A 273,624-nucleotide genomic window follows, 5' to 3' on the forward strand; every position below is an offset into this window, starting at 1 on the left:
CCTACGAGACTGAGACAGAATGTGTGCATCCCTTCAGTGGAGCTTCATTAAAGTAGTGCCTTAAATACACCTTCAGTGTAGTTGCTGGCCTTCTAAATAGATGAATGCAGGGATGGGTCAAAATGCAATGTGTCTAGACCCTGTCGCTATTTATATATCACAGAAATAATAACATGGAGTCCTAGTCTATAATCACTTTTTCAAATTGATGTTCTCCAAGGGGTGGCCAGAGACGACCATGCTTCATGAGAGGGTGGCACCCCAGTTAAACAATGTGCAACAGTCAGCCATCATCATTGAAGCAGTCACCACAGAGAAGTTCTGCTACACTGCGTGAAAGTTTTTACCGTGGAAATCTGCCATCAGCGTGGTTACTAGTCAGTTATAACCTGAAGCTGCACTCAATAATCAGCACATTTCAGACGAGAGTGAATGCTGCTAAAACTTTTCTTAGTCTTGTTCATTTTGCTTAAGGAAGCAGCTAACATTGACTTTCTACATTAAGAAAATGTTTAAAACCACCTAAATAAATCTATACATCAGTGTATAACTATATCATTTGTTACACATTGTGGTCTATGTGAATTACTGTAACATTACTGTAACAGGATTTTAAGTGTTCAGCGGAGACTTGAAAAAAAGCATACAGTATTATTCCGAACAAAACTGTAATGAATAATAATTTGGCCTGCACCCTTTAGTAGTGCTACTTTGCAGCTACAGTATGAAACAGGCTACATGTACATTGTATGGTAAGATAACCCAAACGTTTATGATCATTTATCACATTAGCTCAATATATCAGTCCGCTGGCTTGATCAGGTCGGCACCCTGCTGACTGCCACTGCTGGCCCACCCTCGGGCCACCCAGATTATTGTCCTACATACAAGCTCTAACCAGTTTTTAATCTCCTCAAACAGATTTTTAATGCACCTAGACTTTTACTTTAGAAATTGAACTGAGACGAATATTACAAACGACTGAGTGAAAAAAATAATGACTAGGCCTGATATAAAATTATTTTTTAGAAAATGTTGTTGCCAATACTGTGCTAGATTAAAATTATTTATTAAACTAATTTACAAACTATAACTAAGGAAAGGAAGGAAGGAAAAAGAAGTAAATTAGACTGTGAGTAGAAAGTGAGCGATGATAAGTGGAATTTTATCTAATATTCTGCTTAACTACTGGTGGGCTGCTTGTAACACGCTGAGCAAAACACCACTGGTCCACCAGCATTGCCTTCAGTGGGCCAAAAGTGGCCCACTATCCTCTTGCTATCAGGGTAAATACTCTTTTACAGCCGAGTACATGCATGTGTTTGATGATGCAGGCCAGATTTCATCAGAGGTGAAACCAGTGCTGAGTTCCTGCTAATGCTACAGTAGGTTAGCATGTTGCTCATTCAAATATTATTCTCTTATGATGTTACCTCACACCTTTTTTTATTCCTAGGAGTTTGCCACCCCAATGAAATCGCTGAAACTAATCTGGTCATGCCACTGAAAACCTTCTGGCTACGTACATGTATTCTCCTGCTAGCGCTCTTTGCAGCCTTGAAACGTGTCTAATGTGTGTCTGAAAAAGAAAGAATGATTCAATGTGAGGTTGTGATGATGAACTGAAACTGAAAAACACTGGCTAACAATTAACTTTAGGTAGTTAGAAGAAAGTAATAAAGAAAACCCGTATCTTTGGGTTTTTCCTATAAAACAAGCCTTATGTTAGCTAATTTTAAACCTAACCAAATGAAAACAATTGCCTGCCTATAGTGCTACTAGCTGTTCAACAAGCTAGCAAGGATTAGTCCATTTATTCTTATGGTGTGTGATTATATGACTGCATCCATTTTGTTTTAGCATATTAGTTCTTTCAAAATATAATAGAAGTGAACCGTATATATTCTATAACCTCAGAAAAAAAGGCTATGGAAAAAAAGAAAAAAAAACAGTTCGGGTCCAATATCCCTGCCGATAGCTGATGGCAATGCTGGCGGACCAGTGGGGTTTTGCTCAGCATTTTACAGGCAGCCCCCCGGTAGTTAAGCAGAATATTAGACAAAATTCCACTTATCATCGCTCATTTTCCCCTCACAGTCCAATTTTTTCCTTCCTTCCTTTCTTTAGTTATACTTTTAAATTAGTTATCTAAATTCTTATCTAGCACAGTGTCTGTAACAACATTTCCTATAAAATATGTTCATATTTGGTCTAGTCATTTTATTTTTTCTCTCAGTTGTTTGTAATATTTGCAATATATCGCTGCTGTCGTAAGAAAACCTTGTATCTCCATTTTTGTCGTTTTGGAGTTTTTGACATAATTTGACAATGCCTGCTATTCTTTACATTGTGTGAAAATTTCATGAAGAATGGACCAAGAAAAATGGCCCAAAATTACTTGGAAAAAATTCTGGTTCCATTGACTTACATTACAAGATTTTGTTCTGACAGCAACAATATAATATCTTAGTTTATTTTCTAAAATAAAAGTCTGTGTGCATTTAAAATCTGTTTGAGGAGATTTTCTAAAACATTTTCTAAAAAATAGTTTTATATCAGGCCTGGTCATTATTTTTTTCTCTCAGTTGTTTATAATATTTGTCTCAGTTCAATTTCTAAAATAAAAGTCTAGGTGCATTTAAAATCAGTTTGAGGAGATTAAATACTGGTTAGAGCTTGTATGCAGGACAATAATCTGGGTGGGCCGAGGGTGGATCAGCAGTGGCAAACAGATATATGCTCACTATCTGGGACAGCTCAACAGCCCAGACCTTGTAACAACATGAGTCCCAGTCTGCGAGACGATTCCTAGAGGATGTCTTCTTGGCTGCATCATGCTACTCATGTGACATCTGTGTCCACTGTACCACTTTAGGCCATTGGTGACCAACCATCCTCCCAGAGATGTACCATCTTGCAGGTTTAATCAGGTTTCAGCTAAGCAGGGTGTTGACCAAGTGTAGTTTATTACAGCTAAGACTGAAGAAAGAGGGGTTAGTGACCAGCTGCCTTTACACGTTCTTTAGAGGCCGTCCATCAGTGTAAGCAACTTTTGCATCACTAGGTGGCACCAAAATACCTTGTACCCCACGGTTCTGGGTGATGTCACAGTGTTTTAATCTGCTTGCATGCCAAAATCAGGATGAATAACTGTGGGTCCCTCACGGTATCCAGAAAATGTTGAGGCAGGCTGATATTGTAGTCAGTCATTTTACATATTTTTATTAAGTGGACTGTCCCGGACACCTCATTTTATTGTAATGGTGCCAGGCTAATTTACATATAAATAAGAGGGAGAACCAAGTCTAGCACTTATATCTAATTATTTTACAGCCTATGTAATATATTAACCTTAAGTATGTGAAATATTACTCTACAGATAACATGGCATAATATCTGAAACACTGAGTAATATTTCAAAGTAGTTCAAAAATTTCTAATAATATATGTAGATTGTTTTTACAGAGCTTTTAAATATATAACATAGCAAAGAAAGTGGCAAAATACTGTTTTAGTGTATGTGACTTTTCATGGCTTTGAGAAAAGGTAGGTAAATAAATAAATAAATAAATAAGTAAATAAGTTCACTATCTCAGTACTTATGAAAACTCTGCTGTTATTTTGGGGATGCATTTAAAGAATTGGTTATTTGGCATAAAAAATAATCCTTTCACTTATTTGAACATATCCAGCCTATTCAGATGTAAATCGTTCCAGTTCCAGTTCATGTTTTGTTAACCCAATTCAGCACCACCTCGGAGTTGCCCTTTTCAGACGGACATTTCAACAGGACACTTTGCCTCGTCTTTGGGAGAGAAACTCCTCACAATACAATATGGTTTCCATGGACCAAATGAGTAACATGCGGACAGAAACAGAGAAGAAAAGGAACCAGAGCCTCTTCTCAGCCACTTCAGCTTCTGCTTCACCCAGCTCTGAAAAACTACTCAGTCACATTGTTTTGAGATCACTGAGCACAACATTTTATGCATCTGGTATTACTTTGGGTTTGTTAATTTAGTCAAGTAAGACTAAGAACAAATCTCAAATAGCTCCTGAATCAAATTTTGTGCACTATATCATATAGATGATAAAATAATGACTCCTATATCCAAATAGTGTAACTACATCCAACAGGGAGCAATTTAGGAGTAGGCCTTAGGATTATAAGCCAAACTAAACATTGGCAGCTGTCTGTTATAACAAGCTCAGATTCAGAATACAGTACTGTGAAAAAGTCTTACAGAAAATGAACACAATTATCTCATCAGTTAGTGAGTTTTGCCAGTATAAACAATACATAGTATTGCCTGTCAAAAGCATTTGGAAGGAACTGGAAACCTAATCCACTTTGGGCTGTGTTGGGAACAACTAAGGACTCAGTAACTGTGGACAAACATGAACGACAGGCCATTCTTTTTAGTATGGCTATTACAAAAAAATATATACTACAGATGTGGAAACAAGAGGCAGTACCAACATATGAAATGTGGACAAAGGAACTAATCAATGTATTGCATTTGGAGAAGCTGTGATTTTTAAACAATGAACAGTTAGAGCAGTTTGATATATAGGGTCCTTGTTCGCCTATTTCGAAAAGAAAAAAACAAGACTAACCTGAAAAAAACCTGAAAAAACCAAGACTAACCTGGTTCAACTTGTGACATACCTGTTGTTGTATGTAAGTGTATGTTTAAAAGCTAAAACCCTGCATTGTAAGTACATTATATATATATATATATATATATATATATATATATATATATAATATATATATATATATATAATGTACTTACAATGCAGGGTTTTAGCTTTTAAACATACACTTACATATATATATATATATATATTTTATTTTATTTTATTTTCCTCTGTAAGATCTAACCCACTAGATCTAGCACTTTTGATGTTATTTGTTACTAATTTGAAAATGAAAATAAACATTAAAAAAACATACATAGTATTAGAACACATGAATTCAACATAAATAAAGTCAAAAGTAACAATAATCGTTTGTTTTTAAAATGTTATTAATGTCTTGGTTAGTAGACGTCTCACTGCTCCAGCCGATGAGTACAACTTGTTTAAAAGTTAAGCTAAAAGATTTGTATTTATTCTAACATTATTTTTATTGTTTTACATATGAAATAAATGCTTAATGCCCAGCTTTACGTCAGACTTTTGCACAGTACTGTGTTTTATTGATGAGCACAATTATTTTTATTGATGACACAATAAAAAAAAACAAAAAAACAAAGTAGCTGTTCTGAAAATACCACGACATGCCACACATGTGGCACAATGCTACCATTTTGATCCCATGCATGCACCTGTTTTGTTGGGGTATGCAGCAAGCTGTGTGGCCACACCTCCTCCCTTCTGCCCATTCATTCTGATTGGTCGAATGGGATGTTTATGCTAATTTTCCTCCACCCCCCTGCACCTGACTCCCTCTCCAGCAGCTTTCAAGCATCTGCTATTTATTACACCGGCCAGATCTGCACATGAGCGCGCTCGGTCTGGAAGTCGCAGAGCCGGGCAGAGAGACTGACAGAAACTCCGTTCACACTTTAAAAAGTCCACTTTTTAAGATGCCACGATCTTTCTTGGTGAAAAAACACCTCAGTCACAAGAAACCGAACTACAGCATGCTGGACTCAAAGAAACAAGGTGAGTTATTTCGAGACTCCTGTCACAACTTCAAAGAGGACCATGACCCAAACATCCGTGAACTGTTTAAGCTGTAACTGCAGCCTTTAAAGTCATCATGGACAAATATGTCAACCTGAGGTCCAGAAAAGTTTATGCTTAAACATTGTAGTATTGGTCGGATGTAGCATATCACCTCTTCAGACTGCATTTTGAAGGATGACACTTACTGAAATTTCAGCATTCGTTCAGCTGCCTGTTTCTTTAAACCACTCTGTTCATGTATGCGCCAAGCAGCGCCTGGGGTTAGCACTGCTTATGGCTTGCTGATGCTCCACGCTGGAGATATGGAGACAGCTCAGTAATGAGAGAAGCAGAGTAAACTGTGAAGGCTGCTGGAGCTAAGCAGGTGCGCAAACTCTCCCAAAGCACAAGCTTATTGTGAAAGCTCGCTCTGGCCCTCTCAAGGGTCCTATTAAGCGCGTGAAGGGGGCAGTAGTGCCCCTCCGAGGCTCCTTTCACCCCACAATCCTCCTGAAATCTGTCGTTTTGTTCACATACTTTCTCTTAAGCAAACGAGCCCCTTAACCTCCTCCGAGAAAAGGACATGCCTACTATTCAGACAGAAGAAACTGAATGAATTGATCTGGAATTAAGAGGAAAATGTGTGTGTGTGTGTGTGTGTGTGTGTGTTGGGGTGTTCTCTCAGTTTTGTCTACATCTCTCCATCACTAACAATGGAAATGCTACTACAGGTTTAAATATTACTTTAAAATGCATCCCATGTCACATGTTTCATTGACCAACAGCAAACATTCACGTAGAATTGAAGTCAGTTAAGTTTGTAAATACTTTATGGTTGGAATTGCTAAGTTTGTTAATAATGTACTGATGTAATGTGACAAATGTACAGGGTGATTTAAAAAGATTCATCCAGTTTCAAAATGATTTATTTCACTTGTAAATCATTACAGAACAGTGCAGTGAACTGTAAATGGTTTAAATGAGCATAAAGTTTATGTAATTTTACAAGGTCTCAGTATGAACCTCCTCCAGCTGTACAGACAACATCAACGCCATAGTCAAATTCATCCTGTACTGGATTGAGCATGTCGGGTGCCGCTGCACTCACGGCTCTTTCAGTGCGATTTCGGAGATCATCCAGTGTTGTGGAACGAACAACGAACGCTCTGAGCTGTTGGAGGTTCACTGCCCACGAAAATCACACTGCACAGTTATGACGGATTCACTCTTATTGAAGCGGAGAACACAGAACGCTTTCTATCCTCTACTAGGATCTCACAGCCCCCCCCCCTCTTCAATTGGTATGTGATTGGTTCCTAGGTGCCTCACGGTTGTAAAAATATAGTGCTTTGAAATCAGATGAATCTTTTTGAATCACCCTGTACAGTTGACCTACACTTCATCTTCCTAAATGTGTTTGGTTCTAATACACTCTTCTGACATATGTCTTAAAAACAAAACATTCTGTGTCTAACTAGATACATCAGTGTGTTTAGTCGGAGAAATATTTTGATACACAGTTATGGATAATGCATTTTGGGTTACTTTAAGCATAAAATATATGACACAAAACAGTGTTAAAATGGATAACACAAGTTAGTGTGTTGTTTTTTAACACATCACTTTTTGAGTGTACTATAAAACAGTCCTACTAGGATCTCACAGCCTTTTTTGTGACCTTTGCAGGCCAAAAAGCTTGTTTTGCAGCGTTTTCTCAATATTTACAGCAATATTTGCGTTTTTATTGTTGGGGGAGGGGGTGGTTGCAGTAAAACTGTGGAACTTCTGATGATTGGAAGGTTTCAAGTGCTTTTGAATGTAGCCTGATTAGTTTCTGATAAAAACAAGAGAGAAACTGACTGAAATTTAAGAGTACCTCTCAGAAACGTGAACACAATAACTCCAAGCAAAATGAGTATCCAATATTTTAGATTGAAATTATGTGCTGAAACTACTAGTATACAAAACAAGTAGCATATTTCTGCAGTCAAATATTATAGAAAGATGAGGAAAAGAAGTCAAATAAAGAGCTCTCAAACTTTTGTTTGCACTGAGTAGGCCTGTGTGAAATTACAATAATTAGCACAGTATTTTCTTATCAAGATTATCTGAAAAAAAGCTCTGAAATATTGAAATTTCAGGAAATGTAAATCATGCACTGCAAAAAATGGCATCTTGTCAAGTAAAATGATCTTAAATCTAGTCAGTATGTATAATATTTCCCATTTTGAGATGGTTGTGCACTTATTATAAGATTATCTAGCTTATTTCTGGACATTTTTCACTTGTTTTGAGTAATTTTATTAAGTAAAATTTTCCTAACTATACTGGCAGATAGTTATGCTGGTTTCTTGAAACAAGCACAATTATTTGCCATTATAGTGAAATAAATTTACTTAATAAAATCACATAAAACAAGTACAAAATGCCTAGAAATTAATTAAATAATCTTAAATTAAGCTTCCAACAATCTCAACAGGAGAAATGTTAAATTTATTGACTAAATTTAAGATATTTTTACTTGACAAGACACCATTTTTTGCAGTGTGTTGGTTGCTTCACAGAAACCCAGAGTACTCAAGTAGAGCACATGTAACAGAGTAAAATGAACTAAGCGTCACCTGAGTACTTGCAACAGAATAAATGGTCATGTACTTCACCATGTACTTTACAGATGCCCAAACACAGCTGATCCACATGCAGACATCATGCTCCAAATCCAACTTTCCGCATCCAAATAACACCCTGCTGCCTGGACCGTGCCTCATGAACTCAACTGTAATCACCACACTGCAGATGAACTCAGCTAATCCAGTGATTCACCCACAGCCTTCACAGGACCCCAGTCTTCCAGGGGACGGCCCAGCTCTGGGCCACACTTACCCCCTTCCAGTGAATCATAACCCTTTCAGAAACTCACAGCCCACCCTTACCCTGCCGGAGGCCGCAGGACCGCAGCCGCTGGAACACAGTCACAGCATGAAACATGTGGAGGACAGCGGGGCACCCAGTGTCACCATGTCCTTGTTAGGACTCGCCTCCACAGGCAGCAGCCAGGAGCGCTTTGAGTGTTTTGACTGCCACAAAGCCTACTTCACCTTCTCAGGCCTGGCCAAGCACAGACAGCTTCAGTGCGAGTGGCAGTGTCAAAAATACTTCAGCTGCAAGTACTGCGACAAGGAGTACGTGAGCCTGGGAGCCCTGAAGATGCACATCCGCACACACACGCTGCCCTGTGTGTGCAAGCTGTGCGGGAAGGCCTTCTCCAGGCCCTGGCTTTTGCAGGGACACATTCGCACACACACAGGTACGTAAAAAGAGGATGGAGGTTTATGCAGCTATTATCTTGCTATTATAACATCTTCATAAGTGTTTTCTTAAATGTTTTCTTGAGAACGGTCCTAAGAAAAAGTCTTAACCTCTTTAACTCCTTGGGACCACCGGTGGTTCCAAAACACACTTCATCATATTCTTAACTTCATAACTTTCATATCTCATAAGCTACATTCAAAAGGTGGGGGTCATATGAGAGCTGTAACTGTCTTCTTTCCAGTCAAATAGATGGGTGAAGTAATTTTAAACCCTTATAATAAAAGAAGCTGAACTCACAATTTTTTTTTCTACTGGAATTCAACCCATTTTTCCACAAATCTGGGCTATAAACTATAAACAGATGGCGTCTCTTCAGTGATCTGCTCTGTAAAAATTATTTTTATAAAATAATACAAAGAGTGTCTAAGATTTTTGGCTTTCATCGGTAAATTGTAAGCATATAGCAATATGTGTATGATCATAAAACACACGTTCTGTTAATTTGAGGGGAGCTTTTACAATTACAGTTATTTCAGTTACTGAATAATTTGCCTCACGATTTGGGCATGTAAATTCAGATGGACAAAGCGAAATATACCTACAAGCTTAACCCCTTAAAATCCCAGGCTTATTACATACTAAGGCTTATTATTCACTAACTACAGAGATTTCAATGCAAACTGGTGGAGCTATTCTTAGGTTATAGAAGTGTGTAATAAAATTTTGGGCCCATGGCTTTTAAGAGGTTAAACCGCAGAATTGTTCACACCTTTGTGCTCTTGAGTGAGTCTAGATTCTGTTCTTACCTAAGAACAAATCCAAAATAAGAAAACATTACTGAATGTCAGAATCTTCACAAAACCTGCGTAAGTACAGAGCCCTGCTGGTGACATCCTATGTAAATTAAAGTAATGCGTGGCCACAACCTACTAAGGCAGGGGAATGAGGTAATTAAGTCGAGGCCATGACTTAGTAAAGCGTGAGAACTAGATCATGCCTTACTAAGTCGTGGCCACTCATTAGGATCTCATTCCCACGCCTTATTCAGTTGTGGCCATTCATACAGGATGTCACCAGCAGGGCTCCATATCATAAGTGGGTTTTAAGAAGGAGTTTCCTCTTAAACATGGTTGGTGAATGAGGCCCATTGATCTTGACTTTTAAAAAACTCCAAAATGTCCAAACGTTTCTTCTGAAATAAACAGTATTACGGGAGTTTGTCCCCCTTTGCACAGCCTCTACTTATATGGGAAGGCTTTACTATCGATGTTGGAACATTGCTGTGAGGATCTGATTGCAGCAACAAGAGCATTAGTGGTCAGCTGCTGCTGGAAAATTAGTTCTGGACCACACATGTATTAGATGGAGCTACATCACTCCAGAAAAGTGATGTAGCTCCACTGGTTCTCAGCGCAAAGCCCCCTCTAGCCAACACTTGACATTGGGCGTGATAATCTCAAAAATGAGCGACTGACAACACCTGTGTCAGCAACGGATAGTTTGGATGGATAGTTTTGGGCATATAGTGTATGGTGGACACTGATGTAGCTAATGCTAGATGCCCAGTCCCATATAAGGGACAACACTCAAATTCCTCAGGCTCATCTGTAGCGTAATATATTTTATATTAGTACCATATGTGTCCAATTTTGTGGGGAAGTTGGGAAACAATGTAGGAGGGGGGCCAAGTCAATGCTTCATGGGTTGAGTTTTGCTAGACTTCTAGTTTTACAAGTTGTTTTGATTTTCCTCTGGTAATCATTCTTATTATTACAGAATCAGAACATTTATTTTTACTTGAAAGTTAAACAACTAAATAGTTTCTCATACAGTTGAATACGCATGTAAATGATGACAAAAGGCAGTCAGGGAGAGTTTCTGAGTGTGAGAGAGAGAGAGAGAGAGAGAGAGGGAGAGAGAATTTTTGATCTTCATGCCACGAGAGACTCAACTAAACTTTACCACAAAGTTATTTTGACAGGGCAGCACTTTTCAAATTCTGGCGAGTGATGCTCTGATGTCTTGGCTCGTTTCTCACTCTCAGAATTTTTATTAGTTTTCCAAAGCGCATAGCCGAAAACTGTATCGTTAATATACTAGGACAGTTAGTGTAGAGACCCCACATATCACCCACCTCAAAATGAAAAATTGGTAATCTAAGCTTACTGTAAATCAATAAACACATCCACCTCTAAAATCTCCCTGACAGAAAGTTTTTACATGAAGTGGTTAGATATACGCTGCCAGATGTCTGACACATTGTTTCAGGATAGTTTTGGACAAAGTTTTGGAATAAAATTTACTTGAATCCATTCATGGTTAAGAGGTACATGCAGGGTGTTGTGAGGCAAATAGTCCCAAAGAAAACTTGTTTTTTTAGATTTATCACTATTTTATCATCATAAACATTACATATAAAAACTTTATCCCTTGGCTGATTTTGTTACTGTGCCTTTATGACATATATGTAAATGACCTCTGTTCTGATTGGCTGTGTGTATTGCGTCTGATTCCCAAACTAGTCCCGGCTGAAACACTCCTTATAACTTCAATGTGAATGGCCGGAGCAAACCCACTGTAGGGTGGATAGACGGATCCATGTCAAAATAATTTACAAAAACAATGAATTTATAATGTTTTAGTTCTCATATATTTCATGTATGGACTGTATGGAACAGGGAATGAAAGAGTTATTTTGAATCTTAAACAATGCTTACGTACTTTCTTATTTGAAAAAAGTGAGTAAAAATTTTCTATGACATGGGACTTTTATCTTTTCTGAAGGAATAATATTGTAACCCAATCTGTGCAATAAATAATCACAGCAACAAACCCGTTAATCTTTTAGTACATTTAGTACATATTAACTTAAAAACACAAAAAACACATTATTACATTAATGTAAGAAATATAAACACTGTTCCCCATTTCTATAAACCTTGTTGTGCTCAAGGTGTTCAGATGAATAACTGAAAGCAAGCCTGCAGTTTAAGGTTCAACTAATACTGAATATTTCTTGCAATTTTGTAGGACTGAGATACACACTATGTTTCTGAGAGATACGTTTGAACGTTACCGCACACCTGACATACCTCTTGTTGATCTTGTCAGGTGAGAAGCCATTCTCCTGTCCTCACTGCAGCCGAGCGTTCGCCGACCGCTCCAACCTGCGAGCTCACCTGCAGACACATTCGGACATTAAAAAGTACCAGTGCAGGAGCTGCTCCAAAACGTTCTCCAGGATCTCCCTCCTGTCCAAGCACGAGGAGGCCGGCTGCTGCCCGATGTCCTGATGCTCTCTCTGGTTCTGCCCTTACTCAAGGTCATGGCTTCTCTCAGGGACTCCTCAAGAGCAGGAGCATATTTACTCACAAGGAAAGACTGGGAAAGAGCACTGCTGCCAACACAAAGTGTCCACACATCATGTAGTTGCACTGTAATAATCTGTTTTGGGGCACTGTTGCATTTTGAACCCTGTAGGCTTATTATGCACTGAATAGCAGATGAAAATGTTTGTGCTGAGTGACTGAGAGTGTTGCATGCTGCAGAAAACATACTTGAAGATCTATGACATTTCTGGTGACTGTATATGTTAAATTAATAGCACTTGTACAGGATCTCCAGCTTAAGATTTTGTATGAGCGACTGTTTTTTTTAAGGGAACAATAAAATATTAGTTTTGTACATTTGTCTGGTGCCAGATTTGGTACAGTACTGTGCAAAAGTCAGAGACCATCCTTCATTTAATTACCACTCAAAATGGCCATTGTTTCAGGAGATACATCCGAGGAGATTAGATATAGGATAATCTACTTGACTAACAACCACCTGGGAGACCTGGTAGACACCAAAACTGTCCCCATCAGATAAACAGCACTTAAAGCTTTCATCTTTGAGAGAGAAGAGAAAATCAAGCTGCTTCAGATCTGAAAACATCCACAGGTGTTTCTGTCCATCCTTCCACTGTGAGAAGACGACTCAGCGCTGTGGGTCTGAAAGGATGTGTAGCTGTCAAGAAGAACCTCACTGAGAAAAGGAGACGGACACATCAAACAAAGAAGCTGAACAACGGACTGACCACCCCAGAGTCCAGACCTCAACACCACTGAATGTGTTTGAGATGACTTGCTATTAGAAGCAGAAAATACAAGCAACTTCTAAGACTGAACTGGAAAAATATTCCTGCAGATTTCTTTTCAAAAAGTGACAGGTGTTTCTGATAAAATGGCCAAATATGTGTAGGTACAAGATAATCCATTGGCGACTCACTGTGAAATGTCCCTGTATATACAGAGTGGCTGTCAATCCCTTTGGTGATTTTTCAAGCCTATAGATGTTCAACTGTGTTGAGCCCTGGTAACTGCAAAGGCCTTAATATATGATTTACATCATATTCATACTCATAAAACCATCCAGTGCCCTGCAGATGAAAGCAATCATTTGGCAAAAAAAAGAAATTATCCACTTCTAGTTAACTCTCTTACAGTTATGAAGCCTTAGCTATGCTAACAAACCAGTGTGATACCTGCATAATGATGTTTTGACATACAACACGTCCCATGCAGTCCAGTTCGAAAGCAGAGTAGCACTACAGAGCAGGAGGTTATACGGATGATAATGTAGTTCTCTTTAGCTTAAATGTTTGAATAAGGTCTGTCTATGTTTTTTAACTTGTTTATATGGCCTTTTGATCAACTTTTGGAACAAATAAATTACGACTTTTGCATGTATTTAGAGAAAAAAGATTGCTGACAGTCTATGTCCAGTGTTTGTTAGCCAGCATCTCCTGCTGTAAACTAAAGAAGTGCATGTAGGTAGATATGTATATCATTCTGGAAAAGGCTGCTCCCATCAGAATAGAAATGATTTGTCAAGTGTATAAACCATATAAGCAAAATGCCTCCCACAGCATAACTCTGCCTCAACTGGCCCACTTACTATGGGGTCAAGCTCAGGCCTGTACCCTCGATGTACGGCACACATGCTCTCACTCACTCGAGGAGAGCATGGTGAAGGATGACTCATCTTGCTGTATCACTGCATTGAAAACGACAAGGTTTGCTGTCTGTCTACCACCAACATGTAAACACAGAATTCTCCTCTGGTCATCTTGATCCAATGTCATGGTCAGCTGATGGCTGGGGTTGAGTTGGGCTGATAAATTGTGTGGCAAGACGTGCTACAGTCTCTAATAGTAAACCTACAAGGTGAACCTATATGGTAAATGTTTCTGATAAAATGGCCAATGATTGTAGGTAATAAATTGGCAGCTCCTTGTTCTCCAACATGGTACGAAACACCATTTTTTTCCAATCCGAGCTCTAAGGAAGCCACGCTAACCACACGTTTATGGTATTCCCTGATCTAAGTCACATGACCCATGCCAGGCTGGTCTTTATAATGAGCTCATTCGTTGAATCAGGTGCATTAGATTCGGGAAAATGCAACAAGTCCAGGTTAACTGGAACAAAGATACCCACATGCTCATGGAGTGGTGTGTTGAGAGACTTTCCACTGCTGTTTTAGAGACCCTTGATCCATTTCTTTTTATCACAGAGCCCCACTGGGGATTCACACCAGTAGATGTGGAACCCCACCCATACCAAAGCTCCACCAGCATGCTATATTTGATTGTGCTGTACATACGTAAGATTCCTTAATTTAGGCAGTGAGCGTATAAGTTCTCAGTATGGAAAGGACGGCACAATAGACGGAGGACCACGCGGCCATGTGACCCCACTTGTCATTAACGAGGATCCTGCCTCCACAGCTCCCCTTTTTCTTTAGCTAATTAATATGTCTATTTGGAGAGCAGCTGAGTGGTGGGAGAATTTTACGAGTCTAAATAAAACCCACAATGTTTCCCATTTGAAATGGTGCATGGAAAATTCCTCGTATATATATCTGTTTATTGGCAGGTGGACACCGGCCAGCTGCACGCCGAGGTGGCGCCGTGCCAGCATAGGGCTCAGTCTGGGGAGGGGGTGGGGGGGTATGAGGGTCACCTGTTTCCAGTTGCTCAGCATGCTCAGCACAAGGAGGAGAGAGAGAGGGACAGACAGACAGATAGAGAGCAGTGGGGGTTGTTCCCCTGTGGCTTGGGCCACTCACCACTGAACGAAATGCCACTTTTCTCCTAAAGAATCCGAGCCATGGCTGGCATGCCGCTGCTCCTGGAAACACAGGCAGGTTGGAGCCACTGAGCCGCCTGATTTAGTGGTCACAGACAGAGGAGCGGAGCCAGAGTGGACAGCGCGGACACTCTCTCTGGGACGCCTGTCAAACGGACACAGAGCTCAGAGTCGCTTAGACCAAGCTGGCCACCTGTCTGGGGACAGATACTTGCCTTGGTTACAAGGTAACACACACTTTTATCAGGGGTGCAAAGGTGAACGAGTGGCAAAAAGAATAAAGAACTTGTCTTGGGTTTCGTTCCTGTCACTTCTACATGGTTGGAACTGCTATGAAAGTATAATTACGTATCATATGCAGTAGTGAGGTTCCCTCAGGGAGTTCTAGGTCATCGGAGAAGGCCTAATGATGTCTGTGAAGCAAAACATATGTCTGTAATTTAAGTTACAAACTTTTATTTAATTACATCAATCAATCAATCAATCAATCAACCTTTATTTAAACTCAGAGTACACTGAGGGAGACCCTCATTCACAATGTAGCTGAACAAATACAGAGATCAAGGATTGAGAGGTTGAATAGTAAAATAGTAAAGTAGTAATAGTAAAATAGTAATTTTGTCATTTTTCAGTTTTTGACATAATTCGGACGTGCCTGTTGTCCTGTAAATTTCATGATGAATGGACCAAAAGAAACGACCCAAAATGACATGGAAAGATGTCTGGTTCCATTGACTTACATTAAAAGTAAGGTATGCTTTTTTCCTTCTCCTGTAAATTTACTATTTCAGAGATATGAGGTTTTGATCCAACAGCAGCGATATAAGACATGAGGACTACTGCCACCTGTTGAGTTTAGCTTATTAGATCCTCATTCACAATGTAGCCGAGCCAATACAGAGATCAGGGATTGAGAAGTTGAATAGTAGAATAGTAAAGTAGTAATAGTAATAGTACATTTAAAAAAAAAAAAAATCAATAAACCGTTAAAATAACAATATAGTGACTTCATAAATGAGCTAAAATAAGGATAAATAAAAAATATAATTATTGAAATAAATAAAGAAATAAAAGATGTAAAACAATAGCATATGGCAATATTAAAATAAATAAGATCAATAAATAAGATAAGATTGGCGATCAGCTAATTCTGTTTTATTTACAATGTGTAGGACCAATGTAAAGAGAAAAAGGTCACTCTGGGCCTTTTGACAGTCCTTGATACATCAGTGACCGTGAATAATAGTGGTAGTCTAACCTTAGTCAGTTGTTAGAAATGGACCACAGCAGCTCTGTGTCAGATTTTTACTGTAAGAGGCACTGAAACTGCTACATACAAGGTAAACTATAAGTTAATATGTCTCTCAGAAGCTCCATATAAAATAATGGAATGATTTTTAAAGATTCAAATGTCCGAGTTTATCTAAGGCAGCAAAAAAATGATCATGGAAATCGCTGTTAGCTTAGCATTAGACTGCTAGAGGCCTTCTACCGCTCCTGGATAGAGAGTGTACTGGTGCACTGCATTACAGTGTGGTATGCTGGCTGCTCAGTAGCCGATAGGAGAACTCTACAGAAGGTCATCAATACTGCTCAAAAAAAAAAATCATCAGCTGCCCTCTGCCCTCTCTGAAAGACATCTCCAGCTCACGGCGCCTCAGCAGAGCCAGGAAAATAACCAAGGAGCTTTACCATCCTGGTAACCAACTGTTCAATCTCCTGCCATCTGGCCAACGGTGCAGGCACATTAAAAGCCAGACAAACAGATTTAAGTTTAGTTTCTTTCCCTGAGCCATCAGGACTCTAAATACCACAAATACTAAGTTCTAAGAGAAGCAAACACTGGAATAAGCATATCGCTGCTGTCGGAACAAAACCTCATTTTTCAGTTTCTGACATAATTTGGAAGTGCCTGTTGTCCTGTAAATGTCATGATGAATGGACGAAAATAAATGGGCCAAAATGACATGGAAAGATGTCTGGCACCTGTTGAGTTTAGCTTATTAGTAAAAGCACTTTTTATTCTTTTAATAATTTTATATTATTATTACATTTTAGTGCAATATTTTAGTCCCTTATTTCTTTTTTACACTTACAAATTATTATTTTTGTACATTTCTTAACTTGTTTGTCTGTCTTGGAGTGTTTTCTGTGTTTGTTTACACTGATTAAAAGTAGTACTCTTCATTTCGTTGTATATTTTATACAATGACAATAAAGGCATTCTATTCTATTCTATTCTATTCAAATTATATGAGGGGTGCTATTAGAAATTAGCATTATTGTAAATATGACTTTTGTTTCTTGTTTTTGGCAGAGTTTTTACATTTATGGCCTGAACTAAAGGCCTAGCTCTGTTAGTCATGGTTCACCACTGATATGCAGTGTACCTCAGAGGCTTTAACGTGGAGGTTGCTTGTAATTCATTGTTGCCTGTACACAACATTTCTACTATTTTTATAAAAGAACTAGACTTTTTCCATTTTTCCATCCTCTTCTTACTGTATGTGAATGATTCGTCAAGGAGCACATTTAACTGTATGAAAATGGAGACGTGGCTTTGATCCCCCCCTAAAAATGTTTAACAAATACAGTACTGTGCGACAGTTTTAAGCGCCTGAATCTGAGAAAAATTTATCTGAGAAAATTATATTTAAAAGGCTTTTTTTATCTCAGTCTCAGAGAGTCCGTTCTACTATCTAGCTCACATCAACTCCGCTTTTGAAAAGACTAAATTTTTCTTTTTACTGTAATCATGTTTATTTATGTTTATTCTAATGCTTTACAGTGTTTTTACTACCAAAAACTAGTTTTAAACAATTTTCTTAGGACTTTAGCACAGTATTGTATGTACTTTTATCACAACTGTGATGATAGACAGTGACAGTAATGACAATTACCTAATCACTCAATCATTCCTTTGAATCATAACTAGACAGCCAGACAGACAAACTGACTGGTAGATGTAGAATCACCAACTACTGTACTGTACATAATGCTAGAGCTTTAATAGGCTTGTTTTAACCACTCATCTGCTGTCATAGGGATGCGTTCTGCTTAGGAGGGCAGCCTCGGGGTCAGGGGTCAGGCTCCGTCTGCAGGGCTCCACTGGATTTACTAGAGCTGTAACTCTGCAGGCACCAGCCAGACAGATTCCTGAGCGGATCCTGACTGGAGCCGCTCTGCCCATCCTTCCCCTTCCTGACGCTGAATTTAAACCTACTGCATTCCTCTAAATCCCAGTCAGTACACAGCGAGAGCTCCTGCTGCCTTCCCTCAGCGGACTAACCTCTCCCACCTGCCTGCAGGTGCTGTGCTGGGACTGAGTAGTTAAGTTAGATCTGATTGGTCTATTTTGTCACAGAACTTATTTATTTTTGCTGATGAACCGTCTGGGAGCAGCACAAAGTCGGGGTCGCAGAGGCTGGAAAAACTCCCTAAGAGCATGAGGGAGCACCGCTGAGAGGAACCAAGACTCAAAAAGAGAAACTTTCTAAGAATGTATATAAGAATCACTGAGAGGAACCAAGGCGCAAAACCAGTGAGTGGAACCAAGACCCAAAAGAAGAAACTCCCTAAAAGCATAAGAAAGAATCACTGAGAGGAACCAAGATTCAAAAGGAGAACGTCCCTAAGAGCATGAGGAAGAACAAGTGAGAGGAACCAAGACCCAAAAGGAGAACCTCCCTAAAAGCATGAGGAAGAACCACTGAGAAGAACCAAGATTCAAAAGGAGAACGTCCCTAAGAGCATGAGGAAGAACAAGTGAGAGGAACTAAGACCCAAAAGGAGAATCTCCCTAAAAGCAAGAGGAAGAACCACTGAGAAGAACCAAGATTCAAAAGGAGAACGTCCCTAAGAGCATGAGGAAGAACAAGTGAGAGGAACCAAGACCCAAAAGGAGAACCTCCCTACGCATGAGGAGAACCATGAGAGAACCAGACCCAAAAGGAGACTCCCTAGAGCATGAGGAAGAACCACTGAAAGGAACCAAAACCCAAAAGGAAAACCGCCCTAAGAGCATGAGGAAGAACCGTTGAAAGGAACCAAAACCCAAAAGGAGAACCTCCCTAAGAGCATGAGGAAGAACCGCTGAAAGGAACCAAAACCCAAAAGGAGAACCTCCCTAAGAGCATGAGGAAGAACCACTGAGAAGAACCAAAACCCAAAAGGAGAACCTCCCTAAGAGCATGAGGAAGAACCACTGAGAAGAACCAAAACCCTAAAGGAGAAGCTCCCTAAGAGCATGAGGAAGAACCTCTGAGAAGAACCAAAACCCTAAAGGAGAAGCTCCCTAAGAGCATGAGGAAGAACCTCTGAGAGGAACGAAGTGGCCGTTTACAATAGCGATTTCACCCCTGTAGTTTATTTCCCATCTGTGAAAATGGTTTGAGGTACCGTACCATGTGTTCCAACTCCCCCTAGTCTCCTCTACTGTAAAAATGATATTTTATCAAAACAAAAATCTCAAATCTAGTCAATATATCTAATATTTCTCATTATACGATTACTTGAAATATTCAACTGTAAACAATGTTATCTGGTGAAATTATCTCACTGCACTGGCAGATAAATTTGTCTACTTCAAGCTTTTTTTTCACAAGATTAAATTATTTAAAACAAGTAAAAACCTCAAGAAATAGGTTTAATATATTACATATATTGGCCAGACATTTGCCAAGACATCATTTTCTGCAGAGTAAACACAAGGCCTGCCTGCAGACGTGATCTTGACGGCCCCGCCGTTGTGTTCGGAGAGGTTTGCGTCAGACGATACTCCAGGATCCTATCTATAGCCACGGTGACTCCACAAAAAGAGCCCAGTGGGCCTAAAAATACCCTGTAGCCAGGCTGAGGGAGGCACAGGCCCACTCCCCAAAATGTTGGATCAAAAATAGGGCCATTGGGGCTATTTCTGGCCAAGTTCAGAGGAGGAGCAGCAGAGGGGCTTAATATCTCCCACTTGCCGCTGGCACGGAGCAGTGGAGTTTCCAGCGCAGTGAGTAAGTGAGTGAGCTATCTCTGTCCGATTCCACAGAGAACACCTGCGCCTCCTCTTCTACAGGAAACAATCCCAGAGCTTGGATCTCCTGCCTGCCAGCGTCTCCACCCCTGCAGCCCACTGCCTCTCAGCTGCTGACCATTTCTTCCATGCTCTCCAGCCACGTAGCCAGTAGTCATTCAGAGTAACTGCTCATCACTCTCACTATGATGTCCTTTGGGATGAGTTTGTTGCCCTGGAACTCTTGGAGGATTCTTCAGGATTACATACTGACAGGAACCAGTGCAGGACAGTTTAATGAGAGAACAATATGTGTTGTGACTTGATTTGAGGCGGGATACAAGGGGATGCCATCCCCCTGGTAACAAATAAATGAAATAAATCTTTCCTCTTGCAAAACTGCCAACCCCCATTATTAATATATTAACTATATTGTTATATATTATATGTACAATATATATAATATATAACTCATATTATATATAACATATACATATGTATTATATACAATGTATATTATATATATTAACTATATTGTTATCCGCCATACTGACCCGCGCTCCTCTATATGTCGTTTTTTCATCCCTCGTTCTTCTCATAGTGTCCTATTTATTTTCGCCACCAACAAAGCTCTAATCTTTCTTTTTCCTGACAGCTACCAAAGTACATGTACTCACTCAGGGCAGATCCCCAAACTCTAATCCACAGCCATACTGACCTGCACTCCTTCATTTCACACGTAGCTAACACTTAGTAACTCCCTACGAACAACGAAATACACACCCGACACACCATGGCAACTGCCTAGCAGTAATTTTGCAATGGCATGGGATACCATAGCAACTGCCTAGCAACAATTTAGCAACTACATGGGATATCATAGTAGCCGCTGCGCAACCATTCCACGTTTAAATTTAGGAAATGCATGTTTCTAGTTTAAATTAAGACTCTATAGAACTAAAAAGAGCAGATACAAATCGGTATTCCAATAAAACAGGATATATCTGATTGTTTTCTGTACTAAAACGGTAAAAAGTAAGTAAAGCAACTTCACCCCCCCCCCGTCCCCGTCCCCAAATTGGTTTGACCCCATCAACTAAATATTTTTTACAGCACTGAAGCATCATCATTCTGTAGTTGCTGTCATGCCCATATGAGTCTAAGATGGTTTTCTCTATGGGAAAAATTAATGGCATCCTTGAAAATCGGTGCTATTCCAGCATTTGGCAAACACAAATGCTCTGAAACTGAGAAGTTTTGTTGTACAGATGATTTTTCTTCGAATGTCACTGGATCTTCTGAATGTTGAGGTTTTTAAGAAGCCAAAATATGAATATAGCTACAAGCAAGCTAACACTGCTGCACACTCTATTGGCAACCTCACTAAAAAAAAACACCAACCAACAAACTTCTTTCAGTTGCTTTGGCAGTAATAGCCTACAGTTTAGATAGCTGGTGTTGGTACAAAACAGTGTTTAAGTTTAGACTTAGGCCCAATCCCATTTCACCCCTTGCCCCTACCACTTAGCCCAAGGATGTCAAAGGGCTGCAGAGATTAGCTTTTTCCTTCATATAACACTCTGAATTCAGTTGATGAAGGTCTTGATAATTAGCTGATTCACTGAATCAGGTGCGTTTAATGAGACAGTGTGCCGAAGCCTGCATTGTTTTGACCCACGAGGACTGGAGCCTGACACATGTGACTTAGCCCTTACCCCTCTGATCTGTGTGTTCAGGGGTAGGGTCTCCCCATTTTTGTTGGGATAGAGGGGTAGGGCAAAGTGTTAGAGCTGCACAGACCTGGAATCAGAGGTTTTTCATAAGCACACTCTAAACTTATTATTATGAGAAAAAAAGCAAAAACTAGCAAGGCGGCTGCGTAAGTGACCAAAGAGACCCACAAAAGTATTTTCTCTGTTGAAAAATGTCCGATAATCATTGTATTATCTTAGTTTAATGTTGTTTCAATGTATTATGGTTCTTTTCTTCAAAACAAACATTAAAAAATTGCTAGTAGTTTGCTGATGTCTCGGTAGCTAGCTAGCGAAACTCTCCGTTCCACCTTAAATAGTGCAGCAGTTGCATTCTGGCACCTCAGGAGTACAAGAAGCTGGCAAATAGCTGACTTCAGCTTCATATCACTGAAGAATTTGGTGTGGGCAATAATAAATACTTGTATCCTCCAAGGGGCAAGGTGACACTCAAAAACAAGGGGTAGAGCTAAAAATAAGAAATGGGACTGGGCCTTACTTTCATGCAATGTCATTTCAGTTGGTCAGCTTGCTTGTAGCATATATATAGCAATAATCAAATTTCATAAAACTTCAAAAACTGCCATCATTTTTCACATAAAGAAAACCTGCTTGGACCTGGAATTCCTAATATGGACATGACGCCGACTACAGAATGACACACAACTTCAGAGGACTGTTTGAGCAGTTATACTATAGTGACTGGTTATACTCAGTATTAGCTTCCATTGAATACTAAAAAAAAAGATGGACATAAAAGAGAATCTGAGAATTTAACTTAAAGCTACCATACGCACTGAATGAACAGAGTCCATTTTCAAGTGGAAGTGCGTTTTCTTTCTTCAAACAGGGACTGTTCTGGTTTTGACATTCACGTGGACCCTCAGTGACACTCCACAGGAGAATAGAGGAAGCACTGATTCGTACAGACCCTGGGCTCACACAGTGAGCGGAGATGTAATGTGTGGACCATCATTTGTTTCCTTTAAGCGTTTTGGAAAAAACAAAACAGATACAGAGTTATCTGATCCAGTCTCGACAGCCCGTCACACAAAGCAAAGATAGTATGAACAAACAGCTTCTAGAGACGTGCTGAGCATATTATAACTGTCAGACCAAACCCTTATATTTCATATATAACTTTTTTTTTACATCAGTTAAAAATGTCAGCTTTAATAGAGAACCATTTTTGCTAAGAGTACACAAAATATTGAAATGTCCATCTATTAAAATATATTTTAGGTTTATGACTGGTTTGGCCACCCTGTCACACACTGTAGTTATTAAAGTCAACCTGAAATAAAAGTGTGCCTTTTTGAATATCATGTTTCACCTCCAACCTCCCACCACCCCCAGTTATCATCAAGAGCTCAGAGACCCTCCCTGATACTGTGTTTCACTCGGAAAATACGCTACAGCATGGAAAGTAAACGCGTTATGATTACATTGACTTTGAATAATCAAATATAACAAAAAAAATTATAAATAAACAAAAATAGGCTTTTTGGGGGGCCCAAGTCCAATGATGGATTGAGTGATCTGAATGATTTGAATTATGATTCGAATAATGACTTCAATTATGTCTGTATAGTCTAAATATTCTTATCCTTAAGTGATATTCAACAGACCTTCATTACTCCCAGACCAGCATTAGAAGCAAAGCTTGACATTTTTCAAGTGGTTTCATTTCATGGCAGTATATTACACTCTTAGCAAAAAGGGCTCTATTTAGTACCAAAAAAGGGTTCTTTGGCTTGTAACAATAGTGGAACCCTTTTTGGTGCTATATAGAACCCTTTTAAAAAAAGGGGTTCTGTATGGAACCATCTACAGCACATTCTCCATCAATCCGAAGAACCATTTCACAATGCAAAGAACCCTTTAGTCAAGCAAAGGGTTCTTTGGGTGTTCATGATTCTATATAGAGCCACTTTCTTTACCAAAGAACCCTTGAAGAACCTTTTTTTGTGTAGTGTAGTTTTTTCCAGAGGAGCAGACAGTATCAGTTGGCAATGCAGATACAATCTAATGCCAAATCCTTGGAAAATGGATGGAAAAGTCTGGGAAATCAGGACGGATTGTGCAACAGCTGATATATTCCATGGAAATGTTCAGAAAGTCAGGGCTGGAGTGAGTGACAGCTGATGGTGAACAGTGGCTGCATCTTTTCTTGGCAGCAGGTTTAAGATTTTGTGATTAGCTTGTAGGTCAAAGTTGAATTTTTTTCCAGCGCATCGGGCCAGTGACTGAATCATAATCAGTGTCCAGCACCAACCGCTGCTCATGACGACGCTACCAAAGCATGTGAATTGGAGTAAAAATAATCGATAGCTTTGCATAGGCTTCAGAGGATAAGTAGCCAGACCATTTCTGGGATATTAATACAAACTTTTAGGTCTATAAATACAGGGCAACCTGTTTATAATAAGCACACACCTTCTCCATTGCGTTGCGGCACACTATTCCAATCCTAGTTGCCACTTTTAGCCCCGTGAAGGCAAAGTTGGCCTATATTTAGCCCACCCGGCGGATGCTATCTGACCTGAGGGAGATATTTTGGTGGACGACCTCCGGGCAGCCTTGCGGCCTCCGGAGCTGGTGGAATATTTTCCACAGTGAGTGTTGGCTGTGTATAAATATCGAGCTCCTACGGCTCGCTGACACACATCGAATGAGTGCAATGTGTTGCACTTGTTACCCAAACCCCGCCACCATGCGCCCCTCCTCTGCCCGGGCTGGCGGGGCGGCCAGCACCGCTTATATCTGTCCACTTGTTGTGGAAAAAAGCCTCCGAACAGGTGCAGCGCGCTAACATTTCGAAGCCTGTTCCAGTCAGCCAGCGCCACCCCACCCTATTTTCCACCCACCGCTGAAGTCAGGTCTTCCTCAGCTGGCCACAGCCATGGCTGCTCCCTCCACTTCACTGCGTTTGCTTTCCATGTCGAGGCCTTTAACCCTGGAGGTCAAGTAGCGGCACCGCTCCAGGGCAGGGGGCTATAGTGTTGCCCCAACTCGTCAAACACCCAGCTCACTTTCCCTCAAAGCCTCGATGAGGCCGTAAATCTCTCGTGCTAACTCTCAGCAGCAAGCTGGGTGCCATCAGCGTGGAAAAGAAGCAACTCAAATTAATCTGCTACTCATTCAGCATGTCTAACGTTACTCGAGAGCTCGATTTTCATCACCAACCTTATCTGTCTGACAGTAACAACACAGGTGTTTACAAAGTGGCTCCAGTACAGTACGCTGGTAATATCTTTGATCAGTGGTGAACCGTTACTGTTAGAGCTAGGCCTTTAGTCTGGGCTGTGAATGTGGGTCAAAAAAATCAAGAAAAAGTGATGACAATTATATTAGCATTGCATACTAGCATTAAGTCAATGCTGGAGCATGTGCACATTTTTGGCCATTCTAGATTAAAACCAGACACTTGAAGCTTGAAAAAGACATTCCACGTTTTCACTGAACCTTATTAATATATACACCGATCAGGCATAACATTATGACCACCTCCTTGTTTCTACGCTCATTGTCCATTTTATCAGCTCCACTTACTATATAGGTGCACTTTGTAGTTCTACAGTTACAGACTGTAGTCCATCTGTTTCTCTGCATACTTTGTTAGCCCCCTTTTACCCTGTTCTTCAGTGGTCAGGACCCCCATGGACCCTCACAGAGCAGGTACTATTTGGATGGTGGATCATTCTCAGCACTGCAGTAACACTGACGTGGGAGTGGTGTGTTAGTGTGTGTTGTGCTGGTATGAGTAGATCAGACAAGGGGGCTAACAAAGTATGCAGAAAAACAGATGGACTACAGTCTGTAACTGTAGAACTACAAAATGCACCTATATAGTAAGTGGAGCTGATAAAATGGACAATGAGCGCAGAAACAAGGAGGTGGTCATAATGTTATGTGTGACCAGTGTGTTAACATAACATTAACATATTTAACCTTGTTTGTAGCAGTTTCACAGTGATTCTCTTAGTAAAGAGGCCCGACATAAAGCTGCCGCTGTTTTCCATTCCTAACAACTAACTCAAACCTGGTTAGACCCGTATTCACCATCACAACCATAGTCACAGTCAGTGATGCATCTAGAACATCCAGAAGGGCAGTGAATTTTTTTTCCCTAATAAAATTGGTCCCACTCATTGGTCCCAATCAAACTGTGATTGGCTGATCCCACTGTCACTTCGTAACTGTTGGTGGTTAATCTAACTTAAGGCCTTCTGTGCAGCTGCTAAAGGCCTAACCCAGGGATATGGCTGAGCATGTGAACATCCATGGTTCAGCCCGGTTCATTGTAGGATTGTCCCCCAACTTTTTTTGTTTAATTAACCTATAAAATGTTGCAGTTGCTTTATTTAATATAAGGATTTACACATGAACAAAATGTGCAGCGATTCAGTAATGTTTGTTGTGTCTTATAAACAAAATAAGGAACCACTGTAACAGAAAGTGAACAAAACGGAGATGTTGTTTCCTCAGTAATGCCATTATCAGAGTCCTCTGGACATTTCCTCATTCTCTCCACTTCTACACTCAGTCTCTTCTACACTTGTCCGCTCTATTGTCCTGCTAACAGAGAGACATTTTATCTACAGTTTTATACATTTTAGAAGCTGTACAGTCAACACTTCTTGCCAAAACTAAACAAGAAACCAAGAAAGTATATTTTAAATATAAAAGTTCATACTGAAACAAAGCTAAAACAAAGCCTGGGTAATCATGTATCCTGATAAATGTTAGAGGTCTGCAGCCCAACAAAATACCAGGCAATTTTTTCACATACAGCATCAGGCTCAGGTCGGGCTGGGTTTCAGATGAGTGATTTTTTACGTACACTTTAAAAATAAAAAAAAGTTTTAACTTATAAAATTAAGTAACTTGACTGACTTAATGAAGTATTAAAAGTATTAAGTTAATGAAGTAATGTTCTTTTTTATTTGAGGGTCCCATCATGTGTGAGAAGATATCAACCACTAGATGACACTCGAAAACAAGGGGTAGGGGTAAAAATATGAAATGGGATTGGGCCTTACTGACCTAGATTTCTTTGCAGTGGTGGTGATTAGAACCAGGGATCATGATATCTGTACTGCAAATATATCCATTTTATTTACTATCCCAAACTACTAGTGAAAAAAATGTCTTCAGAGTTTTAATATGTAATTTTGATAATGGTGAAATAGTGATTAATCTGAAAAGCAAAAAAAAATTTTTTTTTTGGGGGGGGTGCTATTTTACCTCAAAAAGCTCTGAATAGACCCCGCTGCCATGAACAAATTGTAAAAAAAAAAATGTTTAAGGCCAAAACCTGATTTTAAAACTATAACTTTGCCATGTTGATTTGATCCACACTTTAAGATTGTTCTGTGCAAAGGGGAATTCCACCAATTTTTCAAAATTTCTTAATTTTTCAGAGTAGTTTGATGTGAAACGTACCGTTTTAGCGAAACTGACCAAGTCAGAAAAGTGAAGCAGATTTCTCAAAGCATTTAATGCTTCTGAAAGCTACCTCATATTAAGTTATGACATGAAATGATCATGAATATGCTGCCTGATGCCTGAGAGTTTGTTGCACAAGAGTTTTGAGGCCAGAGATAAAGTAGCCCTACTTTTTTTTTCCATTATCAACATCACCTATAAAAACTCAGAAGACACGTGCAGGTTCTCTAACAGCACCTTCAACATCCCACTCACTAAGTTCCTTAACCACGTAGACCAAGAAAGAGTCGGTCAGGATAAACTCAACTATTCCACTTTGTTAGTTAATGAGCAGAGAATTCAGGCCTGTTTTTATGGAGGGGGGGGTGCCTCTGCGTTTGAATAGATGAAGCTCCTCCACCTGCTCCTCTCAGTTCTATGCCCTCTTCTTTGCTCATGTTTGTGTCCTGGTGAGACACTTCACCCTTACAAACCCTCTGTGGAAGTGCCTATAGTGCGTCTATGAATACCCATCCCTCTAACCACGCATCCTCTGTTCCAGGCCAAAGGCTCAGAGCGGAGGTCAGAGGCCGCCTGTGAGGAGTTATCGGAGATGAAGGCCGAGATCTGACCTTCCTGTGAAGGTCACCGGACAAGGAGGAGTGATGGCACTCGTTATGCTAATCAAGCCAGGCCTTATTTAAGCTGTTGATTAGCGATGAACAATCAGTCAGGTGCTTTGCGCTGATGAGCTGGAGATTCCAAAAATGAACCCAGGACTAGAAAACATTAAGAGAAGGCGGCAAAATTAGGACGATTATTCACAATGACATGGAAAAAAAATCATCTTTTAATCACTGATTACAAGATGTATATGGAAGTTTTACCTTGGTTCAGGTATTACAAGAAAATTTCAAGTCAGCAATTAAAAGGTTATGATAATATATAATAATATATAATAAAAAAATCATTTTTTTTAAATAATCACAGTAACAAGAGCTCTTGCATATCAAAATATTGTTCTTATGTACAAATACAATGGTGTGAAAAAGTATTTGCCCCCACCCTACTTCATATTTGTCACAGTGAACACTTTTATATCTTAAAACAAAATGTAATATGAGGCATAGAGAGATTTTTGAAATTAATATTTTTATTCATTTAAAGATGAAGGATTTACATTTCATGTTAAAACTTTGTCCTTAATGGATTTCTGTGAAGCTGCTTTGTGACAACATCAGTTGTAAAAAGCGCTATACAAATAAATTTGACTTGACTTGACTAAAGAGCAAAGCCATCCAACAAGTCACTCACTCGTATGAAGAAGTAAACGCAGCTGTAATTTAAAATATCAGCCTTTCACGCTGTCGTGGAGAAATTGGAGCCCAGTCCTCTTTGCAGAACTGCACTACAGACCTGGAGCAGGTCACTAACATGTAATGCTAAAGGAAATCGGGAAAGGGGCAAACACTTTTTCACAGCACATACCTGTTTCTTGAGGGCTCTGTATGGAGCTTCCGTGGAGCTCATGGAACGAAGGACCTTCAAAGGAGAAACATAACAGTGTGGCACAATTTAAAACATCCTACATGTAGAGTGAAGAGAGACTCTTACATCTTTCTGAATGGCCCAGAGATGCCGTGCATCCTTAAAGGGCCCGTTTCCTACATTTGTCTTGTATTCTATACTTTTTTCAGGTCCACTGATGATGTTGGTGTTGGTTTGTGTACTGAAAACATTAATGATTCACTTTTACATGACTACTTTCCAACCTTTCTTTACCCTGAAAATTAAACATGCTGCTTTCGTTACCATGCCTTTAAGATTGAAATATGCAAATTGAGCTCTGTTCTGGTTGGCTGCCCTGTATCGTGCCTTACTCTTAAAGCAGCCTGGGCTGAAACTCTCATTATAACTGTAGCGTGAATGAGCGGGGCCAAACTGCTGTACGCTGAATAGGCGCATATATGTAAATGCTTTGGTTTTTATGACATCAAAAATAATGATTAATTCAAAATGAGCTGTTTTTGGCGAATGTTACATTTTGAAACTTACATCAAACTTTTCAGCTTTTGAGGAAAATTTGGCTTTCCTTTATATAGGCCCTGTAAAACATCTCACATGTACTATAAGCAAAGACTAACCTTTCTGAACTGGGATGCTTAAAGAGTCCATATGCTATGTCCTTTTGCTGTATTCATTATTTTTTCCCTGAGGTTTCTGAACCAAAAACAGTTGTAATTCATTTTTACACTTTTTTACAATTTCCAAACTCTTGCTTTACAGACATACGTGAATGATTTCTATTGTGATTGGCTGTCTGTACTGTGCTTCATTAAAGCAATTCGAGGTGAAACAATCCTTATAACTTCAGCATGAATGGGCGGGGTTGGATAGGTGGATGTAAAACCAAATCCCTTGGTTTTTATGACATCACAAAAATGATGAATTCAAAACGAGCACCTTAGTTTCCATATATGGACTGGAGCACGAACGGGATGTTTTGAAACTTTTACAACTTTACACACTGTATCAAACCCGCATTTATAAAAAAGCAAGTATAGCTTGTTTTTTCATGATATGGGCCCTTTAAGTGTTGCTCTGACCCCTTGGTCACCCCACAGTGCTAAGCCTACTCACGCACATATATAAAGTTTATACTCAACACAAAAGGCCTCGGCTGACATTGAGTAGCCTGCATCGCCCCTGCCATTCTCATTTGCAAACTAATGTGCGCTTCATGCCTATCACTTACCCCGTTTGTTAGCGGAACAGCGGCCTGTGACACGGCACAGTAACTCAGTGGGCCCCACCTGCGGCTGCTGGAGTGCGTGCCGAGGCTTGCCGTGCTGCGGGCAGGTGCTGGTGCAGGTTTGGAGCGTCTGCGTGTTTCTCCGCAGGCTGCCATCTCCCAGGAGCCGCTGTGTTGTCCCAGACGGCCACACCGGCTTCCAGCTCCAGCACCTCTAAAGCCAGCCATCGCCCAGGCAACCAGCAATTGTGTCCAGGCTACTTTGGCCCACTGCGGGCCTGGGGTGCCCCCATTCTCTGCAGAAAAGAATCTCCCCACTAGAGGAGATTGTCAGGAGTCTATTCAGTGCTGGTAATTAAGCCGCACTCCAGCAAGTGCACCCCAAACCATGCGTTTCTCATTATCCCCCCCTGTTCCCCCCATAGACAACAGGAGCAGAGACACTCCCCCCTCATTACCAGCAGCCTGAGCATCACAGGAGAGAATTAATGTGATAGTTTGGTCACAAGTGGACAGGAGTACGTGAGCATACCTAAAACAACAGTAGAAACCCCTTTCTATCTGTACTTTACTGTTTTTATAGATAACAGTATGTCATACAGTGTATTTGTGATTACTTTACAGCTACAATTGGTAATTTGTGGGCTATTCGCTTCCACTGGTAGCTACATTAACCCCATCGCTCCAGTACAGAGGTGAAGAAGCAAAATGCACCCATGGAAGTCCAGAGAGGCCATGAGGCAGAGGCATTCTCTGGATTGTTATCTTGAGATCACAACTTAATTATCTTGTGATCTTGAGATAACAAAAGTTATCTTGAGATCACAAAATAAGTCATGACCTCAAGATAACAACTTAACTGCTTTGTGATCTCAAGATAACAGTTCTTAACTAGAACATGACTTAATTATTCACTGATCTCTAGATAACAAAAATTATCTTGAGATCACAACTTATTTATCAAGTGATCTCGAGATAAGTTATCTCAAGATCACAACTTATCTAGTGATCCCAAGATAATAACTTTTCTCTCAAGTTTACTAGACAAGCAAGTCGTGATCTTGAGATAACAACTGTGATGACTATATTTTCTGGATTGTTATTTTGAGATCACAAGGTAATTAAGTCATGATAGAGATAAAAATTATCTTGATATCACAACTTAGTGATTGTGAGATAACTTAAGATCATGGCTTATCTAGTGATCTTGAGATAACAAACGTTATCTTGAGATTACGACTTAATTATCTTGTGATCTCGAGATAACAATCCAGAAAATAATAGCTATATCATGGCCTCTCTGGACTTCCATAGACACCAAACATCCTGGCTGATCAACTACTGTATATTTCAATGGTTGAGATGTAAACAAAGCCACTCCGAGTGGTTTGATGTGAAATGCTTCATTCTAGAGAAACTTACCAACTCAATTTTCTTTACAATGGTGATGATGGGAACCAGGGGTCACAACACAAAATGACCAGTGAGGTTCTTCTGACTCTTTATATATAATGTTGATAAATGTGGTGATCTGAAAAAATACATTCAGCCTTACAATGCCCTGCATGTACCTCTCCACATGAATGTGTTTTTAATAATACATTTTAGGCCTCAAACTTGTCATAAAACAATGTATCAGGCATCAGGATGCGTATTAGAAACTACTTAATGTAATAACTTTGTGTGAGGGAGATTTAAGAGGCATTAAACTCTTTGGACGTCTGGTTCTCATCACCATCCTCATCATAAGTATGACAAGAAACTACTCTGGAATGAACAATAAGCAAAACATCCGCAAAACATCTTAAAGGATTCATTTAAAATGATGAAAGCAATCAAAGCAAATGAATCAAGCTGTCCGATGCCTAATGGCTTTTATGCACGCTTAGCATTTTTGAGAAAAGTTTTACTTCAAAGTTTAATGGACAGAGCACCCATTAAGACATCCGGCCTGTGTCGGGTTCTGCCTCAGGGAGAGGCTACACTGCAGTTTGTTTCAGTCCTTAAAGCCTTAATCAAAAGCTTAATCGAAGCACTAAAGTAACAGAGCTTGGCTGAAGTGGGATGGGTCAGTGGTTTTATTGAGGGGAAAACTGCTACAAATACATTGTATAAGTATCTTATTAAACCTTAAACAGCATTACAGCTTCAAAACTCCATGTCATTGTTAGCATCTCATCAGTCATCACTGTTATTACTGTTATATTGTCATCATCATCATCACCATCCTTATTAATCATAAATGCATAATCCATTGGGAGTGCCCACAAACACACACACACACACACACACACGCACACACACACACACACACACACACACACACACACACACACACACACACACACACACACACATATACAGGCCCTGCAGCCATTAGATCAGTGATGGAGCCAGTGTGGTTTTGGGGCTCCATGCTGGGACGAGGAACCAAAGCTCCTTCTTTTTTCTCCCGTCCCGCATCAATGCTCTCACTGACCACACAAGGAGGCTGGTCCTCTAATTAAAATTAGAAGGGAAAACCACGGTGCTGGGCCAGGCCTGCTCCAAAAACCACTGCTAGCAGCTACAGTGCCCTCAGCTGGCCACAGTGGAGTACAATACCCAGCTCCACCTGCTTCAGGCCCATAGAAGAGGAAGGAGAAAGGTTCCTGGTGAGCAAGCAGTGGCTCCAAGTCCAAAAGCACATCTCCTCACGCATTCCAGCATTATTCCCGAGCCACTGACGCCCAGCAAGTCCTTGTTCATTCATGAGTCCCAGGGGATACGGTATGTGATCTTGATTCCTCTAGCATTGTGGTCAATTTATAGTCCACTGTTTACGGTCAGCTCTGGCCAACCCAGTTCGATTCCAGTCCCACAATTGCAAGAGACACAGAAGCTTGTATATGATGTACAGTGACAATGTTAGAATTACAAAAAACATGAAAATTGTACATTTGCAGGATCATTCTCAAAGGGGGGGACGAGAACAGAAGAAAAGGGAGTACAATATCAAAAAGTTTAAGTTTAAAAACCTACATGTTATGCTACAGCTGTGAACATGGATATTATCTGCACGTGGTATTTTACAAACACATAGAAAATAGCATCAATAATAAATGAGTAAAAAAAGTTTGGGGGGATGGGTCGATCAGTCGCAGGACGTTACCTAGTTACACAGCGAGAGAAGCTTTCAAAGCTTTCAGAAGCATTTTCAGTCCAAATTCACTCAAGGCTTAAACATCATGAGTACATGAGGTTATAAAACCCACATCATGCGCTTCTATAAAATCCTTATTGGCATTTTCATAATGCCAGCTGAACATTAACCCACAAACACATCAAACGCATTTTTCCAGAGGCCGTTCCTGTGTGAACAATAAGATGTTTTATTTATTATTATTATATATATATATATTTTTTTTTTACAAACTTCAATTCCAAAATGGTTGAGACAGTTTGTGAAATGGTAATTATTACAGACAGCAGTGAAAATTCTGTTTTACACATTTTCAATGGGAGAATGTCTGAACTGCAGGCAGGTCAGTCTAGCACCTGCACTCTGATTACACTGCCATGCTGTTTTAACTTGTTTCTTGGCGCAGTCATGTTGAAATAAGCATGGATGTCCCTGAAAAAGATGGCGTCAAAAATGTGTACATTTATCTTTCAGTTTTAATGGTGCTTTCACAGATGAGAAAGTCATCCGCTAAAACCCCTCATTCCATGGCAGACTTTATGCTGGTAACAATCTGGATCCTTTTTGTTTTTGGCCGAACTCAACATCCATTATTTCCTTATATAATTTGAAAGGTTGACTCTTCAGACCACAAAGCACAATTATACTTTATGCTAGTCTATTTCAGATAAGCTTGAGCCCAGAGAAGTCGGCGGCGTTTCTGGATGCTTTTGACATACGACTTCCTCTGACCGTCTTAACTTGGATTTGTGGATGGTGTTTATTTACAACTTTCCTAGTAATAACTTGCTCCTGTCCCTAACCACTGTGGATCGTGTCAGCATTGATTTCAGAGAGTCAAAAATAAAAAATAAAAAATTAATTGGATGTTAAATATCTTGTCTTTGTACTGCTGTCATTTGAAAACAAGTCAGAGTGCATTTGCAAATCACTGCTTTCTGTTTTTAATTTGCATTTCACACACTGTCCCAACTATTCTTGGGAACTGAGTGATGTTTGCCACAACACCGTTGGCTGTAAATGTCAAACGTAACTCATCACCACAGAAAAACGACAGCTACTTGTGCAGCAGCATTCTCACCAAAAACCAACCTTCCGTTTTATCCTCCCTTTTTCCATAGAACAACAATGTAACACACTTTTGTGACTGCTGTAAAACACAATTGGCAGTACTTAGCCAAAGTAAAACACTGGAACAAAATTCCTACTCATTCTTCAAGACATTTGAGTCAAGGTGCAATGTTTTTTAACATGCTGCTTCATAAAAACGAAGGTGATCCCACCTTCATTAGGATTTAAGCCTACGCCACAATAATGAGGCAAAAACTCTTAAGCCTGCTATTTATATGTACAACAATTTTTTTCAGATTTTTCCCCCTAACACCCTCTTAAAAAGCAGAGCATCAGCTAACAAACTCCACCAAACAAAGCCAGTAAATCCTATGGGCTTCACACATGGCAGTTCCAGCAGAGCTCACAGTGAAGCTCCTACCTCCTTATCAGCACATGTACACGTCAAATTACAAACACTGTATTCTTTAAGCGAGATAAAACACCACAGACCAACACGAACCAAGTGCTCTTTAAAGAATAAGCCACTTACAGGCTTTTCTTAAAGGAAATCAAGTGTGATCACTCTAAATGATTAAAAAGCACTCCGAATGATTACAAAGAGCAAGAAGTAAATATCTTGTATATCTCACAGCAATGAATTCTTTTTTTTTTTTTCTCTCATTTTTCCAAATACATTGCATTCACGTTGAGTCACTTCTCTGCAGGCGGCCAGGCTGCAAATCTTTGCTGGGAACAAATTGATTTCAGAACTGTGCCATCAATTTAAACAGACATAATACGATACGATTGTGACACGCTTGGGAAGTTTGATTAACTAAAGCTAAATTAAATATGCTGGAGAGATGAGCAGAAAAGGGTCCGCCAGTAACAAACATTTTCCCAGTCATTACCTTTCCAAGCTCCTCTTAAAGGGACACTCCAGCCAAAATGAAAAATATAACTATCGCTACGTGTTGTAAATATGCCTACACCCCTATTACAGCAGGGCCATAGTAGCCTCTAAAGGAAGATTTGCAGCTTGAAAGGCTAAAAATGCTCCTTAACAATGATGTATCTTGAAGGTGGAAGTGCATTTTAAAAGACAACAAGTGCTTTGGGGTGAGCCAGGCTGAGTTATTCCTTTTGTAGCCTTTGAATAACAATGAAAACAAGGTTGGTGCAAGATCACGAATACATTTAATAGTCTCTAGATCAGCAGCTGATGGTCAGTATTTGTAGAGATTTTTACTGATTGTAGAGTAGTATGGAGAAATGTAATTTAACCTCAGGACGGATAAGACACACCAGTATAAATTACGGAGATGAGAGCGGCTTCTCAATTTACGCACTGACGTCACACCAAAAAGGCTCCATACGCAAAAATTCAAGTGGAAAACATGTTCAAACATTTTAATAATCATAACTCCGTTTAACCTAACCATTTACCAAGCTATTTAAGCGAATGCATTATGTCATTCGTATTGCCATTACCAATATTCAACATAATTCAGCACAGAAAACCACTGTTGTCAGTGTAATACAATATGTATTTGATTGATCCAGGCCAGAGATATTACAAGAAAATGCTATTATTTCTATGGTTCATTTTATAACAGGTGAAAGCCACTGGAATCTTTACTCACACGGGAGCATCAAATCTGTACAAATGCCTGATATACCTGATTAAGAGGGGAACACAATTACTGAGATTGACCAGTAATAATTACATCACCTCACCTCCTCATGCTAAAACTAATCTCATCCATCTGCAAAATTTCCATATAATTCAAGGTCAACAGTCATTCAGAGAGTACCCACTTTTAAATGCTTCATTCTAGAGAAACTTGACAACTCAAACTGGCTTTAAACTCTTCAGACGTCTGGTTCCTATCGCCACCACTGTGAACAATTCTGACTCAGCAAGTTTCTCTAGAACGGAGCATTTTACACCAAACCACTCTGAACGGCTTTGTTTACATCTTACCCACTTAACTATGCAGAAATTTTGAAAATCAATGGAAATCTCATTTAAGATCAGGGGGATGAAGGACATTGTGAGACAACAGTGAAGGAGGAAGAAAAGGAATGATATAAAAGTGGGAATTCTGTTAAACCAATGAGGCCAAGAGGTGCTGCACTACACAACACTACATAATCAGACAGATAACATAAGCTAGTTGTAGACTGGAATGTCCCTTTAATATGAATACCATATACAGGCTAGTTTGAAATGCCTCAATATTCATCAGAACACAATAAATCAAGGCCTTGTGAGTTCTAATCAGACTCAGGCTTTTGCCTGATCCTGGGTTGAGCCCAACCCTAAAGGCCTTGCCTTCTGTTGCCAAGAGAGCTAATCAAGTCTCCAGCACCACCAAGCAGAATACAGCAGCACTGGCTAACACCTGACCACACCTAATCCTTTCATTTTTGTGACAAATCCACAAGTATGAAAGCAAAACAGTCAATGTTCATATACAACAACGTCCATAACCCGCATCAGAGATCTGTCAACACTATACAAGGTTAGGAACGATCATGCAAGCTTTATAGACACACGAATCTGGGCTCTGAATGACTGTGGTTCATGCTTGCCCTCCCATGAAGCTAACGCTTATAGCCAAGTGCCACCTAGTGGTCGAGCTTCGCGACTACATGCCCTCCGCAGTCTTTCCTTGACCTCCAATATAAAAAGAAGGTAAAACAAATGAACACATCCCCAGGAGTTCAACGAGTGTACTTCCTCAGTATTAGTGCACCATTTGAAACTGAAACGTTTTTCCAAAAATATATATTTTCTTCTAATCTGATGCTTCATAAAAAATATTATTGTAGCAAGGTAACCAGTTAAGAGCAGAGAGAAAAGTAAATGCAGTACTAGTATCCTGTCAGAGAACTATAAAACAACATCAGTACTAGAATTCAGTCATGTAGAAAAACCATGAGAAGTGCAAGTATCCACGACGATTTAAAAAAAGTGGGGGAGAGAGATTGTTTTGTGACGGCCTAAAACAGAACATGTCGGTGTCGGGACAGGGTGAACACTGAATCAGCTCCTTCTCTCTGTGCTGTACCGGTATTGCCTAAAGCTGAATAATCATCCCCACAAGGTAAAACCTCCCAGTGTATATTATAAACATTTAACTCGGTTTCTTCCTGCTCACAGTAAAATAATGTACAGTCTGGAGAGCTGCTCTGTCTCTCTCTCTCTCTCTCTCTCTCTCTCTCTCTTTCTCTCAGTGCTGAATATGAGTCTTAGGCATTCATCATGAAATCAGTCACCATGGTAATAACGGGGTGGCTGGCACAAGGCCATCAGTGCCAGCTTAGTGACCGCAGCCAACACAAACACATCATCCAAGCCCGTAATAACGCTCTCATCCAGCAGAACGTGCAAGAAATGTGACGGCTTTTCCTGCTCGAGCCGCCATCTGTCCATGTTTGAGAGAGAAAGAGAGGGAAAATACACAGAAAGAAAGGGGGAAAATGTGGAAGTGAAACGGAATTGATGATGATGTCCATCCTTTTTTCCTTCATAAACGTGAATCCACGCTTTTTGTGTTATATTCCAAAGATAAGAAAGTCGTGAAGTCATGCTATTGTTATTGACTACAGCAGTTACTGCCCAGATAATGTGAGATCATGTGACCAGCATCATGTGACTGGCACGCCAGGTACAGAGCAGTGGAGCAGCTACCTGGTGCACAGATTGCTGAAACAGAGAGAAAGAGAGAGGTAGGACGAGAGACAGAGGGAACGGACTATAAGAAAGGAAGAAAAGAAAGAAAGAAAGAAAGAAAGAAAGAGCGAGAGAAGTGAATGAAAGGGGGTGTTGGGGTTAAAAGAGGATCTAAAAGATCATCCTTCATATGGCCACAGTGTGGAGGAGATGGATGAGTAGGCGGGTGATTGGCGGAGAAGCTGAGGAAAATGGTGCTGACTGGGGAAGGACTAGGGGGAGGTGATGCTGATTAGAGGAGGAGTTAGGGTAGATAGTGCTGATTGGTGGAGAAGTTGGGGAGGTGGTGCTCACTGGAAAAGGACTTAGGGTAGATGGTGCTGACTGGTGGAGAAGTTGGGGAGGTGGTGCTGACTGGTGGAGAAGTTGGGGAAGGGCATGCTGATGGAAGAGGAGTTAGGGTAAATGGTCCTGATTGGTGGAGAAGTTGGGGGGATGGTACTGATTGGTGCAGAAGCTGGGGAGGTGATGCTCATTGGAAAAGGAGTTAGGGTAGATGGTGCTGATTGGCGGAAAAGATGGGGAAGGTGGTGCTGATTGGTGGAGAACTTGGGAGAAGTGGTGCTGATTGGCAGAGAAGTCGGGGGAGGTAATGCTGATTGGAAGTGGAGGTCGGGTGGATGGTGCTGATTGGCAGAGAAGTTGGGGGAGGCGTTTGCTGATTGGTGGAGGCTGCTGGGTCTCAGTTCTCAGACAGAGAGAGGGCCAGTGCTGCCTGCAGTGCTGCCTCTTCATCAATACTGTAGTCCTGCATGAACAAACACAGTTAAAAAAGGAAACATTTCAGACTCTACAAATTAATTATTTATTACACACTTAACTGCTTAAGTGTGCTGTGTGTGCTATTTAAGTATAAAGATTAACTCTTAATAAATTAGTTGACTATTCATTGTAATAGAGCAAGAACGTATGTAATATTAACACTGTTCGAGTTTTATACTCATTAATAGAGGTCATATCTTTTTCTGATACCAATATGGAAACCTTGCAGATTGGAAGTAAGGAGTAATCAAAATGGACAGTGGTGAAAAATACAACTAAAACACTGCGGTCATGCTAGTCCATACAGCCTTAACTGATTACTAAAGTGTCCCATTTCAGCTAACTAGCTTTCTCCTTTAGCCCTGTGCGTTTGTGTGTTGCTTCTCACCACAAATGTGTCATAGGAGAACTTGTGCCGGTGCAGGAGATGCTGCAGGAAGTTGGAGCTCTTGTAGCTGGGGTCACCCCAGGGCATGGCAGAACACACCGGACACACCTGACCACAGAAGTCACACTTACTTACAGCTCAAATGTGACTCTAAAGCTAGCAGTATACATCATACATAAAAACAATACTTTGAAGCACAACAATGTCTGTGCGGTAACCTAACCCTGACTGCAATTGGTCTTAATCACTGTGTTGTTGATTCTGAGACCTCCTCCCTGACAGTGACCGGTCCTAATCCCATCATCCTTCATTCTGAGACCTCTAAAGCCAGCAATATACACTGATCAGGCATAACATTGTGACCACCTCCTTGTTTCTACACTCATTGTCCATTTTATCAGCTCCACTTACTATATAGGTACACTTTGTAGTTCTACAGTTACAGACTGTAGTCCATCTGTTTCTCTGCATACTTTGTTAGCCCCCTTTTACCCTGTTCTTCAGTGGTCAGGACCCCCATGGACCAGCAGGTACTATTTGGGTGGTGGATCATTCTCAGCACTGCAGTAACACTGACGTGGTGTGTTAGTGTGTGTTGTGCTGGTACGAGTGGATCAGACACAGCAGTGCTGCTGGAGTTTCTAAACACCTCAGTGTCACTGCTGGACTGAGAATAGTCCACCAACCAAAAATGTCCAGCCAACAGCGTCCTGTGGGCAGGGTCCTGTGACCACCGATGAAGGACTAGAGGATGACCAACACAAACTGTGCAGCAGCAGATGAGCTATCGTCTCTGACTTTACATCTACAAGGTGGACTGACAAGGTAGGAGTGTCTAATAGACTGGACAGTGAGTGGACACAGTGTTTAAAAACTCCAGCAGCACTGCTGTGTCTGATCCACTCACACACTACTAACACACCACCACCACGTCGGTGTTACTGCAGTGCTCCACTCAATTAGACACTCCTACCCTGTCAGTCCAACTTGTAGATGACCACTGAAGAACAGGGTAAAAGGGGGCTAACAAAGTATGCAGAGAAACAGATGGACTACAGTCTGTAACTGTAGAACTACAAAGTGCTCCTATATAGTAAGTGGAGCTGATAAAACGGACAATGAGCATAGAAACAAGGAGGTGGTCAGAATGTTATGCCTGATCGGTGTAAGTCAAAAAAAAAAATGACCTTTCGAAGCAAAATGATGTATTCTTGGCCAAAACAACTCAGTTATTTTAGTTTGTGCGGCAACCTAACCCTGACTGTGATTGGTCCTAACCACTACAATGTTTATTCTGAGTCTTACGCCTGACTGTGATTGGTCATGTAGTGGTAGTGTGGTTCCAATAGTGTGGTCAGCAATAGTTTGGTCACATTATGCTCTTTCTTTATTGATGTATCCTTAACTGAACACAGAAAGTAACAAACATTACAGTGTATGACTGGACTGGCTGAACACTGTGGCCATAAATGAGACCATGGAACATTTATCAGCTCCCACACTGTAGGAATGTTGATGCAAGAACAGTTTTGCATCCATCCATCTGATGGACATTTACATCAGCCTTCTCACTGTGAGCTCTGGAGCAGAATCACTTAGTCCTCGTCACAGAATTAAGATAAATGTGGAGATTTTGTTATCCATCTCTCTCAATCACTTTAGAATCATCTACAGCTCTGTTTATCATTCTAACATTTAATTTTTTTACAGCTAGGTTTGGTTCATGACCTCTCTGAACTCAGGGCTTTGTTAAATTCCATTAGCGGCACACCTGATAAAATTTAGCCAAGGATACATTAGATAAGTCTTGGATGGTAACTGTAAATACTGGGCTTCATCAAGGAGAGCTTTGGAAGTGGTTAAGCCAACACACTCAGACATCAACCCACAAAGTTTCTTTCTTTGGCCTTTTTTTGTACAAAACAGCTCTACATGTAATTTTGAGTGAGTGAAAGGAGATCTTCTAACCAGCTTCAGGCTAAGTGGTCATCTCTGCACTCACCACTTTGTTGGGGTCGTTGCGGTGGTTTTCCATGCAGTGCTTCACCAGCTCTTGTTGGTCCAGGTTTCGAGCTCCGCAGTAGGGGCACACAAATGTCGATCTGTTCGGAATATTGCTGCGAGCAAGGAAAAGAGTGTCAGCTTTTCATCCACTAGGACCCAGCCTACAGCCCTCAGCTCCAGAAAAGCCTCCATTTATACAGAGAAATGTTCCATTACACTACTCGGAGTTAACTTTGGACACTATACAAATAAATCAGAGTTTCTAAGTGAACTGAATAATTTAAGCCTAAAGTGGGGACCGTCCAGCGGGAACGTTCATTAATCCGTCTCTTACTGGACAGATTTGACTTTTGGCCTAAGTTATCTGGCTAACTAAAAAACTCTGCTTTATAAAATACCCAAAGGTTTTCTTAGTTAGCCAGATAACTTTAACCAAATGTCAAATATTTGAGATAGAGGGGTAGGGCGAAGTGTTAGGGCTACATGGCCCTCCAAATTGAGGTTTTTCAGAGGCAAATTCCAAACAGAGTGATATGAAGGAAAAAAGAAAAAACATCAAGATCCACCAGTTCCACCTTAAATGGTGCAGATGTTACATTTGGGCACCTCAGGCATCAGAACTGCTGCACCATTTAAGATGGAATGGAAAAATTAAAACAAGAAGCTGGTGAATATCTGACTTCAGCTTCTTATCACTGAACAATTAGTGGTGGGTGATAATAAATAATTGCCCCCCTCTTTGAAGATCATATGATGCCCTAAATGTAACTAAAGCCCAGCAATGAGGAGCTGAACTTTACCCTCCTCTGCTGTCACTGCAGACTGGCAGGGTCGCCTACAGAGCAGCGCTGGTAGCTGTTAATGAAGTAATGCTCTTTTTATTTGAGGGTCCCATTTCATAGGGGAAGATTTCAACCACTACCCCTTGTAACTCAGTTCCAAGGGGCAAAGTGACACTCGAAAACAAGGGGTAGGGGTAAAAATAAGAAATGGGATTGGGCCTATATTTTCATTTGTGTAGAGATGTGCAGGTTTCTTGTGTATAAAAATAAACAATTTTGATCAAACACTTTTAAAATTATCCAGAAAATAATAAATCTCATTACCTCTCTCCCCTACAACAGCCGTGTATACAACAATACAATGGCCATAATATTGCACATTTCAGCAGTTCACTCTACAGCTCTTACATTTTCAGCTGCGTTCCTCCAGCTTGACAACTGTGATGGATCAGCTGGGGAACAAATCACTAATTCTGCACGCACATATAACAACATCCACACAGCATCTGAACCAGGCTGTGATGTGGGGCTTAGGCCGACTTTGCACTTTCAAATCTGAACAAACTGATCCAAAAGGCCTGGGCTGTAATGAGCTCTTAATCGCATGGAAAGGAAGCACACATCATTTCACCTGAATATGGCAGTGGATTAGCAACCCCTAAAACATGGGAACATGATAAATCTCATTCTGATTCGATGCCATGGTGGTAAACAAAAGCTGTAAGTTTTATGTTCTTTTTAATTACCCTGTTAATGCTGGTGGGCTGGCTATTAGTATATTGTGAATCCACTGAGAATGTCTGAAAAAACTTTTGGATGGGAACAATTTCTTCTCCAGAGCCAAACATCTGACTGCCAGGAAAGCAGGGATCTTTAACTTGTCAGTTTCACTGTGTTTGATACAAGATCTGTCCAGCTACCAGTACCAGCCTGAAAGAGGCCCAGAGCGTTCTGCCTCTGGAAACTAACACGGATAGACTATATTGTGTCCATTAGCCTGACCATGGGAAAAAACTAAAGAAGGACAAGGGTTTACGGAGCTGTACACTCTCAGAAATAAAGGTACTAAACTGTCTCTGGGGCAGTACCCCTCTTGTCACTGGGGTAGGACCCTCAAGGGTACATCTCAGTACCTTTAGTCAAGGAACATAACTGAACCATAATCCACTGAAATGATATTTTCTAAGCTGTACTGACTCCACACACCCCGTCTCGTCTCCAGGCTTTTATTTTACTGTTCTGTTTTAAAACATTCGGTTATGAAAAGGTACAAATATGAACTTTTCACCTGGAAAAACTTATTTAAGCTTCACAATTAGACCTTAAAACCACTGTTGTACCTTTGAGGGAACATTTACATTGTATGTATCTTGATGAAGAGATATGTACCTGCACAGAACCTTTATTTCTAACAGTGTAGGTAAAGAGGTTTCTGGAATTTCTGGCACCTTTTGATCCCCATTGTTCCCCATTTCAAGGAATTATAAATACAGAAAACTGTTTAAAAACGTACAAACCTCAAAATCCCATCAGACGTCTAAGAAAAAAATGCTATACTCTTGTTTTAGATGAAGCCTTAAAGAACTAAAAAATGTGCTTTGTTGTTTGAGTTTCTGTTTCCTTGAGGTATAAATATGACAAAACATGTATAGAAAACCCTTTTGTCATCCATCAGTATGGGAAAGGTGAAAGAACTGTGAACAAACACAAACTAACTGCACAGACAGCTTGTATCTCCATAGAAAAGCACTGACCAATAGAATTAGATGCTCTGGAGCAACCACTATAAGTCTAAGGTCACCACGCCCAATGCCAAGCATCAGCTGCACGGGTGTAAAGCCCCCCATTAGGGGAGCGAGGCACAGTGGAACTGTGTTCTCAGGAGTGATGGAGCTCCATCCAATACCTTTGGGATGAGTTGGAATGAAATTTTTGATCAACTAATCATCCCACAAGCTAACCTCAATCAAAAGCACTTTACAGTTATTACTGTCAGACTTCAGATTCATACTGGATTAAAATCACTCCACAATTATTACTGTCAGACTTCAGATTCATACTGGATTAAAATCACTCCACAATTATTACTGTCAGACTGTAAAACTACACACACTGCAGATTCACACTGGATTAAAATCGCTCCACAATTATTACTGTCAGACCGTAAAAACTACACACACTGCAGATTCATACTGGATTAAAATCGCTCCACAATTATTACTGTCAGACTTCAGATTCATACTGGATTAAAATCACTCCACAATTGTTACCGTCAGACTGTAAAAACTACACACACTGCAGATTCACACTGGATTAAAATCGCTCCACAATTATTACTGTCATACTGTAAAACTACACACACTGCAGATTCATACTGGATCAAAATCACTCCAAACTGACCATTACAGACTAATCCTGCTCAAACAGGGCTTTTATCCAGGATGGCCCATGGAGTCTAGAGTTTTCCCTACTGTAACACACTGTTTAGCTCGTGTGTCCAAGCAGAGAAAATGTGAAGTAGTGCAGGGTGGGGTTGGGGGTCCCCAGGCATGGAGTGGGAATGTGCTGGTTTCTCCTGTGTCAGCGGAACAGAGCTGATGTGGAGTGTGTGTGTGTGTGAGTGTGTTTTGAGAATGTAGAGCCTGCAGAGTTTGTGTTGTTGTTCTCCTTTGTGCTGATACATTAAAGAGAACGCGGGCCTGTGGGGAAATGCTAGTTATGACTCGCATTTCTCTGCAGCGTTCAGCGCTCTCCGGGACTACACGCTCCCGGAGTAACAAACGGCTTTGAAATTCAGATTCGAGAAGTTTTTCATTTTTCAGACACGCTGTCGGACACACACACACACACACACACACACACACACACACACACACATACACACACACACACACACACAAATATACACAAACACACACATATACTAATGACAAAAAACACAAAAAATATTAAAAAGTGTAGCAAATAGGCAGCAATTAAAACCCTAAAACACTCACTAAATGTCTGTCCATTAGTGGAAACTTTAATTAATGTATAAATGTTCAAAGCTGTTATTACAGCAATGGCTGACTATTTTGGAAATTGCAGTTGACGGTAATAATTGTGGAGGGATTTTAATCCAGTATGAATCTGCAGTGTGTGTAGTTTTACAGTCTGACAGTAATAATTGTGGAGGGATTTTAATCCAGTATGAATCTGCAGTGTGTGTAGTTTTACAGTCTGACAGTAATAATTGTGGAGGGATTTTAATCCAGTATGAATCTGCAGTGTGTGTAGTTTTACAGTCTGACAGTAATAATTGTGGAGTGATTTTAATCCAGTATGAATCTGCAGTGTGTAGTTTTACAGTCTGACAGTAATAATTGTGGAGTGATTTTAATCCAGTATGAATCTGCAGTGTGTGTAGTTTTACAGTCTGACAGTAATAATTATGGCGTGAATGGTATTCTGTATTTGGCTGAACACAGAGCTCCCTCAGTAATAGCAGTCCGGTTCCAATCCACTTAAGAGAAATCACATTAAAATAACAACAAAACTTGCTAACAGACACGGCCATGCTGTGTGTTGTTATTGTTATTGAATGTCTGTGGCTTAATGCAGATGTGAAAATCTGGGCTATGACCTCTTAGTCTGGGCTATTTGTGGGAGTTTGTGGGAAATTTGTGGGACTTACACATATACTTTACACTGTGCCAACTGACCAAAGTGATACCAATGTAACGTTAAAAAAATAAGCCCCAAAAACTGCCACCTCTATAACAGAGGTTCCCAACCTTTTGCAGCTTGCAGCTCACATGACTGACTTTGAAAGTTTCTGTGGCCCAAAAAAAGATTTATCCAGACTGATCATTTCAAATGCAAGCAATTATAACAATAATCAGTGTTTCAGTCTATTGAATTTTACCTGACAGTGTAATCATGCAACATAGTACACACAAATATTTTAAAAATCCACAATTTTTTCTGTTTGTAGACATTTATCCATAATGAATGAATTGCATACAGTCAGAAAGAGAGCGTTTTCCACTGACTGGCACTGAAAATATATCTAACTAGCTATGCCAGTTACAGCAGTCATGCATTTTGTCAGACCAATCACTGAGCTTGTCTTAAATATTTAAGTCATTTTGATGCTTTATTTTAGCAAATAATTATCACAACAACAACATTTGTCACACTTAAAATGATTATTATCTTTATAGTGTAATGAAGTTAAACGAGGTTTAAAAAAGGCTGTTAACGCCACCCTAGCAGTACCACCACAGCCCACAGGTTGAAAACAAAATCCCAGCCTTTGGAGTGTGGGAGTGTGCATAAGCCGCGCCCATTTTATTCTGCCTAGTATTGAGAATTGACAGCAGTTGGCACAAAAGAAAGCAAACGGTAGAAGACTCTGAAAGGAGACTGACGGGCGAGATTGGAGATCGGGGTTGTAAATTTCAGGACCCTGTTTTCAACAGACATTTTCAAATTGTTAACAATTCTATTGAAATCATTACACCTTTAAAAATAACAGTAAAAGATTCCCTCATTTACTTCTAAAGCAGTTCTGATGCTCACCTGGGAATAGGCTGTGAAGTGGGGACCACGGGCATGAACTTTGGGCAGTTGGCCATCTGTTCCTGAACCTTTGTGCAAGATGAAATGTGTGACCTCATTTTGACCAGTGTGACCTGGAATATGACGAAGAAGGTTAGACAGAGTGCAATTTGCTTTCCATCTTCAATGTGAGAATGCAATATTCACCAGTTTTATTGGCACAGGTTCCCAATCATGCCTGTCTTGGAGCAACCCCCCCCTGCCCCGCACATTTACCCTGCCCCCAACTCTCCTGATCCAAGTAATCAGCTGATTAACAAGCCCTTCCTGAGCTGAACTGAGTGTGTTAGAGAAGGAAAATACTACACTGTGCAGAACAGGTGTGCTCCAAGACCATGGCTGGGAACCTGTGGTACATGGTATGACTGTTTTTAGAGTGTTTTGATAGTTATTTCCATGTTTTATGGTGAACTCACACTTTTGCTTGACCTTATATGTGTACAGTATTGTGCAGAATTCTCAGGCATCAAGGCACGTTGTTTAAAACCAGTTATCTTGGCAATAAATGTGCTTTAGCTTGCAAAAAACTCCATATATTTTAGAACAGAAGCAAATAAACACAAATACAGTAAAAAAGTAACAAGAATTTCTTATTTTCAGAAAAGTCATTGCTGTGTTGTGAGCTAGTTTGAAGTGTGGCTCCAGATGCCTCCTGAAAGCCCCTAGCCTCTAAATCTCAGATTTGTTCAATTCCATCACCATCACACTTAAAGCTTTGCTTTGTATGATTTTTCATCAAAATTTAAAGCAGCAGCATTACCAAGTCAGGAGAAGAAATATGGTGCGTGCGCTGCTGCGAGTCGCCCTGTAAAGCCTGAAACAATAATTCATAAGTCAGAGGCGTCGGTTCGGATTTTGACGGAGTTTTTTGGACCACACTTCTTTACGTATTAACATCACACACACAACACGGACTCAAAAAGAAAGGCCGACTCATTGTTTAGGTCTCAAATGGAAAAAAATCTAAATAGGATGACAATAGCAGGTAATTCACTCACATCCTCAGAAGACACGTTCTTCACCAAGTTCTGACTGAGTTCTCTCCGCATGCAATTGCATGTAATTACACATTTTACCAGAGAGTTCTCCAAATCCCCAAATCTTACATAGTGCAGATTTAATTTATTACACTGAAGTATTCATTAGCCAAACTAGGTGTTGGAACTACAGTTAATACTGGGTTACCATAAGAAAAGGTTTGGCTAAACGAACACACTGACTGTATTAATTTAATGTATTCATTTATGTATTAATTTAATTAATTTAATTTAATACACTGCATTAATGATATCTGTATTCGTTTAAATATTTGTGCAAATGTTTACTGTCCAGAAAAATAGCATTTTAATTCTAATTTTCTCAGATGTGTAAAACTTTTGCACAGTACTATATATATATGTGTGTAATAACTATGCATGTAACCCAAACGGGAAGCATGAAAATGATATCAAAGGCAAATTTATTTAAGTGGCTTTTGGTTTCTGAGGTAAAGGCTTTGAACACAGCAGCATTCAAATACAATAACACAGAACTCAACAGAAATACTCCTCAAAGACAGGAGGACAAATTTTAGCGGACTCTCTTCGGTACGTGTGCACACGTTAGCGCAGACTCACTTTTTTGCTGCACCCTCGGCAGGGGGCTTTGTAAGAGGAGAGCTGCTTCTCCACACTGGAGGACTTGTCCACTTTCTTTGGGTCAAAAGGCATGCGGCACAGGGGACAGAGAGGGGACGTCACCTGCAGACAAGGCTGAAGACAGTCCCCGCAGAACCTACACACACACACACACACACACACACACACACACAAACGAACATCAGTGCCACTGGGAGCTGAACAGGAATTCACATTCCTTCTGAATCATTTATATCGATCTATTTCAAAGACTTTCATTTTTAAAATATGAAGAAAGACAAGTTTAGCCAAAAATAACAGCCCACCAATCCCCTTTGAGTCTTTTATATAATCCTAGTTCAAGGACATTTAAAAAAAAAAACAAAACAAAAAATGAAGAAAACAAATTGAGGTACACTGCATAAAAAAATGAGTCCTAAAACATTTCAGTTCATAACAAAACCACTATTTTCAATGAAGCGGTGGCTCATACTTCACACTTATGTTGCTCTTTGCACTTCATCTACAGCAGCCTGAACTGTGACACATAGGAAGCACCGAGTTGCGAAGGCCTCATTTCACAAGAAAGAGCCAGTGTGGTGCAAGTGTGACCACAAACTCACAACATCAGTATTTAAACGTTATTTCTGTGACCGATCATGCAGGGGAAAATCCACCATTTCTCAGAATGTCTGTATAATTAAATAGCTAAACAAAGACATTGAGTGGTTGAATGCTCCGTTCTAAAGAATTGTTCACAAAGGTGGTGACAGAAACCAGACATCTGGCTTCAAAAAGCTCCATCAAAGAAAGTTCTTACACAAAATGGTTACGAATATGCTGCTTGATGACTAAGACACTGTTTTTTGTGAAGTTTTTTGGCCTAAAATGTATTTTTTAAACCCATGCAGGACACAGACAGGCAAAACAGTCATAGTCTCCAAAGAAAACAGTTTCGGATTTACAGTTTCAGATGATTCTGATTCATCCCAAAGGATGAATGGAGTTAAATGGAGCTCCATCACTCCAGAGAACACAGTTCCACTGCTCCACAGCCCAATGATGGGGGGCTTTATACCCCTCTAGCCCATGCTTGGCATTGGACATGCTTGGCATTGTGACTTTAGAGTCCTAAAACATGTCCGGCTGCTACAGAGCATCTCATTCTATTGGTCAGCGCTTTTCTATGGAGATTATAAAAGCTTCATTTTTTTCCTTTATATTACTTCCAGTCAAAACAGCCTTCAAGCGCATGTTTTCATTTTTTGGCATCAGGAAAAATAGAGAAAACATACTTCAGAGAAAATTACACACATGCCTCAACACCTCAATATAATATTAATTTTTAAATATTATGCATTTATAAATTAGGTATTTGGTGTGTCCACTATTTGCCTTTATTATAGGTTCCTTTCATTTCAAGAGACTTTAAGTTGTTTAAAGAAATCTGCAGGGATTTTTTTTTCACACCTCCAAAATTCAGTCTTAGAAGTTGGTTGCATTTCCTGCTTCTCACCATCCAAATAATCCCAATTACAAATCCATCAGTCCATAAAATCTGATTCAACAGATCTCAGATGTCCTGTTTGGTGTTCTAGAGCAAATATTCTTCTTTACACATCCTTTCAGACCCACAGCGCTGAGTCGTCTTCTCACAGTGGAAGGATGGACAGAAACACCTGTGGATGTTTTCAGATCTGAAGCAGCTTGATTTTCTCCTCTCTCTCAAAGATGAAAGCTTTAAGTGCTGTTTATCTGATGGGGGCAGTTTTGGCATCTACCAGGTCTTCCAGGTAGTTGCTAGGAGTTTATTTCTCTCTGCAGCTTTTAATCATTTTGTGAACTCCAATTTTGGAAACTCACATTTTTTCCACTTATTTTCCTTTGACTTTCTCCTTCCTTATGCAAGTGGATTGAAATCTCTTCTGAAAACTTCTACTTATTGACCTTTTAACACGATATATATGTACATTAAGGACGGTCTCTGACTTTTGCACAGCACTGCTGCACAAAAAAATCGTATTTTTTTGAGTTGGTCATGAAAAGTGACTTCATCAAACAAAGTAAGTACTTTATGTAGCATTTGCACTCCAGGGACATCTCTGAGGACTTCAGTGTCCTTCAAAGTTTTCACAGATGCACGTCGCACTTTGCAGATTTTTGCAGACACAGAGGAGCGACGCTCTTTGCTGCTTTGACTGACAAGTCTGTGCGGCTGAGCCACAAAACAACTTCACGAGAGCACGGAGCACTTGGCCAAGGCCCTCCATGTCGGCATGACTCAGCGCGAGGGCAGCGGGATAGAGAGCGCGGGCCGGCCGCCCTGTCCCTCTCTGACGGATGAGCCTGGGGTTTATGGGACTGCTAAAGCCGTGAATCATTCTGGGGTTTTCCGCCAGCCCAGCGCTGCGTTTTATAGGCTTGTCGACTCCAGGGCTGGCACAAGACGCAGGCTCCTCTATCACTGTCTATGGAAAATATATATATGCAGCAGCCAGTGAAAGAGAGGATGATAGGAGAGCGAAGAAGGGAGAGAAAGAACGGGGCACGGCAAAGAGAATATGAGAGAGACAGAATGTGTGAAACAGAGAGAGAGCACGTAAAAGTAGCTACGGGGTTCTTGCTCGGCAAGAGAAAAAGAATGTATATGTTGCAGGCTCTACCACAGCTCAAGGGGACACAGAGAATACAGTATGCAGACTGCTCTTTGTCGCAGCCTGCAAGGTTAAATGTAGTCATGCAAAAAAACAAAGCTGAAGAAAAACCATGGCTACTTGCCACTTCTGTTATCGGTACGTTTTCACACTGTGCCTTTGCACTGTGCATTGTCTGTTAAGTATTAGGGTGCCTAAACACTAGTGATGTGCACGGGCACTCATGTACTTGGTGGCAGTATTCAAATACTGAGATCACTATTCACTACGTTTCATCATGGTAAGACTGAGAAAATATCCAGGCCAACAATTCAGTGAAAAGTCAGGGTTTTGCTCATATTTGTGAGAAAGTACGGTGCCTGAATGTGAGCATGTCGCACAGCTGTATCGCTAACTAGGCTAGCTACTCCGGCTGATGTTAGCTAGGTCCAGAAACACACACATGCACACATTATCTAAGTCAGGGCGTAAACGGTTGCTCTTAGAAGTCACTGGGCAGAGGGCAGGAAACACCCTGGACAGGCTGTCAGTCCATTGCAGGGCAGAGACACAGACATATACATTCACACATTCACACATTCACACACACAGACCGAGGGGCAATTTAGTGTGTCCAACTGGCCTGACTGCATGTCTTTGAACTGTGGGAGGAACCCACACAGACACGGGGAGAACATGCAGACTCCACACTGAAAGGACCCTGGTCGCCCGGCCGGGGAATCGAACCCAGGCCCTTCCTTCATGTTGGCACATCATCCACTGAGGAGAAAATACCCTGCGCAGTCCTCATCAGCATTCAACGCTACGTGACATTTGTCAGCTCTATTAGTTGGTTCATCAGCTCATCAGCTCATCTGAAGAGTCGGCCTCAATTACTTATCCACCACGAAAAATAAATGTGCTGATGTCATGAACTCTTGCAGATACTCGAACATCAAAATGAGTCAGAATGCACATCCCCATTAACACTATAGGCTGATGCTCTATCACAACTTCCGGGCTTCCAAAGTGGTGCAACCGTTTAAGCCCTGATGTTGGGAAATTGCATGTTCAATCCCCAGTGATGCCACAGCCATCCGTGGAGTCCAAGAGAGAAACTGTCCTCGCTCTCTGTCACCTCCATCACGCAGTGAGATGCTGTTAGTTCAATGCAGTAGTCTTCCTTTGTGTTTGTCTGTGGCCATTTGTTTGCTTTCCCTCTTGTATGTTCCTTTATGTGCAGGTACGTGATTGGCCACTTGGGGCGCCCTCCTTAAAAGAGGTCACTGAGCCATTCCCTGGAGAGACGTTCAGGTCTCTCTCCCCTCTAACTTGACCTGGAATAACACCTGTCCAGACCAGTCCGGAACCTTTCCAAAAGACTTCAGCTGCAGCTCCGCTCCACCGAGGAGCCAATCAAATTGCAGAACTCTAGTTCCGCTCAGGAGCCAGTGACGTCACACGTGGCAACTAGCCGTCAAAATAAAAGGTCTGTAACACCATGACGATTACCTTGTTTACCTTTACCTTCAACTGTTCTTTCTGTCCATCAAATATTATTATTTTACTAAAACCAACTTATTTTGCAAAGACAGACAACAAAATTACTCTGTATCAGTATTGATATCCGATGTCAGAATAGATTTATTTGTGCACATCGATTTTGTGCTGATTCAACATTTGTTCAATATCTAAATATGTGACATATCTAAATGCAAAATCAATATAAAATACCGTCACCTTGAACACATTCCACCATATGCGCTTCACTGGCTTCCATAGAAAATACAGGATTTTATCTTTAGTTGTATTTATCTCTTGTTTTAATCCTGTATTAAATTAAGTATCTCTTGTTTTTATTCTATTCTTATATGGTGTTTTTGCAGTGCTCATTTACATGACTAGCTGTTTTGAGAAGCTTTTCATTTCCGAGCAGAAATAGCTGAGTTCTGCAATTTGATTGGCTCCTCAGCAGAGCGGAGCTCTTGAGGTCTGCAGCTGGACCCTTCTCACTTCTTCACTACACTCTACCTTGTTTTGTTGAATTTGTGACCACTTTATTAGACTTTGTGAACTTCGGGAAAGTAGAGGATGAGTGTCATTGTAATGTAAGGAGTTAGAGAAGTCATCTATACATTTGTTTTATTTTTAGTTTTGCGTTGTGATCATTAGTCGTTGTTTATTATTTTGGCGTACGCTCGTCCCTGAACCCAACGTCCCAACTTGTGATTGAGCCTTTGAAGAAAATAAACCTGCACTTTTCTGGTTTCAGTGGTGTCCGGAGTTTGGCGAGGCAGCAGGTTTGGGGAGAGAGCCCACTCTCGTAACAGACACGTTCTCCTCCAAGCACGTTAAACTGCCAAAGGATGCTGTGCTAATGTTTTTCTGCCCAATGCTTTGTGTGTATTGGAGAATGCATGTGCTAGTTCCCATCATCCTACCAGCTTGATAGCATTGTGTGATTGGACGGAATTAACTAGCAGGTGGAAATTGGCAATGAATAAGTCCCAAAATGCATTTTAGTTATGCTACAAGCTGATATTGCGCACTGATCTGACATGAAAGCAGGTCTACAGCTACACTAACACTACTATTTAACCACACCAGCTACTCAAACGTAAGGCTACTCATCCAGCTTTGGACAAAGCTTGCTGGTTTGCATAAAGTATGCTGGTGAGGGTGCCAGTGTTATGGTGTCAATTAAATGGGCAGCAGTCTTAGTTTGCACATAGCAATATTTTGGGGAGGGGGAGCTGATAGTGGAAATGCACATAGGACACCACTGATCAGCTTTAGAAGATGCCTGTTTAGCACAGGGTCTGCTGGCAGTTTTCAAAAATGTAAGTGTAAATGATGTACATGTTAAAGCTTGTGAATACATGTTCAAACTCACTCTAGAGAGCTGAGGAAGTCCACAGATGCCAAGTCAAAAAATGCCAGTCAGGCCATTTTGTATTGAACATAATGATTCAAACAGCAAGCCCATTACTCGCCTCCGGCATGCTAATGACCCAAGACCAAGAGTTAAGTTAAAACCTACAATCAATTTCACACCAACACGGCCTGCAAGGCCACAGAGAGGCAATGATTACAGAGCGCTCAGGATCTGTCCCCAAGTGATCATGAAAGTGAATCGTAATCGTAACGGGAATTTATAGGCTGGTCAGAAAGACGTCTTGAAGGTTATTTCTGTCTTCTGTCTCTCTCTTCCCCCCCCTCTCTCTCTCTCTGTCTGTCTCTCTCATTGCTTTGAACAGCCTCTGTTCAAATACTTCAATCAGAGTCATCTTCACTCTTCAGACGGCTCCCTGAGTCAAACGCAAATCTATAAAGAAGAGGAGATGAGGAGAGAGATAAGCAACGCAATACAATTTCCTACAGCGGACAGAGATGCTACACAAGGGAGGAACACACTTGAATGTGCTCAACACAACAAACTTAGGAGTAATAACTCGTTAATTACACGGTTGTTTCACATCGGACCTGGGGTCGGATTCACGAAAGCTTTAGGAAAAACTTGCCAAGGTTGTTAAGACTTTATGAAGTTCATAGAAATGTTCTTAAATGCAGTTCTTAAAAAGTTCTCGAACACTCTCTTAAGATAATCTTAATTTTTTTCTTAAGAAAATGTTTTCTTATGCATTTTTACCGTGTACCATAAACAACACGAGATACAGTTTGAATTTGTATAACTCAAATGAATGTGAATAACTGTTATTTACGTTATTTCGTTTAATCCGCTCAGAGGAGCAAAATGGAGGAAAAACATCAAACAAAATTAGGAAACAAGAACTGGAGGTGATGGTGGAAGAAGCTGTCGTAAGGTTAAGACAACATTTAAGAACATTATTTTCAGGAAAACCACTTGTTCTTAAAAATATTCCTAAGAAAATAGTTAAGGGCTCCCGAGTGGCGCAGATCGTGAGTTCGATCCCTGGTGATGCTACAGCCGTCCGTGGCCGGGAGTCCAAGAGAGCACAATTGTCTTCGCTCTCTCTGGGTGGGTAGGATGGCCCCTCCTTCACCCCCCATCACTCAACACGATGCTAGTCAGTGCAGGCGTCTGTTAGCTGATGTAACAGGTCTGGCGGTTGGCGCTTTCCTCCGAGTGCGTTCAGCTGTCCAGTCACAGGTCTCAGAGGAAGCCTGTGTTAGCCTTCACCCTCCTAGCGCTGGTAGTATGTGATTGGGGGAGTCCTGACTAGTGGGTAGAATTGGAGATGACTAAATTGGGAAGAAAATTGGCTTAAAAAAAAAAAGTTAAGAAAAGAAAACAATTCTTAAGAAGTTATTTGAAAAATAACAATTTCTCGCAACTTTTTTCTTTAGAATGAAGTTAAGAAAAAACACACATTTAAGAAGATTTTCTTTCTTAAGACACTTTTGTGAATCCAAGCCCCAGGATTTTATGTATATCCTTGCATTTTCCTACACATGCGTGTCTGAAAAAACAAAATCAGATACAGCAGAGCTGCTCGAGAAACAGCGACCACTAAACAGGCTACAACTGCACTGTATTTGGAGCCACATAAACTGCCAAAGAAATGTTTACCAGCAAAGAGACTCCATGTTAAAAAAATTAAAACTTCTTGCTGCAATTTTTTATGCCACATGCTGCGCCTCCTCGGCGAGTTTACTGACGAGCTGCTAAGCTCTGGTATGTCATGTATTTAGAAAGAAATCCAATTGTTGAGAGATTCATGCAGATCCGGAATTTTCTCACGATCAGATTACCGAAGCGCTTGTAAACATAATAAACAAATTATTGCAATAATCTGATTTGCAGTTATTGGATTATTATATGCATATAAACATACTCAATGATAGACTTATATTCTTGCTTCTCTTTTTGTCCTCAGGGTTGATTAAAATAAAATGTACTGCAGAGCCCACTAACTTCCAGCAAGGCTGACCGCTTGTCCCACATCTCACAGGAAACTGAAGGTTTGTCCCATGTCCTGCACAAAAATGTCTTGCACTTCTATGATCATGTAGAAACTTAGCTTATTAACTTCAGTTTAAACCATAATTTTACATAAAATATGCAAATTAAATATGCAAGACCAATAGCGCCACTTCACTTTTCACCATCCTACCCACCCAGAGAGAGAGAGAGAGAGAGAGAGAGAGAGAGAGAGAGACCAATTATGCTCTTTTGGATCATCATCATCATCATCATCATCATGCCTTTCCCTTGGTCAAGAACGTTTTACAAACAGTACATAATCAACAATACATAACACAGAACACACACACACACACACGCACACGCACACACGCACACGCACACACGCACACGCACACACGCACACACGCACTCCACGGTTCCCACAGCTAGCGGAGGGAATTTCACTGACCACAGTGTAGAGTCACTTAACTAGCCCAGAAAGAATCCTACGGTGCATCACACATGAGGCCGGCCCGGGGAACCTCGAAGGCCGAAGATGTCCTTTGCCACAAAGGGGTAGCATTTTGCTGCAGCCGAACACCACCAGTCCAGTCCAGGCAGCCTCATAGCCGCAGTGCAACGTTACCCAAGCGGCCGGCCCGAGAGTCCTTGTAGCTGCGGTGTACCGCTGCTCATGCAGCCGAACACTACCGGTCCAGGCAGCCCCACAGCTGCAGTGCATCGTCAACCAAGCAGCCAGCCCAGGCTGCGATGTCATGCCGATCAGGTCCCCAGTCCAGAGAGCCCCGTAGTCAGGATGCAGCATCACTCAAGCGGCTGGTCCAGGCTGCATAATAGCTGAGATGTAGTGTCACCCAAACAGCCAGTCCAATAAGCCTCTGAGCCACAGCTGGAAAGTCCCTCTCAGGTGTCTCGGTGGATATGATGGCAAACTTCTCAGGCAAACATCAAAACAAACACACAAAGAATACAAGGAAAACTAATTTTGCACCAGTGTACTTACAGCAGAATGCGCAACGGTGGGGCTCACAAAGATTTCGAGCCTAAAAAGTTAAGAATGTAGGAAAACAGTCCTACAGTCGGTGTCTTTGTGGTCGCTTTTCAATATGAAGCTGCTTGTTTACATCGCATCCCATCTTTCTATACTGCATCACTCGCGCCGCCGTTCATGTAAACTTATATTGAGTGCTGACGAATGATGCTCAATCTGAATCATTCAGAGCGTTCGCACAAAATGAATCAATTACTCAGATCTGATTTTCCCATGAAACCTGACCACCACGCCACCTTCCCGCACTGTCCAACAAAGACCTTATGCTGTCCTGCCACTGATCCGGTCAACCCACTGATGGTAGAGAATAAGTTCACATGCACACTCCTCAACAGCACCATCCTGTCACAGAGCTGGTCCAAAAAACAAAACAAAAACAAACAAGCCATCACTTCCTGAGGCCTTGAGAGGAAAAACTGACAGGCAAAAACATCACTCATCTAAATTTCACAAGAGCCTTCTGAAGGGAGGATTTCTCAGCACAGCTCATGTCACAGAGAGACGTGGCGGGACAGAAATAGACTGTCTACAGTGCAGTGTCACTCAAACGCACTCAAAAAATGACTTTAATAAAGTCAACACAGTATAATCAAGTGCGACTTGCACTACCTGGCCAAAAGTTTGTGGACGCCCGACTATCACACCTATATGAGTTTGTTGGATATAACATTCCAAAAGCAAGGACATTCATATGGAGTTGCCCCCTCTTTACAGTTAAAACAGACTCTGAGAAGGCTTGACCTGCAATCGACATCCTAATTCATCCCAAAGGGGGTTGAGGTCAGGGCTCTGTGCAGGCCACTGGAGTTCCTCCACACCAAACCATGTCTTTATGGAGCTCACTTTGAGCACAGAGGCTCAGTCATGCTGGAACAGGAAAGGGTCTTTCTCAAACAGCTGCCACAACGATGGAAGCAAATAATTCTCTAAAATATCTTTATATGCTGTAGCATTAATATTAGCCCTCACTGGTTCGATCCCTGGTGATGCTACTGCCAAAAGATGCGGTGGTGCCGCACAGATCTCGGAGGAAGCCAGTGCTAATCTTCGCTCTCTTAGCGCTGGTGGTATCATGTGACTGCGGGGGTCCTAACTAGTGGGTGGAATTGGATACGAATAAATTGAGGAGAAAGGAAATGCCCTTCACTGGAACTAAGGGGCCCAAACTCTGAAAAACCACCCCAGATCATTATCCCTCCTCCACCAAATGTTACCACTGGCACTATGCATTCCAGTAGATATGATTCTCCTGGCATCCGGTAAACCCACAATCGTCCATCAAACCAGATTTTGAAGCATGATTCATCCAGAGAACACACGTCCACTGCTCCAGAGCCCAGTGGTGGCGTGCTTTACACCACTCCAGCCGACGTTTGGCATTGCGCATAGTGATCTTAGGCTTGTGTGTAGCTGCTCGGCCATAGAAACTCATGTCATGAAGCTCCCGACACTCAACTCGTGCTGATGTTGCTTCAAGAGGCAGTTTGGAACTGTGACGCAACAGAGCCTCCTCTGCGAGTTTCCTCTGCGACCACACAAGCTCTGTGAGTTTGTGTGGTCTGCCTCTTCACTGTTGCTCCTAGACGCTTATATTTCACAATAATAGCACTTACAGTTGTCCGGGACAGATCAAGCAGGGCAGAAACTTCACAAACTGGCTAGGCAAAGGTGGCATCCCACAACTGTACCATTTTAAAGTCACCAAACTCTCGACCCGTTCCGCTGCCAATGGCTACATGCTTGATTTTACACCTGTTAGCAATGAGTGTGGCTAAAAACACGAACTAAATAATTAGTAGGGGTGTCTTTTGTACTTTTGGCCATATAGTTCATTTATTATCTGAATGAGCTCTGCTGTGTATGTTGTTCACATAATCGACTATATACAGCTAAACAATATAATCAATTCTATAGTTATGTAATCAGTGTTGGGGGTAATGTGGTACAGTAATGTCGTTACATTTTCCCCATAATGAAGTAATGTAAAGCATTACAGTTACTGACTTCATAAGATATCTGCGCTACACTTGACTTGACCTGCTACATAACACTGACATAACCAAACTACAGACATGGCATAGCAGATGTCGTGCTGTCATGGCAGATTTTGTTCAGTAATATAACAGCATCATGTTACCGTTACCAGTAACTGTTATAGTGTTCGACCCGACGTTTAATATCATAACAGCTTAAGTCACATGCTAAGATAAGATTCAACAACATTTGAATGTTCAATGATGAAAATACTCAACAGTAGCTGATAATATTATTTAGAAAGCTGTTTAAAATCAGGGTAGCCCCCTAGTTCTCTCAGTTCACTTTCCCAACATGGCGATTATCACCTTTGAAGCACTGTTTGCATTATTACGTTAACTTAAACACCTCAGTGTCACTGCTGGACTGAGAATAGTCCACCAACCAAAAATATCCAGCCAACAGCGTCCAGTGGGCAGCTTCCTGTGACCACTCAGACCAGCACAACACACACTAACACACCACCACCACGTCAGTGTTACTGCAGTGCTGAGAATGATCCACCATCCAAATAGTACCTGCTCTGTGAGGGTCCATGGGGGTGCTGACCACTGAAGAACAGGGTAAAAGGGGGCTAACAAAGTATGCAGAGAAACAGATGGACTACAGTCTGTAACTGTAGAACTACAAATGGACAATGAGCGTAGAAACAAGCAAGCGGGCTTAATGTTATGCCTGATCGGTGTATTATCCACAGGCGGAGACGTGCACAGACAAAATCACCTCCTCAGCGAGACGGAGGGGTGAGATGATGATGTAACAGTGTGATGAGGTTGGGTGAGGATGACACGCGTGTCCCTGCGCTACCTTCGTCTCCTTGGATTTCCCAGCCACTCTGGCCTGCAGTGGTCACTTCCAGCGTGCAGAAAGCTTCAGATCAATTCTAAACATCAGCATCTGGCCTTTTCCCTGCAGCATCAGATAAACAAGTGTTCGTTTATGTTCGGTGATGATTCTAAATGAGGCTCAATTGATGTGCTGATGATTAATTTTGCGCCCACCGCGCTTTCATCTTAGGCATACGCGCAGATGGAGAGCGGTTTTTAAAACCGTGCCAAAACAAAATCCGGGGAAAAGCGCCTCGTCGTCCTTTCTCTATGAGTGAAGCATAATCGCTTTCACTTTAACCAAATTAAACAGGCCGTGATTAGCCGAGTGGAAGTGAGTGGCGTTTTGTTCAACAGGACAAAGGCAATGATAAATGGGTTTCCTCCAAAAACAGCCTTGTTTGGGTCTGTCTGTCTGTCTGAACATCATTTTAAATGCTTGCTTAGCCAATTTCTGCCATGCCTGTAGCCTCTCCTCCATCAGCGGCTCCCTTCCTCTCTCGCCCCATCCCTTCTCCCTCTCTCCCTCTGTCTCTCCCTCTCTCTACATAACAGGATTCATGCTTTGCCATCTCATTTTGCTGCGGTGAATAATTCAGTAGGCTGCTGCGGAGTTGCCTACTGTACGTGATACTGAAACAGGAACACTCAAGAGACATATTCTACCCCTCACCAAAGAACGTAGGACCCGGTTCCTGGCCGAAAATGGCTCTTCTACTCTTCTAATGACATAAAATGAGCAAACATGCTGTGGGAAAAAAAAGGGCCCAGGAAGGAGTGGGAGGGCTCAACGGAGGCTGAAAATAGCTTAGTGCTGCTTTCAAATGGACGAAATTAGAACAAAAGAGGGACAAGAAGAATCATCTCCCGGCACGATTTCACACCATAAAAGCAAACTCAAATAAATCCCTCAGTTCAAACACACGACGTAACTCGCGCTCTGTCTAATTGTTAAAGTATTAAGGTATTAAGCTCAGTGTCTTGGAAACAAAATGTCAAACCAAGTGGGATTTACTTTAAAAAGGTCTGATACACTGTTTTGTATTTTACTTATTCCCCAAGCTCTATTTATGATGTTTGTGCACGTTCTTTTCAGAGGAGATTTGATTTAAGATGATCTACATACATAAGGAAGGAGGAAAACAAGAGAAGTTTCCAAAAGTGGAGTTCAAAAAAATGATTAAAAGCTACAGAGAAAATGGGGCTCCTAACAACCACCTGGAAGACCTGGTCGACACCAAAACTGCCCCCATCAGATAAACAGCACTTAAAGCTTTCATCTTTGAGAGAGAGGAGAAAATCAAACTGCTTCAGATCTGAAAACATCCACAGGTGTTTCTGTCCATCCTTCCACTGTGAGAAGACGACTCAGCGCTGTGGGTCTGAAAGGATGTGTAGCTGATCGAGAAGAACCTCACTGAGAAAAGGAGACGGACACATCAAACAAAGAAGCTGAACGATGGACTGACCACCCCAGAGTCCAGACCTCAACATCACTGAATGTGTTTGATGACTTCAGAAAATGATCAACCAGCTTCTAAGACTGAACTTTGGAGGTGTGTCTGCAGGTTCTTTGAGGAACTGAAAGTGAGGCTCCTGAAAAGAATGAAAGGTGTAAAAAAAACAACTAAAAGGTGGACACACTGTTTTCTGCATCTTTCCTGATGCTGAAAAATGAATAACTTCTACTTAATGGACGTCTGTCAGTAAATCACAGCTAACACGATTCATCAATGATCATATGGCTTGTAATAAAGCTTCAAACGGAGGAGGAGCCCAATCACTCAACACCCGTCTAATCAGGAGACTCAACTGAAACACTGTCATTCAGAGATGTGAGAGAGTGGGCACTGAGCCAAATGTCTCCAGAGCTCAACAGGTGTGTGAGTGTGAGTGTGAGTGTGAGTGTGTGTGTGTGTGTGAGTGAGTGAGTGAGTGAGTGATAGAGAGAGTGAGAGAAACAGAAAGAAAGAAAGCAACAGACAGAGAGAGAGAAGGAAGGATAAGAGAAAGAAAACGAGAGAGAGAGAGAGAAAGAGAGCGAGGAGAAGAAGAGAAAGAGTGAGAGAGAAAGAAAAGAGAAAGAATGAGACAAATGAGGAGAGAAAGAAGAAAAAATAGAAGAGAAGAGAAACAGAAGACAAGAAAAGAATAGAAAAGATAAGAAAAAAGAGAAACGAGATGAGAATAGAAACAGAAGAGATGAATAAAGAAGACAGCAGAGAACAGCACAGAACAGTAGAGAAGATAAGAGAAGAACAGAACAGTAGAGAAGAGAAGAACAGCAGAGAACAGAGAACAGTAGAGAAGATTAGAGAAGAACAGAAGAGAAGAGAACAGCAGAGAAGAGTAGAGAAGAGAAACAGAAGAGAAGAATAGAAAAGATAAGAAAAAAGAGAAACAAGAGATGAGAATAGAAACAGAAGAGACGAGAAAAGAAGACAGCAAAGAACAGTAGAGAAGATAAGAGAAGAACAGCAGAGAACAGAGAACAGTAGAGAAGAGAACAGTAGAGAACAGAGAACAGCAGAGAAGAGAACAGAGAACAGTAGAGAAGATAAAAGAGAAGAACAGAAGAGAAGAGAAGAGAAGAGAAGATGCTCTTCTTCAGGAACTGTAGAGACAGTGATCTCCAGAGCAGAAACAGAGATGAGGAGAGATGAGGAGAGATGAGGAGAGACGAGGGCTGCAGTAAAGCTGCTCCCCTGTGCCGACGGGTGTCTGAGAGAGGAGTTAGTGCAGGAGATGATAAGGACATCTCTGAGCTCCACTCTCCTCTTAAATCTTCTGGAGAACAGTCGGCCGTTTTCAGACGTAATTGGATCCTTTATCTGGGTCAGGGCTTTAAAGCAGTATCAGCACTGAGGCTGAGGTTCCTCACTGATTCACTCCACTCTCCTCTACTGGAGCTACAGAGCATCTGTTATTCCACAGGATAAAACTGTTTATACTCCTACACTAGGAGAAACGACTAAAGAGGAAACAAAGAGGCAGAGGGAGAGAAAGGAGGGGGGATAGAGAGTGAGAGAGAAGGAAGGGGGAGAAAGAGTGCATAAAGAGAGAAAATGAAAGAAATACAGAGGATACAGAACACAGAGAGAAAGAAAAGAAGAAGACAAGAAAGGGACTAGAAAGGAAAGCGAGAGGGGGAGAAGAGAAAAAAGGTAAAGAAAATAATAGGTAGAAAAAGAGAATGGTAGATAGTAAGAGACAGAGCGATAATATAAAAAGAAAAAGAAAGAAAGAAAGAAACTGAGGAGGAGAGAGAAAGAGAGGAGGAACGCTTCAGGCTAGGCCTCCTACTCCAGCGATTAGCTGTGATAAAGCTACTTCCACACAGTTCATATGAATGCGGTTAGCTTTAAAGCTCAGGACGCCCACGAAACTATTCCACACTGACCTGTTACAGCAGGAGCAGATTTATTTGGGTGGCACAAAACAGAGCAGGTGAGTGATTTAGGCTGCGTGCTCCCTCTCCATCCCTCTCCGTCCCTCTACACCTTACACAGACGGAGCAGATGGAGGCTCTGGTGCAGCGGGATTAGGATTAGCGCAGGTCGTTACAACAGATTTCACAATGCCGTCTCATCTGTGGTCCCACAGCAGGTAGTGCATTAGAACAGTGGTTTTCAAACTGCGGACTGCAGCGAGGGGCTCAGCGAGGGGCTCAGCGAGCTGCAAGGAAGCAGCATCAATGCTCATTTTTCCCCTCAAGAAGATCAGAGCTGGATGAAGGGCTGCTTGGATCTGAGGCTGGTAACCAGCCCGTTTCTGCACCGCTGCCATTTCGAAAGCCTTCACTAATTTACTATTAGCGTGCAGCATGCAAGGTCACACACGAGCAACGTCCAGTTATTGAATATCATACAAACAACAATGGCACGGTCATCACGCTCAAGGCTATGAGCCACCTGCCACTACACCTATACACTTAAAAAAGATGGTTCCTCAAGGGTCCTTTGGTAAAGAGAATGGTTTGATTTAGAACCATGGGTTCGATTTAGAACCATATTATGCCCATTTGGTTCTCTGCATGGCGAAATGATTCTTCAGATTGAAGAGGAATGTGTTATATATGGTTCTATAGAGCCCAAGTGTCAAACACAAGGCCCGCGGGCCGAGTCAGACCCGTGGCACAATCCCACTCGGTCTGCAAACTTATTTAAATTGTCTATTAATATTACTATTTACTAATACTATTATAATATTGCACTACAGTTTGCAGCATGTACTGCAGCGTAATGTGCTCCCACCCCCTCCACAACAACGATCTAGGGGACAGCACCACAAAAAAAAAATAAATAAATAAATAAATAAAAAAAGATGCCAGGTTTGCAGTTCGACCGAATAAGCAGGTTTGAAAACCTGCTGTACGTTGGGGGCATTTAAAGAGGTTTAACAGTGATCTGCAGCTAACGTAGCCTATTGCTTTATATAAAACAAAGTATTATTATTGTTAAAATCAATGATTTTTGAATCGTTCAAGTATTCAGTGCCTATTGTTGCTGTTGTAGTTTTGGAATATTGTGAACAAACAATGGACAGTTGGGGTCGTGGCAAAATATTAAATAAAAATAAAATAAAAACACAGCTGGGCCACAGATTTGTTGAGATTTTTTAATATGATCCTTTTAGTGGTACAGTTTCACACCCCTGCTATGTGTTTCTGGTACCTAATAAACTGGCACTCTCATATTATTCACATGTACTGTTTTGTTTTTTAGTTATTTTTATTATTATCAGTGTTGTTATACTGTTTATATGTATGATAATATTATTACTGAATAATGGGCCTCATTTACCAATATCTTCCAAAGTTTTTCTTAAATATGTTCTAGTCAACGTCAGATTCATGTCGTGTTCTTAAAGCACAGAACTGTTCACACCTTTGTGCTCTTGAGGGTGTGGAGATTCTGTTCTCACCTAAGAACAAAGCCCAAGTAAGAAAACACTGGTGAATGACAGAATCAAGTTCCTTCTTAAGGACGGTTGGTGAATGAGGCCCAAAGTTTTTTGAGAACATAAAGTAGTAAAGGGAACAAAATCACAGTGACTTCGGGGTGTTTCTGGCCCAGTTATAGTAGATCTGACATCCGGATTTGAGCCAGTATATCGGGCCCAATTCTGGGCAGTCACTCAAAGGCAGTCAGAGCCGACACAGGCTGTCAACATTGGACCAACTGTGGCACGCTTGGCTGACAGTAACTGGGCCAGAGGTGGGCCAGCATTTCACGGCTAGCTGGGTTTTGAAAAATCAGCGGAATTCCCTTTTAAAATTTCTGCATAATTCAGTGGTTGAAATGTAAACAAAGTAATGCAGAGTGGAGTGATGTCAAATGGTTCACTGTAGAGAAACACTGATTTAGATTTCTTTACAGTGGTGGTGATAGGAACCAGGGGTCACCATGACCACAACACAAATATAGCCATTTTATTTACTATACAAAACCACCAGTGAACCGACACGAGTGTTCTGAGTTTTATATGTAATGTGATGATAAAATAGTGAAAAAAAAATCTGAAAAAAAAACTTTTTCTTTGGGGGCCTTACATGTACCTCCGCCATGAATATGTTTTAAAAAATAGATTTCATGCCAAAATCTTGTCTCAGGTGTCTAAACATTACATGTTTTTGTGTTTCTTAATGGCCTAAGAGTCTCTGCCGTCCCTTGTGAGATGGGATAACAGCCTAAAAAGCACATATCACACACTCACACACCACTGACCCACTGAGTGCGAGAAATTCCTGGAAGGTCTTCATTTATGCTTCAGACGCTCCAGCCTACAGATCACAACTTCTCCATCTTTACTTAACAGGTTCTAGCTCCTCAGCACCAGCTCCAGCTGAAAGAGCCTTGGTTAAAGCTCTAAAGCACAGCCTCCCTCCCTGAGGCACATTCTATATATAGACCATCCTGTACACAGTTGTCCCTGAGTGACACCGGCAAGAGAGCCCTGTGTTCTGTTTACTGAATGTGCGCGACTGTGTGCTTTTATATGAGAATAATAGAAAGAGGCTCCCACTGAAGACTGACCGCGTGCATGTCTTATTAAAAATGGAGCCGTAACGAGCTGTGATGATGCAGCTCTGTCCCTGATGAAGTTTCCAGTAATGAGTCTATCGCTGCGCGAGTCTCCCGTGCTGTCGCTGCTGGGACGTCATGCATTTTTTAACCTTGGCAATCGTGAAAAGACGGCGTTTGATGTGCAGGTCTACCAGCCACGGGCCTGATCTCCTCCCGCAGGCTGAGTGTAGAGCGGGTCTGGCTGCCAGGGATGAGGGGAAGCCTCAGAGTGGAGAGATCAAAGACACGGTCGTCTCTCAGAGCCAGCCCAGGAAGCACGCCACTAGGGCTGCGGCTGGGCGATAAAACGATAACGATAATAATCGAAATAAAGCACTTTTTCAATATCGTCGATATTGTCGGTATTTTCTCTCACTTTTTCTTGGATTTGGCCAGGATGGACAAAATCTGGGCTGGTTTGGCGAGTTTTAAAAAAACATTATGAATTTTTTTACATGAAAAAATTATCGAAAATTTGTAAACTGCATCACTGAAATCTGACATAGCCACAACTTTACCCCACACCCAGTCGGTCAGCAAAACTCATTCACAGACATACATTTTAGCCACTCCTGTTGTTGCACCACCATCTGTATCATTCGCAGTCATCATCAGAGTTTACTGTAGCCAGTTTATTACCGATATAATGGACCTCATGGCATTACTGGCTGTACGTACTGACTGTACAGAGTCCTGCAATAGTATGAAACTGGAATGGCCCATGATCTCTTTAGCAGAACTACAAAGGTAAGCATGTCTTAAAATGTGTATAAGGAGTAGTTATTTATGCAGTATTATTGCTATTTATTTGCCTTTGTGATTGCATAGGATTACGGGTCCCGTCATAAACATATCCACATTAAAAAATGTTAATACGGATACAAATCAAACTACGGTAATTCCTTAACTGAAATTATGTATAGTTTCTTTGTCCAAAGGTGTTTGAAAACCTTTTACATCTTTGTAACAGTGATAAACCCATTTGTTTCAAACACTGACAGCACCATCTAGCGACAGCTTAGACACGTATTAAGGCAAGACAGCAGAAAACGGATCCAGAAATGCTGCATTATTTCATATTATGGTCAAATAACCTTTGAGCTCTGAACTTTTTGGGTGGTTTTGCAGGGATTTTGACAGGTTTAGAACATTTACTGGCTACGAACTGTAGACGCAACCGGGCAACCTTGAACCACACTCTGAAAAACAGACATGGTTCTAGGAAAGAAGCTAAATTGATATAGAACTTTATGTGGAAGCTCTCTAAAAAGGTTCTTCATAGCATCTGAGTGTATCCTCCATCACAGTCAGGCTGCAAGTTTGGTCCCCAGCAATGCCACAGCCATCTGTGGACAAGAGAGCTCTCTCTGAGAAGGTGGGCTGGTCCTCCCTCTCCACCAATCACTCAGAACAGCTCTAGCCAACATGGAGGTCTGTTATCTGATGTAGCAGAATTAGCAGGTAGTGCTCTCCTCGAAATATGTTGAGATATGTTAAGCAATAAACTGCACCAGATGCTCTGGCAACAGGCTACATGTCTTAGCTCCAACTTAACTTACGATTATTACTATAACTAATTAAACAATCAACTATTACTCGATTTTAACTGTTGTGCCTTCTTTGGATTCTCTGCCTTTGCTGACACAGTCATTCAAACCGCCTGCAGAGCTGGTTTATAAGGAGCCTGGCCACTTCCTATTTCCCCTGTTATATCAAACTCAGCACTGCGAAAACAGCAGAGGGTGCCCATGAGCGAGTCCACAATGAACGGGGGTGAATGAAGCTAAACTGTTAAAATGAAAAGTTAAAATAGTTTCTAGTCACTTTACTAGACCTTTTCTTTAATTTTAGAAAGCAGAAGGATGCATTTCACTAAAAAAGCAATGAAAACTCACCTGTATGTTTCCTTTTTTCTACAGCAAACAGGTTTTGGGCAGTACAATGCTAGCATTTCTGCTACTGAGTGCTGATTGGTTGGCGAGCGGAGCAGCTCATTGGCTGTTTGCGCTCACTGACGTTATGGACGTACATGAGGCGCCGTTTTAAACTCCTATAACTCGAGTTCAAAAGCTCTTAAAATATAAAAGCAGTGTTCAAATGTTTTATGCTGTTCTGTGTTCAGGAAATGATTGTATTCTTTTACATTAAAAAACGTTTAAGCATTTCTAAACTATGATTTTGTCCAAATGCTCCATATTAGCTTGTTCGTTTCGGACTCACTCGGGGGCGCCCTCTAGCGTTTAAGAAACCCAGAGCGGTAATTCTCCTCTCTACAAGTTCTCTGCTGCCTGCGAGAGTTTCCTCTTTTATAGTATACACCGCCCCTAGACTTCCTGTATCGTACTGCAATCTATCAGAACGACTGCATATATCATATCGCTGCTGTCAGAAGAAAACCTCTTATCTCCAAAATGGTAACTTTACAGGAAAAGGAAAAAACCTACTTTACTTTTAATGTAAGTCAATGGAACCAGACGTTTTTCCAGTTCACTTTGGGCCGTTTCTTTTAGTGCATTCATCATGAAATTTACACACAATGTAAAGGACAACAGGCATTTTCAAATTATGTCAAAAACTGAAAAAATCAAAAATTGAGATACGAGGTTTTCTTCTGACAGCAGCGATACGAATGTTAGAGAATGCTTTATTAAGTACTACGTTGACTATAGAAGCCCCCCACCCGGCACCAGTGCTCCGTCTCAAATTGCTCCTGGGACAGGCAGTCGGGCATTTCCTTCGACTGGATGGAAGACCGCGGCCCGTTTTATGGTGAAGGAGTGAGCAATTTGAGATTCTGGCACACAACGATCTTTCAGCCTCTGTAAACATGCGCTCTCTCGGGGAAACGATGAAGGCTGCTGCTCACACTGACCCTCAGCCCACACGAGTGACATCACATCTGAAGTGTATAAAGACAAAATGAAACGCTGCAGCCGTGTAGAAAATGAAGTCATTCACAACACCCCAGCGTGGCCAATCGTCTATATTAAACACTAAAAAGATTTACTCTCCTAAAGGGAAGTCGTGGGTGATAGTGACAACACAACACTGTCTCATCGGTGAGACACTAGTGCCGTATTTCAGGAGGTCTAACACTTTCCACGACACCGTTGTGAGTGACACTTCACCTCCTCAAACGGAGAATGTAAGGCCTTAAGAAGAGGAAGTCAAAGCAGAAGCAAGATACTTAACAAAAGCAGCATGACAGGAACTCAAATGTCAAAAACACGTAGCAACAAAGCCAAAACGCACAACATTACACAATTCACCACTTCATTTAGAACTTCTGAAACTTCAATTTACCGTCAGTTTTGCAGCAACATCATTTTTGACTGTGGATCTTTAATTCAGATTAGACAACATAAAGGCTGAAGAAAGACCTGGTTCAAAGCTGAGCTCAAAAAAAGCAGCTTTGCAATATTTTTTAATACACTTTCTTATAAATAATGCACCAACAAATGGATTATTCCATGTCTCACTTCTACAGCCATAGCGATTTATTACCAGCGTTACATTGGAAGACATTATTGTTTGAGCAAATTTATTTGTGAAAGTGAAAACTAGATTGAACTGGATGCAAAAAAACAGCCAACAGCTTTTTGCATTCACATGATTCACAACCAGACCGGACAAAACTCATTTCTGACACTGTTATCTAAAATTATTATCCTTATTAAGTTCATTTTACAAGCCTAAAATAAATATGCACAGCCGCAACAGATGATTATTTGTGCCCATCATAACAGATTCTTCTAAATATCTGAATAATCAGATGTTAAGATGTAAACAAAGCTGTTCAGAGTGGTTTGAAGTGAAATGTTCCAACTTGTTCATTGGGGCATTTCACAAAGCAGGATGTCTTAGTCTACACAGACAACTTAAGACTAAAGCCAAGCCTGTCCAATGGGAAAAGAGCTGAGGGACATTCCTATTGGACAATCCTCGATTTTGGGCTTAGGTTATCTGTTCACAGTGGTGGTGATAGGAACCAGACGTCTGACAAGTGTCAAAGCTCCCTCACACTAGTGACTAGGCCTCATTCACCAACCGTTCTTAGGAAGAACTTTCTTCTTACAACCCACTTAAGCAGTTTTCACGAAGATTCTGATGCTCACCAGTGTTTCCTTATTTGGGATTTGTTCTTGGGTAAGAACAGTTATGCACTTTGAGAGCACGTCATGAATCTGACGTAGACTTTTTCTTAGGATCTTTCTCAAGAAAAAGCTTTATATTGGAAAATGAGGCTCAATGTTTTATGGTAGTTTTGAAAACCCAAAAAGGGAAATGAAATGAATTCATGGAGAGGTACTTGCAGGGTAATATGAGGCAAAATAGACAAAAAAAAAAACTTGCTTTAACATCATCAACATTACAAGCAAAAGCTCAGACGTGTGTCGGGTCACTGACGGTTTTGGATAGTAAATAAAATGGATATATTTCTGTTGTAGACATTGTGGTTTGTATCACCAACACTGTAAAGATATCCAAGTTGGTTCCACACTGAATGACTTTGTTTATGTCTCACCGACTGAATTATGAGCAAAAATTCTGAAAAGATTAAGTGGAAGTCACCTTTAACATTTTACATCATAAATTCATACATTTTGTTGGTTAAGTACGTCCAGCTCCCTCATCTGGCCGGCCATGGGATCACAATTCAGGTTCATTACATACTGACCATGAAACATAAACAAGGTCTTTTGAACGTGAACAATGAACCACCGCAGATCAAAAACAGCCCATTTTAAACTGATTATTTTTGTGATGTCAGAAATAAACAACAACAAAGCATTTGGACAGATATCTGCTTATTCAGCCGGCAGCAGCTGAGCCGAGTCAGTTCATGCTGAAGTTATGAGGGTTTTAGCCTGGACTGTTTTTTGAATAAGACACAATACAGAGCAGCCAATCAGAACAGAGCTCATTTACATTAGTCAATCTTAAAGGCACAGTAACAAAAACAGTTTAATTCCAGTGAATAAAGAGGCAGGAAAGCAGTCATGTAGAGTCAGTTAAGACTGTTTTTATGTACATAAAACCATACAAAGGTCATCAGTGGACCACCAGTGGACCTGTAGGACATAAGCCATGAACAAGTTGATCAGAAATGACACATGCACTAACCCAAATTTGACCACTGCGATTTGACAGCAGCTGTGTAAACAGACTGTCCCAGCATTGTAGAGCTCGACTGCAGGAAATCCACTTCCTCTTTTTACTTCATCCTGCGCAACAGTCACCTCACTTTCACTTTGTGTGCTGTCGCCGTTTGTCTAGATGCAGACACAGGACAGCAGGGCATCTCGCGTCCCACACATACTTCGCTTGCTTTGTTCTTTTTTCCTCCCCCTGATTTACACAATGTAATCCCACTACGCATCTCTGAAGCCTGGAGTGCACGTATCTGACACACTTGGGCAGAAATTACATCACTAATAAACCTTCATGTGTCCAAAAAAAAACATCTGAAAAGGTCAGTGGACATCCTGCTGAAGACCGTTTCACTTCCTAAGCCCCTGAAACCGGCCTGCTGACAGGCAGACAGATAGACTACAGTAACAAAGGAGCAGCAGTGCTGTGTTAGTATGAGCCTGTAGGCAAGAAGAACAGAGGCACAAAGGAAAAGCAGCAGCAGCTCTACTTACGGCTTCACACAGCCATGAAGTTCAGCTCACTTTTGACAGATTAAAGAACAAGTTAAGAGTAGCTAGGCTGTTTCTTCATATCCAGTGTGACCAAAAGGCATGTCGAGGTCCAGTGTGCGAAAGGAAAACCTGAATTTCCATTAAATTAGCCAAACATCTCCTTTTCGTGTAGTGATGAAGATATAAAAATGTCCATTAGGCTGAATTTGGGGTCTAATTTTCCGTTCCACCTTAAATGGTGCAGCAGATTCTGCTGCCTGTACATGAGCCAGCATGTAAGTGCTGCACCATTTAAGGTGGAACGGAAAATTCGAATAATTCGAAGCCAACTTCAGCTTCGTCAGATGTCCAGCACTGGACCCAACAAAGCAGGGCCGACATAAAAAACAGACACGACACGTTTTTATTGCATTTTATAAGACGCACACAGTTTTATGTGATCAGATATCCTGCATTGAAATAAACAAAGCAAGCTGTCAAGAGGCTACACTCATAAAAAAGATGGTTCTTCAAGGGTTCTTTACTAAAGACAATGGTTCTGTGGAACCACGAACACTCAAATAACCATTTCATGCTGAGAATGTTCTCTGGACGGTGAAATGGCTCTTCAGACTGGTGGTGAATGTGTTATACATGGTGGTTCTACATGGAAACATCTTAAAAATGGTTTTGTATGGCACCAAAAAGGGCTCTGCTATTGTTATAATGTCAAAGCTAGAACCCTTTCAGGTGCTACACTGACCCATTTTCAAAAAGGTTCTTTATGGAACCATAAGCAACACATTCTCCATCATTCTGAAGAACCATTTCACCATGCAAAGAACCAGTCAGTCATGAAAATGGTTCTTTGAGTGCTCATGGTTCTACAGAACCATTGTCTCTACTAAAGAACCATCTGTTTTTAAGAGTGAATAACACACAGAACAGTGTATATGTATTACTCACGTATGGGCGCAGCTGGCGATGCTGACGGGTTTGTGGTAGACCTCCAGGCAGATGGGGCAGGAGAACTGGCTCTCCAGGCTGTCCCCCCCAACTGCCCCGCTCTGTTGCCCCTGCTGCTGCTGCTGCTGCCTCAGCTGGGCGGCCGAGACGAAACTGCGGAACATCGCCATCATGAACGCGGCCCCGTTTCTCCCTCAGCCCGAAGTGTGAAGCGTTTAAAACCAAGCGTTGTGGCAAATAAAGGGCTCGAGGGGCATTAAAAATCGCATCTGCCCCCCATCAGCGCCATCAGCAGCACACGCCGTTATATCCGAGAAGTAAACATTACAACGGAGCTTTAACCAAACGCCTCGGAGCTCCTTCGCACGAGGTGCATGCTGGGCAATGTAGTTTTCCCGACCGTTGCTTTGAACGGCGCACGAACGCGAAAGAACTACACTCCCAGGATCCTCCGCGACGATTTCACAGACAATAGACGCACAGCCGACTTGACAAAATTAATCTTGTGTTGTTAATTTTTGTTACGCATTTGCGTAAGTCTGAGACACTTTCTTGCGCTAATAGCGTTTATTTCGCGTCTATTCTGATCAGATTCGACCCGAAAATCGTACAAACAGTGGACACGGTACGGCTACGCTGTGCACGTCATCAAAAAGGGCCAGCAGCATGGATGGAAGGCGTGGAAGCAGGCTGGGCTGTTTATGTTGGCTGTTTTAGCTCTGTTTTTTAATTTTTCACCTCAGGTTTCTCTCACTGAGCCGTATAATTAAGAGTAGACACTCAGTCCAGCCATGTGTCAGGTTGATGAAGAGTACAGTGGACATCTAGAGAGGAGATCTGTGCCAGGGTGAGTTCATTACTCGAGCCAGTACAGTCCTGCTTTGAATCTAGGATTATAGTTAAGGTTTCATATAATCTAGAGCAGTGTTTCTCAACCCTGGGCCTGGAAGAAGCCCATTACCTTGCATAATTTGGTGCTTTATCTGCCTCAACACAGCATCTTTAACTCAATTCTGGGCTGTTGGTGAGCTGATTAGTTGGATCAGGTGTGTTGAGAGCAGGGAAAGCAGTAAAAAGGGGCAGGGCAGTGGGCCTCCAGGACCAGGGCTGAGACACACTGATCTACAGCTACCTGTCTACCTGAGTGTCATGTTTCCTCATCTTTCATGTTCACGTTTATAGGGTCTCTAAGACTTGTGTGAAGTGTAAAGAGAGCACTGCGGTGCTCATCATCCGGGTTGGAGATGCCTTTTGCAGGTGAGTACAGACAAAGCAACCTATAAATCTGTCATCCAAAGCGCTGGGTGATATTGATTACATTTAATATTACAAGTATTTCCCAAATCTATCATGGTATCACATAATATTTGAGGTTAGCTTTAATAAGTGGGGACGTCCACTAATCTTTCAAAATGTCTATATAGTTTGATTGTTGAGATGTAAACAAAGTCATTCAGAGTGGTTTGATATAAAATAGTTCATTGTAGAGAAACTTATTGACTCGGATTTCTTTATGATGATGGTAACAAGGACCAGGGCGTTTGAATATGGCATAATTCAAATATAGTCATTTTATTTCCTGTGTAAAATAACCTGTGTTGAACTGTGGTGTTTTCTTTGGGCACTGTTTTGCCTTACAACAGCCTCTGTTTACCTCTCTAATAATAATGGGTTAAAAAAAATAATGTTAGAGATTTTAAGCCATAATCTCAAAACTATTTTTAAACAATTCATCAGGCGTCAGGCAGTCTATTCATAACCAATTCATGTAATAACTTTCTGTGAGGGAGCTTTTAAAGGCATTAAGCTTTTCAGACGTCTGAACAATTCTGACTCGGTAAGTTTCAGAGTATTTTATGTCAGACCACTTCGAATGACTTTGTTTATGTCCTAACCATTTAATTATAAAGGAAAAAAGTGGAATTCCTCTTTAATGAAACCATGCTTCCTACTGCTAGTCTCAGTTAAAACAAGGTCTTACAGATCTGCTTGTTTTGACTGGACTGTTTTGTTCTTTTTTTTCTTTTCTTAAAATTTAATGTAAAGTTATTATGAAATTTGAAAGTTATTTAATTGTATGGATTATAAACTGTCCTTTTAAAACATTCAGAAGCATCCATTGTAGATAACTGTCAGATGCTGGATACCATGATGTTGATTATTGACATCCATTTATGTCCGCCGGAGAGTCATGTTTTCACTAATAATGTCTACTTTACATCTTACTTTATATCTGCCACGTCAGATTAAATCAGGTAAACAGTGACAAACAGTGGACACCATAAGGATTTGCTCACTTTAAACATTAACCAGACAGAAAATTGATTTCCAGAAAGAAAACTTCTTTAATTTTATGAATTTTAGCTGTCAGGTCCTGGATATAATGAATGAAGTTCTCAGAACAACAACAAACTGCATGGCAGTGGTGACATTGCTATTGTATGGTCATTACATCATGGATATAATGGTCATTATCTATCAAATATATTGCTAAATCTAAAAAGCATTATCATGGTATGTATATCAGAGTATACAGGTATAGATGATACTTCCTGCCATAATCTGCCAAACTTTTCTTATCATCTCTGATTTAGGGGCTGCTTCAAGGAGTACTTTATACACAAATTTCGAGCCATGTTGGGGAAGAATCGTGTCATCTTTCCTGGAGAGAAGGCAGGCATAAACATAACTGAGACACTCAATTTAGACACTATTTTACACAAAATTCTCACTGAAGCATTTCACGTCTTTTCTTTCAGGTACTGCTGGCTGTTTCTGGTGGGCCAGCGTCCAGCTCCATGCTAGCACAAGTTCAAGAGGTATTGGTTCACTTACTCCAGATGACGACCATCCTCAGTCATTTAAATCATGAATAATGTCAGGTGATACATTTTCAATGTTGTTTGGCTGAGTTTTATATAATTATTTGCTTTATGCAGGGTTTGAGTCGGGACGCGCCCAAGAAGTTGCGATTTGTGCCTGGCATCATCTACATTGATGGTAACTGCAGACTCGGTCATTTTAAGGATTGACAGATTCATAGCACATAGTCTTCTCTTTACATAATGGCAACATTGTGGCTGAATGGCTGATTGATATGATTTCATAATACAGAGGGTGGTGCCTGTGGTCAGAGTGCTGAAGAGAGGGAGAATGCTGTCGCCCTGTTGGAGAACATCTTCAGAAAGACAGGATTCCCTTACCACGTAGTCCCCTTGGAGCAGGTAACCAGGCGATAGAGGAGTGAGCAAGCCACTGTTACTGTGAACCAGGGGCCGTATTACAGAAACTTCCTCTCTTTTTGTCTCAACTTAAGTTCTCACAGGTCAAGATAAGGTTTTTCACAAATTAATATTACAGAAGCAAATCTGATCTTGATTTAGGAATCTTATATTATCTCACAGCATCTTATCTCGAGTTAAGAAATCCTAACCTACTTGATCGATTTCTCAATTTTTTTTGTTGAGATAGAGGGGCAGGGTGAAGTGTTAGGGCTGCATGGCCCTCCAAACGGAGGTTTTTCAGAGACTCCAAACAGAGTGATATGAGGAAAAAAGAAAAACCAGCATGACGGCTGAACAAGAGACCAAAGAAACCCACAAATGTGAGAATTTTCTCCGTTAAAAAATTACGATAGCCACTGTTTTACCTTAGTTTAATGTCATTTCAATGTATTATGGTCCTTTTCTTCATAACAAGCATAAAAATCGCTAATAGCATGCTAATGTTTTGGTAGCTAGCTAGCTAACTTTCCCGTTCCACCTTAAATAGTCCAGCAGTTCTGACTCCTGAAGCGCCAGAATGTAACTGCTGCACCGTTTAAGGTGGAACGGGAAAATTTAAACAAGAAGCTGGTGAATATCTGACTTCAGCTTTGTATCACCAAAGAATTAGTGGTGGGTGATAATAAATTATTGCCCCTCTTTGAAATCATATGATGTCCTAAATGTAACTAAAGCCCAGCAGTGAGGAGCTGAACTTTACCCTCCTCTGCTGTCACTGCAGACTGGCAGGGTCGCCTACAGAGCAGCGCTTGTAGCTGTTAATGAAGGAATGCTCTTTTTATTTGAGGGTCCCATTTCATAGGGGAAGATTTCAACCACTACCCCTTGTAACTCAGTTCCAAGGGGTTAGGGTGACACTCGAAAACAAGGGGTAGGGGTAAAAAGAAGAAATGGGATTGGGCCAAAGTCTGGTTAGGATGTTTCTGTAATACTGTTTTTCTCATCTGGAGTTTCTGCTCTTTGCACTGTAGTTCGTCTGAAGTATCTCAGACTTCACGAAACATAAGCGATCCCTCCCTCAAACTTGTGCAGGGGAGATGACAGTCTGCTCTGTCAGACGTCTTTTTATAGAGTCACGCCGCTGAAACTACCCAGATCTAATTACAGTATAATCAGACGTTACTCGTCTCCATGTTTGTTATTGCTTTGATCTTTGTAACTTATCTGCTGTGCCTCATTATTTCATCTTATCTGTTTTTGGGGGGGTTTTTTTGAAGCCAAATGCTCTTTTTTTCTGACTCATTTCAGGGAATTGCATCACCTTGTCCATTATCTCCTGCGGTCCCAAATAGCCTCCTTTGATGGTAGCGTGGAATTGTTGCTATTATCAATGAAAAACATATTTTTACCTTCATCCTCGGCAACTAAGCTACACTGTATGTCCAAAAGACACCTGCTCTTCTGAAATGAAGGGTGTTTGTCCCTCTTTGCTGTAGAAACAGCCTGTGCTCATCTGAGAAATCTTTATACTAGGTGTCAGAACATTGCTGTGAGGATTTGATTGCTGCTACAAGAACATTAATGAGGTCAGGTACTGATGTTGGATCATAGTTCCACTGCTCCACAACCCAGCCCAGCTTTATAGCCCTGTAGCCCCTTGCTTGGTTTTGGGCCTGGTGCCCTTAGGTTCATATGCAGCTGCTCCAGAGTTGAATTCACTAATTAGAAGAGATGTCTGGATACTGTTGGACGTATAGTGTGTGTTTTGGCACCAGCTAATCTTAAAAAGAAAGAATTTCATATTTTTCCCCAAAATGTCTGCATGATTTAATCATTATGATGTGAACAAAGTTATTCAGAGTGGTTTGATATAAAATGCTATGTTGGAGAGAAACTTACTGAGTCAGTGGTGGTGATGGGAACCCGACGTCTGAAGAGTTCAATGCCTCTAAAAGCTCCGTCACAGACAGTTATTACTTGAAATGATTATGAATACACTGCCTGATGTCGGAGGTACACGCAAGACGTTGTAGTTTATTATACCATCATCAACACTGCATATAAAAACTCAGAAGACCCGTGTAGGTCCACTGGTAGTTTGGAATAGTAAATCAAATATATTTGTGTTGCAGTCATGGTGACCCCTGGTTCCCTTCACCACCACTGTAAAGAAATTGGAGTCGGAAATGTTCTCTACATTCACAGCAAACCACTCTGAATGACTCTCTTTACATCTCACCGTCACAATTTTTCAGGTCCAATTTCGAAAATTTTGTGTAATTTCCCTTTAACTGGTATGGTGTTGTGTTTGTGGCTGTGTTTTAGGTCTTCAGTCTGCCTGACTCTGTGCTGCAGCCTGTGTCCTGTGGCCCAGAGAGGTCAGGTCTCAGCTATAAAGCAGCAGTGGATCAGTATATTCAGCAGAGTGAAGTAAAGCAGAGACACAGTGAGTCTGCAGGAGAGGAAGCCCAAGACGCGATGGCCCGTCTCAGTGTCCACTCCCAGTACGGTCCTGAGCACAGACAGGCACTGGAGAGGCTTTTCTCCTCCTTAAAGACTCTGACAGCCAAAGAGGACATGCTGCAGACCCTGAGGTGAGATTCAGTGACGTAAAAGCTTCAGGATGCCGTTCAGCATCATTTCGCATGTACATTACTACTGAATCACCTACCATGTTAACCATTTTTTCAGTTACTAGTTTTATTCAGTAATAACAAATAAAATATGAATAAATAAAAACATGGGTTTTTTTGCAAACGGGGTTATATATGTTTCAAGAATCATGTAAATAAAAGTGAATAAAATGGTAAATAATATACTGTAATGATCTATTTAAGTTATCTGCCTTAAGATTTGATCTCCACTTTTTGGATATGATGAATTCTGCATATTATTTTGCCAATGCTATACAGCTTTCTCATTTTAGAATCCTCTACAGCTCTGTTCATAATCTTGGACACATCTAATATTTCATAAAGGAAAATTCCTCAGATTTCTGCATAATTAAATCTTTGAGATGTAAGCAAAGTCATTCAGAGTGGTTTGATGTAAAATGCTTCATTGTAGAGAAACTTACCAACTCTTTACAGCGGTGTTGGTCCACCAGTGAACCTACACATGTCTTCTGGGTTTTTATATGTGATGCTGATGATGATAAAATCATGGAAAATCTATACTGGAAAATCTGGACTATATTGTATGTGCATGTGCTGCTGTCATGAATGGATGTTTGAGTCTTATCTCAAAACTGTAGTAAAACAGGGTCTCAGACATCAGGCAGCATATTCATAACTATATCATGTACTAAGTTTCTGTGAGGGAGGTTTTAGAGGCATTAAACTCTTCAGATGTCTGGTTCCCATCACCACCACTGTGAACAATTCTTCTAAGTTTCTCTAGAATGGAGTATTTCACACTGAGCTTTTCTGAATGACTGTTTATGTCTTAACTATTTAATTATGCAGAGTCTTTTATGCAGTGGAATTCTGTGGGACCAGCATATTAGAATCATTTCATACATCTGTCTGCAGCCAAAATGGCATGTGTATTATTCAAAATGGCGATTCCAAACATTTAAATGGTTCTGTGCATACTGGCCAGTATCGAATAGGGGTGACCTCACAGCGATTCTTCAGGAAATTAAACAGCACATTATGAAATATCAAGTTTCCCTAAGTTTGTCCCCACGGTAAACAGTCCGTGCTCACTGAGTCACTTCAAAGATTTCAATGTCTCTTACTTTCGTCTTCTTTTCCATTTTTATTCATTTTCATAATGCCGGCTCCACTCAGTATCTCTCCATATTTCGTTCTCTCACTCTGATCACAACTCTTTGTCAGTGCTGTGTGAGTCATCAGAGAAAGCGCTGGGCCTTCAAGTGCACTGAGTTCTCGGTTTCAGTCGATAACTCAGAGAGCTGCACAGTTTAATCAGCAAGAACAGAGAGAGAGAGAGAACAGAGAGAGAGAGAGCGGGGAGAGAGAAAAAAGAGAGAACAGGCAGAGAGAGATGGAAAGAGGGAAAGATAGAGAGAGAGCAGGGAGAGAGAAAAAAGAAAGAAAGAAAAAAGAACAGGCAGAGAGAGATGGAAAGAGGAGGAGAGAGAGGGAGAGAGAAAAAGAAAGAGAGAAAGAGCAGGGACAGAGAAAAAAGAAAAGGGAAAAAAGAACAGGCAGAGAGATGGAAAGAGAGCAGGGAGAGAGAAAAAAGAGAACAGGCAGAGAGAGATGGAAAGGGTGAGAGAGAGAGAGAGAGAGAGAGAGAGAGAAAGAAAAAAAGTGGGGGGGTAGAAAGAAATGGGGAGACAGAGAAAGAAACAAGAGAAGTGGAGAGGGAGTGAAAGAGGGAGAGAAGAGAGGGGAAAAGGGGAAAAGGGCAGAGAGAGATGGAAAGAGTGATAAAAAGAGAAGGAGAGAGAAAAAGAAAGACAGAAAAGTGTGGGGAGGGAGAGAGAGAGGCAGAAAAGAAATGGAAATGGAGAGAGAGAGAACGGGAGAGAAAAAAGAAAAGTGAGACATGGAAAAAGAGAGGAAGAAAAGGAAGGAAAAATAGAGAAGAGAGAGAGAAACGGAGTGAAGAGATTAGACAGACAGACAGACAGACAGACAGACAGACAGACAGTGATAAAGCTGCTGTGGGATGTTTCAGTGGGTGCCTCTATTTTGGCCACCTGCTCACTCGTCCCACCCGAGTTTGATCGGGTTTATCTGTGTGTGTTTTGGTTTGTAGGCAGCACCTGATCCTGCACACTGCCCGCATCAACGGCTACTCCAAGGTGATGATGGGGGACAGCTGTACGCGTCTGGCCATCAAGCTGCTCAGTAACATCTCTCTGGGACGAGGAGCGGCTCTGGCCGCCGATACGGTGAGAGTTATTCTACTCTCACATTGCTGAGTTTTTGCCTTAATCTGAGTCGTGTGAACAGAAGAATCTGATCTTTTCAAACCAGATCTACTGATGAAAGTTCCTACATTGGCTACATAACCGTTTTGTGGCCATGTGACCTCAGACTACTGATATAAAGTGTAGTCAATCAGCCAAGTTTGTCAATCAGTTTGGTGTCTGAAAGTCACTTCTTAAGTTTTGCACTGGAGCTGCAAGGCTAATAGAGCTAAAGCCTAATGGAAGCTTATGTACACCAATGAGCTCTGAGTCATAATTGTTCACAGTGGTGGTGATAGGAACCAGACGTCTGTCTCTACAAGCTCCCTCACAGAAAGTTATCTCACAAAATGGTTCTAGATATGTTGCTGAATGTGTGATTGCTTTCCGAGCTATCATATATACTTTTGAAATGATTATGGTAGAGAGGTAAATACAGGTGTTGCAAGACAAAATAATTCCTAAAGAAATGTATTTTTTTAAGATTTCACCCTGTTTTACCATCATCTGGCTTTATTTGTATTGTAGACACCCTGGTTCCTATCACCACCACTATAATGACATCTGAGTCACTGAGTTTCTCTGCAAGGCACAGTTTCACATCAGACCACTCTGAATTTTTACTTTGTTTACATCTTAATGATGGAATAATACAGAAACTCTAATTTCTTGCTTACATTGTTTCTGACTCTGTATGACATACTGCAATCTAAAAATGGACAAAACTGCAATGCATGGTTAAAAACAGTAGCAGCAGCCATTCTGAAGTGGGGCTGAAAGAAATCGCAATTTAAGAGAACAGTTTTTAAATCACAGAGCAGCAATTTTAAAAATTATACAGTACATTATCAAAAACATTTCCCCTCTTAAAACTTGTATCCAGTGTATCCTATTAACACAGAGTTGTGTGGTGCCTGTAGAGTTAAGACCACTCAGACGCAACCAAACCTCCGTGTGTTGTGACATCACAACCACAACTTACTGGCTTTCTGGAACACTGCATTAAGGGGTCAGGCCTCAAGCCAGAAAAGGTGGATGTTCTGGTCTTTTTGGTAAAAAGTACAGGTCTGAACTTTAATTTATAGAAAAGTAATCGAAATTTAGATCGCAGTCGCAATATTAGTCAGAAAAATCGCGTTTGATTTTTTTTTCCCCAAATAGTTCGGCCCTATCCTGAAGCCTGAATTTTTTGTCTGTACTTTTCTGTTTTCTTTTGTGTTCGGTTGCTTTTTCACTGAAAGTATCGCTTTATATCTTCCTGTGCAATTGGCCTCCACTGTTTTCAGGGTTTCTCTGACCCTCGCTATGGTGATGTGGTGATTGTGCGGCCTATGAGGGACTATTCCTCCAAAGAGATTGCCTTCTACAACAGGCTGTTTGGCGTGCAATCTGTTTTCATCCCAGGATTGGACACCAAGGTGAGTCTGTCTCAGTCAAGGGTAAGACTCTCAACACTGGCTACCTTAGCAACCGAAAACTCCTTCAGTGATAGGACTTACTACCCCTTCAGTCCCGAGCTCTGTTATTACTGCGAGGCTGTAATTATAGAATTTATCAAGGCTTTGTGAGTGTGTGGAGGTCACAAAGGCAAAAGAGCTGCCCTCCTCATACATCAGACCCAGGGCCATGGGTCCACTATAACTCCGTTCTCTGCATTCAGGAACCTTGTCGAAGTTATTACAGTTATTAAAGTCATTATTACAATCATTTTGCTCTATTTTTAAAGGGTCCATATAATGGAAAAAACTCTTCCTTCATTTTTAAAATAAAGGAGTTTGAAAAAATATGTAAACATTGATAAAGTTTAAAAAGGCATTCTCTACCCTGTCCGTTCAGGTTGCTGCAGAATTCATTGTGTGATGTCACAACACCCCACTCATTTACATAAATCCACCTATTCCGCTTTCAGCAGTTTAGTTCCACCCACTTACACTTGTTTCAGCTCTGAGTGCTTTTTGATCTGGCACAACACAGGACAGCCAATCAGAACAGAGGTCAGAAGTCTTAAAGGTGCAGTAACAGAAACAGCCTGTTTAATAAAGGGATAATGAGAGGTTGGGAATTGGTCATATAATAATGGATTATGTTTTTGGTACAAAACGCACAAATGTTATAAGTGGAAAAATAAATTGCAAGAAAAACGTAGGATATGGGCCCTTTGAGTGCACTTATGTAGTTACCTAGTATATTTCATTTACTTTCCATTTGTGCTGATATCAGGAAAAGACGAAAACATGGTACAAATGTAAGAGATGGTTTTACTTTCAAGACTGGAGGACAAAAAACTCCTACTTATAATCACAAATGTGATACTGATTGAAAGTTTAGAGTCCCATTGTTTTCCACACATTGGCTATACTTGGATGCTCCCATCAAGAACACTGACAGCCACCCGAGTATATTTCGTCTCATTTGTTATGAATAAGCAAGGTCTCACTTCACACAACATAAAATTCAATAGCAGCTCTATCAGTTCTGCACATTAGGCTTATTTTTGTTTATTCTAAGCCATGCTTTATTTGAGTAACCAATTAAAGGGGAGTTCCACCAATTTTTCAAATTTCTGCTTAATTAAATCTTTAAGATGTGAACAAAATTACAGAGCCCTGATGATGACATCCCGCATAAATAAAAATAATGCATGGCCTAATGCGTGGCCACGACTTAGTTAGGCATGGGAATGAGATGATTAAGTCGTGGCCATGACTTAGTAAGGTGTGGGAACGAGATCATCGCTTACTAAGTCGTGGCTACGCATGAGGATCTCGTTCCCACGCTTTACTAAGTCGTGGCTATGCACTATTCTTATTTATACAGGATCTCACCAGCGGAGCTCTGTACAAAATCATTCAGAGCGGTTTGATGTGAACTGCACAATTCTAGAGAAACTTACCCAGTCAGTTGTTCGCAGTGGTGGTGATGGGAACCAGACGTCTGAAGGTACTTGCAGGGTGTCGTACGGCAAAAATAGCCCGCAAAGAAAATGTATTTTTTCAGATTCATCACTGTTTTACCATCATCAACATTACATACACAGTGGTGATAAGAACCAGAAGGGTTTACTGTCTCTAAAAGCTCCCTCACCTTAAAGTTATCACACTTAATGGTTACAAATAAGTTGCCTGATGCCCAAAGTGTTGTTTACGAAAGTTTTGGCCTGTTTTTAAAATTTGATGTAGAGGAAAATGTAACGTGTTGCAAGGCAAAATAATCCCTAAAGAAATGCTTTTTTTTAAGATTCCACATTATTTCGCCGTTTTCAACACTATATTTAAGACCTCAGGAGACGGTGAGCACACTTGCCCGGAGCGGTGGGAAGACCTATCCACGGTGCCCGGGGAGTAGTTGGGGGTTAGGTGCCTTGCTCAAGGCCACTTCAGTCATGTCCTGTCAGCTCAGGGGATTGACCCGGTGACCTTCTGATCACAAGGCTGGTTCCCTAACCTCCAGTCCACAACTGCAGCTGTATATTTGGGTTGCAGTCATGGTGACCCCTGGTTCCTATCACCAGCACTGTAAAGAGTCAATACATTTCTCTACAATTAATCATTTCACACCAAACCACTCTGAATGACTGTTTTACCTCTCAAGATTGAATTATGCAGAATTTTTGAAAAATTGGTGGAATTCTCCTTTAAGTGGAAAGAATATTGAGACGAGTTCGGATATCTGTATATATTTAAACCCACCCGCCTCTCCTCAGTGCTTCTCCCAGGTTTATTTCAGACCTGTTGGAAAACTCTGAATCTGAAATCTTTATTTAAATGACAATTTTAATATAATTAATGTCGAATTGACATGCTTTTGTTATCACATGATAACTGTGACTGGTAAAAGTTAACATGGAAGTTTTTGGGGTGAGGGTGAGGGTGAGGGTGAGGGGTCATCCAGCAGAGGGAGAGAGAGAGAGTCATTGGGCCGACAGCTCTCATTACTGCCTCACTCTGTCTTTCTTACCACCCCAAACGCCTGGAGGCCGATTCCTCTTTACATTAGTGGAAGTGTTGGGACTTCCTCCACTCCACTGCGCCTCTGTGGTTTTGCTCCAGTGAACTACAGAAGGACAGTGGGGTCTGCCTCGTTTATCAGAGAAACACACAGGCACATCTTGGCACAGATATTGCATGAATGTATCACCCAACATTGCCAATAAGAAGAGACCGCTGACAGGGAGCCTGTTAGCATTACGCAAATGAGGTCATGCTATCTAGTCTCTGCTAGATTTCTCTTTTTGGTGAAATGTCACATAAATGCTTTGTGTTTTTGTCCCCAGGTTCCTGATAAGGCGAGTATCCAGCGACTGACTGAGAGTTTCATCATCAAACTGCAAGCCGACTTCCCCTCCACTGTCAGCACCATCTACAGGTACAGCACAGAACATGGACGTCTCTTAAAACAAAATTCATTTTTATAAATATATAAGTGACACTGATGTGGTGGTGTGTTAGTGTGTGTTGTGTTGGTACGAGTGGATCAGACACAGCAGTGCTGCTGGAGTTTTTAAACACTGTGTCCACTCACTGTCCACTCTATTAGACACTCCTACCTTGTCAGTGTACCTTGTAGATGTAAAGTCAGAGACGATAGCTCATCTGCTGCTGCACAGTTTGTGTTGGTCATCCTCTAGTCCTTCATCAGTGGTCACAGGACGCTGCTGGCTGGATATTTTTGGTTGGTGGACTATTCTCAGTCCAGCAGCGACACTGAGGCGTTTAAAAACTCCAGCAGCACTGCTGTGTCTGATCCACTCAGACCAGCGCAACACACATCAGTGTTACTGCAGTGTTGAGATTGACCCACTCCCCAAAGAATACATGTACTGTGGGGGTCCTGACCATTGTAGAACAGGGTAAAATGTTCTTAACTAGAACTAGGCTGGTCAGCTGGCTAACAGGCTAAGAAAGGGGTGCACAACTCCGGTCCTGGAGGGTTGGTGATCAACCTGCTCAACCACACCTGATTACACTTTTCTGTTAATTGGCAGGTTTAATGGGTGTGTGTGAGTAGGGAAACCTCAAAACTGTGCTGGACACCGGCCCCCCAGGACTGGAGTTGTGCACCCCTGGGCTAAAAGATAGCCAACAGCCTAAACTCCATCATTAATATCACAGGCTTGAATTAAAGCACTTATGGTGTGATTAACTGTAAAGCGGCAGTAGAAAAGTCTAAAACATGCCACTTGAATGGATGACACCCTTTAAATGTTCATGTTTCAGTCAAACCCAGGCTGAGTCCCAAACGGCTCCATACTCCCTAAACAGTGTGCTATGAAAGTTTAGTGCTGTGTTATCTTATCGCTGCTGTTGGAAGAAAACCTCATATCTCCATAGTGGTGACTTTACAAGAGAAGGAAGAAACCTACTTTACTTTTAATGTAAGTCAATGGAACCAGAATTTTTACCAAGTCTTTTTTTCTTTTGGTCCATTCAGCATGAAATTTACACACAATATAAAGGACAACAGGCTTTTTCCAATTATGCCAAAAAATGAAAAACAACAAAAACGGAGATACAAGGTTTTCTTCTGACAACAGCGATGTATTCATTGTTAGATGACCAAAAAGGCATTATATATAATATAAGAAGCCATGAGAGACCATGGGTTACTGCAATTTTATCACGGGAAGGGCGTTTTTACACCGTGGAGAGTCTAAAACTCCCTTCCTTGTGAAAGATTAACAGTAACGCACAGCCTCAAGTGGCTTATTGCTTTTATAAAATGGCGGCCAACATAAAATGATAAAATTCACAATTTTTCATATATATATATATATATATATATATATATATATATATATATATATCCTCAGCAGTCCATGGTTGCTTGGTAACGATACCATACTCTAAAGGAACTACATTTCTTGGCGGTATACTTATGTTGATTATTATTAATAATAACTTTTATAATTTTCTGAAAAATTGTGGATTTTATCATATTTTATGTTGGCCGCCGTTTTATAAAAGCAATAAGCCACTTGAGGCTGTGCGTTACTGTTGATCTTTCACAAGGAAGGGAGTTTTAGACTTTAGTTTTAGTGTAAAAACACCCTTCCCATGATAAAATCGCTGTAACCCACGGTCTCTCATGGCTTATTGCTTTAATAGACCACTTACTTAGACGATCCTCCAAACTTGTTACAAATATACAGAGTTCTGGAATTAATCTCTTCATATTTTGTGGTCCCCTGAGTAGCTTTGTATTGTATTTATTTGCATGTGTTTATTGCGTGTACACTGTATTTGCTATTTATATAGAACAATTTCCTCTTTCCTCACACATGCAAGTCATTGTACTTGTTTGTTCCTCATCGGTTCCTCTCTAGAACAAGCGAGAAGCTCCACACGGCCTGTCCTCCTCAGAACTCCAGCGCTGAGCCTGCTGTCAAGTGCCTTCTCTGTCTCTGTGCTCTCGACACCAAAGCAGGCACGTAGTGACGCTAACAGGCGCTAAAAATACTCATACTGTCTGTCATCAGTTGTGTCCTGAAAGGATGTTCTTGGAAATATAAATGAAGCATTATTATCGTTTTATTCCGAATGCTAACGCTGTATTTTTGTAGATGAAGCCTCTGCCTTCCAAGCCACTCTGCTGTCTGAGCGGCTGTCTGTGAGAAAGGCCCAAAGTGACCCACCCTCCTCGAACACCGCAGAGCCCCCAGGCCTGTCCTGCTGTCAGGAGAGCGGCTGTGGGGCTGGAGGTTGCTGCTCTACATCCAGGTGAGGGGGGAACACCAGCGTTCCTTCGTTAATAGGGATGACTCAGTCTTAGTTGAAAGTATCAGAGCCAGTCATGCCTTACTTTAACTGATTGGTTTAGAAGTTTGAACCCATTTGTGATTTTATACACTACCAGTGATCAGTTTAACAAGATGCAGCATTTATTTTCTCTAAATCTGTACATTGAACTGTGGTGTTCGGTCTTCAGAAAGCTCTGAATCACTTTACTAGATAAGAAAAAAGAGTGGTAGAAATTGTAACTTAAGCTGCAGTAGGTTTAAAGGGGAATTCCACCCATTTTTCAAAATTTCTCCATAGTTCAATCATTGATTGAGGGTGGTTTGATGTGAAATGGCTCAAAACCTAACAAAAGGAACAGTGGTTAACTCGTTTTATGAAGACGGTTAATAACCATGTTTATATATTTAAGCTATGATAATTAATCCTTGTGCATGTGCATAACATTTATGATGAACAGCCAATCGGGTGAAACGTGAGGAGTCTAGAGGTTTTTTTTTTTTTTCCGAAGAAGCTTTTTTCCGTAGAAACTACAACATTTATAACAGTAAAAAGCAGCACTTATTGGACTAATAATCACTTTAAATTAATATCTATCTAGTATGATTTGCCTCCTCTGTAAAAAAGCGATATTCTTCATGTAACTGGCAGCACAAAAGTCATAAAGAAAACAAAATCCCGACCTTGACCGACTCTGTTTGTAGTATAAGTTGCCATGGCAGGTAGAAAATGATCCACCATTGCGAGACAGAAAATCCAGGATTAGATCAAAGCTTAAAGTTAGCTGGCTAAGCCATAAATCCTGCCTTGGGAGACAGACCCCTGAGGACACACCGTCTACAACACGAACATAACCATTTATTTACTCTCCAAAATGAACAGTGACCTTACATATGTTTGAGTTTTTGTTCAGGATGCTTTCAATAGTAAAAGAGTGGTACATCTTAACCTCTGAATAAATGCCATGATGGATTTTAAAAAACAGCAAAACCTTTTCAAAACAATGTCTAAAGCATCAGGCAGTGTATTCATAACCACTTCATACGATAACTTTCTGTGAGGAGCTTTTAGAGGCTTTAAACTCTTCATCCATCTGGTTCTTATCACCACCACTGTGAGCAAGTCTGACTCAGTTTCTCTGAAACGGAAAGTTTCACGTCAAGCAACTCAGAATCGCTGTTTCACATCTTAATGACTGAATAATGCAGAAATTTTGAAAACTGTGGAATTCTCCTTTGAGCGTCTGCTGTGTTTTTAATTATTTTAAAGTGGAAAATAAAAAAGCACTCGGCTGAAAACTTCATCGGGACATTCCTGGTCATTACTATGCTGATTTTGTTTTTCAGGGCACCTGCATCTGCAGACCTGAAAAGCCTCTTGTGTTACAGTTGTAGGCTGACTATTAAAGACATGGTGAGTGAAATACGGCATGTTTCCAACATAAAAGCCTCCTGTAGTACCGGTGGCCTGTTTCTCTGGCTAAACAGTCAGTTATACACTGAGAGCTCTTGTATTTTTTATGATGTAGGCCAGTGTTCCCCCACTGCTGGTCCTCGAGTACCCTGCACTGCACATTTCAGAGTTTCTGCTGCTCCAACACACCTACTTCAAATTCATGAAGCTGATGCTCTAAGGCAGGTGTGTTGGAGCAGGGAGGATGCAAAAAAGTGCAGTGCAGAGGTGCTGAAGGAGCAGGATTGGGGAAATACTGATGCAGTCAGCTAATTTGAGTTTGTCTTGTAGACAGCAGTGAACTCCCTACCACAGTACATTATGTCGGAGGCTGAAAAGCGGCAGAGGAGGTGAGTCATACATTTCCAAAATGATTATTTCTGTATATGATTGAGTTTGTTTAATAGATTAAATCCACAAATGTAAATAGAAACGTGCATTTCCTGAAGGAAACGCAGAATGGTTGCGCAGTGTACTGCTACGTGTTGCTAGGCAGTTATTATGGTATCCAGGTGGTTGCTAAGGTGTTGCTGTGGTATCCCATGCGGATGCTTAATTGCTGCTATGACATGGTGTATGGGGTGTTTAGTTGTTCGTAGGGAGCTGCCAAGTGTTAGCTACGTGTTGTTGAAAATGAACAGGAGTCTATGAGAGAAACGAGGGATGGATAAATGACATATAGAGGAGTGCGGGATCAGTATGGCTGTGGATTAGAGCTTAGGGACCTGCCCTGAGTGAGTACATGCATTTTGCTGGCTGTCAGACAAATCAAAAGAATATGTCTTGTTTATGGGTGAAAATGAGTGGAAGTCTATGAGAGGAACGAGGGATGGACAAATGACATATAGAGGAGTGCAGGTCAGTATGGCTGTGGATTAGAGTTTGAGTTCCTACACTTAGTGAGTACATGTAGTTTGGTGGCTGTAGGGCAATGAAGTAATAGAGTTTGTGTGGTGGCAAAATGAATGGGAGTCTATGGGAGAAACGAGGGATGGGGGTGGGGGGAGACAAGCAGATGAGTGTGGGTCAGCAGAACATTGAATTTGTGCTTGGGGACCTGCCCTGAGACAGTATACGCGAAACAGTGTTTTCGGTCAAGCAGAAATACAGTAGGTGGTCGTACAGTTTTTCATCCCATTCATTCCTATGGGGAAAAAATTAGGAATTTGCAATGCGCAACCATAACTAGAGTTACTACATAGGAATAGAATATAGACCATTAAAAACGAGGTTATTTTAGGATTTTTATGTTTGAAGATGAGTCTGGAATTCTGTCAAATTCCGTTTTGGCCAAAAAAATGTGATTTTTCTGGTTGCTCTGCTGAAAAAGGATCTCCTTGTTGCCTCGCAGGGCCCAGATGAAGCAGGAGATCAGTGAGTTCCTTCTGGAGGATGAGGATGATGACCAAGAATAGCTGGCCTGTTCAGATGTCCAGCCAAACGTGGGTCACGTTTCAGTGGCACACCATGAATTGTTTGGACCTTTCATTGCACAGCTGGGACCCACTTTGTTCCTCCACTAGAAGCTGCTTAAACAAACCATTAACAGCTTAATTTTATCCTTTTTAAAATAATTTTAAAGTGAATAAATTGTAAATTCCTTTCCGCTACTACACAGCTCAATGTTTTATTGCACAGTCTCAATAAAGGCCGGCTGTTTTACAGAGAAGGCCGCCTTTGCGTGTTTTACGAAACATAACAGAAATCAAGGAATCATACGCAGATGTGCAACATTGATTTTAATATGTACTGTAAATTTGCAAAATGTCAATTGTCACCAAGATTTGTCACATCACATTTGATTTCTGAAAATAGACTCATGAAAATATGAATAAATAGAAAGTTACAGGTCTTTTGAAAGGTATGAAAGTTAGAAAAGGATGTTTTTGCTCTTGAGTGTCCATACAGTAACAATTCCAGCCATCACTGATTTAATTATTTGAATTTGAGGTCACGCTATATTTTGGGAGCCCCCTATAGATACCGTACAAGTTCTCAAACTGTTAAACCATCTGGAGAAACTTGGTTATCAAAGGCATCAGGGTTAGGGTCAGGTTTATGATCTAGGCTGAAGTAAAGGTTAGGATTAGGTTTAGCTTTGCCATTAGGCTTAACAGACTCTATTACGTTTACCTTATGTGGCATTTCGCTAAGACAGCATGATCATCTACAGTGGACTCGCAAAATAATGCGCTACCGAAATTGGCAGGTAAGAAAAATCAAACAAGAATGTGTAAAAGTATTCTAGACAGATGTTACATGATAATGTTGTTTTATATGGTAAACATGTCAATCTAGTAGACAGCAATTTTAAGTGTCATTTTCCATTATTTCTTATGAACGTAGCTCTACAGGAAAAGGGCAATAGTCTTTCAGCCTCTGGCAATTAGAGCTGGGTATCAAAACTCAATACTTCTGTGGCAGCAGCTGCCTCAATACTATCTAACTGCCTCAATACTATCTAACTGCCTCAATACCATCTAACTGCCTCAATACTACAGAGAATCAAAACATTCCATGCGAGTCAATACCAAAACTCAATAACCAAAGTAGTCAGTCTTACATTACATTCTACATTCACGTTATTAACACAGTGCGTTTACATGCACTCAATAATCCGATCATAATCGGATGTCTGCAGTTATCCGATCGTTCAAATGGACATGTTAACACCATACTCCGATCTAGAAATCTGATCAAGAAATCCGATAAAGAGAGCTGGATTTTAGCTCAGTAATCAGATTTCTCAGTGCATGTGAACTCTTACTCTGATTTCTTTCGCATTTCTCAGTCTGCACGTGTGCGGAAACGACTACATTCTTAACGAACTGAAGGATTTATATATTTCTGATCTTCTAGATGATGTAAGTTCATATGTTCAGGTAAAGAGGCGCAGTGTTTTTTTAAAAAGCCGCAGTATAAAGTTTGAGTTTACGTTACGTTTACGTCACGTCGTCTTCTGTGAGTTTACTGGCTGGTTCTAAAGCAGAAATCTGATCACTGCCTGACTTATGTAGACCCGGAGTTTCCCCATTATCTGATTACTCAAGTGCATGTAAACACGATCAGATCACTGATAAAAATCGGATTTTCTGCAGTTATCGGATTATTAAGTGCATATAAACGCACTCATTGATTAGTCTGCGATCCATATATACCCACTTCCAACACCTCTTACTAATTTCTTGTTTAAGCCACACCCACTTTCCGTTTAAAATAAGGTACTGAAAAAAGATCAGGCTACCTTTATTGAAAAGTTCTGAATGATACCCAGCCCTAGCTGCAACTAAACACAACTTCAAGTCTTTTGACTTACTAGAATTTTATAATAACCATTTTTAATTACGCTCAATAATAATAAATAAAGGTGCCTTAATGAGTGATGCCATAGAAGAACCGCTTCTGGTTCAGTAAAGAACCATGTCTGGAAAGGAGATCTGTGAAATGTTAATGATCTTTTAAAGCCGGGGTGTTCTTTTTTGTCTTGGGGGTTGGGTGAGGGGGGGCGGGGGGCGGGGTGCAATGTTTGTGTTGGGCCAAAGGCCAAAAAGACAGAACAGTATACACATGAAGAAGGTTAGAAGGTTTCAAATTTTGAAACCTAAAAATGTATATCATAAAATTACACCACGAAGCTAAAATACTTCAAAAATACATTTTCAGATGGAAAATAAGAATTAAATAGTGTCAAAATAGGTCTGTTCTCTCAGTCAGTGAGGGGACGGCATTAGGTAACTTTCTGGCGGGCCACTTTGGGCAGCCATGTTTAAAAGTCTTAATGAACCTTCACATAATATAAAGGTTCGGTACCAGTTTAAGGGTTAGAACCTTGTATATTACGTGGAGGTTCTTTAACCTATAAATATGCTTCTCACTCAAACATCTCATTTCTGAAAATGGTTCTGTAAAGGATCATCCACGGAAAGGTTTTTTGGGAAAGTGGTTCTCCTATGGCATCGTGCGAGGAACCCTTTCCGTTTGTCGGGTGTTTTTGTTTGTAAACAGTTTTTTGGTGTGTTTATCATCTACATGATCAAATAACATTACAATAGTGTTTGTTTTGGAGCGTAAAAGGTCCTATCAGGAAATCTCCGCCTGACCTCTTGTCCATTTTCAGAGTGTATTGAAAGGAAAATCCCAGACAGTAACGTATTCAAGGTCAGAATTGGGATAAGGTCACATTCACTCAATAAGGCTGTTTGAGCCTGGGGCTCTGCTGGAAACTGGATTATGTAAGCATGGCTCAGCCTTAATGAACAGAAACCTAGTAAACCCCTGCATACCCAAGCCTTTAGGTTCAGAGAGCCCATCTAACACTCTCTCTTACTCTCTCTCTTTCACTTTCACTCTCTCTCTCTCTCTCTCAAACATGCACTGTGTCAGCATAGCTCAGCAGCATTGAGAAGAAATCGCTATGTGCTCATTTCTGTGCTCATAAAACATCGTTACAGCCTCAGCAAGTGCCACGTCACGGATGAGCGTTAACACTGAAGCTCCACTCGTTCCAGCTGGGCCCACAGAAAGGCCACGTCTAAACGAAGGCACTTTGAATAAGAGCGCCTCACCTGCACCAGGTGACGCTACGAAAAGGACAGGTAGTTCAGGTGGACGAATACGAGTCTAGTCTTTGTTCTTCTCCCTGGTCCATTTGATCATGGTCTCTGGGGAGCGGTACAGGAAGATGAGTTTCGAGTAGAGCTCCTCCTCCAGCTCCAGCTCGCCCGTCTCTCGGACGAGGAAGATGTCCGTGCACAGTTTGAGGATGCGGTCCACGCACGGAAGCTCCTCGAACATGATGGAGTGCGAAATCTCGCTGAAGAAGCCTCGCACAAACTTACCGATCACCAGAACCACTGACACGTACAGCCCCATGATCCTACAGTGGGAGAAGAAGAAGAATTAACACTCATCATCAATTGTAACGGAACAGTCTGGCCAAAATGCGGTAACGTGGCTAACATGAATGGATTATGCACTGTTAGCCACATTAAGATTTTGGTCAAACTGTTCTTTTATTACATATAAAATTCATTTTATTTTCCTTCTGAGGTCCACTTATGATGTTTGTATGGGTTTATGTACCAAAAGCACTTATTACTGGGTGTTTAAGACTGATGTATTTAAAGTGCCTCTGTTTTGATTGGCTGCTCTGTATTGTGCCTCATTCAAAAAACAGGCTGAAACGTTTCTTTTAACCTCACCACAAATGGGCAGAGCTAAGCTGATGTAGGCAGATATACACCAATCAGGCATAACATTATGACCACCTCCTTGTTTCTACACTCATTGTCCATTTTATCAGCTCCACTTACTATATAGGTGCACTTTGTAGTTCTACAGTTACAGACTGTAGTCCATCTGTTTCTCTGGATACTTTTTACCTTGTTCTTCAGTGGTCAGGACCCCCACGGACCCTCACAGAGCAGGTACTATTTGAGTGGTGGATCATTCTCAGCACTGCAGTAACACTGACGTGGTGGTGGTGTGTTAGTGTGTGTTGCGCTGGTCTGAGTGTATTAGACACTTCTACCTTGTCAGTCCACCTTGTAGATGTAAAGTCAGAGATGATAGCTCATCTGCTGCTGCACAGTTTGTGTTGGTCATCCTCTAGTCCTTCATCAGTGGTCACAGGACGCTGCCCACAGGACGCTGTTGGCTGGATATTTTTGGACTATTCTCAGTCCAGCTGTGACGCTGAGGTGTTTAAAAACTCCAGCTGCACTGCTGTGTCTGATCCACTCAGACCAGCGCAACACACACTAACACACCACCACCACGTCAGTGTTACTGCAGTGCTGAGAATGATCCACCACCCAAATAGTACCTGCTCTGTGAGGGTCCATGGGGGTCCTGACCACTGAAGAACAGGGTAAAAGGGGGCTAACAAAGTATGCAGAGAAACAGATGGACTATAGTCTGTAACTGTAGAACTACAAAGTGCTCCTATATAGTAAGTGGAGCTGATAAAATGGACAGTGAGCGTAGAAACAAGGAGGTGGTCATAATGTTATGCCTGATCAGTGTATGTAAATGATTTGGTTTTTCATGACATCATAAAAACAGTAAAGCATGTCAGTGCAAAGAAAATGAACTCTGCAGTGTTCTTAACAGGGAATTCCACTGATTAAAAATCATTTCTGCTTATTAAATTGTTAAGATGTAAGATTTGGTATCCAAAGAAAAATTGTCTTTATTTTTTAGATTCAACACTGTTTTACCATCATCAACACTGCATAACGAACTCAGAAGACTTGTGTAGATTCACTGGTGCTTTTGGATAGTAAATAAAGCTTCTATATTTGATTGTACACATTGCGACCTCTGGTTCCTATCGCCATTATTGTGAAGTAATCTGAGCTACTAAGTTTTTCTACAATGCACCACTTTATACCAAGCCACTCAATAGCCATGTTTACTTGCAGCCTAATCATCTGTTAATAATCCGACTAATAGCTCAATCGGAATAGAATGCGTCCATGTAAACACCTCAGTTGGAATAGACTAGTCCAATTGAGGCCATTTGGAATACAATTTGTATCCAATTCAGTGAGGTGGGTAATCCTGTAAATAATCCATTAAATAGAAGAATAATAACCATGCAAACGCCCGTTTCTGATAACATTCCCGATCGGAAAGTTTAAGTACGTTCTGTTCGTCGCGTCATAGTGAAAGTTTATACCGTTCAACATGGCGGAGCAGAAACTGGTCTGCAGAGGAGACAAAGTTTATGCTCTGATCTTTAACAGACAGCGGTGAGACGGACGTCCAGCTTATGTGTCTCAGAACACGACGTCTTCCTCTCGGCCTTCTTTAATAAGGACATGTGAAGGACGTTTTCCTGAGCCTGACATCATTTTAAAGTAATTAAAAACAAAAGCACTGCTCACTGCTGCTCATCTCACTCCGACTGGACTCACGTGATCCTGGTTGTCATGGTAACATCTACACTAAGTGGTGCTTTATGCATGCATGTAATTCTGGCTCGGATTACTTGTAGCGAGCATGTAAACAGATATTTTTCATCAGATTGTTGAGTAGAGTGAGAATAAACACCTCAGTCTTTATCTGTAATCGGAATGAATTCAATTAAATTTGCAAAAATCTCTGCATGTAAACACAGCCAATGACTTTGATTTGAATTATGCACAAATTCTAAAAAAGGGGTTGGAATTCCCCTTTAAGGCAAGCTTCTGTGTTCATTTCACTACACAAGTGGAATTCCGTACCCATATCCAGCCAGGAAGCCCAGACTGGGTGGGCTAACTTTGTCGTTGAAGATGTCCATGCGTAAGACCCTGCAGCCTACTGAAGACTTGTTACAGCCCGCAATGCTGATGTCCCACCACTCCAGAGAGCCGTCCCTCATCAAAGACAGCGTCACGTTCTGGTAGCCCTCCTCATCTCCTACCACAAAACACCAGCAGCATCAGCATCTAGATGAAGCAGCTAAAGAGGAGCCTGGCCAACAATGCTAACATGGCTAACAGCTAAAGACAAACAGTGGTGACCAGTTAACTTGATTCATCTGCAGAAACCAAACTGGTCCCTGTTTACTTTCGTTCATGATCAGCGTCAGCATTTTAGCCTAAAGTATTATTGTAAACTTTGCTCTTAATTAAATTATTAAACTATTAAACTGCAAAAATGTCAATTTGTAAATTAACAACAGACCCTGCTTTTTTATTTAAAGATTAACAGACTAGACCAGCTTTGTGAGATTAATCATGTAGAATAAATTCAGTCTACAATTATCCAAAACTGTATTACCCAATTTAGATACACTGTTAAAAAAGTGGTTCCTCAAGGGTTCCATAGTAAAGACAATGGTTCTATATAGAACCATGAACACTCAAAGAACCTGGACAGAGCTTTACAAACTTCAAAACATTCCAAATCACTGCATTTTAAAATAAGTTAAAAGATTTCATCTTCAAAACTTTTCAAGCTGATTAATCTTCTACATATAAATCTAGTCTGGTGTTTTAATCTTTAAAAAAATGAAGATGTTTTGTTCGTTTTCTACAGAGCCCCTAAGGGGCCGTGGTAAAAAAAGAAAAAAAAGTTAATGACATTGTGTCTCTTGCAAAAAAAATGCGTTCCCTTGCAAATGTTTTGCGTTCCCTCGCAAAATATATGCTTGTCAGACAGCAAGCGAACATAGGACCAGAGGTTCCCGACGACACTGCCTACATTAGAGCTTTGTTTTTAGCATAGCTTACATTAAAAGCTGTTTTCTCAGTTTCGCCAGTCTGTGCTGAGTTTATTCAGCTGTTGTTCTCTGCAGGCTCTGTAAATGTAGCTTTTACTGTACGAGGACCCTCGACCTCAGGTTCAGTTTGCGTCACTAACAGCAGAATCATGTTTGATTTTGAGAAGCGTCACTATGTCTTTATATTTCAATCCAAGATCAACGTAAAAATTTAATGAGCTGCTTCATGTCTGAGCTAAAGCAAAGCACAGCTTTTGCAAGTGAATGCAAGTTGTTGCATCGTAATGCAAAACATTTGCGAGGGAACGCAATGTCATTCACTTTTAACCACGGCCCCTCAGGGGTTCTGTAATTTTTAAGATTTACTGGCTTGTTAAGATTAGATTTTTTTGCAGGGATCAGAACATGAGCAGTTTTATTTTGTTTCTGCCCTTTATAAGCAACTATCGAGTTAATAAAGCAGATTATCATCATATGCATTTTTTTTTTTTTACATTTCATGCCTCATTTTGAGAAGTATTTTCAGGAGTCTTACTATAAGCCTACAGTACAGTATTCAGACTGTTTTAAAGACATTTTGGCTTATTTAAAAGCAAGATTTCTCTAGTATTGAGCTCAAATTTCTCAGTTCAAGACATTTTGTACCAAACGAGATTTCAGGACAAGGTCAAAACAAGATTCATATGCTAGGTTTTTTTTCTAATTTTAAATGATGATTATGATGGCATCAGATCAAATTAGTCTTATTTAAATCTACCCACAATGCCTTAAATCGATAAAATATTAACTGATTGTAAGTTATTATACTTACATTTACATCATTATAGATTTTTTTTCACAGCAAGAGCTTTCCTTATTTTAAAAAATCGTAACATTTTCTCATCATATTGGCAGATAATTTTACTTTTTTATTTGTTTTTATTTGTCTTTTTTTTGACACTGATTGTTTTGCAGTGAATTATTGTTAATTTAAAATAAACCTCACCCTCGTACAGCTGGCTGACCGGCTTGGCCTCGGCTCCGTTTGGTGCTCTGATGAAGTTGGGGAACATGTGCGGCACTAGACTGAGGGAGAGAGGAGCACAGGCTGGATCATCACACTGTACGCAGTGGCAAACAGGGTTTAAATGGTAGGACACGCTTTGGAACTTACACTGGCTCTGTGCGATTCCCCACCAGCAATGAGGCCAAATCTGCCCTCACTGGGTTTCCACGCTCCAGATTGATGGAGTGTTTATCAAAAGTGTTCTCCACTGTCCCACCTTTACTCAGGTCCCTGTGAAACAAAGAAATTTAAATAACTGGGACGGGCTGGTTATTCGAATATATGGATTTGTGTATGATAGACAAGGAACCTGTAGTTTGGAATTCTTCAAAAAATGACATGAACTTTGTGTTGTCTTCATTCATCCACAGAGAACATGAGGACACAAGCAGTTAATGCTGCATCTCATGCAGTATGAAATGGACACTGATATATGGAATTATTTAAAAAAAAAAAAAAGTATGCACAAAATGTCTAAAACACAAAACTATGCATTAAACAAATATTATACCTTCTACATTTTCGTCGGATTATTCAATAACTATATAAAAATCCCTTGTGATATTTGATTACTTTGTTTAAACATTGTAAAAATAAATGCATAAATTGTGAAATGTAAACATCCTGAATGAGCAAGAAAGTTCTGACTCTCAGACTGACCTCTGAAAGTTCCAGGCCAGTCGCAGGGTCATGTCTGCGCTGCCCAGCAGCTCCTTAATGAGTTCCCCTCTGCTTGGTGGGCTGATCCTCCAGACTGACCCTGAGCTGCCCTCGATGTTGGCTGTAACGATGTCCTCATAACTGTACAGTGTAATGAACTGCATTGCCACCTGTGAAAACCACAAACACATTAAAATAAACATTAGTTACTTTTTAAATGGACTAAAAATCGTTCAGTTTTAATGTAAGGCTATTTTACATCATGCAGCCCCAAACCTTCACAGATCGTTTTTCACTGCATGTCTATTTTCTGCATGTCTATTTTCTATATATTTGATTTCATCTTTTAACTGTCTCCAAAAAAAGAGAACAGAAACAAACTACTGGTTAATCAGTGATCGGATTTCCTGTTTGCTACACAGTCTCAACACGTCATCAGTGGTATACATGTATAGAGGATAAAGAGGAAGTGTAGCACTCACTGCGTTATCTCCAAACCACTTCGTGAGGCCGACGTATTGCTCTTGCGTATACGGCTGTATAGACTGCTGCTGGACGCTCATCGTAAACAGGGGCTGGAGAGAGAGAGAGGCAGACACATTTTCAGTTTTCCTTATCCTCTCCTTTCTACCCAGAACACACCACCGCTCTCCAACAAACACCAACTCGCCCAAACATCAGTGTGCCATATTTGTCTGTGGCTCTGCTGAGAATTCCTAGAACGTTCTCTCCCATTTATGCTGGTCCATTTGGCTTGTCGGTTTTTCCCACAACTTTCCAAAGACATTTTCCAACATTGGAACGATGGTGTTGACCAGAGAACGCTGGGCGGTTTTTGTAAATGAGTTTTTGAATTCCATGCATTTAAATACTAACAAGTATGTTCTCTGATCATGGTGCTTCAGAGTTACCTCATAACCTCCCAGCTTGACTGTGACCGTTACATCCACAGGATGGTTGACCACACCCACAACTGATCTGACCAGTGAGATGAAGAGCAGTGGGAACCAGATGATGCAGATAAGGAAGAAGACGATGAGTCCGCCCATCCCGTACTTCACGATCTTCTTCTTTTTCTGGCCTTTCGGTTGAGGATATTTCTGGATACAGAGTTTAAAACAGCAGAAAAATGAGAAAGTTAGAATTATCCAAAATTGTTTCCTGGAGGTCTTTGTACAATTGCTTGGCAAATTTGAGAGTTTTCACTGCTCCATAACTCCTATTTTAGACTCATAAACTGCTGGTTAATTGGCCAGTTGAGTCAGGTGTGTTACAGTAGGGAAAGCATTCAAATGAGCAGTGCAGCAGTAGCGACAGAAGAAAAGGAATAAACAGTTGGATTTGGAGAACAGCCCCATTTCTCTCAGCTCGTTAATTTTCTCCTATAACTCTGAAATAAGCACGGCTTGACTGACTCACAAGAGCGTGAAGCTAAAAATAATGAGAAGCTGTGAGGACAAACATGGCTGATGAACTGAATTCTGTAAGAAACAATGCTTAACAGAGTTCGGCGGTGAATTCAGTTCACTAGCTGTGAGCTGTAATAAACAACTGACAAATGCTTTGTGTGTCCACTTACACTCTCAAAAAAGAGGTATGAGACTGTGACTGGGGCAGTTCCCCTCTTTTCACTGGGGTGGTACCCTCAAGTACCATCTCAGTACCTTTAGTCAGGGAATATAACTGAACCATAATCCACTGAAATTATATCTTCTAAGCTGTGCTGACTCCACACACCCCGTCTCGTCTCCAGGCTTTTATTTTATTGATCTGTTTTAAAACATTCGGTTATGAAAAGGAACAAATCTGTACTTTTCACCTGGAAAAACTTATTTAAGGTGCACAGTTGGACCTTAAAACCACTGTAGTACCTTTGAGGGAACACTTACATTGTTTGTACCTTGATGAATGAAAAATGAACCTGAACAGAACCTTTATTTCGAACAGTACCTTTTCTGTCTCTCGGCTGCACTTTATTATAAATATGTTGGCATAAATGTCCTCCACACACATCCAGTTGGAAAGAGACAGCGTGGTGTCAGTCCAGACCCAGTCCATCACAGCCCGAAGCTCCACCAAAAACGGTACCAAGCGGAACCTGAGAGCAAACACAGAGTCAGCGGAATTATGATTTCACGTTTTTTACTGTATCGGTTTACCTCCAGGGTGACATCTGGGCAAAGCTGTTTGACAGATGACGAAATATGGCAAAAGCTCCCTCATGATCATATTAAGGCTTCAATATGGATCCATTAGTATGAATCAGAGATGGAGACTTCAGTCCATGACTCTGTAAAATAAACCTTTTGTTTTTGAACCAATGACTGCATAAGACTTGTCAAATTTGCAAGTCATATGCAGTCTTTTCAGTTTGGCCAGAGAATGTACAGTGAGGAGAACTGCTAATGTCTTCAGGGTTCGTCAAACACTAGAGAGCGCTGCTGAGAGAGTCCATAATAAATAGTTTCCTATGGAGCTTTTGTGCAAAATCGAAGTTTACAAATTTTCTGCACACAGAACAGCAAAAAATATTTCAACACTGCTGTTATGTTTTTGAGGACTTTTGAACTCGCTTTCTAACAGTGTCTTGTACATTCATGACTTCAGTGAGCGCAAAAATTATTACTCAATGAGCGAATGAGCTGATCTGCTCACCAACCAATCAGCAGTCAGTAGGTGCAATGCTAGCGTCCTACTGCCCAAAATCTTTTTTTGCTGTAGGAAAATGGAAAAACACTCGTAAGTCGTCTTAGATTTTTCTCGTTTGCTTTCAAAGACTGAAGTAAATTCCCACATAAATAGTTAGAAACATTTCATTATTTCGCTCACAAAGCCTTATACTGTCCTGCAGTCATGTTTATGGTATAACTGGAGAAACAGGAAGTGGCCAGGCTCTCTCCTTAAACTGGTTCTGTTATGGCTTCAAGTTTGATAAGAAAAACGTTCAGTCTGATGGACAGAAACGCAGTGTGATAAGCAACAAACGTGGCATTAACTAGAACTGGCAAAATATGAATTTTATAAGAGAGGAAAAAAACCCCAAAAGGCTGGTTAGACTGTACTTTGGATGGTGTGCGGACTCGCCCCAAGGCTAAAAGGTTACAGCTTTTAAATAATAATGAGCTGATATAATTTATTTCTTAGTTTTTCAGATTGAGGTTCACTGAGTAAATTAAAGAGAGCAAGACTGACTTTTTATTAGTGATTGTACTTGTGACTCAATACTATTGTTATTCAATTCATATTGTTCTTCATTTTCTGCTGGATTTTTGTCTTTCTTCTGAGACATCGACACCGTTACAACTCTGGAATGTTTGGTCTGATCGGGAATGGTGCGCTTGTATACAACTTTTTGATCCGAGGGACGGTTTTCATACAATCTTCATTAAATTATGAATTTTTTTCCCCCATAGGAATGAATGAGGTGCAAAAGTGGCATGCCTATCTACTGTACTTCTGCTTGACCAAAAGACACCATTTTGCATATACTACCTGAGGACAGGCTCCTGAGCATGAATTCAATGTTTTTCAGACCTGCACTCATCTGTTGGTGTTTTTTTTTCCATCCCTTGTTTGTCCCATAGACCCCCATTCATTTTCGCCCCCACAAAAGCTCTATTATTTCTTTGCCTGACAGCCACTAAACTGCATGTACTCACTCAGGGCTGATCCCCAAGCTTCACTCCGACTTGCACATCAGAGACTCCAGACTGAACTCAAACTTGCATAAAGTGATTTGTGAACAGCATCTCTAATTTGTCAAGATTCAGTACTACCTACATATTCCGTTTCAATGCTTTTATCTGTTGCATTGAGGGAAAAGGTAATTGTTCAAAGCTGGAAATATACTGACATTAAGCAGCTGGATCATCACTGTTAATGACTTGATACATAGAAAACTAATGGCCAGTCAGTCCATTTCAATTATATGAGGACATGCACCGATCAGGCATAACATTATGACCACCTCCTTGTTTCTACGCTCATTGTCCATTTTATCAGCTCCACTTACTATATAGGAGCACTTTGTAGTTCTACAGTTACAGACTGTAGTCCATCTGTTTCTCTGCATACTTTGTGGACCCTCACAGAGCAGGTACTATTTGGGTGGTGGATCATTCTCAGCACTGCAGTAACCCTGACGACGTGGTGGTGTGTTGGTGTGTGTTGTGCTGGTCTGAGTGGATCAGACACAGCAGTGCTGCTGGAGTTTTCAAACAGTGTCCACTCGCTGTCCACTCTATTAGACACTCCTAACTTGTAGATGTAAAGTCAGAGACGATAGCTCATCTGCTGCTGCACAGTTTGTGTTGGTCATCGTCTAGTCCTTCATCAGTGGTCACAGGACGCTGCCCACAGGACGCTGTTGGCTGGATATTTTTGGTTGGTGGACTATTCTCAGTCCAGCAGCGACACTGAGGTGTTTAAAAACTCCAGCAGCACTGCTGTGTCTGATCCACTCAGACCAGCGCAACACACACTAACACACCACTCCCACGTCAGTGTTACTGCAGTGCTGAGAATGATCCACCACCCAAATGGTACCTGCTCTGTGAGGGTCCATGGGGGTCCTGACCACTGAAGAACAGGGTAAAAGGGGGCTAACAAAGTATGCAGAGAAACAGATGGACTACAGTCTGTAACTGCAGAACTACAAAGTGCACCTATATAGTAAGTGGAGCTGATACAATGGACAATGAGCGTAGAAACAAGGAGGTCATAATGTTATGCCTGATCGGTGTATAAGGTTCATACAAAGTAACTGTGCCACTAATTAGTAATGGTTGATGTTGAATATGGATAAAAAAATGTTTTTGTTAAATAAAAAAGAAGGAAAAAAGTCTCACCCTTGGAAGAGGAAGAGGTTGAGATGGTTGTACTTCTTAGTAAGGAAGTTTCCGAGGATGCGAGTGGGGTAGCCACAGCGGATCTGATAGGCCGACAGAGTGAAGTAGATGCATTTGACGAAGTACCAGAGCTGAGCCACAAAGTTCTGATTGAACATCCTGGAAGGATAAAGGGGGGAAAACTGTTAGCTTTCAAACTAAAGTGGCTTTGGCTCAAAGAGTAAATTAGCCTTTTTTCCAGCTCTGTTGCAGAGAGTTTCCTCTGAAGCTTCATCTACAGACATTAAAATTAAATAAGTGCTGAAGAAACACTGGAGAGAATGATGAGCATATTCAGTCTGGTCTAATTACACAAATTAATCACGAACTAAAAGCTCTCTGATCGTAGACAGCACGGTGTCCGGCAAAGCAAGGCAACAGTAGTCGACTTGATGCTATTCTAATCCTTAGAAATAATATAGTAACCCTGCTCTTCCAGACTGTTATTCCAACCAACAGAACTAATGTAGTTACTATAGCACACAAGAATGCATATTAAATGATTCATAGCACAATAAGAGTAAACTTCTCACCTCTCTGTGACTCCAGGCAGGATGAAGAACATCCACAGGTGGATGCCGAATACCAGAATGACCTGAAAGATGAGTTTTCCGAGCATGGCTTTGCGCAGGTAGAGGGCTCGGTCGATGACCATGGTGCTGAACTGGATGAGGAGCATGACCAGGAAAGCCTCGGGCACCTGATCCTCCGACAGAGTGGAGGCGATGTCGGTCGCCGCTGAGTGTTTCTGGAGCAGAGAGGTTTCATTCACTTTAGAGTGCATCTGTTTATCTCACTAAAGACGCACCAAAATACCAGATACTAAAAATCTTCAGCCGAAAAATGGTCAAAAATGACTCGTTTTTCTGCCGAAAGAGAACTTTGGCCGAACAAAACCAAAGATTAAATAGTGTCGCAGTGTCGAAACCTAACACTTCATAAATGATTGTCACTGAAATGAAAATGAGAAACAACGTTTACAACGCTGTCTGTTCCCTTTGATAGCACAGGTGTGTCTGAGCAGCAGATCAACAGTAAAAAGCTGACCATGTGGAACTATTTCCCCGTTAGTTCGAGGGACTTTTTACACAGATTTCTAATCACAAATCATGCCCAGAATCAAAGGTCAAAGACTTTTGCAGTACAGATTTAACACCACCACAGTACAACATCCTGCTTGATATGCAGAATATAGCAAAACAGAAGCAGAAAGGAAGTTCTTTTTCGAGCACACAAAAAAAAAAACAACACACAAACGACATGTTTGTGGTATAACTGGAGAAAGAGGAAGTGGCCAGGCTCACTCCTTAAATTGGCTCTGGTATGGCTTCAAGTAACACCAGTTTTAGACTGAAAATAAGTAAGAAAAGTAAGAAAAATGCTCAATCTGGACACAAACGCAGTGCAATAAGCAATAAATGTGGCACTTGCTAGAACTGACAAAATATTAATTTGGTAAGGGGGAAAAAAAAAACCTAAAAGGCCGGTTTAAACAATAAAGAGCTGATATAATTTCTGCTTGATACACAGAATATAGCAAAACAGAAGCAGATAGGAAATACCCTGTGAGCACACTGATGCTGTCCATAGCCTCAGTTTTTGAAAAGAACACGAACGACAGCCACTAAAAAATAACGGAATTCATTGTCTTGAATGGACAGACGTTCTCCGTTGTCGAGGCACATTCCGCGGCACATACTGTAGCCTACATACTATAATCAGCTTAGTAAGCTTATTTTATGTAAACTGTTTTAATTTATTGTCAGCTTTGTCCTTTTTTGGTACCTGTTTTCGACCCAGTGTGTCCAAAATTTTGGTTTTGACCAAGGATTCTTAAATCGGTGCATCTCTGCTCTGAACATTTAGACGTTATGCAATATATGGGTGAAGCCTCACATATCTTTCAGAAAAGTTGTTGCGAACGTAAAAGTTTCTTTCTCAAAATGTTGATACCACAAAGTTTTTGTTTAATCCCCTAAACTGCAGAGTTATTCGTCAGTTATTAATCTTAAAGGGCTCTTATAATAAAAACTACATTTTTTTTTTAATAAAAGTATTTGATGCAGAATGTAAACAACGTTAAAGTCTCAAAACATACTGTTTTTGGTTGTCACAAAACCCACATACATATATTCACCTACTCAGCCTACAGCAGTTTAGCTCTGCCTATTTACACCAAAGTTATAAGGGGTTTCAGCCTGGAATGCTTTTTCAATGAGGCACATTACGGGACAGCAGAGCTGATTTATATATATCAATCTTGAACACACAGTAACAAAAACAGCCTGTTTATTTCTAAGGGATAAAGAGAGGTTGGAAAGTGGTCTTGTGAAAATGAATTACGACCATTTCTGGTATGTAAAACAAGACAAATGTTATAAACAGGCCTCCTAGAAATAAATAAAAACCAAGAGGAAAATAAGACATGGGCACTTTAAGGCTTATTATCCAGTAACTGCTACGTATCATCAGGAAGGAACTGAACTCTGGACCGGCCGATGGAGGTTTAAGGGGTTAATTCAATCCTCACACCTTCTGCAGCAGACCATCACAGTCTGACTGCTGCTGCTGTAGTCAGTGGATAAACACTGCAAATCTATTTAAAAAAAAAAAGGAGGCTGATGGTGCTCACCCCAAAAGCCCAGAAGCCAAACACGATGATGATGAAATCCACCACATCAGTGAGGAACATCAGAGCGTACACGTCAGTGGCAGCGCGATACTCTGCATGCAGGATATTCTGGAAGAATCTGTAGGGCGGCCTATAGACGTTCCTCACTCTGAGACAAAGGAAGAGAGTTACAGTTAGAGAGAGAGACATAGAGAGAGAGACAGACAGAGAGAGAGAGAGAGAGAGAGAGAGAGAGCATACTGTATTCAAGAATGTATCACATACCATCATTTCACATCATGTATCAGAGCTGTGCTGTAGCAGCAGCATTCTAACTGGGTCAAGTGATGCAGACACTGAGCAAACCCAGGAGATGTTTCACTTACACAGAGATGAAAAAGCCCTTGAGTTTTTCTCCAAAGGCCTTCAGCTTTTTACTGGCTTCCTCGCCACGCTTCGCTTTGGCCTTCTTCTTCTTCTTAGTCTCTTTCGCTGTGGTATCTAGAATAGATGAAAGACGTGCAAACTGTGTGTTATCAGAGGGTCACGGCCAGATCTACCATCAGGGCGACTTGCATGAGCACTGTGGGCCAAAGGGCTTTTAGTTTAAATGAGAAAAATCCTACTGAATCAGGAAAAATCATGTGTTTATACTCGCAGTAACACTAAATAGCATACTTGCTTACCAGGCACGCAGCTATAAATGTGCCTAGACTGATCACAGGCCTATCCAATCAAACGGACAGCAGCATTTTTTCCATGCTGCATTTTTAAAGAGAATGAAATTTGATTTGTTTTCTGATTTGTTTCCTAGAGAAACTGTTTTCTGGGTCTTTTTTTCTGGTTAACACTTTTTGGATGGTCCCCTGTAGATGCTTTGTAAATACTGAGTAAATCTTACACACAACATAATATAAGTAACATTTCACTAATTATCCATTAAATGCAGATGAACTTCAAGTTCAGTGTGAAAGATTTTATTAAATGTATCCCTACTCCTAACCCTAACCCTAACGTTGTTGATAATCAACTGAATATCATCAGAAAGTTTGTGAATGACTTGAGGAACCGGAGACCATCTATAGGGGGCCATCCAAATAATATGTCACCATTAAATGTACTGTTGATGATGATAAAATAGTGATAAATCAACCAAAAAATAGCATTTTAATGGTAATGGCTTTTTGTAACAGTTTTTTTAAAGGTGTTAAACCTTTTAGATGTCTGGTTATCATAACCACTGTGAACAGTTCTAACTCAGTGAGTGAGTATTTCACATCAAACCACTCTCAATAACTTTGTTTACATCTTAATGAGTGAATTATTCTTAAATTCTGAAAAACTGGTCGAAGTCCCCTTTAATATCCATTGCTATTTGGCATCGCCTTCATCAAGCTTTAGCTGACCCTCACAGAGTAGAGGGTGTTTATTCTACCCATTTCAAAGCCAAGAATAAAGAGAACAATGTCAGCTTATGTTAAAAGGTTGCTGCATCACTGTCGTCAGTATTTCGCGAACTGGTACTTAATGATGCTCTTTCACTAAAATAACTAAGTAGGCTCCTTAAAATGACAATGCAAATGTTTCATCCCACACAAAAAGTCATCAAAGGTAAGATAAAGGTCTACAAACATTCTTCACGCTCGCCGTCTGTTTAGTTTCGGATTATTGACAGTTTAGACTTTTATTTTTCTGGTCTTGTTGTGTAAATGTCCTCTTCAATGGGGTAAAAGCTATGCCGGTCGTAAGTGGACACATGCTTTACTGTGATGGGTGTTACTGGTTCTCATTGAGGTGTATGTAGTCTTGCTGTTGCTTTGTCTGGAGTGACAATGCTTTATTCCTTTGCTTTCTCCTCATGGACTCCCCTCTGGTTTCTAATAGGTTAAATATACGAAACAAGAAATCTTGGTCACTATTTTCTGGCCTATTGAACACTTAATACACATAAAAGCCCCGTCTGTTGCAATATTAGCTGTGCAATCAGAAGAAAATTGATCACTTAGATTAAATTCACTGTAATACACTGATAAAAGGGTCATGGGAAGACAATCTCAACTTGACCTGATGTTTTGTGACTCGAGCTGGATTAGGAGGTTAGAGGGGTCTTAGAGCATCAACACTACGGGATGGTAACTTAGTCTTGCAGAGGGTCCACACCAGGGTTAGTACACTAACCTTTGTTTGATGGTTTCTTCTTGCGGAACCGCAGCAGGCCCTTCCTCTTGCCCTGTTTCCTTGTGTGGACTGGGCGGTTCGGGGGTTATCTCTGCACTCTGGTTCTGCTCAGGGTCAGTCTGTGTTTCTGTCTGCGTATCTGTGTGTGTCTGAGCCTCCTGGTCAGGCCCTGGAGTCTCGTCATCCAGCTCAAAGACACTAGCGTCCATCTCCTCTCCCTCCTTCTTCGCCTTCTCCTGCTCTGAGGATGGACTGGCCTTCTCCTCCAGAGGGCCCTCCTGATCCCACAGCCCATAGCGCTGAGGGGAACAGAAGCAAACTATTAAAACCACATCCAGAACCAAGCTTAGCCATATCTCCAATATGATGAATTTATAGAAGAAGGTATATAAACATTTTAAATGTAACAATATTTTACTCCAAGTAATTTAAAAACATTTATAGTGGTTGATTTATCACGACATGTTCACACAACGTAAAGGCGGCTGATATTTGGTTTAAAGCTGATTCTAACCGTGCTGTTTCACCATAACAGCATGTTTTTTTCACAAACACTGCATCACTCTGCTGAGACGCCGTTGCTAAGCAACGACTTTGACAGCTACAGGAGACGCTCAGCCATTTGAACGTTTTTACTTCTTACTTTGCCACAAACAGAAAATGGATACTTTTAAGATCACATTGGACCGACAGCCGATTTGGTCAGACTCTGAAGATGAGACGACACTAAATTCCCAAACTGTCATCACCACTGAGCAGCTTTTCAGTCGGCAGCTGAGACAGAAGAACAGCTAAACAACCTGGAATCAGCCAGAAATGAACCCAACACCATTCGCCAAACTAAATGGGCTGTAAGATGCTTTACAGACTGGCTGGAACAAAACAACATTAATACTGATCTGGCAAAAAATGACAAAACTGAGCTGAACTTGATATTGTGGCAGTTTTATGGCTCAGTCTGATTTGATCAGACTCTGAAGATCAGACTACACGTTTGGTGAATGTCGGCTGTGCAGCGACTGAGCGAAGTTCGTTACTCTGACGTAGCAACAAGCTGCTTGTTAAGGAACTATAATTTGGTGAAGGAACTGCGAACATTAAAACATATTAATCGCCGCGTTCACAGCCCAGTTTATTAATTTATTACTTTATTTATTTAACTGTTGTATAAAAGCAATAGAACACTCGAGGAGTGTGTTATTGTGAATAACATCACGGCTGTGATTTGGTCTCAGGCACGAGCCGAAGGCTAACAATAACACACTCCCTCTTGTGTTCTATTGCTTAAATAACAACTCACTCAGCAACATGTATGTAAATAAAAATGATGGATTTGTACTTACAAACAGTATTTCTGAGGAAAAACTTACTTTTACCTCTGCTTCATTTTAGTCATTAACACAGAGCTTCCAAACCTATTTTAAGGTTTAATTTCATTCTGTTGTGTTGGTTGAGTCCTGGAATGCTTTACAGTTGCTCTTACATGTCATTTTTGAGCTTTAGCATTTAATTTTAGGCAAAAAGTTCTATAAGGAACTCAGCAAATCCAGTTTTGAGTTGATCTAACACATTTTCAGATTATTTTTAGGTTACTTTTACTTCTACTTGAGTTATTACCTAAACCTGTGTGAGTTTAGGCCACGTGACTTGAAAGACTCTCAAAAATCCATAACTTGTAATTCCTAAGATCAGATAAAAACTTCATTTCCCATGCTTGGCAGCGGCCAGGCCTCATGACTGGCACGTGCTATACCTGGAGCAGTGAGCGGTGGAAGAACAGAGCCAGCAGCTGCAGCAGGTCGTAGCGAATGTAGTTATCAGTTTTCTCCAGGCCGAGGATCCGTGGAATGAAAAAGGGATCGTTCTTGTTCATATTGGTCACGCGTACACTGTTCCAAGGGTAGAAGCCAAACTGGAACAAGTACTTCACCACAACCATGACCTTAAAAGAGAGGAGAAGTCCAGACTCACATTAGGTCTTTGCAAAATAATCGCTTTTGAGAAAAAGTCATTTTCAGCCCCATAGATTCACATGTTGAGCTGGACAGTGTGCTATGCAAATAGCCAATCTAAAGCAAAGGCCAAAAGCTGCAGTGGCTCTGCTACAGGTCTCAGCTGTGCATGTGAAAGAAGTGATGTGGGAAGTAAGTGTGGGATGGTATGAAGATAGTGAACAAAATGAATCGTGGTATTGTTGAAACATGCTAAAAAATATTTAAAAAGCATCGAATAAACATTGTTGACTGAACCAAAGCTGAAGCTCAAGATACACCCAGCCGGAAACCAAAACAGTACGAAAGGGTTCTTCTACATATAATTTGGTGTTTTATTTATGGTTTTGATTTAACGTAATAATGCTGATGCCACTTTGAAGGCAATAAATGCAAGAATTCCAGAATCAGAGAACTAATTTAACTTAAAAAAGCTTGTTAAATAATATTAAAAGTTGTATAAATATAGAAATACAGATCCTCATGATTTCCCAAAGGCATCTTAAGCTGAATTCCACTATAACAATGGAAAACAGCTTGTTTTTAACATGTAAAACCTCTGCACAGGGCTTTGGAACCCCCGTTTAGCAGGCTGAGGTTTCTCCAGCTGGGGGTGTGATGAGCACGCAAGTCACATTAGTGTTTGTTGTTTAGAGAAGAAACAGCCATAGACCTCAGCAGGAACACACATGTTCATATTACCAGCTTTAAAAATGAGCACTAATAAAAATCGCAAATTTAAAATTACTAAAACATTGTTCTCTTCCCGAAAGTGCCGCTTCTGACCATCTTCATCCCAATTTTTTCTGAACCTCTATCTGAACAACTATGTGAACATGTTGTCTTGGTGTGTGATTTGCAGAGAGATTATGAAACTTTATCATTATTATCGGTAGTATCTTGTTAAAAAGACCTGAAAACATTCAAATGGTCATTTTTTTTACTTTATCCGTTCATGTCCTTGGTCATATTAGGCATGATTTATCATCAGTCACGTAAGATCATGTAAAAAAGACAAAATTGTTATTTTCCTGTAATGTTCCATCAAAATGTAAGGACTTTTGCCCTGCCTGTAAAACATATTCTGTTTTTTGATTATGTCACTGTGGACCAGCAGTCCAATGTTTTGATATGATACATGTTGACTTTAAAACTGGTGACAGTGTCATCTTTATTGGGAAGTTCTGATTACAGGAAAATAAGCATCAATTATGGTTTTATGAGTATCCCAGTGCTAGTATGGATCTATTCTGCCCAGAGAACACCACTCTTGAGCTCATCATTTACTATATACAGAATGAATGGATGATTTGACACATAGCCATGCTTACAAATGAAGCACAGACCTCAGACTGGCTAAAAGGCAGCAGCCGCCAGATCGCCAAAAGTGATAAAGCAATATAATCCTTTACAACGAAGACAAAAAGCCAAGTTGGACTCCAGATCTTGTTAAAACACAGATGTCTATTAAAACAAAATCATAAATGTTGCTTGTTTTAAACCTAAATATACATACAAGCTACGCATCAACAACGTCCCAGAGCCAAATGTGTGGGTTGACTTTGCAGAAATTGCTGATAAACAGTTCCCATATCTACACATCTGTTTACAGCACAGCACAATAGAGCTCAATCCTGCCTCCATCTGCTCCCACCTCTGTGTAAACGATGGCGGTCATCCAGAAGCTCTTCGAGGGCCGAGGCACAGCCAGCATGGCCCAGAGGAAGGTCAGGATGGGTAGGACCAGAGAGATGACCGAGGCGGTCACCACGTTATTCAGCACAATGATGAAATAACACACCAGCTCCGAGTGGGCGGCCAGGACGTTGTAGAGAGCGAAGAGGAGCTTAAGCAGCCGATTCTGAGTGCTGTAGAACTCTCGACTCTGTACCAGCTCCTGTATGCAGTAAGGCCTGGAACAGAACACAGGAGAACGTTAAGGTGATAGCTCTGAAGTTAAATAAATAAATAAATAAATAAATAAATGCTAATGCTGCTCACAAGCAATGGAAGAAGTGTTGTGGTACTCAAGACTGGTCTTGTACCATAAAATAACTAGTGGTTCTAAAAGAACTGTGTCAGTCTCAAGATCATTTGGACTTGGTCTTGTCTCGATTTCGGAAACTCGGATTCTCGAGACCAGCTGAGAAATCAATAACGATCATTACTGAATTTGATCAAAACCTTCAAACATAATAAAACAGTCCTTTCTCTATATGTTTAAATACAACCTGCTTGTTGAGGACCTTTTGGTTTTTTCCTGGTGGCTTAATTAGATTTTGTTTGTTGACGTTCACTGAATCCAAAATTCAAACGTCCCCTGAGAGCAGACAGGAATGTTTTTATTACTATGGTTTTTTTTTATTTTGTTATTTTTTTTAATAAGAAATGTGGAATATGTTGTTTGGTTTATGTTCAGTTCACTTGAAGAGACAGAGAAGAACCTCACAGTCATCTGCTTCCAAAAGGTACAAAGCAAAGTCAGACTAACAGTACAACACAATAATAATAATTAATAATATTTTTAAGGTATGTATTATTGAGTGTTATATTTTTTATATAATATTACTTATTAATATATGTCATGTATACTGAAAGAACAATGAACTACGAACAAATTTCATTTTTTTCCCTTTCTTCTTTTTTTTTAAAATTCTGTAAAAATCTTAACCTTTTCAACTCCTTGAGACCACCGGTGGTTCCAAAACACACTTCGTCATATTCTTCATAACTTTCATATTTCATAAGCTACATTCAAAAGGTGGGGGTCGTATGAGAGTAACTGTCTTCTTTCCAGTCAAATAGATGGGTGATGTAATTTTAAACCCTTATAATAAAAGAAGCTGAACTCATTGTTTTTTTTCTACCGAAATTCGACCCATTTTTCCACAAATCTGGGCTATAAACTATAAACAGATGGCGTCTCTTCAGTGATCTGCTCTGTAAAAATTATTTTTATAAAATAATACAAAGAGCGTCTAAGATTTTTGGCTTTCAGCAGTGAATTGTAAGCATATAGGAATATGTGTGATCATAAAACACATGTTCTGTTAATTTGAGAGTAACCTTAACAAAAACAAAAATAAACAAATCAAATAAAAATTTACATTCATTTCATGCAGTTACTGAATAATTTGCCTTACAATTTGGTCATGTAAATTCAGATGGACAAACCAAAATATACCCTGGTCAATAAGAGGTCTCAGTCTTGATTTGTTCTCACCTTTAGTGGTCTTCACTATAACACTAAATGGAAGCTTATATCCCACCAATAAATCATTGCACATTTGCTCCAAGCTGTGTCCAGTTGTTCAGTAATCTTTAGTAGACTTGCTTATGTGCTTTCTGACAATGTATGACACACCGATGTCTGTAAATATGGAATAAAGTATGTGATACAGTACTGTGTAAAAGTCTTAGGCACCTAAGCACTTGTTAAAAACCATTTATCTGGGTAATAACTGTGTTTTTGCTTGTGTTCAAAAAGCAGTTGATCTTTTGACCTAAACAGAAGAACACAGGCTTGGTTCCAGATTTCTCCTCAACGTCCCCAGCCATCCTTTTCGCATCACATGGATTTATTCAAATCCATCAGCAGCTGACCTGATTTAGCTTAATAAAGTGATCAGCAAAAGTGTTGGACGATAACTAAAAACAATACTGAGCTCACTTGAGGAGAGGTTTGGAAATGGTTCTAATAAAGAGCACATCCTACATTTTTCTTGCATTTCACTGTCCCCCCTGAGGTCCCCTTAATATGTTTGTATTGATTTATAAACTAAAACCAGTAATAATTCATTTTTACATGACCGTTTTCCAACCTCTCTTTATCCCTTAGAATTAAACAGGCTGTTTTCGTTTCTGCGTCTAAGACAGATATATGTAAATGAGCTCCGTTCTGATTGGCTGTCCTGTATTGCACCTTATTCAAGAAGCACTCAGAGTTTAAACCCTCCTTATAACTTCAGCGTGAATGGGCGGGGCTAAACTGCTGTAGGCTAAAGAGGAGGATATACATGAATTATTTAGTTTTTCATGACATTGCAGAACAAATATTAAACAGGCTGTTTTTGGAGTGTAGTTTTCTGTAGGTTTGTTGAAATCTAAACAGCTTTTACATACTACATTAAACTCTAACTACAAAAAAGTGAGAAAAATCTGGTGTGGCATGACATTGACCTTTTATTATAATTTGCATTTGTTCTAAACATGCTAACTGGCCCAATAAATAGCTTTTTAAATTGTTAACTTTCTCAGGTTTTTAAAACTTTTTGTCCAGCACTGTAGGTAGAAACTCCAGTAGCAGCCATACTGAAGCCTGCGTTTTGATACTAAACACGTCTTGGCCGATCCACTACCTTTGTGGAAATGGGAAAACTGCAAATCTGATTTTTGGCTGAACTTTCGCTTTAAGACATTCATGATGTCATGCAAATGTCCTTTTTCTTTCATTAACAGATTTGAGTTTGTTAATCTTTCCTTCTTTTTTCTAAAACATGTATTGCCAAGTGTCTGCTCCTTCAATTCTATAACCATGACACTGAAAAACATCTTGAAATTTACTGATAATTGGGCCAAAAAAGTGGAAAGCTCAGACATTTTTCTTCTTTCCCCTCTTGTGAGTGCTGGTGTTTTATTTACTGCCGATGAAAAATCACTCAAAACAAAATGTAGAACCAAATGTTCTTGAGTGAGATCCATTTCTGAATGGAATACATGCGTCATAAAAGCAGAGAATTACTGTTTTATTCCTAAATCATGTCCCTGTAGTCTTTAAACAGTTGAGAGGACAGTAAAATCCTTCAAATCAATCTTTGTGCAGAGGTTCAGGTCAGACTTCAGACTGTCTGCCTGCAGAATACCAGTATGCAGGTGTGTGCAGGCTGCAGGTCGTACCCGTCTGAGAGCAGCTCGCTGGCTGTCCTGGAGCGGCGCTGGCGTCGGTAGGCACGTGAGTCCGCCTCCAGCTGCAGAGTCGGCTGGGAGCTTAGACTGGTGCTGCTGCAGCCCTGCGCACCATCCAACTCGCTGATTTCCTCCAGCCCAGCAGAACTACAGCCAGAAATGTACAAAACACGAGCCGATCCAGCTTCATTACCAACACAAAGACAGTTCACAACAAAGTGTAGAAGTGTTTTTAAATGATGACCATTTCTAAATGGAAACCATTACGTGGACACTTGAAATATTCAAAATTTAAATGTCCCCAGGTGCTCAGTCTTTTAAACCTACCTATCTGCTTGAACTGGACACCTGACATCCTTTCTTTGCTGCAAGTTCATTAACGCTTGTGCTCAATTTCTGAGCTGCTGAGCTCAAGTTAAGTGTTTATATTGGTTAAACTGCATAAACTGCAGCTGAAACACATTTTGGTGATATGACTGGTGTGAAATTGTGTAGAATTGTGTAGAATTGAGGTGTAACCACTGTCATAGATTGTTGTTGAGACAGGAGAGTCGGAGCACATTATGTTGCAGTGCATGCTGGGGACTGTAGTGCAGCACAATGTGAAATAATATTAATATTAACAGAAAATTAAAACACTTTTGTGGGCCGGACAGGATTGTGTGCCGGGCCTTGTGTTTGAGACATGGGCTCTAATCATTTACTACATTATTCAATAATGTGTGCAGAATTTTTTGGGCCTTAAAAAAAATCTCTGGCTATTGGTGCCACGTATTATGATGGAAAATCTGTTGTTTTTATTGCCTTTATTCCTCTACTACATACATAATTCTTCAAGTCACATTTACATAAAAAGCATGTTCAATTCTGAATCATACCATAATAAATGAACTGAATCAAACTAAAATTAAATTTGATATTTTATTATTCACTGAACCCTTTGCTAAGGAATCAAACTGAATCATCGTGAAGTCAGAAATTTTGTCAGAAAGGTTTTGTCTTTTATTACTGGAATGAATAAAGAATAACCTGAACTCTATCTGGCACATAACCATGAAATACTGGACCCACCTCACAGCTCCACTGACATTAATGTCTGTATCGGTCTCATCTAGACACGTCTCCAGAGTGGGGCTCTCACTGCCCTGGGACAGCTGGTCATCCATGGGCTCCCTGGAGGGCATCTACAGAACAAACAGACACAGCTTCATGCTGTAACAGCATAACTCAGACGGACTATTTAGTTCAATTTAATGGATATTATTTGATTTATGTAGCACTTTTAACAACAGATGTTGTCTCAGAGCAAACCCCTAATGAGAAGAGCCTGAAAAACCCCTCCATTTGTCAGGGTTTAGACGTCACTTCTCAAATATGTGTCTGGATCGGGTCGGGTTCAAATTTCACGTTCATGTTCTCTCAGCCTGCCTCCTGCTTTTAACAGTATTACTCTTCATTTCCACCTGCTTTAGTTTTACTCTTTGCTTTATTCATTTTTCACACTTTCATCACCTTAAAATAGTTATAAATGTGTAATGCTGGTGTCGCCCACTCGTGTTTTTGACAGAATTCAGCACTGACGAGTTTCAGCACTGACGAGTTTTCTCACGAGTGTGAAGGTCCACACAAAAACAGATCTGCATGAAATTCAACAGCAAACTGATTCAGGAAATTACAGCTTGGTGAAGACAAAAAAACCTGTTGCTAAAGTATTTTATATATGTTAAATATGTTTTATTTGACATGTTCTATGTAAAGAAACAAAGTTTCAGGATTAAACAGGTGAAGGCCAACATCTGTTATATCAGCACATTATGGAGTAGTCAAAAATGTTGGGGATGTTGTTTGACAGCACACAGTATTTTTATCCATCTAGGAACAAGAGCATGAGGAAGAACTGCAGACAGAAAGCAGAAGTCATCCTCCTTTGGGCCGTACCGGATAGTTTAGTTACAATACAGCACAAGTGATTAAAATAAAAGGTGCATATGTTTAGAGCAGAAAATTAAGACCCAATCCTATTTCACCCCTCACCCCTACCACTTAGCCCTTACCCCTCTGTTTTTGTGTTCAGGCCGATGGGTAGGGTGTCCCGATAATTTGTTGAGATAGAGGGGTGGGGCGAAGTGTTAGAGCTACATGGCCCTCCAAACGGAGGATTTTCAGAGACTCCAAACAGAGTGACATGAGATAAAAAGAAAAACCGGCACAAACGTGAGAATTTTTATCTGTTAAAAAGTTAATTAATCACTGTTTTATCTTAGTTTAATGTAATTTCAATGTATTATGGTCCTTTTCTTCATAACAAGCATAAAAATCGCTAATAGCATGCTAATGTCTGGGTTGCTAATAGCTAAATTTCCTGTTCCACCTTAAATAATCTAGCAGTTCTGATGCCTGCAGCGCAAGACTGTAACTGCTGCTCCATTTAAGATAGAACAGGAAAATTCAAACAAGAATCTGGTGAATATCTGACTTCAGCTTCATATCACTGAAGAATTAGGGGTGGGTGATAATAAATAATTGCCCCCTCTTTGAAGGCATATGATGACCTAAATGTAACTAAAGCCCAGCAATGAGAAGCTGAACTTTACCCTCCTCTGCTGTCACTGCAGACTGGCAGGGTCGCCTACAGAGCAGTGCTGGTAGCTGTGAATGAAGTAATGCTCTTTTTATTTGAGGGTCCCATTTTATAGCGGAAGATTTCAACCACTACCCCTTGTAACTTGGTTCCAATAGGTAAGGTGAATCTCAAAAACAGGGGGGTAAAAATAAGGAATGGGACTGGGCCTTCAAGTGAGATTAAGCGAGATTAACAGAGAAGCTCAGCTAAGTTGGTTTTGAGCGTATTTGTGTAGCTTTGTGCTGTCTTACCTGGCTGATGTTGTGAGTGAGCATGTAGCGCTCATCACACAGAACAGTGGACGTGTCTACATATTGTTTGGTGAACATGTTGAGCCAGAGGGTGAAACCGTCCACCATGGCCAGACACAGAACCCAGAGGAACTTCAGGATGTCCAGAATCCGCTGCACTGTATCACTGCCAGTCCCTGGAAAAACAACAGAGTCTCAAATAACAGCATTTAATCTATTTATGCATAACCTGTTCCAAGGTTGGACAAGCTTTATGGAATGTTGGCAAAAATTCCACAGAGCTCTGAGGATGTGTGGCCATTTAGTAGTGTGGACGAGTCCCACACCTAAGATCGCTTTTCCGAGCAAGCTTCCCTCGCAATACCAGTAAGAGTCCTTGGGCAAGACTCCTAATGCTGCATGCGCCTACCTCTGTAATATAACTCAATTCTACATCGATATGGATAAAAGCATCTGCCAAATGCTATGAATGTATGTTGTGATGGTGGACGCAAGGTCCACTGGAAGAGACTGACAGTTGAGCCACAACGCTGCTCCAAAGCGCTTGCCAAGGTGCTGAAAAAACAGACCAAAACAAACATCAGCACCTTTGTTGTGGACCACAGCACATGCAGAGGAAGGGTGGGGCTAACTGATCATACACGGCTGTCGGCCAATGAGGAGAGAAGCTGCAACGCCAAGGGAGAGAGACCAAAAGGGCCATGTGGGCAGCAGTCGTGGAGAGGCTCTCCCAGAGAAAAGATGCCGACTAACCACTCTTTTTCTCTCTCTCTAACCAGGTTCAACGACAGACTCGGACCCATAAGCAGATCCCAGCCGGCTCTACTCATCCCCCACGCTCTGAGCTCTTTCCCTCTTGCAAAACTGTCTATTTTTGAGTTTGTAATAACGTCTCAGAGCTCTACTGACCTGTCTCTGGTGTGGTGTATGTGTGTCCAGCCCAGATGTCGGTCCCATTTACTATATGTTATCATAAACATTTCGTCGCTGTCCAATGAAAAACATGTATCTCCATTTTTTGCGATTTTTATTTTTCTGCATCATTTGAGCTCAGCAGATGTGCCTTACATTATGTGAAAATTTCATGATTATTGGACCAATAGAAATGCTCCAAAATTGATTAGAATAAATTCTCTTTCCATTAACTTACATTGAAAGTAAAGAATGTTTTTGTGTTCTCCTGTAAAGTTACTATTTTGGAGACACTTGTTTTTCTTTGAACACTGACGATTTGCATCATGTGATTAAAAGAAATATTCTAAAGTCAGTATGTTTCGTTTTGTCCTATGCATGCATTTCTCTCCAAATGTCGTTGGGTCATCTGAAGTACTAAGTTATTGAAGAGTAGAGATAAAAATACAATGGGACAATATTTTTGCAAACGCTATGAGAAATGAATCCTGTACAAATATATAGAAGGTCACAGTTAAACTTGTGTGATGAACCATCTTCATTCAAATATTCTGCCAGGTCTAAGAGCTCACTGAGGTTGTGGTCAGTTATTTATATTCAGTTATTTGTGAGCTATAACAACTTGGTGGGTATGATTTTAAACGTTTCCCCACAGCAGAGTCATCAGCGCAGGTTAAGTTCCTGGGCTTATGGTAGGTGTAGTGAACCGCGGGCCTCGTTCCGCTTCCACATGAACCCTGCTTCAGTTCAGGGAACACGTTCTATGATCAAACAAGGGAATTCATCAATAGAACTTTCTTTCCTTTCCTTCTAGCAGCACATCAGTGCTGTCCTGTCAGCATAATCTGCCTGTTTTAGTGTTTGACTCTTTACAGACCCTCATTTGCTCTCATATTGTTCCTGCAGCTCGAGCTGCAGCTGTTAAAAATGACAGACGAGCCATAAAACAATAGAAGAGATGTGTTTGATTTGAGCTCATGAGTGTCATTTTGGCTGAGCATCAGCAACCAGAGTGGTTAAACTCAAATGGATAAACCAGAAACAGAGAGGCAGACAGAAAGTAAGCTTTATTATTATTGTTAATTATGATGACGCTAATCCAAAAGCCCAGTGAGTGGAGTGAGGTTTAACCACAAAAAACCCTCAAAACTAAAAAGACATCAAGACCAAACAATTTTCTTGTGGGAAAGCCAGTGGAGTATTTTCAGTGAGAATACGATGGACTGCGCCTCAAAGCACAGTCCACATCTACCTCTTACATTTCTTTTTTGTTTTTTTTTAAACATCACTGCAAACATCAATCATTTTTAACGTTAGGTTTTGTTTTTTTAACATAACTGCAAATTTTGGTTTTTATGTCTGATCTTTTTCAGGCTCTGATTCTCAGGTTTCCAGTATCAGCACTCAGGAAAAGGAAGTGCTCTGATTTGCATATATGAACAGGTGGTCCTTGGGGTGGAAAAGGTTGAGAAACCCTGTTTTAGGTATTGATTATTTTGCTTCACATTTTAAAATGTATGACTTCAACTACACATGCATAACTGCTGTTGGGGGCTTTTCTTGCACTAAAAGATACAGAAAAAACACTACTTGAGTGCTAATAGCAACCCTCTCATAGGAGAAAAGGAATTATCTGCAAAGTTTACATTAAATCACAAACCTTTCACATGCTTCTGTTTTTCAACAGTTAAATAATAACTTGTTTCACTTGTTAAGATTTATACTTTTTAGAAACATTTTATGTAGTTTTTATCTTGGTGCTAAAAAAGTTGTACTAAGTGCTTAAAAATTTTACTAACAGGCCTGAAATTACATACATGCTAACCCCCCTGTTAGAAATAAAGGTTCTGTGCAGGTACCTTTTTCATTCATCAAGGTACAAACAATGACAAATATACCTTTAAAGGCACAACAGTGGTTTTAAAGTCCAGTTGTGAACCTTAAATAAGGTTTTTCCATATTTGTACCTTTTCATAACCAAATGTTTTAAAACAGAGCAATAAAATAAAAGCCTGGAGACGAGACGGGGTGTGTGGAGTCAGTACAACTCAGAAAATATAATTTCAATGGATTATGGTTCAGTTATGTTCCCTGACTAAAGGTACTGAGATGTACCCTTTAGGGTCCCACCCCAGTGACAAGAGGGGCACTGCCCCAGTGACAGTTTGGTACCTTTATATATAGGTGTTAAGTGACTTTGCCAGTAGCAGCCTACATTTTGAGTAGCCAGTGAAGTATAATATTATTGAATTTTATTAGTAGACTTCAGTCCGGTGTTCACATATGCAGCAATATTAATATTTCGACTAATTAATGACCTCATAATTCAGAGGACGCACATTTTTGTTTACCACATGGTTTAATAGTTTGTAGTATTACAACTGCAGAAGCTAGTGAACTTAAGCCTATCAAGACTGTCAAAAGTTCATCCCTAAAAACCTTACACAAAATTACACAGAAGACCCACATTCAATCCCCCCCCCCAGTGTGACCTTTCACACACAAACAAAATAAATATCATTTGAATTTAATAACACACTCTAAACGTGGGTAATTTGACAGGAACTGAGTTGTGTGCTCACTGTAAATCCAGTCTGTAAAGCTTGTCCAACCTCGCAACAGCAGCTCATAGACATAGGAGGGGCATAGACAGATGAATGATGCAGCACTGAAGAAGCTTGGGTTTTAGGGTTTTTACAGGTGAGTAATTTACCTGACTCCTCCGCTTCCTCTCCCAGCTCCTGCTCCTCCACCTGTGACGTCCCAGCACCAGCCTCCTCACCATCACCTGATTAAATGAAATATTACATACAGTTATTATTATTGATAGAATTACTTACATATATGTAATACATATGGAACATATTATTACATAAGGGTACATATATGTGTGTGTGAATGTGTGTGTGTGTATACATATACATACATATATATATATATATATATATATATATACATACATATATATATATATATATATATATATATATATATATATGTATATATATATATATATATGCACAATTTCATGCATAATTACTGTTTATTTGATGAATTATTTAACCTATTGAAAAAATTATAACCTAAAATGTGGCCTGCGCAAAAAAGTTATGGCACATGTTTAATTGTAAGTTTTATTTTTTTCCCCCAATATTTTAAATTCAGCAAATAAACAGAAATTGTGGACTACAATTTTCAGAAAATGCCATATTTTTGCCAAGTGCCAAGTGTGTCCTCTGTAGAGAATGTGTTTATTTTCACTTAGAAAATCAAAAAACATATCATTTGACTGGGGGCGTTCAAACTTCTGTATATGGCTGTATAATATATACAATACGTCAGTATTACACGTACATACTTATATATACACATATGGGATACCTATATGACTGTATATACCACAAGGTACAAAAACCCTATACCTCATGTGTGTATATAAATGTATATATGTGTGTGACTAGTCTGACCTGAGGCTCGTGAGCTGGCCTGTTGTCTTTCTCTCTCCAGTCTTTGCTCTCTCTGTCTCTGCTGCCGCTCTCTCAGTGCCTGTTTAGCACTGCGCACCCACGCCTGGTACGCCAGCTGTGGAGTCACACACACACACACACACACACACACACACACACACACACACACACACAAATACTGCCTCACTAACAGCACCACAGGGGCTTTCATCGTCTGGCCTGAACCTTTAACCTCTAAACACACTGTTTCTCCAACAAATTCAACATATATTCTAGCATTCAAAAGTTTGAATCATCATATTAATAACTGATGTTATTTTCTTAAATGTTAACTTATACAGAGTGGAAAAACTTAAACAGTGTGAAATCCTATAAACTTGAAGGTATATCAATACTCCTGACTTTCATCTGCTGCACTTTACCTTCTGCATCCATTCACTTTAATGTGAAAAATTAATCTCACTCACTTGAAATGCAGTCACTTTAATCTGTACACTGTCTGCAGTTTTATTAATCTTTGTGGATGGGCAACTAAAGACTTTTATTAATTATCAGTGCACTAATAATAATACATACACGACAATTATTGCTGCTGTGAACCAACAGCTGGTCTAGTTTCTCTTTGTTCAATGGTTAGTCTCTACGTCCTGTGCTTAGTGCTTGTATAGCTGTAGTTATGGTGCAGTGCTTGTATGTTTGTATCGTTTGTATTTATTGTACTTTTTGTCTCTCTGCTCTTTATCTGCTGCTGTTCTGTGTTAAATGTAGCACTGTGAGCTGGAGAAACTACATTACATTCCTCTCCCAAAACAACAATCTGTCATGCAAATAAATGACAATACAGCTGACTTTGACACTGTTTATTTACTTTGATGCCTTATTTAATATTTTAACTTCTTTAAAACTTTTTGACGTTTCTCAGCAATTTTACAACAACCTGTGCCTCTGTTAATGATGCTGAAATCAGTTGTACAGTTGTAGTATAATTATATAAATAATTTCATATATTTATCTGCAACATTTTACTGACAATAATGAAAAAAAAAATAAAACACATTTTGAAAGCAAAGTCATGGAAGAGCCATATTTGTTTCTCTGAAGAACCTTTCAAATGATTGTTCTTCAAAGAGGTTGTGGTTGGTATGGTGTAGTGGGTAAGGCCTTCTGTGCTGTAGACTGGGGTTCAATTCCCTGCTTAGGCAGGCACCCTATACTATACCTATAAGAGTCCTTGGGCAAGACTCCTAACACTACCTTTGCCTACCTGTGTAAAACTGATCAAATTGTAAGTTGTTCTGGATTTCTCTCTTGTTTTAAATTATTTGTTTTAAATTATTAGAGTGTTTATTCTTTTACATTAATGGTTGCAACTGTAACAACTGCAATTTCCCTCTGGGATCAATAAAGTATTCCGATTCTGATTCTGATGTACAGAACTATTTCTGTAAATGTGTGAAGAATCATTTCAACATGTAAAGAACCTCCACTTGATGTAAAGGTTATATATTAATTAAACTGTAAATCCAAGCCAAGAACCATTCAGTAACATTTTTAATTCTAAGAGTGTATCTGGAAAAACTGGATGAGGCAGAGGAGGAAAAATGAGGTACCGAGTCACTAGCTATCCAAGATGATTGTTTAATGGTTAGTACTAGTTAACTGGGGCTGGTGCGCATGTGTCACCTGAAATGCAGTCTGTTTACGTTGTTTCTGCTCTTCAACTGAGACGTCCTCCTCCTCTTCACTGTCAGACTCAAACAGGTAATAATCTCCAGAATGCAACACTACAAGAGATCCACATACACAAAAAGAACGACACATCAGGCGGCAGCAGGTATAATTAAAATCAGAGGTATGGATGAATTAAAAACTAATGCAGACCCAGTTAGCACGACTGCACTAACAAGAGTGGAGCTTGATTTTCTCCTCTCTCTCATAGATGAAAGCTTTAGGTGCTGTTTATCTGATGGGGACAGTTTTGGTGTCTACCAGGTTTTCCAGGTGGTTGTTAGGAGTCCCATTTTTCTCTGTAGCTTTCAATCATTTTTTTAAACTCCAGTTTTCAAAACTCTTGTTTTCACTTGCACCGATCAGGCGTTACTTTATGACCACCTCCTTGTTTCTACACTCATTGTCCATTTTAGCTCCACTTATTATATAGGTGCACTTTGTAGTTCTACAGTTACAGTCCATCCGTTTCTCTGCATACTTTGTTAGCCCCCTTTTACCCTGTTCTTCAGTGGTCAGGACCCTCATGGACCGTCACAGAGCAGGTACTATTTGGGTGGTGGATCATTCTCAGCACTGAAGTAACACTGACGTGGTGGTGTTGTGTTAGTGTGTGTTGCGCCGGTCTGAGTGGATCAGACTTTCTCTTTCCTTGTGCAAGTGGATTATCTTATGTCTGATCTCCTCAGAAACATCATCTGAGAAATAAATACTTAATGGTTGTTTTGTTCTGGAAACTAAATAAATGAAAGGTGGTCTCTGACTTTTGCACATTCAGCCTGTGGGTGTGGAATATACTGGAGACAGTGTGTTGTTGGTGTACCCGTTGCGTGGTCTATCCAGGGCCGGTACCACTCTTTCTGACTAGAGGACCCTTCCTTCTTTTCCTTCCTCTCTGTCCTCTCCTCCTGCAACTCTGTGGAACAGCAGAGCAGGATTGAGGGTTCACACAAAGCAAGTAGCATCTTTTTATTCTGCTTTCTGTATGTGTGTTGGACTGCACTGATAATCTGATAGTCAATTAGCTGTCAATGATGTTGATTATGGAAAAAAGCTGACTCACACACTCATCGTGACCGAGTGTAATTCACTTTAGGACGCATCGAGGGCTTTCGTTGTTTTACTGCATTTATAAGGACAAATTTGCTCATAAAGTTTGCCAAACACTTTTATTTTACTTTTTTTGTACTGATCTCTTCTCATTTTATTCATGTGATGTGTGTGTTTGCTATAAATTTGAAGGATTTCCACAAACTAAGTGTGCTGAAGCCCAGGATTCTAGACAAAAGGCACAATCACACAGCTCTACAGCCCCAAACATTTTCTTAGTAATGTGCAATGTGTGTGCCAGTTTGGCAAAGACGAGAGATTAGATTGGGTAGACTGGGCATGTGGAATGTAAAATATTGGTGACAACAGAATTCAAAGCATAACAGTTCCATTAGCCAATTACTCAAATAATAGGTGGTGGATTAATCAACTATAGAAACAATAGTTAATGTATGTTAAGTTATTGCCATTTTCACCAGCTCACTAGGTTTCCCCCGTCACACACTGCTATCAAGCTAGGAGGGGCTGGGACAGGGGTCGGCAACATGCAGCACTTTTACTGTCCTGTTGTGGCTCCACAGCAGAATTAGGTTTGTAGGTAAAAATAAAATAATCCTCCTTTACAGTAAAATAAAGCTCTGCTGATCGTTCAACACAGTTTAACAATAAATGGTCTTAAATCTGGAGTTAATGTAGAACTGCTAATTCACCCTTTAACCCTGAAGATCGGCACCCAGACTGCTGGTCACCATAGCAACGCAGACAATGTCACCTAGCTAGTAGCTAATAAAACGGCAAGAGAGATTTAAGATGAATATCGATAATTTAGAGACGAATGGATTTATTTGCATTAATAAAATCACTCCAGCTGGTTGTTTAATCTGCAATACGAAACTGTCAAACACTAAAAAGTCACAAAGTCAGTTTCTTATTCGCCAGCTTCTCACTCGAATTCTTCTTAAATGGTGCAGCAGTTACAATCTGGCGGCATTTAAGGTCGAAATGGGAAACTTTGAATATGAATCTTGCAAATGAGAAGCGACTTCAGACTAGTAAAAAGATGAATGTTGAGAGACATTTTACAAGAAACTATTCTATTTTTGCAAAAATGTTTCCTGCTGGAGATGTGAGAAAAGCAGCTGTAGCTGAGCAAAAGCTTAAAGCAGAGCAAAGTAAGTGCGCTTTCATTTATATTATATTTTAGGCTAGACTAGTGCATCAGCACATACCGAGACATATTTACAGCCAAGATGGTAAAATGGACATAAAATGTTGAGAATTTTTGTTGAAAGGACAAACTGGCTCTTCTTAACATTTGCGTTGCCGACCCCTGGGCTAGGAGGACTAAGGCCAATTTCAAACTGCTGCTAACCCAATGTCATTTGGCAGCTTAATATGCTTGGAGAGTCAATTGTGTTACTTCTTCTGCTACTAATCCTGATTTCTTGGTGGGAGTCACAGTGACGTTGTACCTGATGGGTGCTCCTCTGTCTCGGACGCCTTCCGACCTTCTTTATATTTCTGCTGCTTATCACGGATTCGCTGCATGCTGCGGAGACAGACAAACATTCAGACTGACGCACTTTACTGTCCTGCACCAGAGGAGTTAGACAAATCATCTCAAAGGTTTCTTTTTGTGTTGCAAATATATCGAGGCAGGACTAGAATGTGAGGGACATCTCTGTTTCTGGAAAGGAACAGTAACTCACGAGCTTTTCAGTTGCTGGATGGATTTCTTCTCTGCTTGTTGATGGAAACGCATGTTCTTTATGATGCTGGCTCTGAACAGCTCAAAACCCCTGTCCACACATAAACAGAAATTCAGTATGGAAATGCAATCAGTCAACCGAATATAAGTTTAGGTGCTTAAATGAACACATGTGTCAATATCTCTAGCTTGTTTTTAAGATCAGAGGTTCCCAAACACTGGGATGCGCACTGGATTGTTTGACAATGGGCTGCAACAATGCAGCAGTGAGGTAACATAACTGCTGAAATCCACTAGCTTATAATTAAATAAAATATATGTATATAAATATATATACATACATACACACATCATCTAAACCACTTATCCTTCTGGGTCGCAGTGGTAAATATATATATGTTGGCATCAAATTCAAAATGGGTATTTTTTTAAAAAAAAACCAAATTTCTATATTTCTCTCTCTCTCTCTCTCTCTCTCTCTCTATATATATATATATATATATATATATATCTATATCTATTTTGGCAGTGTATTTAAAGCTTATAGTCAAAAACCAAGAAACTCCCAATACTGATTTTTATTTTAAAAAAAAATTGAAGACAAGAACGATTAAAAACAAGCATCTAAAACATAACTACACAAAGCACAGATTTCCCGCCCCTAGATATGCTAATGTGGCGAAACGTTGTACACGGTGAGAAATGAGACTACTCATACAAACTCGTTCCCATTAAAAGCTAAAACATGCCTCAACAACAACAACACACCCCCCCGCCAAATTAAAGCCACTATGGGCTTTAGCTCAGTCCACGTTTTGGAAGGTTGGACGGTTGGGAACCCTGTCTTACACTAGACCCCATGTGTCAAACGCAAGGCCCGCGGGTCAGATCAGGCCCGTGGAACAATCCAATTCAGCACTCGAAAATATTTTCACCCCCTTCCCCCAACAGCAGTCTATAGGAGAGTAGTTTTACACCCTATTGCCAATGTCATACCACCAAACACACCAGCTGCGTTTTAGCTGCAGCACAACCAACATAAACACTATTAACACTGTAAACACTCAGCAGCTCAGAAACTGATTAAGAATCAATGAACTTGTAGCAGAAAAGATGTCAGGCGTTGAGACCAAGCACAGACCTACATCCTGGGCACATTTAAAGAGATTTAAAATTCATCTGTAGCTAATGTAGCCTACATATATCAATCATTTAAACTAATCAAATTAATCAATCACCCATTACAGAACTGACTCTGTGTGTTTTTCCTTTCTTTCTTTCCTTTGCCGAGTTGAACAACTGCCCATCCTGTGCGTCTGATGCTGCTGCCTCTTCTGCCTTGATCGGGTGCCACTGCTCGCCAGCCCTCTGGAGCGGCTTGACCACCATCAAGGTCCATGCTGTACTACGCCGTGCAAACCTCACCCTCACAACCTGACCCCACTGACGCTGCTGCATGAACTAAACTAATTAAATTAATCATTTGCTCCACCTGTTTTCCCTGTTTTTGTACTAACAATGTTTATTATCCGGTGTCAACCAGAGGAGGATGGGTTCCCCTTCTGAGTCTTGGTTCCTCTCAAGGTTTCTTCCTGTTTCTTAGGGAGTTTTTCCTTGCCACTGTCGCCACTGGCGACGCTCATGGGGGCTTGGACCCGGATTTCTTTCTGTAATGCTGATTTCCTTGTAAAGCTGCTTTGTGACAACACCTGCTGTAAAAAGCGCTATATAAATAAACTTTACTTACTTACTTATTTACTATTCACATGGAATATTTGAAGGTGTACCTGGCTACATTTTGCTGTTGACTCTCTCTGGCCTTCGGATGTGTTGAGATTTTTTAGTATGGCCCTTTTAGTGGCTGAGTTTGACACCCCTGCACTAGACTGAAATCATTAGTACCAGCAGCTTACTGACTGCACAACCAGACCCCTCTCGTTTTGCCCCACTGGTAAGCTCCAGCAGGGGGTGCTCTCACCTGGAGGCCTGTCGCGCTGAAGCCTGCAGGTCCGCTGTGACGTGCAGGAAGTAAAAGCTGAGGAAGACTCTCCTCTGCAGCAGGAGGAAGAAGAAGCAGATGCTGTCCCAGATAATGCCGGCCTCCTCTACGGGCAAACTGCAGTCCTTATCGCTCAGAGACTCAGCTGTAGAGTCACAAACACACATACAAATGGACACAGGTATGTACGTACGCATACAGATGTGCACAGGCAGAATTAGCTCAGGTTTAGCCCAGTCACAGCTGTAGAAGACCTCTTCAAGCAGACAGTTCTACAAAACACTGAATATTATTTTTTAAAGGGGAAACAACTCTGACTTCACAAAGTCCTAATCCGATTACGATACTTTGATGTATTACATTATTTTGAATAATTCAAAAAAAATACACTCAAGAGGTCTATTAACACTGAACTGTATATATAATACAGATACAAATACAGATAATAACCATACAACTTTTTGGGGGGATTTTATTTACGCCTAAAATATATATGTTTGGCCAAAAACAGGACCTTAGCATAGTGTTTTATTTATTGTGGCAGTTTGTGCCAGTAAAAACACTGTTTAACATCAGAATATATACAAATAAACATAAATACAGTAAAAACCTTCCTGTTTTCAAAAAAAGTGGAGCTGGTAACAAAAACATAGTCTCAGGCTTCTCTTCAACACCCTCAATCATTGTATACATGTTAAATTCCACCAGCAGTACATCTGATTTACCATAATGAAATACTGTCCATCCAAACCAGGTATCTGATGATACCTACACTTAATACCAGGTAACAAGGACAGATTTGGAAAATGTTATGCTAACAGATCACGACTCATTGCATTAGTGTTGTTTGTATTGATGCCTAAGAGGTTCACACACAATACTGTACTTTATGGGATATTACTGTAAGGGGTTTAACACCACATTTTTAAAAATTAGTAGACTTACGGTCATAATAGCCTTTGACTGTGCAGACCAGACTGAAGAGCTGGATCACCCAGCAGAAGCGAGACTGCATCTCAGCTACAAACACACAGGCCAGGATCTGATAGAGACACATAAATACATAAACACCAGCAGACAAGCACATCAGAACTGAGGACATAAGTCAGTGACTCACAACAAGACTTACAACTCATGAAAATTCAGCCTGAGAAAAAAACACAAATGAACCGATCAAATTAGGAGCGCCAACTTTCATGTGTTGAATAAATAAAACCTTTTGTTTCTGCCAAATGTGCCAAACATAAACTGTGCCATAACCTTCGCAAAGGCCACATTTTATATTGTATTTTTAACAACATAAAATGTGGCCTGTGCAAAAGTTACATTCTGTAAAACAAACAAACAACAAAATGTTATTTGATCAGGGCAACCAAACTTTTACATATGACTGTACTACACCAGCTACCTACCTTATGTGCTGCACAAATTACAGACTAACCAACCGTTTCACATCAAACTGAAGTGAGATTCCTGCTCAGCCTTTTCAAATTTTAAGTTCCACTTTAAATGGTGCAACAATGAGTGTGTTTACATGTACTTAATAATCCGATAACTGCAGAAAATCAGATTTTGTCAGTAATCTGATCAATGCGTTTGCATGCACTTGAGTAATCAGATAATGGGGAAATTCTGGGTCTACATGAGTCAGGTAGTAATCAGATTTCTGTTTTACAACCAGCCAATAAACATCACAGAAGACGACGTAACATAAAAGTAATGTAACAGATTTTTTTTTTTAACATCGACCCCCTTTACCTGAAAATATGAACATACATCATCCAGAAGATGAAGAATATTTAAATCCTTTATTTCGTTTTTGGTTTCAGCGCCGCTCCAACAGTGTTTTGCTGCGTCTCGAGACATCCACCGTCTGATCTCAGCGCATGCGCAGACTGAGAAATCCGACAGAAATCGAAGCAAGAGTTGAGAAATCTAATTACTGAGCTAGAATCCAGCCTCTTTATCGGATTTCTTAATCGGATTTCTAGATTGGAGTATGGTGTTTACATGACTATTTGAATAATCGGATAACTGCAGAAATCCGATTATGATCAGATTACTGAGTGCATGCATACGCACTCATTGATATTCTGGCACCTGTAACCAACCTGTGACCTGTTGAACCTGACAGGTTTAGTAGAGGCTTCATTCTTCTACTAAAGACTTGAGACTTAACTCTGAAACCCCACCCACTCAAGACTCAACTGGTACTCTTTTATTAACTACTAATTGACATGTAGATATCGCTGATGTTCATGTCCATTAAAACCAGTCCAGGTGAGGGTGTACATAGACACAGAGACACACACACACACACACACACACACACACACAGTGTTCACTCACAGACAGGATGTTTTTGGAGATGATGACGGTGACGTTGTAGATGATGAGGCAGTCCCACATCAGCAGCCTGGTGCGGGACCGTTTGATCAGCAGCTGAGTGCCGAACAGCAGGAAGAAGAAGCAGGCCAGCAGATAACCCAGACCAAAAACACTGATCCGGGTAGAACCCGTCACAAACACCACAGCCAACACGAACCAGAACATATACCGGAACACCAGGACCTTCGCCATGTCCAGATATGACCTGAGACAGAGAGGGGTGCGGTTAGGGGTGGGGTAGGGTGAAGAGTGTTGTGGGGTAAGGGGTGGGGTAAGGGGTGGGGTGGGGTAAGGGGTGGGGTGGGGTAGGGTGAGGGGTGGGGTGAGGGGTGGGGTAGGGGAGAGACAGAGAGATGGAGTTCATTAAGAGAAAAAGAATGAAAAAGAAAGAAAAAGAAAATAAGAAAAAGACAGCAAGAGAGAGTTTAGTAAAACAAAAAATAAGGAAAGAAAGAAAAAGAAAAAAAGAATAAGAAAAAAGAAAGAAAGAAAGAAAGAATGAATGAATGAAGAGGAAGTTTTTTTCATTAGTTAAATCTTTGGGTTCTGTGCAGCAGCAATTGATCTGAACCATAACTATTATTCACTTTTCATGATTCATTTATATGGAAGCAGCTTGTGCGAATGATTTTAACAGGCTAACAATCATTACGAAGGTCGCCGAATTACAACACAAGAAGCTGCAAACCTGCACTTTTACATATGCACTGAAGGGGGTGCTACAATGGGTGCAGAAGGATCAGAGGCAGTACCTGCAGTTGATGAAGTTTGGGGCAGGGTTAAAGGGGATTCCCTCCATGGGGTCCGGGTTATCATTGTTTTCTCCTCCCATCACCATCCACTCCTCCTTCTTCTCATTCTCAAACACCTTCCACTGCTGAGAGGCGCACATCAGCAGCAGGAAATCCGCTGCGCAAGCAAGCAAATGGTTCAAAACGTTTTAATTACACTGTTTATACTCCCTCTGACCACAGGCTTGATCTGTAGGTGACCCTTTGCTGCAATCTGCTCAGTTTAAAATTGGCTACACTAACATTACGACACTAAATTTGACACAGATATGATTTTTTTCAGAAAAGGAATCATAACAAAATCCTACCTATTCACTTACGCCCACTTACACTATTTACTATTACACTATTATGGCTCATAAATTTGAATCACTTTTTATGTACAACATAACAAAAATGTAAATACTACATGCTATTCGACATAAGACTTGTCAAGAATTGGACAAGAAATGAATAAAATGATAAAATATTGTAGCTATTTATTGAGGATTTGTTTCGCCTTGAGATTTGGTCTCCATTTCTGATGTACGATGAATTCTGGATATTCGTTTCATTATAATTTAATTGGCAGTGGTTTACAGCTTTGCTATGCAGTCATTTTTGAATAATCTATGGATCTGTTCATCATTATGGACTCATCTTATTCATGGACTCATTCATTTAATTCAGCTTTCTAATGTCCTACTAATTATATAAAAAGGGAACTTTTACCCAAATTGGTTTTATATGACTGAAAACTTCTGAACAGTAGTGCACATATGTGCTCCTAGACTGTATATTCAATGCACGTGACCGTAACGAGATCAATCCCATCAGAATTATATTTACTGCGCGTTTCACTGTGCATGCATATCACTATGGTCATTATCCAGCGTGGGCAGCAGATCAGCAGTGGCAATGCATTGATAATGCATATGCGAGTCCTATCGCAGCACAGTGTGTTCAAATTAATGACAGATGTGGCTCAAATACAAAGATAAACATGAACAGTGAAACATCAACAGAAAGACCAGATCTGAGCATAAAACTCCAAAATGAGCAATAAGGCTTGTATCAACACAGCCATAAACACTGAGTGCACTGCTGGACCGGTCAGCTCTTGAGTCAATGAGATAAACACAATGCCCCTCTAACTCCTGCTGTAAAAAGTCACCCACTCACCGATGAGGTTTTTGGAGTTGGGGATGGTGTAGAAATCAGGCAGGTAGATCCATTTGATCAGTGCTGAGTTGACGGTGACTGAAGTTTTCCATCTCCATGGATAATCTAGACAAAAACACCTACAAATTCAGTCATGCAGTTCCACTGAATAATACACTAAAAGGACAAAAGTATTGGGACACCTACACATCACACCTGCAGGAGCTTTTATGACTCCCATTCTAAATCCATAGGCATTAATATGCAGTTGGTCCGCCTTTGCAGCTTCCACTCTTCTGGGAAGCTTTCTACAAGATGTTGGAGAGTGTCTGTAGGAATTTCTGCCCATTCATCCAGAAGAGCATTTGTGAGGTCAGACACTGATGTTGGACGAGAGGGCCTGGCTTACCGTCTCCGTTCTAGTTCAACCCAAAGGTGTTGATGTGGTTGAGGTCAGGGCTCTGTGAGGGTCAGTCGAATTCTTCCACAACAAACTCTCCCGACCATGTCTTTATGGACCCTGCTTAGTGCACTGGGGCTCAGTCATGCTGGAACAGGAAAGGGCCTTCTGCAAACTTTCCCCACAGAACTAAGGGTTCTAGACCAACCCCTGAAAAACAACCCCATATCATCATCCCTCCTCCACCAAACTTTACAGCTGGCACAGTGCAGTCAGGCAGGTAACGTTCTCCCGGCATTCGCCAAACCCAGATTGTCCATCAGACTAACAGATAGAGAAGTGTGATTCGTCACTCCACAGAACGCGTCCAGAGGCGGTGCTTTACACCACTCCAGTCGACACTGGGCATTGTGCATTTTGATCTTAGGCTTGTGTGTAGCTGCTCAGCCATGGAAACTCATTTTGTGAAGCCTCTTTTCACGCAGTTCTTTTGCTGATGTTGCTTCCAGAGGCGATTTGGAACGCTTTAGTGAGTGATTAAACAGAGGATAGGCACTGTGCACTTCAGACCCATTATACTGCTAGTGTTTGTCTATCGAGACTGCAAGGCTATGTGCTTAATTTTATCCCCCTATTAGCAAAGGGTGTGGTTGAAACACCTGAACTCAATAATTAGGCGAGGTATCCCAATAATTTTGTCCATATAGTGTATCTTTAACAGAGGGAAAGCCACAAACACACACATTTACACAGTAAGATCATGGATGTATGACTGACAGGGTTAACTTTAACTGCCTGAGCACAGATCTAGTCCTTGGAAAAACCCAGGCAGTCTTCAGTTTTTCTTATTCAACCTCTGAAAACTTGATTTCAATCTCTAAAGGACCTGTAAACCATGTAATAAGGGTTGTGAAAGACGAGTCTAGCTTAGATGTGTTAGAAAACACCAGATTGCACTGACAACTCAAAAACCTATGTGGCAGGAACTGACCGATGCAGAGAGCCGGGGGGATTCCCACACATAGGATGTACTGGTAGATCATGAAGATGACCAGGAAGAGGCAGTACTTGGACCAGATTTTGGCGATGGCCGCCCTGCGCCGCCGCACCATGATCGCAACCAACCAGCAGCCGTGGATAATGACCAGGAAGTTCATGCGCTGGCCGATCACATTCACCGTCATCAGGAAGCAGATCTGGAGAGGGAAAGAAGAGCACGCAGAGAGTCAGTGGAAATATTCTGAAATAGTAAATGAAGAATGGCCAAGTGCATATTAAACGATAAATAATATGCTGGGGATTATATACACGCTGTAAATATACATTATAGTGAGTTCTTCTCAAGTTATCTGCCCAATACGAGGCATTCTGGATTCATTTTATTACAATTTCATTCTTGATTTTACAGCTTTGGAGTCATCTACAGCTCTGTTTACCATTCTGGACACATCTAAAATTAATTGTTATTTTATTATTAATTATTTGAAGTGAAGATGATAATTTCATACATTTTTTGCAACCAATTTGGTTTAATATTACTTAAAACTTTGAACTCAACATCGACCTTCTAACTGGTATCATCACATGGGTACAAACAAAATAGTGAGAGAGAGAGAGAGAGAGAGAGAGAGAGAGAGAGAGAGAGAGAGGAAGAGAGAGAGACACACAGGAAGAGAGAGAGACATAGCAGGGGGCTCACCTCCAGGCCGAACTTGTAGAAGCTGTAGTTGAGCAGGTATTTGATGCAGGGGAGCAGGCCCTGGTCCAGTTTGTCCCGCGTGGCCTGGGGGAAGATGGCTGGGATAGTTGGAGGAGAGCGCTGAAGCTGCTTGTAGTGATGTACCTGGTGCCGATAGACCGTCGCCTCAAACACCAGCAGCAGCAGCACCAGCAGATGATTCTACAGAACAGAACAGACAGGTGAGCAAATGAGAAACACTCTGCTATCTTTTTCCCCAATAACGACAGTTTAACTGCACTTCTGCAGGACTCTTGACTCAGATATGTATCTTTGTATGTCTTGAACGGCACATGTGGCTGCACATCTGCATTTGCTACGGTCCAAACCCCCCTGTCCTATACTGTAATAAATAACCTGCACACATACCGATCAGGCATAACATTATGACCACCTCCTTGTTTCTACACTCATTGTCCGTTTTATCAGCTCCACTTACTCTATAGGTGCACTTTGTAGTTCTACAGTTACAGACTGTAGTCCATCTGTTTCTCTGCATACTTTGTTAGCCCCCTTTTACCCTGTTCTTCAGTGGTCAGGACCCCCATGGACCCTCACAGAGCAGGTACTATTTGGGTGGTGGATCATTCTCAGCACTGCAGTAACACTGACGTGGTGGTGGTGTGTTAGTGTGTGTTGTGCTGGTCTGAGTGGATCAGACACAGCAGTGCTGCTGGAGTTTTTAAACACATCAGTGTCACTGCTGGACTGAGAATAGTCCACCAACCAAAAATATCCAGCCAACAGCGTCCTGTGGGCAGCGTCCTGTGACCACTGATGAAGGACTAGAGGATGACCAACACAAACTGTGCAGCAGCAGATGAGCTATCGTCTCTGACTTTACATCTACAAGGTGGACTGACAAGGTAGGAGTGTCTAATAAAGTGGACAGTGAGTGGACACAGTGTTTAAAAACTCCAGCAGCACTGCTGTGTCTGGTCCACTCAGACCAGCGCAACACACACTAACAGACCTACACCACGTCAGTGTGACTGCAGTGCTGAGAATGATCCACCACCCAAATAGTACCTGCTCTGTGAGGGTCCATGAGGGTCCTGACCACTGAAGAACAGGGAAAAAGGGGGCTAACAAAGTATGCAGAGAAACAGATGGACTACAGTCTGTAACTGTAGAACTACAAAGTGCACCTATACAGTAAGTGGAGCCTGATCGGTGTATAGATGCATACTGGATACACCAGCGTTCAAAAGTTTAGAAACATCATTGAAAAGTTTGGAACTTATGTTTTCAATAATATAAAAGCAGAAAAATGTTTAAAAATATTCTAATAAGATTCTGTAGTAACTGAGAAAGCTGAACAACCCTGAGAACAAAGTTATAATAAAACTAACTCAACATAACTGCAATGTGCTGAACAGATCTGGACGCAGAGGTCACAAAAATGACCCCTTTCTGCACTATTTATCATTTAATGAGTAAACATCTTGTTGTCTCACCCCAAAAATTAAACATGTTTATATCTTGTGACAGCCTAGCTGTGCATTTCATTTATTTGTATTATTTCTGTATATGCTGCATTGATCATTTATGTTTATTACAAGTGCATTAAACCCAAATTCCTTGAATATGAAAATATACTTGGACCACTAATATCTCACCTTACTGTAGCCTAAAGCAGTGGCATCCTTTCTGAAGCCAAACCAGTTAGCTGGATCCACTGGATCTTTGTAAAGTATGGAGTTCTGTACCTCGTTGCTCTCTAGGCTGGTCTCATTGGGAAGAGGCTAGAAGACAGAGAAGGACACAGAGAGAAAGTCTTAAAGAGCCACACAGCTTGTATAATCTCCATAAAGACGCACTGAACAATAGAATGGAATGCTCTGGACCAGCCATGCGAGCCTATGGTCACCATGCCCCTCAGTTAGAGGGCTATAAAGCCCCCCAGCGTTGGTCTGTGGAGCAGTGGATGTGCATTCTCTGGAGTGATGAAGCTGCATCCAATATCTCTGGAATGAGTTGGAATGATCCAGAACTGACCATCCAACATCAGTGCCTGACCTCACTAATGGTCAATCAAATCCCCACAGCAACGTTCCAACATCTAGAAGAGTAGAGTCTTCAGGGAAGTGCAGCAAAGGGGGACAAACTCCCTATTAATAAGGATTTTTTCAGAAGAAATGTTGGATAAGCAGGAACTGCTGGACATACAGTGTTGTATCAAAAGCGTACATTCGTGATGTTTGGTCACTCAAAACTACTCTACAACTCCACAAACTTCAAAGAACATGAAACAAAGCAGTCTGAAAAGACTGCAGACCATCGCGTGACTGCAGAGCATCAAAGTCCAGCACAAAATAATGGCAAAGAAAGACCTCAACAGAGATCAGGGAGGGGGAATATTATGAAAGGCAGCAGAAGAGACACAATAGGGCATCTGAAACGGCACTGTGCTCTACAAACAATACATACAGTATCTATCAGCATGCGTGAGTTTCTACCCCACTGTATGCTTTATTTTTCACAGCCAAGTTTGCTCTGTCTTTTCTGTACACACGATCACGATCATGGAATTTTAGCTGATGATTAACTGCCATATGGATAATTGTGACTCACAACTCAATCATCTATTTTCAAAGAATAAATCGCTGCTGTCAGAAGAAAACCTCGTATATCGTTTCTCAGTTTTTGACAGTCTGAAAATACCTGCTGCCCTTTACATTGTGTGTCAAATTTCATGATGAATGGACCAAAAGAAATGACCCAAAATGACTTGGAAAGACGTCTGGTTCCACTGACTTACATAAAAGTAGAGTAGGTTTTTTTTCTTCTCCTGTAAAGTCACCATTGTGGAGATACGAGGTTTTCTTCCAACAACAGTGAAATCTAAAGCGGGTAAACTGGATGATCAGCTAATTCTTTTTTAACTGTTGATACTTATTAGCTCCCAACTGACGACAGAAACAGCTCAAGCTCAAAAAAACAAACATTACTCAACGCTGCCCTCTAAGGGGAGTCAGAAGTTAGAAACCAGATGTCTGAAGAGTTTAATGCCTCTAAAAGCTTCCTCACAGTTATTCCACAAAATGGTTATGAATACGCTGCCTGATTTTGGACTTATTTTAAAACCTAACTTTAAAATATATGGTGGAGGGATACATGCAGGGCATTGTGAGGCAAAATAGTTACCAAAGTAAAACTACTTTGTCCGATGTTCAAGCTCTACGTCATCAGGTTAAATTCTCCCAGTTAAGATAACACTGAATAATGCAGGATACAAATAAAATTGCAGCTTCTGCGATTTGAAAACTGCTTTTAATCTAAAAGTGATGAACGGTTCAGCTCTAGTAAACTAACGTAGGCAGGGAAGATGAGGCGAGGTCTGTGCTAATGTGGCAGTAACGAGTGCTCATAAAGAAGCGCTAATCACCTGAGAGCCAAACGCCTCACTGTTTACTGCTTTCCTTCAACAGCCGTAAAGTTTGAGTCTAAACGCATCAACAAAAAGTAAGCACAGGGGGTGGGTGGGTAATTAGAGCGAGGATTATCCTCCCAACAGGGAGCTGAGAGAGAGAGAGAGAGAGAGAGAGAGAGAGAGAGAGAGAGAGAGAGAAAGAAATCAAACCAGTGCCAAACTAGCTTCCACACAAGCCGAGCCACTGATGGCAAACATGTGCACCTACATGTATTACAGAGTAAGTGTGGGGAAGGACTGAGGGTGGATAGAGAGAGAGAAACACACATTTAAAGAAAGGTGGCTATACAGAGCACAGAATGTGTGTTAATTCACTCTTGGTTGTTTTGTGTTATTAGATAGATAGATAGATAGATAGATAGATAGATAGATAAAGCAAGATAAAGCAGCACAAAGTACAGTAAAAAGCAAAACGAGCAAATGTTGTTTGCTATTATACAGATGCATAAATAGAAGAAGATATATAATAAAATATACTAAAACAACCGTAAAACAGTGTACAGTACAAGAATGAGTAAGTAAAATCAAATAAATATTATGCAGGTGACAATGCAGAGGTGCATGTCACATCCAGCGGATGAACTGAGTGACTATACACTGTAAACAATAGCATATATTAATAGTTGTGCAATATGTCTGGGTGTATAAACATTACTGTCAGTTTGTGTTACTATTCAAATGTAATTACAACATTAATGAACGTTATTTGCATGATGAATTACATTTACTGCACTTCAGCCTGGAACTACAGACGGTTCGAATAATCAAACTAGGAAAATGTGTCATAAATGTAGTGGCTATATATACACCAGCTTTGCTATTGCTGGCCATAACTGAAAGTGGCCATAACTGAAACTTTTAGCAGTTGAAAATCATTTTAAAATATGTCTGTAAACATGAGAGAGTCTGAGTTACAGTGCATATGTGTGGCTGCGGATCGCTCACCACGGTGCAGTTGTTGGAGTATTCACTAGGACTAACGATGCTGAGCTGGTAGAGCATTTTGCAGACGATGATGACGCAGACCCAAACGGTGGACAGACAGGAGGCCATAGGTCTGAAACGAGTGTACGGCATGGCAAAGGACCACAACACCACCAACACCAGGTTCATCACAGATGGCTGCATGAGAAAGAGACATAGAGATAGAACAGAGAGAGAGAGAGAGAGAGAGAGAGAGAGTGGGCGAGTGAGACAACATTTACAAATTAACACCTCATTACAAACACATTACAAACAGTGCAGATGCACAACAGCTGCTTCGCTCCTTGTGGGACAAACATTCACTACAACTAATTAAAAAAAACAAAAAAAAACAAAAAAAAGACAGAGCTCGTCCCTCAAGGTTGTCACTGAATCAAACAGTTAAAAACTGGATAAAGTGGATACCACTGTATTTTGTTATTACTTTAGGAAACTATGGAAAATTTTAATACACACCAACTGAATTCCGCATTAATGTGCCAAGTTATTAATAAACAATCGTGCTGTTTGTAGAATGATCTTTGAGCGTAATGTTGCTTGGTAACCACAGCTTACTGTTAACAGACTATGACTGTAAACTGCACCCCATAAAAGAAAAACGTCATTGAAACTATTAATAATAAACAAAACTTTTAAAGGGCCTATTTTGTACATTTTTCTTGTATTTTGTTTTTCCCCCTAAGGCCCTTTAACAAGACCTGTATATTTTTATGTTCTATGATTCATTTTGCATGACTATTTTCCTTCTCACACCGTAGCATTAAACCAGCTGTTTCTGTTACTGTGATGTTTGTAAATGACCTCACCTTATTGGCTGTATTGTGCCTTATTCAGAAAGCTGAAAAAAACTTCCTTATGAATGGGTGTGGATGAGTTTTCATGACATCAAAGCAACAACGAATTCAAAACATGCTGTTTTTGCAGCTTAGTTTCCATTTATGGACCATATTGAAAGGGAAGTGAAAGGTATGTATGTTTTTAAACTTTAAAAATGTTCACGTACTTCATTAAACTTGTCACTTTAAAAACTGGAAAATTACATTTTCAATTGAGCGAAATGTATTTTAACAGAACACTGGTGTATTTTTTATAATTGCAATTAGCCATGTGAGGCCGTGCATTACAGTGATTTTACCACAGTTAAGAGGCATTGTTAGGCACAGCACGAAATGACTGTCTTAGATAAAAAATTATTCATTGTTTTAACTGTAGTTGTTAGACATTAGCATTTTGCAGTAAGTCTGTCTTTTGTCGTTTTTACTGCTACTGCAGTTATTAATATGACTGCTACAATAACAATGTGCATTTCTCTTTTTGGTGTAACAATAACAATAAAAGCTAGTGGGGCCGACGCACATTACCAACCAACCCTCATTCAGTTTAATAACATCAGTGGAATATTCCCTTGAATAAAGAGACCAGAGACAACAGTAGGCTTTCATACCTCCAACAGCGCCACCCAGACGACAAAGAAGGCGACGATCTTTAGGATGTGGAGCTCCAGGATCCTCCAGATAAAGGCCTGAATCAGGGTCAGTATGTCTGAAAACTTCCTACAGAGCACCATCAGCCTGTCCATCACCAGCCCCCACTTACTGGGCACCATCACTGAGAGCAGATGGGCAGCAGAGAAGAGCTTATTAGCTTGCATTGATATTTTATTAGATATAAGATTTTAAGTACAGAGCAGGTTCAGACAATACAGACGAAAAATCAAATCATAAAATGGTTTTTACAGAATTTCATACCACAGTGCAACAATATTTCACTCGTATAACAAACACTGGCAAACAGTTATCTGGCTTCCGTCTGCATTTGCAAGCCAGCAGGAAAGAAAACAATTCAATCAGCCTGGTCAGATGTATCCACAAATTGTAGTTCTTCAAAAGTTCCTCCCACCTTCAAAGAGAAGGGGGTTTTTCTAGTCTTCAACACTGTAGACGTTAGTTCCGCCACTGCAGGAAGACTGCAGGCATGTCTGTAACAGGTGCAACAATGGTTATAGTTTTCTTTCTGGAGTGCCCCTTTAACCCTTGTGTGGCGTTCATGCTTTTGTTACTCAGTGACCCACCTCATTATTGTTTTTTTTATATAATAACCATAATAATTTATGTAAAAATACCAGACGTTTAAAATATCACAAGCAGCCAGTGTAGGGTTCTCCTTTAGCAGCTGTAGCCAGTCAGCAGCCTGTCCATGCTGTCCACCCTCACACACACACACACACACTAACAGCAGGCCATGTAGGAGGAGAACAGAGCGAAGGACACAGCACCTCCACACTTTTACTCCCCGCGGGTTCAGCCCAACACCACATGTGTAATATAAATGTGTGGGGGGTGAACAGAGTGAAGACACTGAAAATGGGTTATTTTATATGTTCTTCACAGAAAATGAGCAAAGAACAAGAATCTGAGGTTGATATAGTAATAAAATTGCTTCATTTATTTCAGTAAACATTGAAAACGGGTCCCACAGACCTGCACAGCACACAAGGGTTAATGTTAGCTACCTCACCAACACTTTAGCTTGCTATCTAGCTTCTCTAGCTACACCCGAGGGCCCTGTGGTTTGATCTGTGAGGCTCCAGCTAGATTCCACTTAGAAATGTACAATCTACCCTGGCTTTAGAACTCAGTCTACAGTGTTCATCTTCATACACTGTACACACTTAAAAATTATGGTTCTTCAAGGGTTGTTTAGTAAAGATAATGGTTCTATATAGAACAATGAGAACTCAAAGAACCCTTTGCATGATTAAAGGGTTCTTTGCATCGTGAAAGAATCTTCAGATTGACAGAGAATGTGCTGTAGATGGTTCTATATAGAACCTTTTTGAAAAGGGTTCTACACAGCACCAAAAAGGGTTCTTATATTGTCATGATATCAAGACTGTAACAACAGAAAAACACTATATAGAACCCTTTTCAAAAACCCTTTTTAGAACCCTTTTCAAAAACACAGTCTGCATCAATCTGAAGAACCCTTCAATAATGCAAAAAAACCCTTTAATCACACAGAGGGTTCTTTGAGAGTTCATGGTTCTATATAGAACCGTTTCTTTACCAAAGAATGAGAAGAATAAGCATCATTTTTAAGTGTGTAGTTTGCAAATCAGAGCGTTTTTCATGACACCAGAGAGAGAACTTCATATAAGTCTCTGTGCTCTTACCGCCATCTTCTGACTCATCATCTCCCAGCTCCGTATGCAGGTCCTCCTCCTCAAAGCCTCCTCCCTCTGAACTCTGGAGCACCTCTGGCTTCGGGACAGATCGCTTTCTGCACGTACCAACAAAACACACCTATAGGAGCCAGTTCAACTGCAAAGAGCTTGTGAAGAAGCATGGGAAATGCAGTTTATAACAGAAGGACATCTGAAACCAATGTTAGTGATGACGTAGCGTTTTATGAGAGAGTGCAGGATAGTGAGGCGAGTAAATACAGAGACTTCAGTTCCAATTATAGCCATTATTATCAATTTATATTATAACAATCCTCTTCAGAAGTTCCTACTTACATCTTTGGAGTTTGGAAGTATGACTTTATTTGTGTTCAAGTGGTGAGACTTTTGGTCAGACTCTAGACAAGACACTCTGGACATAATGCTATTTTGGTTACTTTAGTTTTTCTGTTTATTTTGTATTACTGCAACAAAACGATAAGCAGAGGATGCTAATGAGGTGAGTTTTATCCAGTGAGAAGCATCACATGACATGCTCATATTTTTGCATGTGGATGATTTTATCAGTGTTTGTGTGCAACTGCTGGGTAACAAATACAACCACTTTACAATGCAACTGTCAGCAGCTACCACTGCTTCTTCTGTTGACGCGGCCACAACATGAAAACTCAGGGTTTATTGAAAAATCTGAGTTTTTTACCAGTAAATCCGACACTGCGGTGGCGTTCACGTGTGCTCATCTCATTAATATAGTATTTCCAACACGACTTGAAGGCAGCAACAGTATCATGATATTTCAAGTTTGGCTAAGCTATTCTTGAAGGAGCCATATGTCAACCGTTAAACAGTGACACCTCCTGGAAGCTTTTTGTTTAGTTTGGCGTTCTAAGGCTTGATAAATATGGTGCCACTTTATGGCTGAGTACCTGCCTCAGCCATAAAGTGGCACCATGTTTGTGCAAGCAAGGTGCCTTTGCATTTATAAGGGCAAGGCCTCCTTTTTACACTGTGCTGCTGTGTTAAATCTACTGTCCAGGACTGCCGAAAACCCCTGAGTGCCATAAATAAAGTTTTTTTTTCTTTCAATGAAACAATTTTATCTTTGCCCAAACATGCAAACCAGATCAGTGCTTGCCACCCCGGGTCCTGAAGTCCTGCACTAAAATGTTCCAAGACTCCAGGACCAAAACATCCACCTCAACTCAGGCTTGATGAAGAACCGAGTCATTAGATCAGGTGTGACAGAGCTAGGAAAAGACCAAAATCAGCAGAACAGGGGTATTACAGCGCCACAACTGGGTAAACTAGATGAAAGCTGACCTCTTAGATTTGTCAGATCAATGTGTAGCTCTCAATGTTGTCCTTGATTCAACAGTACAGACTCAATATTCATTAGTAAGTGTACTAAATGTTTCAGAAATAAAAGGTCTTTGCCTGTTCAGGGGTGTGACGTGCTCCAGGTCAGTGATCTTCATGAAGCGTTTGTGGAAGTAGTGCAGCTGCAGGATGCAGGCCAGGAGGAAGAAACCGGGGATCATGATGCTGGTGAAGAGCTCAGACAGTTTAAACGTCTCTAGACCAATGTCAGCCAATCTGGAGGGGAGAAATGAGGCAATGTCAGTTACACACAAACAGCTCTGTGTCATTTGTCACGGTCACCTCTTGATTGAAAAATCGGTTATGATTATACATTTACACCGATCAGGCATAACATTATGACCACCTCCTGTTTCTACACTGTGTTGTGCTGGTACAAGTGGACCAGACACAGCAGTGCTGCTGGAGTTTTTAAACACTGTGTCCACTCACTGTCCACTCTATTAGACACTCCTACCTTGTCAGTCCACCTTGCAGATGTAAAGTCAGAGACGATAGCTCATCTGCTGCTGCACAGTTTGTGTTGGTCATCCTCTAGTCCTTCATCAGTGGTCACAGGACGCTGCCCACAGGACGCTGTTGGCTGGATATTTTTGGTTGGTGGACTATTCTCAGTCCAGCAGTGACACTGAGGCGTTTAAAAACTCCAGCAGCACTGCTGTGTCTGATCCACTCAGACCAGCACAACATACACTAACATCAGCATCAGTGTTACTGCAGTGCTGAGAATGATCCACCACCCAAATAGTACCTGCCCTGTGAGGGTCCATGGGGGTCCTGACCACTGAAGAACAGGGTAAAAGGGGGCTAACAAAGTATCAGAGAAACAGATGGACTACAGTCTGTAACTGTAGAACTACAAAGTGCACCCATATAGTAAGTGGAGCTGATAAAATGGACAATGAGTGTAGAAACAAGGAGGTGGTCATAATGTTATGCCTGATCAGTGTAAATCATGTTGCTTCATTGTTTTGTCTAATAGCAGCCACTCTCTGTAGCCTACAGCGCCGTAAACACTACACACATTGGGCCATATTCATGAAAATTCATGAATCTGAGCCATTGTGTTGAATCTGCTCCCAGAATCTTGTGATCACTGCGGAAAGCACCCTACATGGTCTAAGCCATGCACATCTGTGAACGCCAACAGTAACATACACATGAAACCAAACCATCAGACACGCACACACAAACGTAGGCTCCCTCATATGTACACAGATACTTACACCCACTCGTTCAATAAGCCTGTGTAAATGAACCTTACCAGACTTTATAACACTTACTCAAACACATTCTGTGGTGTACACACAGTAATGGTTCACTCTGTCGCACGCAAACGCACCTCCACCACTGTCATCAGAGCAAAAATGATTTTTTAAAGATGTGAATTAGGGCTGTGGTGATTAGACAACTACGTTGATGACGTTTTATTACGACGAAATCAGGATACACAATAGGAACTGGCCAAGACTGGAATCAGACTGTGTAAATGCTGCTGCTACACCTACAGCAACATGTCGTAGTATAATTATACATGACTGATTGTGCTACACAGCCTGTCGCCTCGTACTTTCAATGTTGCACTATATTTGATTCATGTTATTTAAACAGTCAATTTTACTTTTAATTTAAAATGCCAGTTTGTGTCTTTAAAGAGTAAATAACATTATTCATATTGTAAAAAACTGGAAATGTTCTAGTGTGTTTTCTAGTTGTGTGTTCATTTAGCCCAGCGGTCGGCAACAAGTGGCTCCGGAGCTGCATGCAGCTCTTTTAGTGCCCTGTTGAGGCTCCACAGCAGAATTAGATTTGTAGGTAAAAATAAAATAATCCTCCTTTGCAGTAAAATAAAGCTCTGCTGATCGTTCAACACAGTTTTAACAATAATTGGTCTTAAACGCTGGAGTTAATGTAGAACTGCTAATTCACCTTTAACCCTGAAGATGACTGGTCACATAGCAACACAGACAACAATCTCGCCTAGCTAGTAGCTATAATGACAAGGCAAGGAGAAATATTTAGGATAAACATCGATAGTTTGGAGACAAATGGACTTATTAGTGTTTATAATCACTCCAGCTGGTTTCCTGATATGTTTAATCTGCAATGAGAAACTGTCAAACACTAAAAAGTTGCGAAGCTGAAGTCGCTTCTCATTCGGAATTTTCCCTGTTCCACCTTAAATGGTGCAGCAGTTACATTCTGGCACAATTTAAGGTGGAACAGGAAAATTTGAAAAAGAAGCTGACGAATGAAAAGCGACTTCAGCCTCGTAAAAAGTGGAACTTTGAGAGACATTTTACAAGAAACTGTTCTACTTTTGTGGAAATGTTTCCTGCTGGAGATGTGAGAAAAGCAGCTATAGCTGAGCTGAAGCTTAAAGCAGAGCAAAGTAAGTCTGTGTTTTCATTTATATTATGTTTTTCAGTCTATACTAGTACATCAGCACATACTGAGACATATTTACGGACAAGATGGTAAAATGGACATAAAATACTGGGGCTCCTGAGGTGGTTTGATTTTGAAAGGACAAAATGGCTCTTTTTAACATTTGGGTTGCTGACCTCTGATTCAGCCCCAACAGCATGAACTTCGGGTGTAAAACAGAGGTAAACAAATAATGCCTGCTCTGCATGCGTTAGTGTCTTCTCTGCTCCCCACACACCCACTTCAAATGATGAAGGGCTTGTTAATGAGCTGATTAGTTGGATCAGGTGTGTTGGGAGCAGAGGAAACACTAAAATGCGCAGGGCAGGGGGTCCTCCAGGACCAGGACTGGGAACCACTGCACTATAGGAAGCGCAGGGGGGCAATACGCCTTCTGTTGTTTCATCGCACCGCAAAGGAAGAAATGACTTGTCACACAGATTGTAGCGAAGCCTTGAATAGCAGTGACGACAAAGAGAAAAATACAGAAGAAAGCATGAGAGAGCATCTTTTCTTTCTACCTAATCAATGAGATAAACTGTTATCAGCAACCCTGGTGATGTAATAAATGACGTACTGTTCCTCTGTGAAGCCGGTGAAATTCCTCCAGTAGCCTGGGAAGTCCTCAAACTGGAAGGTGTAGATAGCAATGAGCACCAGCATGGTGTAGGCCACTACCAACCACCAGAAGGGCTTCAGGAGCCTCCTCCATAGGGAGTAATACACCTAGAATGAGAGGTCAATCATTTATGCCTGAATTCGGTCCACAGTTTAAGACCTAAAGAATGTAGTAGTTTTTACTGATGTACGTATTGGTGCACACACACATTATGCAAACAAGCAAAAAATAACTAACCCCTGTTGTAATATTAGTGTTGGCATTTAAAGTTAAAGCAGTTTATGTGGCCGTTTTGTAGTTTTATGTGTATGTATCGATGACAAAACCCTACTTGTAAGCCACCTCCACATCACAATGTGTAAGGCCTTCAGTTGAGCTCCTGAAGGCCCAGCTCAGGGGCTGGCAGCATGCGGCTCTTTTACTGTCCTGTTGCGGCTCCACAGCAGAATCAGATTTTTATCTAATTACCCTCTTTTGCAGAAAATGATCGTTCTAACAGTCTTAACAATAAACGGTCTTAAACACTGGAGTTAATGTTTAACGGCTAATTCACCCTTTAACCCTGAAGGTTGGTGCGCAGACTGCTGGTCACCATAGCAACGACAACAATCCCGCCTAGCTAGTAGCTACGAAAAGATTTAAGATGAACATCGATCATTTGAAGACTAACAGACTTATTTGCGTTTATAACCACTCCAGCGGGTTTCCTGATACTGTTTCCTGTTTAATCTGCAACGAGAAACTGTCAAATACTAAAAAGTCAGTTTCTCAATTGCCAACTTCTCATTTGAATTTTCCCGAACAAAGTAAGTCTTTTTTTAAGTTTTTGTTTAGTGTTTACCGCAAAAATGACACAATGAATCCCAAGTTGTTTTGATTTTTGCTGACAGGACAAAATGGCTCTTCTTAACATTTGGGTTGCCGACCCCTGGCCTAGCCAATGGGAGAGCTCGCTTGGCTATATCTGCCTAGATAGCACAGGAAAATAATCCTTAGTGGATAATTTTACATTGGCTGACTCAAGAATTCAACCCTTTTGTTTCCAAACAAAACTTTAGAATGAAATAAGAGTCTCACCACATTATTTATACGATTTAAACAAAACATAATGATAATTACATACGTGTACTCTTTCAGTTGTCAGAATCATCTACACTATCCTGCTTTTGCAGCCCTGTAGAACTGGACCTGCATCTGATTTAACCCATCAGCTAATTTTCAAATACTTTATGAGTTGATTCAGGAGAGAATATCACTGAGAAACCTGCCTTATGGAACGACCCCCATGTGTGAGCACTAGTGCATGAAACACTACTGTGGCCGTCAGGAAGTACGACCATGGACATATTACACATTAGAAAACCAACACAGCCAGCATGTGTGGACCTGTGTGGTCACTGGTGGTCAGGGGTGGTCAGGGGTGGTCAGTGTTTACCTGGTAGAGGCACATGCAGAGCAGAAACAGCAGCATGTAGATGATCTTGTAGGCTACAAGCTTTCCGGCGAAGCTAACCATGATGAACATCCCTCCACAAACATAGATCCAATACTTGGCATACAGGCTCATCACCACTCTGCCCAGCAGCTTTAGAATGGAGTCATCACGCCCCGCATTCTCTGTAGAGATGGAGAGAGAGAGAGAGAGAGAGACACAGAGAGAAAGAAGTGAAAAAAGATGTTAGTTTAACTGACCATTTTCCAACTATTATGTGCACATAAAAAGGAAAAATATATTTATACGTGACAAAAAATGGATATACTTTATTGCTCAAAAGTAAGCCAGAAGTTATTAAACAATAAATAACACTGCAGTATACAAACAGCCCCAGTCAAATTTCACTTTTCTAAATGAAAATAAATGAACACATCCTCCACACAGAACACATTTATGGTACTTTTCTGACAATTTCAGTGCTCAATTTCTATTTATTTACTCAGTTTAACATAAAACAAAACAAAACATAAAATATAAATAACTTTTGCACAGGCCACATTTGATGTAACAGTAATGGTGCATTAAAATGTGCAGAAGTGTGTTCTCTAGAGAGGAAGTGTTCACTTATTTTCACTTAAATTTTCATCTGGTGCCCACCGCTCGCCTGACTCCTGAACCAGTTTGACCACCACAGAGCTTCTTGCTGTACAACGCTGTGCAAACCTCACCTGTATGAACTGACCCTCCTGATGCTGCTGCTGCACAGACTCAAACTATTTAATCAGAGCCACTGCTTCTCCTGCTTTTCCCCTTTTCTGTATTCTGTACATTAATATTTTATACTAATGTTAAAACCTTATTCTCTGCTCATTTTGCTCTTTTGTTGTTGTTTGCTGTCCGGTGTTGACCAGAGGAGGATGATTCCCCTTTTGAGTCTTGGTTCCTCTCCAGTTTTCTTACTCTTACTCTTAGGGAGTTTTTCCTTGCCACTGTCACCACTGGCGGCGTCACGGGAGCTCGGACCTGGATTTTCTAAGTCAAGGTTTATTTTATTTATATAGCGCTATCAACAAAACATGTCATTTGATCAGGGGCGCACAGACTTTTAATACGGCTGTATGCTGTAATCTGTTTACCGTAACTCTGATAAGTTTTCTGGCTGAGATTTGCTCACTGGGTTTCAAATACGAGGCATTCTGGAAGTGAATTTTATTTCAACTTAATTCTCCCTGATATATAACCTTCCCAACAACAAATGTATTTAACAAACATTCCAAACCTTTGGGTTTATAATGACCTACTAATCACTAAGCCGACTTATTGAGAACGTAAAATCTAATCGATTATTATTTTTAACGAGTTATCATTACAGCCCGAAATAGTTCCCTTCACACTGGAAGGAATCTGAAGGGTTCAAAACCCTACGCTGCCATATTAGCTTACCAGCCTGGACCGCCAACACATTCTGATACTGACCCGAGATTTAATACCCCCTGCCTGCCCCCACCACTACTCAGACCCGTACTTGGTCTCTTATAATAACAATCTCTTATATAACAACAAATTAACAAAAATAAACAAAAAAAGAGAAATAAAATAAAAAATAAATGAATATTGTTCGTAACCAGGGTTATATAACAGGGCACAAAGCACAGATACAGTATATAACACGCTAATTAACAGTAAACACTGTTAAATAACAGTAAACATGTAACAACTGACATACTCTAAGTGGGAACATAAGTTTTTAAGTGTGAGCTACACTTTTTAGTTCTTTAGAAAGGAAAATGGTTCTATATGGTTCCATATAGAAGCATGAACACTCAAAGAACTATTTAAATGATTAAAGGGTTCCTTGCATCATGAAAGAGAATATGCATGAATGTACTAGGGTTCTACATAGCACCCAAAAGGGTTCTTCTATTGTTACAAGCTTGACATCGTAACAATAGAACCCTTTTGGGTGCTATTTAGAACCCTTTTCAAGTAAGTTCCATATAGAACCATCTACAGCATAGTCTCTGTCAGTCTGAAGGACCATTTCATGATGCAAAGAAACCATTGATCATGGAAAGGGTTCTTTGAGTGTTCATGGTTCTATATAGATCATTTTTTTTTTTTTTAGAGTGCTGGAGGGTTTCAGTGCAGATCCGGCCTCTCTCACCTCCAGTGGTGACCTCCTGCAGTGGAGCTGCCTGCTTCTTCCTGCAGAATATGTCCTTTACTGAGTGTCTTAACAGCAGCCAAAACGTCAGTGTGAACAGCAGCTGAGCAAGAAAAGGAGAAAAAACATCTCTGGTATATCATACTTAGTATCATACTTTGATATATCATACACATAGTGCAGGATATCGCTGCTGTCGGAAGAAAATCTCAAATCTCCAAAATTATAACTTCACAGGAGAAGGAAAAAACCTCCTTTACTTTTAATGTAAGTCAATGGAACCAGAATTTTTTCCAAGTCATTTTGGGTCGTTTCTATTGGTCCATTTAAAATGAAATTTACACACAATGTAAAGAACAACAGGTGTTTTCAAATTAAGTCAAAAACTATATTTAAAATAAAATAGATCACCATATATATTAATCAGGTTTTTCGTATATATTCCAACACGTGGTTTAGAAGATTAAAACAGATCCGAAGTCTCTGGAATGACACAAATCCTACAACCACTCTTTGCCTTTCCCTAAATAAACAGTTCCTTAATTCACCACATTGGCAATACATTTTTTTTGGATGATTCCTGATGACACGAAAATGTTGTTTTCATTATTTTCGATCTCAAAACAAAGAAAAATAAGTCAGAACTACATATTTAAACTTATCGATACAGAATATAAACCAAATGTCATTGTGTAAGTACAAATGCAATTAGCTATGTAATTAAATTTAAATAGTACAACAAGACAACAATAACTGCAGACTTCTAATACTGCCATGATGGTTCATCTGACTGCTGCTGCTATCGCTATGTAACTCCATTTCCCAGAGTTCCACTATCCTCACCATGGCTCCAAGGCGTAAACAGGGGTAGTGTGCTCGGTCCAGACCCATCTGCCTCAGGCTCATGGAGCCTATGTGCTGGGGCAGTTCGGGCTCCAGGTCCATGGCCCAGACGTACTGCAGGCCGCAGAGCCCCAGGCCGTACAGCAGGATGAAGGGCGAGCAGAGCATGGCGAAACGGCGACGCGCTCGCAGCATCCAGATCAGACACGCCCACAGCAGCAGCACGAAGGTCAGCCAGCTGTGGTAGGTTATACTCCACACCTGCAGGGGGCGATGGAAAACGTTTATGGAAGAGCAGAAGTTTATCCCTCAACATCTTTGGAAGTTCACATCCTAATACTTTAATGCTCAAAACTACACTGAAAACAATGATGAGTTCCTATTAAGTTATAGACGTGAGTGTGCAAGGAATACTTTGCCTAGAAACGCTAATGGTCACTCAAAATACGTTAGCATAACGATAATAATGAACAAATGCTAGCAGGAGCCTCAGTACTCAATTCTGATTTTTTGCTTAGACCTGATCTTTCTCACTTGATGGTTCACATTAATGTGGGTGAAGTAATTCACACCCAATAATGTATTGTTGCTTTTCTGGTGTTTATACTGACTCTTACTGGCAAAGTCAAGCGCTGCTGCCACATTAACGCTGAATGAATCCGATCAAAGACCACATACGAAAGAGGCTCAGATCTGATTTGAAAAGATGAGATTTGTGCGTTCACACAGCTCTGAAAAAATCAGATCTGGGTCAAAAAATCAGATTTGTGCTACTTCAGCCTGGTAATGTGAACGTAGCCTCAAAGTGCCGTTCTAGTCCTGTCATTCTCTCTCACTCTCTCTCTCTCTCTCTCTCTCTCTCTCTAAACACGGAAGACAGAACATTGCTGCGTATTGACAATATCAGGTTTTTTTGAGGTACTCTGCCTGGTTAAAACTTCAAAAACATTTTGCTTATATACAGTAGATTTTGTAACTTTCGTGACATTAACAACTTTAATGTTTTTAAACTTAATTAAATTTAAGTGGTATACTCTAAAAGTTTCATATTTTTTAACAAACTGGATGCCCACTGTAGTACATGCAGTGCAAATGGAATTGCGAGCTTTAATATGTAATCATGCAGCCTTTTCCAAATGCAATCTTAGATGCTTCACTTTTTAATGGCCTTTTCAGTTTGGAGAAGTTGATTTAAAACAATGCTTGCAGACCTTTCTGTACTCATGAAAAAAAAGCAGTAGCACTTTTCTGATAACCTTGTGGTCACTTCCCATAGGATTAAAGGTAAAACGTACCGGCAGCTGAGGAATAAACGTATAGAGTGGACACACAGCCTTATTTAGGTGAATACTAAGGGACGGCAGAAAGAACCGAGACAAAAAAAATGTTTTGATTCTACTTGAACCCTTGAGCTTGAGGTAGAGATTTGGAAATGGTTTGAAGTGCATATTCTCTGTCATCATGTTGTGTTTTGGGTGGATACCCCAGTCAGAAACACTGCCTCTGCTGCTTCTGTCTAATCGCTATTGGTTAGAATCAAGAAATATTTAGTTCTTTGCAAATGCACAACTCAGGAGTTTTTGCCATAGAAGACGACCGTTAAATATCCCCGTAGAGTAATTTAGTCCATATAAAATTCAGATGCCGGCCAGAGGCCCACAGTGATGGGCTTCTAACGACTATTTAAAGGAACAAAAAGAAAAAAACATCTTCATAAATGTAAAACGAAACTCATGAATGAAAAATGAATGTATCAACTGCATTGTTTCACTTTACACAGAAAAGCAGAAAGAGGATGTTGTTACCATCATGGCGATGAGAGCACAGACGTAACTTTGCTGCATGATCATCTTCCCCACTAAACGTAGTGGGCTGTCCTCCTCCTGCTTCTCCAGAGCCTCTCCTTCGACCCCTGAGACACACACATACACTTCATGTACAAGAGCCTTACTGCAGACCTTCACTAATCTCACAAATACATTCATTTACTTCTGACTACAGATGGCATGTCTGTGTTGAGGGGCTGATTTCAGCATTAAAAACTCTAAAGGTGTGAAAAAAAAGAGAGAAAGTGATTCAGTCCTGTAACAAATCTATCCTGAAACAGCGCCAACTCACACTGTGCTGTGATGCTGTTAGCTGTGTAGTTCCTCCTGTGGGTTAGTAGAGTGAATGAGTAGTTTCAGCTGCTTTAAGATGATCATCTTAAAGGGGAATACCACATTTTTTTCAAAATTTCTGCATAATTAAAAGGTTAAGATATAAAAAAGTGGTTTGATGTGAAATGTGCCGTTCTGAAGAAACTTCAGAAAAAGTCAGAACAGAACATTTTCACACTTCTGTGTTCGTTAATTCAGAAGAGTAAATAGTAACATTAAACAGCTTCCAGTCGCTCTGTAGACAATGGCTGATACTGCCCGGAAATAACTGCTGCATTCCTAATTGCACCAATAATTCAACCAAACAGGCTTACCTGAGTTTCCACTCGATCAAGTTTAAGAATGTTCAACTTCAGCTTAAAAGCTCCGCTCGTCATATGGCACTTTTAATGAGGTAGCCGGTACACCACAGTGCCAGTGACCTGTGGTGTCCCCCTGGGTTCAATTCTTGGGCCACTCTTATTTAATTTATGCATGCTTACTTTTGGTAAAACACTACAAGACTACTGCCCGAAATCATTGCTGTGTTCCTAAATGCACCAATAATTCAACCAACCAGCCTCGCCTGAGTTTTCACTTGATCAAGATTAAAAATGTTCGACTTCAGCTGAAAAGCTCTGCTCGTCATGTGTCAAGTAACCGATCAAAAAGAGAGTAAAACTGAACTGGAGAGTGAACGTGGGCTGTACGGTAGGACAGGTTTTCCCACATTTGTGATTAAAAATGCTCCAAAATAAATATTTATTCACTGGCGTATTTGCAATCCTGGAGATTGTCATCACAGAGGTTTGCTTAAGAACCCTGAGAAACAGACTCCTCACCACAGTGGGTTGGTTGTCAGTGTACTGTAATATAAGAATACAATGCGCTGCAAAAAAATAGTATCTTGTCAAATAAAATTATCTTAATTCTAGTCGATATATCTAATATTTCCTATTTCGAGATGGTTGTGCACTTATAAGATTATTTAGCTTATTTCTAGACATTTATTACCTGCTTTAAGTAATTTTATGAAGTATAATTATCTCACTATAGTGACAGATGATTTAGCTTGTTTCTTAAAACAAGCAATATAATCTGCCAATACAGTTAGATAAATTTATTGAACACAAGTAAAAATGTGAAGATAGACTGTGAAGGTCTATTGTTCACAGTGGTGGTGATAGGAACCAGACATCTGAAGAGTTTAATGCTCTGAAAGCTCCTTCAGAGAGAGTTATTACATGAAATGGTTACAAATGCACTGCCTGACGCCTCAGACAGTTTTGAAAGATGGTTGTAGCCTGTTGTATTTGTAGTTGTATTTTTTTTTTTTACCTTTTATCAGAGGTACATGCAAGGCACTGTAAGGCAAAACAGCCCCATTTTACCATCATCAACATTCTATACAAAACTTGTTCAGGTTCAGTGGTCATTTCATACAGTAAAAAAGGATATATTTGTATCACCATCACTGTAAAGAAAGCTAGAATTAGTTAGAATGTTAGAATGTTTCTCTACAAAAGAAAAATCCATAAGCAACTCTATTCCGTAATTACAGACCAATTTAAGATCTACCATTCATTGGAAAAAATCACTGAGAAAATTTCCATTTTACTTTGTTACCTTTAGCATTTCAATTTGAACTAACTCTGAATGCACTTTGAATGACCGCAGTGTATAAAAGGTGCTATATAAATAAACTAGCCTTGTCTTGCCTTACAATTAAACATTTCAACCACTTAACTATGAAGATTTTTTGAAAAATTACTGGAATTCCACTTTAAAGTGAAGTCCTTTAATTAAAAATAGCTCACTTAAAACAAAGTGTGTTCACCTGGGGTAGTGGAAAAGAAAAAGTGGTATCGTGCCATCTCTGCCACTGACTTTACTACTGTCCTAAATACAAGTCTCACTGTGCTGCTGCTTTATAAAGGTTCTCCTACCTAGTTCATGCTGACTGGAACCGTTAGTGGCATGCTCTTTAGTGTTAGACGGGTCTGATTCCTGCCCCGGGCTTTCACCCGTGGCCAGCAGCATTTGCTGTAAAAAATAAAACACAGAAAAGCAGCACCATTACAAACGCAACGTAATTACACACCATATAAAGAGGGCTCAGTAAACCATCTACAATCAACCATAACAATCACACCAGAGCAGTGAAATGACCAGACACACAGCCAGAGGTGAAAATCGGCTAAGCACAAAACCTCTAATGGAACTTTACAGGTCTTTCCATTCTAAACTACTGCTGTTCTAATTTACTGCTGTGGTAGTGAGCTAAGAAAACACAATTCTGACGTGATGCTGTAAGAGAAAACAGGATAGCAGACCTGGCTGGGGTCAGTAATGGCCAGAGGTGGGAACAAGTCACTAAGTTGCAAGCAACAAGTAAGTCGTAAGTCTTCACACTCAAGTCCCAAGTCAAGATAGTCGTCCCGAGTCAGTGCAGGTGAGTCCCAAGTCGAGTCCCAAGTCGAGTCTCAAGTTAAAAGTCCTAATCTTCGAGTCCTAAACAAGTCAGTACACATTCTTCAGCTAATTTAAGGCCATAACACTGAATAATGGTAACAGAACTGTAGCCTTTTAATGACAGCATGTTAACAGTGTATGGCTGCATATTCATTTTTTATTAATATTTTTTTTTCTTCCAGCAAAAATACAAAACTCATGTCGTTTTATATTTTAGATGGAACCCTGAAATGGACTTTTTTTCGCCAGCTTCTTATTAGAATTTTCCGTTCCACCTTAAACGGTGCAGCAGTTACGCTCTAGCGCCAGCTGCACCATTTAAGGTGGAACGGGAAATTCCTATTGGAGCTTGCGGATAACAAGTCAACTTCAGCCTTGTGGTCAATGTTGTGCTTGTTTTCCCTGCAGAGGCTGTTAAAATCGTTCAAATAGAAAGAGCTTTTCTTTTGTTTTGCTACTAGTTTCTGCAGTAAGACTGGAGGTTAAGTGCTGTGCTGAGTCCGAGTCACTGGTGTTGAAGTCGAGGTCAAGTTCCAAATCTTTCTCGATTTTCTCAAGTCGAGTCTAAAGTCATCAAATTCGTGACTCGAGTCAGACTCGAGTCCAAGTCATATGACTCGAGTCCAAGTCATATGACTTGAGTCCACACCTCTGGTAATGGCATTCTAACATGTATGAAACATATCATAGCTGTGTGAACAAAACCTTTCACCACCGAAATAGAAAAATTTCACAGGACAAGGAAGAAACGTTCTGATCTTACAATGGAAGTTGAGGTAAAAAGGTAAATATTTTAAAAATAAATTTAGACCATTTCTGTTGTTGCATTCATCATAAAATGTTCACACAATGCAAAGCGCAGACGATAAAGGAAAAAAATACAAAATTGGAGATACAAGGTTTTTGCACGACAGCGATGATACACACATGTAAATGCGTGCATATATACGTCTTCAGACCCACCTTAGTGTCATCTCCAGGGCTTTTTCGGCCCGCCCACGGTCTTAGCTCCACCTCCTCTCCATTTCCACTTTCTGTAACCTTGGCTTCGCCCACAATAGTCTGTGCAACAAACAAAAACAATAATAAGCACCAACCTCACTTTACAGTAGTGCCCTATGGTATTTGTGTTTACTCTGCATGACTCTTTAGAGAAACTGCTTAATTAACAGCTTTAAAAAAGTGTGCATGCAGACACCTCAGTGTAACTATGGCTGCTGATCTTCAGAACGGTTGCCACGGTGATGTAGAGGAGCAGGAGGATGCCAGGGTTGACGTATACTGGCCAGTCATGCTCTGTGTTAAGGATGAGGTCACCGAAGGAGGAACAGTTCGTAGGCTTTATTATGTCCTTGAGGCCAAAGAGCCTGGAGGAAGAGCATAAACAAACAAACAAACAAACAAACAAATATTATTTTTGTAGCATTTTTTATTTTAGGTACAATAATTCAAAGTGCTTTATACAAGAAGATGATCAGAACATTGGAAAGCTAAATTAATAATAGCATATTAGTGCATTAACAATTATAAAATATAAAGTAAAAGAGACCCAATAAACAAAGCGAACGTTAACCTAAACAAATGTGTTCTAAACTGTCCTTTGCAATCAGTCTCTTGTAAAAGTTTGGTCAAATCATGTTTTTTTAATGCTTTGTCGATTTTTTTTTTTTAAGTAAAAAGAAGTTAAAATCTCTACACAGTACATATATTTGCAAACACTAATGCACAAATACTATTTATTTCACATTATCTATTTATCTCATTAACTACTTAATACGGTTCCCGAGGCCTAGGCTGAGTGTGTAGAGCAGAGAAAACATACAACCAGCCAAGCATGGGGTCCCCAGGACTGGGACTGGGAACCTCTACAGTAGAGGACGTGTTAACGTATTTCCAGAAAATCAGAAAAACAACAAGATATGTCACTTATCCAAAGGTGCACAAACTTTTGTATAGCAGTGGAGGGTGATATATTGATTATACCAGTACACTGAGGGTACCAGACCCTGACCGTTCACTGCTCACCATTCGCCATTCACCATTCGTTTTCAAAGGACACTTAACATTTACAGGACTGTGTAAAACTTTCTCTGGCATCACTTTAAGAAAAGAAAACAGAGCAAAACAGTCCAGTCATAACCAGCTATATTAAGTTTGTGAGATTTTATTTGAGCATAGTTTGCTAACACTCAGTGAGAACGGATCATCAACATTATCAGTGCTAACATTAACTTTCTGAATGCTGAACTGCTAACATCCAGCATTCTTGTGCTTTATTTTTTTTCTTTGAGGTCTGTTCATGGGCTGATTTTGTTACTGTGCCTTTAAGACTGATATATATAAATAAGCTCTTTCGTAATCGGCTGGACTGTATTGTGCTTCACTTAAAAAGCTGTTCCTACATCCCTTATAATTTCATCATGAGCTAAACGTCTATAGGAAGCGTAGGTCAATAGGATTTATGAAAATGTGTTGGTTTTTGTGACATCACGAAAAAGGAGCAAATCAAAACGTTTTCCTGTGTCAGCTGTACAAACAAGGAATTAATAGTAAGTAAATTTTATTTATATAGCACATTTAAAACCAAAGAGCTTTACAATAAAACAAAAAGGATTCCCACCTTCCGATCACCACCATACATTCACACAACAGTGTGTAGACCTCAGTCCACAGTTCAGCGACTGCTGAATGCTAATTGATAAAAATGTGTTTTAAGCTTTGTTTTAAAACAGTCACAGATGAAGCCTGATGTCACTTGGGAGATCATTCCAAAGTCTTGGTGCGGCGACAGCAAAAGCACGATCCCCTTTCTGTTTAAGACGAGACTGTGGAACAGTTAAAAGTGATTGGGACGGAGATCTTAAGATCTTGAGGGCGCATATATACAAAGTCCACAACATATGCAGGTGCCTGACCATTCAGAGCTTTAAAAACCATCAATGCCATTCTACATTGGACTCTGTAATGCACTGGGAGCCAGTGTAAGGACGCTAAAACTGGAGTAATGTGCTCTCTTTTCTTCGTACCAGTTAACATTCGGGCTGCAGCATTGTGACCCGGATGTAAACGAGCCAGAGATGCTTCGTTAATTCCAAAATATAGTGTATTACAGTAATCCCAATCTAGATGTCACAAAGGCATGAATGACGTTTTCCAAATCTGAAGGATTAAGAAATGATTTTAATTTGGAGATTGTCCTAAGATGGAAGAAACTAGCCTTGACCACTGCATTTATTTGCTTATCAAATTTTAATTCAGTATCAAAAACGACCCCTTTTTTTATAAAAGGGGTTAAAGAACCCAGATTTTCTTTCAAGCTCTTAATAGTATGTCAAACTCTTTTACTTCAAATAAAGGAAAAAAATAAAGGAAAAGTCCATTTTCCATGTTATGGTCCCTTTAAATATCATCCGATTAACCATTAATCAAATACAGGTCATACATCCAATGATTCTATTTTTGCACAAATGTTTGGAAAAACTGCTCACTATTCATTCAATAAAGCTTATTCCTGGCTGCTGTTGTGTCATTGGAATAGTTTATTCTGTCAAAAACATATCTGGCAAAATTATTGGCACCCTTGATGAATACTATAAATAACACCAAAGGAATGTGTGTCGTTGGCGAAAAATGTTTCTTGATATTGCTTTTCGTGTAAGGGACTTTATTGTTGTCTATGACCATTTCCTGTTTCACTGGGGTATAAATATGAGGTAACACACAGGTAACAACATGAGAAAAACCCAAATGCTTTCAGCCTAAATGAGAAAAAGCTGTTGAGCTGCACAGATTGGGAAATTACTACAAAAGTTGAAATTGCCAATAAAAACAATCAGGGCCACAGTGTCAAAAGCATGGAACAGTTGAACATTTGCCTGGAAGGGGACGTATCTGCATACTGACCCCACTCACAGTGAGGAGGATACTAAGAAAGGCAAAGAGAAGCACAAAGATCACGAAGTTTAGTTGCATTTTGTGGTTTCACAGTTTCAAAGTCAGCAGTGAGATGCCACCTCAATGACCAGGAGCTTTTTGGACAAGTTTCACAAAAGAAGCTCTTCCTGAGGCTGAGACAAAATCCCAGCGCCTGAACTTTGCCAAGCAACATTGGAATTACAACGGGAATTGTGTGTTGTGGTTAGAAGACACAAAAATTGAGCTGTCCAGCCATGCAGACCATCATCATGTTTGATAGACAGAGTACAAAAACCGGCACCTCATACCTACGGTAAAATATAGTGGAGGCTCTTTGATGCTTTTGGGGCTGTTTTGCTGGTCCAGGGGCTTTTGTTAAGGTCAGTGGCATAATGAATTCCATTCAACACCATAACATTTAAGCCGGAAAGTGCTTGACAAGACAATGACCTGTAGCACGCGCTAAAATCGACAAAGACATAGTTGCAGCAACACAAAATCAAGGTTTTGCAATGGACCTCTCAGTGTCCAGACTTGTCACCAGTTGAAAATCTGTGGTCTCAACTGAAAAGGGCAGTTCACAAGTGAAAACCCAAGAATCTCAATGAGTTGGAAATGTTCCACATGGAAGAGTGGTCCAAGATCCCCCCAAAAGTGTTCTCCAACCTTGTTTAACACTACAGAAAGGGGTTGAGTGCTGTCGTTCTCGCCAGGGGAGGCTCTACCAAATACTCAAATTTGGGGTGCAAATTTTTTCAGAATCTGCATTTTTATGAAAATGTATGAGAGGAAACCTTTATTTTGTTCCAAAATTTTTTTGACAATAAAAGCATGAAGGTTGCCAATATTTCTGACGTTGACTGTATTTGGAAGGTATCATGATATAGAATTTGAACTTAATAGTGGCCAGAATTTGATTAAGCCCTTGTTGTATATAAACCGCAGGTTATTAAGTGGTTGACTGAGTGGGGGTGGGTGCGCGTGAACCCCTGAAACTTGGCAGGTCATTTTACAGCAATGCAACTGCTATCTATCATCATCTCCGTGACAGAGCAAAGGTCAAGAGAGATTTGTGGGATGGGAGGAATGCACACAGCTGGCACCCTGACTAAGCAGGAAACACAGCCAGTAAAAGAGTGTGAGTGTGTGTGTGTGTGTGTGTGTGTGTGTGTGTGTGTGTGGGAGAAAGATATCCTCCAGATGTGTCCAGTTCTAAGGTTTATTCCTCAGTGCTGTGCCAGGTTGCCAGGTTGGCACAGTGCACTGCCAGCAAGCAGAAATGCAAAGAGGTCATGCCATAGTTATGTCTCTCTGCACCATCCCCACTGCCTCAATCCTTCACTAACTCACCAGAAAACCAATATTCCAGAACATTCCAGCATTCCTAGCCAAAAGCCTTCATCCTGTACTCGCTCACACACTCACTCTAAAGCTCCACACGTCTCCCTCCGAGCTGTGAGCTCACAAACAATACAGCCTCCTACATTCATCACGCACCACCTCTACATTCCCCCGTTTCTCATACTTACATAACACATACCCATAATGCAAAGTGATGACACCACTCATTTAAAGTGAGTGGTAGGATCTGGAGGAAGACAGGAATGAGGGGGTGATTATAAATCACTCTTAACAGACGAGTGAATGAGGGGGTGATTATAAATGTCTCCACCATCGCTCTCAACAGCCCAGTGAAAACATGCCAGTCGGTCTCCAGTGTGGCTTTAAAGGCTAATGAAGCAGAAACCGGTCCGTCTTGTTCAATAATTTTTGACATATTGACCCAAAGTTCTTCAACAAACGTCAGTGCTCTAAACCAAATGTCAAAGTTCTCCACCAAACAGTAATGTTCTCGACCAAATGTGAGTGTTCTCCACAATACGCCAATGTTCTCCATCAAAAATCAAGAAGAACAAGAATAAAGAAGAATGCCAGTGTTTTCAACTACGGCCAGTTTCCCTATCAAACCTCAGTGTTCTCCACCAAACGTCAATGTTCTCCACCCAATGTCAATATTCCATCAAACACCAAGAGGAAGAATACCAATGTTCTTAACCTACATCAATGTTCTCCATCAAATACTAATTGCCAATGTCACCAAATGCCAATGTTCTCCACAGAACATCAACATTATAAACTAAATGCCAGTGTTTTTCACAAAATACCAATGTCTGCCACTAAACATCAGTGTTCTTTACCAATGCCAATGTTCCATCAAACACCAAGAAGAAAATCAATGTCCTTAACCAACATCAAGGTTCTTTGTCAAATACCAAGTTTCTTCACCAAATGCCAATGTTCTTCACAAAACATCAACATCCAAAACCAAATGCCGAAATTCTAAACCAAATGCCAGAGCTCTTCACCAAATGTCAGTTCTGTCCACAAAATGCCAATGTTCTCCATCAAACATCAATGTTCTCCACCAAATGCCAATATTCCAACAAACGTTAGTGTTCTCCACCAAATGCCAATGTTCTCCATCAAATGTTATTGTTCTCCACCAAATGCCAATGTTCTCCATCAAACGTTATTGTTCTCCACCAAATGCCAATGTTCTCCATCAAACGTTATTGTTCTCCACCAAATGCCAATGCTCATCAAACACCAAGAAGGTGAAGAAGAAAAATACCAGTGTTTCTAACTAAACATTAATGTTCCCCATCAAAAGTCAACTTTCTCCTCCACATGCCAATGTTCCCCACCAAACATCAATATTCTAAACCAAATGTTAAAATTCTCCAGTAAATGTTAAGGTTCTCCACCAAACGTCAATGTTCTCCACCAAACACCAAGAAGAAGGAGAAGAAGGAGAAGAAAAATAAGAACGTCCTTAAACAAATGCCACTGTTTTCCAATAAATGTCAATGGTCTCCTTCCAATATCTTTCTCCAGTAAGCAGTAACATTAACATTCAACACTATCATTTTCCTAACAAACACCATCATTTCCAATAGCCACGTTTAGATGCAGCCTAATAATCTGTTCATAATCCGACTAATATCTCAATCGGAATAGAATACGTCCATGTAAACAGCTCAGTCAGAACAGACTAGTCCAACTGAGGCCATTTGGAATACTATTCCTATCTGATTGGGTAATCCTGTAAATAATCCATTAAATAGAAGAATAATAGCCATGTAAACGCCTGTATCTGATTACATTCCCAATCTGAAAGTTTAAGTACATTCTGATCATGTTCGTCACATCATAGCAAAAGTTCAACATGTATATATATATATATATATATTATATATATATATATATATATATATGATATATATATATATATATATATGCACACCGTTCAACATGGCAGAGCAGAAACAGAAGACGAAGTTTATGCTTTGATCTTTAAAAGACAACAGTGGGACAGCTTATGTGTCTCAGAACATGCTGTCTTTTGAGAGGGAGCATATAAACACCTCAGTCTTAATCTAGAACTGGAATGTACTCAATCAGATCGGGCAAAATGTCGTTGCATGTAAACACAGCCAATGAAAGCCAGTGTTCTGCACCAATAGCCAGGGTTCACCTCCAAAGGCCAACACCCTCCACCAACAGCTAATGTCCTCCACCAAATGCCAGTGCTCACCATCAAACACATGTTCTTGACCAAACACTCCCAAATACACTCTTTCTCCACAAAGCACCATCGTTCGCTAATAAACACCAACTTTCTCCAACATACAGCATCATTCTCCACCCACCAACTACGTAACTGTAACTGTGTCTTTATACTGCTCCAGAAAAAGACCTGACAGGCCAAACAAACCAGTGCGAATGGAAGAGGATATTGCAGAGATGACCAATAATCATACTTGGGTACAGCAAACAAACCCAACATTCAGGTTTGTGAGTGCAGCATGCTGGATCTGTGCCCTGAACTGTAGTTATGTGTCTGGATGCAGACGGCAATGCGGAAGCGTACCTGGCCCACAGACTGTCCGGGGTGAAGATGCTCTGGGCAAAAGTACTCTGGTACAGGTATAGACACACAAGGTGGCCCGCCGTGAAGAAGCTGACCATCACACACAGCGCATTGAAGCCCAGTTGGCTGATGGGAAAGTGGCAGGCCCACCAGGTACACACACCGATGAACAGCAGGAAGTAGAGGGCAGAGAAGGCGGAGGGCAAGGTGATCCCTGAGGAAAGCAACACAAAACACACAACAGTTTTTAATGGTAATACAGAAACCAAGAAGAACCCTTGTTCTTATGATCCTCATAAGGCACTGAATGTGAGAGGGAATGAGGAGTCTTGGAGGGAGATGGATGTGTGTTCCAAGTAACTTTAAAAAAAAAAAGCAGTTCACTGAAAAAACAGTAAACGAAAGCCAACAATGATCTATTCCAATGCTAACTGGTTCCCATTACCGTTCTTCCTTAATGGCAGCATTTCAGGGTAAATTATTCCATTAAAGTGGGCAAAAAAGCTGTGTCAAGCTGTTACTCTTAAAAATGATCAAAAGCTTGACTGAGATTTTGAATAAACATTCCCTTAATCAGCAACCAAATAGAATAGGTATTTTAATCAATAACCAAATAGGTAGTATTGGCTAGCAGATAATATTGATTCTCTCACAAAGGGTCGGTAAAGTAAAGCAGACTGGTAAAAACCAGATGAAACCAGCTTTTAGGAGCACAACATGCAATGGCCAAATTGATGGACGAAGAGATGCACCTATTAGAGAATGAACATCAAACTACCCCAGATAAATGGTTTATAAACTGTTGTTTTGAACACTGTATTTGCTCAGTTGGGGTCTCTCGAGACCCTGTGCCACTTGATGCTGAAATAAAGAAGAAGCCTTTTTCCCTCCTCCACAAACTCAGCGTCTGAAGACTCTTTCCTTTTTTACATCTTTTGAGAACTTAGAACAGTTATTAGTGAAAGTGTTTAGCTGGTATTAAAAGATTTCTTTTTCATTCACAGCCCTTGGTCCCGACAAGCTAAACAACTAGACACAGATCGAAGAAGGTGTTGATTTAGGCAGTTCGAACAATAGATCTCTCAAGTCATGTCGTCATTCTGCAGTCAGTGTCATGCCCAGTTTAGGGACTCTAGGCCAAGGCAGGTTTTCTCTAGTGGCTTAAATGAATACATTTTTCCTAAATCGCTGTTATCGCAGCCTCTTGTAAACAGAAATGTTCTGAAACTGATACATTTTAATATACATACATTTTTTCAGCCGAATGTTGCTGGATCCTCTGAATTCCGTGGTCATTAACAAGCCAAAGTACAGCTATTGCTGACATCATGAGACTGGCAACCTCACCAAAATAACCCACACAAAGCAGCCAGCTTCATGAAACGTGGCAGTTAAGTTTCTTTGGCACTTTTAGGCTGAGTGACTGGTGTTGATACAGTGCTGAAGTTGGATTTACTTCCACGCAACATCATTTCGGTGGCAGTAGAGTCTGCTTGCACGTGGCACGTATGTAGAAATAATCACATTTCAACTCTTCACAGACCCTTTAATTCAAGGGATCCAGTGCCACTTGAAGGGAAAACGTACACAAGAAAATGTATCTGGTTTGGAAAAATTTGGTTTACCACAGGAAGTGATAACGGTAATTTACCTTTTCCCCATAGAGTAAAACTGCTGGGTTCCTAATATGTGCAGGACACCTTTTAGCTCCAATATAACACTAAAGAAGCAAACTTCAGACACTGAACATGTCTTGGGTGAGCGGATGGTGGTGGTGGGGGGTTCAGCATATTTGATTTTTTGCTGAACTATCACTTTTAGGATAGAGCATGGACATCAAAACCTCGTCCTGCCTGGATGCTGATGTGAGATTTGTGTTCTTTGCTGCGCTCTGACTGCTCTGACTCTGAGAAGCTGACCTGAAGAGCTCCTCCGGGTCATTCCTCCATATGTGTATATTTCTTATTTCTCTTACCAGCCAGAGCCAGCAGTGTGACGGCCAGGATCCGGCCCACGTTCCTGAGGAAGCGCTGGGCCGCGGCTCTCAGGCGGGCGGCCAGCAGATCTGCTCTGCTGGACTCTTCCTCCGGCGCACTGGATGACTGCCTACCATCCTCCTCCTCCTCCTCATCTTCATCCTCATCCTCCTCTTCCTCATCTGTACCAGCCTCCTAGAATGAGGACAAGGATAGTATTAATATTCAACAGAAAAAGTTAGTACATCTCTCCTCTGAAAGAGCCGCACTCTTCACTGATATATGCTTATTACTTGGTGAGCTCTGTACATTCTTTTAAAAATCATTCCACATCAGATCTTTTAAATTTGGCTTTTATTTACAGTTCTACCCTGTTTTTGGTGTTATTTATGTTATTGTCTCAATTTCTGTAATAATATCAATTCATTATGTTATTACATTAGTTTCTTTTCATTAGTTATGTTATTTAATTTTATCACTGCTCTGTAAAGTACTTTACACTTCTACTTGTACGAAAGATGCCCTACGAACGATTATGTTCTGAGTAACATTTCAGTTTCAACAAGAAGCAGAAAGACAAGGACAATGGAAAAAGAAGTAGAAGGACAATGAGAAGAAGAAGAAGGAGACAGAGAAGAACAATGAGAAGAAAAAAAAGAAGGACAATGAGAAGAACAAAGAGAATGACAATGAGAAAAAAAGAGAAAGAAAATGAGAAGATGGAGAAAGAGAAAGACAATGGAGAGAAGGAGAGGGAAAAGGAGAATAAGAAGACAGACAATGAGAAAAAGAAGAAGAAGAAAGATAAGGAGAAGGAGGAGGAGAAACTGAAAAGGAGGAGAAGCATGTGGAAAAAAGGGAGAAGAAGAAGACGAAGACAAACAACAACAAAACAACAACAACAACGTTCTCCAGAGCTCATTCAGACACAGATAAAGAATGGCAAAGAAATAACTCTTCATAATCAAATAACCTCTATTAACAACAAAAAAGCAGCTCTATGAGTTTAAAACGGTCATTTTTATGAAGGCAGGTAAACGTCAGTCACTGAGCTCCGACAGACGGAACAAAGCTGCACAAAAACAGAGCAGATACTGTCCCAGCAGGGTCTGATAACCTGGGAAAATGTGGCTGAGAGAGAGAGAGAGACAGAGAGAGAGAGAAACAGAGAGAGAGAGAGAGAGAGAGAGAGAGAGAGAGAGAGAGAGAGAAAGACAGCAAAGAGGGAGAGGGAAACAGAGAGACAGCAGAGAGAGAGAGACAGACAGACAGAGGGAGAGGGAGAGAGAGAAAGCAGGGAGAGAGCAGAGAAAGAAAGAGAGAGAGACACATACACAGAGAGAGAGAGAGAGAGCGACCCATATCTATCATTAGTGCCATAAAAGGATCTGCAGCACACATTTCATCATCAAGTTGCCGTTGACCTGCTGTCCACACTGGATGATGACCGTGGTGAGTGAAGTTTACAGTGAAGCACACAAGCTGATCTGACTGCACTCATTATGGCCTCATGGCCACTTACTAGTATAGAAAAATCAAAAAAACGAATGTGTTTGTAAATTTAAACCTCCATCTACATTTACATCTCTGTCTCAATATCCATCTTTTGTGGAAACCACTGTTAGTGATTAGAACTAAACACTTCTTCAAGGGTTCTTTAGTAGAGAAAATAGTTCTATATAGAACCATGAGCACCCAGAGTACCCTTTGCATGATTAAAGGGTTCTTTGCATCATGAAATGCTTCTTTAGATTGGTAGAGTGTGTTTCATTTGATTCTACATAGAACTTTTTTGAAAAGTGTTCTATTTAGCACCCAAAAGGGTTCTGTAATTGTTAAGATGTCAAGACTGTAACAATAGGAGAACCCTTTTTGGTGCTATACAGAACCTTTTTGAAAAGGGTTCTATATAAAACCACATACAACACATTCTCCATCAATGTGAAGCAACAATTAACAATTGAAAGAACGCTTTAATCGTGCAAAGGGTTCTCAGAGTGTTCATGGTTCTATATAGAACTTCTTTTTCTTTACTAAAGAACCCATGAAGAACCATCTTTTTTAAGAGTGAAGGTATCTGAATGCATCCTATTACTAAATTGAGTGGGGATCCTATGCATACACCGATGCTAAAATGACTGGGCTTTTTTATTATTATTATTTATTTATTTATTTATTTTAAGTTCTTTTTTTTTAAGATTTCATTTTTACTCAGGCAGCTCCTCTATTTAGTCATTCTCATTTCCAAACAGCTACCCAGATCATCCCTCATGCGATACGATGCTTCCAGGCTGGGAGGCTGAAGCACAAGCTTCACCCAAAACACAGAGTTTTCACCGCATCTTTTCAAACTGCTGCTCACACTGGTCAGCTTAACATGCCTGAAGGAGAAAACTAACTGCCAATGCTAATACATCAGCTAACAGACGCCCACATAGGCTAACACTGTGATGAATGATTGGGGTCATCCTGCCCAGCGAGCGAGCAAGCGAGAGAGAGAGAGAGAGAGAGAGAGAGAGAGAGAGAGAGAGAGAGAGAGAGAGAGGAAGCAGGAGGGAGAGAGAGAGGGAGAGAGGGAGGTGGAAAATTAAATAGGGAAAGAAAGAAAGAAAGAAAGAAAGAAAGAGTAGAGAGATAAAAAGTGGAAAAAGAAATGACTGGGGAGAAAGAAAGAAAGAAACAACGAAAGAAAGAAAGAGAAATAGGGAGAGAAAATGAGCAGAGAGAGAAAGAAAAAGTGGGGGAAAAGAGACAAAGAAAAACAAACGAGTGGGGGAGAAAGAAAGAAAGAAAGAAAGAAAGAAAGAAATTTCTTTATATCCGCTTATTCGGACTCCAGCAATTTAGCTCCGCCTATTAACCCTGATTATAAGGAGTGTTTCAGTCTGGACTGCTTTTTGAATGAGGCACAGTTACAGAGCAGCCAATCAGAACGGAGCTCATTTACATATATAACGAAGCGGCTGAGTGTAAACAGGCTCTGAGTGCTCTGATGGTGTCTTAGTGGTTATTTTATTCTTAGACTGTAAAAATCATCTTTGTTTGACGTGAAATCCAGCTTTACTGTCTTATGAGTCGCCTGTATTTGTGCTCGTGTGAAGTCGTGTGTTTTTAGGTTAGACTATCAAACCACGTTTTACAGTGTGGGGATGAAACTCGTGATCTCCCGATGATGAGGCCAACACTTCGCACATAAAGGTGCCACTCTGAAGCTTTTTCCTAAAGTGGCTCATAAATTTCTCAGGGTGGTGATTTTGGGGGTCTGTGTTGTTGAAAGTCCCTCAGCAGGTGGAGAACTCAGTACTTAAAGGGCCCAGACGCTACAGTTATACTGTATTTTATTTTTGTCTCTGAGGTCCAATTATATCATCTGTATGGTGCTACGAACCAAAAAGTCATAACTCATTTCTACATGACCATTTTCCTGTCGTTATACATTAGAAATAACATGCTGCTACTGATTATATGTAAATGAGCTCTGTTCTGATTGGCTGTCTGTATTGTGCTTCATTCAAAAAGCAGTCTGGGCAGAAGCATGCCTTATAAGTGAGTGGGCGGGGCTAAACTGCTAAATAGATGGATAAATATGTAGATGTGTCGGTTTTTCATAACATTAGAAAAACTGTACATTCAAAACAGGCAGTTTTTTCAGCATAGTTTCCATATATGGACTGAGGAGTGAATGGTATGTTTTGAAACAACAGTGCTTACATACGACGTTATTTTAATTAAAATGACGTTTTACTATGATGTGGGCCCTTTAAAGCTCTGCAGAAGTGAGACATTTTTAAAACGTAAAATGTCAATCAAAACGAAAAATCAATTTAGCATGGGTCGTGTCGCACTCCCACTTATCAAATATGTAGTTTGGACAAGTGTTCATACAGCTGTTAAGAAAAAAATCACATTGGTGTCAGAGTGAGACAAAAAATCTAGATTCGTGCCACTTCAGGCCTGTAATGTGAACACAGCCTTATAAAGGTCACAACAGACATCACTTTCTCCTCAGAACGCTTAAATGCCCATCTGTCAGACACTGTCAGGCAGGTGACGGCTGTTAGTCAGGCTTCAGTGCAGCTGGTGTTGATGAGTGAATAACCTGATGTCACAGTGTCTTCCAAACGGCGTCACTTCCACAACATGCCAACAGTGCGACGAACATCTCGATGGAGACCAGTTTAATTTTTCCACATTCTAAATTAAGCCCTCAGCAAACTTTCCCCCAAAGTGCACATCATTTTCCTTCAGACGGCATTAAATTCAAGGCTGCGATGGCGCAGCAGCGCTAATGATGGTTAATAATCCGGCCGAGGCTGTGTTTCCCGTGTTTGTGTGCGGTTTCTCAGGACGGTATCTAAGGATCTTTCACCATCTGCCCGGCTGACGAGAGAAACACGGCAATCAGCCGATTCGCATGACTACACACCCAGATGGAGCACAGCAGAGAGAGAGAGAGAGAGAGAGAGAGAGAGAGAGAGAGAGAGAGAGAGAGAGAGAAAATGGAAAAAGAGAGATGAAAATGAGCAGGGGAGAAAGAAAAAAGGAAAGAAAAAAAGAAGAAAAAGAAAGAAAGAAAGAAAGAAATAGGGAGAGAATGAGAGTAGAGAGAGAAAAAGAAAAAGTGGGGAGGAAAGGGAGTGAAAGTTAGAGAGATGGAGATGGAGAGAGACGGAGAGACAGAGAGAGAGAGAGAAGAGAGAGAGGTGGGGAAATTAGATGGAAAGAAATAAAGAAAGAAAGAGAAAGAAAGAAATAGGCGGTGAAAAAGAGTAGAGAGAAAAAGAAAAAGTGGAAAAAGAGAGAAAAAGAAATGAGCAGGGGAGGAAGAAAAAGAAACAAAGAAAGAAAGAAAAAGAAATAGGGAAAGAGAAGAGAGAAAAAATGGGGAAAAGAGAGAAACAGATAAAGAAATGAGTGGGGAGAAAGAAAGAAAGAAAGAAAGAAAGAAAGAAAGAAAGAAAAAGAATAAGAACGAAAGAAGGAAAAAAGCAAGCATGAAAGAAAAAAGAAATAGGGAGAGAAAAAGAGTAGAGAGAGAGAAGAAAAAACAGGAAAAAAGAAAGAAAAAAAAGAAATGAGAGGGAGAAAGAAAGAAAGAATTCATAACCTTTTCATGTAGTAACTTTGAGGGAGCTTTGTGAGGCATTAAAGGGATCAAACCACAGAAAAATAAAATCCCCTCACTTCTGTAAAATAAAGGAGTCTGAACTAACATGTAAACAAACCATCCACTCCCCAGTCCACACAGTCCACACAGTCCGCACAGTCCACACAGTCCATATAGTCCACACAGTCCACACAGTCCATAGAGTCCACACAGTCCATATAGTCCACACAGTCCACACAGTCCATAGAGTCCACACAGTCCACACAGTCCATATAGTCCATATAGTCCATAGTCCACACAGTCCATATAGTCCACACAGTCCACACAGTCCATAGAGTCCACACAGTCCACACAGTCCATATAGTCCATAGTCCACACAGTCCACACAGTCCACACAGTCCACACAGTCCATACAGTCCACACAGTCCATATAGTCCATATAGTCCATAGTCCACACAGTCCATATAGTCCACACAGTCCATATAGTCCACACGGTCCACACAGTCCATATAGTCCACACGGTCCACACAGTCCATATAGTCCACACAGTCCATATAGTCCACACAGTCCACACAGTCCATATAGTCCATATAGTCCATAGTCCACACAGTCCATATAGTCCACACAGTCCACACAGTCCATATAGTCCACACAGTCCACACAGTCCACACAGTCCATAGAGTCCACACAGTCCACACAGTCCATATAGTCCATAGTCCACACAGTCCATATAGTCCACACAGTCCATATAGTCCACACAGTCCACACAGTCCATATAGTCCACACGGTCCACACAGTCCATATAGTCCACACAGTCCATATAGTCCATATAGTCCATAGTCCACACAGTCCATATAGTTCACACAGTCCATATAGTCCACACAGTCCACACAGTCCATATAGTCCACACAGTCCACACAGTCCATATAGTCCACACAGTCCATATAGTCCATAGTCCACACAGTCCACACAGTCCATATAGTCCATAGTCCACACAGTCCATATAGTCCATAGTCCACACAGTCCACACAGTCCATATAGTCCACACGGTCCACACAGTCCATATAGTCCACACAGTCCATATAGTCCACACGGTCCATATAGTCCATAGTCCACACAGTCCACACAGTCCATATAGTCCACACAGTCCATATAGTCCACACAGTCCACACAGTCCATATAGTCCACACAGTCCATATAGTCCATAGTCCACACAGTCCACACAGTCCATACAGTCCACACAGTCCATATAGTCCACACAGTCCATATAGTCCATAGTCCACACAGTCCATATAGTCCACATGTGGAAACTAAGCTGCAAAAGTAATCCATTTTGAATTCACTGTTTTTGTGACGTCACAAAAATCTACATATTTACATCTTTATATCCTCTTATTCAGCCTCCAGGAGATTAGCTCCGCCTATCAACACTGAAGTTATAAGGAGCATTTAAGCCTGGACTGCTTTTATATAAGGCACAATAAGAGAGCAGCCAATCAGAACAGAGCTCATTTACATATATAATGAAGTGGCTGAGTGTAAACAGGCTCTAAATGCTCTGATGGTGTGTTAGTGGTTATTTTATTCTCAGACTGTAAAAATCATCTTTGTTTGACGTGTAATTCTGTCTTATGAGTCGCCTGTGTGTGTTTAAACTCTGCTCTGTGGCCGGAGATGATCTGAACGCTGGGCATCTGCTGTTTGCACAATGAAAATAAACTCTGGCTCCTGAAATGACTCTGTAGCCGGATCTGTAAAAAAACTCCCAACACTCTTCTACCCCATCTCTCTGTGAATGTGTTCTCATTAGTGCCTGTCTGGGAGGAAGGAACGAATAAAAAGTAGAAAAGTGCTTTTCCTGAAGAAAATGTACTGTGATTGTGCAGCTTAATCAGTTGCTCGGGGGATGTTAGGGTTCTGGCTATCGGTCACTGCGGTATTTCAGGGGGACTTAAGAATAAGAACAGTGCTCCAACTTTTGCACCCCATTCATTCTTATGGGAAACAATCCAGAGTAACGCTAATTGTACAAAAACCGTCTGTCCGATCAAAAAGCTGTATACATACACAGCATTCCCAATCAGACTGAACGTTCCGGAGTCGGACTGGTGTCGCTGTCTGGAAAACGGCAGAACATGTTAGTGAACAGAAGTCCAGAAGAAGACGAAGAGGAAGAGGAATATAAATCAGTGGTCTGCGCTGCTCTACATAGACAATAAGTGGAAAAATGCAAACATGGAACATTTCTTGAATTACTTTTCTCTCACCCAGTGAATCTCTTCACCCCATTCCTTTCTTCTTTTTCTCTTTTATACAAGGCAAATGGTGAAATTCTTACATTTTGTCTCAACTTGGTTAAGAAAGAAAGAAAGAAAGAAAGAGAAACAAAGAATGGAAAAGAGAGAGAAAGAAAAAGAAAGGACTGAGAAAGAAAAGAAAGAAAGAAAAAGAAAGAAAGAAGGAAAGAAAGAAAGAAAGAAAGAGAAAGGACTGAGAAAAAAAGAAAGAAAGAAAGAAAAAGAAAGGACTGAGAAAAAAAAAGAAAGAAAGAAAGAAAAAGAAAGAGTAACAAAGAATGGAAAAGAGAGAAAGAAAAAGTGGGAAAAGAGGGAGTAAAGGGAGCGAGATGGAGAGATGGAGATGGAGAGAGAGAGAGAGAGAGAGATGGGGAATTAGAAAGAAAGAAAAAGAAAGAAACAATGGAAAAGAGAGAGAGAGAGAAAGAAAGAAAGAAAGAAAGAAAGAAACAAAGAATGAAAAAGAGAAAGAAAGAAAGAAAGAAAGAAAGAAAGAAAGAAAGAGAAAGGACTGAGAAAGAAACAAAGAAAGAAAGAGAAACAAAGAATGGAAAAGAGAGAGAAAGAAAAAGAAATGATAGAAAGAAAGAAAGAAAGAAACAAACAAAGAATGGAAAAGAGAGAGAAAGAAAAAGAGAGGACTGAGAAAGAAATAGAAAGAAAGAAAGAAGAGAAAGAAAGAAAGAAAAAGAAAGAAAGAAAGAACGAAAGAAAGAAACAAACAAAGAATGGAAAAGAGAGAGAAAGAAAAAGAGAGGACTGAGAAAGAAAGAAAGAAAGAAAGAAAGAAAGAAAGAAAGAAAGAAAGGTTAAACCTCTGGTAGTGTCTCATATCAGGCAGCGTATTCAGAATGATGTCCTGTAATAACTGTAATGGTTGTGCCTTCATCCCTCTTAGCGTCGTGCGGATAATAACAAAGGAAAGCTGGAGTGAATAAAGGAGGCCCTGCTGGTTTCCTCAGACTATTAGCACTGAGTGTCACATTCACATTTACATCATCCTGATCGTGTCTGATCTCTTAAGACAAAACCGATTTCATATTATTAACCTCAGTGGACATCTTACACTTCAAACTTCAATCTGAACCCAGCAAACCTCACTGTACATCTGTGTAACTACTCTGTGCCATAATACCAGATCTATTACTGTACAGGAGCTATTTTATAAAATGCTCATATCGTCCTGTAATACACTGTAAATTTAGTTTATTTTATGCCTCCTCAGTTCCTGGACATAAGTACATTTCACATATTCATCTCTTTTATCTCTCACATTGCACTTTTATATCTACTCTCATCCTTTAATCTATTTATTCTTCTTTTAAATTGTTCCATTTAATTAGTATCTTCAGTTCTGTAAATATTTGTTAACAGTCTGTGTAAACTAGTCTGCTCAATAGGTTACAGGTCATACATGTGTGACTCACCAAGACAAACTCATATGTCTACCATACCCTGGTGAAATAAAGCGATTCCAATTCTTTTCAAAATTTCTGCATAATTTACTTGTTAAGAAGTAAACAAAGTCGGAGTGCTCTGGGGTGAAATACTCTGTTCTAGAGAAACGTATCGAGTTGTTCAGAGTGATGGTCACAGGAACCAGACATCTAAATAATTTGATGCAGTTAAAGAAAGTTCTCTTATGAAATGGCTGAACTATCATTTTTTAAATTGGTGGAATTCCCCTTTGAGCATATGTGTCCAATCCTCAGTGACAGATTAATATGACTGTGTTTTGCATTCAGAATGAGCTAAATCTGTACTAGGACAATACTGAGGAGTGTCCACTCTAGTCAGTCTCTGCGGTTTCAGTGAAGGTCAGGAAGGTAAAGTGGTTCTACATTCCTCAGTCTAACGTGACCCAATAAAACTCCAGAGAGCCTGAATGCTCCAGCACTTCTCTGACCACTTACTGACCACATATTTCATCTGGACAGCATTACTGACTACTACAGGACCACCACAGAGCAGGTGACAGTGCACCTGACGTGGTGGTGGTGTGTTAGTGAGTGTTGCGCTGGTACAAGTGGATCAGACACAGCAGTGCTACTGGAGTTTTTAAACACTGTGTCCACTCACTGTCCACTCTATTAGACACTCCTACCTTGTCAGCCCACCTTGTTGATGTGAAGTCAGAGACGATAGCTCATCTGCTGCTGCACAGTTTGTGTTGGTCATCCTCTAGTCCTTCATCAGTGGTCACAGGACGCTGCCCACAGGACACTGTTGGCTGGATATTTTTGGTTGGTGGACTATTCTCAGTCCAGCAGCGACACTGAGGTGTTTAAAAACTCCAGCAGCACTGCTGTGTCTGATCCACTCAGACCAGCGCAACACACACTAACACACCACGTCAGTGTTACTGCAGTGCTGAGAATGATCCACCACCCAAATAGTACCTGCTCTGTGGTGGTCCTGTGGTGGTCCTGACCATTGAAGAACAGGGTAAAAGGGGGCTAACAAGTACTATATAACTACAAAGTGCACCTATATAGTAAGTGGAGCTGAGAAAATGGACAATGAGTGTAGAAACAAGGAGGTGGTTTTAATGTCACGACTGATCGGTGTATAAATCGTAGTGTGGACTTGTTTTAAAGGGGTCACATTAGTCCACTTACAGCACTTTAGTTTAGTTTACATACCAAAACCATGAATAATTCATTTGTACACTTTCCAACCTCTCTGCATCCCTTAGAACTGGAAAGGCTGTTTGTTACTGTGCCTTTATATGACATTTTGAGAAAGAAATCTCATGACTAAACTCTAAAAACATCGGCCGACCTTTACGCTGGCCGAACATTATATAAAGACTAGGCCAACAGAAACGGTCAGAAATTACATATAAAATCTCTTCACATTAATCTACATTCAAAGCTGAGAATGTTTTTTTCGTGTTACCACCACAAGGTTTTCCTCTGACAGCGACAAAACGCCACCTCAGCAGTAACTGCTTTGTTGAATAAGGTGTTCAGGCTGGTCTATTCCTCAGTAATGCGGGGAGGCAGTGAACCAGCATGAGCAGCCTCAGCGTCCCGCTCTCCCAGCTGAACACCATCAGGCTCTGCAGGTCGTCCTGACTACATCAAAGCCCAAATAGAGGCTTTCTCTCTGAGACGGCCCTTTCCACTGTTACAACACAAATACACAGAGGCTGTGAGGCTCGTTTAAAGTGGTGGGCCGAGCATCACCTGCAGCGCAGGCCACAGCGGGCACTGCTGCAGTTACATATCGCTGCTGTCGGAACAAAACCTCATACCTCTAAAATGATAACTTTACAGGAGAAGGAGAAATACGTTACTTTTAATGCAAGTCAATGGAACCAGACTTTTTTGGGCCATTTTGGGTCGTTTCTTTTGGCCCATTCATCATAAAATCTACACACAGTGTAAAGAGAAGCAGGCATTTTTATGCCAAAAACTGAAAAATGACAAAAATGCAGATACAAGGTTTTTTGTTCCGACAGCAACGATATAATGCTTTAAAACTGTATTGTTGCCAGTCAGTGTCTGTTATCGCTGGTGACGGTAAAAGCATGTGATTTTAGATTAACTATTATTCACTAGAGGTTTGCTGAAACAGGCAGAGAAATCTGCCGCAAGTGTGAATATTACTTTCAATCAATGGCACTTGTACATTTTTGCCATGTTTTCAATGTTGTCTGACATCAAAACAAACTAACTTACGCATGTACGTAATTCATTGTGTAAGTCATTCAGGAGAGTAACAATACACATATTTTCAGGTTCAATGCTGAAAGATTGGATTTGATTTTTGATATGTTAAAATTTCTTGATTTTAAATTAGCTGCATTAATTACATGACCTCTCTGATAGAACATTTTAGATGCCTGCCATGCCATCCTCTAACAAAATAAGCCCCAAATTTTATTACTTATAAGCACCTTCAAAAAAAAAGCCATTCATATTTTTTCCCATGTTTTTGCTGCTATTTGACATCAAAGCCAATGGAAAAGGACTGCAGATTTGAAACTGTTGATAAAGAATGTAAAACAAGTGTAAAAGTAACTCTTTTTGCAGCGACCTACGTAATTTAAAGTGTATCATAATACATATTTTCAGATTTGATATGACTTATGATTCTGAGGTCAAGATTTAATTTGGGGTATGTATTTAGTCTTGATTGTACAGTCACTTGAGTGTCATTTGACTGTCCGGGTGAATGTGTATCATAAGCCCTGCCCACTTTTCTCTGACAGGCTGCATTCTGATGGCTGCTTTTGATCACCGGCTCCATGAAACGATCAGTGGTTTCCATTAAAGACGGTAAATGAGAGAAGCTTAGAAGAGAGTGAGGGGTATCCTGACAACGCAGTTTTCCATACATTATTTTAAAAGTTTTCAGATTTTTCTAAATCATTACACACTAAAAGGGGAAATTTGCCAATTTTTTTAAATCTTTAAGACGTAAACAACATTGTTTGGAGTGGTTTGATGTGAAATGCATAATTTTAGAGAAACTTACTCAGAATTGTTCGTAATGGTGGTGATAGGAACCAGAAATCTGAAGTCTAAAAGCTCTCTCACAGAAAGTTATTATGTGAAATGGTTATAAATACACTGCCAAATGTCTGAGACATTGTTTCATGATAGTTATAAAATCTGTTTTTTTTTTTAAATATTTTTTAAAGCCATTCATGGTAGAGAAGTGCAGGCAGTGCATTGTGAGGTAAAATAACCCCCAAATTAAATGCCTTTCTTTCAGATTTATTACTTTTTTACCACTATCAACATTACATATGAAAACTCTGAAGACACACCTAGGTTTGCTAGTGGTTTTGCACAGTAAATAAAATGGCTATATTTGTGCTGTAGACATCATGACCCCTGGTTCCTATCACCACCACTGTATTGAAGTCAGTCAGGTAAGTTCCTCTGGAATGAACCATTTTACATTAAACCACTCAGAATGACTGAACGATTGAATTATGCAGAAAATGTGAAAAATCGGTGCAATTCTCCCTTTCATGTAAATATGTAAATGACATTTAAACAGCCTAGCAAAATGTCAGAAGTACCTCTAGACCAGATAAAGGGTTAACTATGTTTTCATAAACCATGCATGCAGAAGGTATGTGCTGTAGGTGAATGTATGAGAATCCAGTGGCCAGTGGTGGAGCTGCAGGCCAGCAAGTGCATGAATGCTGCATTGTTGGAATAGCCGAGAGGAGGGCCCGCAGCTAAGCTAACAAACATTTATCTAAACCAGCAAACATTTACAACAGCGTTGAAAGTGTTTCTATTGTTGGCTGATTTCAGCATGGTGGGCACAAACGGCTTGTAAAGCTCTTGGGCCTCCGTTGCTAATTGATCTAATAACGTTTCTATTTTTTTTCTGCGCTGACACACATCAGGCTGGCTTTGTTTGTTGACTCGGTTGCCTTGACAGCGGCAGTAGGAAGTTGTTGGGCGCCGGGCAGCGGTGCAGCAGATGGAATGAAGGGCGCGAAGGAAAAGAAGAAAAGAAAGTGAGGGCAGGAACATGAAAAATGCAAGCAGCAAGTCTGAACTTTCACCACAAGCATGTAAAATGAAAAAAAAGCATACCATATATTACTGTAATGCTACACTTTCGAGGGATATTTTGGATTCTGACCCTGTTCAGCAGAATGAATGTGCACGTGGTGCGTATACATGCGAGTGTGTGAGTATGAGTCAGTCAGGGGACTCATAGGGGCCGTATCATAAAGATATATATCATATAGTCCGCTTGAGTTCCACTTGAGATGAGCAACATGGCAAAAAATATCATAACACAAGACATTTTCATGGTGCTTGGTACAATATTTTGACACAGACACAACACACTAGTAGCGCCATATTTAAAAACAGCCACCAAAAACTGGGCATAATGACCTTTATTCAATACTTCACACACGGCACTGCACTTAAACTTTAAACGACACTAATTACGCTCATTTTGCAAAGGAACATGCGGTTGGTTAGTGTTTAAAATACTGACAATATCCACAACATGGTTAGAAAAATCTCATTGTCCATCACGATAGAAAAATCTATCAGGATAATGGTAAAATTAACATCATATCGCCCAGCTCTAGTTCCACTTGTACCTTTTGTGTAGCTTTATTAACCAACAAAAATATTTGAAGGCATATGATTCCCTAAATGTAACTAAAGCCCAGCAGTGAGGAGCTGAACTCTTCCCTCCTCTGCTATCACTGAAGACGGGCCGGGTTGCCTACAGAGCAGCGCTGGTAGCTGTTAATAAAGCAATTCTTTTAATTTGAGGGCTGTCCTACTCAGTTCCAAGGGGTTAGGGTGACACTCGAAAACATGGGGTAGGGGTAAAAAGAAGAAATGGGACTGGACCTTAGTCTCTTGCTGAATAATTTAAAAAGTATTTGAGCCGGAGTGACTGTTTATTTTATACAAACAAACTAACCATCTCTCCTCCATCAGAAACGTAAAGTTAGTTTCCAGCGCCTACCCTTTATGAACAATTCAAAGGAAATGTAAATGCTACAATTTACGCCGTAGGGCTAAAAATCAGACTGGATGGATGCAAACAAAATTAATTCAATACAGTTCTATATTTTGTGAACTGGATGAGTTTTCCGACCAAAATACATAAATTATACTAATCAAAATAACTATGATTAGTGAAGAGAGACTGTGTTAACTGTGGAAAATTCATTTTTCACCACAAAGTGGAAGAGCAAATATCAGAATGATCAAATGTGAACATATTTTATTTACACTACAACTATATTATATGTCTATGCATAAAATCGTCCAAAAAATGAACTGCTCTGAATTTACACAGGGGTGGGTTTGCACTATTTTTCACTGCATTCACTAGGTGGCTTATTTGCAACACTGCACTACAACTAACCCCACCATGTGGAAACTGCACTCTAGCCTGGGTGGCTCTCACTGGGAGTTGTTTATATGCTTCAAAACTTTGCTATGTTACTGGCACCAGAAGGGTGATTAACATATTATGTGTCTTATACACAGAAATCATGATGAAGAAAAAGGGCACTTCAATGGTACAAAAGCAGTCTTCAGGGTGAATCTGGAGAGAAATCTTTCTGACGGCAGTTAAAATTCACAGATGACGCTATGGGAGTCAGAGAAGATAAACAAACACATTCTACTTGGACCTGTTTAACTACATAAAACATATTACATTTTACCCCACATTATTTGTGCCCCGCTCACCCTGTCCAGACTTCAGAGACTACAACAGGACTTGAAGTGCTTAGACAGCAGAGATGAGACTGGTGTAAGCGCAGACAGAGTTGCTGTTTTCTTTCTTTCTTTATCTACCCTTTCTTCAGAAGTGATGCCAAGGAGAAGAAAAGAGGAAGAGTGAGGGCTCTCCACACACGTCCAGTCTGAATGTGAAATCGAACGCCTGCACATCTGCTTAAACTCACTCAGCAGAACGGAGCCTTCCAGCAGGATCTCAGTGTTCCTGCAGGACTGAGAGTGTGGGATACTGCAGCACAGGAATGGGATAAAAGTGACCACATCCTATTGAAGCGAATTTGGGACGCGTCCCCAAATACACCATCATCAGAAGTAAAACTAAACGTAAAGGTGTGCAGCATCTCTCATTGGTTGATATACCAACCACTCATAAATTATATATCATAAATAATAAAAAACTGTATTATTTTAACTGGTTCGATTTTGAAATTACAGCACATAATCATAACTGATAACTTGGCACTCTATTATTGCCAACGTAAAAAAGGTGGCCATTATTTTTTAATGATTCTATTATCAACAAATTGTTTACAATAAATGTCACATGGAATCTACTGGTCATGTTTATGTATAATTAGTCCAGTTTTCATTTTCTTTACTTTACTAGTCAACTTAGGCATTTTGGTCAGAATTATGGACAAAAACATTAAAAATTCATTTTACAGAACCATTTTCCAACTTCTCTTTTTCCCCTTGAAATAAATAGGTTGTGTTTCTTAATGTGCCTTTAAGACTGATAAACGTAAATGAGCTCTGTTCTGACTGACTGGCCTGTACTGTGCCTCAAAACGTAGTCTGGGCTAAAACTCTCCTTAAAACTTTTACCTAAAGCTTGAATGGGCGGGGCTAAACTGCTACAGGCTGAATAGACGGATATATGTAAATGCACAGTTTTTCACAAAAACAATACATTTAAAATGGGCTGCTTTTGGCTGTTTAATGTCCACATATGGACATTATGGAGTGAGACGTTAACGGTAAGCTCTGAAACTTTAGCAATGTTTATATCGGGATAGGCAACCCAAAATGTTAAGAAGAGCCATTTTGTCCTTTCAGCAAAAATGAAACCACCTTGGGAGCCACAACATTTTACAATTATTTTACCATTTTGGTTGTAAATATGTCTCAGTATGTGCTGATGTGTTAGTATAGGCCAAAAATTTGATATTAACGAGAACACAGACTTACTTTACTCTGCTTTAATCTTCAGCTCAGCTATAGCTGGTTTTCTCGCATCTCCAGCAGGAAACTTTTTCAAACGTTTCTTATAAAATATCTCTCAATATTCAATTTTTACGACACTGAGGTCAGCTTCCCATTCGTCAGGTTCTTGTTTGAATTTTCCTGTTCCACCTTAAACGGTTCAGCAGGTAGGAGAAGCTGGTGAATGAGAAGCTGAATTCAGCTTTGTGACTTTTTAGAGTCTGACAGTTTCTTGTTGCAGATTAAACGTATCAGGAAACCAGCTGGATGGATTATAAATGCAAATAAGTCCATTCGTCTCCGAATTATCTGAATTATTACATCTCTCTTTGCCTTTTCGTTACCTACTAGCTTAGCGAGATTGTTATCTGCACTGCTAGTCTGCGCACCAACCTTAAGGGTTAAAGGGTGAATTAGCAGATACATATTAACTCCAACGTTTAAGACCATTTATTGTTATAACTGGGTTACAACAATGAGCAGAGGTTTATTTTACTGCAAAGGAGGATTGTTTTATTATTCTATTTTATTATTATAATCAAATTCTGCTGTGGAGCTGCAAGAGGGCAGAAAAAGAGCAGTATGCGGCTCTGGAACCACACGTTGCCCACCTCTGGTTTATATACAACATCAAACTCTTTTTCAAGCAAAATTTTCATGATATGGGCTCTTTAAACTGCAAAAAGTAAAATGATCATTTAATGCTCAACAAGGTGACCGTTACTGGCCCAGAAATTCCATATTGGTGCTTTCTTATGAAAAACTAGGGGACATTCAGCTCAGTGTTCATCTCCTGCACTCAAAGACAGTGGAAACAATGACGGGTGAGATTAAACTACAGTTTCGATGAACTAATCCACTACCTAATTTTCCATTTTCTCATCTCCGTTCTTTCTTCGGGATCCTCTCTCTTCAGTGAATCCACATGAAAGTGTGCGTGCAGTCGTGGCCCAGAATGAAAACAAAGTGGCGCTTTGAGGCTCGGGATGCCATGTGAATGGGTCTTCAGGGTTTATGACTGCTGAGAGCGCGGTGGTAAAATATTGATGCTGTCACCCCTTCAAACTGCACTCGAGCTGAGAAATATCTACTAAACTCTCTGTGACGTGATGGTTCCATTCCATCTTCCCCCCGAGGCTGCTAGAATGCAGCTAGAGACGCAGACCACCCTGCACACGAACTACACGGGCTACCAGAATGAGCACGGGAGTCGCAAAGCATGAAAAAGAAAGGTATACAGAGGTGTTTCATATATTGCATATCAACTCTAAGGTATGCCAGCCTTTCTTATTTTCCTGCTTAACATTTCGTGACGAGTGGCGCAGAATTTCCCTTTAGGTGGCCAGACTGGGGACCAAGCTAGCAAGCATTAAGGCCCAGAGACATCGCAATACTGTGACTTACAGCCACCAAATACCCAATTTCATTACAGCACAATCATTTTTATATATTAAACACAACACTCCATTTCTTATCTCACATTTACCTGGTGATACTTTTTCCATAAACAACGTCATCAAATCAGTTTCACTCACCTCCTGGTTGAGGGTGGAGCTGTGGGCTGCGGTCCCGTCCTCTCTGCTCTTCACCAAGCGGTTACACAGCACCATGGTGATCAGAGAGATGATGAAGATGCCCAGATCAGGGGCCAGGAGCCGCACCACTGTCCAGGGCTCATCCAGGGGCAGCCTGCAGGGGTGCCATCACAAGCAGTCATTCAAAATTGTACTGCACACTGTACACTAAAGGCCAAAGGTTACAAAGTAGCACTAATTTTGAGGGTGAATGAGTTTGTCTCCCCAGCTGATTCTTCTGTAGAGTTTTATTGCAGCTCTAAAGCCAAAGTTACACTACACAACTTTTACCCTGACTTTAGTCTCGATTTTCAGTCTGACCGACTCGGTGCTGGTTGGCCGTAGTCTGCAGACTGTGGTGCATTTACTGTTGAGTAGTGTGTGCACACTTTTTGCAAGACTTTTTGCCTCCCAATGGGGTTGGGTGGCATCTACATGATTCATACCTTCAAACTGTTTCCAAACATTACCGCAAAATACAGTATTACTGGTTTTGCGCTTTTGTACCAACTCGCCTTCATTATTTCTTAATCGAAAAAATGGTTAGGTTACATGGTCAATAAATGAGTGGACACAGGGCATGATTTTCAAGCCATCATTCAAAAAATGTCAAATCATCTAACAACTGCTAAATGTTAGACAGTGCTGCTAACTAGGAGAGAGGAGCAGGTTAGCATTAGCTTAGCTAGCATGATAACAGCTCTGCTCACCACAGAACATGTTGGATTCTCACTAACTGACACAAGTTTAGAGGATAATGAACCAAATCTGAAGGAATGCAGCAACTGAACGGACAGAAAGGCAAAACGAAACCTGTTGTGTTTGCATCTGTAGTCTGATCGGCTAACTTGGCATTAGCTTAGCGAGTGGGCTACAGACTGAAACAGTGCCACACACCACAGTAAAGTTCTGATTCTGACTGACTGCTGCTCTGGATGATAAAAACGAATGTCAGAGAGAGCAAAAGTCGAGTGACTGATGTTGGAGTGACAGAAAGGTAAAATAGAACCGGTTCTGCTGTGTTTTGGAGTGTAGCGATTTGGCTTAGCTTAGTTAGCAGGACTAACGTAACACACACCACAGCACAAGCTCGGTTCCAGCTAACTGATGCTAAAATAACACTCGCTGTGAGAACACCTGAGCGTGCAGAGACTAGTGCTTAAGTGAAAGCTAAGATTAGCCGTCACTGAGCCGCTATCAAGTTTAGTTTTTCTGAGGTTTTTCCTGGCTCAGATTTTTCCCCCTCTTTCTGTAAGCCCACCCTATCAGTCAGCTTCCACGCCACCAATCAGTGACCCCTCTATAATATGTTTATTTCTCTCTTCTGACATGGATTAGAAATTCGACATCATAATTTTGAAATACTGTCATCATCTTTAATATTGTGGTACACCTTTCTATGCCAACCAATCCTACCTCCCGACTGAGTTTCACACAAGTTGGAGAATCAAATGTGTCTGATTTTTTTCGATCAAACCTGCATGTAATATCATAGTGGATATTGGTCAACAGCTCAGTCTGAACAGATTCCTACAACAGCCAATGAAAAGTGAGAGTGTGATATAATAGTAAATACAGCAAATAAACAAAGAAAAATGCACAGGAGACACTCAGCAAAGTTTTTAAAGAACTGAGTTTAAGTCATGAGCACAGTTGAGTGGACGTATATGTAAAATTATTATTATTACAGCTACCACACTGACCACATTTTCACACCCATCTCAATATGTTTCCCTGTTGCTTCTTTACTGTTGCAGCAAAAACAGCAGCAGTAACAACCTGCTCTATATTTGACCACATGGACTGCTAACGCAACTTGAAACCTATTAGTAGATTTAATCTCTGCTGTGAAGTCGCAGCTGATTAAGGTGGGCCTTCATTGCTGTTGGGGGCACACTGGATGTTTATGCTATAAATGCTAAGTGTTAAGGTGGCCTTGACCATATCTGAAAGTGGTTTGAGTTGAGATGCACTGGACCCAGTTAACAAGGGTACCAAGCACTGTCCACTTTTGATTGGATCACCCAAGATGCCTGTTAATGCCAGGTGTGAATGGGGCCTAAGCTACTACTTACTACAATTCCCAGTATCCTGGTAGGGAATTATATTGAATACGTACCTGGACACACCAATATGCCTCGTCAGCGTATCCCATGAGCTACCTGTGAAGATACAGAGGAATGTATAGTGATAAAACATAGACGTCTGCTGGTGCTGATACATAATATAATGTAGAAACTAGTAATACACCTGGATTAGCATTGAATATAACTTATTTCTACAGGACTACACATGCGATAAAATGAACTAAGTCTTTCACGTTTTATCATGCTTTTGTCATGTTTTGATGTCAAAACATCAAAGCAAATGAAAAAAACATTAAAGGATCAGATTAGTGATATATTTTATTACAAACTTATGTAACTGAGTAAGGATTTATGCCTTTCATTTAAATAATTATATAATTTAACTCAACAATAACTCTAGACGTTTAAGGGCTAAATCAGGAGTTGCCCAGAAAAATGGTCAACACATGCAAACCAAGCACTGAGGCCCAGTCAAAGCTTCCAAAAAGCATTCCCATGAGGCTTTGCAAACCTCAGGGGGGAGTCAGCCAAGGGCGGCAGGCACGCGTTTTGAAGCCGGCTGACTCCCAGCACTTCACACACTCCTGCAGAGAGCCGGGCTGCATTTTTACATTCCTTTAGCTCCTTCAGGATGAACTGACGAGGAAAAGAAGCAGCGGCATCCAAGCCACAAACAGAAATAAATCGGAGAGGCTAATAGCTGCGGCCGTGTGGCTTCACCGACAGCCTCCATGTCATTCCTCATTTAGAGCCGCTGAAGGAGCAGAGAACGGAGTGTGTGAGAGTGTCCCAGCTCTGTGTGTGTGTGTGTGTGTCTGTGTGTGTGTGTGTGTGTGTGTGTGTGTGTGAAAAAGTTGGAAGAAGATGATTCAGAGGCTGTGAAAGTACTAAATTGGATTGAATCATTACGAGTCAACAATCAGCATGTATGACTGTAGCTGTTGTGTTCCAGTTAGTATCTTGAGCAGCTTTTGAAATGACTGGTCTATCCCTTGTTATTTAGAACAAAAAGAGATATATATAAAAAATCTGAATGAGCAGGAGGACTATAACTAAAACATCACCTACACACCATTTCAGGCACTTTCCTCCTCCTCCTCCTCCTCCTCCTTTGTCTCCACATCTTTAACCCTTTAAACTGCAAACTTATTATTCCATTATTAATCTTGAGGCTTTTTTCAGTACTATGAATGATTCAGTAACTACTGGCTATAAACTCATTCAGTAGCTCCTAAGAATGAATCAGTTGCTTCTATGAATTATTCAGTAACTGCTGTGAATCTGATGTGTAAGTTATGTAATATGAGATCAAGGTATTGAAGTGTGACTCTAACGCCCAATCGCATTTTCACCCCTTGCCCCTACCACTTAGTCCTTAGCCCTTCGTTTTGGGCGTTCGTTCACGCCTAGGGTTAGGGTGTCCTGCTTCTTGTTGAGATAGAGGGGTAGGGCGAAGTGTTAGAGCTACATGACCCTCCAAACAGAGGTTTCTCAGAGACTCCAAACAGAGTGTTATGAAGGAAAAAAGAAAAACCGTAAAGATGGCTGAACAAGAGACCGAAGAAACACACAAATGTGAGAATTTTCTCTGTTAGAAACTACAATAACCACTGTTTTATCTTAGTTTACGGTCATTTCAGTGTATTATGGTCCTTTTCTTCACAACAAGCACCAAACATTGCTAGTAGTTTGCTGATGTCTCGGTACCTAGCTAAATTTCCCATTCCATCTTAAATAGTCCAGCAGTACTTGAGCCATACTGACGCCAGAATGTATTTGCTGCTCCATTTAAGGTGGAAATGGAAAACTGGAACGAGAAGCTAGCTGACATCAGCTTCATATCACTGAAGAATTAGTGGTGGGTGATAATAAATAATTGTCCCTCTTTGACGATCATATGATGCCCTAAATGTAACTAAAGCCCAGCAGTGAGGAGCTGAACTTTACCCTCCTCTGCTGTCACTGCAGACTGGCAGGGTCGCCTACAGAGCAGCGCTGGTAGCTGTTAACGAAGTGATGTTTTTATTTGAGGGTCCCATTTCATAGAGGAAGATTTCAACCACTACCCCTTGTAACTCAGTTCCAAGGGGCAAGATGACTCTCGAAAACGAGGGGTAGGGGCAAAAATAAGAAATGGGATTGGGCCTAAGGGTTTAAAGAGTTAACACTGTATATTTACTTACATAATATACAGAAATATGTCATAATGCAGTTATAATGCAATGTGAAGGAATTTACTGCACTAGTGCAGCAGCAGCCATGGCGCAACTTCAGGGATTAGATTCATCAGACACACATATCTGCATGATGTGGCTGCTCTGAAGTCATGAACCCAGTTGACAGTGGATTTGATGGGTCAGTACGCAGTTTACTCACAGTTCTGTCCCAGTGCATAGTCCAGGTCTGGGACGGTGTAGAGGCAAATCTGGAAGCAGACATGAGCCAGCAGAAAGAGCAGACTGGTGCTGAATAAAGCCTTAATGAACCGCCCTGTGTGACCTGCAGGGGGAATAAAAAGCAACACAGAGGTAAAATTAGACAGGAAACATAGCCACACAGAACACTACCATTGCTTGATCTCGGTGTTACTTTTCAATTGTTAGTTAGTATTATTTACAAATTATATCCATTAGTAACAATTTATAATACATTTTTAAAGGAACAACAGCAGCACACAATGGAAAAAACACTTATTTTTCTAATGAAGATAGCATTAATCATAATATACGACTGATATAAGAGTAAAGTTCCCTCCCAAGAACACATATCATAAAAAAATTCCTGAAGGTGGTCATTTTGTCTTCTTTGGTATGAAGAGCAGGTTTTAAATAAGGATGTCAGTTTTCTTTTCCAAACTACTGTTAAAAACACATAAAGAAACTCTTTTGGCCCAAAAGTGGTTTAAACCAAAGCCAATGAGTGCTGAAATCACGACGGGAGAGAAGGAGTAGCTTTTGTCTTTTTTTCAAGGCACAACTTTTATCAGTTTTTCTTTCAATTTAACAGTTTTTGCAAATAAACATGTCAAGATCTAAACAGCTTTTTACAACATCGTAGACTTTGACAATAAAGTCATAATATTTTGAGATAAAAAGTCATACTGTATGAAATTTTGAGAATAAAGTCATAATATTTAAAGAATAAAGTTGTGATATTTCAAAAAGTTGTGGAATTATGACAGTAAAGTGGCACTAATACCAGGAAAAGTCACAATAAAGTGGCCAAAGGGTTTGCTAAAGGAAGGCAGCACCTCCTCATGTTAAATGAGGGGCGTTAAGGAACTGGTAGAGTTTTACGTTCGTCGGTTTCACCAACAAAGAAATACTCAGTCTCCCTGTCTCTCCTGGCACATCAGCACCAGATTATCATAGTATAAGAACACTGAAACGGCTGTGCAAGAAACTGTGTTTATTTAGAATAAAGAACCAGACGGACTCTGGAAACTGGTCTGTTTTGTTGAAGGAGAACCGCAGGCAGGGTCGTCCACACCTATCGGGGCTACATCTCCACACCATTCAAAGAGGACATGAAGTTTCACAGACAAGGAAAACGATAATCAAAATGACCGATCCTGATGGAGTGAGTGAAGCTCCGGCACCCTCGGCGTCATTGTTGTCGCCAGTACAGCAACCGAGACCCCAATGCGTTATGACAGTCCCCCCTACAGTTAGACCACTTTATCCTTGAAATATCGCGAGTTTATTCTTGTACCTTTTACAATTTTATTATCAAAATATTATGACTTTATTCTTGAAATACTACAACTTCATTCTCAGTGTTTTTTGTTTTGGTTTTTTTAAAACAGTGGCCCCAAAACACAAAAAAAGTCCATAAGTTTAAATATAACATACAGCAGAAAAAGGTGGGGAACAAAATGTTCCCGCAAAACTGAACACAGAGTACAGACAGGCACGAGTCAGACAGCAGACTGACGGAGTTTACGATGGGTCATTACATGCTCAGTTAGAGTGCGAGCTGGTTACGGCCTGAGTCACAGCAATAATGTGCAGGAGCTGCTCGTAAGACTTAATCAACATGTACAAATCACCCCTTAAACTGCAGGCTAATGTTAAAGGGCCCATGCTATAGTCACTGTGCATTAGCCCAGAGAGCTTTTTGAATGAGGCACAGTACTGAGCAGCCAATCACAGCAGAGATCATTTACAAAGATCAGTCTTAAAGGCACAGTAGTAACAAAAACAGCCTGACTAATTGTAAGGAATAAGGAGAGACTGAAAAAGGGTATAAAAATGAATTATGATTAGTTTTCATACATAAAAACACACAAATGTCATAATCGGACCGCTGGAGGGGGAAAAAAGAGTCACCCAAATACAGGATTTCCAAGATTATTGGGAGTTTCCATCCTGAAATGACTGCTGCCAGCAGTATAAGAAGTCAGTAAAGCTGTGAGGAGATATCTGCAGCGGGTTCGTCCTGCAGTAACCTTCACCAAGCTTTCACCACAGTGAGGAGGCTGATGTCCGTGAAGCTGTCAACTCCTATTATGGAGGTTAAAAAAAGACTTGCAGAGGAACAAACACTGTCTGGACCACAGCAGCAGATATACGCTTACTGTCTATAGCACCATATGTTTTCATCCTATACATATCACACATGAGCCTAGCTAGTTTTACAAGCCTACATCAGATATAAGCCTACGTTTTTACCAGATACCACTTCGGTTCCAGTTGTGGTGCAAGATAAAACGTCTCCATTATGGGTGGTCTAACTGCATATCGCTTTTAATTAGCCCTACTAAAGTACCCCAAAGTCATAATTTAAACCCCAAAAAGTGAATCTATGTTGAATAAATAATCGCTAAATATTGTTATGTATACTGTTATAATGAAGAAACTACTAAAAATGCACAGAAGCATCCCAAAACCTTAACACCCATTAAAAACGTGAAGATCTATGAATATGCATGCTTACGCAAATGCATGCTTACGCAAACCCCGCCCCTTCCCCTAACAACCCTGCACTGTCTATGTTTGAACAGACCGAGCAGATCAGAAACGAAGCTCCCGCTGAAACTTTAATAATCAGAAAATAAAGCTAATAGCTTAGCTCAACACACCACAGAGCAGGTTAGATTCCGTCTTTGTGTCACTCAAACACTGTCATTCAGCTTCACTCACTCAGTTTTGAGTCTTTATCCTCTAAAACTGCCTCATTTCTGCAGTCAGCTTGAATCCGTGGTGGTGTGTGAAGTTGTTTAACATTCTTACCAGAGCTAATGAGCCTCTGCTGCTAACAACGATAGGAAAAAAGTAGCTTGAGCTAACAGGTCCACACACAAAATCACAGGTTTACCTGCTTACACTTGAGTCTCTATTCTTTAACGTTGTGCCAGTGAGGCGTCGCTAAGCCGGAACTGAACTTGTGTGGTGGTGTGTAAAGCTGTTTTAGCCTTCTCTCTAAGCTAAAGTTAACTTCTAGTGCATAAGTTATCAGTTATCAGATTATTAAATGCTTATAAACGCACTCTTTGACCATTTTTTATCATCATAATTGGCTCCAGGAACATTTCGACGCAGGCGAATGTAAAGTAGGAAAGAGTCTGAGTTTGAGAAGTGTGAGTTTGTTTAATTACCAGCTTTAAACATTGCTAATGCAGCTCAGCAGCCGCTGTGAACACAAACCACGGTCACAAAAATGTTTTCGAAATGTCCTTCACTGCTCTGCACCCCATTCTACATCTTCTTCATAATTAGGGTTGCAGTAAACAACGATTAGAAAAAAAAATAAAACCAAAAACAAACAGTATTTTTCACAGAATGTTGTGGAAACAGGATGAGGCTGAATTCGGCTTCTTATTTGCCAGCTTCTTATTCAAATTTTCGGTTCCACCATAAAAGATGCAGCAGGTACATTCTGGCATCGGGGCACCGTTAGGTAACCAGCACATTATGTAAGGTGGAACGGAAATTCTGAATAAGAAGCTGGCAAACACAAAGCGAAAAGAGGAACAAGATAACATCAAACTGCCCCGGCATGAAAACTTGGTTCCTTTTCAGAGAAATAAAGAAGAATTTAAAAATGGTTCCTTTTCAAAGAATTATGACTACAGTAATGATATTTTTAGTATATCAGTTTTATTTCCCCACTCAGTTATATGAAATAGGCTGATGGTAAGATGTGTCGAAATTGTTAGACAGCTGTAATCATTTGTCAAGCTACCTGATATCACTTGCTTTCTACCAATTTTCATCATATCAATATAATCTGTAGCTACTCAAAATGGGGTAAACTATGTTTGGGATGGTTTCATCTCTGCTACATCCCTTTATCATTGGCTCTGGTGAGCTCAAGGCCTCATCGACACCAGAGATAAAGCGCTGTGTCTGTCACTGAAAAGATTTGGGATCCATAGTCTTTATTTTAGAATATTAACTGAAAATGTGTTATTCTGTTTCCCAAACTTAGTCGCAGCCAATTCCACCTGCTAGCTAGGCCACATGAAGCTGTGGAGGGTGTGGAAGGGTGAAGGCCAGCACTTGGGACATGTCAAGCGCCGCCACATCTTTTCAAAATGCTGCCAACACAACGTCGGACACGCTTGGAGGAGAACATTGGCTGCAAATTCTGTTATGTCAACAAAGAGATGCCCGCGTTAACTAGCACCGCGCTGAGTGATGTGGGAGAGAGAGGACCGTCCTACCCACCAAATGAGGGAAATGACAGTTATGCTCTTGGACTCTCAGCCATGTGTGACAGCAGGGTGACCAGGGAGAGCCAGACTGTTGCTTCACTCAGGAACTCCAAAAGTTACTCCTTTTAATAAAAATGTGATTCATTTTTAACTGGATTCTGTGCGTGTGTACTTGTGGACAACCAGCCTATGGGGTTACAGCAGACTGGACCATGAAGTTGAGCAGAAAATGAGCTTTTTCATAGACTCAGTGTTTTTAACCCAAGCTTTCAGTGTGTTTTTAAGGCGATGTTTTTCTTAGTGGCCGGCAGAGAGGGTCTTTTTATGGCTCATTTGCCCATAGTCATTTCTAATTAAAAGCAGATATGAGGCCTAGAGAAAGTGCCTGACTTCAGCTCAAAGGTGTTCATTTACATGCTGCACAGAAATAGCACATAAGCTCTACAGACGACAGTGTTAATGCAGTACAGTGAGGCTTTATTACAGAGCGCGCTGAAGATTATGTGTAATACTGTAACACTGAGCTTTAGTTGTGTTTGTAGTGAACTGCTCTCATTTTTACACTCCACCCACACTGTTTTTCACACATGCACTATTTTTCCCCACTGGGTAAAGAACACACAGAGTAATAGCTGGAGTATAAGATGCAATCAGGCAAGTCTAAATGCTGCATTGTGAAGAGGGGAAACAGTCATACTACAACAGTGTGACCTTCTAGCTGTACCACGCTGGGACAATAAAGCTGAATTTAAGAGCTACAAAGAAAGTGTGGGTGTGGCTGATCATACACTGCTTCTGTGTGGCCACAACTCCACTGCAAGGAAGTCTCTTTTCTCCTGGGGTGATGGAGTCACGGTCTACATTAGAGGTTTACTCAGGCCTGAAATGTGTGACTCTTTTTATAGTATTTAAAAGTAGCCTCTGTCCTATACAATGTTACAATTTAACAGTAAATTAACAGTAAAAATAGATGAAAAATGACCTAAATCCATTCAAATTTAACAACATTTCTCACTCTCCCATTTTGGAGATACATTTTATTTATACACATATATGGTCATTATCTGGTCAAAACCTTGTATCTCCATTTTTGTTGTTTTTCACTTATATTTTTAGCTGGTCTGAGTGGATCAGACACAGCAGTGCTGCTGGAGTTTTTAAACACCTCAGTGTCACTGCTGGACTGAGAATAGTCCACCAACCAAAAACATCCAGTCGACAGTGACAAAAATATCCAGTCCTGTGACCACTGATGAAGGACTAGAGGATGACCAACACAAACTGTGCAGCAGCAGATGAGCTATTGTCTCTGACTTTACATCTACAAGGTGGACTGACAAGGTAGGAGTGTCTAATAGAGTGGACAGTGTGTGCACAAACTCCAGCAGCACTGCTGTGTCTGATCCACTCAGACCAGCACAACACACACTAACACACCACCACCACGTCAGTGTTACTGCAGTGCTGAGAATGATCCACCATCCAAATAGTACCTGCTCTGTGGTGGTCCTCTGGGGGTCCTGACCATTGAAGAACAGGGTAAAAGGGGGCCAACAAAGAATGCAGAGAAACAGATGGACTACAGTCTGTAACTGTAGAACTACAAAGTGCACCTATATAGTAAGTGGAGCTGATAAAATGGGACAATGAATGTAGAAACAAAGATTCAAAAAGATTCATCCGATTTCAAAGGCGCCTAGGAACCAAACACATACCAATTAAAAGAGGGGGTCATAGAGTTTCTGACTGTCAGTGGAAGATGGCTCATTTGAGTCTGTGAGGAGAAAGTGTTTCGCGTTCTCCACTTCAATAAGAGTGAATCCATCATAACTGTGCAGTGTGATTTTCGTGGGCAGTGAACCTCCAACAGCTCAGAGCGTTCGTCGTTGGTTCCACAACACTGGATGATCTCCGAAATCGCACTGAAAGAGCCGTGAGTGCAGCGACACCCGACATGCTCAATCGAGTGTGGGATGAATTTGACTATGGCGTTGATGTCGTCTGTACAGCTGGAGGAGGTCCATACTGAGACCTTGTACAATTACATAATAAACTTTACGCTCATCAAACCATTTACAGTTCACTGCATTGATCTGTAATGATTTACAAGTGAAATAAATCATTTTCAAATCAGATGAATCTTTTTGAATCACCCTGTACTACAGATTCATTTTAGGCATCTACCTCAACACTGGTAACAGCTGGTAACAGCTGGTAACATCAGTGGATTTCGTTCCATCACTGTTTAAGCGTGATTTTAGCTTTCAGTCAAAAGGCTGCACGACATTAAAGAACCTATGAGCTCTGTTGAAACTCTGATTTGAAACTCTTCGAGTTAAAAAAGCCAGAACTGCAATAAAGCTCCCCACTCAGACCGAGACGCTGCGATCCATCAAGACTGGTCTCAGCACTTGACATGTTTTCTTTCCGTGTCGTCCCAAGAGAGACATTCGCAGATAAATAGGACTGATTCACATGCATTTCTCTCTCTCCATGTACACAAGACTCACACATGCTAAAGTGATAATGGCTCTCCAGCTTGTGTTTTGGAAAGACAAGCTCCTTCCAGAAGGCTCGAGTCCAGCAGATATTATCATATGATATGATACCGAGGCCGAGACGAGGCCAGGACCGCCTACCGAGAGCCACACTCCAGCCAGACGCATTTAGTGCAGACGGCTCCACTCAACACTCTTCATATGAAGGTTACTGCCAGAGGGGAGTTAGTTATCTAAAGTATCTTGACCTGAGAGGGGCAGCTCGGAGCACTGAGGTGTTCTATTCGTGGCTGTACGTCTGTCCCCTCCAAGTCCATTAATCAGTCGTAGCATTCCTAAATGACCATCAGTTGACTATTTTTTATTTATTTACATATTTATTTACCTATTTTGTTAACAAACTCATGAATTAAATATATACATTATTACACTGGGCCACTAAAATTGGCAGTTTTATGCTAAACTAATGCTTTTGCTGTTCTAATTATAGAATTGAAAAAACACCTGATCTATCCTAACAGTGTGACCTTCCACATTAATACAAAGTAAAATGAATAACACTTTAATAACACACTTACTAAATCTTTGTAAATCTGTGCTGTCAGTTACAGTTACTCATTAGGACGTAATGGCACAATAACATACATACATAACATACACAATATGGACAAAATTATTGGGACACCCCTCCTAATTACTGAGTTCAGGTGTTTCAGCCACACCCATTGCTAACAGGTGGATAAAATTAAGCATATAGCCTTGCAGTCTCGATAGAAAAGCACTAGCAGTAGAGGGTTGTACTGAAGGGCTCAGTGACTAAACATGGCACTGTCATAGGATGCCACCTCTGCCACAGGTCAGTTTGTGAAAGTTCTGTCCTGCTAGATCTGCCCCTGTCAACTGTAAGTGCTATTATTGTGAAATGGAAGCACCTAGGAGCAACAACGGCTTAGCCAGTAAACGGCAGACCACACAAACCCATAGAATGAGGCTGGCGAGTGCTGAAGTGCACAGTGCCTATCTTCTGTGGAAACATTCGCTACGTTACCTCCCTGACTGCACTGTGCCAGCTGTAAAGTTTGGTGGAGGAGGGATAATGCTATGGGGTTGTTTTCCAGGGGTTGGTCTAGAACCCTTAGTTCCAGTGAAATCTTAATGCTTCAGCAGACCAAGACATTCTGGACAATCGTTCGCTTCCAGCTTTGTGTGAACAGTTTGGGGAAGAACCTTTTCTGTTCTAGCATGACTGAGCCCCAGTGCACAAAGCAAGGTCCATAAAGGCCTGGCTGGGTGAGTTTGGTGTGGAAGAACTTGACTGACCCTCACAGAGCCCTGACCTCAACCACACTGAACACCTTTAGGAAGAACTAGAACGGAGATTTTGTGTCAGGCCCTCTCGTCCAACATCAGTGTCTGACCTCACAAATGCTCTTCTGGATGAACTGGCGAAAATTCCCACAGACAGACACTCTCTAAAATCCTGTGGAAAGCTTCCCAGAAGAGTGGAAGCTATTATAGCCGCAGGGGGACCAACTCCATATTAATGCACACAGATTTAAAATGGGATTCATAAAAGCCCCTGTCGGTGTCACGTGTAGGTGTCCCAATACTGTGACATATATACACATATATATGAACACTAAATACTGTACAGTACATAAGCATGTATATATGCAGTCTATTAATATACAGTCCTGTCATACAGAAAGTGACACACTGAAAATATGACAATAATTAACCACGCTATGTCATGAAGTTACTGACCTGTGAGGATCAGTCTTAAAAGTTTTCTGTTTTTTTAATATCTTGGTTAAATAAGTCATTAGACATCATTAGTTGGGACAACATTAGTTTGTCCCATATGTTCCCTCTAAAATGACCTCACATCACAACGCCCATACCTGCCCGGTGCGATCGCGGCTCTGAGGTAGTGTTACAGATGCTCTATTGTGCTTCTTCTCTCTTTTTACTTTAATAATAATAATAGCCGTCTCTGATCTCTGTTGAAACATTTCTTTGTCTGCAGTCACGCCATGGATCTGAGCCTGACTGCTTTGTTTTCTATTCTTTGAAGTTCTTTCAGCAACCTATACAGCACGAGTGAGCGTAACTAAGGTCCCCTTTTCGGTAATATTTTGGGTGTAATATGATAGTTTAGCTCCTGCTCTTTAACCCTTGTGTGGTGTTCAGGTCTGTGGGACCCATTTTCATGTTTATCAAAAGAAAAAATGATGCTATTTATTATTATTTCATCCTCAGATTTCTTGGTCTTTGCTCATTTTCTGTGAAGAGCATATAAAATAACCCATTTTCAGTGCCTTCACTCTGTTCACCCCCCACACATTTATATTACACATGGTGTTGCGTGAACCTGCGGGGAGTAAAAGAGTGGAGGTGCTGTGTCCTTCACTCTGTTCTCTGTCCTCCTACATGGTCTGCTGTTAGTGTGTGTGTCTGTGTGTGTGTGTGTGTGTGTGTGTGTGTGTGTGAGGGTGGACAACACGGACAGGCTGCTGACTGGCTACAGCTGCTAAAGGAGAACCCTACACTGGACACTTGTGATATTTTACACATCTGGTATTTTTTCATAAATTGTTATGGCTGTATTGATTTAAATGAAACAATAATGCGATGGGTCCACCAGACCACTGAGTAACAAACACAACACCACCACACAAGTGATGAGGTGGTTTGGTCTTTTATTGTCTGTTAAGGTGTCCACACTACCTTTGCAAGTATGTTTTGTAAGAATGATTATTTAGTTTAGTTGTTACTGCTGATTGTTGCTATTTAACAAGCCAAATGAAACCTTTTTCTTACACTGAGGCTCATAGTGAGGTCACACACTCACACAGGCTTTTAATTTCAACTCAGAAAGGCGTGTTGAGTTTTCATCACCTCTTCTCTTGAATTAGGACCTTCTGCTCTCAGTGGTTTGCTCCCAGCTTTATCATGTTTCCTATAAACAGATTCAGCAGGTTCTTACAGATATGTGAGGCAGGTTACAGGATGTGGTCTTCTTACTGCACTTTCAGACACAGGAAACTTCAATAAAGAGGAGGTGCGGATTATGTTGCAGGTTGAAGAGGGGAAACTTGACACCCACGGCAATTAAAGGCTGCATGTACATACTGTTAATAACACCTACTGCACTGTAGATGTGAAAACAAGAAGAGTAAGCTCTGTAAGAAAAATCACAATGAGAATTTTCACTAAATCACTATTTCATTTTCATTATTTTCACTATTTCACTGAATTGCTGGCTTGTAATAAGAACTTATGTCTTGTAGTTTCAAGGTAATGGAGTTAAAAAAAGTGTTTTGGCTTCGAAATCTCCAATCAGAGTGGACACAGTGCTGACAGAGGACTCCATTCAAGACATAAGATCTAGTTAAAAACCTTCTTATCTTCTGTTGGCAATTTTCACTGTTAACCCTCTACTGCATGCATTATGGGAGCAATTAAAAAGATATATATATATATATGTTCAATTCACGTTTCTTACATAAAATTGTCCTTTATTTGATTTTTTCAGACCCAATTATTAAATTCAATTTAAAACATTAAAAAAGTGCAGGAGTCGTGTTCCCTGAAGTGGTGAGACCTGGCTTGTGACTGGCTAAATCCATTCCACTGTCGCACAACGTTGCTTCTAGGCAACAAACATATTTCTGCAAATTCTAATAACATCATACCGAATATTAAAAAAGGTCTAAATACACCCAAATAAGAGAGTCTGATCAAATACATGCTTTTTATTGACTTACTGAAACTCTTCCCTTTGTTGTTAACCCTATCATTGTCTTTACACATGTATAATGTTATTGTAAAGTGTGGAAAATGATTTTGTTGCCTTGAGGCAACATTGTGCAATAGAGGGTTAAGTGAATAAGTAAATGAGAATTTTCACTAAATCGTTCAGCCCCAGGCTAGTCGTTTAAAATATCCGCATTGCTGGCTTGTAATAAGAACTTATGTCTTGTAGTTTCAAGTTAATGGAGTTAAAAGAGTGTTTTGGCTTTGAAATCTCCAATCAGAGTGGACACAGTGCTGACAGAGGACTCCATTCAAGACATAAGATCTAGTTAAAAACCTTTCTAACTTCACTTATTTACTTACTTACTTACAATAACAAAAGAAATTCATGCTGAATATTAAAAGACATCTAAATGCACCCAATAAGACATATTATGATCAAATACATGCTTTTTATTGACTTACTGAAACTCTTCCCTTTATTGTTAACCCTATCATTGTCTTTCCATACGTATAATGTTATTGTAAAGTGAGGAAAATGATTTTGTTGCCTTGAGCGCACTATAAGTTAGTAAAGCACTGTAGCTAAAGTTGTTGAAGTCAGTTTAATCTGACCATAAATTATGTTGGCTGATATTTATCTCCTTAAAATTGGTATCGATGACAAAATGTTCATATCACTCTGAATCAAACTACAAAAAAGAGCAGGATGACTCTCCGTTCCGGAGGAACCACTGGAACTGGACTGTTTTATGTTGCAGAATTAGCTTCTATTTGGTAAATAAAAAACCGGGGCATCATATGATTACAGAAGGCTGTCTGCGTCCACCATCATAAAGTAGGTCAAGACTTCTGGACTCTTCCTTTTTACAGCCAGGGCACTGAGTTTGCAGTTGGACACAGTAGTGTTGAGCTTGGGATCCATGTCTGAGAGAGGAAATATTCCAATATAGAATATTTAAAACTTTGGGATCGAAAATAAGCTTTTCAGCTCTTTGACATGCTTTTTGTTTAAGAGTTCAACGTTGACAGCATTAAAGAGGAATTCTAATGATTTTTCTGTGCAGTTAAATCATTAAAACGTTACGTCATTCAGAGTGGTTCAGTGTGAAATGCTCCATTCAAGAGAAACTTACCAGTCAGAACTGTTCACAGTGGTGGTGATGGGAACCAGACGTCTGAAGAGTTTAATGTCTCCAAAAACTCCCTCACAGAAAGTTATTAATATGATAGGGTTAAGAAAACGCTGCCCGATGACAGACATTGTTTTATGATAGTTCGGCAAAACATGACTTAAAACGTGATCCATTTATGGTGGAGAAATATGTTCTTTTCCCAATTAAACTTTTTTTTTTTCATATTTAACACTCTTTTAGCATCATCAATGTTACATACAACAACTCAGAAGACACGTGTAGGTCCCCTGCTGGTTTTGGACAGTAAATAAAATGACCCTTGGTTTCTATCAACACCTGTATAGAAAACAGAGTCATTACGTTTCTCTACAATGAAGAATTTCACATCAAACCACTCGGAATGACTTACATCTCAACTAATTAGTTATGAAGAAATTTAGAAAATTTGGTGGAATTCCTCTTCCTCTGTAAGTTTTATGGTTGTTTTTGCTTAAACAAATGTACTTAGTACCCTTATGTTTTGTTTATTTCCATTATCTAATCTTGTTCCTTGCGCTTTTTATTTGTTTTTGTTGATGTGACCAAAACAAGTTTCAAGGTTAATTGTTTATAAAAAGTCATTTATAAAGTCCTAAAATTTGTGAGCTTCTACTGTTTATTTAACTTGTTGTCCAAATGTCAATCAAGAAATATTAACAATTGAATATTAGTTAGTAAAGCACTGTAACTAAAGTTAAGGGAGTCTGTTTATGTTGGCAGTTAATGATCTCATTAAAATCGTTATTGATGACACAATTTTCATATCTGTTGGGCCCTAATTCTCACAGCACAGCAGACACTTTCAATGTTTCATACAAAACATTATCACTCCAACTCCTAACTACTCCCCCACTCCGCACACAGCTGCACAAAAAAATACAAACAAGGTACCTTTTTTTAAACTTCAAATGAATGGCCACTAATTTTGGCCCTGCTGACCCACATACTTTCGTTTCTAGTCTAATTGCACACCAGCAGTGTAATTAACAGTGCACTCAGCGGTAGGATCCTATTTTAAGAGTGGAGGGGGAACGCAGCGCTACATTCCACCCAGCTAATAAAATTAACAACAGTAAAATAAAGCTTTTATAGGTCCAACAGGAGACAGTCCTGGACGGGTCCTCTGATTAGCGTCCCGCAGGCTAAGCTGGGTTCAAACAACACGGTGTGCAGGTCTGCGAGTCTGGGAGGAGATTAAAAAAGACGAGTGGCTGTAATCACTCATGATGACTAAGCTCTCTCTCACTCCTCCCTGAGAATTACTGGAAGCAAAGGAGTCTTGAATTTCAGAGGATTTGTTCTGATCAGGTGCGACTGAAAAAACACTCAGAATAACATCCATTTATCAATTCATCGTCTGTCCCTGCCTGTTTGAGCACAGATGAAGACCGATAACATGACCTGTTCCTCAAACTAGGGCTTCATATCTATGTCCAGTGTTACTAATATACACCGATCAGGCATAACATTATGACCACCTCCTTGTTTCTACGCTCACTGTCCATTTTACTATCGTTTCTGACTTTACATCTACAAGGTGGACTGACAAGGTAGTGTCTAATAGAGTGGACAGTGAGTGGACAGTGTTTAAAAACTCCAGCAGCACTGCTGTGTCTGATCCACTCGCACCAGCACAACACACACTAACACACCACCACCACGTCAGTGTTACTGCAGTGCTCAGAATGATCCACCACCCAAATAGTACCTGCTCTGTGAGGGTCCATGGGGGTCCTGACCACTGAAGAACAGGGTAAAAGGGGGCTAACAAAGTATCAGAGAAACAGATGGACTACAGTCTGTAACTGTAGAACTACAAAGTGCTCCTATATAGTAAGTGGAGCTGATAAAATGGACAATGAGCATAGAAACAAGGAGGTGGTCATAATGTTATGCCTGATCGATGTATACTTATGTATGATTCGTGCTCCTTTTTATTGTTTTTTCCCCAATTTTCTCACCAATTTAGTCATGTCTAATTTCACCTCCTATCACACGACGCTAGGAGAGTGAAGGCTAGCACGCTACTGCCGAGACAGGCAAAGCAACACCACAACTTTTGAAATTGCCGCTAACACAACATCACTGGGCAGCTCAACGTGCTTGGAGGACAATGCTAACTGCTAATTCTGTCATGTCAGCACCGCACTGAGGAAACTGTTCATAATACTCACTGTTATTAATGCTTATAATGCACGAACAGGGTAAACTGATGCTAGCAGGCAAAAAAAAAGTAGCACGAAAGAAAATCTAGCAGCCACCAGAGACGCACATTTGAATTTTTTTTATTACTCAAAAATAGTGAAGTGAAATCTTTCCCAGTCGCTGCAGGTTAATCCAGTACGTTTTTGATAAGGCTCGGGTAATGAAGGCTGCCTCAGATGAGCTAATGAGCTAATGCCAACACCAGAGCCCCGTAACAAATCTCACCCACTTCAACACAACTCGCAGCAGTGAGGAGCAGATTATTCAAACAGAATAAACTCACCCTCGGCAGGTTAGCCTCAGCGAGCTAACCGGCTAGACATGCAAACTTTGCAATGCAAAACATTTAAATGTTTTTTTAGGAAGTTTGAGCGTAACATGAATAACGTGTGAGTAATTTCTCTGTCTGGCAATAAACTTGGAGTAGAGCCGCGGTGTAACGCCTTTCTTTGTGTTCTGGTTAGCCTTGTAGCCTTTGGCATGCTAACAAGCCAGCTAGCAGAGGAAAGAGATGAACGATGTTAAGGTTTTGAAACGCTAAGCATTTTATAATACTTCGCTGCTGTTAACTTGCCGTTATCGCTTGCCATTATTTTGGGGGTTTGAAAAGGGAAATGAGTCAGGTTACAATGAAGTTCTGCCTCTGAAGTCGACATTGGTGTTCGCTCGATCCCTCGCCTCTCCGAGGACTCATCTAACACCCTTCAGCTACAGCTAATAAAGTGATGAAATGGCCCTTAAGATGGCACTGGGCATTCCCCTGAGGGGAAACGACAAGGGTGTGTTGAAACCAGTACTGAAACTGGGGGGAATAGCTTACGAAGAGTGATGACTTGAAGACTTTTACATGAGATTTTCCCTCGTCAGTGACACAGGCCATACAATAAACCTACTTAGGGCTTAATTTGAGTGGAGGATGCAGGAGGGTTTATATCACTGCTGTCAGAACAAAACCTTGTGTCTCCATTTTTGTCATTTTTCAGTTTTTGACATAATTTAAAAACACCTGTTGCCCTTTACATCGTGTGCGAGTTTCATGATAAATGGACCAAAGGAAATGGCCCAAAATTACTGGTTCCATTGACTTACATTAAAAGTAAAGCAGATTTTTTTTCTCCTGTTAAGCTACCATTTTAGTGATACGAGGTTTATATACATTCACTCATATTCTGGACATAATATCCACACTCCACCCTCTGCATCAACCGTTCCCGCCCTTTTAAAGCCCTGTTTTAATGGAAAGTTTAGTGAAAAATCACTGGATTAACTTACAAACACCAGAAACCAACAGTCATCCAACTTTTTACAAAAGTTTTGGTGATGTACTTACGGAAAAGATTTGGGTGACTATTGACTTCTGTGTGTTTGCTAGCAACGTTGGCCTCATAGCAGAACACTAAATTAAGGGGGAAATTTGGACACCAAATATGTTTTGGCTGATCAATTGCATTACCCGTTTTAAGTGGAAAACTGGAAACTTTTGCCAAACCACTGCTTTAATGGCTGGCCTGAACCAGCTGAAGACTAAAAAGGGCACCCTGTTAGCCAAGTCCAGATTCCTTTAACAGTTGTGCCAAACAACTGCCAAAACTGATTCCTGTACATGTACTGGCAAATAAAGTGATTCTGAGTCATGCACAGTCAAACTGAAGAGTTTGGTCTTTCTGGTCAGGTCTTGTTGACACTCTGAGGGTAGGAGAGGAGTGTGCAGGTCAGAGGTTACAGCTACAACATGCAGACGCTCCTGCCAACTGCGAGGCCTTTCCTGCCTTTTATTTATCTTTTGACGGCCGTTCCCTCCTGCAGAAACTTTACTACTGCTCAGTTTACCATAAATGTCCGCTGAGAATAAGAAACGTGCGGAGTTTATGAGCTATTCCATGAAATGAGATCGGTCTGATGCCCTGTGTGTTTCCAGAAGTGTGGCTACGAACATTGTTTTAACAAGTCATGGGGCTGGTTTGCACCTGACATGACTGTAGACCCCTCCAAACCCCACCCCCTCGCTCCAGGAGGTGTGCAATAGGGTAACAGAAGGCTGCCCAGACTTGGTGGAAAGAATAACAAGGCGTCACACTGAGCAGGGTGTTGGGGTTTATGTAGCGGCCGCTGAAGCTCCACAGGACGTTCACAGCTAGAGCAGCTACACACCAAGACTACCACTGAGTTAAGGGGGTGCAGAAGTTAAACAGCCTCTTTCCACTGTAAATTCAAGATATCACTTTCCAAAAAACAGCCATATCTCATCTCAACCTATGAAGTATCATAACTTTTAATAACCGCCTCATTGCCTCGACTTGTACAGTAAATATTCACCCATGCAGGTGACGCTGTTTTCTTTTATGAGAATACCAGGAGAATAACAGGAAGCAAGTATATTAAACTGCATTAGGCAAAGAGAACAGCTGTAATTCATCCTGTCGTGTTGAAAATGTTTGTTTTTCCAGGAGCAACACTAAAGAGGAGGGCATTGCCCCCACACATAGCTGGGTGGAGAGCACTGGGAGGCAGGCAGTGCAGGTTCGGGCCTATACAGAGTCATGCAACCACCTTCATTTAGTCTCACATTACATTACATTACATTGTAGTAACAAGAACATCTGAGGAGATCCATGAGAAATGGTTGGCTAAGTGTTGGTGTACACATATACTTACAGCTGTAGGATCTAACTGAGTGTTAAATTTCTAAACCAATCCAACGACTCGTGAACGCGGAACTCAAACCATCGGTGTGCTCGTCAACACTGTCCGCCAGACAGAAAGCCTGGATGTAACCGAAGTCCTAATAGGAAAAGTGACCACTCAGTAATTCTGCTATTGTTATGATATCAGGCTTGTACACAATGGAACAACCCTTTTGGAGCTATATAGAAGCATTTTCAAAAAGGTTCTATACAGAACCATATACAACACATTCGTCCATCAACTAAAGAACCATTTCACCACGCAAAGAACCATTTAAGCATGAAATGGTCCTATACAGAATGCATGGTTCTAAATACAACCACTGCCGTTACTAAGGAACCCTTGAAAAATCTTTTTTAAGTGTGTTTATCACATGAAATGAAGCTGAATCTGAATAAGGAAACACTCAATGACTCACCCTTTAGAGAGACTCTTCATCTCAAGTTCAAACCAAGTCCTGGCCTGTTCTACGTCTTTCACTTCCATAAAATATAAAGCGGCAAAAAGGTTTGTTAAAAAATAAAGACCAAAAAACAAAACGATGCAGTTACAAGGTTTTCTTAAGCCACAAAATTCATATGATTTAAACCCAGTTATTATTTAGAATACAAAAGAACAGAACTAAAGGGGACTGAAGATCACATTTTGGACACATTCAGTCTCGGTGCGCTGTCTGGGGACATTTTTATTTCAGGGCTATTTTTCACATTCCTTCCAGGAAGGGTCAAGCCTTCCCACAGAGCTAAATGTCCGTGTTGGCGGTCCTAAGAAGCTTCCTCTGAAATAACAGAGCCATGAAACATCCCGCTTCCAGGCCGGAGCTGAGGGCACATGACAGACGGACCCAGGGGAGCACATCATCTTTCCGGAACTTCCCCCCGTCCCACACAGACGCAGAAGAAGGTCCTGGACCCCTCACACAGTGGCGAATGGGAACCAAGGGGGCGACGATCAGGACTGAAATCTATCGAAATAAGCCTGTATCTGTTTCCTGATGTTTTTATGAATGCTTTATGTTATTTTCCACTATGTTTAACTCAATTTGCAGAAAAATGTCATATTTAAGTGCTTTCTGTAACATAACAGCCGTATCTTCACCTAAAAATCTCAAAAAACATGTAATTTGACCAGTGGCGTTTAAACTTTTGCATAAAACTGCATGTTATCTTCTGTTCGCTCATAACCGTAGCTATGAAAATGTATCAGTTTGATCAAAAATAAGTAAATCTACTAAAAAAATAAAGTTGCAGAAATGTATGTTATCATTTACAAAGTTTTACAAAATTTTGGTGTCCTGTAGAAAACCAAAGGCTCATTCTGGAGCAATATACGGGGAGATTCACTCGAAAGAGGCCCCGAATATTCTGTAATAACTCTCGCTAGGACAAGCAATCTGAACAAAACAATGTGCAATGTGCTCCTCAGTATATGGAGCTTCGAAAACAAGTGGGATGCCCCTGCATCAGAGCGATGAGGTAGGTGCTGGACAGCCGTCGCCACGTTTAACCTCTCTAATGCTCGCCGATATGTTCAGGAACATGGAGTGCTGTGTTGGCACAAAACAGAGATCACTTTCAGCATCGCATGTATTGCAACCGATTACACATACATCGATGTATGTAGTGTATTTTTTGGTTCAGATTGCTTCATTCTTACGGGAGTTACACAGAATATCCGGGGCCTCTTTTGAGTGAATCTCCCCGTACAGCATTATTTATTATCTATATTTTGTTGTAACATTGCACAACTCTACCGCTGTTTGTCCTGATGGTTGGTGCTGTTGTGAGTGAATGGCTAGACTTCTTTGCTCTCCGCATCCAGTAAGTTAACAATGTTCTGAAGTATCAGCTGTTCAAAGTTCAGTTACTGTTAACACTGTATTGAGGTACAAAACAACCAAAACCTAGTAATTATTGTTTACCAATTTTTACGCAGTCTTATCATCTGTACACAAAGGAACTAGTATCTTGTGATATCAGGCGCTTTTATTTCACAACGTCCTTTCCCATCTTATGAAAATCCTCATTTCCTCACAATGGGTGTCGGCGATGTCAGTGAACAAAAGGGCGGCGGAGAGTCGCAGCCTTCGCTGATCACTGGCCTGATGACTTTAACAGTTCTCTCAATGCTTTGTGAAAAACAGAGAAATATGAGACCACAGACTCCTGAGAGCTCTGAAATGTGGGCAATTAAACAGAATGTCTGTGTTTTCCTCATCATCCGACAAAAGATACAAAACCGCTCGTTTCATTCGGATTATTCTATTCAACCAGCCGAGACGCGAGCAAACTGGGCCCAAGGCTGTAAAGCGAGAGCAGCCCTTTCTCTCCCTCTGCTGTGGCTCAAGTGGACAGCTCAGTTTAGGGAGTCCAGCACAGATGTGCTGCGCATTTCCCTCAACGCCACCGCATTAATCATTACTGACTGTTTCTCTCAGGCAGACAGCTTGGCTGAAAAATTCAAGTGAAGTACATGCAAATATTAAAGTTATTCAGTAAGGAAACCCAACAGTGTATCAGGGGGTTCACGAATGAAAGCAACCCGTGGAGACAGGCATGCTGGGAAAAAAAAATTAAAGCACAACATAGCAGGTGTAACTCTTGGGCTGCACGATACAGATAATACTACTGCTACGATTATATTGCTACTGTGATATCGACTATATTGATTATAAAACGTTTAGTGATGTGGATTTTTATTGTTAATGCATACTTAAAGAAATCAGTATGAGCTCCCGATCTAAACGTTGGCCCTGTCATCAGGAGATCGCGAGTTCGATCCCTGGTGATGCTACAGCCATCCGTAGCCAGGAGTCCGAGAGAGCACAACTGGCCTCGCTCTTTCTGGGTGGGTGGGATGGCCCCTCCTTGTCCCCCATCACTCAGCGCGATGCTAGTCAGCGCAGGCGTCTGTTAGCTGACGTAGCAGATCTGGTGGTTGGCGCTTTCCTCCGAGCGCGTTCGGCTGTCCGGTGACGTTGCGTGAGCGGCAGCTCGAAAAGAAGCGGCGGTTGGCTTCACAGGTCTCGGAGGAAGCCTGTGTTAGCCTTCACCCTCATAGCGCTGATAGTATCGTGTGATTGGGGGAGTCATAACTAGCGGGTGGAATTGGCGACGACTAAATTGGGGAGAAAATCGGGTAAAAATTATAAAAGAGAAATCAGTACAGCCTCTTTCGTTTTGTTGCATCATAAGAAGAAATCACTTGTGGTTCAGATCCAACACGCACTGCTCCCACTAGCAGTGGAAAGGATATTGAAAGTTAAGCTACATTTTAAGCTGCATCTTAGGAAACACTATAATGCAGATAGGAACCAGGAGTCAACCACATCTACAACGTAAATATAGGCATTTTATTCACCATCTAATCAGTTAACCAATACATGTCCTTAGCTTTTATATGTAATGTTGATAATGTTGGTAAAATCTGAAAAATAAGTCTTCTTTGGGAACTATTTGCCTCACTAGAGCCTGCATGGACCTCTCTGCCCTGAATAGATTAAACATAATACATTTTTGGCCAAATTCTTCTCTCAAAACTAACAATCAATGTCTCAGGCATCAGGCAGCAAATTCATAACCACTGCTTGTAAAACACTTTGTATAATGTAGCCTTTAGAGACATTATATGCTTCGGACATCCGGTTCCTATCACCACCACTGTGAACAATTCTGCGTTTCACATTAAACCAATCTGACTGACTTGTTGACATGACTGAATGACTGAATTTCGCTGAAATTAAAATAAATTAATTAATTAAAAAATCCGCGGAATTCCCTTTACGTTAAGTCTACGGTATTCTAAGTTTTCTAGAAACGTGTTAACATTTGATATAATAATATTTCTGTTGATAAAATTTACCAATGTGTTCAAAAAATAAGTAAATCTCCTTGAAATGCTGCAGCGAGGTAGACAAAGTTGTACCGTATACAGTGTAGTATTTAAAACCCTTACTCTCCATATCCTGCTGCTTTGTGCTGTTGTGAGTGAATGGCTAGACTTCTTAAAAGTATAGAAGTAGTGAAGCAAGCTCATCTGGAGCTGTGATTGATCAGCACACACTGAAAAACAATCATTGGTTAGGAGTTCATTTACATATTGCAGGCCTCTGCGTAGAGCTGGGCGATATGGCCAAAAACGTTATCATGATAAACAAAATTCATATCATTCGATATCGATACATATCGCGATAAATGTCAAATAAAGATTTCTTTCACGTTTGAAGGCTGATTTTGCTCCTGGGTGGTTAACTGTGGTTTTAAACTATCACTTATGCTCGGATCACGACAAACACTCGGCAAACAGTGGCACATTTCACTAATCTGTCTTGGAAGAGTTTCTGAGCTGTTTTTATCAGCTTGAAAAGCACAGCTGCAATTTTTGTAACAGTCATGATTTAAGAAAGAAAACAGATTATTTTAGCTGTCTGGTGACGAGCGCTCGGCTACCCCGCTACAAATGCTAAACAAGTGGCCAACAACAGTGCTAAACTCTTTAGTTTGTCAACTCGGTTCTGTCAACTCGGTTCGGTAGGTCACTGCTGTCACCCCTACCACACCCATGTCAGAGCATATCACAGTATTCAGACACCAGCTACGACGACTGGGTTTCTCTATGTTATCGCAGTAGTTTAAGGGGTGAACCGCAGTATATCTGACGCTCGCTGTGTAAAAGCATTATCTGCAGTGTGAATCTCTCACACCAGTCAAACAGAGTCCTCCTTTTAGGTATGTTTAAACTGAAAGTGGTGATTTTGTGTCTTGTTTGATCCACCGTATCATCAATTCACCGTGTTGTGCCGGAGCGCTGCTTCAAGTTAGCCAGCAGCTAAAAACAGCTAGCCTGGAGAGATAGCGCTCTCCCGCTCTCCAATGCCTCACAGCTTCCTCAGTTTACTTTCGTTTAAATCAGGGCTGTAACGAACATGAACCCACTTCTTTCTTTCACTTTCGTTGCTCGAGAATGCACTAATACTAAAATATGACGGTTTGGCGCTGTAACACGGCGCTGCAGACGTGATTTAACACCGCTGAAGTTGTTAGGATGCACGGAAAGAGGTGAGTTCACTGTAGGACAGTACAGTTACGCCACTGACCTCGTCACTCACACTCGGTCACAGGAGAACAGATCGCCGGTCGCTCCACTCAGACAGGGACTGTATAACTCCGCGTTTCAGCCGTTGCTAAAGTATATTTGGCGACCCTTTTTTTTACTCGTGGCCTCCTCCCTCTCTAATCAAGTCGAAAAACTCGGAAGTGCGCCCTCTCCTGGTGACAGCAGAGTAGTGTCGCTTTCCTTGCAGTAGAAAACACCACCAGGACTTTCGCTAAAACGTGGGAGTGTGAGAACGGTGTATTATATCGAACATTTATCGAACCTGTCTTATCGCTCTATCGAGGAAAAGTTATATCACAATACTTATCGTTATCGTTTTATCGCCCAGCCCTACCTCTGCGATATTGCTACTGTAACAGTTAAACTGCAACCAATACACTGTGCCAGCACACAGTGAGACCCTCACAATAAACTCCTCCATTATCAGTGAAAAGAACAGTTGACAAGCAGTTTAAGCCAGTAAGCCCCCCAACACGCACACCATTTCTTTACATACTCTAGTAATAGTGGATGACAGTGTGCTATGACTGTATAGGGGATTAAGATACTACAGAATGAATCATTCGGCAGACTTACGAAAAAGGCACGACACACATTTCAGAAACAGAGATTAAATGCCAGCTCGCTGTGGGGAACCATGAGGTTCACTCTGTACAGCTTCTCACTGAATAACTCACACACAAAGCTCAATAAGGACATGTCATCTCCGCAGCTGCTGCGGGATTTAGCTGATGGAGTCATTTACCTCACACTTCACGGTGACAAAAGTGCAGGGACTTAACGGAGATGAGCTTACATGACAGCAAGAGCCCGGAGTATTCAGCAGTCTGTGAAAAATTAGCCTTTTGGGACTGCTAAGCTCCACTAATCCCAAAATAGCACAGCACCGCCAACCTGAGGTAAATAACACCGGGGTCACCTCAATGTCAACACCTATTCAAACCAGGGCGTGTAGCTCTGGATCCAAGACACTTTAGTCTTTGTAAGTACTTGACTAGCAAAACCATACAAGATCTAGATTTATCAGGATTATGGAATTTTAGTTGATGATTAATTGCCATATAAATAACTGTCATTAACAATTTAACTGTGTATTTTTGTTCATTTTAACTATTTAAATACAAACCTAAATTGGTTAAATTGGGTAACACGCTATCTCGCTTCCAAGCTGTTGATATGTAGCGCCTTTAAACTGATAAACAAAGCTGGAGCTGGAATAAACAAACATTACTCACTGCTGCCCTCTAAAGGTGTTAACAAACATCAAGTAAACAAACATTACTCACTGCTGCCCTCTAAAGGTGTTATTAACAAACATCAAGTAAACAAACATTACTCACTGCTGCCCTCTAAAGGTGTTATTAACAAACATCAAATAAACAAACATTACTCACTGCTGCCCTCTAAAGGTGTTATTAACAAACATCAAATAAACAAACATTACTCACTGCTGCCCTCTAAAGGTGTTATTAACCAACATCAAATAAACAAACATTACTCACTGCTGTCCTCTAAAGGTTTTATTAACGAACATCAAATAAACAAACGTTACTCACTGCTGCCCCCTAAAGGTGTTATTAACAAACATCAAATAAACAAACATTACTCACTGCTGCCCTCTAAAGGTGTTATTAACAAACATCAAATAAACAAACATTACTCACTGCTGCACCCTAAAGGTTTTATTAACAAACATCAAATAAACAAAAGTTACTCACTGCTGCACCCTAAAGGTGTTACAGCTCCAGTCAGAAGGTAGACAGGTCTGCCAAAGCAGTTTTGATTAATTATTTCAACCTGCAACTAAGAATTATTTCTATAACCGAACAATCTACCAATTACTTTTGATTACTCCACTTATCTAATTACATGGAAAACTAATCCTGCCTGAATAGGGCTTGTAAGTACAACTCAGCTAGCAACATCACCCAGGAATCCAGACAAGCTTTTCAACAAGGCGGAGACTACAAAACATCAAAAAAAAGGAAAAACACTTTTCAAAAGAACAATTATTACTAAATACTAAACTAAATCTTTTATGATGTCCAGATACTTTTACCTTACATATGTTTATATTTAGATACCTGGCTAGTTCACAATGGTCTACCAAAGCAGTTTTGATAAATATTCTCAACCTGCAACTAAAGATTATTTCTATAACCGAATAATCTACCAATTACTTTTAATTTCTCCACTAATGTAATTATTCTACTTTTTCGGTTACCATCATTTTGCTGCTGCGGTCATTCAAAGTTTTGCTTGTGTAACAAGTAAATCCTTTTTTACAGTACAATGAAACAATAGCTATACTGCCCCCTTCACTTCCTGTAGCATACTGCAATCTGTCAGGATGGCCAAGAAGACCAAACTAACATAAACAGTAGTTTTTAAGTAAAAATGTCAACTTTTTCCATAACTGATTTTAATGACAACTAATCAGCATCAACTAATCATCTACAAGAACGCAAAACATCAAAAATGTTCGCTTTTTCAGGTGAAAAGATCTGCAGTTAGCAGGTCAGCTTCAGCATTAGAAAAGCTCTCCTCAACTCATTCAGCGAGAAAACTGTGGCCGTGACTTAATCCTCCCCGAATGCATCCCTGGCCGGTGTTTCGGAGCAGTGATCTATACTTTCCCCATCAGAGAGCGGCCAAAGCGCTTGTGAAATCGTGCAGCTTGACGTTCCCTGAACAGCTCTCCTCTCTGCGACCCCCTGACTGCTCACATCTGCTCCTGCAGGCCACTTCCAGGCCGGCTAATCCGTAGCGAGGAGCAAGCAAGATGGTTTTCATTAAAATCATTAATACGGTTCTCTGTCAGCCTCCACTCCGCGTTGGCTGGCAGCCCGAGGGATTTTCCTACAGGGAATTCTCTCAGTGCCAGCAAATCCTCCACACAGCTTTAACGTATATCCACACGGTATAAAAGCACGACGCCTCAACAAAACGCTTTTACGATCAGCGCTCAGAGTGACTAACACTTTCATACAATAAACAGGCAACATGGTGCACAGATACTGCATGAGTTCCACACATACAGAGCTCAAAAACACACTCTGGACTTTTAACTGACTTGGGCTTTGTTCACACAGCAGGTAAAAGTGGCCCAAATCCGATCTTTTTCATAAGTGACAAGATGTGTTATCTGTGTGGCAGTGTGAACAGATAAACACACTGAATCTGACGTTTTCAATTCCGATTTGAGACGCTTTCATATGTGGTACTGAAACCCGATACGTATCCGATCTGCAGCAGTGTTACTTGGTCTGAACAGCCAGATGTGAATTAGGGCGACTTTTACATCAATCCAACTCAACACGTCATAATTTTGTGCTGCTGAGACCTCAAACACCTGGTGTACTGTTTCTGCACAAAAAATGATTCGAGACTTATCAAAAACCCCGTTTTTCATGAGATTTTGAAAGAAATGGCTGAACGTGGCCGCAGGAGAACGAGGCCGCAGCATCAAGGAACAGTTAAAAGTCTAAAAGCAAAGTTTAAAGAATCCAAGAACACGAACCGAATAAATGACCGAGCTCTTTTTTAAGGAGAGCTCAAACATAATCTGGATGATGAGCCCAGCTGTCGGTCAGTAAAGCTTCATGATGGCTCCTGTGATGCAGGTGAAGGCGAAACTGACCCCTCTGGGAGCGACTGGTGTTCGTTGGTAGTCATGATTGTTTACCTCTGGATGAGCACGTCATGTGAAGCTCTGTTCTTTTGCGCATGCGGGTCAGTTTAGGAGCTGATCTGTTCAGACTGATGTCACATTGAGGTCACATTTAAAAGACATTGTGAACAGCCAAACAAAAAAAAACGGATTTGGTGAGAAAATGAAATTTAACTTTTACCTGCTGTGTGAACGAAGCCTTGGACTTCACCCTAAAATCCTTGTGCTTTGAGTAACCATACGCCTTTATTAATGCTAATTTTATTAAAATACATGATTAAACATCCATTTTGTCACTAATAAAACAATAATAACATTCCTGAAACTTTACCGAATGTTTCAGAAGTGATGACAATTTTAGCTAATTCTGAGTGTAACTTAGACAGTACATGATTAGCAAACACAGCTTTGAACAGTTACACATGCATAGAATCATAATATTTTTCATTAAAACACAAAAAAGTTACTGAACTGCAGAAAATTTGTGTTTCGGTAGTGACTTTTTTTAATGTTACACACTGATTTTCAGACTTTCAGACACATTTACTTCAAAACAATAGGATCTAACTGCTCACCATGTGGACAGGGATGCAGTCTCAGTGCTCTTAAATAAAGGGGCGTGGCTAAAATAAGGCCCCGGCCTCCTCAGCCAGGTTAAATGGGAAACCCTAATTCAAATCAAAAACATGTCCTAAAAGCCTGTTCTGGTGTGTTGAAATACACCTGGAAAATGACTATTTTCTCTACTGCCCTGTGCTCAGTGGTTGTATATTCGGAGTCACTGTATATTTAGAGAAGAACTTATTATACTTAGTGTTTGTATAGTTCTTCTGTATTTACTGTATTTATTGTACTGATTATGGTACATACTTAACCTCTTACTGACCAGGCTATATTTTGGTTTGTCCATCTGAATTTACATGACCAACTCATAAGGCAAATTATTCAGTAACTGCGTGAAATAAATGTAAATTTTCATTTTATTTATTTATTTTTTTGTAAAAGCTCCCCTCAAATTAACAGAACATGTGTTTTATGATACACATATTGCTATATGCTTACAATTTACTGCTGAAAGCCACAAATCTTAGACGCTCTTTGTATTATTTTATAAAAATACTTTTTACAGAGCAGATCACTGAAGAGACGCCATCTGTTTATAGTTTATAGCCCAGATTTGTGGAAAAATGGGTCGAATTTCAGTAGACAAAAAAAATTGTGAGTTTCTTTTATTATAAGGGTTTAAAATTACATCACCCATCTATTTGACTGGAAAGAAGACAGTTACTCTCATACGACTCCCACCTTTAGAATGTGGCTTATGAAATATGAAAGTTATGAAGAACATGACGAAGTGTGTTTTGGAACCACCGGTGGTCTCAAGGAGTCGAGGGCTGACATTCACAGCTTATGCAACATTCTACGCTGTGATTAAAAACAAGGCCTTCCCTCCAGAACTATATTTAGGCGCGCTTCCTCCCGGGAGCAGGAAAAGGCAGCGCGATTTCTGATTCATTCTGGCATCTTATCGCAACGTCAGGAACTGATAAGGTTCACGGCATCCTTGGAGCATGAAAGATGTGATACAGCACTACGGGGACCAGCACGCGCAGCGGTGTGTGGAACGACGTATCAAGCCCCCATTGTTTCAGGCAGCCATAACTCAGCGCTGTGACTGTGACCACAGCCGCGGCCGAGGGCAGGATGTGGAAAATATTCGCTTCCACATCTGAAATCACATCCCATGTTTATTAGTATTTGATTAAAAACCAGTCCGAAGATTTGTCTTTCCAAATTGGAACAATGTTTGTTCAGGAATAGAACCCTTCAGGCTCTCTGAGCGGGAGCAGCTAGAGTTAAGCGGAAACCAGGAAGCTAAACCGCTCAGTGGCGCGAGTCCAGGGCCTTCTCTCCTTAACAAAGTCATCCACTCAAATACACTAGCATTAGATAACGTTTAAATACAAGACAGACGCTGATTTATTCAGTGTTTTCCTTTCTCTACACTTCCCTTCCCTATAAAACTACAATCTGCTGCATTTCCAGCCTGAATAAAACACGTCTGGAAGAGATTATGGAACGTATATCAAGAGAATCATGGAAATTTAGCTTTAGCCTGGGAAGGGGAATTACAAAGGCATATAAATCACAGAATGTGGCACCATAATGACTAAGAGTTTGACTGTTAGCCAGAGAAAGATAACAAAGCTAACAATAAATGAAAGCTAACACTGCCAGTCAGCATTATGTCCTGCTAACATGGCTAACAAGAAATAAAAGCTAACATGCCAGTTAGTATTATGTCCAGCTAACATGGCTAACATAAGCTAACACTGCCAGTCAGCATGTCCTGCTAACATGGCTAACAAGAAATAAAAGCTAACATGCCAGTTAGTATTATGTCCAGCTAACATGGCTAACATAAGCTAACACTGCCAGTCAGCATGTCCTGCTAACATGGCTAACAAGAAATAAAAGCTAACATGCCAGTTAGTATTATGTCCAGCTAACATGGCTAACATAAGCTAACACTGCCAGTCAGCATGTCCTGCTAACTTGGCTAACAAGAAATAAAAGCTAACATGCCAGTTAGTATTATGTCCAGCTAACATGGCTAACATAAGCTAACACTGCCAGTCAGCATGTCCTGCTAACTTGGCTAACAAGAAATAAAAGCTAACAGGCCATTTAGTATTATGTCCAGCTAACATAGCTAACATAAGCTAACACTGCCAGTCAGCATGTCCTGCTAACATGGCTAACAAGAAATAAAAGCTAACATGCCAGTTAGTATTATGTCCAGCTAACATGGCTAACATAAGCTAACAATGCCATTCAGCATGTCCTGCTAACAAAGTTAACAACAAATGAAAGCTAACATGATGCCCTGCTAACAGCGAACGAAAGCTAGCTTTGCCAGCCATCACAACCAGTGTGTTAACATGCATTTAATAATCCAATAACTGTGGAAAATCAGATTTTGTTAGTAATTTGTTGAATATGTTTACATACACTTGGGTAATAACGGGAAAACTCCAGGTCTGCAGGTCTAAATCAGATTTCTGCTTTGCTACCCAACAATAAAGTCACAGAAGAAGACGTGATGTAAACGTAATGTAAAACTCAAACGTCACTTTTTAAAAATATTGAGTCACTTTGGCGGAAAATACAAATATATATTGTCTATAAGATGAAGAATATTCAAATTCTTCATTTCGTCAAGCGCCCAGTTGGTTTCAGCGTCGCTCCAAAATGGTTTTGTTGCTGTCTCACAAGTGCTGCGTTAAACGTTGCTGTTTTTAGGACAGTGCTCTGTTTTCACATGTGCAGACTGAGAGAAACGAAAGAAATCAGAGTAAGAGTTTACACGCACTGAAAAACCCCATTACTGAGCTCAAATCCAGCTCTCTGTTGGATTTCTTAATCAGATTTCTAGGCCATAACCTGATCTAAGAAACTGCAGTATGCTGGTTCCACTTGAATTATCAGGTACCTGCCGAAATGCAATGATGATCATATCATTAAGTGCAGGTAAATACACTCATGTCCTGCTGTCAGCAACAGTGGACCTCATTCACCAATATCTTCCTAAGTTTTTTCCTACATATGTTCTTGAGAAAGGTCCTAAGAAAAAGTCTACGTCAGATTCATGACGCGTTCTTAAACTGCAGAACTGTTCACACCTCTGTGCTCTTGAGGGTGTGGAGATTCTGTTCTTACCTAAGAACAAATCCCAAATAAGGAAACACTGGTGAATGAAAGAATCTTTGTGAAAACTGCTTAAGTGGGTTTTAAGAAGAAATTTCCTCTTAAGAATGGTTGGTGAATGGGGCCCAGTGCTCTATGACTGCTTCTTTGAATAAGGAGAGGCCTAAATTTTGACTGAAAGCCACATCACCATTTCAAGACTCTATTTGAAATCACTGGGAAAGTCTGGCAAAAATATGAAAAAAAACCTAATAATTTGCTCAAATAATGACTAAAAAAATGTTTCATTTTTCACATTTTGGCTACCGAGCAGGAGCAGATCTCCACAATGGAGGGGGGTATTTTTCCCGCTTACAGCTAAGTCCCAGCAAGCTGATTGGCTCTTTTTATTAAAGGCCGAATCTTATTTCCAGTAAACAGATGCCATGCTAAGCTTTAGAGCTTCTCCATTCATTTCCCACCTCCTCCTCTATAAAGTCTCTGGGTGAACCATCCCTTTAAGATGGTCTTAACTCTGTTGAGCTCCAATGAGAAACAGTGCTAAGCTTGGCCACTGTGATAAATCTGTGGTTTAAAATGCAGTTAGCTTCACAAAAAGTGCAGTGTTTAGTTTCACTTCCTATATTCCTTCCATAAAGAGATATTTGATTCACTTCTTAAGGTTAAATTAAAAAACAAAGGGTGATACGATGCATACTTTCCTTCAGGGCCTTAAACATCACACTGGGAGGTCTGATAATTATTAACTATTGCATTATTTCCTCCCTCTAGCAACCATCAATTTAGTGCTCTGTTAAAATTAATAACCAATAATAGCTGATTTATACTCACTGTTAAAACATTTATGATAGCCAAGGGTGCAAACAGCGATATGCCGAATATGCAACGCATGACAGCACCAGACAAAGGGGTGGTGAAATTAATTTAACTTAAAATACAGTCCACAGATAACCCTACGCACACATCGGAATACTGATAAGAGAAAATAAAGGATAAAGAAGCACTGCACTGTTTATTTTTTTTTTCTGTTTTGAATTGGTCGTCCAGACACCCAAAATGTCACCAGACAGAGAAAAGACTTCATGACAAAAGTGTTTTTTCCATATGATGACTTACTCGTGAATCATAAGAAGCAACGTTTGAGGAACTTTTTTCCTGAGATCTTGCAGCCACTGTACACTTCTACTTTACCACACACAAATACATGACATTCGTTCCGATCCAAAAATGATCCAATATCAAAAATCATACATGTCGCTGCTGTCAGAACAAAACCTCGTATCTCCATTTTTGTTGTTTTTCTGTTTTTGACATCATTTGAAAATGCCTGTTGTCCCTTTACATTGTGTGTAATTTTCATGATGAATGGACCAAAAGAAACGGCCCAAAATTACTAGGAAAAACGTCTGGTTCCATTGACTTACTTTAAAAGTAGAGTAGAGCTGGGCGATATGGCCAAAAATGTTTTCACGATAAACAAAATTCATATCGTTCGATATCGAGACATACCGCGATAAATGTCAAATCATTATTTCTTTCAAGTTTGAAGGCTGATTTTTGCTCCTGGGTGGTTAATTGCTGTTTTAAACTATCCTTTATTGTCGGAACACGACAAACACTCACCAAACAGTGGGACATTTCACCAATCTGTCATGGGAGAGTGGGAGAAAGTGTCTGGTGAGCTGTTTTTACCAGCAGGAAAAGCATGGCTATTTTGTAATAGTCTAATTTTTGTAATTTAGCTGGTGCTGAGCGCTCGGCTACCCCATTACAAATGACATCACAGTGTTCAGACACCAGCTAGCGATGACTGGATTTCTCTATACTATCGTAGTAGTTTAAGGGGTGAACCGCAAATTATCAACACCAGACAAACAGAGTCCTCTTTTTAGGTACATTTAAACTGAAAGCGGTACTTCTGTGTCGTGTTTGATCTACAGTATCATCAATTCTCCGTGTTGTGCGAGTGACGGAGCGCTGCTTCAATTAGCCAGCTCATAAAAACAGCTAGTCTGGAAAGCTAGAGCTCTCCCGCTCTCCAATGCCTCACAGCTTCCTCAGTTTACTGTCGTTTAAATCAGGGCTGTAATTTACATGAACCCACTTCTTTCTTTCACTTTCGTTGCTTGGGAATGCACTAATACTAAATATGACTGAGCGCTGTAACAGCGCTGTAGTTGTGAGGATTGTGATTTAACTCTGCTAAAGCTGGTTAGGATGTTAGGAAAGAGGTGAGTTCACTGTAGGACAGTACAGTTACACCACTGACCTCGTCACCCACACTCGGTCACAGGAGAGCAGATCGCCGGTCGCTCCACTCAAACAGGGAATGTATAACTCCGCGTGGCCCCCTCCCTCTCTAAATCATGTAAAAAAACTCGGAAGTGCGCCCTCTCCTGGCTGTCTAAATAGCATATAGTGTCGATGTCTTTCCAAGTTTTTTTTTCTCATGTATTTAGCTAAAAGAAGGCAAAATCACATCAAATAATTAGTAGTAAAGAGAGCGGCTTTGCTTAACTGGGATTAGTACTGACCTCAAGCAATTTGATGTGGTTATCTTTTTAGTCAAATACATGAGAAATAAAGCTTAATGTGTGTTTAGACGGTCCCTTAATGATTAAACTGTTGCTGACCTCTGGACTGGGCCACCCTTTGCCGGCACACAGCTAGAAATCCTCAACATCAGATGTAGGCTAGTGCCATTCCATTTCATTTGAATGAGGGCTTGGCTAAATTAGGTCCTGCATACACCTAAAGAAGTTGAGCACCAATTATGACTTTGTTTGAAAAAATATAAAAAAAAATGGGGGACAAGGATCCGTTGCATATGGTATGACCGACTCTTTGATTCAAAGAGTCCTTGATGCTTGTACATAAACATAATCCGTCACCCTCTTTTCAGCAGGCGGCTTAGACCCGTCCTTTGTAGACCTGCCATGAAGTTTAAACTGCCCGCACACTCGCTCATATCACACGCAGCAGTTGTACCACTTAAAATAGGAAGTATCTGTAGCTCTGGTTATCACCTGCTGCTGGTGTGAAAGACAGGCCTGGGTACCAGCCCAGCGTACCACAAAGAGGTAGCGAAACCTTCCTGTCATCAACGCTTCTCAGAAAAACCCATCCTGCCAGCGGCTGGTCCAGAGGCACTGAGCTCCAGCCTTTACGGGGAAATGAGCAAGACGTCTAAAACCACAGATATTAATATAATCTGTAAGCAAACATCAGTCCTCATCCGTACAAGCCGCTTCCCCCCCAGGTGCCCTAACGATCAAAGTGGATATGAAAACCGCGACTTAGGAATCAAAGGGAGCTTGTTTTGGTTCTGTAACTCAGAGCAGTGGACTTTATCCACTTTAAGGAGGCTAATGCTCAGTTGGACTGCAGTGGACTTTCCTGTTCGCGCAATCTCTGGGTACCAAGCTGCGGCTTGGCAAAGTGACTATGTGCCATTCATAAGTACAAACCGACTCAATTCCCAACCATACGATACGAGGAACGGCAAGAATAAAGCATAGCTGTTTAAAAGGATAGTCTGGACAAAAATGCTAACATGGCATACAAGTTATTCACAACATGGAATAGCACTTTTGCGTAGGGTTGGCCCAAATTTGGATCTGAATAATAGAGTATTTATTTGTTACGTTGGTATATGCTCCTCTATTTAGTATCCAGAAGCTTTGTCTTTTTTTAAGCCACATAAAAACCTATAGACTATGAACAATAACACATTTCATCTACTAAGGCCTTTAAATACAGGGAGATTCACTAGAAAGAGGCCCCGAATATTCTGTAATAACTCTCGCCAGGATGAAGCAATCTGAACGAAACAAGTTGCAATGTGCTCCTCAGTATATGGAGCTTCGACAACAAGTGGGATGCCCCTGTGTCGGAGCGATGAGGTCGCAACATTTAACCTCGGTTTGCAACCTCTGGGTGCATATCCCCCGTACCCCTTTATGTGTCTGGCAGAAAATGGAGATCATTTCCAGCATCGCATGTAATGCAAACGATTACACATACGTCAAGGTATGTTGTGTATTTTTCTGGTTCTGATTGCTTCATCCTAACTGGGAGTTACAGCAGAATATTTGGGGCCTCTTTCAAGTGAATCTCCCTATATAACAGTTACTAGCTTAGTTTCCATGGACTTTCCACACAGACTGCAAGCGTCAAAATGAATCTACATAAAATAAATGTAGCGATTTTTGTCGTCCACCAGCTTAGAAGTGCTGATAAAAGTGCCTTATGTAGTGATGTTATTTCCTGTGAACAGCTGACACGAAGCTGACAACACAACTTTTGATTCATCAATAAAAAAGCTGTATTTTCATGCTTAATTTTCTGTATGTCACAACTTGTGTAGCCCTGACTTCCCTCAAAGCTCACTGATTAAGGAAATTTGGTTTAGGCTTTAAATTTTATTACTGACAGACATTTGCCCAACAATGAATTTATGTTTTAAATAAATAAATAAATAAATAAATATACAAAGGCTTTCACAACATTTCAGGGCTGGAACAGTTTTTTTCACCCAAGCTGAGGGGAAAAAAGTTTTCACAGAAACTTTCATTTTTGTATTCATAAAATGAATTACTGACAACTTCTGTTTTCATAGTCTATATGCAAAAATTCATAAAAATCCTTTGGATGGAAATGTAGCTACTGTTAATAAATAAAAATGATAAAATATACATATAAAAAAAAAACCCTGCTTAATAAATCTTTGCTTTTTACTTGAATGTATCATAAAAAATAGATTCACGCCAGGCATCCACGTCACCAAACCTTACACTCCACGTGACTGCTATAGTTTAAAGGGAAGTCAGGAGACACTTTAAATTATCAGACGATAAGAACGCTCCATACAAAACCCACCCTGCCATCGACTCAGCTCCAATACTAGACTGCCTTAGGCCAGATTACCAGCTGTTGTCTCTCCCTTTCTTTTCTAATCGAAACAAATTTACAGCAGGTTTAAAACTTGACAGCACAAACAGCAGATCACTATCACGAGTTCATCAGAGAAGAGTCTCCTCCACACATTGTTAGTACAGCACAGGAGCTGCTCTGCTATTTAGGAGCTTCAGCATTTTACTTTAGACCAACAGGATCCAAGTCACTTCCTATGCTGAGAGATGCTGGATGTACTACGAAGCTCCACCGCAGTTCTATAAGTTACTCAGCACTTTAAAAGTGTGAATTCAACCAACACTCACAATATTTGTTCAATCACTGCATTATTTATGCATCAGAAAGTGTTACTGATAATTACTGGAAGGATACATCTTTAAGCCAGGCATATACGGTGTGATTTTAGAAATCGTGTTCTTTGGTGACTCACACTGTACGTTTGAATCACCCCTCTTGTTCGGCCAAAGCCTCACACTGTATGAAAACACTCGGTCTGACTGACATGACACGACACGACACACTGCACGTGAAACTAAGTCCCTACAGACGCTCTGTCTACAGTAAAGTTGTTTCATTCAAAACAACACCAAGTCCTGATCAAAACACTGGCTGAATCTCAAATGGCTCCCTACACAGTGCACCGCATACTAAAATTGTTGCTCCTGCACCAGAAAAAGTGCATCACATGTCTAATAAACAGCCTTCTGAGATTCAGCCATGTGTGCACAGTTCCATACTGGACAAACAGTGAACTATTTTGGTGAAGAAGCCAGAAATTAGTGCACTACATAGGAAGCAGGGGCCGTTTGAGATTCAGCCACTGACAAACCGCTACAACAGCTTTGCTAAGTGGTGCCGCACTGCGCACTGAAGCTGAAGAGCAGGCGGTCTACAGACAAAAAAATCACCATATTTATTTATACCTCGCAATTCAACTCAGGCAAACGGCGCGAATTCGCCATATACGGACGCTGGTGCTGCAAATGTGGACTGTTTTGCGTCAGTGCAGGAGCGCTGGCTGTGTTTGTGTGTGGTTTTGGGTGCGACGTTGAGAAATTCGTTCGTGGGGCTGCTCAGACTGTGAGACAAGCGACCAAAATTTCTAACAGGTAGAAATCCATCTGATCGTCCAACGGCTCAATCGGACTTAGTTTGGGCAGTTAAACGGGCATCGTTTCCCCTCTCACACTGCACGGCAAACGGCCGATGAAGCTGAAATCGGCCCGATCGTGAAATTCAGTCAAATCAGGCTTAAAAATGGGCTAAAATCGCACAGTGGACTTTAGTACAGCATGCACATAAGCAGTTCTGCGGTGGGCTGGGGCGGGGGAGACAGGGAGACCATTTTTGTTGGCTTAAAAAAGCAAAGTTACTGCTTTTTGTTCTCTTCTTCTTCTTCTTCTTCTTCTTAATATAATAATAATAATAATAATAATAATAATAATATCATATTATTATTATTATTATATTATTATACAGTAAAAAATTGCAATGCTACTCCCACAGCTTTCAAGCTAGAACCACAAAACTTTACAGAATTGTAGAGCCTATACTGAATAGGTCGCCAGCTACAAAGCAACACCCTGAATACACACTGGAATACCACAGCAATGCAAAAGCAAATTCAACATTATCAAAAACAAATCAATAGTGTTCAGCAACTGCTCCAACTGTTAAAACATTACTAGCTGGTTCTGTCAAGTCAACTTAGAATTTGTTCATGAACTTCCCCTTATAATGATTTTCCCTTATAACTATGATTTTTAACAATAATGAAATACGACGTCAATTACTGTTAGATATCACCCAGGCCTAGATTTGACAGCACCACTGCAAATCTCTTTCTTTGAGATGAAGAGAGCTCAGGAGAACAGCATTTGCAGAAATGACGATCTTCTGTCCATCTCAGCAACCCAGTCTGACCGACAGACCTCTCAAGCAGGACTCTACACTGAGTATTTACCCTACAGCTATTGGTTCATCTGTTAAGGATTACGCCACGACGGCATAGATTCTGTTGTGAGGTATACAAGTGTCTGTTTGTGTCTTTAATGAGGACAACAGACACTCTGTGGTAAACCATACGAGGAGCTGTTTGGCCCTTACTAGAGACAAGAGGCACTTTACTGTAACACACTACTACAGGACTCGCTGAGGCAGACATCTGCCACGTGATCAGTCATTGGTGTATTTTGCAATTTAACATGAATAAGTAACTAGAACAGATAGAAAACAACTAAAACTAGAGCAAGAAAATGGAATAAAGAAAGGAAAACAAAGTAAACAGCACTTTTGCTCATCTTTCTGGAATATTTGACCGTAGAAATATGATGGTTATTTTGAATAAAAGCAGTTTTATTACATAATTTCAATATAAAATATTGAAAACTCTTTAAAACAGTGTTAAAACATTTTTTTATCTCAATGTTTCTCACTTGTTTTTATCAGAAACTAACCAAGATACATTCAAAGAAGCTGAAGAATATGTCAGGCTCATAATTATCACTACTTTGTTATTGCACAGCCAAATCTACCCCAACCACCCCCCACTTAATAAAAATAAATAAATAAATAAATAAATAAGGCTGCAAAATCCCACATTTTAGACCACAATCAGTAAAAAAAGCCGAGAGGACATCCTGCTGACGGACTTCTGCACTTTGGAAAAGTATATCCACTTTTAATTACTTTTTCTTGAGTATAGGTTTAGGCTACTCTACCCACCTGTGGTTACAGATGCCTGTGGGCAAATACATCATTTATTTCCTGGTGTAAATAACCATTACTTTAGATTAAAGTGACTAAAAGAGGGAGGAGAATGAAAGGATTCATTAAGGTGCTCACTCACCTCGCAGCGTATGTTTGTTGGGCCAGAGAAACCATGGCAACAGCAGCAGGTAGAGAAGGTAGACTAAAGAGAGGGCGTTGTAGCGGAACAGGCAGGCTGTGGGGTCAAAGAGAGAAAAACAGCTGGTCAATACACATTTTAATGACATGAATATCACACATTTCACTGCTCCCGGAACAAAACCTTGTATCAACCAATGTAACTTTACAGGAGAAGGAAAAAAAAACATGCTTTATCTTTAATGTAAGTCAATGGAACCAGAATCTTTTCCCCATGTATAGTTTGAACATTTCTTTAGGTTCGTTTTTTGTGAAATTTACATACAATGTAAAAGGCAATAGGTATTTTCAAATAATGTCAAAAACTGAAAAACAAAAATGGAGATGCGAGGTTTTGTTCCGACAGCAGTGATTTGCTGTACAGTTAAAGGAAGAGCTTGACTAAAGGTGCTAAGGTGGCTTTCAAAGGACGAAAGTTACTAAAGGTCAGTTAGCACTGTGGTGTTTGGAGGAAGCCAAGTTTGACGGCTATTCGTTTTCATTCACTGTTAGCAACATTAGCCTTCTCGATTGATCCACTCCTTCAAGCGAACATAACACTCTTTCCCAAATCGATTTACATGTATGAAGAGTATTGCTGGGCTATAAAGCTCTCTCACATTAAGATAATCAAGGAGCTGCTTAGGTTTCATGAGTGCTGTGTTCATGGTCACAACAGCAGCATTCAGCTGAGGGGATGTTAAGTCATCTACCCTCAGGAACTTAGTTTCCCGCCACAAGAACCAGAACCTGAAGTTGTTATGGCGTCACTGCTGCCCCAGTCGCATTACAGCAGCGTTACAGCATGACTGATTATAGTATAGTAAGAAGATACTGTATATATATATATATATATACCGATGTACTATTTGGGTGGTGGATCATTCTCAGCATTGCAGTAACACTGACGTGGTGGTGGTGTGTTAGTGTGTGTTGTGCTGGTCTGAGTGGATCAGACACAGCAGTGCTGCTGGAGTTTTTAAACACCTCAGTGTCGCTGCTGGACTGAGAATAGTCCACCAACCAAAAATATCCAGCCAACAGCGTCCTGTGGGCAGCGTCCTGTGACCACTGATGAAGGACTAGAGGATGACCAACACAAACTGTGCAGCAGCAGATGAGCTATCGGCTCTGACTTTACATCTACAAGGTGGACTGACAAGGTAGGAGTGTCTAATAGAGTGGACAGTGAGTGGACACAGTGTTTAAAAACTCCAGCAGCACTGCTGTGTCTGATCTACTCAGACCAGCGCAACACACACTAACACACCACCACCACGTCAGTGCCACTGCAGTGCTGAGAATGATCCTCCACCCAAATAGTACCTGCTCTGTGAGGGTCCATGGGGTCCTGACCACTGAAGAACAGGGTAAAAGGGGGCTAACAAAGTATGCAGAGAAACAGATGGACTACAGTCTGTAACTGTAGAACTACAAAGTGCTCCTATATAGTAAGTGGAGCTGATAAAATGGACAAGAAACGAGGAGGTGGTCAGAATGTTATGCCTGATCGGTGTATGTATTTTGCCAAAAGACATAATGTGTGTAAAGCTGAAGTGAACATATGCACTGGACGTCTGTTAAACAACAAAAACTAAAGTGTCGGAACACTTGTTTCCCCTCGCCGTGTAAATAATGATGCACGTCAAGCAAAAACGACAGTGGTCTCCTCAGTCTTCTATATAAAAGAACCACTAGAGCCACTGCGGCCCAGTGAATCTGCCTAAACGCTGACCATGAGGTCAAAGCACTCATTTGGCTCTTCACTGTGCCGCAGTGGAAAAGCTCATTTCCAGCTGTTCCTCTTCCACCCGCAGCCACTTCCCTGCACGACGAGCTGGGCTTTCTCGTTCCGGCTGAGCAGGGCAGCAAGTGGAGCGCGTCCACTCCGCGGATTCCTTTGATGAGGTTAACAACACACCGGCCCGTGTGATTGTTCAGACACAAGCTCACCGAGAGGCCCACGTGCAAAGCACTGTGGGATAGCGGCCAGCGCTTTGAGGAGCTGCCAGTGCAGGGAGGGATCCCTGACTACTCTCGCTCTCTTTTCCAGTCCAGCTTTCATCTCCATATCTCCCAACGTCTCTCCGCTCACACCTGAGAGGAACACTCAACGGTTTTCTGCCTGACCTCTACCTGCTGTATCTGTAGCGCACGGCTGATCACACAGACGGTAACGTCTTCATGCTTTCCTGTATGCAGAAAACAAACCTGAGGATCCCGAAACATTTCAAATGGAAGTCAATGGGCTGTTGGTCAATTCAGGGAGAGAGTGTTTACGTGAAACATGTACTTTTGTTTAGAAGAGAGGAGCAGAGCTGGGTTTGCTTCGGTTTGCCCTACAGACATGTTTCCCCTCAACGTCTCTGGATCCTCTGAATTACGAGGCTGTTAAGGAATCAAGCTAACACTGCTGCACACTGACCTCAGCAAAACATTCCACACAAACCAGCAAGCGTTGTTGAACGTGGTAGTTTAGAGGCTCTGGCGGTGTTCGGCAGCTGGTGTTGGATATAGATCATTCTAACAAATTGGTTTAAAGTCAGAGTGGACTTTTAACCCCTTAAATGGTCAGGACCCACCGACGAGCCCAAAGGTTATTACACACTTCTATAACCTACGAATACCTCAGCCTGTTTACACTGAAGTCCCTGTAGTTACTGAATAATGAGCTTAGTATGTAATAAACCTGGGATTTAAGAGGTTAACTCACTTGGACTTTTGACCAAAGACCTTTTGGTTTGAGTGGCTCTGTATCTTAATTACATTTATCTTCCATTTCATTTTGACACTATGAAAACAATGATAACACTACTGGAATGCTACCAAATGTTTCAGCAGTGACTGTTTCGGTAGTGACTATTTTAACTCATTTTGAGCAGGACTCAAAAATGCTAGCCAGTACATGACCAGCAAACACAGCTTTGAACAGTTATACACATTAAATCATAATTTTACATAAAGTTATACACATTAAATCATAAATTTTTATTAAAACACAAAAGAAAGTATAGTGTTTCGGTAGTGACAATTATTAAGGTTCCACACTGATTGTCAGACTTTCACATTTACTCCAAAACAATGGGATCTGACTGCTCACCATGTGGCCATGACGGACAGGGATGCAGCCTCACTTCCTGCTCTAAAATGCAAGGGTGTGACTTTAATAAGGCTCCACCTACAGACTAAAACTGTTTCAGTAGTGACTTGAAAACTTTTTAAATAAAGCTTTAAAAAAATCAAACTAAATCTTACAACTTCACTTTTTGCAAAAAAAAAAATGCAAACAGCCCAAGTATTATTTTCGAAAGTGTAAATTTAGGATTAAGGTTTAGGACGGACACCTCCCAACAGACAGAATATAAATACATCATAATCTATGTAAATACCAAGTTTTGAACACTTAACTGATTTTTCTTTATATAGTTTTATTTGCTGTGGAATCTCAGTAAATAAAACTAATAAAATCACAATTTATAGAGTACTTTCTACTGGGAGGTGTCCAGTTTTATTTACTGTGAGACGGCAGTTTGAACTAATTCAGTAGAATAATCTATTTAATAGTGCTGAAGTTAACAGTAGACTTACTTCATGCCATCTTGTATTTCTGATGATTCGGTGAAATTCAGGAGGAAAATGTACACAGACAAAGTGCATCATTATTATCTCCCACAGAGAAAACCTGCTTAGACCCGGAGTTCCTAATATACGCATGACGCCAACTACAGAGTGATCCCTGACTTTAGACTCTACATCCTGGAACAAGTGTAAGTCAGCCCTCACCCTCCCTCCCAGTAGCTTTCGTGAAGACTGAGCTAGTGGATGGGAACTGGAAACAACTAACCTGGGTGAAAACAAGGTCTGCTCGATTATGGCAAAAATCATAATCACGATTATTTTGTATAATATTAAGATCACTGTTATTTAACATGATCGCTCATTAACTTTGGAAACATCATGCATTTATTTAACTCGGAATAAATAAGATTAGCTATGTTGTAGTGCACTTCCACAACTGAAAACTACTAAACATAGAAAAAATTACTACATAAAAAATAAAAAATAATTAGATGAGTTTTGGCTTCTAGGGAGGGGCGAAAGTGCACTGCAAAGAAAAAGGGGTACGCAGGATCTATAACACAAGACAAAACAAGAGCATCACTGTAAAATGGAACGTGGCACAATAATCATTTTATCACCATTATCTTGTTTTCATAATCGTTGGAAGCCAAAATTATGACTGAAAAAAAAGTGATTAATCGTCCAGCCCTACAGAAAACTACGCAAAATAATAATAATAATAATAATAATAATAATCATCACATAAAAAGCTTGAGAGATCGATTTAATGGCAATATTTCACTACTGTGTAAACAAATCCTCCAGTCACATTTATGTATTTTGTATGTTTAACAAAATAAAAGCAAAATAAATCACTTCAAATTCCAGTGAACTTTGAGATCATATTCATAAAGAACTGTAAGAGAACTCAGTCATAAGGTCAGAGATTTACAGCCCTGCTACGAAACCTGCACAGACACACACACACACACACACACTAACACTAACACCCTACAGGCCCTAAGCAGCATGTAATGCTGGTTTCATTTGACACAACCAAAAATAGCTGAGCTGAAACAGATGAATTCAGATCGTTCTCCGTCTGCTATTTTGATGCCGCTCTCCTTTGCTCTTTGTTCACCGTCCAGCCGCTTTCGCTCTCTTTTGGCTGCCCCACTGTTCACCTCTCCTCACACTGTAAGCCTTTCCATTACGCAGCCTAAGCCCCGTTAGCCGTCCCTCCGGCCTGCGCTTACCGAAACACCAAAACGCTCTCAGCCGTTCTTCACATGTTCCAATAATTCAGAGAGACAGATGAGGCTGAATGGAGTTCCCGAAACTAAACACAACAGCAAAAGTGTTCTAAAAGGTTAGCGTCTACAAAGAGATCCAAGAAGACCCTGACGCTGTGACAGACACACACAGCGCTCAGTCCAACAGTTCATACAGAACGCCTGACTCAGATATAAAGTGGTATGGACAGAAGGTGGTGGCAGTCAGGCTAACCCAAGCTAAACTCTTCATACACATGCAGTGAACTCGGTGCCTTTAGGAAATTATGGTAATTTGGGGACTGGAAAAACCAACAGCCAAGCCGCAGATCCAGCCCTTCATATTCTCGCACACAGAACATGAATAGTGTGAGTGTATGACACATGTACACAGCGTCAAAGACGGGTCTCTCTCTCTGAAGGGAGTCACAAAAAGGAATTTCATTACACTTGTAAAGTATTTTGCACACCTCTCAAGTCTTTTGGCCAGACCTGCTAAAAAAACCAGCATAGACCAGCAGATGTTGTGTTCTGGGTGCTGGTAATGCAGGTCAGCAGCCCTGGAAGTTAACGGGGATTTTTCAAAAATTCAGCATAATTAAACGGTTAAGATGTAAACAGAGTCATCCAGAGTGGTTTGGTGTGATACGCTTCACAGTGGTGGTGATAGGAACCAGACGTCCACCTCTAAAAGCTCCCTCACAGAAAGTTACTACTTTAAAAATGGTTATAAATGTGCTGCCAGATGTCTAACACATTGTTTTATGATAGTTTTGTAATATTTTTGGCTTAAAATGTATCTGAATCCATTTATTTGATTCCATTCATGGTGGAGGGGGGGCATGCAAGGCTTTGTAAGGCAAAATAGACCCCCCAAAGAAAGACTTTTTTCAGATTTATGATTATTTTACCATCGTTGATTATATCTAAAAACTCAGAAGACTCGTGTTGGTTCACTGGTGGTTTTGGATAGTAAATAAAATGGCCATATTTGTGTTGTTGACACTGTGACCCCTGGTTCCTATCACCACCACTGTAAAGCAGTCAGAGTCAGTATGTTTCTCTACAATGAACCATTTCACACCTCTAAACGACTTTGTTTACATCTCAAGGACTAAATTATTCAGAATTTTTTTTTAAAATTTGTGGAATTCTATGGAGCCCCGCTGGTGACATCCTGTATAAATAAAAATAATGCGTGGCCACGACTTAGTAAGGCGTGGGAACATGATCATAATGCACGACCGCGACTTAGTAAGGTGTAATCTTGTTCCCACGCCTTACTAAGTCGTGGCCACTACTTAATTATCTCATTCCCACCCCTTACTAAGTCGTGGCCATGCATTAAGATCTCATTCCCATGTGTTAATAAGGCGTGGCCACTCATTAGTTTTATTTATATGGGATGTCACCAGCAGAGATCTGCAGAATTTCCCTTTAATATGCTGATCACCACCAAAACCAGTATATCGCTGCTGTCGGAAGAAAACCTCGTATCTCCATTTTTGTCGTTTTTCAGTTTTTGTCATAATTTGGAAATTCCTGTTGCTCTTTACATTGTGTGTAAATTTCATCATGAATGGACCAAAAGAAACGACCCAGAATGACTTGGAAAAACGTCGGGTTCCATTGATTTACATTAAAAGTAAAGTATGTTTTTTCCTTCTCCTGTAAAGTCACCATTTTGGAGATGGAAGTTTTCTTCCGACAGCAGTGATATGTTGTATTTTAGTTGTTGGCATGCTGGTAAATCAGAATGACCACGCTGGTAGACCACCTAAACTAGCAGCAGACCAGTACTAGACCAGCATAAACCAGCTTAGATCCGCATCCTAGAAGAAGAGTCTCTTCGTCACAGCTTCCCAACCACCAGGCCGTAGACGGGTACCGGGCCTTGGATCGCATGATATGCAACAATATGTCAGCGGGCAGGGAGAGTGAGCAGCAGCCCACCACAGCTGAGCCCCAGCCACAGCTACTCCCCATATCGGCCTGCGCTTAGTTTCAACCTGCACAACTTTTTACTCTAACAGAAGCGACACAACAAAGCAAATTTCCACTGAGCTGTTTTTTTTTTGTGCGTGAAAAACGCTGTGAGAGTATTTTGTGTAAAGATGCTCACAAAACGCAGCAAAACAGACACAAACAGCGCACAGCTGGGATAAAACACTGAGGCTTGGCTCGTCAACTTAAAATGTAATTCTTTTGGATATCCAAATAAATATCACATCTTAACTGTATCTAATAAACAAAAGATCTCACCTGTACCTTTGTTTCGAAGGCTCTTTCAGGTGCTTCAGTGCAGAAAGTGGTGTCGTTTATTTATTATTAAGCACTGTCTGAAGTGAAAAGGTTATTTTGAAATGCTAATGACTGAATACTATGAACATTTCACACTCTTTTCACTGAATGCTATAAAGGTTGTTTTATCTGTGTGACTTTTTAAAGACTATTTTTACTCACAAAGCCATATTACCTCAACATCGATCCCCTCAAAACACCTCCCCACCCTCCCCACTCCCACTCCCACTCCCACTGAAGAGATTATAAACCCTCACACATATACATTACGCACCTTCTTCATGCATTACACAGACACATTTTCACACTGTAATCAAATGCAGTGGAATCCATCTGATTCTGAGTAATATACAACAAATACATGTGCAACCGCTGACTGACAGAGCTTTTCTTCCTTATTTCATCAGATTCTGAGAGATTTTAGTCCTGTTAGCTCAACATTTCAGCTTTTATAAACGAACTGTTAGGCTACTGATGCATGTTTATTAGCTAATCACAGTCTACTGAATGGTACCAGAGCTTTCCCAACACTGAACCCTATAGACAGAGACAGTTTCCAAGGCTATACTTTACAGTGGAAACGCCTGAAAACCTGTCAGCACACATAACGCCCCACCACAGCCTGTAATAAACACATTCTCTCCCAGCACTCCAGCCAACATCTCCACTCTCCTCTCTAAAACCGTTTCTGGACGCGACCCACAGTCGCACAGCTGAGCCTGAGGACGGAGAAACACTCGGTGCTGTCTCCACAGCGTCTGTGTGTTATGACTGTGTGTTAAAGTGCTGACCGGAGAGGGGACGGCCTCTTCGTCTGTTTTATATCGCTACATAGTGTGACTGGAATGCCATGTATTATACTATGAAGACCACTGGTGAATCAATGAGTGTGTTTACAGGCACTTAATAATCTGATAACTGCAGAAAATCAGATTTTGTCTGTAATCCGATCAATGCGTTTATATGCTCTTGAGTAATCAGATAATGGTAAACTCCAGGTCTACGTGAGTCAGACAGTAATCGAATTTCTGCTTTGCAACCAGCCAATAAACTCACAGAAGAAGACGAGACGTAAACGTAATGCAAAACTCAAACTTCATACCGCGGCTTTTTTATAAACATCCCGCCACTTTACCTGAAAATATGAACATATATATAATCTAGAACAGGGGTCTTTAATTAAAATTCGATAAGGTCCATTTAGAGAAAATTTCCTCAGGCAAAGGTCCAGAACATCATAATGATAACTTGCATTATGATTCAGTGCCATATACTGTTTACTGAAGCAGCCTAGTAGTTATAACAACATCTTATGTAGTTGATAACTGAATGTCGAATCAAATAAAGTACAGTTCAGTAACATTTCAACAATATTTATTGTCAGTTTTCTCTTTTTAGAGCGCACCATGTTAAATAACTTCCCTCTGGCTCACTTTCTTCTCCGACTGCTGTGTCTCGCCTCGTCCGTCCCCTGTGTGTGGCGTCACTCACTCGAGTCGCAGTGCTCATGCATGTAATGCACAGATCTGATTGGCTAGTAGAGTCACGTGTCATATTTACAATGCATGTGATTGGTCTGTGAGTCTCCCGGGCTGCTAAAGCCGTACCTTAAAGGCTAGAAAAGTTACGCCGATTAAAATAGGACCACCCTGTCGAAATTAAATAATTCTACATAATTTATCGGTTATAGCGGTCCACCTGTTAGTGACCTCTGATCTAGCAGATGAATAATATTTAAATCCTTCATTTTGCCAAGAATGTAGTTGATTTCAGCGTCGCTCCAAAAGTGTTTTGCTGCAGCAACGCCGGACACATGTGCAGACTGATAAACACGAAAGAAATCAGAGTAAGAGTTCACATGCGCTGAGAAATCTGATTACAAGCTAAAATCCAGCTTTCTTCAGATTTCTTGATCGAATTTCTAGATCGGAATATGGTGTTTACACGACCATTTGAATAATCGGATAACAGTAGAAATTTGATTATGATCAGATTATTAAGTGCATGTAAACGCACTCAATAGCGTGAGGTGGTTAAAGACTCGCCTGCATTATTTTGACCACATTAATTTACTGTGATTGACACTGTGTTTGGGTAGAGGGCTAACTTGTATGTTGCAAAGCACTGCTAAGGCCAATATCACAATAACAACTAGCAACTGTGCAGCCTTAATGGATCGCTTTCTGCATAAAACTAATGCAAACCATTATGGAGAGCATTTTACAATACTCTGAATAGTCGTACATTTGCTCCATTAAATATGTGCTTTAAAGAACTAGTACTACTTTAGACAATGTTCCTCCTACCCCAAACATAGTCAGCCGATGTCTGGTGCTTAAAGTTAGCTTTGATCTGGAGCTACAAGGCTCATGTAGCTAACAAGTAATGGAAGCGTATACCCCACTAATTCGCATCATGCAAACTGCAAGCCTGAATCATCATACAATCACATCAAACGCTACTGAGTTGTTGTGTAATCTCTATAGACTTGCGGTTTCTGACACTGTTATCTATAAACATGGACTAAAGTACATCATAAAGATAAAAAAGTAGCTGAAGTCTGAATTTCATCCACACTTCTGTCCATTTTATATCTAATATTGTGTCGCACATTGTTAGAAACTACACAAGTAAGTCAGTTAGCTACATTAGCCTCAAAGCTCCACTGACAAACTAAAGAAGCAACCTTCAGACCCCAAACGTGTCTCATCTGATCAACGACACTTGAGTTAAGAGCAAAAATGTGCACAGTGGATTTGGAGTATGGTTTGGCCAAGACTGGGTCGAGCTGACAGATCTGCACTTCCAGAGACTGCAGGCACTGAAAAGGACGTCCCCCACAGGGCTTCTGGTTATAATCAGGCCCGATGAATCGCCATACTTTCCGTCTCTCCAGCAATTAGAGAGCGCTTCAGTGGTCATGTGGGAAATCTCACGGTGGCATGTCCTGTCTGACTGCACCTGCATCTGGATAATGTGAACGTCTGAGGCACAACCTCAGCGGAGGGAAACACACAGTGAGGAAACAGGAACAGTTAATCCAAGAGGCGATTACACTACAGTGCAATTATGTATACCCACAAATCTAATCCTCTCTCTCTGTCACACCAGCACACACAGGCTTAACCCTCCACAGGCCCCCTCGGCCTGCACGGCCCAGAAACAGGCAGAGAAATTCTGTAGAAAACACAGATTCTACACTTTCAACCCACTAAATATCTGTGTTATTGGTGTTAATGTACATTACTGTTACTGTGTGTACAGTGTTGTTTGGTGGCATGACGAAAACAATATTTTACATTTTTAATAATAATAATAATAATAATAATAATAATAATAACAACAACAACAACAACAACAACAACAACAACAACTTTTTGCCATTTCTTTCTGATGAAAAAACGAGGGACAAAGAGTGAGTAAGAAAGAAAGAAAGAAAGAAAGAAAGAAAGAAAGAAAAGAAAGAAAGAAAGAAAAAAGAAAGAAAAGAAAGAAAAAGAAAGAAAGAAAGAAAAAGAAATTGGGGTTAGAGAGAAATAAATACAAAAGAAAGAAAGAAAGAAAGAAAGAAAGAAAATGAAATAAAGAAAGAAAAGGAAATGAAAGAAAGAAAGAAAGAAAGAAAGAAAGAAAAAGAAATTGGGGTTAGAGAGAAATAAATACAAGAGAAAGAAAGAAAGAAAGAAAGAAAGAAAGAAAATGAAATAAAGAAAGAAAAGGAAATGAAGAAATAAATAAATAAAGAAATGAAAGTAAGAAAGAGAGAAAGAAATTGGGGTTAGAGAAAGAAAGAGAAATATACACATAACATATATACGTACATACTTATATTATTCTTTTATATGAAGAATTCATTTGCCAAAAACGATACACACCATCTTTTAAGACACTGAGCTCCAGGCACTGCAGGTTCACATTTTACAGCAAAAACGGTCAAACTGCAGCGCTGTTCTCCAGCAAAGCCCGATAAACACGTTCAGCCAATCAGCGCTCAGTATTCAGGTCAGGTAACACAACACTGCCTCAAACTGTTTAAGGCAGAATCTCAAACGGCTCCCGTCTCCCTACGACGTCTTAAAGAAAGGTCTTAAAATAACTGCTACTGCATCTAAACAGAGCTCAGTGTGACTAACAGAGACCCACTCTGGATTCAGCCAATTCACACTGGACTTAAGCGCTATATTTGAGTTTAAACGCCACAATTTCATAACTCACATAGTGCACTATACAGGGAGCAGTGAGCCGTTTGGGATTCAGCCTTGGGACCTTCAGAGGTCGGACCTTATAGATGTTTAATACTGACTGTAAATGAGCTGTTTCTGCTGCAGTTTTCAACACTTTACCTGCTTGTTTTGTGTTAAAGAATTTTAAATACTGCACTTAAAAGAAACTTGTGTCCATAACATGGCTTTGTTTAACTCCATTGTCCATTGAACAAAATTTAAATAAAAACAAAAAAAAAAATCACTAAAGCTTAATTTTGTAAGTCACCTGTATTTTGTTGATTTTTTTATTTCATCACAACAACCCAACTGAGAAAAATTAACATGATTTACATGATCATTTTTATGAAAATCAATAAAATGTTTTGCTGTTTTTGCAAATGAACTCTTGATTTACACATAGGTAGCAGTACTTGCTAGTTTTCTGTTCTCATGTGTCAGATAGACCAGATTTACTACATTCCTCCACCGCTTTCAACATCTCTCTCTCTCTCTCTCCCACTGCAACAGGTCACCCAGATCATCATATAAAACCTCCTGCAGGCTCTCTGCCACTGTTTTCATCTTTCAGACTAAATGCTGGAACGTTTCTCCATGATGATCCCTGTAAAAGTCAAAACTGGTCAATAAAGTGTGTCCTGAGTGTTTAAAAGGGGAACATATCAGTGCATCAGCGCCCTGGGCAGTCACATGTGGACAGTGAACAGTGGCCCTTTCAGGCTTTTCTCAGTGACCAGAGCTTAAAAGACGCTCACTCGCTCCTGCAAACGTGTGTACAAAACAGATTCGGCCCTTTCACCTTGGACAATGGCAGTTTTTAGTGGACGGACCTCCACAAACCAAACAAGACAAACTAAACAAGCCACAAGAAGAGAAAAACGGCTTTTTCTCCTGGCCACAAAAATGCCCGCTCGTCAGTGCTCACTGACAGTGTGTGTGGGTGGAAGAACACGACGGTGAGGAGATTACAGATTAATATGTTGTTCAAAATATTGTGGCGCCAGGCTGGGAAAGAGCCGAAGCACACCGACTGGGAAACCCGACAAGAGCTCAAACACACACAAACACCAGCGTGAGTCAACCACAGTGCTTTATTTACACATTAAACTAGGTGCAACCAAAACAAATCACAGAGACTTACTTATTTTCTCTCTATAAAAAGAGCCTCTAGGCTCTTCTCTGTCCCGTACTGTCTCTGCTGTGTGGCTTACAGTTACGCTTCTCCAGCTGGTAAAAACAGCTAACCAGAACCTGTCATGTTCTGACCATAAATGATAGTTTAACACAGCAACTGACCACTCAGGAGCAAAAATCAGCCTTCAAACTTACATTTTATCGCAATATGTATCGATATCAAACGATATGAAATGTTTTATCGTGATAGGATTTTTGGCCATATCGCCCAGCTCTACCTTTGGGACAAGCTGGAGATCCAGGACTGACCATCCGACATCAGTACGTGACCTCACTAATGCTCAATCAAATCCTCACAGCAATGTTCCAACATCTAGTGTGAAGCCTCCTCAGACTAGACTACTCCTAAGACTAGAGGCTGTTACTGCAGCAAAGAGGGACAAACTCCCTACACTGCAAAAAATGTATCCTGTCAAGTAAAATTATCTTAAATATAGTCAATAATTCTAATATCTCTCCTGTTGAGATTGTTGGAAGCTTAATTCAAGATTATTTACCTCATTTTTTATACATTTTTACTTGTTTTTAGTAATTTTATTAGGTAAAATTCTCACTATATTGGCAGATAATTTAGCTTGTTTTATGAAATGTGCTTGAAACCAGCAAAATAATCTGCCAGTATAGTGAGAATTTTACTTAATAAAATTACTTAAAACAAGTAAAACTGTCTAGAAATAAACTAAATAATCTCACAATAAGCGCACAGCCATCTCAAAATGGGAAATATTACACATGTTGACTAGATTTAAGATCATTTCATCGACAAGACACCATTTTTGCAGTGTATTAATGCCGTTCATTTCAGGAAGAAATCGAGGCACAAAAAAAGGTTCCATAACATTCACTTGGCAGATCATACAGTCCACCTATGCATACTAGTTTTTAAACACTGTGTCACTGTCCACTCTATTAGACACTCCTACCTTGTCAGTCCACCTTGTAGATGTAAAGTCAGAGCCGATAGCTCATCTGCTGCTGCACAGTTTGTGTTGGTCATCCTCTAGTCCTTCATCAGTGGTCACAGGACACTGCCCACAGGACGCTGTTGGCTGGATATTTTTGGTTGGTGGACTATTCACAGTCCAGCAGCGACACTGAGGTGTTTAAAACTCCAGCAGCACTGCTGTGTCTGATCCACTCGCACCAGCACAACACACACTAACACACCACCACCACGTCAGTGTTACTGCAGTGCTGAGAATGATCCACCACCCAAATAGTACCTGCTCTGTGACGGTCCATGGGGGTCCTGACCACTGAAGAATAGGGTAAAAGGGGGCTAACAAAGTATGCAGAGTAACAGATGGACTACAGTCTGTAACTGTAGAACTACAAAGTGCACCTATATAGTAAGTGGAGCCGATAAAATGGACAATGAGTGTAGAAACAAGGAGGTGGTCATAGTGTTATGCCTGATCGGTGAACAGTGTAAGTAAGTAAGTAAATAAATAAATAAAAGTCAGGCTGGCACAATAAGCAGTGAGAGTCAGTCCCTCCACACTTCCTCCTCGGTACAAAAGGAACCCATAAATAGCGGAGATTGAAAATAAGGAGCGATAAACAGCAGGATATAAATGAGCACCTCCTCCAGCTCTGAAAACCAACAGCACTAATGATCCCAGGCCTCTGAAAGGAAAAGCTCAGTCCTTTAACAGCACCACCCCAAACCACCACCTATCTGCGCACGTCTGAATCCAAAGGCCCTGCCATGTGGTCTCGAGCGATAACACAATTACCCACAATACAACAGAGGAACAACTTCATCTCTGCCTCCTTTACATGCTCACCAAACAAGAACAGCCTAAATCCACACTCTCGGTACTCTTACTTCTATGAAGTACAAGGAAAAGTTCATCAACAACAACAACTATCACGTCACAAAACTACTTCAGTGCTGAGCAACGTCTAGAACCGCAGCGGTACATCATTCATCTATCAGCAAATGAAGTGAAACTCCTTAAGCTCTGTTCTTCTCTTTTAGATGTGCTAAAGATGCCGTCACCAACACACAGAATGAAATGGGACAGAAAAAAGGAACTGGGAAAAAATGTAATGACTAAACTGTAACTGAATAGAAATCAGATTCCTTTCCGCACAAAAGAAACAACAAATATAAATAAATAATTCAATAAATAAATAAATACTACTACTACTAATAATAATAATAATAATACATTAAAACTGACATATTCAATGTGATTAGCCCACCTAGTGAATGATAAACAGAGTATCCACAGACCATTATAAAGCCATGTTTGGCAGATTCTCATCAGATCCACTGAAAAGAGGAAATCTGCACTAAATTGTGTTAGAAAAGATTTTAACTGAATTAAAATAAACAATTTTATAGTGACTGTAGATACCCTGATAACACATCTTTTAAAAGGTTTTAAATAAAAGACTCTGCACAGTATATTATTGGTCGGTGAAGTAAACAGTTTATTTGATTAATCGTCAAAATAATCGCTGTATCACTCGATGACTCATATAATCGATAGTGGCATCCCTACACAGTGTCATGAATTCATTTTACGGTTTAAGGTGGAACAGACAGAGCTCAGCAGCAGCAAAACAGCAGTGCCACATTTAAAAAAGACCACATTAAAGTCCAGTCTGACTCTCCTTTTAACGTAATGTGTTCTGTCAGGATGTGTTCTGTGTTCTGTCTCAGGGATCACAGTGTGAAATATTAAAAATGTTTGTATGATATTAAAATCAGTGTTACATTAAACATCCATCAAAAACTGAATGAAAAAAAAACAAAAAAATTCTTATATTCTGATAAGCACACTTGATTGACAGCCATCAGTCCATGGCTCAAAGCCAGCTATGTCAGAGAAGCAGAAGTAAACAGTGTGAGTGAAACAGAGGAATGAGTGAAGCTGGCTCTACATATTGTTACTGTCAAAAAAAAAACAGATCTGCAGGTACTGTAGACATCCTGATAACACATTGTTTAAAAGGTACCCTTGAGGGTCCCACCCTAGTGACAAGAGGGGCACTGCTCCAGTGACTGTTTACTACCTTTATTTCTGAGAGTGTATGCAAGATCAGGACCACCCAATTTACACTGAAAGGAAAGCACTTTGGTCATTAAACGTTTGGCAGATTCTCAACGAGTCCACTGAGAAAGAGATGAATATGCTTTTACGAGCGTACTGTGGATACTGTAGGAACAGCATTTCATTATGCTATGAAAGTCCAGTTTAATTGGATTTAATTAAGTAAATGTCGAACACAAACCGTTCAGTTCAGTTTTTCATAGTACTTTGAAATGTGGCACAACTTTGTGTCAACATATCAGACGTCAGAAAAAATAAATATTGCATATTGAAAACTTCTTGAAGCATCATGATGTTAGACTTTTGAACACTGTCCACAATAACAGTCATATCACCTACACACCTACCACACACACGCGCGCACACAGAGAGAGAGAGAGAGAGAGAGAGAGAGAGAGAGAGAGAGAGAGAGGCATGCAGAGAGAGAGAGAGAGAGAGAGAGAGAGAGAGAGAGAGAGAGAGAGAGAGAGAGAGAGAGAGGCATGCAGAGAGAGAGAGAGAGAGAGAGAGAGAGAGAGAGAGAGAGAGAGAGAGAGAGAGAGAGAGAGAGAGAGAGAGAGAGAGAGAGGGGCATGCAGAGAGAGAGACAGAGAGAGAGAGAGGCATGCAGAGAGAGAGACAGAGAGAGAGAGAGAGACAGGCATGCAGAGAGAGAGAGACAGAGAGAGAGAGAGAGAGAGAGAGACAGGCATGCAGAGAGAGAGAGACAGAGAGAGAGAGAGAGAGAGACAGGCATGCAGAGAGAGAGAGAGAGAGAGAGAGAGAGAGAGAGAGAGAGAGAGAGAGAGAGAGAGGCAGTGCGAGAGAGCAGCTGTGTGAGGATATTGCACCATCTTGGCTCAGCTCCACATCTCTGGCACAGAGACAGAACGATGAAGCAATTTTCCATAAAACAGCCAGAAACAAAAGTAGCATTCAGCGCACAGAGCTGGACACGAGCGCTGCTGTAAAAGCCAGACAGCGTTTGATACCGTTGCACGCTAACGAACAAGCAGCCGCCCCCCCGACTCTCCCTCACTTTCACACGCTCTCCATTTACTCACAGTCTCTCTCTCTCCTTTCTTTCTCTCTGAGTCTCTCTCTCTGTTCAGTTTAACAGTGATTTACTGCTGTGAAGGTTACATTACACTTCCAAAGAAATCAAACCCTGGACTTATTACTCAGTAAATACTGTGAAAAAAAGTTCTATAAGCTGAGGAATCAAAGTGTGGGCCCGCATACAAACCCTCAAAGGGGAAGTCCACTCATTTTTCAAATTTGCTGCATCATTCAGCAGCTGAGGTGTAAACAAAGTCACTCAGAGTGGTTTGATGTGAAATGGTTCTTGTATAGAAACTTACAGACTACAGACTAGGAACCAGACATGATGTCTACAACACAAATACAGACATTTCTTTACAAAACAGCTTCATGTAATAGCTTTTCTGTGACTTTATTTACATCTAAAACTTAATTACACAGAAAAAATTATCAGAATCACCATTTATGATTTTTACCAAACCGAACAATTCGTCCGCTTGGAATTATAAGGTTCTGTCTGTGTTCTGAGCAGTTTTGAGATATTGAGCTTTGAAGATTTTGCATTCCAAATAGCAAAAGCAATATGTAGAACATGTCTGTATCATACATGAGAATGACAGACACCCTAAATGTATTAATAATAAATAAAAACCATAATTAGTTTTTTGGAACAGGTAAAATGCAGACAGAACCTTCTAATCCTAAGAACCCACTTTCTGCTTGGAGTTACAAGGTTCTACCTGACGAAGCATGAAAAGAAGCAACGATTTTAAGGGAACACAAACAGTTTATATTCGTAATTTATTTTAAAACATAAAATTAGCGTAACAGAGTGTCGACATGTATCCAAGTTCAATTTAATGCTTTTTTAAAGACATTTTTATGGCGTTTATTTGTATTATTTATTTAATTTTTATGATAATTATTTTTTGTTTTAGAACAAATCATCTTTTTCATATTCATAAGAGAATTGATTGACAGACTAAGTATAAAGGTCAGTGCTAAATGTTTTGTCCAGTGCAGAGGTCAGTTTTAGGAAGGAACCATTAGTTTAACTTTCCTTTAGTCAGACAGAAACCAGCTACTGTAATAAACTGTCCCAGTGAGTCAGTGGAGCAGGTCAGTCTAAAGGCAGTGTGAGGTTTTGTTTGAGACTCTAATGCGCCAGAATGTCTTATTTTGGGGGAAAGAAGGAAAAAAGATGGAGGAATTAATGAAATGAATGTTTATGTTGTATTAAGGCCTCATCAATTCAAATGTTTACTATTTAATTACCTTTAAGGCTTAATATGTATAATATGTATAAAATTTCAGACAATAAGACTTTTTAAAGAACTTGAAGAAGACAGGCAGAGTTTCTGCAACATGTTCTCATGTTTCATAAAGTTTTATAGACTTTTCCTGCAGTCGCTGAGCAGAGCGGCAACATGACAAAGAAGCAGAACCTGATTGGTCCTCTTGTGGGTACTCGAAGTGCTGACTGGCTCACAGATAGAACCTTATAGAACAAGTTAGAGTTTGACTTTGGAGATAGAACCTTTTTGTTTTCTAGATAAAAAGTCCAAAAAAGCACACAACTTAAAAAAAACACAACTCCATTTGGTCAGAGAGAACCTTATAAGTCCAAAGGGGACGAAATGACAAAAATAAGTGAGAAAAACAAAAAATGTATCTTTTACCACAATCTTTCTATTTCCCAGAGCTGCCAGTTACTCATTTAATCACCAGGTTGAATCGGCACAAATCTGATTTTTTGCCCTAATGTGACTCAGATCTGGTGTTTTCAGGACTGTGTGAACACAAATCTGATCTTTTGACCTGGGTCACTTTCATATGCGGTCCTAGATCGGATATGTATCCGACTCATAGCCATGCGATCTTAATGTGAAGCTCAGATCGGTATTCATGTGCTTTTTTTCCCCCACTATGCCATCATTCAGCGTTACCACGGCAACAGCGCCGAACAGACATTAAAGCCCGTCTGGCTCTAATAATGAAGCTGAGAGCTGATCAGAGTTAATTATCTTCACAGCGAAGCTCGTTCTGTTCGTTAGTTTGTGCTGATGATGCACGTGATTCATCCACGTGACGTTACTGAGTAGGATGTGCTCATGCGGGTCATTTCGGGACGCTGGTTCGTTCACATTAACGACAGATTTGAATCACTTACCTAAACGAGTGTGAACCATCGTGTCAGAGAGATTAGATTTGAGCAACGAGGCTTGTAATGTGAACGTAGCTTAAGTTACAAATAACTTAAACAAAATAAGTTGGTTTGTCTCACTTGTTGTGATAAGAGGCTACAAAACTCTCTGCCTGTATAATCAGACTCTCTCTCTCTCTCTCTCTCTCTCGCTCTCTCTCTCTCATAAAGTGCTGTGGAGGTGGAAGGCTTGTCAGAGCAGGTGAGTGAGGAATGCTGCACAATCAAAACACGTTCCATCACACCGAACCCTCTGCTTCCTTTCCTTCTACCCTCAAAACAGAACCCTAAATAAGTGCTGCTTTTAATGTTTCTGCTCCAAAACTTTGGAACTTCTTCGAAAATAAGTTCAGATGATTAAACTAACTGCACTCCGCTTCCTAAAGACCTTCTAAACCCAAAAGTAAACCACTTAATTTTGGGTTGACATTTAAACTGGACATTTTTCATACATTAAATTTCTGCCCCTGAGGTCCACGCATGACAACTCTGCAGTTTTATGCAGGAAAAACAGTCACAGATTATTTTATATGACCATTAACCTCACAACCACAATCCTCTTCATCCCTTAGAATGAAACAGGCTGTTTTTGTTATGGTGCCTTTAAGACTGATGTATGTAAATAAGCTCTGTTCTGACTGGCTGCCTTGCATTGTGCCAGTTTCAAAAAGCACTGAGAGAGGAAATACTTCTCATAACTTCAGTGTGAAAGGGGCGGAGCTAAGCTGCTATAGGCTGAATAGGCAGATATGTGCAATTGTTTTTTTGTGACATCACAAAAGCCAGTAAATTCAAAACAGGCTGATTTTGCAGCTTAGTTTTCATATATAAACTATATGGACTGTAAAGTGAATAGTATGATCTAAAACTTCAATGAGGAAAATGAGGTATATGGATATGGGCTCTTCAAAAAGCAGCTCAATTAATATGTTAATAAGCACTTAACTATTTATAAGCACTTATGTATTGTTTTGCTGAGTTGAAATTCTTCGTTTTACTCATTATTTTTGAATTACATTTAATTTTATTCCCAGTTCAATATTCTATTTTTTAAGTTTGGATTTTTTATCATTTTTTTTTTATTATTTTACCACAATCTTTCTATTCCCCAGGGCTGTTAGTCATTTAATTGCCTCCTCATACAGTTAGAGTTATGTGGCGTTTCACAGATGCAGTTTTTGAAAAGGCAAATCAGTTTCCGTTTCTAATGTGGTCACCTACAAAAACCACAACTACAATTCAGCTGACCAAACTACTGTTCTGAGGAGTGAATGAAAAACTATAGCACCAGAAAATATGAACCTAACTGCACTCTGCTTCCCAAATTCCTCGACAGAACACTGATCAGACTTACTCTGGGGGTTGTAATATTGCTAAGGAGCTGTAAAACACCCAGATCTAACAAGGCAGACACTCTGAGCATGCTCACTGTGTTCTCCTGTTTGAAAGGAGGGGGCTGATATGAGGGTCCTGAGCCCCTCTGCTTTATCTCACTCCGTCACATGTCTCCAACAGCAGAACACACTCAGAGAGGAATTCTGCCTAGAAGTTGCTTCACACGGATATAGAAGCATTTTTTGCTTTGACAAACACCCATTTAAAGGGGACTTTCAAAGAGCAAAAGTTCTGCATATTTCAGTGGTTGAGATGTAAATAAAGTCATTCAGAGAAGTTTAATGGTTTTAAATGGCTCACTGCAGACAAACTTACTGACTTGGACGTCTTCACAGTGGTGGTGATAGGAACCAGTGGTCATCATAAACAATGTCTCAGACAGTGTATTCATACCTACTTTGTGTAATAACTTTCTGTGAGGAAGCTTTTAGGGCCATTAAACTCTTCAGACGTCTGGTTCCTATCACCACCACTGTGAACAATTCAGACTCAGTTTCTCTACAATGAAGCATTTCACACCAAACCACTCTGAATGACTTTGTTTGTATCTTAACCCTCTAATTAAGCTGGGATTTTGAGAAATCGGTGGAATTCCCTTTTAATAAAAGGTGGCAGCCGCAAAGTTCTGTAAGTGTTTTTTACCGTTTTATAATAAGTTTCATTAATAAATACATAAATACAAAATGGACCAGCAAAACATTAAAGCCACATTTTAAAAAGGCTATAAAAACTATACAGTATAGTTTTTGTAGTATAATGACATTTTTATTGAACATCTGTAAAAATAAATAACTGGAGAAAAACAATTAAATAAATTGGTAAAGAAAAAATATAATGCTAATTAATAAAGTAAATAAAAGCGCAATAGGCTACCATCCAGTCAGCTATTTGTTATTATGCAGTTTAGGCAGTCAGTATACATTTGTATATATATATATATATATATATATAAACACATATATCGTCTTTTTTTAATTGTACAACAGGCGTGCAACAGGCGCAGCTGTTCACTAGGCAGCCACACACACATACACACACACACAGACACTGCACATACGGAGCGGTGGGTCTCAAGCACGTCACAGTGTAAGCCTCATCTGTTTACCAGCCGGACTCGCTGTCACTGTGGGCAGCTAAATTGCTCTTTAATGACTGCAGGCCAGAGGCCGTATCACATTCTACTGCCGCTGGGGCGAGAGTCCGGGTCTGACCCCAACACTCGCACTCAGCTGACGGCGAGGAATAAACGATATGTTTTAAACGAAGCTGCTGGCGTCAGATGACCGCAGTCTTTCCATTAACCAAAGACACTGATGCTTAGAGGGTTTGTAAGGCAAATGAAGGGGCAGGTGGTCAATATCATAATACATTAACAGCTTTCATGATAAACTACAGTTTTTGGAGTACAAATCCAACTCCGAAAAAGTTCGGACACTAGCAAAAATGTAAATAAAAAATCCTATCCTATGTACTATGGACTTGTATTCAACTAAAAACAGTACGAATATAAGACATTGAATGTTTCAACTTATTGTATTTTTTTGTGTGTATATATATTTACACACACACACACACACACACACACACACACACACACACACACACACACATTTATGTACATATATATTGCTGTCTGAACAAAACCTCGTATCTCTAAAATGGTAACTTTACAGGAGAAGGAAACAACCCACTTTACTTTTGATGTAAGTCAATGGAACCAGACATTTTTCAAAGTCATTTTGGGCCGTTTCTGTTTGTCCATTCACCATGAAATTAACACACAATGTAAAGGATAGCAAGCATTTCAAATTTTGTCAAAAACTGAAAAACGCTGAAAATGGAGATACAAGCTTTTGTTCCGACAGTAGCGATATATACATACACATGCCTGCGACACGTCATTCCAAAAGTTGGGACAGGGACCTATTTACCCCTTTGTTACTTTTCCTTTTAATAATGCTCTGCAGAACTGAGGACAGCCATTGCTGTAGTTGTGAAAGTGGAATTCTCTCCCATTCTTACTTGATGTTACACTTCAGATGCTGAATAGTCCGAAGTGTCTGTCTCACTAAGAAGCCATGCTGTTGTAACACATGTACAATGTGGCTTGGCAATGTCTTGATGAAGAAAGCAGGGGATGACCCTGAAAAAGACGTCATCTAGAAGGCAGCATACGTTGCTCCAAAATGCGTATGTACCCCTCAGCATTAATGGTGCCTTCACAGATGTGCAGGTTACACACTATCACACCTCCACACCATGACAGACACTGGCTTTTCAACTTTACGCTGGTAACAACTGAGATGATCCTTTTCCTTTCTGGCACAAAGAACATGATATCCATTGTTTCCAAAAACAATTTGGAAGATGGACTCATAAGACCACAGCACGTGTTGCCACTTTGTGTCAGTGCATTTCAGATGAGCTTTGCCCAGAGAAGTCAGCGGCGTTTCTGGATGTTGTTGATAGTTGTCAGCTTCTGCTTTGCTCAACTTGCATGTGCAGATGCAGCGACTAACTGTATTTACTGATAAGGGTTTTCCGAAGTATTCCCAAGCCCATGTGGGGCTCTTCATTACAGAAGCATGTTGTTTTTTTTAAAGTAGTGCTGTCTGAGGGACTGAAGGTCAGGGGCCATTCAATATCTCTTTTCGGCCTTGCCCTTTTCTCCAGATTCCCTGAATCTTTTATAAGGCTTTGGACTGAAGATTGTGAAATACAATTGTGGATTGACAAACATTGTGCTTAAACTGTCGCTCACACAGTTTTATGCTCCTTTTATATCCAATCATAACAGCATCACCTGTGACCTGTTCACCTGTTAATCCTGTGGAAAATTCCAAAACAGGTGTTTCTAATAATTCCAGTTTCCCAGTCCTACACTGCCACTGTACCAGCTTTTCTGAATGTGTTGCCGTCATCAAAACTTGGAAAAATAACAATTTTAAATGTCTTTTCTTTGTGCTGTTTTCAACTAAATATCTGTAAAAGAGTTAAAGTTAAAGTTAAAGTTTATAAATCACTGCTTTCAGTCTTTACTTGCATTTCACCTGCTGTCTCGACTTTTTGGGAACTGGGTTTGTACTTGACTGGTATGGTGAGTACATCTACAACACTGAACATGCATGAATCATAGACCAAGAAAGGAAAGTCCCTGCTAGCACATAGACACCATCGGTGTCTGAAAGGACAATAAAAGGAAAAAAAAGCACCAATTGCAAAGAAAAAAGAAAGTGGGGGAAAAAAAAACGAATCCATTGGCTTGAAAGAACAGCTGGAACATACAGTGGCCAACATACTGAAATAATTCTAGTAAAATTATTTTACGTACGCTATTTATTGCCAGGTTTCTGTTTTCAGCCCAATGGGTCCTGAATTTCAGTTTCGATTTCAGCCAGGGATTTTTCATTTTAGTGCATGACACATATCATGTATTGCAAAGTTATGATCACCCTCATCACCTTAAACACCCCTCTATCCTAGCCAGAGTATTTCTCTCCAATCTTTAGCTCAGTGTTGGGAACAAAATTCTGGCCAAATCTCTCTTTCTAACACAGATTTTCTGCTGACCGCTGTCTGGCAGGGACAGTGCATTTCATAAACAGGCAGCGTCCCAGGAAAGCACATCAACACCTCATCTACCCTTGACACACGCCAAAGCCATCACACAGAGCGATTCTGAAAAGGCTGGAAAAGTCTTTAGACGACACCGTTATTACAGAGCTGGAGTTAAAGATGGTAAACATCACATGACAGATGGACGCCACCGCCAGATTTCCATCACAGCTACTGCCAAGCACACTTATTAATCACTGCAGTCATAGAGACCAACTATCAGCACCGTATTAATCACAGGACTGTTGAATTACTATCTTCATTTCAGGCAATGAGCCGTTAAGCTGAGCTTGTGGTCTGTAGTGAGAGTGGAGAGTGGGTGTGTCGAGGGGGGCTTTAGCTGCAGATAATCTTCTACAATTTCAAATGCACTTCTCAGGTCTGGAAGCAAGAGCTTTTTTACTTATACGTTCTTAAGTGTTTTTGTAGTATGGCTGCGTATAAGGATAAGCCAATAAACCATATGCACAATGTCCAGCAGCTCAACACAGCAGATGAAATATTCATTACTGTTTGCATTAATCATAGCAAGGAAATCGCTTAGGCTACGTTTACACAGCAGGTAGAAGTGGCCCATATCTGATTTTCTCACCAAATCCGGATGAGCCTCACGTGGCTCATCCAGAGGTAAACAGTCATGACGGCCCCCGAACGCCAGTCGCTCCCGCAGCTTTCAGTTTCGTCTTCTCAGCATCACAGGAGCGAGTATAAAGTTCCAGTGGTTGACAGCTGGACTCATCACCCACAGTGTGTTCGAGTTCGCCGTAAAAGGGCTCGTTATTCGGCCACGGCCACTTCTTTGGTTCGTGTCCTCAGATTCTTTTAAACTGGTCTCTGACGCTGCAGCCTCGGGCTCCTCTGGCTGCGTTTGGCCGTTACGTTCGAAACCTCTTCAAACTCGAGGCGGCTGTGATGAGTCTCTTCTAATTTTTTGGTACAGAAACATCAGCCTAAATGTTTCTGAGTCTCAGCAGCACAAAATTATGATGAATGTGGAGTTGGACTGACGTAAAAGTCGCTCGAATTCCGATCTGGCTGTTCAGACAGAGTCGCATTGCCGCAGATCGGATATGTAAAGGATTTCAGTACCACATATGAAAGCGTCTCAAATCGGAATTGAAAATGTCAGGTTCAGATGCGTTTTTTGCTGTCCACACTGCCACACAGACACACATCTGTGTCACATTTGAGGAAAAAGATTGGATTTGGGCCACTTTTACCTGCTGTGTAAACGTAGCCTTAGTAACAACAGTAAAGTGGCAGGTATTCATAGTCGGACCAAGATTCAATGCTAAGGATGCAAAGATGAACAAGACAGTGACAAAGAATGGCACAAGCACGAGTGCATTAATATTTATTTTCACAAATTTGAGCGCTGCACTGTTTAATCTGACGGATTATTAAGATGTCAGCAGCTAAGTTGAGAAAAGCTAACTAGTTAGCAAACATTCTTCTGTAATGTTATTTACCAGGATTTTATACAGCTTTTGATACCGTTGATCACAAGTTTCTAATCCACCATCTTGAATACTGGGTCGGCCTCTCAGGCACAGTTTCAGAATGGTTTAAATCGTGTTTCATGAATAGGCAGTTCTTAGTTTTACTGGGAAATCATTCATCAAAAAAATTAAACATTTCTTGCGGAGTCCCACAGGGTTCAGTTTTAGGGCCTTTGCTTTTTTCCCTCTTTGTACATGTTACCTCTAGGTGATTAGGAAATCTATCGATTTATCATAGCTATGCTGATGACACCCAGTTATACATTTCTATTCCTTCTGATGATCAAGACTCTGTAGACAGACTGACCAGCTGCATGTCAGATATTTCTCAGAGGATGTCACAAAATTACAAACTACTAAATTCCAAAAAAAAAAAAACTGAAATACTGATTGGTGCTAAAATTCAGAGAAAGCTGCTTTATGAGAAACTCTGTTCTTCAGCTTCATACAACAAACCTGCAGTAGGAAACCTGGGTGTGATCTTTGACTCTGAGCTCTGTTTTATCTGCATGTAAACTCAGTCACTAAAGTAGCTTTAATCATTTGAGAAATATTCAGCCTCTTCTATCTCAGAGCGACGCAGCGAAACTTGTTTATGCATTTGATACAAGCAGAGTTGATCACTGTAATGGTCTTACCAGACTTCCTAAGAAAACAATACAACCTTTAAAACTCGTACAACTCGTGCTGCTGATGGAACGTAATGAATCCAAGTGAAGGCTGGGGGCACTGAGGAGAAATCTGTAACCAAACTTTACTCTTCAACTACTACTTTGAAAAACAAATACAGTAAGAAGTGACAATTTCCGTTTATTTGCATTATTTTTAATGATATATAGTGCTTTTACAAGCAAAAACCACACTCACTGCCTGAATAAATGCCTTTAAATAGTGTGCTTAGGTGCCTCAGACGTTTGCACGGTACTGTACACGAAGTCTGAGCAATGCGACTTCCCGGCGTAATGCACTGTTTACTCTCTGACTACCTCAACAGCATTTTAGACTGTAATTACACACAACGCTGAACTGTGGGCTGCATTTTCAGCCAGGCTTTATTTGGAGTCCGTCGATTTAAAGCCGCACTGTGCAAGATGTTTTGCTTAAAATTAAAAGAAGTAACATTTCCCCTGTAAAGCCTGAAATCATCGTTTAAAAGTCAGAGGCGTGGAGTTTGTCAAACCACATCAAACACCTTTAAGTATTAACATCAAAGAAAGAAGGCCCAGCTTGACGTTTAGAGGTCAAATGCAGTCAGTATAATACTGATTACTCATATCCTATCAAGCTCTGACTGAGTTTTCTTTGATTTCATCTCCAATCATCGGATTCATCCACTCGGGGAAGGGGTCCAAAGCATGCATGTTACATAATCTTCTTCCACACTTTGTGTGCATTTACTTATTTCCACCAAAGAGGTCTCCAAATCCCCAAAACGTACATAGTGTAGCTTTAATATAACAGTTAATAATGAGGATGGGGTTAAGTTTATGACCGATGTGCGGTATTTATGTGTATGTGTGGGTTCTAATACAGTAATCTGATACAATAATCTGATCTAAGAGCAGGCTGTGCTTCTCTTCAGTGACATTGGTGGATGAAGGATTGCCATCCTACGTGGATAGTGCCTCCCCAGTCTGCCTCACCACACAGCCTCCTGGGACACAGCAGCTACTCTTAACCACACCTTTCAACACTAAGTACTGACGTGCTCACCCAGCTGCAGGGTCAAAGAGGGCCAAAGTGAACCAGCCTTACTAAACCCAGCATAAGGGGACACCATTCATTTTATTTACCATCCTAAACCAGCAGTGAACCTACATGTGTTTTCTGAGTTTACAATTAAAATAGTGGTAAATTTTACATAATCTTTGGACTAATCGCTACGTACCTCGCTGTCCTTAATATTCCTTAACAGAATATAAAAGTACATTATAGGCAAAAAAAATACTGTAAAACATCGTCTCATGTATCAGGCATTCATTGCCATTTCATGTAATAGATTTCTGCTTTTAGAGCTTTACTGGTCTGGTTCCTATCACCATCACTTAATAATTAAACTATGCATAAATTTTAATATTGGGGGAATTTCCCTCAAGCTATAGAATATGGAAATATTCACCTTATTTTTTGTAGAAGCTGTACATTTTCCTGTTGGACTATTAGGGACGCCTCTATTCACACACACACACACACACACTTATCCTTCTGGGTTGCAGAGGGTGCTGGAGCCTATCCCCGCGGTCATTGTGCGGAAGGCAGGAAACACCCTGGACAGGTCACCAGTCCATCACAGGGCAGACAGACAGACAAACATATACATTCACACACACACACACACACACACACACACACACACAAATCCACACACACACACACACACACACACACACACACCTAGGAGCAATTTAGCATGTCCAATTGGCCTGACTGCATGTCTTTGGACTGTAGGAGCAAACCGGAGCACCCAGAGGAAACCCACACAGACACGGTCATGCAAACTCCACACAGAAAGCCGCCCTGCCTCTACTCTAGTTGCCTCTACTCAGTTTTTCAATACAGCAAAAATACAAAGTGCCTGAAAATGGATCCGTCATGTGTTCATGTTTTGGGGTTAATGGACAGAGCAATCCTGTTTCGTCTCGGAAAGTCTAAGAAGCCGCTTTACTCGATCAGCTTCGCCGCGGTCCCTGGGCCTTGTTCACACAACAAGCCGTGGACAGACATACACATATATATATATATATATACATATATATATATATATATATATATATATATATATATATATATATATATACACATATATATATATATATATATATATATATATATATATATATATATACATATATATATATATGTACACACACACACACACACACACCGTCTAAACCGCTTATCCCTCTGGGTCACGGTGGGGTGCTGGATATATACATACAGCCAGTGTTACAACGATAATGTGGAAAGAATGATAATCATCTTTCAGGTTTACAGGGCGTTGCGTGAGTGTGTGTTGTGTGAGTGTGTGTTGCGTCAGTGTGTGTTGCGTGAGTTTGACTTCTGCCCACAGAAAACAGACATGACAGTGAGCGAAGGCTGCTGGACGTCCCCACTTTACCATGACAACAGAAGATAAACGGCCCAGAGAACCCGAGGACATCATGTATGCACGAGTACGATGTTTTGCTCACTCACCCTTCACCTGCTAAAAGTGGTGAAACTGAGACACTGAAACCAACACAAATGATTTCCTGCCAGACGTCAGTCTGTACCACAGTGACCTCAGACCTTCAGACGGAAACCATTTACAGAGCTTACAGCACCTCACAACCATCTGAACTGGAAGAGAACAGTTTAAACTCTCTCTGGATCAGTTCAGCTGAAACCACCTCCCCGAGGCCTCCCGACAGGCCACTGTAGATCTGCTTAACCCTGCATTAACAGGGAAATTCCACCCATTTTTCAAAAATTCTGCATGATTAAATCATTAAAATGGAAACAAAGTCATTAAGAGTGGAATAATGCGAAACGCAATGTTGCAGATGAACTTAGTGAGTCAAAATTGTTCACAGTGGTGGTGATAGGAACCAGACGTCCGAAATAGCCCCCTTACAGCAAGTTATTACATGGCATGGTTAAGAATGAGCTGCCTGATGTCTGAGACACTGTTTTACAACTTTTTTTTTAAGGTTTTGGCCTGAAATGCATCTTTTAGTGGTAGAGGGGTACAGGCAGGGAGTTATAAGACAAAATAGTCCCCAAAAGAAAACATAATTCCAGTCTTACTACTATTTTAGCATCAGTAACATTACATGTAGAAACTCAGAAGACGTGTCGGTTCACTGGTGGTTTTGCATAGTAAATAAAATGGCTATATTTGTGTTGTAGTCATGGTGACCCCTGGTTCCTATCACCACCACTGTAAAGACATCTGAGTCTGTAAGTTACGCGGAACTATTACGCAGAAATTTCAAAACATTGGTGGAATTCCCCTTTAAACACAAATCTCATTAAACAATTCAGAAGAAGTAATGGTGGAGGAAACAGCCAAGAGGACAAATCCTCCCTGGTTCATTTTAACCATTCACATTGAAATTCACAGCATTTAACTATTAAGAACAAGACTGAGACTATAATAAATATAAACTGTTCTTCAGAGCAACATTAAAAAGAAATGGAGAATTTTTTAAAGAGGTTTTTTCAAAGAGTAATAATTTATTTCATTTTTTTCTTAAGTAAGTGGTCCACCACATTTAAGAAGATTTTCTTTAAGACACTTCAGTGAATCCGGCCCCTGATGTGCTTCATTGTGGAGATACAGAGGGCCGTCTTTCTTTCCCCCAGATTTTCAGCCATGCAGTCATTAAATCATCAAGCATTAACCTTTTTCCAAATGACAATGTGCACTTTTTAGTGCTTTTACATACCGTCGTATGCAGAAGTTTGGACGCCCCTCGGCAAATGATGCGTTTTGTTGATTTTTCTAAGTGAAAATAAAATGAACAAATCCTTTACAGAGAACACACTTCTGCACATTTTAATGAACACTTAGTGTTTATTTGCTAAATAAAAAAATCTGACGTATAAAATGTGGCCTGTGCAGAGGTTATGACACATTTTATATTTAGTTTTTGTTTCTTTTTCCTAAGGTGTTAAACAAATAAATAGAAAACATGCAATTAAAAAAAGTCACATTTTAAGTTTGTTCACTGTAGGACGTCTGAGCTCATTTTGACAGAATGTGTAATTAGACTGGGGGCGTTCAAACTTTTGCATGACTTTAAGTAACAAAGATGACCAGATTTGACCAGTGAGGAACTTTTCATGAAATCGGGCAAACCATATTGTAATTCAGAGCGCTGAGCCGGACAGAAACGTCCTGAACACTCAAACAAGCTTTTTTATTGGCTACCCAACCATAAAAGTGATGACTGAGTGACCGATTGACAGCTCAGACTCTCAGCGTGTTGGTTTCGGATCTGAACAGGCTCGACAGGAAATGAGTAACAGGGCCGCGCTCACACTAATGGAATGGACGCTCATGACAGAACAGGAAACCATTCAGCGCTAACAGAAGCAACGAGTCAGAGCTATTAACACAGCTGCATCCCAACACAGACTCACTGCACTGACCCCAACCTCTCCTGAGCCTTCCTCCCTAATCCACACGAACACACTGGCCAACTGACTTTTCACTGCGTTCCTCTTCACATTCTTCACACTGCATTTCCAAACCGGATCAGGACGGAGGCAAACAGAGCTCTGGCACATGTCTGAGTACGCTGGACTCTGCGCGATATGCCAAAGATGTAATATCACGATTCATGACGTGTCACGATATTTATATTTTCTGGCCTCTGGTCAGTCGGAACACATAAAATAGTGCTACATTTAAAAAGTCCATTTATTTGTATTCAACACTGCACATGCTACGCTACGCTACGCTACATCCAATTAAGAACGACTAATAATGCTCTTTTTGATCAAATAAGCGGTTGAAAAGTGTTTTTAATACTCACGATGTCCACAATATACTTCATCATGATAACGATAAATACAGTCATTCTGCTCAGTTCCACTCAGAAGGGCTGAACGCTTTGCTTCACAGACGCGGTTCAGGTAGTCAGACTTATTATCGTCTACTGCTTGCAGAAGTCTGATCCTGCACGATCACGCTGTCTGATTTTGCAACATCTGTAATAACAGACGCAACCACATTCATTTGTAATGATGGCAGCACGAGATTCAGAGCGGCAGAGCTTTCAAACGCAGACTTATTTTTATTGATCTGATTCATGACTTCCATTTAAACTGACTTTAACTCCATTTATCTGATCTGACAAAGGGCTTATTGTTGCATTTCCACTTCCATGGATCACCCAAAATCACAACCACACAACTACACACGAGCAGATTTCATAACACACTTCATAAACACCTAACCTTCTCATCATCGATCATCATCATCATCATCATAGTATGAACTGAAACTCTACTGTTTAACGAGGGAAGAGGGAAAAAGACAGAGTAAAAAGACAGACTGAGAGTAAAAGAGAGAAAGACGGACATAGAGAGAAAGACAGAGGGACACGAGATTGAAAGAGAGTAAAAAAGAAAGTAAAAATCAGAGAGAACAGAGAAAGAGAGAGATAGAGGAAAATGACAGAGATACACAGTGAGGAGAGAAAGAGCGAGAAAGCGAGAGACATGGGACTGAAAGGCGCAGAGAAAGAGTAAAAAGAGAGAGAGAGAGAGAGAGAGAGAGAGAGAGAGAGAGAGAGAAGACACAGTGAGAAAGAGCAAGGAGAGAGAAACAAAAAAGTGAGAGAGGAGAGAGATATGGGACTGAAAGGCGCAGAGAAAGAGTAAAAAGAGAGAGAGAGAGAGAGAGAGAGAGAGAGAGAGAGAGAGAGAGAGAGAGGACACAGTGAGAAAGAGCAAGGAGAGAGAAACAAAAAAGTGAGAGAGGAGAGATCTGGGACTGAAAGAGGGAGAGAAAGAGAGAATAAAAACAGAGAGAGAGGGGCATAAAGAGAAAGAGAGAGAATAAGACACAGAGAGAAAGAAAAAGAGAGAGTAAGAAAGTCATAAGAGAGAGAGAGAATGAAAAACAGACAGACAGACAGACAGACAGAGAAAGAAAGAAAAGAGAGAAAGATAGAGAAAGATAGAGACAGAGATTGAGAGAAGGAGAAACAGGGAGAGAGAGGGAGAAACAGGGAGAGAGAGGGAGAAACAGAGAGAGAGAGAGAGAGAGAGAGAGAGAGAGAGGGTGGTGGACGTCCTGCACCCAGCAGGAGGAAACAGTAACAATGCTCTGTGTTTATTCAGCCCCTTGAACGATGACCAGCGGAAAAATCAGGTAAAATTCCTCCATAAAACCATCACACACACACACACACACACACACACACACACACACACACACATATACACAATGAAGCTGTTTGAACAAAGCAAGTGTTCAGTCGTCCGCCTCCGTCAGCACGACCTACATCCTGTTTTCATGGAAAAAAATTGCAGCCGTTCCAGAGAGTAAACCCGGTCCCGACCCGTATCCCTGCGCTGCACCACCCTGCTCAGCACAGCCCCCCCAGTGTTAACACACACTGGTGGTATTTCAGACGGGCCTGTGACCGCTGCCCTGAGCTGACCGCTTCAGGCTGCACACAGACACTGGTGTGTAGTCATCGCAGGTTCCCCTCACATTCGACAGCAGAAAGAGGTGAAGGCCTGGATTTAAGGAACACTCAGCTTCATCTCTGATAGTCGAAGGCCTGTTTCACACATACTATTCCTGAGCGAAAGGGCTGACCTGTTAGCATGAGCACCGAAATGAAAAGCATCAGGTAGTCTGTGTGAAACGGGCCTCAAAAATCAAACAGGTCGAATTTTGATAAGCAATTTAGCTTCAACTTAACATTCGCCATTCTCATATTTAAGACCTACGAGATGTCTGAACCCTACGCTACACCAGAGGGCAGGTTTGGTCAGAGGCTCTTATCTGTTCATCTGTTTAATGAAGGAACCTTAGAAAGACGACTGCAGCTGACCAACCTGGATGAGAAGCATCACGCAGCTGATAACATAAAGCCCAGCTGCAGCACAGCAATGCACCTATAATCATTCAGCTCAAACTCATTTTATGTCCTAATAATAAAATAATTTAGTGAATTTATCACATCTGGCTTCATCTAACTAACTCTTCTCAAACTCACTGAGCACGTTTACACGCACTTAATAATCCGATAACTGCAGAAAATCAGATTTTGTCAGTAATCCGATCAACGCGTTTACATGCACTTGAGTAATCAGATAATGGGGAAACTCCGGGGCTACATGAGTCAGACAGTAATCAGATTTCTGCTTTACAACCAGCCAATAAACTCACAGAAGAAGACGTGACGTAAAAGTAATGTAAAAACTCAGACTTCATACCTCAGGTTTTTTTTTTATAAACATCGACGCACTTTATCTGAAAACTGTGAACATATATCATCTAGAAGATGAAGAACGGTTAAATCCTTCATTTTGTTAAGCATATATTTGGTTTCAGTGTTGCTCCCAAAGTGGTTTTCTGTCTCACGGCAGCACTGCTCGCTTATTTCTGGTACCGCAGTCTGTTTTCGCACGTATGCCGACTGAGAAATCCGAAAGAAATCAGAGTAAGAGTTACATGCACTGAGAAATCTGATTACTGAGCTAATATCCAGCTCTCTACGGATTTCTTAATCAGATTTCTAGATCTCACTTTGATCTAAGAAATCAGAATGTGCTGTTTACATGACAATTTGAATAATCAGATAATTGCAGGAATCCGATTATGATCAGATTACGAAGTGCAGGTAAACACACTCACTGATTTTAGGGTAAAATTTCCAACGTGATGAAAATTAAATTAACAAACCAACAAATTGCTTTTATCATTTCAAGCCCTGTGACATGGCTTTTCGTGTTCTGGCTCTGCATTGAATGTAATACAGCAGTAGAAAGACGCCGAGCGGCGCCTGACGATGCTGAAAGACGATGGCAGGGTGTGAACTTGGATGCTGCTTGTCATGTGAGTTCTATGTGGAACTTCTTCTAAAAGCTGAGTGAGAATGTTTTGTAATGCAAACACTCAGGCCCAGACTTTTCCCCAAAATACTTTTCAAATAATGTCTTCAAATTAGTCTTCAATACCTACCCAGGGAAACAAAACCTGTCTCAAGATTGTCTCAGAGAAATAAAGCAGATCTCAATATCATATTAATGAAGGATCACTGATTTCTGAATTGTTTCTCCTGAACCCCTTAGGAGAAAAGAGGAGATTAACATCAGCATTTCACTGTGAGAAGTTCTGGTGATGAAGGAGAAAAGCGTGAGTTCTCCTTCTGCACTGACTGAGTCCTGAGAGAGCTCTGTAATATAGAATAGAGCTGTATGAGAAAACGATGAGATCTCACACATTTCTTATGGAGATATTATTCAGCTGAGACTGTGGTGAGGCGAGTCAGACACTAAAGAGTTAATCCACATGTGTGACAATATTTTGATCAAAGTGAGAAAAGAGAGTTTTATTTCTCAGGAGCCAAATTTCAGAAACAGGAGAAAATGGATAAAGTCTCACTCTGATCTCAAACCGGACGTAACTGTGTTTAGGAGAAGAACCTGAGATCAAGAGGAGATCTCATTTAGAACATCTCCCTCCTCTGGGTATTCCTAAACTCTGTCTGCTGCATCTGATCGATTGCTACACACAATAACTTTAGTGAAAATACAGAAAACCTATTTATAACAGACCACAATTCTGAAGTTTTAACACCTGCCTACAGGCGTCCATTAGAAGTGAGCTTTAAATGAACGGATTTTCCATTCTTTTAAGTGCAAAGAAACACTGAGAGATTACTGTGTGGGTTAATTGAACATATGCTACTCATTTGCAACCAATCTCAATAAAAATAATGTTGAAAAACACTGGAAAATTCCTTTAAGGTGACCAGGGCTTTACATTAGGACTATATTTACACTCACATTAACATGCACAGTATTTAGCAGATGCTCTTTTCCAGAGTAAAGCTTTAGAGTAAAGCTTTGTTGTCTGCTTTAGAAATCTTACCCTTATACTAATGCAAACAGACTAGAAACAGAGCCAGAGATCCTACAGATAACATTAAGTCAAAATAAGGGGCCCATATGATGGGATGTTATCATTACTGTAATTGCAACATGCATTTCTGAGCACCTGCATGGATCATAAAAACATCAGAATTATAGTAACCTATAAACAACAACTCCATATTTCATGTTCTTCCTTAAATAGTTTATTTTTGCAAATGTTTAATTTAAAAAATAGACACTTTCATTGTATTTTTTTATATGGCAATATTGCTTTGTTTTCAGTGCTTTCTTTTACTGCAACTTTTTCACAAGCTTTGAGAACTAAACACTGCATTGTGAAAATATCTTCAAATATAAATCGTGATGTTATATTTTTGCCATATCACCCACCCTTAAGCCCAGGCACTGCCAGATACAGGAATCTATGCAGACACTGCAGCTAACTGGAAAATAAGTTATTCCTGAGTATAAGAGAAATGTAAGAAGTATCTGTATCTGCCGTTTAATCTACTCTTTCACATCGAGTGTGTTTACATGCACTCAGTAATCCAATCATAATCGAATTTCTGCAGTTATCTGATTATTCAAACTGTCATGTAAACAGCACACTCTGGAAATCCGATAAAGAGAGCAGGATTTTAGCTCAGTAATCAGATTTCTCAGTGCACGTGAACTCTTACTCTGATTTCTTTCAGATTTCTCAGTCTGTGCATGTGTGAAACAGACGGCGGTACCGGAAATAAGCAAAGCATTGTTGCTGCGTGACGCAGCAAAACACTTTTGGAGCGGCGCTGAAACCGACTACATGCTTGACAAACCAAAGGCTTTATATATTCTGCATCTTCTAGATGATGTATGATCATATTTTCAGGTAAAGTGGTGCAATGTTCTTTTTGAAAAAGCTGCAGCATGAAGTTTAGAAATTTACATTACGTTTACGTCACGTCTTCTTCTGTGAGTTTACTGACTGGTTGCAAAGCAGAAATCTGATTACTGTCTGACTCATGTAGACCTGGCGTTTCCCAGTATCTGACCACTCAAGTGCATATAAACGTGTTTATCAGATTACTGACAAAATCTGGTTTTTCGTGGTTATCGGATTATTAACGAATTATTAGGCTGCATGTAAACGTGGCTATCGATGGCGTGATCCCTCAGGGCTCCTGTGGCACTTATTTGATATGTAAAGGATTTGATCAAACAAAAAAAGCCAAGGTGTGTTGTACTGTTAAGTATTCAAAAAGTCTTTACCTTTAAATGCATCGTGCAACACTAACATTAACGCTTAGTTTTCTTCTTGGAAGCTGAGCTAAGCAGTGTGAGGTGCACTAACCCAATGAGCTCAAACAGGAGATAATAACAGGCATGCCAGGGCTGCAGGGCGTGGAGGGTGAGCGTTTTCCCCTCTGCCAGACAGACGCCGGCTTTTGCAGCTTTTGAGTCACCCCGACTGCTGCGCGCAGGACTAAACACGTTTGGGCATTCTGCTCGCTACTGCTGCCATGGATACAAGATCAAGGTCTGAGTCAAGATCACACCCGCACATCAGTCCTGCCTGTGCAATCATGGCATTTCTTCATCTTCATAATAATAATAATAATAATAATAATAGTAATAATAATAATAATCAACAACGACAACTTCCTGAAGAAAATGCAGAGTGATTGCACAGTTAAGTCTTTGCTAGGTGGTTGCTATGGCATCCCAGGTGATTGCTAGGGTGTTGCTAGGTGGTTTGGATGGTATCGCAGATGGCTGTTAGGGTGCTGCTGTGCAGTTGCTAAGTATCCCAAGTGGTTGCTCGGTGGTTTCTAGGCGGTGGCTATGGTAGCCTCGGTGGTTGCTAAGGGGTTGCTATGGTTCGCCCCCATGGTTAATAGGGTGTTGTTAATGGACTTGTATCAACATCACAAAAGTTGGATGCACTTTTGCACCCTATTCATTCCTATAGGGGGAAAAAATAAGCATTTAATGATGATTTTATGATCATTTTACGAAAATAAATCATAAAGCTGTACACAAGCACAGCATTCCCGATCAGACCGAGCGTTCTGAAGTTGGATTTGATGATGATATCTTGAAAATTGTGGGACAAATTAATGGTCAAAAATCTAGCAGAGGAAGAAGAAGAATAAGCAGATGAAGAAGAAGCAGATATTGTTGGGTAACAACAGTGTTCACTAATAATCACCAGGTGAGCCATGCTGCTAAAACTGCACACAGAGCTGACATACAGAATCAGTGTAATTGATCAGAAGGTTGCAAAGTTTCAGGAGAAAATCTCCTGAATGAAAACAAACCTGCAGTAATGAGCTTCTCTGCTAAACCAGCCCTGAATCAGTCCTGTGTGCAGACCAAAGTATTCGAGCCAAGTGTGAAAACACCCTTACAACCTCCTGCATATTTCAACAGTTTCCACAAAAGGACCAAAATATCAAACTCCTGTTTATGCTGCAGCGTCAGAAACAGAGCAGAACTTGGCCCGTAAAATGAAGGCCTGCTCGACTCCCTCCAAAAGAACATGATATCTGCTTGGCAGCGACACGTTCTTGTTGGAAAAGGGGATTAGTTCACTTAAAAATGAGCTGAAATCACAAATCCCCTCACATTTCCTTACAAACCACTCCAAAATACAACTATTAATCACTCCACTGATTATATTAGCGGAGATCAAACACATCAAAGGAAGATGACAGTGCAGTAAAAATTTTTTGGCCTAATCCAGCCTGGTGGACAGATGCAGTGCGTGAGGCGCGCTACTCTGTTTAAATGGTTTCAGCTGAGACAGACCACGTGAGTTTTGACAGCACCTTGACTTTTTAAACAGGAGAAAACACGAGGATTTATCATGAATAATGAGGAACTGATCTAAACCGCTATCGCAACAGTATTATACACAGGAGCATATTTAAAGAGATTCAGGCTCATATCTATATACTATCTATATACTATTCTAAAGGCTGCCTTTACACTGTGAAACTTTCATGCAACATTTATGCTCCAGTGTTTAATATGCAGTGGGGCTTCAGATCAACTCATCATGATTCATAATAAATCTTCTTGTGTTTTTTCCTGAAAGAAGGCACTGCAAAACTCTGTATAGTCACATGCTGTGCGTTGCTTACAACATAATTTCTGTTTAACTCAACAGTTCCAAAAGTTGCATGCAACACATTATATTACTCCATTAATTAGTTAAATTAGCAGCTCATATTTTTGATACACCATATTGTACATGGTATAAAGTCGTCCATGAGGTGTAATTTACATATTTGCAGCACTTTTACTCTTTGTATATTTTTTCCAGCTGCCACTGCTGTTTTTTTTCGTAACATATCGTTGCTGTCGGAACAAAACCTTGCATCTTCATTTTTGTTGTTTTGCAGTTTTTGACATAATTTGAAAATGCCTGTTGTCCTTTACATTGTGTTTAAATTTCATTATGAACGGACCAAAACGAATGGCTCAGAATTACTTGGAAAAAAGTCTGGTTCCTTTGACTTACATTAAAAGTAAAGGATGTTTCCTTCTCCTGTAAAGTGTGTGTACATACACATGTTGCTTGAAACTTGTTTCACAAAGCTGAGATGCATGCTGTTGAGGAGTTTGGAATGAGTTGCAGGACACTTTTATGCAACTCACAGGTGCAATTTACTTTCATTATGCAGGTTTCAAGCAACTAAATTTGCACTTATAGCCAGCCTTAGATTCATAATGACCTTCTTGACCATTTCTAATTTGTCACATGCCTCTCTTGTTTTCTGATGCGTCCACAACTGACCTGCCCAGAAACTTGAGTTTCTCCAGGAGTGGAGGAGAGAGCGTCAAATTCTGCTTTTAGAAGGAGCTGCTCTTTAAATAATTGATTAATGAAGGAAGGGCTGCACATACAAGTCTCTCAATTATGGGACGCCGCTGGTGAAGTCTTGTTCATTCCCTGTTTATTTTTGTTTTAGAATATACACAAGATATCCCTTTGGAAAAGATGAATAAATAAACCAGTGATAAGATAATGTGTGAGTTTGTGCTAGTTAAAAAAAAAAACCTGTCCACTGATGATGCTTTATCACTATCCTACAGGACGATGTGCAAGACCTTTAAGATGTCTGTTAACACGTGTTCAGCTTGTATAATCTCCACAGAAAAGCAATGACCAACAGAAAGGACCTAAGGTCACTGTGCCCAACGCCAAGTATGGTTGTAAAGACCCCCAGCATTGGGCTGTGGAGCAAGGGGGCTGTGTTCTCTGGAAAGACGAACCTCCATCCTTTGGGATGAGTTGGAGTGATCCAGAACTGACCATCCAACATCAGTACCTGACCTCAGTAATGTCCTTGAGGCTGAACGCAATTAAATCCTCACAGCAATGTTCCAACATCTAGTGTAAATCTTCCCAGAAGAGTAGAGGCTGTTGCTGCAGCAACAAACTCAATATTATAACCCTTCATTTCAAATGAAACACTGACGCCTACAAACATTTGGAAGTGCAAGTTTCCCAGATATGGATTAAGCCTGACCTGGGACTAAATCTTACTGTCAGTGGAGAATCACCACTGGAAATTCTGTTTAGTCTAGGCTTAGTTTAATCTGGGTGTGGGAAACTGGCCTGTAGTGTATACAAAGATTTAAATATTGTAAACCAGACACTAAAAGGAACTCGACGCTATGCTGGAGGGGGAATGGGGTCAGGGCTTTCTGTGTGGCCTTTCTACTCTACTTTCAGACACAGCACTAAAAATACCTGGGATCCCCCAAGAGGAGGAGGACAGGCCCGATGTGTGTGTGCTGACGTGCTCTCTGGAGCGTTTTATTCCCACTTTCCATCCTCGGTCTAACCTCAGCCACGCTGCAGTCCCAGGGCTGGAGTCACCATCCTCTTGGGTACAGTGACCGGTCTGTTAGCGCCAGCTACTTTCAACACACATAAAGGCCCAATTCCATTTCACCCCTCGCCCCTGCCACTTAGCCCTTACCCCTCCGTTCTGCGTGTTCACGTTTAGGGGTAGGGTGTCCCGATTTTTGTTGAGATAGAGGGGTAGGGCGAAGTGTTAGGAATAGTTTTTCAAAGAGAGTGTTATGGGGAAAAAAAAGAAAAACCAGCAAGATGGCTGAGCAAACAACCAAAGAAACCCACAAATGTGAGAATTTTCTCAGTTAAAATTTATGATACCCATCATATTATCTTAGTTTAATGTCGTTTCTACGTATTATGGTCCTTTGCTTCATAACAAGCATAGAAAATCGCTAGTAGCATGCTGATGTCTTGGTAGCCAGCTTGCTAAATTTCCCGTTCCACCTTAAATGGTGCAGCAGTTACACTTAACATTTACTATTTAAGGTGGAACGGGAAAATTTGAACAAGAAGTTGCAGAATAGCTGACTTCAGCTTCATATCACCAAAGAATTAGGGGTGGGCGATATTAAATGATTGTCATATCCTCTCTCTTTGAAGGCATATGATGCCCTAAATGTAACTAAAGCCCAGCAGTGAGGAGCTGAACTTTACCCTCCTCTGCTGTCACTGCAGACTAGCAGGGTCGCCTACAGAGCAGCGCTGGTAGCTGTGAATGAAGTAATGCTCTTTTTATTTGAGGGTCCCATTTCAGAGGGGAAGACTATAACCACTACCTGTTGTAACTCAGTTTCCAAGGGGTTAGGGTGACACTCGAAAACAAGGGGTAGGGGTAAAAAATAAGAAATGGGATTGGGCCAAAGTCTTATAACAAGGCAGAGCAATGTGACAATATTTATCATGATTATATCACAATATGCTTTTCTGAGCATGCTGGGGACATGGTCAGTACTTAAACACTTACCAACCGCATGTTCGATTACAAAGAAAGCATGTTTAAGTGAAATTAGAGCAGCACAGGGTAAAAAATGCTGAATACAAATGATTGTATTTTTAGTTTTTAACAGTAGTATTTTAAATGTGGTACTTCTTTTTCTGCTCCAACTTAACGAATGTCAAAAAACCCAAATATCATGACACATCGCGTACCTCTCGAAGTATTGTGATATCTCTGTAAAACTTTGTGGTGTTTTTATAGTCTTCTGTATGAGCATGCTGTGCCCCACCAAACTCAACTCTAAACTTAAACTCAGCAACCAAAACATCACTTTTTCTAATGAAACATGGAGTTTTTTGGTGAAAAAAAGGCATTTCCCTCATGAAGAGCAGACAAATGTCCCCACAATCACTTGTTCATATCGTCATCATACTGCAGTCATCTGGGTCCCAGAATGACAGAGCAGGTAAAACGATCAAATACAACCGACTTTGTCTGGGAAAGCCACTCTGTTAAACTGGACTGGACACTCCTGTTTCCAAGGAACAGAATCCTGAACCATGAAGTGTGTCAAACTGTCAATAAGACAACATGTTCACAGTGAGATTAGATCTCCACGCTGTGATAACATCACCACAACCACAAACGCGCACAAACGTGTTCTTTGTTAGATACCGTTAGATAAGCTTTACAGACTGCTGGTAAAAGTCCCAGACAGCCCAACGACACGTTGTAACAGACAACTTTTTGTCAATAAATCCACATTTACAGTGAATTACTCATTTAAAAAATTCAAAATAAATACAATAAATACAAAATACACTGTGGTCACACTGAGTGTGTTTACATGTACTCAATAATCCGATCATAAATCAGATGTCTGCAGTTATCTGATTATTCAAACGGTCATGTAAACAGCACACTCTGATTTCTTAAGTAATTTCTAGAAACCCGATTAAGAAATCAGATAAAGAGACCTGGATTTTAGCTCAGTAATCAGATTTCAGTGCATGTAAACTCTTACTCTGATTTATTTTGGATTTCTCAGTCTGCGTATGCGCGAAAACGGACAGCGCTACCGAAAAATAAGCAAGTAACGTTGCCGCGAGACACAGCAAAACAGTTTTGGAGCGTCGCCAAAACCAAATACAATCTTGCAGAATATTTAAATGGTTAATTTCGTCATCTTCTAGATGTTTAAACAAAGCTGCGGTGTGAAGTTCGAGTTCTACATTATGTTAACGTCACGTTGTCTTCTGTGAGTTTATTGGCCGGTTGCAAAGCAGAGATCTGATTACTGTCTCACTCATGTAGACTCAGAGTTTCCCATTATCTGATTACCCAAGTGCACGTAAACTTGTTGATAGGATTACTGACAAAATCTGATTTTCTGCAGTTATCGGATTATTAAGTGCACGTAAACACACACACTTGTAAGGATCGATCATTAAAACAGCCAAAACCAGTAAACTTTCTGGTCGTCCTAATGGATATGTATTCTTGAAACCTGGTGTGACTATACATGTATAATGCATTTGCATAAAAAAGGGGAAAGTCAAACGAAAAAACAACAGTTTTCAAAACTAGAGTGACTCACAACCTTGCAAGACCTGGTAGACCACCAAAGTTGTCACCATCAGATAAACAGCACTCAAAGCTTCATCTTTGAGGTGAAATCAAGCTCCACTCTTGTTTTACGTTCTAAAAAACAAACAAGGTGTTTCTGTCCATCCTTCCACAGTGAGAAGACAACACTACAGGCATTGTTGCTGTTGAACAATGGACTGACCACCGCAGAGTCCAGACCTCAACTTCACTGAATGTGTTGGGATCATTTGGACCGTGAGAAGCAGAAAATGCAAAACCAACTTCTAAGACTGAACTTTGTAAAAGTATTTCTGCAGATTTCTTTAGAAAACTGAAAGCAAGTCTCTTGAAAACAATGGAAGCTGCAATAAAAGCAACTGAACACTGAAAAATCAAGCCTCCTGAAGCACTTATGCAGTCGGGTCATAACCCAGCCTGCCACATCTCTGCCCTGCTACCCTGATTTTTTTCCCTGATTATAACCGAAAGAAAGTCCAATCAGCAGTGTGACTGACATGATTTGTTCTCCTGTGTTATGACAGCAAAGACCGCACTTGAGTGAAACCTCTGACCACATGCTAGGCCTACAAAGAGGGGAGGAAGGGTTCTGAGAAACCTGCTTCTTCCTGCAAGTCACACGAGGCCCATGTGACAACACAAGCCACAAGTTACACCAACACACTGTCAGCAGTCCATCAGGATGGTTAATTTACGCCTGCCGAGGCGACGCTCCTCAGCCAGACACGCGACCGATTTCCACTTCATAACATTCTGCCGAGCTTTTATTGTCAAGAGAAAGTAGAAATGAGTAATAAGAAAACCAGACACCACGTGTGACAGTCCAAATGAAGTCAATCAGCCAATGAACGTTAAGTTTCTTCATATTTGGAGCTGCTAATGTGGTTTCTGATACATCCGGTACATCCTACTTTTTCCACTCTTACGGATAACAGTGTGTCACACAGTGTCAGAAACCACATGAGCAGCTCAGTGTGGTTTTCTGCACGTGTGATGATTAAGGAAAGCAGTTAGCACCATGCTAACTGGAGTAAACAACTGAAGATCATGTTATTGCTAGGCATCTCTACCACAATTTCAAGGGTCCAGAAACCCCTCTATATGCCTAGTGTAATACTTTCACACACATAACAAACTGTAATTTAAAAAAATGTACAAAAATGCAGACAAAATGGCTTTAAGATGTTTTTGTTCAACTGTTTTTAGCTGTGATACACTTATTTGTCCATTTTTATAGATAACAGTACATCATGCAGCGTCAGAAACCACATAAATAAGTCTATTTGAGATTAATAAACACCTTGACACAGTTTAAAGCAGAAGTGCGATGATTTATGCTAATTGCTGGGTGATAAGCTTCTGTTAACTTGTTAGCTACATTAGCCTCGTAGCTACAGTGGCCACACAGCTAAAGAAGCAAATTCCAGACACCAAACATGTCTTGACTGACTGACTACATTCGGAGAGAAGGAGGAAAACTGTTCACATCAGGTTTTTCACTGAAATATCGCTATAATGGAAAGTGTTTACCAGGCTAACAGGTTGTCCGCCTAAATTTTCTAGCGCGAGAGAAAGAAAAAGAAGTAAACAGAACAGCTGCACTGCGTATTTTATGGGAGTGAGGGTGAGGTGTCTATGGCTGTGGGTTACTGGCAGCGGCTCCAGTCTAACATTAGCCCCAGAGGAAGCCTGGCGCTAGGGCGTGTCTGCTTAAAAAAATTAAAAATAAATGTAAAAATATGACCAAAAAAAAACACCTGCTGAATCAGGATCGCCGAAAATGTCGAAAACAACCAGGGGGAGCTGTTAGGAACATCTACAGCTGAACATGTTCCACAGCTCACATCCAAAACTGCACAAAGCTGGAAGAGCATTTTTCTAAAAAGACCAGCTCGGCTATTCAGCGTCCTGCTCAAAACGAGCCACATTACTGAATATTAAAAATGAATATTTGAGGTAAAACATAAAAAATGAAACCTAGTATTGTTTAAAAAACTGATATAAAGACACTATTTCACAAATTTAAAGATCAGATTGACAGCTGAAACAACACTATGTTGGAGTTTCATGGTGGGCAGGGATGTAGATGCTCACCAGAACAGAGTCGGCAAAGGTCTTTGTGAGATACACCAAAATGACCTTTTCTTTCAGTGTGATTTTTCCGTTTTCAATCATCTTTCTACTGTTATTGTATGTTTTAAATTGTCCTACTATGTTATTTTCCTCAGTTTCTTTTGCTTTGTTTTTATTTTTTACTCGTGGTTTGTATGACTTGTTTTGTTGACTGTTATTGCACTATTTTGTAATGGACAGTACGTCTACTGGACGTGTGGAATCATCACGTTAGTCATATCAATAATTGCTGTTATTGTATTCAACAATGATTCAATGGAAAATACAACCTTTAAATGCTAAATAATGGCAAGCAATTACTTATTTATTGCCATTTCTTGATACGTTATCTGCCTGTGATTTGATCACCACGTTACAGATATGAGGCACTCTGGACGTTAACTTTATTACAGCTCCATCGGTGATGTTATACGGCTTTTTCAGTCATTATCTGGATGGATATCGTCTACAGCTTGGACACATCTCAAATGTCTAACAGCTTTGTATGAATTAGAAAGTTGTTAAGCAGTAGCATCAAAGTGGAATCTCTTTATACATGTACCTTCAACAAAATTGGTTTTATTTTGTTGAAAACAGTGCCCTTTCCTTCTAAGGCAGGGGTCACAACCCAAATGTTAAGAAGAGCCGTTTTGTCCTGTTTCAACAAAAATCAAACCACCTCAGGAGCCACAACGATTTATATTCATTTTACGTCCATTTTACCATCTTGGCCATAAATATGTCTCAGTATGTGCTAACGTGTTAGTACAGGCTAAAAATATAATAGCCTATAAACGAAAACACAGACTTACTTTGCTCTGCTTTAAGCTTTAGCTCAGCTGTAGCCACTTTTCCCGCATCTCCAGCAGGAAACTTTTCCGCAAAAGTGGAACTGTTTCTTGTAAAATGTCTCTCAGCGTTTGATTTTTTAGGCTGACGTCGCTTCTCATTCGGCAGTTTCTTGTTAGAATTTTCCTGTTCCACCTTAAATGAACACCAGAATGTAACTGCTGCACCATTTAAGGTGGAACAGAAAAAATCTGAACAAGAAGCTGGTGAATGAGAAACTGACTTCAGCCTCGCAACTTTTTAGTGTTTGTCAGTTTCTTGTTGCAGATTAAACGTATCAGGAAACCAGCTGGAGTGATTTATAAATGCAAATAAACCCATTCGTCTCCAAATATCGATGTCCGTCTTAAATATTTCTCTTTGCCTTTTCATTGGCTACTAGCTAGGAGAGATTATTGGCTGCACTGCTGTGGTGACCAGCAGTCTGCGCACCAACTTTCAGGGTTAAAGGGTGAATTAGCAGTTCTACATAAACTCCAGTGTTTAAGACCATTTATTGTTAAACTGTGTTGAACGATCAGAGCTTTATTTTACTGTAAAGGAGGATTATTTTATCTATTTTATCTAACCTACAAATCTAATTCTGCTGTGGAGCCACAACAGGGCAGTAAAAGAGCCGCATGTTGCCGACCCCTGAACTAAGGGGATCCACAATAATGCTTTCATCTCACATTCATCAGTTGTGTTATCAAATCATCCGATGAAATGATCAAACTGGTTTATCATTACATGCTATATTTCTCATAACTCACTTGTTAACAGCTGAAAGCTTGATTAGTCAAAACTGGACAGGCCATTTTGACACCCACTTCACAAGTCCGTCAAAATGAAGATGATGATTTGATTTGCAAGCACATTAGTGATCATCAGCACTGCTGACCAGCGAAGATCACAGTGAGAAGATCAACCGTTAACAGATCAATAGCCCCCTCAATGAAAAGATCAAACCCACCAATCACGCCAGTCGACCCTGCCTAGAGGTTAAGCAAACACGTCTGAATGAGGTGGACACATGTCTCCATGTGTTTCACGTTTACCTGCTAGCAGAAAAGCCGGCAGCAGAAAGCAGTAGAGCAAACCGCATCCCAGCTGAAGCTCCATCAGAGAGAGAAAGGGGTCTCAGCAGTGTCCTCCTGCCATTCGCTTCCAGCCAGGGAACAGGAATAATCCCAAAACACAAAAATCACTCATCATTGTCCAGAAGAACTGCATGGAGACGGACGGAAAACAGAAAAAAATTTGTTTCAGCTTACATCCTGCAACTTTGGCACTGGCTTTTTTTTGTTGATGTTTACTTATTTAAAAGTTCAAAAAAAGTGACTCAAAAACGGCAAAAAAGCTCCCAAACACAACTCCCGGCCAGTTTCAACGCTTCCTCCCAAGCCTTGGTCATTCCCTGTAAAGCAATAGAAGCAGTGTGTCTGGAAAAAGTGATTCAACACCAGTCAGTTACCATTCGCTCAACTTTCTTCTGCTCTGCAGTCTGAGGAAAAGAGGAAAAACAGAGCTGAGACACTCCCCCTGACTGGAGCTGAGGGCTAAACCTGAAACATCTCAGCACACAGAAGCTCCAAAAGCTTGCTCAGCCTAGCAAACAACATCAGGGGATAAGTTGGAGCAGTTTGTCCAGTCTGTCCAGCCTTGGTCCCAGCAGAGACTGCCTGAAGGGAAGCTCCACAGCTGGTCAACTCAGAGACCACAGGCTCAAGTTACAGCGTGGGGGAGACCCTCAGCACCTTCAGACTGGTTCTTCACCTGTACGAGGAAGTGAAAGATACAGACAAGACACGAGGCTGAAGTTGGTTTCCTACTGCCAGCCTTATGTTGGAATTTTCCCGTTCCACCTTAAATGGTGCAGCGCCTCGGGCGCCGGAATGTAACTGCTGCACCATTTAAGGTGGAACGGGAACATTCCAACAAGAGGCTGGCGAGTAAGAAGCTGAGCTCTGCTTCGTAGACAAGACACTCTGTGTTCAACTTCTCGTAAATAAGCTTAGAGCTGATTGTAGAGTTACTCTCAATTTTAAGCCAAACAAGCTCACTTAACAACTCTTACACGGCGCTGAGTTACAACTTCTGCCACGTGTTTATCTACACAACATACATTCACCTGCGTCCGTTTATACATGCGTCAGTGTCTCATAATAAGAGCTGACAGCCAGTATCGGGCCTGTTAGTGACTTACTTACGGTTTAAAAGGCCTTATTTAACGATTCCGCCGGCAGCGCGACTCGTTACAGCGAAAATTCCTCCAGAGTTTCTCGTCCTGTTTATTGACTCAACTGTTATTACGGCTGCTTGTAACACTGTGGTTTTGGCGCCCTCTAGCGCTCCAATGGGTTAATGACGCCGAATGCAATTTACGAAAGGGGCAATAAAGGTAAACTAAAAGTGAACGCAAATTTCGAAAAGACGAAGACTTCTTGTGAACTTAAAGCAATGTATATATATAAATATAATAAATAATAACTTGAAGCAGCAGCATGATATTATAAATATATACACGTGTTTTCTGTGGAGTTTTTTTTTATTATAATGCTTCTGCTTGAAGTCGTTGGCAAACTTATTTGTCATAAATAAATAAATATAAGTAAATAAATAAATATATAAATAAATAAATACCACGTCAAATGAAATCTCAGAAATAAGTTATTTTATTAATTTATTATATGAATTAGAATATTTAATTAGAATATATTAATTTATAGAAATGTAATATGCATATCTCTCTCACACAGACGCAATCATTTTACGCTGTAATAAATAAATAAATCAATAAATAAATCAATAAATAAATCAATAAATTCCACGTCAGATGTAATATCAGAAAAAGAGTTATTTTATTAATTTATTATATGAGTTGGAATATTTAATTAGAATACATTAATTTATAGAAATGCAATATTCATATCGCTCTCACGCAGACGCAATCATTTTATGTGGTAATTAATAAATAAATAAATAAATAAACTCCACGTCAAAAGAAATATCAGAAAAGTTATTTTATTAATTCATTATATGAAGTAGAATATTTAATTAGAACATACTAATTTATAGAAATGTAATATTCCTATCTCTCTCTCACATACGCAATCATTTTATGTTGTAATAAATAAATAAATAGATAAATAAATAAACTCCTCGTCAAAAGAAATATCAGAAAAAAAGTTATTTTATTAATTTATTATATGAATTGGAATATTTAATTAGAATACATTAATTTATAGAAATGTAATATTCATATCGATCTCACATACGCAATCATTTTATGTTGTAATAAATAAATAGATAAATAAAATACGCGCGTCAAACAAAATAGTATCATCTATTTTATTGATAGAAAATTTATATTCATATCTCTCTCACACAGACGCAGTCGTTTTATGATTTTC

The 273,624-nt window shown here is 40.5% G+C and overlaps 4 protein-coding genes across 5 annotated transcripts; 2 read left to right on the forward strand and 2 right to left on the reverse strand.

Annotated features, from left to right (window-relative positions):
- The first annotated feature begins 5,494 nt into the window (after positions 1 to 5,494).
- snai3 (snail family zinc finger 3) lies at positions 5,495 to 12,633 on the forward strand. Its single transcript, XM_036584427.1, has 3 exons — positions 5,495 to 5,670; positions 8,348 to 8,980; positions 12,097 to 12,633. The coding sequence occupies exons 1-3, from the start codon at positions 5,505 to 5,507 to the stop codon at positions 12,276 to 12,278; spliced, it is 981 nt and encodes a 326-aa protein (XP_036440320.1). The 5' UTR covers positions 5,495 to 5,504; the 3' UTR covers positions 12,279 to 12,633.
- Positions 12,634 to 32,880: 20,247 nt separating this feature from the next.
- LOC118817607 (E3 ubiquitin-protein ligase RNF166) lies at positions 32,881 to 72,650 on the reverse strand. 2 transcript variants are annotated; one of them, XM_036584428.1, is made up of 6 exons: positions 72,282 to 72,650; positions 48,173 to 48,329; positions 46,518 to 46,630; positions 41,174 to 41,288; positions 39,172 to 39,279; positions 32,881 to 38,769 (listed from the first exon to the last, which is right to left on the reverse strand). In XM_036584428.1, the coding sequence occupies exons 1-6, from the start codon at positions 72,452 to 72,454 to the stop codon at positions 38,704 to 38,706; spliced, it is 732 nt and encodes a 243-aa protein (XP_036440321.1). In that variant the 5' UTR covers positions 72,455 to 72,650; the 3' UTR covers positions 32,881 to 38,703. The 2 variants fall into 2 exon arrangements, with proteins under 2 accessions (XP_036440321.1, XP_036440322.1); XM_036584429.1 differs by lacking the exon at positions 72,282 to 72,650 and adding an exon at positions 47,436 to 47,437 and having other exon boundaries at positions 48,173 to 48,254.
- Positions 72,651 to 72,739: 89 nt separating this feature from the next.
- ctu2 (cytosolic thiouridylase subunit 2 homolog (S. pombe)) lies at positions 72,740 to 91,085 on the forward strand. Its single transcript, XM_036584425.1, has 15 exons — positions 72,740 to 73,128; positions 73,464 to 73,538; positions 74,876 to 74,954; positions 75,041 to 75,100; positions 75,221 to 75,281; positions 75,396 to 75,505; positions 77,831 to 78,099; positions 80,234 to 80,369; positions 81,674 to 81,805; positions 84,661 to 84,752; positions 86,710 to 86,810; positions 86,947 to 87,103; positions 88,468 to 88,534; positions 88,865 to 88,923; positions 89,925 to 91,085. Exons 1-15 carry the CDS (start codon positions 73,073 to 73,075, stop codon positions 89,986 to 89,988), a joined length of 1,518 nt encoding a protein of 505 aa, XP_036440318.1. The 5' UTR covers positions 72,740 to 73,072; the 3' UTR covers positions 89,989 to 91,085.
- Positions 91,086 to 92,175: 1,090 nt separating this feature from the next.
- piezo1 (piezo-type mechanosensitive ion channel component 1) lies at positions 92,176 to 227,019 on the reverse strand. Its single transcript, XM_036584417.1, is given in 52 exon segments — positions 92,176 to 93,449; positions 95,800 to 95,977; positions 97,768 to 97,847; positions 97,936 to 98,058; positions 98,488 to 98,657; positions 98,970 to 99,062; positions 99,399 to 99,587; positions 100,438 to 100,585; positions 103,335 to 103,493; positions 103,907 to 104,121; positions 106,006 to 106,153; positions 106,371 to 106,485; positions 108,163 to 108,200; positions 108,202 to 108,461; positions 109,916 to 110,104; positions 111,808 to 112,066; positions 115,050 to 115,205; positions 116,130 to 116,242; positions 117,933 to 118,108; positions 121,558 to 121,632; positions 122,312 to 122,426; positions 123,995 to 124,095; positions 124,863 to 124,955; positions 126,562 to 126,638; positions 126,799 to 126,888; positions 128,776 to 128,941; positions 129,742 to 129,838; positions 131,146 to 131,389; positions 131,937 to 132,093; positions 133,137 to 133,241; positions 134,507 to 134,711; positions 135,215 to 135,415; positions 136,873 to 136,998; positions 139,632 to 139,808; positions 141,115 to 141,278; positions 142,843 to 142,949; positions 144,286 to 144,444; positions 147,233 to 147,381; positions 148,710 to 148,891; positions 150,874 to 150,976; positions 151,717 to 151,977; positions 153,522 to 153,628; positions 155,801 to 155,897; positions 157,290 to 157,388; positions 157,525 to 157,693; positions 164,173 to 164,386; positions 166,148 to 166,343; positions 183,541 to 183,694; positions 185,699 to 185,741; positions 188,043 to 188,165; positions 224,896 to 224,991; positions 226,887 to 227,019. Coding segments are annotated over 52 exon segments (7,635 nt in total). The 5' UTR covers positions 227,005 to 227,019; the 3' UTR covers positions 92,176 to 93,193.
- Positions 227,020 to 273,624: the final 46,605 nt, after the last annotated feature.

The sequence above is a fragment of the Colossoma macropomum genome, unplaced genomic scaffold, assembly GCF_904425465.1.
Source record: "Colossoma macropomum unplaced genomic scaffold, Colossoma_macropomum, whole genome shotgun sequence".
In the NCBI taxonomy this organism is placed as follows: domain Eukaryota; kingdom Metazoa; phylum Chordata; class Actinopteri; order Characiformes; family Serrasalmidae; genus Colossoma; species Colossoma macropomum.

Excerpts from the sequence above, each read along its gene's own strand:
- LOC118817607 (XM_036584428.1), bottom strand. The coding sequence starts at position 72,454 with ATGATGGCGATGTTCCGCAGTTTCGTCTCGGCCGCCCAGCTGAGGCAG. Across the intron at positions 46,631-48,172 it reads GCCGAGGGTGCAGCAAAAAA|GTCACACTGGTCAAAATGAG; the intron begins GTGAGTCTGCGC and ends GTCATATTCCAG. Across the intron at positions 41,289-46,517 it reads ACTTCACAGCCTATTCCCAG|CAATATTCCGAACAGATCGA; the intron begins GTGAGCATCAGA and ends CCTTGCTCGCAG.
- ctu2 (XM_036584425.1), top strand. The coding sequence starts at position 73,073 with ATGTGTCAGGTTGATGAAGAGTACAGTGGACATCTAGAGAGGAGATCT. Across the intron at positions 75,101-75,220 it reads TGCTAGCACAAGTTCAAGAG|GGTTTGAGTCGGGACGCGCC; the intron begins GTATTGGTTCAC and ends TGCTTTATGCAG. Across the intron at positions 75,282-75,395 it reads TGGCATCATCTACATTGATG|AGGGTGGTGCCTGTGGTCAG; the intron begins GTAACTGCAGAC and ends TTCATAATACAG.
- snai3 (XM_036584427.1), top strand. The coding sequence starts at position 5,505 with ATGAGCGCGCTCGGTCTGGAAGTCGCAGAGCCGGGCAGAGAGACTGAC. Across the intron at positions 5,671-8,347 it reads GCTGGACTCAAAGAAACAAG|ATGCCCAAACACAGCTGATC; the intron begins GTGAGTTATTTC and ends TGTACTTTACAG. Across the intron at positions 8,981-12,096 it reads ACACATTCGCACACACACAG|GTGAGAAGCCATTCTCCTGT; the intron begins GTACGTAAAAAG and ends TGATCTTGTCAG.